Source organism: Melanotaenia boesemani, chromosome 8 (genome assembly GCF_017639745.1).
Source record: "Melanotaenia boesemani isolate fMelBoe1 chromosome 8, fMelBoe1.pri, whole genome shotgun sequence".
Lineage (NCBI taxonomy): Eukaryota > Metazoa > Chordata > Actinopteri > Atheriniformes > Melanotaeniidae > Melanotaenia > Melanotaenia boesemani.
In genome coordinates this window covers 31505994-31791274 of record NC_055689.1, presented here as the reverse complement: position 1 = coordinate 31791274, position 285281 = coordinate 31505994, and the positions used below count along the sequence as shown (strand labels likewise).

General features: G+C 40.2%; 19 protein-coding genes, 3 long non-coding RNA genes and 3 pseudogenes across 23 annotated transcripts; 6 read left to right on the top strand and 19 right to left on the bottom strand.

Moving 5' to 3' along the window:
• Positions 1-9609: 9609 nt before the first annotated feature.
• LOC121644049 (tripartite motif-containing protein 16-like) lies at positions 9610-11282 on the bottom strand (the record flags this gene model as incomplete). Its single annotated transcript, XM_041991746.1, has 1 exon — positions 9610-11282. A coding segment is annotated over exon 1 (1599 nt), but the record flags the coding sequence as incomplete, so codon positions are not given.
• A 12127-nt stretch (positions 11283-23409) lies between these two features.
• On the bottom strand, positions 23410-27316 carry LOC121644992 (reticulophagy regulator 1-like). The gene is made up of 4 exons (XM_041993267.1): positions 27299-27316; positions 25421-25504; positions 24021-24144; positions 23410-23933 (listed from the first exon to the last, which is right to left on the bottom strand). The coding sequence occupies exons 1-4, from the start codon at positions 27314-27316 to the stop codon at positions 23410-23412; spliced, it is 750 nt and encodes a 249-aa protein (XP_041849201.1).
• Positions 27317-31992: 4676 nt separating this feature from the next.
• LOC121644034 (tripartite motif-containing protein 16-like) lies at positions 31993-33654 on the bottom strand. The gene has a single exon (XM_041991728.1). It carries the CDS (start codon positions 33652-33654, stop codon positions 31993-31995), a length of 1662 nt encoding a protein of 553 aa, XP_041847662.1.
• An 8625-nt stretch (positions 33655-42279) lies between these two features.
• On the bottom strand, positions 42280-44248 carry LOC121644029 (tripartite motif-containing protein 16-like). The gene has a single exon (XM_041991723.1). The coding sequence runs from the start codon at positions 44106-44108 to the stop codon at positions 42447-42449; it is 1662 nt and encodes a 553-aa protein (XP_041847657.1). The 5' UTR covers positions 44109-44248; the 3' UTR covers positions 42280-42446.
• A 22057-nt stretch (positions 44249-66305) lies between these two features.
• LOC121644010 (tripartite motif-containing protein 16-like) lies at positions 66306-74584 on the bottom strand. The gene is made up of 2 exons (XM_041991701.1): positions 73373-74584; positions 66306-67369 (listed from the first exon to the last, which is right to left on the bottom strand). Exons 1-2 carry the CDS (start codon positions 74582-74584, stop codon positions 66887-66889), a joined length of 1695 nt encoding a protein of 564 aa, XP_041847635.1. The 3' UTR covers positions 66306-66886.
• A 345-nt stretch (positions 74585-74929) lies between these two features.
• LOC121644991 (reticulophagy regulator 1-like) lies at positions 74930-76732 on the bottom strand. Its single transcript, XM_041993266.1, has 3 exons — positions 76718-76732; positions 75388-75511; positions 74930-75300 (listed from the first exon to the last, which is right to left on the bottom strand). The coding sequence occupies exons 1-3, from the start codon at positions 76730-76732 to the stop codon at positions 74930-74932; spliced, it is 510 nt and encodes a 169-aa protein (XP_041849200.1).
• A 3864-nt stretch (positions 76733-80596) lies between these two features.
• On the bottom strand, positions 80597-82186 carry LOC121644076. The gene is made up of 3 exons (XR_006011217.1): positions 82121-82186; positions 81926-82002; positions 80597-80669 (listed from the first exon to the last, which is right to left on the bottom strand). It is a non-coding gene; the product is annotated as an uncharacterized LOC121644076 (long non-coding RNA).
• Positions 82187-82836: 650 nt separating this feature from the next.
• LOC121644030 lies at positions 82837-95952 on the bottom strand (annotated as a pseudogene).
• LOC121644059 (tripartite motif-containing protein 29-like) lies at positions 83475-84597 on the bottom strand. Its single transcript, XM_041991758.1, has one exon. It carries the CDS (start codon positions 84507-84509, stop codon positions 83475-83477), a length of 1035 nt encoding a protein of 344 aa, XP_041847692.1. The 5' UTR covers positions 84510-84597.
• On the bottom strand, positions 91953-93312 carry LOC121644077. Its single transcript, XR_006011218.1, has 3 exons — positions 93150-93312; positions 92955-93031; positions 91953-92076 (listed from the first exon to the last, which is right to left on the bottom strand). It is a non-coding gene; the product is annotated as an uncharacterized LOC121644077 (long non-coding RNA).
• Positions 95953-104084: 8132 nt separating the features above from the next.
• LOC121644033 (tripartite motif-containing protein 16-like) lies at positions 104085-106534 on the bottom strand. The gene has a single exon (XM_041991727.1). The coding sequence runs from the start codon at positions 106203-106205 to the stop codon at positions 104544-104546; it is 1662 nt and encodes a 553-aa protein (XP_041847661.1). The 5' UTR covers positions 106206-106534; the 3' UTR covers positions 104085-104543.
• Positions 106535-126204: 19670 nt separating this feature from the next.
• Positions 126205-128520, bottom strand: LOC121644023 (E3 ubiquitin/ISG15 ligase TRIM25-like). Of its 2 annotated transcripts, XM_041991718.1 has the most exons (2): positions 127372-128519; positions 126205-127236 (listed from the first exon to the last, which is right to left on the bottom strand). In XM_041991718.1, exons 1-2 carry the CDS (start codon positions 128315-128317, stop codon positions 126656-126658), a joined length of 1527 nt encoding a protein of 508 aa, XP_041847652.1. In that variant the 5' UTR covers positions 128318-128519; the 3' UTR covers positions 126205-126655. The 2 variants fall into 2 exon arrangements, with proteins under 2 accessions (XP_041847652.1, XP_041847650.1); XM_041991716.1 differs by having other exon boundaries at positions 126205-128520.
• Positions 128521-136786: 8266 nt separating this feature from the next.
• On the bottom strand, positions 136787-138614 carry LOC121644026 (annotated as a pseudogene).
• A 5651-nt stretch (positions 138615-144265) lies between these two features.
• On the bottom strand, positions 144266-145151 carry LOC121644070 (reticulophagy regulator 1-like; the record flags this gene model as incomplete). Its single annotated transcript, XM_041991770.1, has 2 exons — positions 144266-144914; positions 144973-145151. Coding segments are annotated over 2 exons (648 nt in total), but the record flags the coding sequence as incomplete, so codon positions are not given.
• Positions 145152-152044: 6893 nt separating this feature from the next.
• LOC121644024 (tripartite motif-containing protein 16-like) lies at positions 152045-154285 on the bottom strand. The gene has a single exon (XM_041991719.1). The coding sequence runs from the start codon at positions 153871-153873 to the stop codon at positions 152212-152214; it is 1662 nt and encodes a 553-aa protein (XP_041847653.1). The 5' UTR covers positions 153874-154285; the 3' UTR covers positions 152045-152211.
• A 4957-nt stretch (positions 154286-159242) lies between these two features.
• On the bottom strand, positions 159243-160929 carry LOC121644053. The gene is made up of 2 exons (XM_041991750.1): positions 159930-160929; positions 159243-159610 (listed from the first exon to the last, which is right to left on the bottom strand). Exons 1-2 carry the CDS (start codon positions 160911-160913, stop codon positions 159284-159286), a joined length of 1311 nt encoding a protein of 436 aa, XP_041847684.1. The 5' UTR covers positions 160914-160929; the 3' UTR covers positions 159243-159283.
• Positions 160930-171553: 10624 nt separating this feature from the next.
• LOC121644047 (tripartite motif-containing protein 16-like) lies at positions 171554-173373 on the bottom strand. Its single transcript, XM_041991744.1, has one exon. It carries the CDS (start codon positions 173371-173373, stop codon positions 171721-171723), a length of 1653 nt encoding a protein of 550 aa, XP_041847678.1. The 3' UTR covers positions 171554-171720.
• A 3466-nt stretch (positions 173374-176839) lies between these two features.
• Positions 176840-203645, bottom strand: retreg1 (reticulophagy regulator 1). Its single transcript, XM_041991749.1, has 9 exons — positions 203396-203645; positions 202263-202369; positions 199565-199595; positions 182977-183094; positions 182762-182846; positions 181552-181674; positions 181011-181081; positions 177549-177672; positions 176840-177461 (listed from the first exon to the last, which is right to left on the bottom strand). The coding sequence occupies exons 1-9, from the start codon at positions 203590-203592 to the stop codon at positions 176938-176940; spliced, it is 1380 nt and encodes a 459-aa protein (XP_041847683.1). The 5' UTR covers positions 203593-203645; the 3' UTR covers positions 176840-176937.
• A 5157-nt stretch (positions 203646-208802) lies between these two features.
• Positions 208803-209670, top strand: rnf182 (ring finger protein 182). The gene is made up of 2 exons (XM_041991764.1): positions 208803-209243; positions 209286-209670. The coding sequence occupies exons 1-2, from the start codon at positions 208822-208824 to the stop codon at positions 209668-209670; spliced, it is 807 nt and encodes a 268-aa protein (XP_041847698.1). The 5' UTR covers positions 208803-208821.
• Positions 209671-220126: 10456 nt separating this feature from the next.
• On the top strand, positions 220127-247930 carry ranbp9 (RAN binding protein 9). Its single transcript, XM_041991697.1, has 14 exons — positions 220127-220785; positions 224139-224250; positions 227332-227384; positions 229942-230109; positions 233420-233442; positions 235644-235828; positions 239372-239484; positions 239811-239919; positions 240369-240523; positions 240750-240903; positions 241274-241395; positions 242358-242509; positions 244048-244159; positions 245242-247930. The coding sequence occupies exons 1-14, from the start codon at positions 220569-220571 to the stop codon at positions 245370-245372; spliced, it is 1806 nt and encodes a 601-aa protein (XP_041847631.1). The 5' UTR covers positions 220127-220568; the 3' UTR covers positions 245373-247930.
• A 2636-nt stretch (positions 247931-250566) lies between these two features.
• nol7 (nucleolar protein 7) lies at positions 250567-254872 on the bottom strand. The gene is made up of 8 exons (XM_041991768.1): positions 254648-254872; positions 253904-253964; positions 253040-253089; positions 252936-252961; positions 252761-252839; positions 252414-252538; positions 251953-252030; positions 250567-250971 (listed from the first exon to the last, which is right to left on the bottom strand). Exons 1-8 carry the CDS (start codon positions 254830-254832, stop codon positions 250898-250900), a joined length of 678 nt encoding a protein of 225 aa, XP_041847702.1. The 5' UTR covers positions 254833-254872; the 3' UTR covers positions 250567-250897.
• A 1163-nt stretch (positions 254873-256035) lies between these two features.
• epdr1 (ependymin related 1) lies at positions 256036-261291 on the top strand. The gene is made up of 3 exons (XM_041991769.1): positions 256036-256358; positions 258838-259046; positions 260813-261291. Exons 1-3 carry the CDS (start codon positions 256123-256125, stop codon positions 261004-261006), a joined length of 639 nt encoding a protein of 212 aa, XP_041847703.1. The 5' UTR covers positions 256036-256122; the 3' UTR covers positions 261007-261291.
• A 7086-nt stretch (positions 261292-268377) lies between these two features.
• LOC121644035 (tripartite motif-containing protein 16-like) lies at positions 268378-270173 on the top strand. The gene has a single exon (XM_041991729.1). The coding sequence runs from the start codon at positions 268393-268395 to the stop codon at positions 270049-270051; it is 1659 nt and encodes a 552-aa protein (XP_041847663.1). The 5' UTR covers positions 268378-268392; the 3' UTR covers positions 270052-270173.
• Positions 270174-281091: 10918 nt separating this feature from the next.
• On the top strand, positions 281092-283176 carry LOC121644032 (annotated as a pseudogene).
• A 568-nt stretch (positions 283177-283744) lies between these two features.
• On the top strand, positions 283745-284958 carry LOC121644075. Its single transcript, XR_006011216.1, has 3 exons — positions 283745-283844; positions 283963-284039; positions 284925-284958. It is a non-coding gene; the product is annotated as an uncharacterized LOC121644075 (long non-coding RNA).
• Positions 284959-285281: the final 323 nt, after the last annotated feature.

The window sequence follows — 285281 nt, the reverse complement described above, 5'->3', positions numbered from 1 at the left end:
CTCCAGCGCCACCAGCGTCGAAGCGCCTGCTCCGAGGTCCTGCCCGGCTCCGCAGCGTCCGACGCCAGCTCCGAGGTCCTGCCCTGCGCCGCAGCGTCCCACACCGGCTCCGAGGTCCTGCCCTGCTCCGCAGCGTCCGACGCCTGCTCCGCAGCGCCCCACGCCGGCTCCGAGGTCCTGCCCTGCGCCGCAGCGTCCCACGACGGTGTCCAGGTCTTCTTCCCCTGTGTCGGTACCATGGTTGTCAACTGCTCGAGTTCCTGTTCCCGAGGGGGTCTCAGGTCGAGACGCTCCTCACGCTGTTCGAGTTCCTGTTCCCGAGGGGGTCTCCGGTCGAGACGCTCCTCACCCTGCTCGAGTTCCTGTTCCCGAGGGGGTCTCAGGTCGAGACGCTCCTCACCCTGCTCGAGTTCCTGTTCCCGAGGGGGTCTCAGGTCGAGACGCTCCTCACCCTGCTCGAGTTCCTGTTCCCGAGGGGGTCTCAGGTCGAGACGCTCCTCACCCTGCTCGAGTTCCTGTTCCCGAGGGGGTCTCCGGTCGAGACGCTCCTTACCTGCTACCGGTACCCGACCCAGAGATCCAGTCTGCCCGTCCGCCGCCAGAGATCCAGTCTGCCCGTCCGCCGCCAGAGATCCAGTCTGCCCGTCCGCCGCCAGAGATCCAGTCTGCCTGTCCTCCAGAGCGCTGGTCCAAGCCTGCTCAGCCTCCGGTGATCGGCTCTGCCTGTCCTCCAGAGCGCCGGTCCAAGCCTGCCCGTCCGCCTGGAAACCTGTCTGCACGGCCTCCGGGTCGTCCGCCGGAGGTTATGCCACGGTTCGTCCGGCCTCCCGGCCGGCCTCCTGACCAAAGCCTGCTGTCTGCTCAGCCTCCGGGCTGTCCGCCGGAGGTTCTGCCCCGGTCCGTCCGGCCTCCTGGCCGGCCGCCTGAACTGTTCCTGCTGTCTGCACAGCCTCCGGGTCGTCCGCCAGAGGTTCTGCCCCGGTCCGTCCGGCCCCCCGGCCGGCCGCCTGAACTGATCCTGCTGTCTGTTCAGCCTCCAGGTGGCCCCCCTGAACTTTGTTGAGGGGCCTGTCTTGTTTTGGTCTGTTCCCTCCTCCGGACCCCCTCCGCCCGCCCTGGCTGGACTGCTTGGGGGTTTTTCTTTTTTTCTGGGCTTGGTTGGGCCGTCTGGTATCCGGCCCTTGAGGGGGGGCTTCTGTCATGGTTTCTGGGTGTTGGTGTGTGTTATGTTCATGTTCTTGGTTTTCTGGTTATATTTAGTTTTTCCTTGATGTTCTGTGGTTTTCTGTTCCTGCCTCGTTAGTTCACCTGGTCTGATTAGTCATCCACTTCACCTGTGTCTTGTTATTCCCTCTGTGTATAAGTACTCCTGGTTTTCTGTTATTCCTTGTCAGATCCTTACATGTGGTTCATTCCCCTGTCGTGCGTGGTTCCCTGTCCTGTGTTCTGTAAAATAAACCTTGTCACCAGCATAGTTCTGCCTCCTGCCTTGACTGCCTGCATTTGGGTCCTCACCACCTCCGCCGCCCGCCATTCATGACAGTATGTGGAGTTCTGGTCTAGTGTCTGGTGTTTTTTGTGTACTTTGCGTGTGATGGTATGGTGTATTTGTTTTGAGTCAGTTCTTTGACAGTCCTATTTGGGAGGGATTAAGTCATTGTCGCAAACAAGATTTATTTGCTATAGCAGCACACTATGACTTGCAAGTACCTAAACAGATGATTAAAGGAGATTTGAAACTCTAGTTTCCAAGAAGTGGATCAAGGCTTGCTCACTATATCTGGTTCACCCTGCTTTTCAGGTTCTCCTGATCAACCTGATGAGCAGTTGAAACCTGCTGTGTTGGAGGGGGATGGGGAAGGACCTGTTGCCAGTCAACAGCAAAAGATTTGGAAAACAAACATCACTCCTTCTTTTGTTAGTCCCTCCTTCTCACATGGTTCGAGGGAGGAGGCTTCGATTAAAGTACATCTAGCATGATTGCAATTAAAAGCCCAGAATAAAGCACAAGCCTGTCAGCCAGAGTTTGAGCTTTGTAGGTTGGAGTTTGAGTTGCAGACTGAAAAAATGGTGCCTCTATTCCGTGAGTCACAAGTTGATAGGCAAGGCAAGGCGGTTTATTTGTATAGCACATTTCATGTACAGGACAATTCAAAGTGCTTTACATAAAACAAAGGCATTACAGATATTTAGAAAAAGTAAAAGGCATCAACACACAATCACAATAAATTAATAAATTACATTAAAATGATTAAAAGCAAGATAAGTTAAACAAAAGTTAACATGCAGATTTTATGCGTAGGCGCATGAGAAAAGAAATGTCTTTAACCTGGATTTAAAAATGTCTACATTTGGTGAAAGTTTAATCTCCGCTGGCAGTTTGTTCCACTTGTTTGCAGCATAACAGCTAAATTCTGCTTCCCCATGTTTAGTCTGGACTCTGTTCTGGACTCTGCTCTGGACTAGTTGACCAGAGTCTTTGGATCTAAGAGCTCTGCTAGGTTTATATTCTCTGAACATATCAGAGATGTATTCTGGGCCTAAACCATTCTGAGATTTGTAAACAATCAGAAGGGTTTTAAAATCTATTCTGTGACTGACTGGAAGCCAGTGTAAAGATTTCAAAACTGGTGTGATGTGTTCAGATCTCTTAGTCCTGGTTAAAACTCTAGCGGCAGCGTTTTGGATGAGCTGCAGATGTTTAATGCTCTTTTTAGGAAGTCCTGTTAAAAGACCATTACAGTAATCCAGCCTACTGGAGATGAATGCATGGAAGAGTTTCTCTTGGTCTTCCTGGGAGACTAAACTTTTAATTCTGTTGATGTTTCTGAGCTGGTAAAAATCTTCTTAGTAAAGCTTTGATGTGGCTGCTGAAAGTCAGATCTGAGTCTATCAACACTCCAAGGTTATGAACTTGGTCGGTGATTTTAAGAGCCCGAGTCTCCAGGTGTTTGCCAATGCTGACCCTCTTCTCTTTGCTACCAAACAGAATAATCTCAGTTTTGTCTTCGTTTAATTGTAGAAAATTCCCCTTCATCCAGGTGTTTATTTGCTCCAGACACTGACACAACAAGTCTATTGGACTGCAGTCATCTGGTGACAGAGACACGTAAAATTGTGTATCATCAGCATAACTTTGATAATTAATGCAATAGTTCTGTAATATTTGACCCAAAGGGAGCATATAAAGTTGAACAGAAGAGGTCCAAGAACTGACCACTGGGGGACTCCACAAGTCACGGTCACTCGCTCATGTGGCCATGACTTGTGGGGTCTGATACATAATAATGTGTTTAAGTGTGTTGCTGCTTCCCTGCATTTGCCGAAGGAGGTCTGGCCTCTGCTTCTTCAGTGTAAATTAGTAGGAAAGGCCCAAGAAATCTTTTCCACTCTTTGTTTGGAAGACAGTTTGAGGTATGATGTTGTAAAAGTGACTAACCTTGCTGCTTAAGAACTTTTTCCAGAAGCATATAAATGTTTTTGTAGCCATAAAAGAATGGCAAATCAAAATGTTTGTAGAGTTTGGCAGAAAAAAGACAACTCTATTTGATAATTTGACATTACATCTTATTTTAAGGCCTTTAGGTTGAAAACAGCTCAGCGGTCGCTGTATCACTCTGGACTGCCATAAACTGATACTGCCTGTCTACTGCTGAGGCAGGCTGGAGGCTGGGGATATGATAAACATCTTTTTCTGCTTCAACCAGGGTCTATAGATTTGCCTGGTCTGACTCCCTTCTACAGGTCTGTCCTGCAGGCATGGCGAGGTTTCATCTTTCGTTGGAAGGAGTCTTTGATGGTGGGGATGTGAGTCCTGGAGGAACCTCTGGTTGGTAATACCCTGATCACTTCTCAGGCTCTGGACTCTGAAAGCCTAAGATCCAGACTAAGGGACGGGGGCTGTGTGAAGCCCGGTGATCTGCTACGGATTTCTATTACCCATTTGTCCGGGCTGCTCAACATCGGGCCCAGCAGACTGTTGGCCAGGCTGGTGGAGGAGGTATATGCTTCGCTACCATGACCCCTCAAAGTGTTTGCTGAGGACAGGGCTGTTCTGGACCAGTGAGCAGCTGGTGTGGACTACCTTTTCCCATCCCTGACTGTCTCTCCTGCCATGGGTCAGTGGCGGGATGATGAGGACATCTTGTTGTCTTTCCAAACCCCGGTGTCAAGGGACTTTGCAACTTTGGGATGGGCGGTGCTGTATCTTTTCAAATCGCTGCTCCTTGGTGGGGGTAATGGTGTTGAGGTGGACAGAGGTTTTTGGCAGGGGTATGTCCCCAGGGGGCTGTTGGCGGTACTTGTACAAGCCCCCCATCGATAAACGGATGGGAGACCTCCAGTGGAGGATTATACATGGGGTCATAGCTACAAACAGGTATCTGGAGCACCTCAATCCTGACACAGGGGAGGGTCCTTTCTTTTTGCAGCCTGAGATGGTCCATCATGTGTTTACTCAGTGTGGTTGACTGGCTGGGCTCTTTAGGCTCTTGGGGACTTGGTTTCAGGGACTAGGAGTACAGTTTTCTTTTTGTTTGTTTATTTATGGTCCACACTTTTCTGCGAGGAACAAAGATGTACACACACTTGTTAATTTCCCTTCATGTCAGGCAAAGCTAGCTGTCTGGAAAACCAGGTAGAACCGTGTGAGGGGTGTGGGGACGGTGGGCGTGGTGATGATGTTGACAGGAATGCTGGCAGCTCGACTCAGGCTGGAGTTTGAGTTTTACAGACTTACTGAAAGGACTGATGCATTTGTAGGAATCTGGGGGGTGCAGGATGTGCTGTGTTTGGTCAGAGAGGGCTGCTTGATTTTACATTTCTGAGGGTTGTTGGTTCTGGTTCTGTAGTTTTGCAGTACTGTTAGGTGTGAAGGGTTTAATTTTATTTTATCAATGATTTGTATTTTGACTTATGAGTTTTGTTTTTTGTTGTTGTTTTTTTCTTTTTTATTTTGCTCTGTTGGTGTTGTTGTGGTCCTTTTATTAAAAGTGTTTTTGAAAACTCAAACTCTTTCTTTCTTTCTTTCTTTCTTTCTTTCTTTCTTTCTTTCTTTCTTTCTTTCTCTTTTTATTTTAGTTATTTATTTTATAACAGAAAAACAGTTTAACGATGGACTTACCGGCAGCCAATCACATTTTAATAGCTACCTGCTCATACCAACAGTAGACGTGACGTCGTCCTTGGCCGCAGCTGTTTTGCTGCTGGTGTTATGCCGAAAACAACATGTCTACTGACATTTGCATGCCCATCTGTAATCTGTATTCATTCTTGAGACATTTCATATTTTGAATCGATGTAGTTTTAATTGTTGATGGTTTTATGGCAATACATTATTTTAGAGCCTTTAGTAATATTTAAAGCTACCCCACTGAGTAACACATTCTTTATTCACTTCTTTAGCTCATTTAGAAAGTGTAAATTTTTTCGGTTCACAGTGTTTTGGCAGCATTTCAGTCAATTACATATAATTAGCCCATTACTCGTTAAAAACACACTAAACTCTTCCACTCAAATGATGCAGATTTTTATTATTATTATTATTATTATTATTATCATTATCACATGTTTTGGTTGGTCAAATGGATTAACAAGAGAAAACAATAAAGGTGGACGTGCTAGTTATAAGTTTTGTATGGTTCATGTGCCTCCCCATGGCTAGCATTTCAGTCAATCACATTTTTAGTTAATCAAAGTGCTGGACAGAGATAAAAGGAGAAATAGAATAAAAACAAAGTACACTCATAAATGATAAATATCACAAGTCTCTCAACTGACAACACTATCATGTGTCAAAGGCTGATATAAAAATAGGTTTACAGAGTTGACCTTTGTTGACCTGTGGAACTGGAAGTCATAAATCTGAGTCCTAGGCTTTTACCAGTCAGACCCCCACTTTTCTAGGAGGAAAAAATGTCCTGTTTGTAAGGAGAATGTTTAATTCAGTAAAGATTAAACAAGAGTTCCAATCTTTATTTTGAAGATGCTGGAATCCCCGACAGAGGTGGATGCATTATTCGGTAGTGTAGATTTGAAGGTTGCCAAGAACTGTTTGTCTGATACCATATACTTTATAAGTAGATATTAAGTCAAACACTACAATTCACTCAGTAACAACACATACACACATTCCTCAAAGAAAGAAAAAACAAAAATAAGTTAATAATACATGCTGCTGTAACTGCAATTTAAGGGTGCATCATGGCTTCGTAGGTGTGGCTAAAGTTAGCTGCATAAAATTGTTAGTGCATAGAGTTAATTCACCAAATGCCAAGATGGATGCATAATTATATGAGGTGATTTTGTTGTATAAGCGTCTTGGAAAATATGAAGTGGTTATTTGCAGTCACATCCAAATATGTTGGAATTGTTTTCTTTGGTATTGATCTGTTATCATGGCTCACTGATAAATGGATAATATGGCTCTTTGGGATCACAGTCTCAAACATGCAAGACAAATATAAAAAAAAGAAAATGCATGTTTTTAGCTTTTAGGATACAAACTGAAGGCCTGATCTATATTTCAACCAAGCAGCAACCTCCGGCGGTAAAATGTGAAGCCTATGTGGAAGTGCAAAAAATTGCAGTTCACCCCTCATCCACTAGGGGCTGGCTCCAAAACAGAGCAAATCTACATAGACTCCCATTTTAAAAAGGCCAACTTCACAGCAGAAATAAACAAGTTTAAAGCCTGGTACAAAAAACATTTTAGGATTAATAGGTCAAGTTTTCCTTCATGACAACTGTGAAGGGGGTGAATTTTTTCTAACTCATTCGTTTGGATGTTATTTAATTTTGAAATTTGGCAAAATTAGGGGCGTGTCCTTTTGATTGACAGGTATCCAATATCCAGGCAAGAAGGGAGAGTGCAGCACAACCACGGCTAACAGCGTGCCTTAGCTTTAGCCCGTCTACCTCTGTCAGTTGGTTAGCTACCGTTAGCTCCGGTTTAGCTCGGTTGGCTTTTAGCTACAGGCAGCTCAGAGTTTGACAGTTGTCAATCATCCACCCCCACCTTCACAATCCCCCTCTCAGCTCCACCTCTTTGCCTATTTTTGGATTTTCCGGGAATGTGACACTGCGAAGATGCCCACAGTGGGAACCGCCCAAAAGCGGCTTAATTAATAAATAAATAGCTTAGAAAAAGATGAATCCCTAACACATAGAGAAAATGCTGATAAATTAAGGCAAATTAAAGGGCTTCTCTTTTAACTGTCAGCAGATGTAATTTTATGGAAATTAAGTAAAAGAAAGAAAACCTTAGATACTAATACAACAAACACATGATGTAGATAAAATTATATTTTGATTGTTATCTCTGCAATACCACAGGAAAGTGCACTATAATAATTAATACAGAGAGGTACCAGGGGAAAGTAAAACCTATTTCATAATGATCTGATCGCCATTGATATTTTATACTGAGTCTCATGCTAAATAAAATTAAAAAAAAAATTGTAAAAGAATAAAAGAGAAAAAGTTGCTCGAGCAAATGTGGCTGATGATGGACACATTATTAATTGAAATTCAAATTGGTTTTCAGTCCATATCATCTTCAAATCATTGATGAGAAATCTCCAAAAGAATCAATTCTTTACAAACGATGCCACATTGAACTTTTAGGATCCTCATAAATGCAGGAAAACCTACCTGCTCTGATTTAGGCTTTACTGTGTAGAACAAGTGACGTGACTTTGACAAAGTTTTCTGGCTCTGACCTGATGACACAGATGACTTATGTTTACTTTAACTTGTCCTTCCAGCAGGTTCTTCTCCAGGACACTGTTCTAATTGTTTCACACAGAGTTGGTTGCTGCGTTTCATAATGCTGCTAACTCTGATGCTAACCGTAATACACCTTTATTTTCCTGATAAGCAGGTCTGATGACGTGGCTCTGTCTACAGAATACATTAATACTAAATCTTTATTTTTCCAAAATAACTGTGTGTGCATTTCCAAATCAAACATGAAATTGACAGTAATAATATTTTGGGATAAACTCTTACAGATGGAGGATATTATCACCATGTATACAGGTGCTTATCTGGTCATTCAGGTCACCATGACAACACGAGGTAGAAAACAGCTTTCCTTTGTTTTTGATCTTCAGATCCTCCTGCAACCACGTGTGGGTCAGATGGAATGCCCTCGTACAAGTCTTTATTTTTCTTTTCTGTGATAAACTTTGTTAAACTTCACTCATCCGGATTCTTGGTAACTCATTTTTCTACCACACTGGTCAGCATGGAGGCTGCAGGTATTCTGCTACCACCATGTGGCCTCCATGGTTTGATATCAGTGCTGCAAAAAGACTTCGGTCCCTCTTGTAGTTTGAGGAATTTAACACGATTAACTCAATTCAAAGCTTTGGAGACTTTAAAGCAACACAATGACATTTCATTTAGTCCTTACTTGTTATTTTATTAAATACATGTACAAAGCTGTAATGTCATTATTTTCAGAGCAGTAAATACAGAGTGTGTTCCTGAAGCTTCTCAGAGATGTGGTAGCAGTATGATGGAGCATGTGCTGACCAGGACAAGTGGTCTGGAAGTTTCTCTGCTGCATATTTGACCTTGAATGGTTTTGACTTCTGGCATCATAAAGACAGCTTCATGTATAGTGGTGTGTCGTGTTGATATCCTCACAGCCAACAAAGAATGGTGTCACCTTTATTCATGTACTGATTTTAATAGGACTCTCACTGAGTGACCATCCTGACAGAAATATGACATCATGGGTCGGTGAAAGAGGAAATCATTTAACACATAAAAAACATCTAAAGGAGAAAAGCAGCAACAGGTAAATCTGCAAAGTGGGAAGAGAAACTAATCTGACCCACCACACTGCATACAGAATGATCCATGCTGATGTTGTGACTGTTGCCATCTGTTTTTACATGAACACACAGGATCAAAAAAGAGTCAAAAATACACAATTTCCTCCCCAACAAGGCAGATTAAAGATGAAAAACAAGACAATCAACTGCCTCTGCAACATCAACATGACTTGTTGATGTGAAATGATCACTTCCACCTACAAAGCTGGAACACAACACACTGTCAGGAGGATTTAAAGCTGCATCTAAACCAAAATACCTGCTGAACAGGGTTCACTCCTCATGTTAAAACATGTTAGTTTGTGGTGTCCCTGCTGTTTGTCTTGTATTGTTTTTATCACTGTGTGCTGGAGCTGAAGAAAATGTTTCTGTGTTAAAGAACAAATGTCAGAACGACAGAAGTCACTAAATAAGAACTGATCATTTTCAGCAGGTGGATCAAATCTGTGTGAGTGAGAGACGAAGGAAAGAAAAATCTGAGTTGTAGAAATTCAAAGAAAACTTGACTCATTTCTCTGTAATGAAACTGTTTTATTGAAGAAAGTCAAAATGACAGAGACTGACATCATCATTAGAAACCTTGTTTGTTTGTTGGTTTAGAAAAACAACAACATCTGATCTCTAGAACAACTAAAAGTAATTTCAAGTAGAAAATGATTTTTACATTTCCAAAGTGTTGAGAGTAAAATAATGTGTGATGAAGGAAGGTCTGCTGGTTTCTCTGTTTGGCTCCATGAAGTGGAAGAGAAACAACAACATACAAATACATCAGCTGAGTGAATGTGGTCTGGACTCTGTGGAGGAGAGTCCTGGTTTCAGAGACGCTGTAGAAGGACAGAATACCTGCTCTGTGATCCAGGTACACTCCTACTCTGGAGGACCGAGGACCTGAGATGGAGGTTCTGATGTTGTTGTACTGAAAATAATAACCGTTTTGGTTACAATCTAATGACCAAGATTTGTCATTTAATCCAAATCCACTTTCATATCCTGCTCTGCTGATATTCTTGTATGCGACTGCTACAGAAACGTTTCCTCTGATTTCCACCTCCCAGTAACAACGTCCAGTCAGACTCTCTCTACTCAGAACCTGATAGTATGTAATAAATCTGTCTGGATGACTAGAATGAGACTGATGTTGATTCATTCTTGTCACCTTTTTGTTTCCCTCTGACAGTAACAGCTGTGTGTTTGCTGTGTTTGGATCCAGTGTAATTTCACGTGAATATTTTAAGAATCCAGCTCTCCTCTTTGGTTCTGGTTGTGACAGTAAAACATCCACATCAGTGACTGTCAGTGAGATGTTTGTCCATCTGTCTGTCAGAATGTCCTGTAGTTTGTCTCTGAGCTCTGACACAGCTGCTGTCACATCCTCAAAGTATCTCAGAGGACGGATATTGATGCTGGATGAGTGTGTAGACTCACTGAGTGCTGACAGTGAGGGGTAGTTGTGTAGAAACTGGATGTGATCCTCTGTGTGTGAGCGCTGCTTCAGCTCAGCGTCTTTCCTCTTCAGCTCAGTGATCTCCTGCTCCAGCTTCTCCTGAAGCTCTTTGACTCCACTCACTTCAGTTTCCTGCTGGGATCTGATCTGCTGCTTCACATCAGAGCTTCTTTTCTGGATGAGACGGATCAGCTCAGTGAAGATCTTCTCACTGTCCTCCACTGTTTTATCAGCAGAGTGATTGATGGCCTCCATCTCCTGTTGAAGCAGCTTCACATCTTTCTCTCTGTCCTGGATTCTCTGCTGGATTTCTTGTCGACTCACCTCCAGCTCTCTCTGCCTCTCAGTCCTTTCTGCTGCAGCTGAGACTGTGTCGTGGCCTTTATGTTCATCCATAACACAGACCAGACAGATACACTTCTGATCAGTACGGCAGAACATCTTCATCACCTCATCATGACGAGAGCAGATGTTCTCCTGGAGGTTCTTGGAGGGCTCCACCAGCTTGTGTTTCTTGAATGGAGCCACGTCAGAATGAGGCTGAAGGTGTTTCTCACAGTAAGAGGCCAGACAGACTAAACAGGACTTGATGGCTTTCAGTTTTCTCCCAGAGCAGAAATCACAGGCCACATCTTCAGGTCCAGCATAGCAGTGATCAGCAGGAGCAGCTTGGAGTCCAGTCTTCTTCAGCTGCTCCACTAAAGCTGTTAACATGATGTTTTTCTCCAGGACAGGTCTCTGTGTGAAAGTTTTCCTGCATTGAGGACAGCTGTAGATTCCCTTCTGATCCTCTCCATCCCAGTGGGTTTTAATACAGTTCATGCAGTAGCTGTGTCCACAGGGAATAGTCACTGGATCCTTCAGTAGATCCAGACAGATGGAACAATAGAAGGTTTCTCGGTCCAGCTGATCTTTCTGCTCCATTTCACTTCTCAGTAGCAGCGACCCAACTTTCAATGTTTCTGCAGTGAATGTCACCTGACAGCTTTTACACTATTAAGACTTTGAACTTGAACAATATAGATGTGAGTAGGAGGAAGAAGACGGAGGGTGTGTCAGATATCTTACCACTGGAAGGACCTTTAACCCTAAAGAAGTTACAGTAAGTCATAAAAATGGGCAAAGTACAAATTACTGTAAAGATTCCTCGTGATTACGTTGACCTTTTGACTTTCAGTAATTTATTTAGAAGAAAACTGACTGCAGACAAATTCCAACGTTGGAGATGACGACAATCTCACTTGGATTTGAAGTTAAATGTGAATTTAAAGTGGAATATTCAGGACTTCACCAGAAGAAACTGCACCCTGAAACTCCCAGATAAAAAGATGAAAATGTCCTGGAAATGTGAGGACAAGTGGAAAAAGAATTAAGAAATGAAGAAACAGAGAAATAGATTTCCACTACATCTAGTTTTTAATCACATACTCTAAATCAGGGGTGCCCAAGTCCGGTCCTCGAGATCTACCATCCTGTAACTTTTTTTTTTTTTTTTTTTTTTAACCTGTCTTGTCCAGCATCGTTGCAAACAGAATGATTGTCTGGCTGCTGTCTGGTGCTGGGCAATTTTACTCTATCAAGCAGGGATTTATACTACATGTATAAAGTCCCTCTTGATGAAAAACTTTATTAAATCAGACTCTTAATGCTGGACTCGACCGGAGGGGACAGAGAGAGAGTGAGAGAAAAGAAAGTAGAGAGAAGAGGGAGGGGAGAGAGAGGGACAGAAAGGGTGTGGGGAGTGCGGGTGGGGACTTGAAACATCATACAGAAGACCATGTAATCCATACTACTTACAACATATATAGCTAAGATCATCCTAGCCAGTAGGTCATTACACAACTAGTTGATAATAGTAACAATAATAATAATAAGAGTAAGAGTAATAATAATAATAAGAACAGAAATAATTAAAAAAAAAGAAACAAAATATGATAATAGATATAAGTGAAACTGCTGTATTCAAGAACACGCGCAGAGAAACCTGTGTGGATGTGTTGGAGAACTCGGCCACACGGCGACGCAAAGACTGTGTGGAGACGTTCAGGAAGGAGTGACCATGCAGAGTGATCATGCAGATGCCACCTCACTTGAACAGAGGCCAGAGTCAGGCCAGCGGTCCCGAGACCCAGGCCACCAGCCCCCCCGCAGGCAACAGATCCCGACCGGTCCACAGAGACGACCACTCGCCCGCCCAGGAAGGCAGCAGCAGGAGACCCCAGCAGGAGCCGCCCCGCGGACACAGGGCACCGGCCCCAGCGGGCCGAGGCCAGCAGTCCCCGATCCCCCCGGGCACCGGCCCCCCGGGACAGACGGGGCAGAGGGCCCGGGCCCAGGAGCGCAGGGACACCCCCCTCCCCCACAGGCCGAGGGCCAGCACGCCACCCGGGGGGACCCGGCCCGCCCAGACGGCCACCACCAGAGGCCAGCCCCACACCCCAGCGCCCAGCCGCACACCCCGAGAACCAGTCCTACCCCCCCCCAGACCAACACACACACACACAAACACACACACTCTCCTTCCACTCCTCCATTCATCCTCCCACGCATACACCATTCAACCCTCACATACTCTGTCCTCCCACACACACACACCATCCTTCCACCATCCATCCTTCCACACACACACCATCCTTCCTCCCACACACTCACCATCCTTCCACCATACACCATTCATCCACCTTCACACCTCCCATACACACACACCTTCCTTCCACTACCCATCCTCCCACACATACATCATTCTCCTACACATACACCGTCCTCCCTCTCCTACACCAAACATCCACCTTCACGTACCCCATCCTCCCACACACACACACCACCCCTCCATCACCCACTCTCCCAAACATACACCACTCCCCCACACACACACCATCCTCCCTCCCATACACCATCCATCCTCCCGCACACACACCATCCTTCCACCATCCATCCTCCCACACACTCCCCATCCCTGCACCATACCTTCTCCCACACATACCCCATCCTCCCACACATACATCATCCCTCCACCATTCATCCTCCCACACCCACACCACCCCACCCTCCCACACACCATCCCTCCACCACCCATCTCCCCACACCCACACCACTCTCCCAGCCCCCCCCCCCCCCCCCCCCCACACACACACACACACAAACACCATCCCCCCCACCACTATCCTCCCGCCACCCCACGCCGCGGGGGGACAGCCCCAGCCAGGAGGCGAGGAGACACGAGCCAGGCCCCCAACCCCCCACCCCGCCCCCGCCCCCCCACTCCCCACCCCCAAAACAGCACCTTCCCCCAGGGCCAGCAGCCAAAACCCCCCGGGACAGCCCGCCTACGCCCCGGGCCAACGCGACAGGCCACCCGGCCCGCCCCGCCCCCGGGCCATCCATGGAGACAGGGGCGCTTGAAGACCCCATCCCCCCCTCCCCCCCAGCCTCCCCCCTGGAAGACGACCCGCCAGTGGCTTAGGGCGCCCCCGTCCCCCGCCGGCCCCGAAGGGCGTCACAGGCCCGGAGCAGGCACCCCAACCCAGGCACGCCACGAACCCCCCCAGGGGCCAGCCACCAGCCCAAGGGGCCACTTTCCTCTTTCTGAGTGGGAAGGGGGCGAGGCAAAGGAAGGGAACCCCAGGCCCCCGCCCCCAACACCCGGCCAGGGCGCCCCCCCAGAGGACACGTCCTAACCCCCTGCAAACGCACACATTTTTTTTTTTTTTTTTTTTTCCCCCCTAGCCACTCACACACCCTCTCACACACCTCTATACACCAACACCTCAATACGTGCACATACCTCCACACACACACTTCACGCACATACCTATGAACGCACACACCGGTGCCCACATACACACACACTCTCATACCCCTCCATACACATACACCACTACACACGCACTCACATACATACCTGCATATACACACAAGCACCTCCATACATACTCACGCCTCCACCCACTCCTTCACTCCTCCACACACACCTCGACCTCCACGTGCACACACTCATATATACACACCTTCACACACACCCACACACACATCCCACATAGACCTCCACACACACACCCGTACACCACTCACACACACATACACACACACACCTAGACCTTCATACACACCCACAGACACATACAGCACACACATCCCTCTACACCCACCCACACACCAGCATACCTACAGACACTCACACACACACACACACCCACCTATATACAAACACACCCCCACCCAGGTTCCGGGGCTGCGACCAAGCACCAGGGCACGGACCAACCCCCGGCACGGCACATCCGGACGGGCCCAGCCCCCCCCAGCAGCGGCAGAGCCCCCACCCCCAGGAGAGGGGGGAGACCCGACACCCCAGAGCCCGGGGCCCCCACCCGGCCCACCCCGGGCCCGACCGGCCACCCGGCCAGGGGCCGACGGACACCGACCCAGGCACCCCGGCAGCCACCCCCCCACCGCCACGAGGCAGTCCCACCCCGGGGCCCACCCAATGCCGCCCGCCCAGATCGGAACCCCCAGCCGACCCAGCAGCGGAGCAGCCGAGATCCCCACCCAGGAGACAACCGGAGACCCGAAGCCACCAGGGACCCCCCACCCATATCCACCCCCATCCCAGCGAAGCCGCAATCCTCCACCTACATTAGGTGATGTAGCCAGTCACAGGGGACCAGAGGGAATGAAAGTCATCTGATTGGTTCCTGGAGGAGGCAGACATTGTCTCAATGCTGATGTGATCTAACAGGAGATTTCTAAACTGCTGGATAGACAAATTATTCTTATCTTTCCAGTTCACAAGGATAGTTTTCTTTGCGATGCATAAGACTGCGAGGACCAAGTTTATGGAGTGTATTCCTATGTTAGTGTCACCCAGGTCGCCCAGTAGGCAAAGTGTGGGGTTTGCAGAAAAACTGGTTTTAAACCATTTTGAGAGATCTTCACACACCTTAATCCAGAACCTTTGGACAGGTGTGCAGGACCACAGCGCATGGATGTAGCTATCAGAAGTGTTCTCAGAGCAGTGTGGGCAGATATCTGATGGTGAAAGGCCCATCCTGAACATCCTGTGTCCTGTATAATGAGTTCTATGGAGAATTTTGAATTGTATTAGTTGTATATTTGAATTCTGAGTCATTTTAAACGTGTTTAAACATATTTGTGACCATCTTTTCTGATCAAAGTTATTAGATAAATCATCTTCCCATTTTGAAGTTGGGAGAGATATCCTGTCTTCTAGCTTTGCAAGTAATCTATATATTTTTGATAATAATTTTGGAGTATTAAGATTCAAGAATTCTGCTATTCTGACAGGAATCTGCAAGTCTAACTGTACAGGGGTATACTTCTTACATATAATTGATTTTAGTTGGTGGTACTCTAAGAATTTATTGCTGTTGATTCCATACTGTGAGACAATTGTGTTGAAAGATACAAAGTTTCCATTTTCTATTATCTGTCCTAACTGTTGTATTCCTTTAGTCTTCCATTGAGTGAAGTTTATCATCTTTTTGTTCTGCAGGATGTCAGGGTTGTTCCAGATGGGTGTAAGTCTACATGGAAAGAGGGAAGATCTGGTTATCTTACAGAATTCCCACCAAGCCATTAAGGAAAAACGGATGTTAAGGCTTTTAAAGCACTTATATGGTTTAATGGTTGAGCTGATGAATGGCAGGTCAGAGATGACTAAGTCCTCACACAAAGCCTGCTCCCCATCTAGCCACGGCTCATCCAGATAACTGGGTTTGAGCCACTTGGAGATGTACTGCAGCCTGTTAGCTATAAAGTAGTGATTAAAGTTTGGTAGATCCAGTCCTCCTCTATCTTTAGTCTGCTGTAAGGTTTTAAGACTGATACATGACGGCTTGTTTTTCCAAAGAAACTTGGATATGAAAGAGTCCAGAGATTTAAACCAACTGGTGGAGGGTTTAGTGGGTATCATTGAAAATAAATAATTAACTTTAGGTAGAATCATCATCTTAATGGTGGCAACTCTCCCCATTAGTGAGATGGGTAAGCGCCTCCACCGTAAGAGATCATCTTCTATTGTTTTTAGTAGCTGAACATAGTTTAATTTTGTTAAATCTGATAATCTGGGGGAAATATTTATACCTAAATATCTAATGTTTCCTGTCTGTATTTTGATATTAGGGATGTTTTGTAGGTCACAGTTGATGGACATGGCTGTAGTCTTAGACCAGTTAATAGAATAATCAGATATTGATGAGAACTTATTAATAACTGTGATTGTCTCAGAGAGTGATGTTTGTGAGTTCTGAAGGAAAAGTAATACATCATCTGCATAAAGACTTATTTTATGTTCTATGTTTTTGCCCTGGATTCCTTTAATTTCTATATTTTGTCTAATAGCAGCTGCTAACGGCTCTATGAAAATGGCAAAAAGTGAGGGGGAGAGTGGACAGCCCTGTCTGGTGCCTCTCTGTAAGCGGAAGCTTGGAGAAGTTTGATCGTTGGTTTTCACACATGCATTTGGGTTATTATATAATATTTTAATCCACTCTATGAAAGCAGGTCCAAACCCAAATTTGTCTAGTGTTGCAAATAGAAACTTCCAGTTTACCCTGTCGAAGGCTTTTTCTGCATCTAGAGAAATGATTGTGGATTCTAGATTATGTAAAGTAGAGTAATCTATGAGGTTAATTAGTCTACGCGTGTTAGTAGATGAATGTCGACCTTTTATAAAACCTGTCTGGTCCGGATGTATTATAAGAGGGGTTATTTTTTCTATCCTTCTGGCAAGAGCTTTACTAATTATTTTCAGGTCTACATTTATTAAAGATATGGGACGGTAACTAGATGGAAGTGTGGGGTCTTTGCCTGGTTTTAGCAATAGTGTTATATTACCTAAGTTCATATTTTGCGGGGTTTTTTGTTTTTCCTGTATTTCTAACAACATATTATAAAATGTAGGAGCTAGCGTTGTCCAGAATTCCTTGTAAAATTCTGCTGAGTAACCATCTGGACCCGGGGCTTTATTGTTGGGCATATGTTGGAGAGCTTCGTGGAGTTCATCTACAGTAATAGGTGCATCTAAATTTATTTTATTTTCATTTTTTAGTTTTGGTAGATTAATGTTGTTTAAAAATTGTTCAATATGTTCATCTGTTGGATTAATCTGTGATTCATATAATGTTTTATAGAAGCTTCTAAACGTGTCATTTATCTTGTCTGGGTCATGGCTGATGTTTCCGTCTTGATCTTTAACAGAGGAGATTGTTGTTTTCTCCTTGTTTGTTTTTAGTTGATTTGCTAAAAACTTTCCAGATTTGTTACTATGTTCAAAGTTCTCCAAGCGAAGTCTTTGCACTAAAAACTGTGTTTTTTTATCTATAATTTCTTTAAGCTGCAATTTAGTTTTCCTTATATTATTCATTGTGTGCTCTTCGGGGGAAATGCGGTAAGCCTCCTCCAATGATTTAATCCTGAGTTCTAATTCTAAAACTCTTGCTGTTTCCTTCTTCTTCTTATGTGAGGAGAAGGAAATTATTTTCCCTCGCATTACTGCTTTTCCTGCTTCCCAAAGGAGACACGCTGAAGTTTCAGGCATGTCATTTTTTTCTATATAAATTGACCATTCTTTTTTAAAATAATCAATAAACTCAGGATCTTTCAATAAAGAGGTGTTAAATCTCCAGCTTTGACCAATCGGTTTATTATTTTTGTTTCTCAGAGTGAATGAAACTGGTGCGTGATCGCTGATGCTGATTGGATGTATCTGAGTCTCTGAAATGTCGCCCATTAGTGAGTTACTATTTAAAATATAATCTATTCTAGAGAAGGAGTGGTGAACTGAAGAGAAGAAGGTGTATTCTCTTAGTTTAGGATGGTGAGAGCGCCAAGCATCGCAAAGACCAAAATCCTTCATGTACTGTTTGATAGTTTCTGACGACTGCCAGACTCGATGACTGGCTGATGTGCTGCAGCGATCTTGTTCAGTCAAGACTACATTAAAATCACCAGCTAGCACTATTCTGTTATCTGAATAATTCTGGAGTGTAGTAAACAGGGAGTGGAAAAAGGAGGGATCATCTGCATTGGGGCCGTACACATTGGTAATACATAATTTGATATTACAAATAGATAATAAAGTTATCAGAAATCTGCCTTCCGGATCCACTACTGTGCTATCTATGTCAAAATTTAGTCTCTTATTAATAAGAGTAGCTACTCCTCTCTGCCTAGAATTATAACAGGCTGAGTAAACATGAGGAAACTGAGCTGTTTTAAGAAGATCTATGGTTGAGTTTGTTAAATGAGTCTCTTGTAGTAAGACAATGTCAGCCTGCAGCTCCTGTAATTTATTAAAGATCTTCAACCTCTTCTCCCTGGAACCGGCTCCATGTACATTCCAACAGACGATTTTTAACATGGTTATTGTGAACGGTTTAATGCTTCATGCGTGTTACTGACGCGTGTGTCTTTGTGCGCCCCTCTTGCGTGTTCGCGCGTGTTTGCATGCAGCCTGATTGCGCGCGTTTGTCCGTATGTTAAATGTCCGTATATGTAGTCTACCTTAATGCGTGTTCTCTCATACATAAAACGCGAGTGTTTATATGTATCATGTATGGTGCGGCTGTGCGTCCTGACGGTGTTCGACCGGCTGTGTGCGCTGCTGATATTACGAGCTGGATTACAATTAACAGTGAAGACGTGAAATAGAAAGATAGTGAAAAGTGAGAAGAGTGGTGAAACAGAAAAAAATACATCGATCTAGGTGTAGAGGCTGTGGTGAGACGAGCAGTGTGTTCTACTGTCAGTGATCTATAATGGCGAGTTAAGAGTGATCATTTGGAGAGATTGACTTACAGCACCTGGGATCAGAAGAGCCACGGAGTGATGTCCGGGTCGCGGTACAGTTGTCCATTAATAAACAGTTTGTCCACCGCGATGACAGCGCGAGCGCCATTAGCCATAGATTTCCTTCTGATGGGAAACAGGACTCTCCGTCGGTCCAGAATCTCTCTCGGATATTGGTCGTTTACTCCGAAGTTGGTCCCCTTCAGTTCGCGGCCCTGGTTCTTCACCTGCTCCTTCTGTTTGAAGCTGACGAACTTCGCTACTATGGGTCTTGGTCTGCTGGACCCGGGTTTCCTCCCGCCGAGCCGATGGACTCTGTGAAAGGAGATGTTTTTCACCGTTTCCTCCGGGAGCTTCAGGTGGGTTTTGATGAAGTTTTTCACCGTGGTCTCGGGGTCCTCCTCCGTCTGCTCTGGAATCCCTGCAAATACCAGGTTCTCTCTCATGCTCCGCGCCTGCAGATCGATCACCGTTTCCTTAATCTTCTTATTTTCATCTGAGAGACGGGTCAAGCCCTCGGTGAGGGATTTTACCGTCTCTCTGAGACCGGCATTTTCTGCAGCCAGACTTTCCACCTGCTTCTGGCTGAATTCTAATGATTCACGTAGCGCCTGGAATTCCTTGTGGAGAATTTCTACCAGACTCAAACGCGCATCAAAACTGCTGAGTTTCTTATCTATGGAGATCAGAACATCTGTTGAGTCGTTCCCCGTTGGTGAAATAGCTCCAGGTGAATCCTCATTTCGCTGTCTCTTGGACTTGGATGAGGTGGAGGGGGTGGAGGTGTAGCTTGGTTTCCCCATGACGATTCTGTCGTAACAACGATCTATAAAATCTGTCAGGCTGGCCAAATCCTCCCCGCTGTGCTCCAGAGTGTACCTTTTAAAGACACTATAGTCCTACTTTAAAGAATATTTTGATTAAGTTGGCACAAAATACAATCGAATGAAAGTAGAAATGTTTGGGCGCGCCTAGTTTGAATCTGCCGTCTCCCCCGGAACTACGTCACCTACAGCATTAGCGTCACTTACCTGCCACCAGCGCCACCTGTAACTTTTAGATGCAACCCTTCTCCAACACACCTGAATTAAATGACTGGCTCGTTACCAGGCCTCTGCAGAGCTGAATGACATGCAGATGACATCTGATTCAAGTGTGTTGGAGAAGGGTTGCATCTAAAAGTTGCAGGATGGTAGATCTCGAGGACCGAACTTGGGCAACCCTGCTCTAAATGTTATCAATCAATCACTTCCATTGATAAAAGAAAAAAAGATCCTCCTCCATCCAAACAGGAAGTGCTATAGAAAACAAAAACATTCCCCTGTACGATGATGTTGTTAGATGTTTGAAAAAGCATCTTGAGGAGCATCCTACAGACTTGCTTTGCAATATTTTATTTACTTTACTGAGTTAAATGACATCAAATTACATTTTATATGTTTTGGTTTTGCCCCACAACCACATGTTTTTAATTGCAGACACTACAAAGTCCTCTTAGACACTGCCAGACATATTTCATCTTAACAAAATACAAGGCTGCACATGATAAATTCAATACTTTATACACTGCTGTGTCTTTATGGTAAAAACAAGGTGTGTTCATATGAAGGGCAGTTTGAGAAAAAGCCTTTATGTTCTTAATGAGTTAGTCTGGATCATAATGAACTAGACTTGGACTGGATTGTGTCTCAGCTCAGATCAGACCTGGTTCTGGTGTTGAATGTCTCCTAATAAATCCATGTGGACTTTCTGGTGACTCAGAGCTCCATTTAAAATTAGCTGAATGTGTGTTGCTGAGTACAACTAGGGCACCTTTGATGAGTCTTTTGTCAACCCTCTAACATCTGAGCAGGATCTAGCAGAACTGGAAACCTGCAGCAGAAAACACAAGTAGCCAGCTGTGACCAACACATGGAGCCAAGACTCCTCTCATGTCCAAGAGCTGGAAAAAAAGTCTCTATTAGGAGGCCAGTGTTGCTCTAACTGTCTGGCTATCATTGACATGTGACATTGTGATGATCTAGATGCTCACTGCTTGGAGTTTACTTTGGGATCTTTCTGTCCTCTAGTGGTCAGAAGATGTTAAGCACAGATTTAAATGGAATATTTATCACTTCTCTCAGTCAGATAAAAATCACAGATTAATTGTTGAACATTTAGAAGAAAAATCAGTTTTATAGGGCGACTTTTAGATGGAAACCAAACCCATCCAAACGCTGCAATTTGGTTTCTAAAAGCTTGTCTGACATGTCCTCCTTAAAGACTAAATAAGTAGCATTGACACTTAGTGTTTTAAATCAGAACTGCACCGGAGAGTTTGTCGCAGGTTGCCGGTTTGTGACGGTTTGAGAGGATTCACACACAGTAAGTTGCTATGCTTTGCAATGCATAAAAAGGCTGCGTTGTTAGGCAACCGTGGGGAGTGGCATATGATTGGTTAAGGAACCAGGAAGTAGGAAAGAGCTACATAGTGCACTGAAGTTATTTCATCACGGAACTCTTACTTTAAAAGGAAAGAAATTGACATAAACTTTGTTAATGTAGAGAAACAGATTGTTTATAGGGAAGCTTCCTTTTATCCCCCACAACAAATGAGAACATTTTTAATTATTTTTACAAAAAAAATCCTAATTATTTAACCTTTAAAAGAGACTAAATAAAATTTATTAACAACCACGGGTAAAGCAACATCACCAAACTACCATTTCTTCATGTTTCTGACAGAAAGCATTGTCTTTCATTCTAGTAGGACTTCATTTTGTCCTTCTGGTCAGCCATGCTCCCCCCTGCCAACCCCTGTGAGGGGGTGATGTGATTTTTCTCATTGCTGAATGGTGACACGCCTGAGTCCTGCCAGCCCACCATGAGCCACAACAAATCCACAGACTGGAAGCTCTGCAAGTAACTAAACTGGATGTCTGAATATATTTATGTCTCAGTCAGATTTCCATGCACATCATTCTGAGACCTGCTGCATGTTTTCATCACGTAAAAATCCCTCATCTACATCAATGTTTTAGGACTAAAAACTAGGTACATATAAAATTCATAATAGGAAATAAAAAATAACAAGTTTCCTTCCTTTAAATCTTTATTGTGAACAAACCAGGCATAACAAGTATTTAGAGCATATTGAGTATAAAAGCTTTCATTGCAGTGTGATTGTCATTAAATCATGTCTGTGGAAGTCTGGCTGTTAGATGGATGAATCAGCTTCAGATGGAAGGAGAGTTGGGAGATGTTACAGCAGCACTTGGAGAGTTTGATGACTAAATCCAGTCGGCTGTAACACATAATATCAATCATGTCACACAGAAAGTTTATCCACAAACTTTACTCAAGTTTACTGACAAAATACAGATTTTACTGCAGAAATTTTCATCTTTATGAAGCAATAAAATCATACATTCAGGCCTGGATTACAGCTTTGAAAGTCCGTCTTTTTCCAGACATGTTTTTACTTTTCCAGCATGAATCTGATCAGTTTTTGGAAGTTTGCATCATGTTGCAGCGTTTGAATAAGATTGATGAAACATTAAAGCAGACGAAGTTATTAAATGTTTTACAAGCCTAATTTAGTTGTAAGCAGATATAAACAAATAAGGAACAATAATTATTAATGAGACGTTAACTTTTTGTTACAACTTTTGCTCAACATTTACATTTTTTACTTCAGTATTTGCTTCTACACTACGTCTTTGTCTTTTATAACGGGCCCTGTGCTGTTTTAGGCTCAGAGAGTCAGAAATTGTTGCTGTGACTCAGTTTTTTCTCTCTTGGAAGCAAATTTAATTTCATCCTGAACAACAAACAACCACAGATCCTTCTAAATATTGTCTTTCAGTCTGAACTGAATATGAACATTTCTGGGGGGTTTTGACTGAATATTTACGCTCAATTCATTTACATGTCCCTTAAACTTTTTCATGGTAAAGTTGGTTGAACAGAATCAGAAGCTGTATTTCATGACATCTTTGTCTTTTAATAACATTTTTGGAAGCAGAGTCTTTCTTCTGCTTTTCAGTGGCTGGAATATCACATTGACTGGAGTCATTTCATGTGAGACCAGTCAATGTGGCACCATGTGGTTTTGGATCAGGCCGGTTCTGGTCTCAGCATCAGGCCGGGCTGATTCTGACTGAGGTGACAGAACCTCCATGTTTGTGAAAGTGATCACTCTGAAATGTTGCTGTTACCTCTACATGAAAAGGAAACATGGAAACACAATCACACAAAAACTGTCTGGGACCAGAACACCCCGGTCTCCCCTCTACATGTCCTTTGTGACCCGTAACCCTCCCCTGCAGAACTTTTTATCTATCAGTGGCGTCTGAGGAGTTTGGAGAAGAACCCAGAAGAGGCTGGCTTGTCGGCCTTGGCCTGTTCGTCCTCTCTGAGCTTCGTCTTCTCCTCTCCCAGCCCCAGCTCTCCTTCCAGCTGCTCTAACTCTGACTGGTCCAACAGCTCAAAGTCCTCCACCTCGCTGTCCGACTCCTCGGCCAGCTCCAGCAGCCGGGTCGACTCTTGGAGCCTCGACCGCTCGGGGTCTTCGCTCAGAGACATGAAGCAGACTGCTGCTTCTATTCTCTCCTGGATGGCGGCTGTGACGGCAGCGGTGATGACATCACCTGCCATCTGGTTGACCAACTCCAACGTTTTGTCGGAGGACTGGTCTTTGTGAGGAGAAGGTGTGAGCTTTGATTTGATTGGCTGCTGGGGCTGAGATGGAGGTGAGGGAGGGCCAAGACTGAGGTCATCATCATCGTCTCCGTTGGTCGTGCCGCCGTTATCGAGGGAAGGAAACTCTGGGAGGTCGCTGGTGAAAGCTTCTTCTTTATCGAGATCTGTGAAGTAAAACCACATGTAACCGAGACAGGAAGCAGAATCAGACTTAAAACTAGTTGGGTTTGATAAAAAGCTAACAAGCGCACCCTCTGAGTTCTCCGTCTGTGGCGTGTGTCCCTCTGACAGATTGAAAGTACCGTTGTCTGTCCACGTCACGTCAGACACCTCAGTGTCCGATACAGACATTTCTTTACACACTGCAGAGTCCAGCTGGTGGAGGGAAAACACAAGGAGAGGTCAGAGCCAGGACTGAGCTGCTGATTGGAGGACTCTGATCTCAGTAGGTGGCATGCAGGTTAGCTTCCTGAACAACACTAAGATAAAGGAAAAAGACTATAACAGCATGTCTCACACCATTCTTACATGAAAAGATAAATAAGAGAGAAAACCTATTATCTTATAAATTTACTCATATTATTTGGAAATGAAGATGATGAGCACAACTAAAGGTGTTGAACTACAGGAAGGCAACATAGCAGATGTTCAGGACAGTTACAAATACGCTGGGATACCACAGGCTAATGAAAACCATGAAGAAGCTGCAACACAGTCAGCCACAACCAAGGTCCTACAAACAGTAAGGCAGGTCTCAAAGAATCAGCTTAACAGGAAGAACAAAGTCCAAGCCACCAACATGTATCTCCTACCAGTCATCAGACATCCAGCTGGTATAATAGCCTGGCCAAAGGTGGAGATGGAAGCCACAGATACCAAGACCAGCTCCTCACAATCGATGGAGGGTATCACCCCAGTTCCATCACCCTGACACTGTGCACCAAGCAAAAGGAAGTAGCCCGTCCAGTTCTCATGATGATTGTCTGCTTTATTTTCTTACAGAGGCTATAGGATGTTTCAGTTAAGTTTCTTTACAGGTGTAGCAGCTGGTTTCTCTGTGTTTTGCTTTTACCTCCTATCTGCTGTATCTTTGTCTCCTCTTTCCTTTCTTCACTCTCTCCTTTTTTTTCTCAGTCTCCTTCGTTTGCTTCTCCTTGTCAGGTCAATAAGAGGGACAAAACAACATGAGGGCAGGTGGATTTATTGCCTCCTGAAGTAAAGTACATTTCAGAGATAGACAGTGGCTGCTGTGGAAATTAAAGGCAGCCATTTAATTAGATGTATACCAACACTAATTATTTTTTACACAAGCACATATCTGAGTTTCTCAGATTTATGTCACAGGGTGACAAAGCTTTACTTTTCAACTTTCCATCCTTAGGACCTTGTTACAGTCTGAAATAAAAAAAACAGGAAAGACTGTTTCAATCTGCGGACTGATAGTGACCTGACTCATCCCTCTGCTTAACATCAACTTCATTTAAGAAAGATGATCACAAGGTTGTGGAGTTTGGACAAACAGGGATTTTAGGAGCAATATTTAACAAACCTTTGGCACACATAGATCATGTGTGGTGAATTTAATTAGTTTTAACTGGACCTGCCAGTCAACAGAGGCCTAATTAGATTGAGGGAAGATGAATTTACAAACCTTGGGGAACATAGAAGAGAGGTCTGACTCAACGTTCTCTTTCTCCGTCTGAGCCTGAATGAGTTGAGTTGAGCTGTGGGCTGACTGTCAAAGTTAGATGTGGGTCTGTGTATTTCTATGTGATGAGAATATCCATGCTGTCTGTAAACTAATATCAACTGACTCAGTCCCAGTGATGGGATTTTAAAAGAGCATCAAATCTGGGTTAAGCTGATTCGTAAATGTCAGGTTTTAACCAACTTTACAATAAAAAAATGTACTAAAATACCAGTTGTTGCTCTGTAGTTATAATTTTAACCCTTCTGCTCGGCCAAAGTCAGCGGCCATCTTTGCTATCCTAAAAAATAATAAATCTCTTGTTGCATTGAAAGATGCCACTTCTACCTGAAAATATGTAAAACATCCCATGTCAGAATCTTGCAGTTTTTTACGTCTACAGATGTATGTATTCACCAGATTTACTCCATGTTAACAGAAAGTGCTCGTTCTCATGTGATTCTGACAAGCTATGCATCAGGCAGGTTGTCAGAAAGGGATGAAAGTATTTTGTACTAACAAGGAAATGGAAAAAATGCAGTACTTTAGACACTGATTGTATATATACCATGGTTTTCTTTGATTTTCTGAAAAAAACTCCCCAATGCCAAAGTCCAGCTTCTGCAGAACTGGCTTCAGCCACAAACCAATGGCAGGACATGAGATCAGAGACATTTTTAAAACATAAAAGTACTGCCTTAGTTTGCCGGTGTGAAACAGGCTTCGTAGCTACGTAAACGGGCTGCTAAATAGCCTGTTGCAAACCATTTAGCATTTAGCAAGTTTTCAACTTTGGCAGAGTTATATGGGGTGCCAAGTGTAAAAATTCAGTATAAAAGTTGTAGCTGACACATTATCATTATTTATCTCACTTTTCTCACATTTAGCACATTTTTCCTACATTTTCCTACATTTAACATAACTTTTAACAACATATATAATGGTCAAACAGAACATCTAAATCTAAATTTTAAATCTAAATCTAAATGCTATATGTTAAATCTAAATGTTATATGTTATATCTAAATGTTAAATCTTATATTTAAATCTTAAATAATAAATCTAAATGTTGAATCTTAAATCTAAAAGTTAAATCTTATATCTAAATGTAAAATCTAAATCTAAATGTTTAAATCTAAATCTAAATGTTCTATGTTATATCTAAATTTTAAATCTAAATCTAAATGTTATATGTTATATCTAAATGTTAAATCTTATATTTAAATCTTAAATAATAAATCTAAATCTTGAATCTTACATCTAAAAGTTAAATCTTATATCTAAATGTTAAATGTTAAATCTAAATCTAAATGTTTAACCTATATGTTTCGAATATATGCTAATTAACCCCGCCCCTTTTAACCTCAACCAATACGCTAGTAGGGAAACACTCGAACACACACACACACACAGGTCTTTACTGTGAATATCTTTCTGCATTTACGAGCTGCACTTCAAAGTACTCTTCCAACCAACCTCTCACACCATTAATGGTAAGATGCATATATTTATTTTTAACTTTCTAAACAACATTTTGCGGACTTTTACTGTTAGCTAGCTACTTAGCTGTAACTAACGTCCAGGGCAAATTTATCGCTATCACTGCCGTCACGTCACAAAGAAAAGTGAAGTGAACCAAGAATGCATTTGCTAATCCTTAACTGAGTAAATGTTGTAATGTCCAAAGTTTGTGTGTGTATTATTTAAAAGTACTCAGTCCATTAAGAGAAATCTTTGTTTTCTCTTTTTCAATAGGCTCCTCTGCCATCTATCCCTTGACGAAATGGGGCTTCATCAGGCTACTTGAGCCAAAGTCAAAACATATAAAAACAAGATGCTTGCCTTTTTCTCCAGAAGCATCAGTCTTTGTCATACCCAGACCAGATTAGCTTAGACTGGTCTTCTTGGAAATTTTTCCTTTTCCACATCATGGTCTAAAGATCAACTAAAGAGCTGAAATGTCCGCAAAATGTTGTTTAGAAAGTTAAAAATAAATATATGCATCTTACCATTAATGGTGTGAGTGGTTGGTTGGAAGTGTACTTTGAAGTGCAGCTCGTAAATGCAGAAAGACATTCACAGTAAAGACCTGTGTGTGTGTGTGTGTGTGTGCGTGCGAGCGAGTGTTTCCCTACTAGCGTATTGGTTGAGGTTAAAAGGGGCGGGGCTAATTAGCATATATTCGAAACATATAGGTTAAACATTTAGATTTAGATTTAACATTTAACATTTAGATATAACATTTAACTTTTAGATGTAAGATTCAAGATTTAGATTTATTATTTGAGATTTAAATATAAGATTTAACATTTAGATATAACATATAAGGTTTAGATTTAGATTTAAACATTTAGATTTAACATATAACATTTTGATTTAGATTTAAACATTTAGATTTAGATTTAACATTTAGATTTAACATATAACATTTTGATTTAGATTTAACATTTAGATATAATATTTATCTTTTAGATTTAAGATTCAACATTTAGATTTATTATTTAAGATTTAAATATAAGATTTAACATTTAGATATAACATAAAATATTTAGATTTAACATATAGCATTTAGATTTAGATTTAAAATTTAGATTTAGATCTTCTATTTGACCATTATACATGTGGTTAAAAGTTATGTTAAATGTAGGAAAATGTAGGAAAAATGTGCTAAATGTGAGAAAAGTGAGATAAATAATGAAAATGTGTCAGCTACAACTTTTATACTGAATTTTTACACTTGGCACCCCATAGAGTTAATATTAACATTTTAGTGAGGGTTTGTGTGTAACACTACAGGCCTTAAACATATCCACATGCCAGGAAGCCTGACAAGACACCTTGTGGCTGAGCCTCAAACAGTGTCGCAGCTGAATGTGGAGAACCGTTACCACCCCAGTTTAGCTAATAGTTTCTAGCTACGGAATACGAACCGCTGTAAATGTGTTTAGTTGATATTTGTGTGATTTACTTTGCATATAAGTAATGTTTCAAGCTTTTGTTAATACCTGATAATTGACTGAGTATTAATTGGCTCCTTTTTTTCTTTAGCTCTTTTCAAAGTTCATGTCTTTTTTAATATTTTTTTAAAAATGAGTTAACAGAGTGCATTTAAATTTCAAATGCTTAATCTGCATTTTTCCCGTGCAATATTAAAAAACATTATCAAAGCAGTGCTTTCAATGCTTGAAACTATTAAAAAATAATAATAATAATAAAATAAATAAATCTAACAGAATTTTATTTTTGACACTGGAAAGAGTTAAAGCTATTGTTTAAGATTTCCCATTTCTGGAAGATTCCCCGTATTTCTTATGCTGATTTTAACCAAAGATAACAATGATCCTGATGGATTTTGCAATGAATGATATCTAGTGACTGATATAATTTCCTGCAGGCATGATTAAAGGTAACAAGGAAGAGAAACAGGGATATTAAAAGTTTATTCAAAAAAAGAAAAGTGTCATCAGAGTCAGCCACAGGTGCCAGCAGCAGGGAGAAAGCCAGTCAGGTCAGCAGCATAGGCATAGCAGCAGTGATGAAGAGCAATCAGCTCCCTCTGCACAGCATGGTAGGTCATGTTAAGGGAGCTCTTATGTGTCCTGGATAATAGATAATAGAACACATACATATAAGAGCTATATAATTGTTTTCACCGCCCACCTAAAAATTCATGAAAACAAAACAAAAACAAACAAACAAAACAAAAAACATAACCTAATGTCCCTTTCTGGATCATAGGTGAAGGAACATCAACTTCACTCCGCCAGCCACAGGTCTGTGAAGTGCCACTCTCTAATCATGGTAAGTTCAGTTCTCTATCCTGATTGATCTGTCATCGATAGTTACTTCAAACTGTTTTGTATTAATCTTTGTTTAATATTAATTTGCTAATACAAAGTAAACTGTATATCTTAGTATCCACACATTGTTTTGATTTAATTACAAAACATTAAAAGATAAAGGGAAACACTAGTGTTTCCATGACCAATATATAAAAGTGATTCTAGGGGTTTTTAATATTTCAGGTAGTGAAAGTGATTCATATGGCGTGTCAGAAGATGACGCTGAGATGGATGATCCAGAGGTCCTTTCTTCTGCAAAAATACATGCTGCCCCACCAGGACCTTATGGTATGTGCTAACATTTTATCTTTTAGCCCACACAGCAAAACTAGCACTTTATATGTTAATATCATGCAACTGCTGTAATACTGCCAAATACTTAATCATGTAACAAATACTTTTAAGTGAAATGTTAGTCTTATCCCTGCCACAAAGCCTCACACTGATGGATTGGTATTGTCCAGTGGACTGATTTTCATTCTATAATTTTCAGATATTTCCCAGTCCAGAGGAACAGGACCTACCCAGCCTCAGCTAAAAGTATTCCCTCAAACACTGCAAGGCATGTAAGGTATGTAAAATGAAAGCAGAATTATATTTACACAGTATGAACAGATCATTAAGGTTCTTCCTGCCTTGGCCACCCCATTAAAAATGTCCTGGATACGCCACTGACCATGTTGAGTCATTCTTAATTTCAATTTATAAAAACAGCTGTCATCAAGCTCAACTATGCCAACCCCCATAGTGCTGCCAGGCTGAAGGAGCGAGGATGAAAGGAGTCAGAGCTCCATCTAGTGGACAAACGACGGAACGACACCATTCTGCACGACAATTCTGGCCGGTTGTTTGTTTTGAAAAATGCTTTAATCGCATATAGGCCTCACACAATATGTCATTTAATTTCATTAACAGCTAAATCACTGATGAAAAATCCAGATTACATGTGATGGATTAAAATAATTACAACATGATTTCATCCAGAGAATAAAACAGTGGCTGCGTTTAAATGTCTGGAGTCAGATTTTAAAGATTAAAACTGAAACGTTTCTTCATAATTTCACTTAAAAAGTTGATAAAAACAGATGTTTTCTTTTCTGTGAAGTGGTAACAGACAGAAAGTAACTGGTAAGCAGTGTTCTGTGTTAAGTATAATTTAGTAGGAGAGACATTTTTCTTTTTATCTACAGTGGAACATTTGTGAAATAAATAAAATACTAAATGAAACTGGTAATGTGAGGAGATGAAGTTGTTTATGTAGCTCTGCATTAGAAACTTCTCAGCAGGTATCTGATGGTTAGTTTCAGCTCTTTCATTAAATCTGATCTTCTTCAGCTCCCAGAACTCTGCAGCGGCTCCGTTGTAGCCACTAAACCAAAGCACAGAGCGGCTGTGTGCTTCTGACTGGTTCTGAAGTCCACCAACCTTTGTTATGAACATTCCCGGGACTGAAACTGTCCTGGAGAACCTGGAGGCTGAAATACCACAGTTCCCAGCTTTGGTTTCCAGTCCTGCACCACAAAGCGGTTTGATCTACGGTACCATGTCACACACCAACAACTAGATAACAGCAGACCTTTGTTGTATTGAATCAAATAAAAACTAAGTAAATAAAGAGAAAACCTGTCAGAATGTAAAACATGTGGACAAAGTGAGTTGAGGAGCTTTACCCTCCTCTTCATCCCTGTTAGCAGGATGAAGGCTCCCTCTTGTGGTGTGCATCAGTTTTCACATTCCAGTTGTGAACCTGCAGGAAGACGTGGAAAAACTTCACTGAGCCTTTGGCAGCTTCAACCACATCAGTAAAGAGAGATTGAAATATCTGTAATATCACACTGTGTCAGTTTGTTTACAGGAGTCACAACCTGCAACACTGATGCTGCATTCAGGGAACCTGGGAAAGATGGGAGAGAAGACTTTCCAGCTTCCAAACAGTGTTCACATCAGCTTTCAGGCTGGAAGTAGAACTTGTAGATGTGAGATTTAAGTTTCCAAACACTCTGACTTCTTCATGTTAGATGTAGAATAAAGGAAATAATTCTAGAAGAAAAAATGCTTTATTTATTACTTTCTGCTGTTCCAGGAAAACTGCCTCAGTTATTCTCTCATATTAGTTTGATATTTTCTCCATCAGATTTACAGAAACACTGAAATGAAGACAAAAGAAAATACTTTGTTTATTCTTTCAAAGTTTATTTGTTTGTAAAAATTGACTTTGTTCTGACATTAAACATGATGAATGATCTCATTTATTCTGATCCTGGAAATGAGCCTTTCTGAACATCATCATTAGAAACCTTGTTTGTTTGTTGGTTTAGAAAAACAACAACATCTGATCTCTAGAACAACTAAAAGTAATTTCAAGTAGAAAATGATTTTTACATTTCCAAAGTGTTGAGAGTAAAATAATGTGTGATGAAGGAAGGTCTGCTGGTTTCTCTGTTTGGCTCCATGAAGTGGAAGAGAAACAACAACATACAAATACATCAATACAAATATTCAACACATATTTAGAGAACAGAGAAGTTCAGATTTTCATGTTGATGGAAATAAAAATCATCATTAGCAGTGATTTCCTCCAAAAAGAAACAAACAGGAAAAACCAGCAAATAAAAAAAAGTCAAATAAACAACAGAACAGCAGAGCAGAGACATCACAACAATGAAGTCTCAGCAACAAGCAGAGAAAATAACTTTACTTCGCTTTACACATCCTAGCACTGGATCCAGGACCAAAGCTAATTCCAGCATAGAGCGGCTGAGTGAATGTGGTCGTGACTCTGTGGAGGAGAGTCCTGGTTTCAGAGACGCTGTAGAAGGACAGAATACCTGCTCTGTGATCCAGGTACACTCCTACTCTGGAGGACCGAGGACCTGAGATGGAGGTAATGATGTTGTTGTACCGAAAATAATAACTGTTTTGGTCACAATAAAAACACCAAGATTTGTTACTACGTCCAAATCCACATTCAACTCCTTCTCTGCTGATTTTCTTGTATGCGACTGCTACATAAACGATTCCTCTCATTTCCACCTCCCAGTAACAACGTCCAGTCAGGCTCTCTCTACTCAGAACCTGAACCCATCTAATGAATCTGTCTGGATGACGAGAATAAGACTGATATTGTTCCATTCTTGTCACTTTTCTGTTTCCCTCTGACAGTAACAGACGTGTGTGTGCTGTGTTTGGATCCAGTGTGATTTCACATGAATATTTTAAGAATCCAGCTCTCCTCTTTGGTTCTGGTTGTGACAGTAAAACATCCACATCAGTGACTGTCAGTGAGATGTTTGTCCATCTGTCTGTCAGAATGTCCTGTAGTTTATCTCTGAGCTCTGACACAGCTGCTGTCACATCCTCAAAGTATCTCAGAGGACGGATATTGATGCTGGATGAGTGTGTAGACTCACTGAGTGCTGACAGTGAGGGGTAGTTGTGTAGAAACTGGTTGTGATCCTCTGTGTGTGAGAGCTGCTTCAGCTCAGCGTCTTTCCTCTTCAGCTCAGTGATCTCCTGCTCCAGCTTCTCCTGAAGCTCTTTGACTCCACTCACTTCAGTTTCCTGCTGGGATCTGATCTGCTGCTTCACATCAGAGCTTCTTTTCTGGATGAGACGGATCAGCTCAGTGAAGATCTTCTCACTGTCCTCCACTGTTTTATCAGCAGAGTGATTGATGGCCTCCACCTCCTGTTGAAGCAGCTTCACATCTTTCTCTCTGTCCTGGATTCTCTGCTGGATTTCTTGTTGACTCACCTCCAGCTCTTTCTGCCTCTCAGTCCTTTCTGCTGCAGCTGAGACTGTGTCGTGGCCTTTATGTTCATCCACAGAGCAGAGATAACAGATACACTTCTGATCAGTACGGCAGAACATCTTCATCACCTCATCATGACGAGAGCAGATGTTCTCCTGGAGGTTCTTGGAGGGCTCCACCAGCTTGTGTTTCTTGAATGTAGGTGATTCATAATGAGGCTGAAGGTGTTTCTCACAGTAAGAGGCCAGACAGACTAAACAGGACTTGATGGCTTTCAGTTTTCTTCCAGAGCAGAAATCACAGGCCACATCTTCAGGTCCAGCATAGCAGTGATCAGCAGGAGCAGCTTGGAGTCCAGTCTTCTTCAGTTGCTCCACTAAAGCTGCTAACATGGTGTTTTTCTCCAGGACAGGTCTTGGTATGAAAGTTTTCCTGCATTGAGGGCAGCTGTAGATTCTCATCTGATCCTCTTCATCCCAGTGGGTTTTAATACAGTTCATACAGTAGCTGTGTCCACAGGGAATAGTCACCGGATCCTTCAGTAGATCCAAACAGATGGAACAAGAAAATGTTTCTTGGTTTAACTGATCTCTTCTCTCTACCATTTCACATCTCAGTAACATTGACTGTTTTAGTTTGACTTGCTTTAACCTGAAACTTGTCTGAGCTCTGATCTACAAATCATGTGTTTGTTCAGAGAAGGGAGCCTGTCAGCTCTTCCTCGTCACTACATGTTGGTTCCACCCATCATCCACCTGCAGATCTGAAGGGGAGGGAACAAGGAAATATGTGTTCAGAGTAGAGCTGCTGTGTTTTAGAGCAGGAAGAAGAAGGTAATCAGGTTTCTAAGAAGAGGTGTGGTTTCTGAGATAATCAACATGTTATAACACTTTGCATCCTGCACATTCTTCACATGTACAAAAAAGGAAAAAGAAGCTACTGAATATATTTGTGGGCTTTATTTTCCATAAAACATACAACACTTATAAAATGTTCAGGACTGATTTGCTTCCGACTAAATTGTTGAATAAAACATGTTTCAGAATTCAGTTAATGAGGATTTTCAGACTTGAGAGTGAGTGGTCCTGGAGCAGATGGAGATGAGAGCTGGAGACAGAAGCAGGTGATCAGGAGAGTTTCCTGGTGGACGTTGAATGGAGCTGTGGGTGAAGCCATCGGGCAGGAAGGCTGACAGACAAGATGATGGCTGGTTGGTCCAAGCAGCTTCCACCAGGCAGTATTCCTGCACCAAGAGAGAGTTGATTTAATCCAGGTCATCATAGAAAACTGAAACTCGGAAGTCTGACCATTCAACATGTTTACCCACTGGTGAGTGGAACAGTCTGGTGATTTATGGTGGTTCAACCAGGGAATGTAAACCACCAGGCTGAGGAGCTGCAACCCTGCTAGAGAAACCCAGAGCCATATGGCAGACTGGGGTCCACAGTTAAACCCACCAGAGTGGGAAAATGAACTAAAAGGGAGGACGGACCTGCAGCCGGATGGCTCATATCAGCAAATGTTAAGATGTTGAGATAAACGCTTCCTCTCATTTCCACCTCCCAGTAACAACGTCCAGTCAGACTCTCTCTACTCAGAAGCTGAAGTCATCCAGTGAATCTGTCTGGACGACTACAATAATGACGTTGATCCATAAATGTCAGTTTTCCTTTCTCAGTCAGAAATGTCTAAACAGAAATGTTTCTCTTCAGTCTGACAGAGATATTTATTCTCTTTCATAATGTCTGCAGCAACAGGTACCCACACATCTAAAGACCAGAGGAAACCTTGCTTTCATATACTTCATTCATTCATATATAAGCTGCTATTTTTATGCTTGTTAAATGTATATAATTACATCTATAGCTGATTTGACTTATGTTGATTTAATATTGATATTTTAAATTATTTGTAATATTTTCCCTTGTCAGAATCTTGATCCCAATAACAGGAAACTTTTGGGTAAAATATAAAATATACAATTTCATACACGGTGCAATATGCTACAGAAATACTTCATAATTCAAATATAATTATGCAGCATATACAAATTATATGTGATTTTCTCTTATTAACATCAAAATCAGTGATGGAAAATCCAGATTACATGTAATAATACAAAAACATAAATAACAAAACAAGCAAAAAATGAAAAAACAAAACTAGGAAATGAGAGAAATAGATATGGAGACAATCATGAGGATATGGAAATGAACTAAGAAACCAAAGGGTAAATAAGCACTGAGGGGTAATAACTAGATAAGGAGCAGGTGTGACAATCAGGAAACAGAAACCAGGTGAACAGGAAGTAATTTGAAGCAGAAACAGGCTCAACAAAATAAAACAGGAAACAAGACAAAGAACTCAGAGACAACAAAAAGCAGAAACTAAACAGATTTCAGTAGGAAAAACCCACAGACCACAATGAAAATATTTACAGAATGATTTCATCCAAAGAATCAAATCCTGACTGAGTTTTAACTCTCTTGGCTTGATTTTAAACTTTGAAAATGAACATTTTGATAACTTTTCACTTAAACAATGAGCAGTGTTCTTTCTTCATTAGAAATTAGTAGGTGAGAACCTTTTCCTTTGATTTCCAGTGGAACATATCTGTTACAGGAATGTGGTTTATTCCTGTGATTAATTTTGTGCTGACTCTCCAGGTGCTTCTCTTCCCGTTAGTTGGGGTGCTGTCATTTTGTTTTACTTGTGGGTCATTTTCCCCTGTTTATGTTGAAGTTAGGGTAGTACGGAAGTAGATTTGTATTCTTTTGTTTCTGGGGTCAGGTAAGTTGTTCTTTTTATTTTATGATAGAGGGGTTTTGTTTGTTATGTTGGCCTCAGCTCTCCCTGATGCTATTGGCCTTTCTGTATTTTAGCTGCCACAGACTGGCATCTTCTGGAGTTGTTACTCTCTTCTTCCCTTAGACCTCTCTTAGGGAAGTAACATAATTGGGGGCTCGTCCGGGAGTGTTTCAATACTTATTCTTTTTCCAGTTGATGTGTATGTGGAGTTCTGGTCTAGTGTCTGGTGTTTTTTGTGTACTTTGCGTGTGATGGTATGGTGTAAAAATGGCAACAAGTGTTTTTGTTTTGAGTCAGTTCTTTGACAGTCCTATTTGGGAGGGATTAAGTCATTGTCGCAAACAAGATTTATTTGCTATAGCAGCACACTATGACTTGCAAGTACCTAAACAGATGATTAAAGGAGATTTGAAAACCCTAGTTTCCAAGAAGTGGATCAGAGCTTGCTCGCTATATCTGGTTCACCCTGCTTGTCAGATTCTCCTGATCAACCTGATGAGCAGTTGAAACCTGCTCTGTTGGAGGGGGATGGGGAAGGACCTGTTGCCAGTCAACAGCAAAAGATTTGGAAAACAACACCACTCCTTCTTTTGTTAGTCCCTCCTTCTCACATGGTTCGAGGGAGGAGGCTTGGATTAAAGTACATAGCATGATTGCAATTAAAAGCCCAGAATAAAGCACAAGCCTGTCAGCCAGAGTTTGAGCTTTGTAGGTTGGAGTTGGAAGTAGAAATAGAAAGAGTTATTAAGCTTAAAAGGTTGGAGTTTGAGTTGCAGACTGAAAAAATAGTGCCTCTATTCCGTGAGTCAGAAGTTGATACATAATAATGTGTTTGAGTGTGTTGCTGCTTCCCTGCATTTGCCGAAGGAGGTCTGGCCTCTGCTTCTTCAGTGTAAATTAGTAGGAAAGGCCCAAGAAATCTTTTCCACTCTTTGTTTGAAAGACAGTTTGAGGTATGATGTTGTAAAAGTGACTAACCTTGCTGCTTAGGAACTTTTTCCAGAAGCATATAAATGTTTTTGTAGCCATAAAAGAATGGCAAATCAAAATGTTTGTAGAGTTTGCCAGAAAAAAGACAACTCTATTTGATAATTTGACATTACATCTTATTTTAAGGCCTTTAGGTTGAAAACAGCTCAGCGGTTGCTGTACCACTCTGGACTGCCATGGACTGATACTGCCTGTGTACTGCTGAGGCAGGCTGGAGGCTGGGGATACGATAAACATCTTTTTCTGCTTCAACCAGTGTCCATAGATTTGCCTGGTCTGACTTCCTTCTACAGGTCTGTCCTGCAGGCATGGCAAGGTTTCATCTTTCATCGGAAGGAGTCTTTGATGGTGGGGATGTGGGTCCTGGAGGAGCCTCTGGTTGGTCATACCCTCATCACTTCTCAGGCTCTGGACTCCGAAAGCCTAAGATCCAGACTAAGGGAGGGGGGCTGTGTGAAACTCGGTGATCTGCTAAGGATTTCTACTACCCATTTGTCCGAGCTGCTCAACATCAGGTCCAGCAGACTGTTGACCAGGCTGGTGGAGGAGATCCGTGCTTCGCTATCAGGACCCCTCAAAGTGTTTGCTGGGGACAGGGCTGTTCTGGACCAGTGAGCAGCTGGTGTGGACTACCTTTTCCCATCCCTGACTGTCTCTCCTGCCATGGGTCAGTGGCGGGATGATGAGGACATCTTGTTGTCTTTTCAGACCCCGGTGTCAAGGGACTTTGAAACTTTGGGATGGGCGGTGCTGTATCTTTTCAGCGTGAAGGTTTCAAATCACTGCTCCTTGGTGTGGGTAAAGGTGTCGAGGTGGACAGAGGTTTTTGGTTGTGGTCATTTTATTAAAAGTCTTTTTGAAAACTCAAAACTCTCTGCTGACATTTGCATGCCCATTCATCATCTGTATTCATTCTTGAGACATTTCACATCTGGAATCGATGTAGTTTTAATTGTTGATGTTTTTATGGCAATACATTATTTGAGAGTCTTTAGTAATATTTAAAGCTACCCCACTGAGTAACACATTCTTTATTCACTTCTTTAGCTCATTTAGAAAGTGTCATTTATGCCACAGTGTTTTGGCAGCATTTCAGTCAATTACATAAAATTAGCCTGTGATTGGTTAAAAAAAACACTAAACTATTCCACTGAAATGATGCAGATTTTTTTTTTGTTTTTTTTATTATTTTTTTTTTATTATTATCACATGTTTTGGTTGGTCAAATGAATCAACAAGGGGAAACAATAAAAGTGGACGTGCTGGTTATAAGTTTTGTATGGTTTATATGGCTTCCCATGGCTAGCATTTCAATCATTTCAACCAAGCAGCAACCTCCGGCGGTAAAATGTGAAGCCTATGTAGAAGTGCAAAAAATTGCAGTTCACCCCTCATCCACTAGGGGCTGGCTCCAAAACAGAGCAAATCCCCATAGACTCCCATTTTAAAAAGGCCAACTTCACAGCAGAAATAAACATGTTTAAAGCCTGGTACAAAAAACATTTTAGGATTAATAGGTCAAGTTTTCCATCATGACAACGGTGAAGGGGGTGAATTTTTTTCTAACTCATTCGTTTGGATGTTATTTAATTTTGAAATTCGGCAAATTAGGGGTGTGTCCTTTTGATTGAGTGCAGCACAACCACGGCTAACAGCGTGCCTTAGCTTTAGCCCGTCTACCTCTGTCAGCTGGTTAGCTACCGTTAGCTCCGGGTTAGCTCGGTTAGCTCTTAGCTACAGGCAGCTCGGAGTTTGACGGTTGTCAATCATCCACCCCCACCTTCACAGTCCCCCTCTCAGCTCCACCTCTTTGCCCATTTTTGGATTTTCTGGGAATGACGACAGGTGTGACGCTGCAAAGACAGTGGGAACCGCCCAATGAGCTTCAGTTCAGCTATTCAGAAACCTGTGGGTGACGTCACGGAGGATCCGTCCATCTTTTACAGTCTATGATTTCAACCAAGTGAAGTAAGGATCTGAAATCTGTCTGAAAGCAGATGAATTAAAAATAAATAGCTTACAAGAAGATGAATCCCTAACACATAGAGAAATGCTGATAAATAAATGGAAATTAAGGCAAATTAAAGGAGCTCCTCTTCTAACTGTAAGCAGATGTAATTTTATGGAAATTAGTTTAAGTAAAAGAAAGAAAACCTTAAATATCAATACAACAAACACACATTGATGCAGATAAAATTATATTTTGGTCGTTTTCTCTGCAATACCACAGGCAAGTGCACTATAATAATTAATACAGAAAGGTACCAGTTTCCAAATCAAACATGAAATTGACACTAACAATAGTTTGGGATAAACTTTTACAGATGGAGGATGTTATCACCATGTACACAGGTGCTTATCTGGTCATTCAGGTCACCATGACAACACAAAACAGCTTTCCTTTGTTTTTCATCTTCGGAGCCTCCTGCAACCAAGTGTGGGTCAGATGCCATGCCCTCGTACAAGTCTATATTTTTCTTTTCTGCGATAAACTTTGTTAAACTTCACTCATCCAGATTCTTGGTAACTCATTTTTCTACCACACTGGTCAGCAGGGAGGCTGCAGGTATTCTGCTACCACCATGTGGCCTCCATGGTTTGATATCAGTGCTGCAAAAAGACTTCAGTCCCTCTTGTAGTTTGAGGAATTTAACACGATTAACTCAGTTCAAAGCTTTGGAGACTTTAAAGCAACACAATGACATTTTATTTAGTCCTTACTTGTTATTTTATTAATTACATGTACAAAGCTGTAATGTGATTATTTTCAGAGCAGTAAATACAGAATGTGTTCCTGAAGCTTCTCAGAGACCTGGTAGCAGTATGATGGAGCATGTGCTGACCAGGACAAGTGGTCTGGAAGTTTCTCTGCTGCGTATTTGACCTTTGATGGTTTTGACTTCTGGCATCATAAAGACAGCTTCATGTATAGTGGTATGTCGTGTTGATATCCTCACAGCCAACAAAGAATGGTGTCACCTTTATTCATGTACTGATTTTAATAGCACTCTCACTGAGTGACCATCCTGACAGAAATATGACATCATGGGTCAGTGAAAGAGGGAAATCATTTAACACATAAAAAACATCTAAAGGAGAAAAGCAGCAACAGGTGAATCTACAAAGTGAGAAGAGAAACTAATCTGACCCACCACTAGGGCTGTAAAGTCAAAGTCGACTGGTCGACTGTTTGGTTGATATGTTTTGAGTCAACCACAATTCTGATTGGTCGATTTTATGACGTGTTAATTTCATGCAGGGAGGGGGAGATCGAAGGATGTCCACGCTACTCAGAGTCTGGTGGTTTGTTGAATATTTAGAGGTTTTTTTGTTTTAGCGTTTGATGCTGGTGAGTCCTTCAACCATGTCAAAGACTTCGGCAGTGTGGCAGCATTTTATCAAAATAGATGGAGGGAAAAAGGTCGAGTGCAAAATTTGCAAACAACAGTTTGCATATCACAGCTCGACGACGAACATGGCGTATCATCTAAAAACGGTGGGCTATATTAAAGGCAATTAACATAATATATTCCACATATTTCAATATTTTAGTCTAATAATCGTTTATTTGTTTTATAACTGCAGGCGCACCCGCCTGCAACAACGGCATCTTTTTGCTTTTACCTTAATCCGTGCCCACAGGCTGTACTTCGACCCTAGATCTGGGATGTTTAATAAAGATAATGTTCCCCGAATCGCCTCTTGTGTATAATTGCCCCCCCCCTCTCAACGCCCGAGTCGATTTTTAGTTGAATTTTCAGGGCTTCAGTCGACCAACAATTTCTTTGGTTGATTACAGCCCTACCCACCACACTGCATACAGAATGATCCGTGCTGATGTTGTGACTGTTGCCACCTGTTTTTACATGAACACACAGGATGAGTAAAAAGAGCCAAAAATACACAATTTCCTCCCCAACAAGGCAGATTAAAGATGAAAAGAAAAGACAATCAACTGGCTCTGCAACATCAACATGACTTGTTGATGTGAAATGATCACTTCCACCTACAAAGCTGGAACACAACACACTGTCTGCATTGATTTTAGGAAGAGGAGTTGGGATGAAATCTTTCAGCATCAGAGATCATTTCACTTTTAATAACAGTAACGTCACTGGTTGCAGTGATTGAAAATTCTGCACATGAACAGATATTAATCACACAGTTCAGCAGCTGTCAGTTCAAAGCTTTGGACTCATCAGCTGTACAAATATGTGTCATCGCTCTGACAGTCCCTCCTTATCTAGAATCAGAAGCTCATGGGAGGAGGATTTAAAACTGCATCTAAGCCACAATACCTGCTGAACAGGGTCCACTCCTCTCCTACCTGCACGCTGCATGGGCTGTTACAATCCTAAACTCTCCACCGTTTATACTACACTAAAGAGAAATTAGCCAAGATAAATCCTGATGTGAAGCCAATGAGTGTCTGGAGAAAATGAGATGGACTCTGAGAGACTCAATAGACAGATTCTATGAGACCTGCAGCCATTCATGTTATTTGCTGAAAACTCCAAGTTAGATTTAACAGTTTGAGGAGAACTGCTGAGAGTGGGAAGCATCTCACACTAGTATGTGCTGATACACCTGATCAAGCTTGTGTTTTTATTCCCTTGCTGTCTTTTTTTACAAATTTTATTATTATTAAAATTATTAAACTTCCCTTTGTTCCCTTTCTCTGGGTGGGGGAAAGGGGAGCTCATACAGTTTGATTTGCTTTGTTCAACATGTTGATCGGATAATTGTTGCTGTTGTATTGTAAGAAAATAAAAACAAAAAAAAACAAACAAACAAAAAAAAAGTATAAATAAAGTATCTTTTAAAAGTTTGATTCTTTTCTACATCAGATTTCCTTGAATGCAAAATATTGAATACAGCAAATAAATCATTTCCCTCCAATGGTTGATGGATTTCATGTTAAAACATGTTGGTTTGTGGTGTCCCTGCTGTTTGTCTTGTATTGTTTTTATCACTGAGCTGGAGCTGAAGAAAATATTTCTATGTTAAAGAAGAAATGTCAGAACAACAGAAGTCACTAAATAAGAACTGATCATTTTCAGCAGGTGGATCAAATCTGTGTGAGAGACGAAGGAAAGAAAAATCTAAGTAGAAGTTCAAAGAAAACTTGACTCATTTCTCTGTAATGAAGCTGTTTTATTTAAGAAAGTCAAAATGACACAAACTGACATCATCATTAGAAACCTTGTTTGTTTGTTGGTTTAGAAAAACAACAACATCTGATCTCTAGAACAACTAAAAGTAATTGCAAGTAGAAAATGATTTTTACATTTCCAAAGTGTTGAGAGTAAAATAATGTGTGATGAAGGAAGGTCTGCTGGTTTCTCTGTTTGGCTCCATGAAGTGGAAGAGAAACAACAACATACAAATACATCAATACAAATATTCAACACATATTTAGAGAACAGAGAAGTTCAGATTTTCATGTTGATGGAAATAAAAATCATCATTAGCAGTGATTTCCTCCAAAAAGAAACAAACAGGAAAAACCAGCAAATAAAAAAAAGTCAAATAAACAACAGAACAGCAGAGCAGAGACATCACAACAATGAAGTCTCAGCAACAAGCAGAGAAAATAACTTTACTTCACTTCACACAACTCAGCACTGGATCCAGGATTAATAAAAAGTCCAGCATAGAGCGGCTGAGTGAATGTGGTCTGGACTCTGTGGAGGAGAGTCCTGGTTTCAGAGACGCTGTAGAAGGACAGAATACCTGCTGTGTGATCCAGGTACACTCCTACTCTGGAGGGCAGAGGACCTGAGATGGAGGTTATGATGCTATTGTACCAGTACTCATAAATGTTTTGGTAACAACATATTGACCAAGATTTGTCATTGCATCCAAATCCACTTCTATCTCCTGCTCTGCTGATATTCTTGTATGCGACTGCTACAGAAACCTGACCTCTCATTTCCACCTCCCAGTAACAGCGTCCAGTCAGACTCTCTCTACTCAGAACCTGATACCATTTAGTGAATCTGTCTGGATGACTAGAATAAGACTGATGTTGATCCATTCCTGTCACCTTTCTGTTTCCCTCTGACAGTAACAGACGTGTGTTTGCTGTGTTTGGATCCAGTGTGATTTTACATGAATATTTTAAGAATCCAGCTCTGCTCTTTGGTCTTGGTTGTGACAGTAAAACATCCACATCAGTGACTGTCAGTGAGATGTTTGTCCATCTGTCTGTCAGAATGTCCTGTAGTTTATCTCTGAGCTCTGACACAGCTGCTGTCACATCCTCAAAGTATCTCAGAGGACGGATATTGATGCTGGATGAGTGTGTAGACTCACTGAGTGCTGACAGTGAGGGGTAGTTGTGTAGAAACTGGATGTGATCCTCTGTGTGTGAGAGCTGCTTCAGCTCAGCGTCTTTCCTCTTCAGCTCAGTGATCTCCTGCTCCAGCTTCTCCTGAAGCTCTTTGACTCCACTCACTTCAGTTTCCTGCTGGGATCTGATCTGCTGCTTCACATCAGAGCTTCTTTTCTGGATGAGACGGATCAGCTCTGTGAAGATCTTCTCACTGTCCTCCACTGTTTTATCAGCAGAGTGATTGATGGCCTCCACCTCCTGTTGAAGCAGCTTCACATCTTTCTCTCTGTCCTGGATTCTCTGCTGGATTTCTTGTTGACTCACCTCCAGCTCTCTCTGCCTCTCAGTCCTTTCTGCTGCAGCTGAGACTGTGTCGTGGCCTTTATGTTCATCCATGGAGCAGAGATAACAGATACACTTCTGATCAGTACGGCAGAACATCTTCATCACCTCATCATGACGAGAGCAGATGTTCTCCTGGAGGTTCTTGGAGGGCTCCACCAGCTTGTGTTTCTTGAATGTCGGTGATTCATAATGAGGCTGAAGGTGTTTCTCACAGTAAGAGGCCAGACAGACTAAACAGGACTTGATGGCTTTCAGTTTTCTTGCAGAGCAGAAATCACAGGCCACATCTTCAGGTCCAGCATAGCAGTGATCAGCAGGAGCAGCTTGGAGTCCAGTCTTCTTCAGCTGCTCCACTAAAGCTGCTAATATGGTGTTTTTCTCCAGGACAGGTCTTGGTATGAAAGTTTTCCTACATTGAGGGCAGCTGTAGATTCCCTTCTGATCCTCTCCATCCCAGTGGGTTTTAATACAGTTCATACAGTAGCTGTGTCCACAGGGAATAGTCACTGGATCCTTCAGTAGATCCAGACAGATGGAACAAGAAAAGGTTTCTCTGTCCAGCAGATCTTCTCTCTCCGCCATTTCACCTCTCAGTAACAGCGACTGTGTTAATTTCACTTCCTCAAACCTGAAACTAGTCTGAGCTCTGATCTACAAATCATGTGTTTGTTCAGAGAACGGAGCCTGTCAGCTCTTCCTCTTCACTACATGTTGGTTCCACCCATCATCCAACTGCAGATCTGAAGGGGAGGGAACAAGGAAATATGTGTTAAGAGTGAAGCTACTGTGTAACTCCACCAGCCTCTGCCACAGATACACCCACTCCTGCCTTACATCACCACAGTCAATCTCACACCTGCAATCAGTCTAACACCCAGCTTTTTATACTCCAGCTCCACACTCACTCCTCATCGGACATCTTTTCAGCAATTCTGGATCAATTCCCGGTGCCGACTCACCTGGTTGTTTTCAGGATTCCAGTGTTTGACTCTTCTTTTGCTCCTTTCATAAGCTGCTTGTTTGAAATCAAAATTATTATTAAAATCCTGGCTGACTCTGATCTGTCTCAGAGAGGTCCTTCTTAACAGTTTTAAAGCAGGAAGAAGACGGTACTCAGGTTTTTTAAGAAGAGGTGTGGTTTCTGAGACAATGAACATGTTATGACACTTCACGTCCTGCACTTTCTTCACATGTACACAAAAGGAAAAAGAAGCTACTGAATATATTTGTGGGCTTTATTTTCCATAAAACATACAACACATAAAATGTTCAGGACTGATTTGCTGCCACCAAAATTATTGAATAAAACATGTTGCAGAATTCAGTTAATGAAGAGTTTCATACTTCAGAGTGAGTGGTCGTGGAGCAGATGGAGATGAGAGCTGGAGACTGAAGCAGGTGATCAGGAGAGTTTCCTGGTGGACGTTGAATGAAGCTGTGGGTGAAGCCATCAGGCAGGAAGGCTGACAGACAAGATGATGGCTGTTTGGTCCAAGCAGCTTCCACCAGGCAGTATTCCTGCACCAAGAGAGAGTTGATTTAATCCAGGTCATCAAAGAAAACTGAAACTCGGAAGTCTGACCAGTCAACATGTTTACCGACTGGTGAGTGAAACAGTCTGGTGATTCATGGTGGTTCAACCAGGGAATGTGAACCACCAGGCTGAGGAGCTGCAACCCTGCTGGAGAAAACTAGAGCCATACCCACATCTGGTCCCATATGGCAGACTGGGGACCACAGTTAAAACCACCAGAGTGGGAAAATGAACTAAAAGGGAGGACGGACCTGCAGCCGGATGGCTCATTTCAGCAAATGCTAAGATGCTGATACTCCTCCTCTCATTTCCGCCTCCCATCAGGGTAGGTGGAGGGTGTGGAGGCACGACCCAAATGCAGGGTGAAGGGGCAGGTGGGTGTAGGAGATGAGGATTTATTATGAGGGGCCGTTTGAGACATTATTTAGAATTACCCTCTCACAGACACGTGAAATTTAAGTCATTCACACATTATACTGAAACCTCTCATATATTATACTGAAATCATTCAAACATTATAGTTAAAACCTTTCATACACTATACTGAAATGCTCTCACATACTATACTGAAATGCTCTTAAACAGTATACTGAAATCATTCACACACTTAAGTGAAATTTCTGAAATCCCATTTCACTAGTATGTATGAAAGGAATTCTACTAGTGTGTGAGAGAGCGGATTTCACTTGAAAAGGAAGTAATTTCAGTTGAAACGGAAGTCACGTAGTAGAAAAAAATAGGAGCCCTTTTTTAAAACAAACTGAAGAAGAAGAAGTTGGAGAACATTGTGACAGATGTTTTGCAAAGACTTATGCTGTATTAATATGTGTTCAGTCGCCTGGAAGTAATCTCAGTGAAGCAGCTGGCATCTCTAATACTATTCTGGCCTCAGCAGAAACTATTAAGGGTTAACGCGACATCAGCTGGACAACCAACAGTAGTAAGTCTGAATGGGGACATGCTAACTAGCCACCTACCATAGCTCGGCCATTAAGATATGCAGTGCTGTCAAAGGAAGACCTGGACAGCACTGGACAACATACTCTTCACTTGCGTTTAGAGAATTCTCTAGGATATGACTCACAGCGCTGTCCAGGTCTTCGTTTTACAGCACTGGCCGGTGTGCAGTTGAACCTCAAACCACTTCTTGTCTTAGCTTCATTTCTCAGCACTGTCACTGCATTACCATATTGAACTTAAGTCAGAGGATGTGATGGTTGCCAAAAACGACCCACCAAGAGGTCGGAACGAAACTGAAGCGCAACCAGTGTAATGCCGAGAACAGCATGTCTGCCGAGATTTGCATGCCTATTGTGTGATCGCACACAACTGAGCAAGTAAAATCTACTCCTGAGAAAATATGAACCACCTTTCGTCAAACTAATTTGACAGGTCGGATTAACCAATCAGAAGCTGCCACATCATCACTGGAAGTCCCTCCTGTTGTGGAATTTTTAGTTATCAAAGATCACACACTAAGTGAGAATCGAACAAAGTATTATTTATTAAGAGCTGATCAGCAATGAGAGTCGCACAGTCAAAGGAGTTTGTCTGCGTGAGTCTGAAGAGATGAGTGTGTGCTCTCGTTAATATAGCCAGAGCCTGAGCTGATAACATCGAGGCCGAAGGTCATTGTAGTAAACCCCTCATGGCCTGGTACAAGGAAGAAAAGAAAAGGGGGGAAGGGGAGCTCACTAAATCCTTATCTGGGTACACAGTCATTCTCCTCCCTAAGTAAAACATAAGCCAAGCTTTAACAATGCAAAGTGTAGTCTACAGAATATAAGGGTTCTGTGTAAATTTTCCATTACAATCCACCCCTTTGATTAAAATGCAACATATTAATCACACATAAAGAGAAAATTTACTCAAAGAACTTCAAACCACCAGCTGGAGAAATACAATAACCACTAGTAAGCCAGTCCCAGAGATCAGTAAGGGCATCATGGATCACAGACAAGTTAACAGATGTATCAGGGACAAAGGTACAACATTGATCTCCAATCAGAGCACAAGTGTCACTTTGTGTAGCTAATAAAAATCAAGAGCCATCCTGTTTTATAGAGACATTATTCTCAAAGCCTAAACTTCTTTTTGCAGCAAACTAAAGCCAGAATCCACTAAAGAGGTTAAATTTTCCAAAGAGATTGATGGATCTTCCACAGTCCATGCTAGTTCCCCAATCCCCCCCACCAGGGCAAAGCCATCATAAATCCTTTCATCTGTGGAGAGAAGATACCGCGTTTAACAGATGGGGGTGATAAAAGGGGTCAGGAAAAGGCCGTAATGTTTAAACACAACAACTCTTAAGCCTCACTCTGTAGAAAGAGAACAGTCAGGGAATAATCACAAGAATTTAAGGTGAACGAGTCAGAGCATTTGGGGCAAGGTGAGGATATACATGAGACTGGAATAATACGCTGACAAACTAGAGTGTCCTAAAAAGAATAGTGCATCTGTCCCGTTTCGCTAAAAACAGAGAGATGGAGAAAAATATGATCTCTTAAGCGGAAAACAGTTCTGGATAAAACACATGTGGAGTTTGTATTGTTGGAAAATTCAGTGTTGTCATGATGCTGAAGAGTGTGGTCATCTCGGCGGTGCCTCCTGAAGGAGGGTGCTTCTGTCCCCTGCAGTCATCTGGCGGGTTGGGACGAAGCTAGGGTGCGCTGTGTTGGGCGAGGACCGGTTGGGTCCAGGTACCAGAGGAGGGAGGTGATAAGGATGAAGAGGATGACGCACGACCATCCCCTCATGGCAGCCTGGGTGTACTTCATGTTGTCACGTGGAGAATGGACTATCTCGCACGGGGCTGACCTCAGGGATTATTCTGCCCTGTGGTTGAGAGGTCAGCTGGTGCTCGGGTTGGTGTACCTTGGAACCTCCTACAGTGGGATGTGTGAATCCACGTGGACCTTTCAGCGACCTTCACTGCTGTATGAGTGACCAACAGGACCTGGAATGGACCCAGCCACCTTTCAAAACGCCAGTGCTTTCTTCTCGTCTCCCGGACCAAGATCCAGTCTCCCGGAACCAAGGAATGGAGCAGATCTGATGCTGGCGTGGCAGGCCTTCCTTAGCCACACTGTGCACCTGTGAGAGAACTTTGGACAAATTTTAGCAATAAGCAAGCATGTTACCTTCACAGTATGTGGTAGACACGGAGAGTCCTGGGGGATCCAGACTAGTGTGAGGAGGTCTGCCAAACAGAATCTCAAATCTTGCTGAGGTTCGTTTCGGGCACGTTTCCTCATTCTCATGTGCGAGTGGGAAGGCTTTAGGCCAGGACTGTCATGGCCCACGCTCATCCTCACCCCTGGTTTCCTGTTGACCATATTTGGCACACCCTTGGTCACCGCAATCAGGACGGCGCAGCTAGAAGACACCTACTCATCATCTCACCTGCTCTGAAACTCCACTCAGACCTCCAGTCGCTTTCATTATCTTGTCTGCACCTTGTGCTAACTCAGCTAACCTTCGAAACCTTCTCTCTCTTCCCAAGAACCCATACCTGGACCAGACCGTGCCGCGAAGATCCCAGTCTGCCCGCTCCAGCCGTACTCCCAACTAACCTTGCTTTTCCTTTGCACAATAACGTATTCTTTGATCATTCTCAGTTTTCAACTTTCCTTTAATCCATACATCAAGCCCTGACAAGGACAATCCTGTTTCTTCACAACATTTTGCCAGCTTACCTTACAAAACGGTATTTTCACGCTCGATTGCTCCGCCTGATTTGTGGGTGATAAGCACAATGAGTCTTAAGCTGGAACCCCAACAGTCCACTTACCTCTTTCAGGGCTGCATTGACAAAGTATGAACCAGTGTCAGATGAGACCTTAACTGGAATCCCCATCTTGGAACGATCTCAGTCACCAGAGCCTTAGCCACGACTGAACTTGTAGCATGCTTTGCTGAAAAAGCTTTAACCCATTTTTTTGCCACATGTCAACCATGACTAAACAATATTTCTTATCTTCTGCAAATGTTAACTCAATGAAATCCATCATCACGTGATCAAAAATGCTGATTAGGTGGTGTATGACCAGCTGGAGGGAAGGCAAGAGGGCGGGCTGTATTGTAGCCTGCACAGATCAAACATTTTTGCAGTACTGTTCAGCCACCACAGTGAAGCCTTTTGTAACCCAAGATGTTTTAGAAGATACCATCCCCCCTTTTGGCACATGGTCCACCCCATGTGACAACTTAGCAAATTAGGGGAAAGAATTGACAAAGAAGACAAGGTCTTCCATCAGTAGAGCGCACAATACCTGCAGAACGAGAGGTGCATGGTGGAATAGTCAATTTACCAAAAAACTGACATACTTTCCATTTTTGGTAATATGTGACAGTATCCCAGGTAAGAGTAAAATCGTACACAAAACATTAAAATTCTTGTATACTTGAATCCTGGAGTTGCCTGTTCTGGCTTCCCCCTGTGAAACAATCCTCATTAGCATAAGCACATGTGTACAAGGTGATAATTTTCTCCACCTGTAAAAGTTCTATCCCAAAATGTCATAAGGGACAAAGTCATTTTTGATTTTAAAATGCACATACACATATTTTACAAAAAGAGATGTAGAGTAGACGTCTCCTCCTCCTGTAAACAGATTATCAGACCTGCTTTTTATGACAATAAATGTGTGTAACTGTTAATGGCAGCAGAATTAACAGCGTTATAAAACAGCAATCAGCCTTCTGTGGAAGCGATCCTGGATAAAATCCTGCTGGAAGGAAAGTTCATTCAATATCAGTCCATCAGTCGTCTGTCTTCAGGTCAGAGTCAGAAAACTTTGTCAAAGTCACGTCAGTAGTTCTGCGCAGAAAGGCCAAATCAGAGCAGGTCAATTTTCCTGCATTCATGAGGATCCTTAAAGTTCATTTTGAAATTGTTTGGAAAACATTAATTGTTTTTGAGATTTTTATTATTAATGCTTTCAACTCCAAGATGATATGGACGTAAACCCAATTGGAATTTCTATGAATAATGTGTCCATCATCAGCCAAATTTGCTCGAGCAGCGCTTTCCTCTTTTAGTCTTTTACAAAACCCTTTTTCCATTATTATTATTTGTATAAGAGAATCAGTTTAAAATATCCATGGATATCAGACCAATATGAAACAAGTTTTAATTTTCTTCTGGTATCTCTGGTCATCTTATAGTGCATTTTCCTGTTTTAATGCAGAGCTAACAATGACCTAAAAGTAATTTTATCTGCCTCAACATTTGTTGTTTTAGTTTTTTAAGGTTTTCTTTGTTCTACTAAAAGTAATTTGCATACAGTTACATCTGATAACAGTTAATAGAGGAGCTCCTTAACGTAATTTAATTCATACATCAGCATTTTCTTTAGGTCTTAGGAAATTCCCTCTAAGCAATTTATTTATTGATTCATCTGTTTTCAGACAGATTTCAGATTTTTAGTTTGCTTGACTGAAAAATAAATCTATTATGTTTTCAGTTTGTATCTTTAAAACTGTTTCAGATTCAATTCTTGTTTAATATAGATTATAGATACCGTACCAAGAGTACTAAAACCCTAACCTAAGCCATTTGTGAAAGATAAAAATTTAAAATAATCAGGACCCAGAGACACATGAACAGTTTTGGTGCAATTCACGCACACACTTAAGGTTCTCAGGAAATCAGGGGACTTGCAGTTTGCATCACCACAGAGAACCAAGCAGGGAAACTGCTGTTCGGTATTTACAGGAATGCACATAAGGATCAGTATGTTGGCATTTCCACCTCTGGCAGGAAGGTTTTACTCACTCTCACTACTTCAGCTGTAGGAATGAGAGAGATACCATCTTATCTGATCCTGGGTCAACGGTTAGACGGGTAATTTGGAGAAAATATAAATTCACGTGTCAGTGAGTAACAATTAGGATGGTCTGAAGGGATAAAATAGATAAAACATTATTTTCATCTCGTTTTTTACTCATTTTCTTTCTCCTTTATAAATGAGCCGATCAGTGTTGGATAACTGAGGAAAGGCTGTTGCCACCAGCTCACTAAACATGTTCTGTTCTTTCTAATCATGAAAACAAAACAAGACAGGGTTAGTAGCTCATCATGTCATGTTATGTGATGTCAGTAGCAAGCAAGTACTTCGTTGCAGTGAGCGTGCGTGTATTTGTAAATGCGTCTCTCGTTCCAGCTGTGAACGAGTCTATTGTGTGGGAAATGTCTAGAAGTGAAGCTTTCTTCTGTTTACTCTTTAACACTTTCTTTCCATAACGATGTAGATCTGCTTAACTTCAATAAAGATTTTGAATTAAATCATTAATTATTTGTGGTAAGAATTCAGAACAGTCTCACCATCATTGTTTTAACTGGTCACATGACTGCTTCCATCCCCGAGTCAGCTCTGCCGTGGATCAGTCAGACGGCAAACCGCCTTTTGATTTTATGGCCAATGACCCTTTTCCACCACGTGGATGTTCTCTCTCTGGTCAGTAGAACCGGATGGTTTTCCAACCTCGGGTCTTCAGCACCCACCTCTCGGTTTGCCCCTCAAAGTCCAGCGGCCACGCCACCTCGGCGCTGGACTACAGAGCTCACAGTCAGTTTCTTGTCCCAGTTAATCTTCTTGTCCTCTGAACAAAACGCATGATCAGGAGCGTTGTGGAGGATGGTGTCCTACCATCCAAAAACAGATGTTTACATGTCCATCAGACATCTGGTTTTAGTCTCTTTGGAACTAGAAGCAGAGGAACTCTGGTGGTAATTGCTGGATATCAGATGTCTTTGTTTCTTCTCTTGAATCTTGTAGAACATCGGGTGGTGTTGGTAGATATGGCATCCGTATCAGTTCGTAGGACATGGTGGTGATAGAAAGTTTATATATATATATATATATATATATATAATCAGTGGGTCTCTGCTGACTTTTATCCCGGTGGAAGAACTGAGTCGGGTCAGGTACGCAGCCTGTGAGCTTCAGGAGAGGGTGTCTCCGACAGAGACGGAGGGAGGGGGGAAAAGAACAAAAAGGAAAATAGGGTCAATATCTATCCTATAGAGATTATGTATGTGTCTGAGGAAAGATGTAAGTTTTTTTCTCTCAAAGATTTGACAATGCTAAAAGTAAATCTTCAGTGTGTGTATGTGTGTGTATAAGCAAAAGCATTCTTCATTGTAAGCAAAGTGTCTTTCAGATTTAACAGATCTAATTTCCTTTAAGGTAAAAATTATTTATGTTTTACAAGTTTAAAAGAACACACAAATTAAGTAGAAAGAACGCAATAAAATTAAAGCATTGTGATGAAGGTGTCCATAAGAAAAGAATGAAATTCTTATAAAAAATATTTTAGAAATGCAAATACAAGCCAGCTGAGACTCAAAAACTATAGTTTTTCAGATAAACTTATGGATAAAATGTTCTATTTTTTTTTCCAACAGACAACCAGCTTTTACAACCCGAAAGTGTCCTTGTGTGTATTAAGTATTTTGGAGCAGAGCAAAACATTTCCTCAGTCTGATCAGATCATTTTTCATTATCTGGATCTTTTCCAGGCGTAAATTTAGCATCTCCTTCTAATTTAGTTTTTTCTGTTAAAAGTACCCATATTATTTCTTCATGAGATTTCTCAATCCTACTCAAACTGTTAGACAGAGCTTCGTTATTACCAACGTGTCCTCTCTCTCTGCTGCTTCGGAATGTGAGAGAATCTCCAACCACACACACACTCACACACTCTTTGACTCTTTGTTGTTATCTTCTTCTTTGGTTTCATTATTCTTTCCTTTTATGCTTCAGCAATACGCTTATTTATTTATTATATATTTATTTCTTCTTTATTTTATAAGGTGCACCTATTTGACATACTTATATTTACCCTTAAATATTATTGTTTGGCCCTTTTATTTATTTATTTATTTTTTCTTTGTTACATATTGGGGGTCCCATTTACCCTCCTTCTCCTTAACAGCTGTATTTCCCATTGCAGCTAGGACGTCTCCTTGCTGGATTTTTCTTCTTCGAGGAGCCCAAACTCAGGCACAAAAATTGACTAAAACGCCTATTATTCCCACCGAAGTTTTCACCTCAGTGCCGGACTAACCCTACCCTACCGCAGTAGAATAGTGATCTATCTTGCCTTCACAAGATAGTGGGACCCTACCCTATTTTCATAAGATAGTGAGAAAAGGGTGGTAAATGGGAGTCCAATATGAAAACTTCTCACCGTGTGTGATTCTGGGTGCTGCTCCACACGCAGTCTTCGTTCTGGATATCAGTGGTGCCTGAACGGAGTCCCTCCGCCGTCCCCTGACGGTTAAGGCTGAGCCAGGGGCTGAAGAATCCTTCAGGATGCGCAATCACGGGTTCTGGTCCTCCGGTCAGTCACTCAAGATATCCTGCCGACAACGCCAAATTGTTGTGGAATTTTTAGTTATCAAAGATCACACACTAAGTGAGAATCGAACAAAGTATTATTTATTAAGAGCTGATCAGCAATGAGAGTCGCACAGTCAAAGGAGTTTGTCTGCGTGAGTCTGAAGAGATGAGTGTGTGCTCTCGTTAATATAGCCAGAGCCTGAGCTGATAACATCGAGGCCGAAGGTCATTGTAGTAAACCCCTCATGGCCTGGTACAAGGAAGAAAAGAAAAGGGGGGAAGGGGAGCTCACTAAATCCTTATCTGGGTACACAGTCATTCTCCTCCCTAAGTAAAACATAAGCCAAGCTTTAACAATGCAAAGTGTAGTCTACAGAATATAAGGGTTCTGTGTAAATTTTCCATTACACTCCATACCCCCCCTGTTAGAGAGCGGAAGTCCCTTCTTAACCGGAAGTCCCTCTTCATCTTAGAGAGCGGAAGTTGCATCATTGTCTGGAAGTCTGTTGTTTTATAGGATCTGGAAATGCCATCATTGCTGGGATCCCTGCCTCTTCCGTGGTTTTAGAGCCAATGAGATGAGGGTATGTATAACAGTGGGTTGGTTGAATGAGGGCATGTCGGGTAGTGTATGAAAAACAGTGACAATAAGAAAAAAAAGAATAAAAACACAGCTATAATCTGAAAAACATGTGTTAAAAGAGGAAAAGAAAAAAACACTGACAATAAGAAGAAATCGGAAATTACTGAAAAGCAGTGTTAAAAGAGTGTGGAGGTTGAAGATGCCACTGCAGAGAAAGAAATGAAGTTTGCAACTTTAAAAGCATTACAAATATTTTGTGATGGTTTAACCATAGACTGTATATAAAAGATGGACAGAGCCTCAGTGACGTCACCCATAGGTTTCTGAAGAGCAAAAGTGAATCTCGTTGGGTGTTCCCACCGTCACTATGTTGGTAGCGTCACGCATGTCGTTAGTCCTGGAAAATCCAAACATGGGCAAAGAGGTCGAGCTGAGAGGGAGACTGTGAATGTGGGTGTGGATGATTGACAACCACCAAACACTGAGCTGCCTGTAGCTAATAGCTAAACGAGCTAACCCCGAGCAACGGTAGCTAACCAGCTAACGGAGGGAGGGGGGCTAAAACTAAGGCACGCTGTTAGCCGACTAAAAACCAAGGTTGTGCTCTCCAATCTTTCCGCAGACATTGAATACCTGTCAATCAAAAGGACACACCCCTAATTATGCAGAATTTCAAGATTAAACAACATCCAAACGGATGAGTTAGAAAAAAATTCACCGCCCTCACAGTTGTCATGAAGGTAAACTTGACCTGTTAATCCTAAAATGGATTTTTGTACCAGGCTTTAAACATGTTTATTTCTGCTGTGAAGTTGGCCTTTTTAACATGGGAGTCTGTGGGGATTTGCTCTGCTTTGGAGCCAGCCCCTAGCGGATTAGGGGTGAAATGCGATTTTTTATTGCACTTCCACATAGGCTTCACATTTTACAGGTGGAGGTTGCTACTTGAGTAAAACTCAAGACGATGTGTCTGAAAAACAAGGGCTCATCTAAAAGAAAGAAATGCAGAAAAAAAATGCGTCCCCTGTCCCTCCCTCTTTTTGTGTATGTGAGAGAGCTCATAGTGCATCACTAACCAGAGCGTCTCCTGGTGAGGCGCGCATTTAAAAATAATAAAAAGCTTAATATCATCTATTGTAAGAATAAGGGGCTTTTGACTGGTTAGATCCAGGGAGTGAAACAGATGTTGATCTGTCTATCATGAGGGAATTAGATGGCACCATGTTGTGGAATTATGACAGAGCCATCCTATCCCTGCATGTAGATTCACACTCTACGCTACCCTACATCCATTCTGATGGCTGTCTGTGTCTTTATTCTTTTTTTCTTATTTTCACTGTTTTTTAGACATGACCTGACATGCCCTCGTTAGACCGACTCACCATTATACACACCCTCATGTCATTGGCTCTAAAACCTTGGATGAGGCGGGGAGCCCAGGAAAGATGACATTTCCAGATCCAGTGGAACAAAGGACTTCCGGACAATTGTCACAAGGTGGTTCATTTAATTTTTTATTGTTTTATGGTTTACTGGTTTTACTTTTTTTTTTATCTTGAATTTAGTTGCATGTTTTTTAAAAACTGTGACATCATTTTTTCTGGTTACACCTGTGATATAATTGCGGTATTGACTGCAGGTGTTGGGCTATTGACTGACAGCTCAGATAGTCAATGACATACAAGAAGTAAGCAGTGAGCCAGTGTGCAGCAGGCAGAGGAGGGGCTTATGTTGTCACCCACAGATAAGGTGGCAAGATGGAGGATTTGAGAAAATAAGTGCCTGGGGGTGATGCAAGAGGCAGAGGGCACAGTGCCCAAGGAGGGTGCAACGGGCAGAGTGCAAGAGAGTGGAACATATGAGAGTGTCCAAAATTGCGGGTTTTGGGCTGGCATGGAAAAAGAGAGTGGTGATCCAAGGGGCAGAGGGTGACATGGCCAGGTGCAACAACTACGAGCACCAATAGCCATGGCAATGAAAGGACACATCATGCTGTGTACGGGCAGGGTAGGGACCCTGCCTGGCTATGTGAGTACCTCTTTCCAACATGTTGTGTTGCTTTAAGAGAGCGAGACACTGCCATCAGCTCACATTGCAGGGCCACCTCAAGGAGGATGCATAGTGGAGCCAGGCTGAGGCTCCAGTACCTGAGGAGCAGTTGATTTTCCCGGGTCTTCAGTGACGACACGTGGACCAAGGGCTGTAATGGAGCTGGCTACTGTGAGACTTTTCTGGACTCTCTTGCACCAATAAACTTGGTTAAACACTCTAGTTGCCTTCTCTTGATGATACAGTGCTGACTCTTCACTCGATCATTTTAACCTATGGTTTATTTTAATTTTAAAGTTGGCGTGACACACCCAGCCCAGGGTCACACAATGACGCAACTTCCGGACAATGACGCAGCTTCCAGACAATGACGCAACTTCCGCTCTCTAAGAGCGAGAGGGATTTCTGAAAGCATGCGCCAACTTCAGTGGCAGCTAGTCCGTGTGGCTCTCCGTGTGGCTCTGTAAATATGTCTTGTTTTTTTCATGTTTTAGTGGAGATGTGCTTATTTAAATACTCAATGAAGAGCTCCTTCACTTACAACGTAAATCAAGTGGGATTATACATCCGATCCTGTCAGAGATCAGGAGGCCTTTCCGTGGATGCCGGGCTGGAGCTAAGCTAAAGGCTAGAAGGTGACGGTATAAGCCCTTTGTACCATCAATAATCATGGGGAGTGTTAATTCTGTAGCTAACAAGTGTGAGGAACTGGAGGCTTTGGTGAGGTTGGACAGAGCTTACTGGGAGTTTTGCTTGTACCTCCTAACAGAGACTTGGCTGACGGATAGCATCACCGACTCAGCTGTTAGCATATCTGGCTACACTCTCATTAGGGTGGACAGAGCGATGGAAATGTGTGGGAAAGCAAAGGGTGGTGGCCTTGCCATGCTGGTGAACAAGGGGTGCCACTCTGGCCACATCACGGTAAAAAATAAGAGCTGCCATCACGATATTTGTAGGCTCAGGGGGAGGCAGCAGCAAAAGTGACACTGATGAGGTGGTGGACTGTGTCACAGATTATATTAACTTCTGCAGAGATGTGGTGTTGCCCCTGAGAACTGTCCGCTGTTTTCCAAACAGCAAGCCATGGATCAAAAACAACATTAAGTATATTTTGAACTTTTTTTTTTTTTTAACTTGTCCTGTCCAGCATCATAGCAAGCAAAATGATAATCGTGCTGAACAAATTTGCTCTGCCAAGGGGAGGCCTATGGGTAAGGCTCCTCTTGATAATGTGATTAATTTATTTATTTATTTACTTTGAATCACAGAATCTATGTAATCTTGCTGGACCTGACCGGAGGGGACAGAAAAAGATGGAAAATAGCAAAAAGAGCAAAAGGGAAAGAAGAAAGGAGACAAAAAGATCACAGACAGAAGGAAACGACCCTTCAATCCACACCATCACCAGACAACAAACTGTTACACCTGTACATGAACACACCAGAAAATTTCCTACAACTTTTACAAAAGCAGAAACACACACACAGAAAAAAAAAACAAACAAACAAACAAAAACAGGGCTGCCAGTCATTAAGAGTTTTTAAATAATAACCAAATCAAAAAGACATAACAGCGACCAGATACTAACTCACAGGAAAAATACAAAAAAAAAATTTGTATAATTATCGCTTAGTATTACAAACCCACTAGACAACTCAGTGACTGTGTCAGCATGCAGAGCATGAGAAACAAGGAGTGATCAGTGATGAAGAGTGGTGAGTGAGATCATGCAAATGCGACCTCGCCTCCACGGAGGCCAGAGGCAGACCAGGGCCTGGGCCGGGCCCTCAGCAGCAGACCCGGAGCACCAACCCAAGCCACCCCACCACAAAGACGACTCCAGCCCCACCCGAAGGGCGGCAGAGGAGAGCCCCAGTAAGAGCCCCCCACGGTCCCGGGGCACAGGCCCCAGTGGGCCAAGATCAGCAGCCGCCGGCCCCGCCAGGGACCGGCCACCCAGGGCAGCCCAAGCGAAGGGCCCAGGGCCCCTGGAGCCCAGAGGCGGCCGCCCCACCCCCCAAAGGCAGAGGGCCCGCAACATGCCTAGGAGGACCAGACCCCCCCACCCCCTGCCCGCCCCCAGCCACACACAGGAGGAGCAGGGGTGTAAGAGGTCCCCAATACCCTCTCCCTCCCCGCTCCTGACTGTTTATGTAGTGTTACTACCCAGACTCAGGGGTACGAGGAAGGCGTAACAAAAGAGGCGTTGGCCAGGTCTTAAAGGAAAATAAGTACGTTTATTGTGGTAAGCGGAACAGGAAGGACAAAGGTAACTGGCGGCACTTAACGGATGCTGGGGTTAACGAAGCTGCTCAAACAAATGAACAAAACAAAACCACTTTTAACTCAAAACCAGCCAGTCAAAACCGAAATCAAAGTAAATATAAACTGGCCTGCTATGCTGATTACCGGGATGAGGCAGCTCCAATAAACTAAAAAGGAAACACGTGTTACGTGACTAACTAGCCCAGCATATACTAGTTTTAACATTAACTAACTGAAACACTAGCCGTAAACAAAATGAGGTATAACAACTGAAAGCGAAGCCAAACGGGCTTGATATCTCTTGTACAAAGCTACAGGTATAACACCAAACAAAACTCTTATGCCAAGAAATCAAACAACCCAAAACAAACAATCTTACAGCCTGATCTATCCAAAACTAGCCACCAAAACCAAGACACAGATTCTCTAGAGCACTGACATCAATTCCGAAGGCCGGGAGCAGACTGCCTGAGTCAACAGTTGCTCCTCGACTGACGTGGGACTTCAGGCTTTATTTCCTGGAAGGCGCTTTCCGGAGCTGTGATAGGTCCAACCGCCTCCAATAGGAACGGGGGAAGCGGCGGTGTGTCCCTTCCAACCAATCCCATGCAGGAGCCAAGAGCGGAGGGGTTGCACTCGGGATTGGAGTCAGGTGGTGGCAATCAGCTGGCGTAACATGTAGTGTGTGTTGTGTGCAATTAAAATTGAGGGGCAGTGACTGCAATGAGCCGGGAGCCGGACCACCTAAGTGGCCCCGCCCGCCATGCACCGCATGCCATATATTTATATATATATATAAGTATATTTTGAACTTAAAAAAACATACGTTTAACACTGGAGATAGAAATGAGGCAAGGATTAAACAACATAACCTGAAGAGGACTTTGAGGCGGGCCAGGAGGGATTATAAACTAAGTCGAAGTAAACGAAGTATGGAGGGGTATGAGAGCCATTACTGGCTATAAGGAGAGGGGATGTGTAACATCTGCCAATGAGGATATGGTGGATGAGTTCAACCGCTTCTATAACAGGTTTGACTCTGCATCGGCCCCCACATGCCCATCCGGTGGCTTTCCCACCTGCTCTGCTCCACCCAGTGGCTGTCCCACCTCTGCTGCTGTGACATCCTCCTGCTCTGCTCCACCCGGCGGCTCTCCCACCTGTGCTGCTGTGACCTCCTTCTCTGCTCCACCCGGCGGCTGCTCTTCTTCAGCTGCTGTGACCTCCTCCTGCTCTGCTCCACCCGGCGGCTGTTCTACCTCTGCTGCTGTGACCTCCTCCTGCTCTGCTCCACCCGACGGCTGTTCTACCTCTGCTGCTGTGACCTTCGTCATTGTGGAGGAAGTGCACATGGAGCTGAGGAAGATTTGTGGCCGGAAATCTGCTGGCCCTGATGGTATATCACCACGGCTGCTAAAGGAATGTGCATCAGAGTTGGCCGTGGCTTTACAGACCCTCTTTAACCATAGTCTTCAGTCTGGATGTGTGCCTGCCTGGTGGAAAACCTTGTGCCTTGTCCCTGTGCCCAAGGTGGCAAGGCCTGCATGTCATGATCCGTTTTATGGTGCTCGGATTTCCCAGCTGCCCTGAAAGCATCTTCTTTCCACTCACTCTGATTATTGATGCGCTCCACCTGTGCTGGGCTCCTTATATACATGTGTGTGACAATCTTCCTGTGCCAGATCGTCTTGGTTCTTCCCTGCACATATCCAGCCCTTGTTTTCCTGCCTGTCTGCCTGCCTTCGACCTTGTATTTTTGGACCTGGATTTAGGGATGGTGAAACCGAGGCCTCATGAATCATCGAGCCAACTTTGACCCAAATGCTTGAAAATGGCTTAGTGTTCTGAATCATTTGACCAAACCAAAGAGCTCCATCTGCTGGCTGTGGGAGTCTGATGTATCAGAAGGACAGCAGTGACACCTCGCATCTGTCATCCCTATCTCAACTTGGAATACGTGTTCAATAACCGATACGTAATCTACCATCCGAGTGCATATTTATTTTCTGTTGTTCATATAAATAACAAGGAGGGGTATTAGGTAACATTTGTTTAGGTAACAGAATTGTGGTGTAACTTAAGTAAACCAATCTGTAATGATAGTAGTTACTCAGTGGGAAGACATGAGGGAAGGAGTGTTTGTACAACGGGTGTAGTGACTGTGTTAGTTATTTTATACAGTTGTAATAAAATTGTTTACTGTTTTATGTGTCTTATTATTTATAATAGATATTGCAAATGCGTGTTATCGTCTACGTCATGAGTTGTTTTCTTTTGTATAGCTGATCGTTGTTAAATGTGGCACAACAGTTCATAGCACACTGCACATTTATGTATATAGATTATTTACTCAGTTTTTTTTGTTTATCTTGTATCTAGTTTTTTTTTTCAAATTGTTTATTTTTATTTTATAATGTTTTTTGGACGGCAAAGTAAGATTTACATTGTTCAGGGAAACGTGTTTCCTTACTGTGTAAATGACAAAGACACTTTGAATCTTGAAATGTATTATGAGAAAATAAACTTTGGTAACTTTGTGATGTGTCATAGATTTTTATTTAAAAACATATTTTCTGTTAGGCCTCAGTCTGCTCCTCTTCTGGCACACTAACTCTCCAGCTTTGGAGAGGTTGCACCTGAAAGAAACACAAGAACAAAATTGTAATTAACCAATTTAAAAACAATAAATTCTCTGCTGATGGTGATCAGAAACCAGCTTGGTGTCTAAGGTCCTGCAGGTGGTGGTTTTTCTTCTGCAGCTGTAGACTGAGACGTTTCCTCTGATGCTTCTGGTTGAAGTTTATGATTAATTTTAAAGTCTGCTCTTTGCAAGGCTATTTAAAAAACATCTATATAAAGAAAGGGGAATTAAGCATACCTGTGATGTTGAAGGCACCGCCTGCTCCATCCTTCTCTCATACTCCGAGCTCCTTCAGCAGTTACTCTGGCAACGGCGTCTCGCGCAGACGTTTGTTTCCCCAAATCTCTAAAAGCTAAATGTGATTCAATATAAGCTCATGCTGATGTGATGCTTTTCCTAAATTTGTTTTCAAAATGTAATGTCGCACAATCGCTACAGAATCTCCTCTCAAAAACCCGCAATCTCATCAGCGTTTGGCATCTGAGAGATTGACAAGCCCGGTCCCTTCAAAGATCCCGTTTGCTGCTCGATACGCGCTGATGACGTAACGAGGCCTCGTTTGGTCTATCACGTGACTTTTGGCATGCTGAATCAATGCTCAGAAACAATGCTCGCAACACTTCCGTGTCACATGCTCGACAAGTGATCGAGCAGACGGCTCGAGCATAACATCCCTACCTGGATTCTCGTCTCTGCCTGCTCCCTGTCTGGTAGTCTGCTGTCATTGGGTTTGGATCGCCTGGCTCTCTGACCTCTGGATTTGTTAACAGGATTGGATATTGGATTACGGACTTAACCTTTCCTCCCCCATCGGAGATCTACGGGAACCCCCACTGCTGTCGACCATACACGGTACCCCAGCCCACAGTCTGTGACTCCTCCACTAACATCTTCTTTGTTCAGCAGTTCTCTCCCACACCCCAGCGGTCTCCCTCTTGGCTTCCCCTACCCAGTCTCCGGAGTCCTCATTCAGTCATACGCTGGAATCACATCAGCTGACATCTGACAGAAGAGAGACCGGATTGTACATTCATTTCATTCGCTGTGTACAATAAAAGACCTTATACCAATAGCTGGGATTCTGAATTTTGCTGAGTCCAATCACCTGAGTAATGACAGAACGATCTGGCCTAACAATGGACTCATCAGAACCCAGGGATTGGCGTATTAGGGTAGAAAGTGCTATCTGTCAACAGGAAGCAGATTTGAACAAACTCATCGTGCAGGTAAAAACTCTGGCTAAAGGGATCTTCATGCTGACAGCGTCTGACTCCACGGAAACCCACTCGCCTGTGATTTCCCCGACAGTTACCATGGCCTTCGAGCCTCGCATGGCGCCCCCGGAAAGATACGATGGAGACCCAGATCAGTGCCGGGCTTTTCTGACGCAGTGTTCTCTGCACTTTGAACTGCAACCATAATCATTCCTCACTGAGAGAGCCAAGGTGGCTTTTGATTTATCCCTGTTATCAGGAAGGGCCAAGTTATGGGGAACCGCTGAATGGGAAAGAAATTCGCCTGTCATCAGGTCTTTCAGGAGCTGCGCCGGGTTTTTGACCCAATTCGCCCCGAATGAGAGGCATCTAGGAATCTGTTCTCCATCTGCCAGGCTAACCAAGCTGTAACAGATTACGCCATCGATTTCCGTACCATGCCGGCAGATTGCTCCTGGAACGCTTCAGCTCATTTTGATGCGTTTTAAAATGGTCTATCCAGCCAGATTAAGGACGAGCTCGCCACCAGAGATCCGCCAAAGGATCTCAACGCCCTCATAGACATCTCAGTCCACATCGACCAGCGGCTCCGGGAAAGAAGGAGAGAAAGAGGAACGACGATCCAGAGCCTGAACAATCATCGTGCTCTCCTCGGACCTGCTCCACTCTCCACCTCGGAGAGATCCGCCTCCGCTTCTTCACCAGACCCTGAACCCATGCAAATCGGTCGATTTAAGTTATCCCAAGCAGAGAGAGATCGGAGAATTACCAATAGACTTTGTTTATACTGCGGCCAGTTAGGCCATGTAGTCCGTTCCTGTCCAGTAAAAGGAATGGCTCAGCAGGGGTCGGGAGGACCCTGCTAAGCCGAACTCTTTTAGATTCATCTGTCTCCCGTCCCGTTTTCCACATACAGATCACTGCAACAGGTCAAGAATATGAACTATTCGTATTTATCGACTCAGGTTCCGATTCAGAGTTCATGGATGAGAACCTGGCTGAACAGCTGGGCCTCCACTTCTTCCCCCTGCCTGAACCAGTACAGGTCCGGGCCTTAGATGACCATCTTTTACACAGAGTGACTTAAAGAACAGAACCTGTGCCGGTGGTTATTGACAATTGTCATCACGAGAGCGTCCGATTCCTGGTCATTGACTCACCACAGGTCTCGGTCATATTCGGCATCACCTGGCTGCAGCTACATAATCCTCAGATCGACTGGCGGGATGGCAGAATAATTAATTGGGGCACTAACTGTTTAACCACTTGTCTCTGTTCTTTTCCCCCTTCAGTCAACACATCAGCAGAAACCACAGAGGCCAGTTACCCCTGTCTCTCGCAGGTACCAGACCAATATCACGACCTAAAGGAAGTATTTAGCAAGAGCAGAGCCACCTCCTTACCACCACACCGTCCCTATGATTGTGCCATTGAGCTCCTGCCTGGCACCACACCTCCCAGAGGCCGTCTGTTTTCCCTGTCTGCCCCCGAGAAGAAAGCTATGGAACAGTACATTTCAGAATCCCTCACTTAGCCGTCCATCCTCCTCTCCAGCTGGGGCGGGATTCTTCTTTGTGGAAAAGAAGGACGGCTCGCTTCGGCCGTGTGTTGCTTATCGGGGGCTTAATGACATCCCTATAAAGAACCATTATCCACTACCTCTCATTTCTACTGCTTTAGATCTCTTACAGCAGGCAACCATATTCACCAAACTGGATCTATGCAACGCCTATCACCTGGTTCGCATCCGCGAAGGAGATGAGTGGAAGACAGCTTTCAACACACCTAACGGGCACTACGAGTATTTGGTAATGCCCTTCAGGCTAACCAACGCTCCCGCTGTATTCCAGGCCCTGGTCAATGATGTCCTACGTGATATGTTGAACAAATTTGTTTTTGTCTACTTAGATGACATCCTCATCTTCTCCCGCAACTCCGAAGAACACACATTCCACGTACGTACTGTCTTGCAGCGTCTCCTGCAGCATCATCTGTTCGTCAAAGCTGAGAAGTGTGAGTTTCACTGCTCATCCGTTTCATTCCTGGGAAGTATAATCTTGGCGGGAGGTGTAGAAATGGATCCCTCCAAGGTCTCCGCTGTGCATGAGTGGCCAACACCTGTCAACCGTAAGCAACTCCAGAGGTTTCTGGGGTTCGCAAACTTCTACTGCAAATTTATTAAGAATTACAGTGTCATAACCTCCCCACTTCACCAGTTGACTTCTGTAAAGAAGCTCTACGTCTATTATACCTATCCCTGGGATTCTGAGTTTTACTGAGTCCAATCACCTGAGTTATGACATTGCAGGGCTAAAAGTTTACAGACCAGTGGCCCTCACATCTGTTATAATAAGGACTTTGGAGAGACTACTTCTCCAACGGTTCAAACCCCAAGTAGAGTGGGCACTAGACCCTCTACAATTTGTCTATCTGGAGAACATGGGGGTGGATGATGCAGTCCTCTGTGCTTCAAAACTCAGGCATGTGAGGAGTTAGGAGAGGCCATAGAGAATGACTTCTGAATAGCTTTGAGGAAATTCTGGTCCACCATCCAGTGGCTCAGGAGGGGGAAGTAGTGCTCCATCAGCAATGTGTACAGTAGGGAAGGGGAGCTGCTGACCTCGACTCGGGACATTGTGGGCCAGTGGAGGGAATACTGGACCAGCTCTACACCATCTGCAGGGTCTTAGAGGAAGCATTGGAGTTCGCTCAACCAGTCTACATGTGCTTTGTGGACTTGGAGAAGGTGTTCAACCATGTCCCGAGGGACTCCTGTGGGGGGTGCTTCTGGGGTTTTAATTCTGTCATTAAATCTGATCTTCTCAGCTTCCAGAACTCTGCAGCGGCTCCGTTGTAACCACTAAACCAAAGCACAGAGCGGCTGTGTTCTTCTGACTGGTTCTGAAGTTCACCAACCTTTGTTATGAACATTCCCGGCACTGAAACTGTCCTGGAGAACCCGGAGGCTGAAATACCACGGTTCCCAGCTTTGGTCTCCAGTCCTGTACCAAAAACCGGTTTGGTCTATGGTACCATGTCACACACCAACAACTAGATAACAGCAGACGTTTGTTGTAATTAATCAAATAAAAACTAAGTAAATAAAGAGAAACCCTGTCAGAATGTAAAACATGTGGACAAAGTGAGTTGAGGAGCTTTACCCTCCTCTTCATCCCTGTTAGCAGGATGAAGGCTCCCTCTTGTGGTGTGCATCAGTTTTCACATTCCAGTTGTGAACCTGCAGGAAGACGAGGAAAAACTTCACTGAGCCTTTGGCAGCTTCAGCAACATCAGTAAAGAGAGACTGAAATATCTGTAATATCACACTGTGTCAGTTTGTTCACAGGAGTCACAACCTGCAACACTGATGCTGCATTCAGGGAACCTGGGAAAGATGGGAGAGAAGACTTTCCAGCTTCCAAACAGTGTTCACATCAGCTTTCAGGCTGGAAGTAGAACTTGTAGATGTGAGATTTAAGTTTCCAAACACTCTGACTTCTTCATGTTAGATGTAGAATAAAGGAAATAAATCTAGAAGAAAAAATGTTTTATTTATTACTTTCTGCTGTTCCAGGAAAACTGCCTCAGTTATTCCCTCATATTAGTTTGACATTTTCTCCACCAGATTTTACAGAAACACTAAAATGAAGACAAAAGAAAATACTTTGTTTATTCTTTCAAAGTTTATTTGTTTGTAAAAATTGATTTTGTTCTGACATTAAACATGATGAATGATCTCATTTATTCTGATCCTGGAAATGAGCCTTTCTGAACATCATCATTAGAAACCTTGTTTGTTTGTTGGTTTAGAAAAACAACAACATCTGATCTCTAGAACAACTAAAAGTAATTGCAAGTAGAAAATGATTTTTACATTTCCAAAGTGTTGAGAGTAAAATAATGTGTGATGAAGGAAGGTCTGCTGGTTTCTCTGTTTGGCTCCATGAAGTGGAAGAGAAACAACAACATACAAATACATCAATACAAATATTCAACACATATTTAGAGAACAGAGAAGTTCAGATTTTCATATTGATGGAAATAAAAATCCTCATTAGCAGTGATTTCCTCCAAAAAGAAACAAACAGAACAAACCAGCCAATAAAAAAACATTTTGTTCATTCTTTCAGAGTTTATTGGACTTTGTTCTGACATTAAACATGATGAATGATCTCATTTATTCTGATCCTGGAAATGAGCCTTTCTGAACATCATCATTAGAAACCTTGTTTGTTCGTTGGTTTAGAAAAACAACATCTGATCTCTAGAACAACTAAAAGTAATTGCAAGTAGAAAATGATTTTTACATAACCCATTCATTTATTCATTAATATGCCGCTTATTCTGGGGTTGCAGGGAAGCTGGAGACTCTTGCAGCAGTTATCAGGCAAGAGGCAGGATACAGAGATGAAACAGCCACTTACACACACTCCTAGTGAGAATTTAGAGTAACCAGTTAACCCTAACATGCATGTCTTTGGACGGTGGAAGGAAGCCGGAATACCCAAAGAGAACCCACACATGCACAGGAAGAATACATAAACTGCACCAACATTGTTGCTGTGAGGCTGCAAGGCTAACCACCATGCAGCTAACACAGATTCATAAGCATATAAATCAACATGACAATTGAAAATAAACATAAAATAAACATTCTCATAGTAATAGCTATCACATTTTAGTTAAGGAAATCAAAAACGCAAAGAAGAGAAAAAGACTAAATCATTTAAGATGATTCTGTTTGTTTCAGTTCACAGATCTCTGCACTTGTTCCAAGAAGGAATGAAAATAGGCCTCCAAACCCAATTCCAGCATAGAGCGGCTGAGTGAATGTGGTCTGGACTCTGTGGAGGAGAGTCCTGGTTTCAGAGACGCTGTAGAAGGACAGAATACCTGCTCCGTGATCCAGGTACACTCCTACTCTGGAGGACCGAGGACCTGAGATGGAGGTTCTGATGTTGTTGTAGTAAAACCTAGAACTGTTTTGGTAACAATATAATGACCAAGATTTGTCACTACTTCCAAATCCACTTTCATTTCCTGCTCTGCTGATATTCTTGTATGCAACTGCTACAGAAACTCTTCCTCCTCTCATGTCCACCTCCCAGTAACAACGTCCAGTCAGACTCTCTCTACTCAGAACCTGACAGTATTCAGTGAATCTGTCTGGATGACTAGAATAAGACTGATGTTGATCCATAAATGTCACCTTTCTGTTTCCCTCTGACAGTAAGAGCAGTGTGTGTGCTGTGTTTGGATCCAGTGTGATTTCACGTGAATATTTAAAGAAGCCCCCATCGATAAACGGATGGGAGACCTCCAGTGGAGGATTATACATGGGGTCATAGCTACAAACAGGTATCTGGAGCACCACAATCCTGACACAGGGGAGGGTTGTCCTTTCTGTTTGCAGCCTGAGATGGTCCATCATGTGTTTACTCAGTGTGGTTGACTGGCTGGGCTCTTTAGGCTCTTGGGGACTTGGTTTCAGGGACTAGGAGTACAGTTGTCTTTTTGTTTGTTTATTTATGGTCCACACTTTTCTGCGAGGAACAAAGATGTACACACACTTGTTAATTTCCCTTCATGTCAGGCAAAGCTAGCTGTCTGGAAAACCAGGTAGAACCATGTGAGGGGTGTGGGGACAGTGGACGTGGTGATGATGTTGACAGGAATGCTGGCAGCTCGACTCAGGCTGGAGTTTGAGTTTTACAGACTTACTGAAAGGACTGATGCATTTGTAGGAATCTGGGGGGTGCAGGATGTGCTGTGTTTGGTCAGAGAGGGCTGCTTGATTTTACATTTCTGAGAGTTGTTGGTTCTGGTTCTGTAGTTTTGCAGTACTGTTAGGTGTAAAGGGTTTAATTTTATTTTATTAATGATTTGTATTTTGACTTATGAGTTTTGTTTTTTGTTGTTGTTTTTTTCTTTTTTCTTTTGCTCTGTTGGTTTTGTTGTGGTCATTTTATTAAAAGTGTTTTTGAAAACTCAAACTCTTTCTTTCTTTCTTTCTTTCTCTTTTTATTTTAGTTATTTATTTTATAACAGAAAAACAGTTTAACGATGGACTTACCGGCAGCCAATCACATTTTAATAGCTACCTGCTCATACCAACAGTAGACGTGACGTCGTCCTTGGCCGCAGCTGTTTTGCTGCTGGTGTTATGCCGAAAACAACATGTCTGCTGACATTTGCATGCCCATCTGTAATCTGTATTCATTCTTGAGACGTTTCATATTTTGAATCGATGTAGTTTTAATTGTTGATGGTTTTATGGCAATACATTATTTTAGAGCCTTTAGTAATATTTAAAGCTACCCCACTGAGTAACACATTCTTTATTCACTTCTTTAGCTCATTTAGAAAGTGTAAATTTTTTCGGTTCACAGTGTTTTGGCAGCATTTCAGTCAATTACATATAATTAGCCCATTACTCGTTAAAAACACACTAAACTCTTCCACTCAAATGATGCAGATTTTTATTATTATTATTATTATTATTATTATCATTATCACATGTTTTGGTTGGTCAAATGGATTAACAAGAGAAAACAATAAAGGTGGACGTGCTAGTTATAAGTTTTGTATGGTTCATGTGCCTCCCCATGGCTAGCATTTCAGTCAATCACATTTTTAGTTAATCAAAGTGCTGGACAGAGATAAAAGGAGAAATAGAATAAAAACAAAGTACGCTCATAAATGATAAATATCACAAGTCTCTCAACTGACAACACTATCATGTGTCAAAGGCTGATATAAAAATAGGTTTACAGAGTTGACCTTTGTTGACCTGTGGAACTGGAAGTCATAAATCTGAGTCCTAGGCTTTTACCAGTCAGACCCCCACTTTTCTAGGAGGAAAAAATGTCCTGTTTGTAAGGAGAATGTTTAATTCAGTAAAGATTAAACAAGAGTTCCAATCTTTATTTTGAAGATGCTGGAATCCGCGACAGAGGTGGATGCATTATTCGGTAGTGTAGATTTGAAGGTTGCCAAGAACTGTTTGTCTGATACCGTATACTTTATAAGTAGATATTAAGTCAAACACTACAATTCACTCAGTAACAACACATACACACATTCCTCAAAGAAAGAAAAAACAAAAATAAGTTAATAATACGTGTTGCTGTAACTGCAATTTAAGGGTGCATCATGGCTTCGTAGGTGTGGCTAAAGTTAGCTGCATAAAATTGTTAGTGCATAGAGTTAATTCACCCAGTGCCAAGATGGATGCATAATTATATGAGGTGATTTTGTTGTATAAGCGTCTTGGAAAATATGAAGTGGTTATTTGCAGTCACATCCAAATATGTTGGAATTGTTTTCTTTGGTATTGATCTGTTATCATGGCTCACTGATAAATGGATAATATGGCTCTTTGGGATCACAGTCTCAAACATGCAAGACAAATATAAAAAAAAGAAAATGCATGTTTTTAGCTTTTAGGATACAAACTGAAGGCCTGATCTATATTTCAACCAAGCAGCAACCTCCGGCGGTAAAATGTGAAGCCTATGTGGAAGTGCAAAAAATTGCAGTTCACCCCTCATCCACTAGGGGCTGGCTCCAAAACAGAGCAAATCTACATAGACTCCCATTTTAAAAAGGCCAACTTCACAGCAGAAATAAACAAGTTTAAAGCCTGGTACAAAAAACATTTTAGGATTAATAGGTCAAGTTTTCCTTCATGACAACTGTGAAGGGGGTGAATTTTTTTCTAACTCATTCGTTTGGATGTTATTTAATTTTGAAATTTGGCAAAATTAGGGGCGTGTCCTTTTGATTAACAGGTATCCAATATCCAGGCAAGAAGGGAGAGTGCAGCACAACCACGGCTAACAGCGTGCCTTAGCTTTAGCCCGTCTACCTCTGTCAGCTGGTTAGCTACCGTTAGCTCCGGGTTAGCTCGGTTGGCTTTTAGCTACAGGCAGCTCAGAGTTTGACAGTTGTCAATCATCCACCCCCACCTTCACAATCCCCCTCTCAGCTCCACCTCTTTGCCTATTTTTGGATTTTCCGGGAATGTGACACTGCGAAGATGCCCACAGTGGGAACCGCCCAAAAGCGGCTTAATTAATAAATAAATAGCTTAGAAAAAGATGAATCCCTAACACATAGAGAAAATGCTGATAAATTAAGGCAAATTAAAGGGCTTCTCTTTTAACTGTCAGCAGATGTAATTTTATGGAAATTAAGTAAAAGAAAGAAAACCTTAGATACTAATACAACAAACACATGATGTAGATAAAATTATATTTTGATTGTTATCTCTGCAATACCACAGGAAAGTGCACTATAATAATTAATACAGAGAGGTACCAGGGGAAAGTAAAACCTATTTCATAATGATCTGATCGCCATTGATATTTTATACTGAGTCTCATGCTAAATAAAATTAAAAAAAAAATTGTAAAAGAATAAAAGAGAAAAAGTTGCTCGAGCAAATGTGGCTGATGATGGACACATTATTAATTGAAATTCAAATTGGTTTTCAGTCCATATCATCTTCAAATCATTGATGAGAAATCTCCAAAAGAATTAATTCTTTACAAACGATGCCACATTGAACTTTTAGGATCCTCATAAATGCAGGAAAACCTACCTGCTCTGATTTAGGCTTTACTGTGTAGAACAAGTGACGTGACTTTGACAAAGTTTTCTGGCTCTGACCTGATGACACAGATGACTTATGTTTACTTTAACTTGTCCTTCCAGCAGGTTCTTCTCCAGGACACTGTTCTAATTGTTCCACACAGAGTTGGTTGCTGCGTTTCATAATGCTGCTAACTCTGATGCTAACCGTAATACACCTTTATTTTCCTGATAAGCAGGTCTGATGACGTGGCTCTGTCTACAGGAGAATACATTAATACTAAATCTTTATTTTTCCAAAATAACTGTGTGTGCATTTCCAAATCAAACATGAAATTGACAGTAATAATATTTTGGGATAAACTCTTACAGATGGAGAATATTATCACCATGTACACAGGTGCTTATCCGGTCATTCAGGTCACCATGACAACACGAGGTAGAAAACAGCTTTCCTTTGTTTTTGATCTTCAGATCCTCCTGCGACCACGTGTGGGTCAGATGGAATGCCCTCGTACAAGTCTTTATTTTTCTTTTCTGTGATAAACTTTGTTAAACTTCACTCATCCAGATTCTTGGTAACTCATTTTTCTACCACACTGGTCAGCATGGAGGCTGCAGGTATTCTGCTACCACCATGTGGCCTCCATGGTTTGATATCAGTGCTGCAAAAAGACTTCGGTCCCTCTTGTAGTTTGAGGAATTTAACACGATTAACTCAGTTCAAAGCTTTGGAGACTTTAAAGCAACACAATGACATTTATTTAGTCCTTACGTGTTATTTTATTAAATACATGTACAAAGCTGTAATGTCATTATTTTCAGAGCAGTAAATACAGAATGTGTTCCTGAAGCTTCTCAGAGACCTGGTAGCAGTATGATGGAGCATGTGCTGACCAGGACAAGTGGTCTGGAAGTTTCTCTGCTGCATATTTGACCTTGAATGGTTTTGACTTCTGGCATCATAAAGACAGCTTCATGTATAGTGGTGTGTCGTGTTGATATCCTCACAGCCAACAAAGAATGGTGTCATCTTTATTCATGTACTGATTTTAATAGCACTCTCACTGAGTGACCATCCTGACAGAAATATGACATCATGGGTCGGTGAAAGAGGAAATCATTTAACACATAAAAAACATCTAAAGGAGAAAAGCAGCAACAGGTGAATCTACAAAGTGAGAAGAGAAACTAATCAGACCCACCACACTGCATACAGAATGATCCATGCTGATGTTGTGACTGTCGCCACCTGTTTTTACATAAACACACAGGATCAAAAAAAGAGCCAAAAGTACACAATTTCCTCCCCAACAAGGCAGATTAAAGATGAAAAACGAGACAATCAACTGCCTCTGCAACATCAATATGACTTGTTGATGTGAAATGATCACTTCCACCTACAAAGCTGGAACACAACACACTGTCAGGAGGCTTTAAAGCTGCATCTAAACCATAATACCTGCTGAACAGGGTTCACTCATCATGTTAAACCATGTTAGTTTGTGGTGTCCCTGCTGTTTGTCTTGTATTGTTTTTATCACTGTGTGCTGGAGCAGAAGAAAATGTTTCTATGTTAAAGAAGAAATGTCAGAACAACAGAAGTCAATGAACTGATCATTTTCAGCAGGTGGATCAAATCTGTGTGAGTGAGAGACGAAGGAAAGAAAAATCTGAGTTGTAGACATTCAAAGAAAACTTGACTCATTTCTCTGTAATGAAACTGTTTTATTGAAGGAAGTCAAAATGACAGAGACTGACATCATCATTAGAAACCTTGTTTGTTTGTTGGTTTAGAAAAACTAAATTTGTTCTCTAGAACAACTAAAAGTAATTTCAAGTAGAAAATGATTTTTACATTTCCAAAGTGTTGAGAGTAAAATAATGTGTGATGAAGGAAGGTCTGCTGGTTTCTCTGTTTGGCTCCATGAAGTGGAAGAGAAACAACAACATACAAATACATCAATACAAATATTCAACACATATTTAGAGAACAGAAAAGTTCAGATTTTCATGTTGATGGAAATAAAAATCATCATTAGCAGTGATTTCCTCCAAAAAGAAACAAACAGGAAAAACAAGCAAATAAAAAAAAGTCAAATAAACAACAGAACAGCAGAGCAGAGACATCACAACAATGAAGTCTCAGCAACACGCAAAGAAAATAACTTTACTTTACTTCACACAACTCAGCACTGGATCCAGTAAACAAAAAATAAATTCCAACATAGAGCGGCTGAGTGAATGTGGTCTGGACTCTGTGGAGGAGAGTCCTGGTTTCAGAGACGCTGTAGAAGGACAGAATACCTGCTCTGTGATCCAGATACACTCCTACTCTGGAGGACCAAGGACCTGAGATGAAGGTTCTGATGTTGTTGTAGTAAAAATAATAATTGTTTTGGAAACATAATAATGACCAAGATTTGTCATTATATCCAAATCCACTTTCATTTCCTGCTCTGCTGATATTCTTGTATGCGACTGCTACAGAAACGTTTCCTCTCATTTCCACCTCCCAGTAACAACGTCCAGTCAGACTCTCTCTACTCAGAACCTGATAGCATGTAATAAATCTGTCTGGATGACTAAAATAAGACTGATGTTGCTTCATACATGTCACCTTTCTGTTTCCCTCTGACAGTAACAGCTGTGTGTGTGCTGTGTTTGGATCCAGTGTGATTTTACATGAATATTTTAAGAATCCAGCTCTCCTCTTTGGTTCTGGTTGTGACAGTAAAACATCCACATCAGTGACTGTCGGTGAGATGTTTGCCCATCTGTCTGTCAGAATGTCCTGTAGTTTATCTCTGAGCTCTGACACAGCTGCTGTCACATCCTCAAAGTATCTCAGAGGACGGATATTGATGCTGGATGAGTGTGTAGACTCACTGAGTGCTGACAGTGAGGGGTAGTTGTGTAGAAACTGGTTGTGATCCTCTGTGTGTGAGAGCTGCTTCAGCTCAGCGTCTTTCCTCTTCAGCTCAGTGACCTCTTGCTCCAGCTTCTCCTGAAGCTCTTTGACTCCACTCACTTCAGTTTCCTGCTGGGATCTGATCTGCTGCTTCACATCAGAGCTTCTTTTCTGGATGAGACGGATCAGCTCAGTGAAGATATTCTCACTGTCCTCCACTGTTTTATCAGCAGAGTGATTGATGGCCTCCACCTCCTGTTGAAGCAGCTTCACATCTTTCTCTCTGACCTGGATTCTCTGCTGGATTTCTTGTCGACTCACCTCCAGCTCTCTCTGCCTCTCAGTCCTTTCTGCTGCAGCTGAGACTGTGTCGTGGCCTTTATGTTCATCCACAGAGCAGAGATAACAGATACACTTCTGATCAGTACGACAGAACATCTTCATCACCTCATCATGACGAGAGCAGATGTTCTCCTGGAGGTTCTTGGAGGGCTCCACCAGCTTGTGTTTCTTGAATGTAGGTGATTCATAATGAGGCTGAAGGTGTTTCTCACAGTAAGAGGCCAGACAGAATAAACAGGACTTGATGGCTTTCAGTTTTCTTCCAGAGCAGAAATCACAGGCCACATCTTCAGGTCCAGCATAGCAGTGATCAGCAGGAGCAGCTTGGAGTCCAGTCTTCTTCAGCTGCTCCACTAAAGCTGCTAACATGGTGTTTTTCTCCAGGACAGGTCTCGGTGTGAAAGTTTTCCTGCATTGAGGGCAGCTGTAGATTCCCTTCTGATCCTCTCCATCCCAGAAGCTTTTAATACAGTTCATACAGTAGCTGTGTCCACAGGGAATAGTCACCGGATCCTTCAGTAGATCCAGACAGATGGAACAAGAGAAGGTTTCTCGGTTTAGTTGATCTTTCTGCTCCATTTCACTTCTCAGCAGCAGCGACCCAATTTTCAATGTTTCTGCAGTGAATGTCACCTGACAGCTTTTACACTATTAAAACTTTGAACTTGAACAATGTAGATGTGAGTAGGAGGAAGAAGATGGAGGGTGTGTCAGATATCTTACCACTGGAAGGACCTTTAACTTTAAAGAAGTTACAGCAAGTCATAAAAATGGAGATTTTTTACTGTCTGTACAGAGATAAAAACAGGACAAAGTAAAAATGACTGTGAAGATTCCTCGTGGTTATGTTGACCTTCTGACTAGCCATTTATTTAGAAGTAAACTGACTGCAGACAATTTCCCACGTTGGAGATGACGACAGTCTCACTTAGATTTGAAGTTAAATGTTAAATGCTCCAGCAGCCGGGTCGACTCTTGGAGCCTCGACCGCTCGGGGTCTTCGCTCAGAGACATGAAGCAGACTGCTGCTTCTATTCTCTCCTGGATGGCGGCTGTGACAGCGGTGGTGATGACGTCACCTGCCATCTGGTTGACCAACTCCAACATGTTGTCGGAGGACTGGTCTTTGTGAAGAGAAGGTGTGAGCTTTGATTTGATTGGCTGCTGGGGCTGAGATGGAGGTGAGGGAAGGCCAAGACTGAGGTCATCATCGTCGTCTCCGTTTGTCGTGCCGCCATTATCGAGGGAAGGAAACTCTGGGAGGTCGCTGGTGAAAGCTTCTTCTTTATCAAGATCTGTGAAGTAAAACCACATGTAACCGAGACAGGAAGCAGAATCAGACTTTAAACTAGTTGGGTTTGATAAAAAGCTAACAAGCGCACCCTCTGAGTTCTCCGTCTGTGGCGTGTGTCCCTCTGACAGATTGAAAGTACCGTTGTCTGTCCACGTTACGTCAGACACCTCAGTGTCCGATACAGACATTTCTTTACACACTGCAGAGTCCAGCTGGTGGAGGGAAAACACAAGGAGAGGTCAGAGCCAGGACTGAGCTGCTGATTGGAGGACTCTGATCTCAGTAGGTGGCATGCAGGTTAGCTTCCTGAACAACACTAAGATAAAGGAAAAAGACTATAACAGCATGTCTCACACCATTCTTACATGAAAAGATAAATAAGAGAGATAAAGCAAAACCTATTATCTTATAAATTTACTCATATTATTTGGAAATTAAGATGATGATCACAACTAAAGGCGTTGAACTACAAGAAGGCAACATAGCAGATGTTCAGGACAGTTACAAATACGCTGGGATACCACAGGCTAATGAAAACCATGAAGAAGCTGTAACACAGTCAGCCACAACCAAGGTCCTACAAACAGTAAGGCAGGTCTCAAAGAATCAGCTAAACAGGAAGAACAAAGTCCAAGCCATCAACACGTATCTCCTTCCAGTCATCAGACATCCAGCTGGTATAATAGCCTGGCCAAAGGAGGAGATGGAAGCCACAGATACCAAGACCAGCTCCTCACAATCGATGGAGGGTTTCACCCCAGTTCCATCACCCTGAGACTGTGCACCAAGCAAAAGGAGGCAGCCTGTCCAGGTCTTGGGGAATGCCCCTTTGTCTGCATCTGATCTTTGCAGCTTCACACATTTACATGATCACACTCACCACTGAACAATATTAATTCCTCACATTCACTAATGTGCTAATTTAAACAGCAACCGTCTTGTCCTGCAGGTTTAATAAGTAGCAGCTTTATTTGTTGCTGGTGTTGTAGTTGTTATGATTCTTTTCCCAGTTTGATTTCTTATAGGTGCTCCTGATGATTGTCTGCTTTATTTTGTTATAGAGGCTATAGGATGTTTTATTTAAGTTTCTTTACAGGTGTAGCAGCTGGTTTCTCAGTTTTTTGCTGTTGCCTCCTATCTGCTGTATCTTTGTCTCCTCTTTCCTTTCTTCACTCTCTCCTTTTTTTCTCAGCCTCCTTCCTTTGCTTCCCCTTGTCAGGTCAATAAGAGGGACAAAACAACACGAGGGCAGGTGGATTTATTGCCTCCTGAAGTAAAGTACATTTCAGAGATAGACAGTGGCTGCTGTGCAAATTAAAGGCAGCCATTTAATTAGATGTATACCAACACTAATTATTTTTTACACAAGAACATACCTGAGTTTCTCAGATTTATGTCACAGGGTGACAAAGCTTTACTTTACAACTTTCCATCCTTAGGACCTTGTTACAGTCTAAAATAAAAATGCAGGAAAGACTGTGTCAATCTGCAGCCTGATAGTGAGATGACGCATTCCTCTGCTTAACATCCACTTCATTTAAAGAAGATGATCACAAGGTTGTGGAGTTTGGACAAACAGGGATTTTAGGAGCAATATTTAAAAACATTTGGCACACATAGATCATGTGTGGTGAAGTAAGGAAACAGGATCAGATTAATTCAATTTTCTGATAGAATATGAAATAAAACAGTTTGGACGAAGCTGTGGACTGACTGTCAAAGTTAGATGTGGGTCTGTGTATTTCTATGTGAAGAGAATATCCATGCTGTCTGTAAACTAATATCTACTGACTCAGTCCCAGTGATGGGATTTCAAAAGAGCATCAAATCTGGGTCAAGCTGATTCGTAAATGTCGAGTTTTAACCAATTTTACAATAAAAAAATGTAATAAAATACCAATTGTTGCTCTGTAGTTATAATTTTAACCCTTCTGCTCGGCCAAAGTCAGCGGCCATCTTTGCTTTCCAAAAAAATAATAAATCTCTCGTTGCATTGAAAGATGCCACTTCTACATGAAAATATGTAAAACATCCCATGTCAGAATCTTGTAGTATTTTTACGTCTACAGATGTATGTATTCACCAGATTTACTCCATGTTTACAGAAAGTGCTCGTTCTCATGTGATTCTGACAAGGCAGGTTGTCAGATAACAGTATTTTGTACTAACAAGGAAATGGAAAAATGCAGTACTTTAGACACAGATTGTATATTTACCATGGTTTTCTTTGACTTTCTGAAAAAACTCCCCAATGCCAAAGTCCAGCTTCTGCAGAACTGGCTTCAGCCACAAACCAATGGCAGGACATGAGATCAGAGACATTAGACAGTTTTAGAACGAAGAGAGAAGAGTTGTCCAGTGGGTTTACTTACAAGCTATTGTTCAGTTGTTGGTTTTTTTTTGTATGTGTGTGTGTGTGTCTGTGTGTGTGTTTTGGAACTTTGGTTGTTTTTGTTATACATCTTGTTGTCTTTTTAGGAACTCCTAATTACTGTCGGCTTAGTTTACCTGTAAAAGAAGTAGGAAATTCTCTGTACAGGTGTAGCAGTTGGTTTTCTGGTGTTGGGTTGGATTGAAGGGTCCTCTTTCTTTTTTCCACTTTTTATTTCTCTCCAATACTGTCCTTCTTTTCCCTGTCCCCTCCGGTCAGGTCCAGCAAGGTTACATAAATCCCATGATATGAAATAAATAAGAAAAAACAATATATTTAATAAATAAAGAAATAAAAAATGAGATTATCAAGAGGAGCCCTATACCCATAAAGCTTCTCTTGGCAAAGCAAATTTGTTCAGCACAACACAGCAAACAGACCATCATTCTGTTTGCTACAATGCTGGACAGGACAAGTAAAAAAACAAAAACACAGTAAACTATAAGTACTGATAAAGTATTGATAACTTGTGCGCGCGCGTGTGTGCGTGCGTGCGTGCGTGCGAGTGTTTACCTACTAGCGTATTGGTTGAGGTTAAAAGGGGCGGGGCTAATTTGCATATATTCGAAACATTTAGGTTAAACATTTAGATTTAGATATAAGATTTAACTTTTAGATGTAAGATTCAAGATTTAGATATATTATTTAGGATTTAAATATAAGATTTAACATTTAGATATAACATATAACATTTAGATTTAGATTTAACATTTTGATTTAGATTTAACATTTAGATATAAGATTTAACTTTTAGATTTAAGATGGATGGATTTGTCATGTTCTTTTACAAATAAGTTGACTGAATTTAAGTTCTTGTCACTCCATTTATACAAGTAGTTCTCTGAAGAAAACAAATTTTAAAATAATTTTAAAGACAAGATAATAGAACACATACATATAAGAGCTATGTAATTGTTTTCACCGTCCACCTAAAAATTCATGAAAACAAAACAAAAACAAACAAACAAAACAAAAAACATAACCTAATGTCCCTTTCTGGATCATAGGTGAAGGAACATCAACTTCACTCCGCCAGCCACAGGTCTGTGAAGTGCCACTCTCTAATCATGGTAAGTTCAGTTCTCTATCCTGATTGATCTGTCATCGATAGTTACTTCAAACTGTTTTGTATTAATCTTTGTTTATTTTTAATTTGCTAATACAAAGTAAACTGTATATCTTAGTATCCACACATTGTTTTGATTTAATTACAAAACATTAAAAGATAAAGGGAAACACTAGTGTTTCCATGACCAATATATAAAAGTGATTCTAGGGGTTTTTAATATTTCAGGTAGTGAAAGTGATTCATATGGCGTGTCAGAAGATGATGCTGAGATGGATGATCCAGAGTTCCTTTCTTCTGCAAAAATACATGCTGCCCCACCAGGACCTTATGGTATGTGCTAACATTTTATCTTTTAGCCCACACAGCAAAACTAGCACTTTATATGTTAATATCATGCAACTGCTGTAATACTGCCAAATACTTAATCATGTAACAAATACTTTTAAGTGAAATGTTAGTCTTATCCCTGCCACAAAGCCTCACACTGATGGATTGGTATTGTCCAGTGGACTGATTTTCATTCTATAATTTTCAGATATTTCCCAGTCCAGAGGAACAGGACCTACCCAGCCTCAGCTAAAAGTATTCCCTCGAACACTGCAAGGCATGTAAGGTATGTAGAATGAAAGCAGGATTATATTTACACAGTATGAACAGATCATTAAGGTTCTTCCTGCCTTGGCCACCCCATTAAAAATGTCCTGGATACGCCACTGACCATGTTGAGTCATTCTTAATTTCAATTTATAAAAGTAGCTGTCATCAAGCTCCGCTATGCCAACCCCCGTAGTGCTGCCAGGCTGAAGGAGCGAGGATGAAAGGAGTCAGAGCTCCCTCTAGTGGACAAACGACGGACGACATCATTCTGCAAGACTCCGCAACTTAACATTTTCCTTTTTATGAGAAATTAGGAACATATCGGCGTTAAATCGGCAAAATTCTGGCCAGTTGTTTGTTTTGAAAAAGGCTTTAATCGGCCGGACGATCAATCGCTTCGGATCTAGATGGAGGTTTTCTTTGGACAGTTTTTAAATGGAGAGAGAAATAAATGATGTAATTCATTTGCATTTATTAAATATCTGGGGAGTATTTTAATTTAAAGAAAGAAATATTAAATTTCAACTGTTTTGTAATGACTGTGGACCTAAAAGGTATTTTTTTAAGAAGAGAAAAACACAGTAAACTGTAAGTACTGATAAAGTACTGATAACTTAATGGTAGGTTAAAAGAAAAGGCATGTAAAATAATACATTTTAAAGAACCTATAATATAACTTTATGCTGTAATTTATAAACACTGAGTACTTAAAGGGTGTAATACTGGTAGACAGAGTGAAGCAATCAGCAGAGATGACATGAACCTTAAATAATAATAAATGTGCTAAATTTGGCACCAAGCAAACATGTCTGACTTCAACCTGTTCTGTTAAAGTTTCTACAGATGTAATATTGTAATAAAAGCTTCTTTTTAAAAGAGGATTTGGTACTTTATTTAAACCAAACCTACATTCAGCGGTCTGTAAAGTCATAAAATAAGATTAAGAGATCAAGTGTATCAGATTAAAACTGCTACCGGTCCCACACTTCAAAATACACATTATTAACATTTATGAAATGTTAAAGAAAAGGATGCAGCTCACTGATTATTATGCATGACTCCAGACATCAGATGGATTTTCCACATCAGACCAACTCTTCCACTACAACTAGAAGGACTCTGTTTCCTAATGAGGGACATTAAATAAAACACTTCTGTGAGCCAACAGGTTTCCTTTCTCAGTCAGAAAAGTCTGAACAGGAAAGTTTCTCTTCAGTCTGACAGAGATTTTCATTCTCTTCAGTAACGTCTGCAGCAACAGGTCCCCACACATCTAAAGACCAGAGGAAATGTTGCTTCATTTACTTCATTCAAGAAAATATTATCACCATAATTAACATATAAATCTTCATTTCACAGCATATAGGCCTCACACATGTTACAACCAGCCTTACGGTTATAACAAAACAACGCCGAACAACCAAGAAAACCAATTATAATTATTTATTAAACCGAAACTTAAGACAAAATAATATAATCATGAAGTGTGATTGTCTGCAATATCAGTAATGTCAGGGCGTGCTTGTTTGTGTGTACAAATATAATGCATGCAGTGTTGTATGATGTAGAACTAAACCAAACACAAACGCGAGGTGCAACGGCGCAGGTCCGGCCTGGGAGCGGAGCAAAGAAAGAAGAGACCAGGCCGATTGTAGGCGGGTCTTATATAGCTACGCCCCGCCGAATACTCCAGCTGCACCTGCACACAAACATAATTAACAAAGCCACAAAAGAAGGGGTCGTAACACACAATATGTCATTTAATTTCATTAACAGTTAAATCACTGATGAAAAATCCAGATTACATGTGATGGATTAAAATAATTACAACATTATTTCATCCAGAGAATAAAATAGTGGCTGTGTTTAAATGTCTGGAGTCAGATTTTAAAGATTAAAACTGAAACTTTTCTTGATAATTTCACTTAAAAAGTTGATAAAAACATGTTTTCTTTTCTGTGAAGTGGTAACAGACAGAAAGTAACTGGTAAGCAGTGCTCTGTGTTAAGTATAATTTAGTAGGAGAGATATTTTTCTTTTTATCTACAGTGGAACATTTATGAAATAAATAAAATACTAAATGAAACTGGTAATGTGAGGAGATGAAGTTGTTTATGTAGCTCTGCATTAGAAACTTCTCAGCAGGTATCTGATGGTTAGTTTCAGCTCTTTCATTAAATCTGATCTTCTTCAGCTCCCAGAACTCCGCAGCGGCTCCGTTGTAGCCACTAAACCAAAGCACAGAGCGGCTGTGTGCTTCTGACTGGTTCTGAAGTCCACCAACCTTTGTTATGTACATTCCCGGGACTGAAACTGTTCTGGAGAACCTGGAGGCTGAAATACCACAGTTCCCAGCTTTGGTCTCCAGTCCTGCACCACAAAGCGGTTTGATCTACGGTACCATGTCACACACCAACAACTAGATAACAGCAGACGTTTGTTGTAATAAATCAAATAAAAACTGAGTAAATAAAGAGAAAACCTGTCAGAATGTAAAACATGTGGACAAAGTGAGTTGAGGAGCTTTACCCTCCTCTTCATCCCTGTTAGCAGGATGAAGGCTCCCTCTTGTGGTGTGCATCAGTTTTCACATTCCAGTTGTGAACCTGCAGGAAGACGTGGAAAAACTTCACTGAGCCTTTGGCAGCTTCAACCACATCAGTAAAGAGAGATTGAAATATCTGTAATATCACACTGTGTCAGTTTGTTCACAGGAGTCACAACCTGCAACACTGATGCTGCATTCAGGGAACCTGGGAAAGATGGGAGAGAAGACTTTCCAGCTTCCAAACAGTGTTCACATCTGCTTTCAGGCTGGAAGTAGAACTTGTAGATGTGAGATTTAAGTTTCCAAACACTCTGACTTCTTCATGTTAGATGTAGAATAAAGGAAATAATTCTAGAAGAAAAAATGCTTTATTTATTACTTTTTGCTGTTCCAGGAAAACTGCCTCAGTTATTCCCTCATATTAGTTTGACATTTTCTCCATCAGATTTACAGAAACACTGAAATGAAGACAAAAGAAAATACTTTGTTCATTCTTTCAAAGTTTATTTGTTTGTAAAAATTGACTTTGTTCTGACATTAAACATGATGAATGATCTCATTTATTCTGATCCTGGAAATGAGCCTTTCTGAACATCATCATTAGAAACCTTGTTTGTTTGTTGGTTTAGAAAAACAACAACATCTGATCTCTAGAACAACTAAAAGTAATTGCAAGTAGAAAATGATTTTTACATTTCCAAAGTGTTGAGAGTAAAATAATGTGTGATGAAGGAAGGTCTGCTGGTTTCTCTGTTTGGCTCCATGAAGTGGAAGAGAAACAACAACATACAAATACATCAATACAAATATTCAACATATATTTAGAGAACAGAGAAGTTCAGATTTTCATGTTGATGGAAATAAAAATCATCATTAGCAGTGATTTCCTCCAAAAAGAAACAAACAGGAAAAACCAGCAAAAAAAAAAAAAAAGTCAAATAAACAACAGAACAGCAGAGCAGAGACATCACAACAATGAAGTCTCAGCAACAAGCAGAGAAAATAACTTTACTTCACTTCACACAACTCAGCACTGGATCCAGAATCAATCCAGAGTCCAACATAGAGCGGCTGAGTGAATGTGGTCTGGACTCTGTGGAGGAGAGTCCTGGTTTCAGAGACGCTGTAGAAGGACAGAATACCTGCTCTGTGATCCAGATACACTCCTACTTTGGAGGACCAAGGACCTGAGATGGAGGTAATGATGCTGTTATACAAGAGCTCATAACGGTTTTGGTAACAATCTAGAGACCAAGATTTGTCATTACATCCAAATCCACTTTTATATCCTACTCTGCTGATATTCTTGTATGCGACTGCTACATAAACGTCTCCTCTCATTTCCACCTCCCAGTAACAACGTCCAGTCAGACTCTCTCTACTCAGAACCTGAACCAATCCAGTGAATCTGTCTGGATGACTAGAATAAGACTGATGTTGATCCATTCTTGTCACCTTTAAGTTTCCCTCTCACAGTAACAGCAGTGTGTGTGCTGTGTTTGGATCCAGTGTGATTTTACATGAATATCTTCAGAATTCAGCTCTGCTCTTTGGTTCTGGTTGTGACAGTAAAACATCCACATCAGTGACTGTCGGTGAGATGTTTGTCCATCTGTCTGTCAGAATGTCCTGTAGTTTATCTCTGAGCTCTGACACAGCTGCTGTCACATCCTCAAAGTATCTCAGAGGACGGATATTGATGCTGGATGAGTGTGTAGACTCACTGAGTGCTGACAGTGAGGGGTAGTTGTGTAGAAACTGGATGTGATCCTTTGTGTGTGAGAGCTGCTTCAGCTCAGCGTCTTTCCTCTTCAGCTCAGTGATCTCCTGCTCCAGCTTCTCCTGAAGCTCTTTGACTCCACTCACTTCAGTTTCCTGCTGGGATCTGATCTGCTGCTTCACATCAGAGCTTCTTTTCTGGATGAGACGGATCAGCTCAGTGAAGATCTTCTCACTGTCCTCCACTGTTTTATCAGCAGAGTGATTGATGGCCTCCACCTCCTGTTGAAGCAGCTTCACATCTTTCTCTCTGTCCTGGATTCTCTGCTGGATTTCTTGTCGACTCACCTCCAGCTCTCTCTGCCTCTCAGTCCTTTCTGCTGCAGCTGAGACTGTGTCGTGGCCTTTATGTTCATCCATGGAGCAGAGATAACAGATACACTTCTGATCAGTACGGCAGAACATCTTCATCACCTCATCATGACGAGAGCAGATGTTCTCCTGGAGGTTCTTGGAGGGCTCCACCAGCTTGTGTTTCTTGAATGTAGGTGATTCATAATGAGGCTGAAGGTGTTTCTCACAGTAAGAGGCCAGACAGACTAAACAGGACTTGATGGCTTTCAGTTTTCTACCAGAGCAGAAATCACAGGCCACATCTTCAGGTCCAGCATAGCAGTGATCAGCAGGAGCAGCTTGGAGTCCAGTCTTCTTCAGCTGCTCCACTAAAGCTGCTAACATGGTGTTTTTCTCCAGGACAGGTCTTGGTATGAAAGTTTTCCTGCATTGAGGGCAGCTGTAGACTCCCTTCTGATCCTCTCCATCCCAGTGGGTTTTAATACAGTTCATGCAGTAACTGTGTCCACAGGGAATAGTCACCGGATCCTTCAGTAGATCCAGACAGATGGAACAAGAGAAGGTTTCTCGGTTTAGCTGATCTTTCTGCTCCGTTTCACTTCTCAGTAGCAGTGACCCAATTTTCAATGTTTCTGCAGTGAATGTCACCTGACAGCTTTTACACTATTAAGACTTTGAACTTGAACAATATAGATGTGAGTAGGAGGAAGAAGACGGAGGGTGTGTCAGATATCTTACCACTGGAAGGACCTTTAACCTTAAAGACGTTACAGTAAGTCATAAAAATGGAGATGTTTTACTGTCTGTACAGAGATAAAAACAGGACAAAGTAGAAATTAATTTAAAGATTCCTCGTGATTATGTTGACCTTCTGACTTTCAGTAATTTATTTAGAAGAAAACTTACTTCAGACAAATTCCCACGTTGGAGATGACAACAGTCTCACTTTGAATTTGAAGTTAAATGTGAATTTAAAGTGGAATATTCAGGACTTCACCAGAAGAAACTGCATCTTGTAACTCCCAGATTGAAAGATGAAAATGTCCTGGGAAATATGAGGACAAGTGGAAAAAGAATTAAGAAATGAAGAAACAGAGAAATAGATTTCCACTACATTTAGTTTTTAATCACATACTCTAAATGTTATCAATCAATCACTTCCATTGATAAAAGAAAAAAAGATCCTCCTCCATCCAAACAGGAAGTGAAAATGTGCTGTAGAAAACAAAAACATTTCCCTGTACGATGATGTTGTTGGATGTTTGAAAGAGCATCTTGAGGAGCATCCTACAGACTTGCTTTGCAAAATTTTATTTACTTTACTGAGTTGAATGACATCAAATTACATTTTTATTTGTTTTGCTTTTGCCCAACAACCACATCTTTTTAATTGCAGACACTACAAAGTCCTCTTAGACACTGCCAGACATATTTCATCTTAACAATATACAAGGCTGCACATGATAAATTCAATACTTTATACACTGCTGTGTCTTTATGGTAAAAACAAGATGTGTTCATATGAAGGGCAGCTTGAGAAAAAGCCTTTATGTTCTTAATGGGTTAGTCTGGATCATAATGAACTAGACTTGGACTGGACTGTGTCTCAGCTCAAATCAGACCTGGTTCTGGTGCTGAATGTCTCCTAATAAATCCATGTGGACTTTCTGGTGACTCAGAGCTCCATTTAAAATGAGCTGAATGTGTGTTGCTGAGTACAACTAGGGCACCTTTGATGAGTCTTTTGTCAACCCTCTAACATCTGAGCAGGATCTAGCAGAACTGGAAACCTGCAGCAGAAAACACAAGTAGCCAGCTGTGACCAACACATGAAGCCAAGACTCCTCTCATGTTCAAGAGCTGGAAAAAAGCCTCTATTAGGAGGCCAGTGTTGCTCTAACTGTCTGACTATCATTGACATGTGACATTGTGATGATCTAGATGCTCACTGCTTGGAGTTTACTTTGGGATCTTTCTGTCCTCTAGTGGTCAGAAGTTGTTAAACACAGATTCAAATGGGATATTTATCACTTCTCTCAGTCAGATAAAAATCAGAAGAAAACCATAAAAAACAGTTTTATAGGGAGACTTTCAGATGGAAACCAAACCCATCCAAAAGCTGCAGTTTGGTTTCTAAAAGCTTGTCTGACATGTCCTCCTTAAAGACTAAATAAGTAGCATTGACACTTAGTGTTTCAAATCAGAACTGCACCGGAGAGTTTGTCGCAGGTTGCCGGTTTTTGACGGTTTGAGAGGATTCACACAGAGTAAGTTGCTATGCTTTGCAATGCATAAAAAGGCTGCGTTGTTAGGCAACCGTGGGGAGTGGCATATGATTGGTTAAGGAACCAGGAAGTAGGAAAGAGCTACATAGTGCACTGAAGTTATTTCATCACGGAACTCTTACTTTGAAAGGAAAGAAATTGACATAAACTTTGTTAATGTAGAGAAACAGATTGTTTATAGGGAAGCTTCCTTTTATCCCTCACAACAAATAAGAACATTTTTAATTATTTTTACAAAAAAAATCCTAATTATTTAACCTTTAAAAGAGACTAAATAAAGTTTATTTACAACCACGGCTAAACAAACATCACCAAACTACCATTTCTTCATGTTTCTGACAGAAAGCATTTTCTTTCATTCTAGTAGGACTTCATTTTGTCCTTCTGGTCAGCCATGCTCCCCCCTGTCAACCCCTTGTGAGGGGGTGATGTGATTTTTCTCATTGCTGAATGGTGACACGCCTGAGTCCTGCCAGCCCATCATGAGCCACAACAAATCCACAGACTGGAAGCTCTGCAAGTAACTAAACTGGATGTCTGAATATATTTATGTCTCAGTCAGATTTCCATGTACATCATTCTGAGACCTGCTGCATGTTTTCATCACATAAAAATCCCTCATCTACATCAATGTTTTAGGACTAAAAACTAGGTACATATAAAATTCATAATAGGAAATAAAAAATAACAAGTTTCCTTCCTTTAAATCTTTATTGTGAACAAACCAGGCATAACGAGTATTTAGAGCATATTGAGTATAAAAGCTTTCATTGCAGTGTGATTGTCATTAAATCATGTCTGTGGAAGTCTGGCTGTTAGATGGATGAATCAGCTTCAGATGGAAGGAGAGTTGGGAGATGTTACAGCAGCACTTGGAGAGTTTGACGACTAAATCCAGTCGGCTGTAACACATAATATCAATCATGTCACACAGAAAGTTTATCCACAAACTTTACTCAAGTTTACTGACAAAATACAGATTTTACTGCAGAAATTTTCATCTTTATGAAGCAATAAAATCATACATTCAGGCCTGGATTACAGCTTTGAAAGTCCTTCTTTTTCCAGACATGTTTTTACTTTTCCAGCATGAATCTGATCAGTTTTTGGAAGTTTGCATCATGTTGCAGCGTTTGAATAAGATTGATGAAACATTAAAGCAGACGAAGTTATTAAATGTTTTACAAGCCTAATTTAGTTGTAAGCAGATATAAACAAACAAGGAACAATAATTATTAATGAGACGTTAACTTTTTGTTACAACTTTTGCTCAACATTTACATTTTTTACTTCAGTATTTGCTTCTACACTACGTCTTTGTCTTTTATAACGGGCCCTGTGCTGTTTTAGGCTCAGAGAGTCAGAAATTGTTGCTGTGACTCGGTTTTTTCTCTCTTGGAAGCAAATTTAGTTTCATCCTGAACAACAAACAACCACAGATCCTTCTAAATATTGTCTTTCAGTCTGAACTAAATATGAACATTTCTGGGGGGTTTTGACTGAATATTTACGCTCAATTCATTTACATGTCCCTTAAACTTTTTCATGGTAAAGATGGTTGAACAGAATCAGAAGCTGTATTTCATGACATCTTTGTCTTTTAATAACATTTTTGGAAGCAGATTCTTTCTTCTGCTTTTCACTGGCTGGAATATCACATTGACTGGAGTCATTTCATGTGAGACCAGTCAATGTGGCACCATGTGGTTTTGGATCAGGCCGGTTCTGGTCTCAGCATCAGGCCGGGCTGATTCTGACTGAGGTGACAGAACCTCCATGTTTGTGAAAGTGATCACTCTGAAATGTTGCTGTTACCTCTACATGAAAAGGAAACATGGAAACACAATCACACAAAAACTGTCTGGGACCAGAACACCCCGGTCTCCCCTCTACATGTCCTTTGTGACCCGTAACCCTCCCCTGCAGAACTTTTCATCTATCAGTGGCGTCTGAGGAGTTTGGAGAAGAACCCAGAAGAGGCTGGCTTGTCGGCCTTGGCCTGTTCATCCTCTCTGAGCTTCGTCTTCTCCTCTCCCAGCCCCAGCTCTCCTTCCAGCTGCTCTAACTCTGACTGGTCCAACAGCTCAAAGTCCTCCACCTCGCTGTCCGACTCCTCGGCCAGCTCCAGCAGCCGGGTCGACTCTTGGAGCCTCGACCGCTCGGGGTCTTCGTTCAGAGACATGAAGCAGACTGCTGCTTCTATTCTCTCCTGGATGGCGGCTGTGACAGCGGTGGTGATGACGTCACCTGCCATCTGGTTGACCAACTCCAACGTTTTGTCGGAGGACTGGTCTTTGTGAAGAGAAGGTGTGAGCTTTGATTTGATTGGCTGCTGGGGCTGAGATGGAGGTGAGGGAAGGCCAAGGCTGAGGTCATCATCATCGTCTCCGTTGGTCGTGCCGCCGTTATCGAGGGAAGGAAACTCTGGGAGGTCGCTGGTGAAAGCTTCTTCTTTATCAAGATCTGTGAAGTAAAACCACATGTAACCGAGACAGGAAGCAGAATCAGACTTTAAACTAGTTGGGTTTGATAAAAAGCTAACAAGCGCACCCTCTGAGTTCTCCGTCTGTGGCGTGTGTCCCTCTGACAGGTTGAAAGTACCGTTGTCTGTCCACGTCACGTCAGACACCTCAGTGTCCGATACAGACATTTCTTTACACACTGCAGAGTCCAGCTGGTGGAGGGAAAACACAAGGAGGTCAGAGCCAGGACTGAGCTGCTGATTGGAGGACTCTGATCTCAGTAGGTGGCATGCAGGTTAGCTTCCTGAACAACACTAAGATAAAGGAAAAAGACTATAACAGCATGTCTCACACCATTCTTACATGAAAAGATAAATAAGAGAGATAAAGCAAATAAATTTATCTCAAAGATTTACTCATTTTATTTGGAAATTAAGATAATGATCACAACTAAAGGGGTTGAACTACAAGAAGGTAACATAGCAGATGTTCAGGACAGTTACAAATACGCTGGGATACCACAGGCTAATGAAAACCATGAAGAAGCTGCAACACAGTCAGCCACAACAAAGGTCCTACAAACAGTAAGGCAGGTCTCAAAGAATCAGCTTAACAGAAAGAACAAAGTCCAAGCCATCAACACGTATTTCCTTCCAGTCATCAGACATCCAGCTGGTATAATAGCCTGGGCAAAGGAGGAGATGGAAGCCACAGACCAGCTCCTCACAATCGATGGAGGGTTTCACCCCAGTTCCATCACCCTGAGACTGTGCACCAAGCAAAAGGAGGCAGCCTGTCCAGGTCTTGGGGAATGCCCCTTTGTCTGCATCTGATCTTTGCAGCTTCACACATTTACATGATCACACTCACCACTGAACAATATTAATTCCTCACATTCACTAATGTGCTAATTTAAACAGCAACCGTCTTGTTCTGCAGGTTTAATCAGTAGCAGCTTTATTTGTTGCTGGTGTTGTAGTTGTTATGATTCTTTTCCCAGTTTGATTTCTTATAGGTGCTCCTGATAATTGTCTGCTTTATTTTCTTATAGAGGATATAAGATGTTTTATTTAAGTTTCTTTACAGGTGTAGCAGCTGGTTTCTCAGTTTTTTTGCTGTTGCCTCCTATCTGCTGTATCTTTGTCTCCTCTTTCCTTTCTTCACTCTCTCCTTTTTTTCTCAGCCTCCTTCCTTTGCTTCCCCTTGTCAGGTCAATAAGAGGGACAAAACAACACGAGGGCAAGTGGTTTCAATAACTCCTGATGTAAAGTGCATTTCAGAGATAGACACTGGGTGCTGTGGAAATTAAAGGCAGCCATTTAATTAGATGTATACCAACACTAATTATTTTTTACACAAGAACATACCTGAGTTTCTCAGATTTATGTCACAGGGTGACAAAGCTTTACTTTACAACTTTCCATCCTTGTTACAGTCTAAAATAAAAAAGTAGGAAAGACTGTGTCAATCTGCAGCCTGATAGTGACCTGACTCATCCCTCTGCTTAACATCAACTTCATTTAAAGAAGATGATCACAAGGTTGTGGAGTTTGGACAAACAGGGATTTTAGGAGCAATATTTAACAAACCTTTGGCACACATAGATCATGTGTGGTGAAGTAAGGAAACAGGATCAGATTAATTCAATTCTCTGATGGAATATTAAATAAAATAGTTTGGAAGAAGCTGTGGGCTGACTGTCAAAGTTAGATGTGGGTCTGTGTATTTCTATGTGAAGAGAATATCCATGCTGTCTGTAAACTAATATCTACTGACTCAGCCCCAGTGATGGGATTTCAAAAGAGCATCAAATCTGGATCAAGCTGACTCGTAAATGTCGAGTTTTAACCAACTTTACAATAAAAAATGTACTAAAATACCAATTGTTGCTCTTTAGTTATAATTTTAACCCTTCTGCTCGGCCAAAGTCAGCGGCCATCTTTGCTATCCTAAAAAATAATAAATCTCTTGTTGCATTGAAAGATGCCACTTCCACATGAACGTATGTAAAACATCCCATGTCAGAAACTTGTAGTTTTTTACATCTACAGATGTATGTATTCACCAGATTTACTCCATGTTTACAGAAAGTGCTCGTTCTCATGTGATTCTGACAAGGCAGGTTGTCAGATGACAGTATTTTGTACTAACAAGCAAATGGAAAAATGCAGTACTTTAGTCACAGATTGTATATTTACCATGGTTTTATTTGACTTTCTGAAAAAACTCCCCAATGCCAAAGTCCAGCTGTCTGTGTGTGTGTTTTGGAACTTTGGTTGTTTTTGTTATACATCTTGTTGTCTTTTTAGGAACTCTTAATTACTGTCGGCTTAGTTTACCTGTAAAAGCTGTAGGAAATTCTCTGTACAGGTGTAGCAGTTGGTTTTCTGGTGTTAGGTTGGATTGAAGGGTCCTCTTTCTTTTTTCCACTTTTTATTTCTCTCCAATACTGTCCTTTTTTTCCCTGTCCCCTCCGGTCAGGTCCAGCAAGGTTACATAAATCCCATGATATGAAATAAATAAGTAAAAACAATATATTTAATAAATAAAGAAATAAAAAATGAGATTATCAAGAGGAGCCCTATACCCATAAAGCTCCTCTTGGCAAAGCAAATTTGTTCAGCACAACACAGCAAACAGACCATCATTCTGTTTGCTACAATGCTGGACAGGACAAGTAAAAAAAACAAAAACACAGTAAACTATAAGTACTGATAAAGTATTGATAACTTGTGCGCGAGCATGTGTGCGAGTGAGCGTGAGTGCGAGGAAGTGTTTACCTACTAGCGTATTGGTTGAGGTTAAAAGGGGTGGGGTTAATTTGCATATATTCGAAACATTTAGATTAAACATTTAGATTTAGATATAAAAGTTTCTAGAGATGTAATATTGGAATGAAAACTTCTTTTCAAAATAGGATTTGGTACTTTATTTAAACCAAACCTACAAGCAGCGGTCTATAATGTGATAAAATCAGATGTAAGAGATCAAGTGTATCAGATTAAAACTGCTACCGGTCCCACACTTCAAAATACACATTATTAACATTTATGAAATGTTAAAGAAAAGGATGCAGCTCACTGATTATTATGCATGACTCCAGACATCAGATGGATTTTCCACATCAGACCAACTCTTCCACTACAACTAGAAGGACTCTGTTTCCTAATGAGGGACATTAAATAAAACACTTCTGTGAGCCAACAGGTTTCCTTTCTCAGTCAGAAATGTCTGAACAGGAAAGTTTCTCTTCAGTCTGACAGAGATTTTCATTCTCTTCAGTAACGTCTGCAGCAACAGGTCCCCACACATCTAAAGACCAGAGGAAATGTTGCTTTCATTTACTTCATTCAAGAAAATATTAACATCATAATTAACATATAAATCTAAATTTCACAGCATATAGGCCTCATACAATATGTCATTTAATTTCATTAACAGCGAAATCACTGATGAAAAATCCAGATTACATGTGATGGATTAAAATATTTACAACATGATTTCATCCAGAGAATAAAACAGTGGCTGCGTTTAAATGTCTGGAGTCAGATTTTAAAGATTAAAACTGAAACGTTTCTTGATAATTTCACTTAAAAAGTTGATAAAAACAGATGTTTTCTTTTCTGTGAAGTGGTAACAGACAGAAAGTAACTGGTAAGCAGTGTTCTGTGTTAAGTATAATTTAGTAGGAGAGACATTTTTCTTTTTATCTACAGTGGAACATTTCTGAAATAAATAATATACTAAATGAAACTGGTAATGTGAGGAGATGAAGTTGTTTATGTAGCTCTGCATTAGAAACTTCTCAGCAGGTATCTGATGGTTAGTTTCAGCTCTTTCATTAAATCTGATCTTCTTCAGCTCCCAGAACTCTGCAGCGGCTCCGTTGTAGCCACTGAACCAAACCACAGAGCGGCTGTGTGCTTCTGACTGGTTCTGAAGTCCACCAACCTTTGTTATGAACATTCCCGGGACTGAAATGGAGAACCTGGAGGCTGAAATACCACAGTTCCCAGCTTTGGTTTCCAGTCCTGCACCACAAAGCGGTTTGATCTACGGTACCATGTCACACACCAACAACTAGATAACAGCAGACGTTTGTTGTAATAAATCAAATAAAAACTAAGTAACTAAAGAGAAAACCTGTCAGAATGTAAAACATGTGGACAAAGTGAGTTGAGGAGCTTTACCCTCCTCTTCATCCCTGTTAGCAGGATGAAGGCTCCCTCTTGTGGTGTGCATCAGTTTTCACATTCCAGTTGTGAACCTGCAGGAAGACGTGGAAAAACTTCACTGAGCCTTTGGCAGCTTCAACAACATCAGTAAAGAGAGATTGAAATATCTGTAATATCACACTGTGTCAGTTTGTTCACAGGAGTCACAACCTGCAACACTGATGCTGCATTCAGGGAACCTGGGAAAGATGGGAGAGAAGACTTTCCAGCTTCCAAACAGTGTTCACATCAGCTTTCAGGCTGGAAGTAGAACTTGTAGATGTGAGATTTAAGTTTCCAAACACTCTGACTTCTTCATGTTAGATGTAGAATAAAGGAAATAATTCTAGAAGAAAAAATGCTTTATTTATTACTTTCTGCTGTTCCAGAAAAACTGCTTCAGTTATTCCCTCATATTAGTTTGATATTTTCTCCATCTGATTTCACAGAAACACTGAAATGAAGACAAAAGAAAATACTTTGTTTATTCTTTCAAAGTTTATTTGTTTGTAAAAACTGACTTTGCTCCGACATTAAACATGATGAATGATCTCATTTATTCTGATCCTAGAAATGAGCCTTTCTGAACATCATCATTAGAAACCTTGTTTGTTTGTTGGTTTAGAAAAACAACAACATCTGATCTCTAGAACAACTAAAAGTAATTGCAAGTAGAAAATGATTTTTACATTTCCAAAGTGTTGAGAGTAAAATAATGTGTGATGAAGGAAGGTCTGCTGGTTTCTCTGTTTGGCTCCATGAAGTGGAAGAGAAACAACAACATACAAATACATCAATACAAATATTCAACACATATTTAGAGAACAGAGAAGTTCAGATTTTCATGTTGATGGAAATAAAAATCATCATTAGCAGTGATTTCCTCCAAAAGAAACAAACAGGAAAAACCAGCAAATAAAAAAAGAGTCAAATAAACAACAGAACAGCAGAGCAGAGACATCACAACAATGAAGTCTCAGCAACAAGCAGAGAAAATAACTTTACTTCACTTCACACAACTCAGCACTGGATCCAGAATCAATCCAGAGTCCAACATAGAGCGGCTGAGTGAATATGGTCTGGACTCTGTGGAGGAGAGTCCTGGTTTCAGAGACGCTGTAGAAGGACAGAATACCTGCTCTGTGATCCAGGTACACTCCTACTCTGGAGGACCAAGGACCTGAGATAGAGGTTCTGATGCTGTTATACAAGAACTCATAAATGTTTTGGTAACAATTTAATGACCAAGATTTGTCATTACATCCAAATCCACCTTTATGTCCGGCTCTGCTAATATTCTTGTATGCGACTGCTACAGAAACCTGACCTCTCATTTCTACCTCCCAGTAACAACGTCCAGTCAGACTCTCTCTACTCAGAACCTGATAGTATCTAGTGAATCTGTCTGGATGACTAGAATAAGACTGATGTTGATCCATTCCTGTCACCTTTCTGTTTCCCTCTGACAGTAACAGCAATGTGTGTGAGCTGTGTTTAGATCCAGTGTGATTTCACATGAATATTTTAAGAATCCAGCTCTGCTCTTTGGTTCTGGTTGTGACAGTAAAACATCCACATCAGTGACTGTCAGTGAGATGTTTGTCCATCTGTCTGTCAGAATGTCCTGTAGTTTATCTCTGAGCTCTGACACAGCTGCTGTCACATCCTCAAAGTATCTCAGAGGACGGATATTGATGCTGGATGAGTGTGTAGACTCACTGAGTGCTGACAGTGAGGGGTAGTTGTGTAGAAACTGGATTGTGATCCTCTGTGTGTGAGAGCTGCTTCAGCTCAGCGTCTTTCCTCTTCAGCTCAGTGATCTCCTGCTCCAGCTTCTCCTGAAGCTCTTTGACTCCACTCACTTCAGTTTCCTGCTGGGATCTGATCTGCTGCTTCACATCAGAGCTTCTTTTCTGGATGAGACGGATCAGCTCAGTGAAGATCTTCTCACTGTCCTCCACTGTTTTATCAGCAGAGTGATTGATGGCCTCCACCTCCTGTTGAAGCAGCTTCACATCTTTCTCTCTGTCCTGGATTCTCTGCTGGATTTCTTGTCGACTCACCTCCAGCTCTCTCTGCCTCTCAGTCCTTTCTGCTGCAGCTGAGACTGTGTCGTGGCCTTTATGTTCATCCACAGAGCAGAGATAACAGATACACTTCTGATCAGTACGGCAGAACATCTTCATCACCTCATCATGATGAGAGCAGATGTTCTCCTGGAGGTTCTTGGAGGGCTCCACCAGCTTGTGTTTCTTTAATGGAGCCACATCATAATGAGGCTGAAGGTGTTTCTCACAGTAAGAGGCCAGACAGAATAAACAGGACTTGATGGCTTTCAGTTTTCTTCCAGAGCAAAAATCACAGGCCACATCTTCAGGTCCAGCATAGCAGTGATCAGCAGGAGCAGCTTGGAGTCCAGTCTTCTTCAGCTCTTCCAATAAATCAGCTAACATCGTGCTTTTCACCAGGACAGGTCTCGGTGTGAAGGTCTGTCTACATTGAGGGCAGCTGTAGATTCCCTTCTGATCCTCTCCATCCCAGAAGCTTTTAATACAGTTCATGCAGTAGCTGTGTCCACAGGGAATAGTCACCGGATCCTTCAGTAGATCCAGACAGATGCAACAGCAGAACTTTACTCGGTCCCGCTGATTTTCCTGCTGCGCCATTTTCCTCTTCACAGTAACTGTCAAACAGTTTCACTTTCTCTGAACAGAAAGGATGTGTGCGCTCTGAAGGACAACAGATCTCACATGAAGCAGGAAATGAGTCTTACCAGCAGCTGCATGTTCCACCATGTTGCTCACACCCATCCTGATGAAGAGAGATCTGTGGAGGGGCGGGAACATAGAAACACCTGCTAGGAGTGGCTACAGGAACTAACATGTAACATGAAGCGCCTCATCTGCAGTATCAGTGCAGACTTTGAACAGATCTACTTCTGTTTCCAGCCTCTTCTACTGTTGTTTACAATTCTCCTTTAGAGACTCTCCACAGAGACGATACTGACTCTCTGTTATCTGCTGAGGCTCAACAGCTGCTTTGCTCAACTTTCAACATAAACTTCATGTTTAAATTCATTAAAAATAGACTTTACCTGTGTTTTATTAGGAAATAATGGAGACACTTTGCTGTTGCTGCTGATAATGAAATCAGTTTTAGGATGTGACACAGACGTTCTTCCAGTTTATTCAGGTTTAGACACAAAAACAAGTGGCTCAGGTTGAAGGAAAAACCTGGTTTGGAATAAAACATGTTCATCATTAAATGGAATTTTCTTTAATCTGCTGTGCACCTTTGACGAAGCATAATCCGTTCTAGTTGTTTTCTCTCTTCTAAAAATGCCTCATACTCTGCTTCCTGTGCAGCTATTTCTGCAGCAGCGTCTGCTCTTTCTGCAGCGATGACGACTCAGCAGAGTTCTGGCTTGCAAGTGAGGGTGCTGTGGATCTGTATATTGAGCGAGCATAGTCTCTGTTTAGCAGCTCATGGAGACGTTGCTTCACTGCTTCACTGTCCCCGTCTATGTCTGCTATCCTTTCATAAGCAATTTTAATAATGTCTTTTGTAACTGCTTCACAGGCATCAACACGCTGCCTTGCTTCACTAGATAGAGTGAAATGATCACTAATTTAACATAAATGTCAGCAACTGTAAATTTCTTTCTCTAATGTATCAATAAGAGCTGCAGTTTGGCGTTCAGGAATGTCTGATTTTAGCTGCTCTCTAGCTTTTCCAGCCTGACTCTGTCACGATTATGGACTTTATGCTGGTGTTTTTTGGGTTTCTGGTTATGTTTAGTTAGTTTTTCCCCTTGTGTTCTGTGGTTTTCTGTTCCTGCCTCGTTAGTTCACCTGGTCTGATTAGTCATCCACTTCACCTGTGTCTTGTTATTCCCTCAGTGTATAAGTACCCCTGGTTTTCTGTTCTTCCTTGCCGGATCCTCATCATTATTTCATCACCATTCATGGATGCCTGTTCCCTCTGGTTTCTGTTTTGGAAATAAACCCTTTTTTCCCTGCACCAATTCTGCCTCCTGCCTGCAATTGGGTCCTCACCTCCTCCAACGCCCGCCATTCATGACAGACTCTTCCATTGTTCATGAAGTTACATGAGCTTCTTCTCCTTTTTGAAGCCTCCTCTCTCTGAAATACAGCCATTTTTTCAGTGAGGTTCCTCTGCTGTGCAGATCTGTGAAGCACCTCCTCTTCGCCTGTCTGACAGTCATTTTCATCAGTTTGATTTTCAGATGCTTCCAGACCATCAGAACAAATTCATGCAGCTTTTATTTATTTTAATCAGGAGCTGGTAGGACCGATGAGGTGAGCTCTTACTGTAGCATCCCTGGATGAATGATGGTCGCTCGCTCTGATGTTACACAATTTTTATTAAAGAAAATCTTCGCAATGAACCATGAAAAATGTCAACACACTTTAAGAGCTATAGAAAGAAATAAAACTGAAACATCTAATCATATAACTGCTCTTATACAAAATGAAATTCTGTGTCATTCATATGAGAAACAATTACGTCTAAAGTTTAGTTCAGCTGTCATTATTATACATTTACAAAACATTATAAATCATGAAGTATAAAACAACTTGTGTCTGCTGTCAGCCAGGAGCTAAATAATAACTGTTAGTACGTTTGTCGTTCTGCATAGTTTGTTCTGTTCTTTCCCTCGTTTTTTCTCTTGTGTTTCCATTTCTATGGCACCGTTTACTTCAAATTAAAAGCACAAATTTCCGATTGAAACAGCTTCCTTTCTAACACAGTATATGACTTATAAAGATTAGAACAGTTTATTAAACTGAGTCATTACTGAAGGTCATTTACAACTTTACACACCACTGTAGACGAACACAACAGCCGACAGTGAAGGCCGAAGCAAAGGGACCTTTTGAGGTATGAGACAGTGCTTACTGCTCACTTTTTTTCTTGGCATTTTTGAGCAGACATCCCCCCTTTCAAAATACGTACAGAGAAGGGGAATGGATGTTATCATAGCTCAATGTCTGGTTGAGGGGACAGAAGAGGGTCTCAGGGAGTGTGCTGGGGACTTTGAAGGAGTTAAATGTGCAGCTGATGAGTTTGTGAAATGGGCTAATGGAAAGTTGCAAGAAGAAGAGGAAGAGTGTGAGCTGGTAGTGCAGACGGCCCTTACTAAGAGAAGGTTTAGAAAAAAGGAAAGAATGACTGGAGAGCTTGCAGAAGATGAGCAGCTGGCATCAGCTGATACCAACTTCAAGGTCAACATTCACAAGGTCATTGTGGACACAGTGACAGTATCAATAGAAGGTTTTCTGCCAATGCAAAACTTTTTTTCTGTCTAGATGCTCAAAACTTTGCTCATGTGAGGTAAAACAGACTCACTAGCTCAGCTGGAAGACAGAAGCAAATGTCTGCTTAATTCTGATAACAGAACTACAGTTGGCACATTATGTAGTGAACTCTACAGGCTTGCATGTCAGTGGGACGGACTAAAGATGTCCCCTCTGGAGGGTTACACTGTCAGGACAGCTAGTGGAATGCCACAAGGAAGCCAGGAGAATCCTTCCATGGAACAGCAGGATGTAGAACTAGAGAGTAAAATGTGTTGCTCCTGTAAAAACTGTCATTTGTGTTCATCTCATCCTCTCAGTACAATCTGCTAACTGATGCCGACCATGTGACTGGACTGGCCTACAAGTTGCTGTTAACACTGTCCATCACACAGATAGCCTGTAAGAGAAGTTTTTCAACCGTGAAATTTGTGAAAACACTTTTTATTTAATTTATTTTTATTTAATATTTAATATTCTATTTATTTCATTTGTAAGGTTTGAATATCTGTGAACCCCTAGTCGAACAGAAAATAGATTCTGATGTTGTTGAAAGGATGTGTTGTTATGAATAATGTTGGAGATGAGTACTCGTGCTTAAATAAATCTACGTTGTGAAGCAACCCTTTCTTGCACTGAATTAGAAATATTTTTAGAAGAACATACTGAATTACAAGTGTAACACTGTTTTGCTCTCCCCAGGCGTATAAACAGTGCCCTGAGCTCTTTATAATCCGTGTATCATTCGTTCTATTTTCAATTGTCAATCAAAAATTAAAAAATGAAAACATTACTAACAGTAAATGTGTAATCTCGTGACAGACGGGACCATCATATGGCCGGAAGTTCATGACCAGCTATCTGTCAACACTGGGGCTGCACGCGGGAGAATGTCGGGTTGGAAGAACCCTAAGAGAGCTCCACCAGCCATACCATGAATTCCGGGGTCAAGTGATGCTTTGCTTTAAAAAGTGCTAATTAAGCAGAAATATGATAACCCCGTGGATACCTCTCACGTGTGGGACTAAATTAACAACTGACAAAACGGACCAACAACATTACTCCTGAAATTGTTATTGTGATTGTCAGTTATTTCTTTTTTGAAAAAGTAGAGCGAGAGGTTCATGCAAAATGTATGCTAGGTTACGTTTTGTGGTTAAAACTAGAGTACAATTTCACAGAAAAGGTTCTTTGTGAAAATATATACCTGGAAAATCCTGCATATTTTTTCGGTAGTCATGTCCTCCTCCTTTAGGGTAACACGCTTCGCTCCCCGAAACAACACATAACTCTCCATTACCTCCATGGCTGACTGGGCTGATGGCTCCTGGCTGCTAGTCAGATCGATAGGTTGTTTTGGCTAGCAATGTTTGCTAACGTACATTTCAAAGCTTCCGGGACACGTAAACCCGACAAATTCAATTTTAAAATCAAATCCAGTCCTGTGGCCCGGTTTTTCATTTCGTATTTTTGATCCGAGTCTAAATTTTGAATTTTAAAAACCATGCAATTTTTCGTTTTTTTTGTGTTAGATTTAAAAACGAAAAACAAAATAATCCGTAATGGTTTCATTTTTTTATTTTTGATTGACAATTGAAAATAGAAAGAACGAATGATACACGGATTCTTTATTTACTCCTGTGACCAATAACTGACAAAGGTTTACAAAATATGACTGGGTGACGAATAAAGGAAACGGCTAGCAATGACGATTAATACTTTTTGCAGTTTTAATAAACAGATGCGAGATCAACATTCTGAGGTTAATGGGCAGGAATAAGCCCGTGTTGACGATGAAATGTGGGCCCCAGGGGCAGTTTTACTCACATATAGACTGTTCTGTCTGAGGGCACAGCAGTTTCTCCACACTGTTCCGAAAGCAGGTGGAAGCTGCTTCCCTTCGCTCCAGTAAGGCAAAACTCTCCAGTAGCCAACACACGAGGTCCGCGAAGCCTTCCTGGCTGCCGCTCCTCCTCCGAGACGGGTTCTTCCTCCGCACTTGTGGCTTACTTCGATGCAGGAGGTCTTAATGGCCGCTTTCCGGCGACCGAGTCTCTTTGACAACAGACACCGACCAGGCGCACGACAGACATGGCCGCTACCAGTCCCTTTTTCATTCTTTGTCTGCTCGTCGTGAGAGAACCTCAAGACAGGCTGTCTCTCCCTTCACATGCATCATCATTGTCCCACACGTTAATGTAACATTTAAAGCAATAGGGAAAACATATAACTCACAATTACACAAAACTTCAACAGGACATATCATGAACTTACTTTTTAAACAAAAACATTATGCCCTTATTTAACAAAAATAACCCAGGGGTTACACAAGGTTTTACAGAACATTGTGCTCTTGTAGACGTAACATGTAAGTTTATAATTACTTGATTTTAATAATAATAGGTGGTGATCTAAAGCGGCCGGTCTGAGGCATTAAATGAGTCCCACCTTGGCCAACTGTGGCCTGCAGGAAGGTTCCTACTTATATAGGCGGTGACAGAAAGACTATACAATGCTGCCACCTGGCGGCCAAACAAGATATATACAGATACTTAAAAATGGCTCCTACAGACTTCATCAATTCAGGACTCTGAAACAAAACTATGGATTTTTCAGTTTAATTCACTTTGGGACCTGCTTCCAAAAATGAGTGTATGCAAGCTTCCAAAATGCTGCTTCTATGAGGACAAAATGTCCAAACACTGAACATTTTTATGGCTACACTTAAACTCGTCCCCATGTGGACACGGCCTAAGCTGTTTTTGCTCCTTCCCTTTCTCTTACTGCTGAAACTCTGTTTTCACTTTCAGTCCTTGACATTGTAAATGAAGTTTCAACAATTACAGAGCCAGTATTTTAGCATTTATTTATTTAATTTTTATTTATTTTTCTGTGCCTTTCTTTGATGTGGAGCTATTTCAGGTTTGCAGAAAATATTTTCAAAATTGATTTTAGTCTAAATATTAAGCTGCTAGGCCAATTTCTACAAAAACCATTTCTACAAACTTTCTTCGGCTGTACTGAACCACAGATTAGTTGAGGATAAATTTACAGTTATTGTAAAACTGAAGACAGTTTGATATTTCTTCAGTTGCAGGTTTGTGATGAAGTGGAGCGAATACTTCCAGCTTTGGGAAAGAAGTGACAAAGATTTGACTTCATCTGCATTGTGCCAAAAAGTGCTTCACCTGCCTCAAGAGAAATTTCAGCCATACCAGTTGTACCTGGAGGCAAGAGAGGAGTCTCTCGCCGAAGAGTTACCAGGAGTTAACAGGTGCATATTAAATGATATCGTCCATACTAGTGAACCAACATTTTGTCAACATAACCCTCTTGCTGTCTTCATGTTTCTGAAACCTTTGAAATACACGGTCAAGAATTTCAAGCATTAAAACATGATTTAGATCTTAAATGTATTGTTTTTCTTACAGGTATTGACTCTGGAGCCGCTCTTTATATTTCTCCCATACATCTATAAAGAGAACATGAACCTTTTTCTCACTCTTGGAGACTCTAATGCAGACATGTGGTGTTTAACTGAACCAAATACACACAACAAAGTTGGCAAGTTAAGTTTTCTTATCGATTGTATGACTGAATTTGTGCAATTAAAACAGAACTAGTTGAAAGGATACATAAATTTTTTTATTTTAATTACATTTGACCACACACTCAATTGTTTATTTACTTTACAAACCTCAACAGCTTTTCCTGCAGATTTGAGAAGGAGCTCTTCACACCTGTCCCTTTTCTCACTGCAGCTCCTCCTCCTCTGAGTACAAAATGATGACCCGACCTTGCATCTGTGACAGCTTGGTACATGGTGCATGTAGAAGAAACTTAGTCTACAAAAGTACTGGGTTTTTGCAAGCTTCTCAGAGATGTGGTAGCAGTACAATGGAGCATGTGCTGACCAGGACAAGTGGTCTGGAAGTTTCTCTGATGGATTTTTGACCTTTGATGGTTTTGACTTCTGGCATCATAAAGACAGCTTCATGTATAGTGGTGTGTCGTGTTGATATCCTCACAGCCAACAAAGAATGGTGTCACTTTTATTCATGTACCACTAATTTTACCAGGGATCTCACTGGGTGACCATCCTGACAGAAATATGACATCATGGGTCGGTGAAAGAGGAAATCATTTAACACATAAAAAACATCTAAAGGAGAAAAGCAGCAACAGGTGAATCTACAAAGTGAGAAGAGAAACTAATCTGACCCACCACACTGCATACAGAATGATCCGTGCTGATGTTGCCACCTCTGTTTTTACATGAACACACAGGATCAGTAAAAAGAGCCAAAAATACACAATTTCCTCCCCAACAAGGCAGATTAAAGATGAAAAGAAAAGACAATCAACTGGCTCTGCAACATCAACATGACTTGTTGATGTGAAATGATCACTTCCACCTACAAAGCTGGAACACAACACACTGTCCGCATTGATTTTAGGAAGAGGAGTTGGGATGAAATCTTTCAGCATCAGAGATCATTTCGCTTTTAATAACAGTAACTTCACTGGTTGCAGTGATTGAAAATTCTGCACATGAACATATATTAATCACACAGTTCAGCAGCTGTCAGTTCAAAGTTTTGGACACATCCGCTGTACAAATATGTGTCATCGCTCTGACAGTCCCTCCTTATCTAGAATCAGAAGCTCATGGGAGGAGGATTTAAAACTGCATCTAAGCCACAATACCTGCTGAACAGGGTCCACTCCTCTCCTACCTGCACGCTGCATGGGCTGTTACAATCCTAAACTCTCCACCGTTTATACTACACTAAAGAGAAATTAGCCAAGATAAATCCTGATGTGAAGCCAATGTGTGCAAGGTGTAAAAATCAAACAGAAACACTTATTCACACTTTTTGGACTTACCCCAGACTCTGAATACAGGGGAGAATTATTTAACTCTTTCAGGGGCATTCATGATTTCTTTAACTCCGTCCCTGCTGATAACATTATTTGGGGTGAACCCTGATGATCTTCCACAATATAATTTAAATGCAAGAGCTTTTCCATCTTTGATTGCAAGAAGGCTGATTGTCCTTAGAGGTGGAAAGATGAGAGACCATCCTCCCATAGTCACTGGATTCATGAGCTAATGCAGTTTTTGTGTCTGGAGAAAATGAGATGGACTCTGAGAGGCTCAATAGGCAGATTCTATGAGACCTGCAGCCATTCATGTCATTTGTTGAAAATTGCAAGTTTGATTTAACAGTTTGAGGAGAACTGCTGAGAGTGGGAAGCATCTCATACTAGTATGTGCTGATACACCTGATCAAGCTTCTCTTTTTACTCCCTCTCTGTCCCTTTTTTACTTATTTTATCATTATTAAAATTATTAAAATTCTCTTGTTTTCTTTTTTGTCAGGGTGGGGGTAAAAGGAGATCATACAGTTTGATTTGCTTTGTTCATCATGTTGGTTGGAAAATTGTTGCTGTAAAAAAAAAAAAGCATCTTTAAAATGAGTAATTTCTGTTTGAGGTTTCCTTTAATGTAGAATTTTGAATCTAGCAAATAAACAATTTCCCTCCAATGGTTGATGGATTTCATGTTAAACCATGTTAGTTTGTGGTGTCCCTGCTGTTTGTCTTGTATTATTTTATCACTGTGTGCTGGAGCTGAAGAAAATATTTCTATGTTAAAGAAGAAATGTCAGAACAACAGAAGTCACTAAATAAGAACTGATCATTTTAAGCAGGTGGATCAAATCTGTGTGAGAGACGAAGGAAAGAAAAATCTAAGTAGAAGTTCAAAGAAAACTTGACTCATTTCTCTGCAATGAAGCTGTTTTATTGAAGGAAGTCTAAATGACACAAACTGACATCATCATTAGAAACCTTGTTTGTTTGTTGGTTTAGAAAAACTAAATCTGTTCTCTAGAACAACTAAAAGTTATTACAAATAGAAAATGATTTTTACATTTCCAAAGTGTTGAGAGTAAAATAATGTGTGATGAAGGAAGTTTCTGCTGGTTTCTCTGTTTGGCTCCATGAAGTGGAAGAGAAACAACAACATACAAATACATCAATACAAATATTCAACACATATTTAGAGAACAGAGAAGTTCAGATTTTCATGTTGATGGAAATAAAAATCATCATTAGCAGTGATTTCCTCCAAAAAGAAACAAACAGGAAAAACCAGCAAATAAAAAAAGTCAAATAAACAACAGAACAGCAGAGCAGAGACATCACAACAATGAAGTCTCAGCAACAAGCAGAGAAAATAACTTTACTTCACTTCACACAACTCAGCACTGGATCCAGGACCAACACGAAATCCAGCATAGAGCGGTTGAGTGAATGTGGTCTGGACTCTGTGGAGGAGAGTCCTGGTTTCAGAGACGCTGTAGAAGGACAGAATACCTGCTCTGTGATCCAGATACACTCCTACTCTGGAGGACCGAGGACCTGAGATGGAGTTTATGATGTTGTTGTAGAGAAACTGATAACGGTTTTGGTGACAATATAATGACCAAGATTTGTCATTAAATCCAAATCCACTTTCGCCTCCTGCTCTGCTGATATTCTTGTATGCGACTGCTACATCAACGTTTCCTCTCATTTCCACCTCCCAGTAACAACGTCCAGTCAGACTCTCTCTACTCAGAACCTGAGACAAATGAGTGAATCTGTCTGGATGACTAGAATAAGACTGATGTTGATCCATTCTTGTCACCTTTTTGTTTCCCTCTGACAGTAACAGCTGTGTGTGTGCTGTGTTTGGATCCAGTGTGATTCCACATGAATATTTTAAGAATCCAGCTCTGCTCTTTGGTTCTGGTTGTGACAGTAAAACATGCACATCAGTGACTGTCAGTGAGATGTTTCTCCATCTGTCTGTCAGAATGTCCTGTAGTTTATCTCTGAGCTCTGACACAGCTGCTGTCACATCCTCAAAGTATCTCAGAGGACGGATATTGATGCCGGATGAGTGTGTAGACTCACTGAGTGCTGACAGTGAGGGGTAGTTGTGTAGAAACTGGTTGTGATCCTCTGTGTGTGAGAGCTGCTTCAGCTCAGCGTCTTTCCTCTTCAGCTCAGTGATCTCCTGCTCCAGCTTCTCCTGAAGCTCTTTGACTCCACTCACTTCAGTTTCCTGCTGGGATCTGATCTGCTGCTTCACATCAGAGCTTCTTTTCTGGATGAGACGGATCAGCTCAGTGAAGATCTTCTCACAGTCCTCCACTGTTTTATCAGCAGAGTGATTGATGGCCTCCACCTCCTGTTGAAGCAGCTTCACATCTTTCTCTCTGTCCTGGATTCTCTGCTGGATTTCTTGTCGACTCACCTCCAGCTCTCTCTGCCTCTCAGTCCTTTCTGCTGCAGCTGAGACTGTGTCGTGGCCTTTATGTTCATCCACAGAGCAGAGATAACAGATACACTTCTGATCAGTACGGCAGAACATCTTCATCACCTCATCATGACGAGAGCAGATGTTCTCCTGGAGGTTCTTGGAGGGCTCCACCAGCTTGTGTTTCTTTAATGGAGCCATATCATAATGAGACTGAAGGTGTTTCTCACAGTAAGAGGCCAGACAGAATAAACAGGACTTGATGGCTTTCAGTTTTCTTCCAGAGCAGAAATCACAGGCCACATCTTCAGGTCCAGCATAGCAGTGATCAGCAGGAGCAGCTTGGAGTCCAGTCTTCTTCAGGTCTTCTAATAAATCAGCTAACATGGTGTTTTTCACCAGGACAGGTCTCGGTGTGAAGGTCTGCCTACATTGAGGGCAGCTGTAGATTCCCTTCTGATCCTCTCCATCCCAGAAGCTTTTAATACAGTTCATGCAGTAGCTGTGTCCACAGGGAATAGTCACCGGATCCTTCAGTAGATCCAGACAGATGGAACAGCAGAATTTTTCTCGGTCCAGCTGATTTCCCTGCTGCGCCATTTTCCTCTTCACAGTAACTGTCAAACAGTTTCACTTTCCCTGAACAGAAAGGGTGTGTGCGCTCTGAAGGACAACAGATCTCACATGAAGCAGGAAATGAGTCTTACCAGCAGCTGCATGTTCCACCATGTTGCTCACACCCATCCTGATGAAGAGAGATCTGTGGAGGGGCGGGAACATAGAAACATCTGCTAGGAGTGGCTACAGGAACTAACATGTAACATGAAGCGCCTCATCTGCAGTATCAGTGCAGACTTTGAACAGATCTACTTCTGTTTCCAGCCTCTTCTACTGTTGTTTACAATTCTCCTTTAGAGACTCTCCACAGAGACGATACTGACCCTCTGTTATCTGCTGAGGCTCAACAGCTGCTTTGCTCAACTTTCAACATAAACTTCATGTTTGAATTCATTAAAAATAGACTTTACCTGTGTTTTATTAGGAAATAATGGAGACACTTTGCTGTTGCTGCTGATAATGAAATCAGTTTTAGGATGTGACACAGCAGTTCTTCCAGTTTATTCAGGTTTAGACACAAAAACAAGTGGCTCAGGTTGAAGGAAAAACCTGGTTTGGAATAAAACATGTTCATCATTAAATGGAATTTTCTTTAATCTGCTGTGTGATCTAAAACTTCAAGATGACATGACCCTGTGGGGGGGCCTGGGGGTGGTGTGCCATGGGTCTGGGCTCTGCCGCTGTCCCCATCCTCTCATTCCCTGTTAGGCATGTGGGGGGGGTGGGTACCTTCTGGGGTCGGTGGTGGCTCATTGGGTGCGGTCCCTGTATGGCCCGGCCATGGGGGGCGGCCTCTCCTGGCCTGTCTTGCCCTGGGGGACCTCCTGGGAAACGAGGGTGCCTAATGCCACTAGAGCCTCAACATCCAGAGGGAAGTTTGCTTCCCTCTGGACTTACATCCCCGGACCCCTCTTATTTCCCGCTCTTTCTGTCTCACACACACACACACACACACATAGGGAGTTGGGAGGCGTACACGCCATGCAGGGTGGAGTGGAGGGGGCCATTCAGTGGTCTCCTTGGATGCACCCCATTGCGACTCGCCTCTCAGTTTTAATTGCACCTAGACACCACAAAACACAAGAAACACAACACACAAACAACACCTGGGGGGCATGTCATGCGGTGCATGTCGGGCGGGGCCACTTGTGGCCTGGCTCCCAGCTCATTGCGGTCACTGCCCCTCAATTTTAATTGCAAACAACACACACTACATAAACAGTCAGGAGCAGGGAGGGAGAGGGTATTGGGGACCTCTCACACCCCTGTTCTCCCTGGGTGTGGATGGGGGCGAGCGGGCGGGGAGGAGGTTGCCCCAGGGGCCGGGTCCTGGGGTGCCCTGGTTTCCTGGGTGTGTGGCTGGAACATTGGGGTGTGTGCTGTTCTACGCGGGGTATGGTTTTCTGGGGGGACCTGGTCCTACTCGGCATGTTGCAGGCCCTCTGCCTTTGGGGGGTGGGATGGCCGCCTCTGGGCTCCTGGGGCCCTGGGCCCTTCACTTGGGCTCCCCTGGGTGGCCGGTCCCTGTTTTTTTTTTTCCTGTGAGTTAGTATCTGGTTGCTGTTATGCTACTTTCATGATATATCTTTTTGATTTGGTTATTATTTAAAAACTCTTAATGACTAGCAGCTCTGGTTGTTTTTTTTGTTTGTTGTTGTTGTTGTTTTTGTTATTTTTGTATGTGTTTCTATTTTTGTTTTTTGTAAAAGTTGTAGGAAATTTTCTGGTGTGTTCATGTACTAGTGTAACAGTTTGTTGTCTGGTTATCGTGTGGTTTGAAGGGTCGTTTCCTTCTGTCTCTTTTTGTCTCCTTTCTTCTTTCCCTTTTGCATCTTTTTGCTATTTTCCATCTTTTTCTGTCCCCTCCGGTCAGGTCCAGCAAGATTACATAGATTCCGTGATTCAAAGTAAATAAATGAATCAGCTTATCAAGAGGAGCCATAGACCTCCGCTTGGCAGAGCAAATTTGTTCAGCACAATACAGCAACCAGATTATCATGTTGCTACTATGATGCTGGACAGGACAAGTTAAAAAAAAAGAAAAAGAAAAAAAAAGAGATCTAAAACTTCATGAGTCCATCTTTCAGTCCACCATCAAAGGACCTCAGAAGGGTCAACCACTCATTTCAAGTTTAAGAGACACTCCTTTGTGGACAGTACGGTAGATTTAAACATGACTTATGGAGTCAGAAAATATTAGAAAACTAAGATCAGAATGACGGAGAATTTTAAGAAAAACTTCAACTCAGGAAAAAGAAATCCCAACATAAAGAGTTTCATATGGAAACTTCAGTTTTTGTGACATTAATCACTGATAATATCGTCAGATTTTATTCATAATCATAAATAATCCGGCTGCTGCGAAAAAGGAACAACAGTTACTGTAAAGTGTTAAAGGTGAGAGACTGTAGAAGGTGAAGAAGTTCATGTGTAACTTAGACATAAATAAAGAGTCACAAGATGCAGTTTGATTGGAAGAAAAAGCAGGAAAAGAAAAAAAGTGTTATTGAGCAACACAGAGGATCTAAAAGCAGTTTACCATCTACGTAAAGTCAATTAATGCATCATGTTTTATAGAGTAAAGCTGGTTTGAATTCATTTTAAAGACTAAACTTTATTCTCATCATTTCGACTTTATTCTCTAAGTGAGAAAGTAAAAAAATCATCCTCCACAATTCTTTTCCTCACTGTGGCCCTACTCCATCTAAATAACAAGACAGCACCAAGATCAGGACTTTTAGCCACAGACCAACACACAGCACACATTTTAAAACTACACATAGATACACACTAACAGAAAAGAAACACATAAGCATTCAGTTGATAATTATTGTTAGAAAAGAAGAAGCCATGTGCTCTGTATTTACAGGCTGTCCTTTGCTGTGTGGACTGGTGAAATGCAGAGCTGGATTTCCCAATAAGGATAAATAAAGTAAAAATCATCATTAATTAACAAAAATAAATTAATAAACATTATTATTATTAATGTTATGCTCAGAGATGTCTCAAATTCTCTCTCTCTCTACATATATTTGCCCTCCATTAAAGGTAAAGTAATTATAAACATTATTTTATCAGAATGATCTAAATAACAGCAGGCAACACACGATCTGGAGGATCAACATGGTCATAATGCAGTTAGTAAAACAATTCTTGGATAAATTAACTCCAAAGCAGTGGAAGATGATGGTATTTGGCTGTACTGACTTTACATGAAGAGCGGTGGTGACAGATATGAGCCATAATATTAATCTTTCAGTATCAGCATCTGTCTGTAATCAAATTTCACTCCTTGCCTCACAGAACCCAAAGAGCTCTCCTCAAGATGGTAAACGTAGGATATCTGTGGATCCATCACTATTTTGGTCTGTGAATGTGTTCATTCAGCCCAATGTAGAGTCATTTTTCATCAGTTGTATTTATGCCAGACAGTTAGAGGCCATTGGTTTTACACACGTCACACACGTCCAAAGCAGCCCACCTTTATGTGCTGCATCTCAATTCTACTTCTCTCACATGTGACTTAAAGTTTGGAGCAAAGTTTTGATTTTGATAACATTTGTTCTTGTGTACATAACTAGAAATGTTCTGGCTTTTTTTCTTACAATAATCATTGTTTCTTGGCATGAATAATAAAATCCTTGTTATGACCCAGCTGTGTGCTTAACTTGATGTTCAAACAGCTTATAAATGAGATAAAATGTCCAGAAGATGGTGCCACAGGACTTTTTAAATGTTACCGATAGATTTACTTTTGGATGTTATAAATTGCCATTTTTATAAAAAATTAATGAATTAATGTAATTTTATTAATTACAAATTTAAAACATTTTATCATTTAATCTATGTTATTTATGTTGATAAATTTAATTAAATTGTAATAATTCGTTTTAATTAATTTTTTTTTGTTAATCAATTCTACAGTTATTATGAGAAAATTATGTAAAAACTGTGATTAATGAGCTGTATGTAAATATGACATAACTAATGAATGCAAATACTTTCAAATAACCCAGACCTTAAATATGATTGACAATAGTACAATAACAACATGCAGTATAAGCAATAATCATCCAGGCTTCCTGAAGGTCTCTCTGTGGTTTTCTTTGGACATTGGCTTCTTTTTCACTCATTTTCAGTTTTGCACTTGATTATTTTCAGAGGAACGACAGTTTGTCTTTGTTTGTCAAGCCACTAAACAAAGATCTTTAAATTATTCAAGCATTTAACTGTTACCCAGAGGGTAACGTATATCAAGTACACAAAAGACGGAACACAAATAAAGTTTTAACTCAGTTTGTTTTTGTAAACAATAAGGGGCCATCCCCGTGTTCTCCACCTGTCATCCTACTCAGAACCAGTTTACTTTAACCTGAATTACACCCACACACCACACAGGTGGAGGATCCACTTAGACAACCAGCACCCGGTAACGGTGCCAAATCAAACCTCACACAATTGCACTTCAAACCACTGCAAATAAACACGTCATAGCTTCATGCAAAAAGGATCAGGTGTAAACACGTCTAAATGGCTACAGACAGGACAGATATCATTTTCAGGGAAGTGACCCAGTCAAACAAAACAAAAATGATTAAATGGTTCGTCCACTCTTACAATTGTCACCACATACGTCTCAGACCAGGAGCGGACTAACTCAAAAAACAAACTAAGACTTTAAATCTTAAAAAGGACAGCAGGTAGCGGTACCTAAATACTGAAGTGTCGAATCCCCACACCCAGTCACACTCATTCCACGGATTGATGTCTACCAGACCCCAATCCCATCACTGCCAAGGTCAACATATACAAGGCTGATGTGGCCCAGCAACACCCTGGCCACTCAACAGGAAACTGACACTCCCTCCAAAATGCCATTTCCGCTTTTATAGAGGAACATCCCGGAGGACAGAGCAACACCCTGCGGTGCCACCTGCTACATTCCTGCCCAGCAAGGTGCATCGTCGACCCAACGATGTATTTAAAACATTACTAGTTCTCCAACACAGTTATCAGCGTTTCTGCACAGATTGGGGCATTTTGATGGATTTGAATGCTGCCCTGCAGTTTTCCTTGTTGACCTCCTAAGCTCAGAATCAACGGATGTGCCAGCTTCTTCCGTCGGGTCCTGAGCTGGAACAAGCAGAACTTCTGCCCTTACTTCATCTCCGGGAACCCCATCATCATCATCATCCTCCGACGCAGAACCCGATCCAGGTTCAAACATACCCATAGCTCTATCATTTGCATCTGCTTCAGTAGAAGTATTTCCTTGAACTCCTTCACCTTGAGTCTCCCCAGCTCCTCTACTCTCTGCTACTTTTAGCCAGCTCATTTCTCTCTTTAATATCGGACATCCTATCCCCCCCTCACAATACTAAAGAAATGGGCCAATGATGTTGAATAATGCATAAATCCGAGTTTGACAACCCCGGCAACACATTAATCTCCTTCTGCACTCCAGTGACCATCGCCCCTTCCTCGGATTCTCTGTCAGAGGCATGCTGGCGGGACAATGCGTCTGCGATAGCATTCTGAGAACCTGGCAGATATTTTACTGTCAGGTCAAACACTGCCAGTTCAGAGACCCAATTTTGCTCTGTAGCTCCGAGCTTTGCAGTGGCCAGATGATTTAATGTGTTATCATCTGTGAACACTATACACTTGTTACCCAGCAGATACTCTCTGATACTCCCGTTACAGCCCATTTAAGGGCTACCAGCTCCAACTTCATTGAGCTATAATTGTTCATATTTCGCTCAGTGGGCTTCAAACTACGGCTTGCAAATCCTATAGGGCGTAACTTACGCTCATGTTCTCTCATGGGAGAGAATGGCTCCTAACCCTCCATGGCTGGCATCTACCTCTAACCCAAATGGCTTCTGGAAATCTGCACAAGCAAGAACAGGTTTCTTTGGTGTTTTGCCTTTTTTACCAGAAGGAAGCAGTCTGGCCACCAAACAATTCAAAGGGGCAGCCATCTTAGAAGAACCACCTATAAACCTCCTATAATAGCTGGCAAACCCTAAAAATGACCAGAGCTCTGCTAAATTCATGGGCCTCTTCCAATCACGAACCACGGCCACTTCGTCCAGGTCAGTAGAGACCCCTTCTTCTGACACTACGCGCCTCAAATATCTAACCCATTTTTGAAAAAACTGACACTTAGAAAACTTTACCTTTAACCCTTGAGTTTCAAGCAGTGATAGAACAAGGTCCAAATACTGCAAGTGTTGTTCCACTGTTGATGAAGAAATGATAACATCATCCAGGTACAGCAACACTGACTGGTGGCAGCAATCTCTAAGAAGGTGCTCCATGAGGCGCAGAAAGGTACTGGGTGCGTTACACAACCCAAATGGTGTGCAATTAAACTCAAATAACCCGAAGGGTGTGCAAAACGTTGTTTTCGCCTTATCCTTCTCAGCCATTGCTACCTGACTATACCCACTAGCCAGATCTAGAGTCGTAAACCACTGAGCCCCTGCCAAGACATCGAGGGACTCATCAATCCTCGGCAGAGGAAATGCATCCCTCCTCGTTTTGGCATTTAACTGTCTGTAGTCCACACACATACGTAACTTTACTTCTTTCTTTTGCACTAATACAAGTGGTGATGCATATGGACAACTGCTTTTTCTAATGATCTGATATTGTAGGAATGTTGAATATGAGCACATACCAGGTCATACTGGGAAGGGAGGATGCGTCTATGTGGCTGCCGTATAGGTGTTTCATCTATCAAGGGGATTTCATGCGTTATTAAATTAGTACCACACACATCTACATCATCCTTTGGGAACACTTTGCGGTACTTTAATAGCAAATCTCTGGCTTTTTGTCCCTCTCTTCCATGCAGATTTTCAATCTCGTGAAACTTAAATTAAGTATCTGCTGTAATACCTTCATGACTGGATCCTACTGCAGTACAACTGTGTGAATCAACCGAAATTTGTATGTGGGAGTCAGATGACACACAGGTAGCTATTTGAACTGTAGCAATGACCCTACGAGGTGTTAACCACACATCAGTTGTACCTACATTGGTAATAGGAGCAAATGCTTTTCCACCCTCTGTTTTAGCTAGAGAGGAAGACACCAGTATCCCCTCCGGGAGACTACCCTCTTCTGGACCAAGAGGTTCAACAAACAAGTCAATTAGACATAGTGTAGATATCTGTGGACATTTGACTGGAATGTAGCAAAAAGTACCAGCAGGGACACAAAAAGGTTTCCTTCCCTGCACTCTGATGGAATAAGGGTCAGGAGAGTTGGCCATGGTCTCCATCATGTGGCAGTATCTCAGTGCTCGTCTCCATCCCTGTGGAACTGACTTAAACACTGGCCCGTCCCACAGGTCAGAGCCATACCTCTTGTAAAGTTCAGCATAAAGAGGGTTAACCACATTCATTCCCAATAATCCTGGGACATAAGTCCTTTTCTGCTTCATGTAACTGTCTGCTGGGTCTTTAACTGTTAGTACTCCCAGATGAGGAAGTGAAATTTCCAACACAGTGATATCAAGCTCCACATAACCAATAGAAGGGATTTTTAACCCATTCGCAGCTTTTAAACCAAGCCAGCCACAGTCTTTAATTACAGTATCCAACAAGTGGGAAAAATTCTCCTTAAAAAGACTTTAAGTTGAAGTTGTAAGCATGGATCAACTATCTAACAGGCAGTTAACATTAACCCCAGCAAAATCCATCTCCCCCTCCAAGCATTCACCAACCAGATTACACACATTTGGGCTAACAACTTTGTCGGAGCCTTGTGAACCCCCCACCAGTGTTTGGCTTTGTACACTGGCGGGTTCTAGATTCCCGCTTGCTTTGGGGACTGAACACCATCTTTATTGTCCGTTTTAATGTTGGTGGGACAGTTTTGGGCAATATGGCCACTTTGTTCACACTTCCGTTCACACATCCGCTGTTCTCTGGGGTCCAAAAGTACGTGCTTTAGAGGACGGGACACTATGTGGGGCTAAAGCCTTCATAACCATTTCTAATTGTGTCTGTTGTTCTTTTAACAAAGACAGCAGTTCACCATATTCAGGGGAACATCACACAGTGCTTTCATAGGAAACAGATGCTTTATTTGAAACTGGACTGGTGTAACGATTTAATCTAGAGGACTGATGTTCATACTGAATCATCCATTTTATGGCTTCACCTCTAACATCTTGAATTGTCCACTGTGGGTTGGTATTTACCAAGTCCCTCAATCTTATTCTCGGGGCCTGATCTCTCACACCATCACAGAACTGATCACGTAAATCTTTTGAAGCTATTTGTACATCTGTTTTACCCACTTGATCCATTAAATCCATCAAGGTATTAGAATAATCAAGTAAAGACTCACCATTTTGTTGTCTGCGATTATAGAACCTGCGTTGTAATGATATCCGTGAATGCATTCAACCGTACACTTCCCTAAGAACATCAAAAATACACTGCACTCGTTCTCTTTGAGCACTAATTTTATCTCTGTTCTAGCAGCGCTCTCTAGATGGTCAAACACTATCTGAGTGAGTTCTTTCTCCGTTCGCCCTCATACTTGTACAAAATCTCTCATTTGTTCGATCCATTCATCTAATGTTAAACAATTGACAGGGTCCAATTTACCAGAGAACAGCGGCATTTTCCGATCTTGTTGCACATAAATAACAGTGTCACTGTGTCTGATTCTTTCTCCACCTGTAGCTCCAGCTGAGGTGGAGGTCTTTTCTGAATCTGCAGCTGCTCTCAAAGCCTCCAATTCCTTTAATCGCTGTGCCATGTCCGGTCCCGCTGGCTCCTCTTGTGCACTGCTGTTACTAGCCGAAACCATTTGCCATCCCCAGCAAAGGGTATTCCTTTACCACCCCTGCTGTCCTTACACCAAAATCAATTTAATGAAAAAAAGGTCACTTCCCCTGTGTTCTTTCTTTGCCAGACTACGCCAAATGTTATCGAGAGGGTAACGTATATCAAGTACACGAAAGACAAAACACAAATAAAGTTTTAACTCAGTTTATTTTTGCAAACAATAAGGGGCCATCCCCGTGTTCTCCACCTGTCATCCTACTCAGAACCAGTTTACTTTAACCTGAAATACACCCGCACACCACACAGGCGGAGGATCCGCTTAGACAACCGGCACCCGGTAACGGTGCCAAATCAAACCTCACACAATTGCACTTCAAACCACTGCAAATAAACACGGCATAGCTTCATGCAAAAAGGATCATGTGTAAACACGTCTGAGTAGCTGCAGACAGGAGGACAGAAATAATTCTCAGGGAAGTGACCCAGTCAAACAAAACAAAAATGATTAAATGGTTCGCTTACTCTTTGTCACCACATACATCTCGGACCAGGAGCGGACTAACTAAAAAAACAAACTAAGACTTTAAATCTTAAAAAGGACAGCAGGCAGCGGTACCCAAAACTGAAGTGTCAAATCCCCACACCCAGTCAAGCTCATTCCATGGATTGATGTCTACCACACCCCAATCCCATCACTGCCAAGGTCAACATATACAAGGCTGATGTGGCCCAGCAACACCCTGACCACTCAACAGGAAACTGGCACTCCCTCCAAAATGCCACTTCCGCTTTTACAGGACAGAGCGACACCCTGCGGTGCCACCTGCTACATAACAAAAAGACTCCTAACTTAAGGGATTAAACAGTGTTGTGTTAACAAACGTTGCTCCAGTCTTTCTTTGCCTCTGGGCTCCTGTTGCTCCTTGAATCATGACTGACTGTCGGTGATCAGCTAATCGGCTTTTCTGTCCCAGCGCCTCGGTCTTTAGTTTGTTTATCGTTCAAATCATGCTGAGGAGGAGGAAACTAGCAAGATGTTGATTCAAAACTTTAGCCCCTTTCAACTAGAGAGCCTTTTGTTTGGTCTTATTTAATATTACTTTCATTATAACTTAGGTTTGCTGGTGACACAGCTGTAAAATCTGCAGGTCATAATAAAGCAGATGGATCAGGCTCAGATATCTAACGGGTGTCAAGATTATACAAGAGTATGTCTTCTCTCAGGTTTATCTTTTAGGAGCCATGAATGTGGTGAAGGGGAAATTATGAACAGGTTCTGAAATCCAAATCAGAGCAGGACCTTCTCCAACCAGGTGGTTGACAGGTGAGCTAGTAAATAATTATCTGTTTTTAGAACTTAAGGGGTCATCAACTGTTAAATTTGAAAAAAAAAAAAAAAACAGTCAATATTTGCCAGTGTTGAAGTAAAAAACCACATCCCCCACACTTTTGGAAAGCTTGCTGTGTACAGGAGTAACCTACACAAATACTGACTGGTTAAAATAATACATACTTATGTAGCAGTAGGCCTCTAGGGGGTTGCAGTGGCTGGAAATTAATCCACAGAGCTGGAGATCAATCAGGAGGAACTGATTGGTGATTTAAACCCAATGTGGGCAAGCTCTTCTATGAGCTTCGATTCTCTTGTCTGCTGGTGAGATGGACCCTTTTTTGTGTTCTTTGCATTGTTTTTATGATTTTAGTTGTGGGTCTGCCATAAGTTGTGATGATAAGAAGCTTACTGTTTTATGTGCTTTGTTTTTAGGGACAGCACTGGTTGCTGTTTACTTTAGTTGGATTCATATGGTTTGGTTTTACCTTTTTATTTTAGCATAAGGTTACTTGAATTGTTTTAGTTTTTAACACTGTCTTCTCCTGTTTTCTAGTGCTGTGACTGGTGTGTCCTCCTTTCACTGGTGCCGTCTGGATACTGGGAGCTCACTTAGACGATGATTTGGTTTGTGGTTGCACGTATTTTGTAGCATGGTGTTTTTATTTGGAATTAATTAGATTTATGTTTTGAATATGTAGTATAACACTGGTCCCATCGCTGTGATTGCTTGGGTTCTCAGTCGTAGAACGGTTCTGTCATCTTGTGTTTCATATCTGTATTTTTATTGTTTTAGTTACAATAACTGGCATATGTCTGACCCATATTGACAGTTGTGACCTCGTAATTGAGGCCCCTATGTGCTAAACGTGTCTTTGTACCCAGACGGTCATACATACATACATACGTACATACATACATACATACATACATACATACATACATACATACATGTATCACTATAAACCAGCACAAATGGTTACAACAGATTAAAAAACTCAAGACACATGAAACATTTCAGTTTGAGATCAATATTTTGCAACTGCTTTTTTTTGGGGAGGGGAGGTGGGGATATCAAATGTCACCACGGTAACGTGTTCCAACCGCTCTTAAAGTGATTCTTTTTTCCAGGAACAATTGTTCCAAACAATTGGATCTCCCGAACGTTCCATTTCTGCCATCAATATTTGGTTTTGTGCAGGTGCTCAGTCATGACGCTGAGTTGATCTTTTATGCTGCTAACGCATATAAAACCGAACTTTTTCACTAGAACGAACTCGCGGTTTGAACTGCGCAATAAGGACGATGAAACGGGAAAAGCAAGATGTTGAATTTTGGCTGCAAGTTACCATTCAAGTTAATTATTAACTCGATGGATTGTGTGCCGTTGTGGCATATAACATAACATTATATAATTTAAATACTAGTATGACGCAGCGTAACTGGGAAACATTGTCTTGTAGCCCCTCAGAGTCAGAAGAAAGATCAGCACCAGCCATGAGCCCACAAGTCCAGAGTGGGCAGGTAGGATTACTCATTAAGTGAATATTATTAGAATGAATATAATGAAGAGTATGGTGTAGACCTGTTCTGTATGACAAGCGCCCTGAGATGCTCGATGATTCAGCACTACATTAATGAAACTGACCTGAACTGATCAAGGCTTTGTAAAAGGGGAGATTTGTGCTGAGAATTGAGCATTTTTAAAATGTGATTTAGTGTCAGAAGCAGAGCCAGGAGCCAGTAGTGATGAGGGGATTACTCCTGTCAGTATGGAAGGAACAGGTGAGTTGTTGCAGTGTGAACAAGGAAGCATTAGTTCCAATAACCACTTTCTATGCCCAAACCATAGTAGTGCCCTGTTAAATAATTTATCATTAAACGTAAGATGGTAAATACGCAAAGCCCACAACTGAAAGGGAACAAGATGAAAGTCATATAAAATGAGACAGTATAGAATCGAAATACTTTATTAATCCCTTTGTAGAGTCCTCAGGGAAAAGGTATAATTTGCCATTGAAAATATCCTAATGGTTCAGTCAGAATGTGTGTTTCATATCTAAATGTGCTAAAGCTTTACAGATATTTGTTTTACTGTGATCCAGGTGCAGGCGGGTCTAGGGAACTGGAGGAAGTGTGAAAGGGGGAATCGAGTCTACTCAGGGACTTTTTTCCTGAGGCAGCAGCTCAGCAGCAGAACCCTGAACCACAGGTCAGGAATGAGATGGATGATGTGTCTGTTGATTTTGATTACTTTGCTCGCCATCAGTCACAGGATATGCTTTTTTTTTTTCTCTCTCTCTTCTTATCATCCTCATCAAACCCCTAATATTGCTATAAAGTAAAAAGTTTAGGTGTTTTGGGAATCCTCAGGGAGCCTTGTTCCTTGAAATGCTTGTGACTTTACACACCACTGTAGACGACAGAACACAACAGCCACCAGTGAGGGCCGAGGCAAAGGGATTCATAGAAGGCCTTTTGAGGTATGAGACAGTCCTCACTGCTCACATTGTTTCTTGGCATTTTTGAACAGACATCCCTTTTTCAAAATATGTACAAAGAGAATGGATGTTATCACAGCTCAACATCTGGATGAGGGGACAGAAGAGGGTCTCAGGGAGTGTGCTGGGGACTTTGAAGGAGTTAAATGTGCAGCTGATGAGTTTGTGAAGTGGGTTAAGACTGTCATTCCTCAGAGAAGGTTTAGAAAAGAAAATAATGGCAGGAGAGCTTGCAGAAGATGAGCAGCTGGCATCAGCTGACACCGACTTCAAGGTCAACGTTCATAATGTCATTATGGACACAGTGACAGTATCAATAGGTTTTCTGCAAATGCAAAATATGCTTAGAATTTTTTTCTGTCTAGACCCTTGAAACTTTTGCTCATAAGTTGGCACGTTATGTAGTGAACTCTACAGGGTTGTCTATCAGTGGGACGGACTAAAGATGTCCCCTCTGGAGGGGTTACACTGTCAGGACAGCTAGTGGAATGCCACAAGGAAGGAGAATCCTTCCATGGAACAGCAGGATGTTGAACTAGAGAGTAAAATGTGTTGCTCCTGTAAAAACTGTCATTTGTGTTCATCTCATCCTCTCAGTACAATCTGCTAACTGATGCCGACCATGTATCTGGACTGGCCTACAAGTTGCTGTTAACACTGTCCATCACACTGGTAGCCTGTAAGGTTTTCAGCTGTGTTTTTTGTACAGTGTAAAATGTTCCTTATGTCGAAGGTCATGATTAATGTACTTCCTCCTGTTACCTCACTTCCTGTCCTCGCTACCATGACTAACAGTGATGGTGCGTTCTCATGCACAAAGTTAAACATAAAGAAAAGAGATCATTGGTCCTGTAATATTCACATCATGTCAGAAGAAGCACTGAATGCTACGAGACCAACATGGCAGAAAAAACAACAACAACAACAAAAAAAAAGGTTTATCGGCTGATTTAAAATGTATGAATTAAATGTGTGTTTTTGTTTTGTTTTTGTTTTTTTAGTCATTTGTGTTGTGAATTTTCTTTTTATGAAGCATACATTAATGTAGCTACCAGTTGTATCGATGGATTTATCTTCAGATTTAGATCATAAGTGTGCTCTATATAAGCAATATAATAAGTGAAGTTACTGGTAAAACATTTATGCAGCCCTCTGATGCCCTTTAACATTAAATCACATTTTGTCTACTTCATTACTTTATTTGGCATGAAGTAATGCCTCATATGAAACAAAATAAAGGTTAATTTTAGATGTTAAAACAAGTCATCAGAGTTGCATTTTAAACATATAAAGGTCACAAACAGTCTGGTCCTCATGTTTCTCCACTACAACACACAGTGTTACAGCCTGAGTCACGTTCTAGTATTTTCTGACAAGGTAAAAATAAAAGTAACAGGACATTATGACAGTTGCTGAAGAAAGAGAGTAATGTTTATCATTTTAACTTTTCCCTTTCTCTCTGTTCACATCGCTCCTTCTTAAATGAGTCTCAACACGCAGATGATGGAGTGATGAACGCTCGTTCTGAACTCTCAAATATTTTGTCCACATTTTTTCTGCAGTTACCTACTGGCTTTGAAGCTGTTGGATAAAAATATGCCAGGTTGGGATAACCATGTTGAGTCCTTCTTAATTTCAATTTATAAAACTGGCTGTCATCAACCACCGTAGTGCTGCCAGGCTGAAGGAGCGAGGATGAATGGAGTCAGAGCTCCATCTAGTGGACAAACTAGACAAACATCATTCAGCACGACTCCCCAACTTGACAACATTTACCGTTTTATGATAAATTAAGAATATAAATGCCGTTAAATCGGCAAAATTTTGGTCGATTGTGTTTGTTTTGAAAAGGGCTTTAATCAGCCGGACGATCAATCACTTTGGATCTAGTTGGAGGTTTTCTTTAGACAGTTTGAGAATGGAGAGAGAAGAGTTGCCCGTGGGTTTATTTACAAGCTTTTTGTGCGTGTGTGTGTGTGTGTGTGTGTGTGTGTGTGTGTGTGTGTGTGTGTGTGTGTGTCTTTAGTACTTTGGTTGTTGTGATACATTTTGTTGTCTTGGTTATTTTTTTAGGAACTCCTAAACTGTCAGCTTAGTTTACCTGTAAAAGCTGTAGGAAATTCTCTGTGTTTCTGTACAGGTGTAGCAGTTGGTTTTCTGGTAGGTTGGATTGAAGGTCGTTGCCTCTATCTACTGTATCTTTGTCTCCTCTTTCTTTGTTCCACTTTTCTTTTTACTTCTCTCTTACTGTCTTTACTTTTTTTTTCTGTCCCCTCTGGTCAGGTCTAGCAAGATTACATAAATTCCATAATACCAAATAAATAAGATAAAACAATATGTTTCATAAATAAAGAAATAAAAAATGAGATTATCAAGAGGAGCCCTATACCCATAAAGCTGCTCTTGGCAAAGCAAATTTGTTCAGCACAACACAGCAGCCAGACCATCATTCTGTTTGCTACAATGCTGGACAAGTTAAAAAATAAATAAATAAATAAATAAAAATAAAAATAGAATGGAGAGAGTAATAAAGGATGTAATTCATTTGCATTTATTGAATATCTGGGGAGTATTTTAATGTAAAGAATGAAATATTACATTTCAACTGTTTTGTAATGACTGTGGACCTAAAAGTTTTTTTTAAGAGACAAAAACACAGTAAAGTATAAGTACTGGTAAAATATTGATAACTTAATGGTAGATTTAAAGAAAAGAAGACATGTAAAATAATACATTTTAAAGAACCTATAATATAACTTTATGCTGTAATTTACAAACACTGAGTACTTAAAGGGTGTAGTACATTGTAGACAGAGTGAAGCAATCAGCAGAGATGACATGAACCTTAAATAAAATTAAAGCCGCAAGCGGCATCCATCGGGTCCGAGCGGCCTGGACCCCGCCACCCGTCTCATACACCTGTTCCTAGCATGGTAGGTAGCCTGGTAACATGGTAGGTGACATGGTAAAACACGTAGCTGAGAATCTGAAACGTTGAAATACCTAGTTAGGATTTTTTGCTTGCATGCTAATTCTGCTAGCTAACATGCTATGTTGCCATGACAACAGGTGGTGTAATGCGTTAGGGACCCAACAAGTATGAATCCTGTCAAGTTTGGTGCAGATCCCATGTATTCCTATGGAGATATAAGCAAACCGTGTTTCATGGCGAGGGCATTTTTCCGTCGGTTGCCACGGTTACACGCTTTTTCCTATTAGAAAGATTTGAGGAGCGTTTGGTCCCCAACTTATTAGGAAGCTTCCCACCAAGTTTGGAGTCAGTCGCACGAATCCCCTCAGACTAGTTCGTTCAAATGGCAGTGAAATCCAAGATGGCGGGCAGTCCTTTGCCATGGCAACAGGTGTTTGATTGACTTCTTTGCTGGACTTGGGGTGTCACACGTATGAATACTGTCAAGTTTGGTGCAGATCCCACGTATTCCTATGGAGATATGAGCAAACCGTGTTTCATGGCGAGAAGACATTTTTCCGTCGGTTGCCACGGTAACACGTTTCCTGCTATTAGAAAGATTTGAACAATTTTTGGTCCCCAACTTGTCAGAAAGCTTCCCACCAAGTTTGGAGTCAATCGCACGAATCCCCTCAGACTAGTTCGTTCAAATACGATGTGTGTAAAGTGCAAAAAATGGTGAAAAAATGGCCACACACACCAAGATGGCGGGCACCCCGTTGCCATGGCAACAGGTGTTACATTGACTTTTTTGCTCTACTCGGGGTGTTACACGTGTGTGCCGAGTTTCGTCTTCCTACGTTGAAGTAGACTTCCGGGGCCCCATTCATGTGGTGATTTTTGGTGACTGTAGGTGGCGCTGTTGAGCCGTTTTTGCATTGAATAGTATGCGGACCTTATCATATCCGAGTTACGCCGAGCTTGACGTGTGTGCCAAGTTTCACAACTTTTCATGGGTGTTTAGGGGGTCAAATTTGGGGTCAAAGCGCTTAGGAGAACGAGAATAATAAACATTTCAACTACAATAGGGCCCCGCCATACTTCGTATGGCTCGGACCCTAATAAATAAAAACTGTTTATCAGGCAGGTGACACTGACAGTCCAAATAAATGTACTAAATCTGTCACCAAGCAAACAGGTCTGACTTCAACCTGTTCTGTAAAAGTTTCTACAGATGTAATATTGTAATAAAAGCTTCTTTTTCAAGGTGCTTTATTGTCATTCCAGCATGACCATGACAGAACGAAATTGAGAACTCGAGGGCCGGTGAAACCCATATATATATGTATATATATATATATATATATACATATATATATATATAAAACAACTATATACAACAGTTAAAAAATATATCTAAAACAGTAAAATAGCAGTTATTGCGTTCTGTTCATCAGTCTAACAGCCTCAGGGAAGAAGCTGGACCTCAGCCGTGAGGTTCTTGTTTTAATGCTCCTCAGTCTTCGCCACGAGGGCAGGGGAACAAACAGTCCATGGCAGGGGTGGGAGGGGTCTTTTATAATCCCAGAAGCCATGCTCCTGCAGCGATTGTCGTAGATCTCACCAACAGATATGAGACTAATGATTTTTTCAGCCGATTTGACAATGCGTTGCAGGGCTTTCCTGTCCTGGACAGTGCAGTTGCCATACCACACTGTGATCGACTGTGTCAAAACACTCTCCACCCCACATCTATAAAAAGAGATGAGGGCTTGGAGGCCAAGTCCAGCAACCTTGACTTTCCTCAAGAAGTAGAGGCGTTGGTGGGCCTTCTTAATAAAGCTGGCTGTGTTTGTAGACCAGGTGAGGCTGTCTGTAATATGTAAACCGAGGTATTGAGGCTGGACACCATCTCCACTGCTAAGCCCATAATGTAAAGTGGGGGAGGAGGGTGGCTGCCCTTCCTAAAGTCCACGATCAGCTCCTTCGTCTTTGCCACATTTAAAAAAAGGTTGTTATTCTTACACCATGCCTCAAGATGTTGTACCTCCTGTCTGTATTCTGACTCGTCATCATGGGAGATTAAACCCACTACAGCCGTGTCATCTGCAAACTTCACAATATGACAACCTGGGTGAGTAGCCGAGCAGTCATATGTCAGCAGCGTGTACAGCAGGGCTCAGGACACATCCCTGGTGAGGAGGAGCGGCCATTGATCCCTACAGACTGTATCCTGTTTGTGAGGGAATCCAGTATCCAGTTACAAAGTGATGGTTTCAGTCCAAGCAGAGCCAGTTTGTTTACAAGAGTTTGTGGCATGATCGTATTAAAAGCCGAGCTAAAGTCCAGAAAGAGGAGCCTGGCATACGTGTCCCGCTTCTCCAGGTGGGTGAGAGCCTGATGAATGACAGTTGCTACTGCATCAGACATACTCCTGTTATTCCTGTACGCATACTGGTGTGGGTCCACACTAGTACTGATGGTGTCCCTGATGTGTGTCATTACCAGTCTCTCAAAGCATTTCATGACTATGGGTGTTACCGCCACAGGGCGGTAGTCATTCATGCAGGTTTTAAAAGAGGATTTGGTACTTTGTTTAAACCAAACCTACAAGCAGCGGTCTATAAAGTCATAAAATCAGATGTAAGAGATCAAGTGTATCAGATTAAAACTGCTACCGGTCCCACACTTCAAAATACACATTATTAACATTTATGAAATGTTAAAGAAAAGGATGCAGCTCACTGATTATTATGCATGACTCCAGACATCAGATGGATTTTCCACATCAGACCAACTCTTCCACTACAACTAGAAGGACTCTGTTTCCTGATGAGGGACATTAAATAAAACACTTCTGTGAGCCAACAGGTTTCCTTTCTCAGTCAGAAATGTCTGAACAGGAAAGTTTCTCTTCAGTCTGACAGAGATTTTCATTCTCTTCAGTAACGTCTGCAGCAACAGGTCCCCACACATCTAAAGACCAGAGGAAATGTTGCTTTCATTTACTTCATTCAAGAAAATATTAACATCATAATTAACATATAAATCTTCATTTCACAGCATATAGGCCTCATACAATATATCATTTAATTTCATTAACAGCTAAATCACTGATGAAAAATCCAGATTACATGTGATGGATTAAAATAATTACAACATGATTTCATCCAGAGAATAAAATAGTGGCTGCGTTTAAATGTCTGGAGTCAGATTTTAAAGATTAAAACTGAAACGTTTCTTGATAATTTAACTTAAAAAGTTGATAAAAACATGTTTTCTTTTCTGTGAAGTGGTAACAGACAGAAAGTAACTGGTAAGCAGTGCTCTGTGTTAAGTATAATTTAGTAGGAGAGACATTTTTCTTTTTATCTACAGTGGAACATTTGTGAAATAAATAAAATACTAAATGAAACTGGTAATGTGAGGAGATGAAGTTGTTTATGTAGCTCTGCATTAAATACTTCTCAGCAGGTATCTGATGGTTAGTTTCAGCTCTTTCATTAAATCTGATCTTCTTCAGCTCCCAGAACTCTGCAGCGGCTCCGTTGTAGCCACTAAACCAAAGCACAGAGCGGCTGTGTGCTTCTGACTGGTTCTGAAGTCCACCAACCTTTGTTATGAACATTCCCGGGACTGAAACTGTCCTGGAGAACCTGGAGGCTGAAATACCACAGTTCCCAGCTTTGGTTTCCAGTCCTGCACCACAAAGCGGTTTGATCTACGGTACCATGTCACACACCAACAACTAGATAACAGCAGACGTTTGTTGTAATAAATCAAATAAAAACTAAGGAAATAAAGAGAAAACCTGTCAGAATGTAAAACATGTGGACAAAATGAGTTGAGGAGCTTTACCCTCCTCTTCATCCCTGTTAGCAGGATGAAGGCTCCCTCTTGTGGTGTGCATCAGTTTTCACATTCCAGTTGTGAACCTGCAGGAAGATGTGGAAAAACTTCACTGAGCCTTTGGCAGCTTCAACAACATCAGTAAAGAGAGATTGAAATATCTGTAATATCACACTGTGTCAGTTTGTTCACAGGAGTCACAACCTGCAGCACTGATGCTGCATTCAGGGAACCTGGGAAAGATGGGAGAGAAGACTTTCCAGCTTCCAAACAGTGTTTACATCAGCTTTCAGGCTGGAAGTAGAACTTGTAGATGTGAGATTTAAGTTTCCAAACACTCTGACTTCTTCATGTTAGATGTAGAATAAAGGAAATAATTCTAGAAGAAAAAATGCTTTATTTATTACTTTCTGCTGTTCCAGGAAAACTGCCTCAGTTATTCCCTCATATTAGTTTGATATTTTCTCCATCAGATTTACAGAAACACTGAAATGAAGACAAAAGAAAATACTTTGTTCATTCTTTCAAAGTTTATTTGTTTGGAAAAATTGACTTTGTTCTGACATTAAACATGAATGAATGATCTAATTTATTCTGATCCTGGAAATGAGCCTTTCTGAACATCATCATTAGAAACCTTGTTTGTTTGTTGGTTTAGAAAAACAACAACATCTGATCTCTAGAACAACTAAAAGTAATTGCAAGTAGAAAATGATTTTTACATTTCCAAAGTATTGAGAGTGAAATAATGTGTGATGAAGGAAGGTCTGCTGGTTTCTCTGTTTGGCTCCATGAAGTGGAAGAGAAACAACAACATACAAATACATCAATACAAATATTCAACACATATTTAGAGAACAGAGAAGTTCAGATTTTCATGTTGATGGAAATAAAAATCATCATTAGCAGTGATTTCCTCCAAAAAGAAACAAACAGGAAAAACCAGCAAATAAAAAAAAGTCAAATAAACAACAGAACAGCAGAGCAGAGACATCACAACAATGAAGTCTCAGCAACAAGCAGAGAAAATAACTTTACTTCACTTCACACAACTCAGCACTGGATCCAGAATCAATCCAGAGTCCAGCATAGAGCGGCTGAGTGAATGTGGTCTGGACTCTGTGGAGGAGAGTCCTGGTTTCAGAGACGCTGTAGAAGGACAGAATACCTGCTCTGTGATCCAGATACACTCCTACTCTGGAGGACCGAGGACCTGAGATGGAGGTTCTGATGTTGTTGTACTGAAAATAATAACTGTTTTGGTAACAATATAATGACCAAGATTTGTCATTAAATCCAAATCCACTTTCATATCCTGCTCTGCTGATATTCTTGTATGCGACTGCTACAGAAACGTTTCCTCTCATTTCCACCTCCCAGTAACAACGTCCAGTCAGACTCTCTCTACTCAGAACCTGATAGCATGTAGTAAATCTGTCTGGATGACTAGAATAAGACTGATGTTGTTTAATAAATGTCACCTTTTTGTTTCCCTCTGACAGTAACAGCAGTGTGTGTGCTGTATTTGGATCCAGTGTGATTTCACATGAATATCTTAAGAATCCAGCTCTGCTCTTTGGTTCTGGTTGTGACAGTAAAACATCCACATCAGTGACTGTCAGTGAGGTGTTTGTCCATCTGTCTGTCAGAATGTCCTGTAGTTTATGTCTGAGCTCTGACACAGCTGCTGTCACATCCTCAAAGTATCTCAGAGGACGGATATTGATGCTGGATGAGTGTGTAGACTCACTGAGTGCTGACAGTGAGGGGTAGTTGTGTAGAAACTGGTTGTGATCCTCTGTGTGTGAGAGCTGCTTCAGCTCAGCGTCTTTCCTCTTCAGCTCAGTGATCTCCTGCTCCAGCTTCTCCTGAAGCTCTTTGACTCCACTCACTTCAGTTTCCTGCTGGGATCTGATCTGCTGCTTCACATCAGAGCTTCTTTTCTGGATGAGACGGATCAGCTCAGTGAAGATCTTCTCACTGTCCTCCACTGTTTTATCAGCAGAGTGATTGATGGCCTCCACCTCCTGTTGAAGCAGCTTCACATCTTTCTCTCTGTCCTGGATTCTCTGCTGGATTTCTTGTCGACTCACCTCCAGCTCTCTCTGCCTCTCAGTCCTTTCTGCTGCAGCTGAGACTGTGTCGTGGCCTTTATGTTCATCCACAGAGCAGAGATAACAGATACACTTCTGATCAGTACGGCAGAACATCTTCATCACCTCATCATGACGAGAGCAGATGTTCTCCTGGAGGTTCTTGGAGGGCTCCACCAGCTTGTGTTTCTTTAATGGAGCCATATCATAATGAGGCTGAAGGTGTTTCTCACAGTAAGAGGCCAGACAGACTAAACAGGACTTGATGGCTTTCAGTTTTCTTCCAGAGCAGAAATCACAGGCCACATCTTCAGGTCCAGCATAGCAGTGATCAGCAGGAGCAGCTTGGAGTCCAGTCTTCTTCAGCTGCTCCACTAAAGCTGCTAACATGATGTTTTTCTCCAGGACAGGTCTTGGTATGAAAATTTTCCTACATTGAGGGCAGCTGTAGACTCCCTTCTGATCTTCTCCATCCCAGTGGGTTTTAATACAGTTCATGCAGTAGCTGTGTCCACAGGGAATAGTCACTGGATCCTTCAGTAGATCCAGACAGATGGAACAAGAGAAGGTTTCTCGGTTCAGCTGATCTCCTTTCTCTGCCATTTCACCTCTCAGTAACAGCCGCTGTGTTAGTTTCACTTCCTCAAACCTGACACTAGTCTGAGCTCTGATCTACAAATCATGTGTTTGTTCAGAGAACGGAGCCTGTCAGCTCTTCCTCTTCACCACATGTTGGTTCCACCCATCATCCAACTGCAGATCTGAAGGGGAGGGAACAAGCAAATATGTGTTCAGAGTGGAGCTGCTGTGTTTTAGAGCAGGAAGAAGAAGGTAATCAGGTTTTTAAGAAGAGGTGTGCTTTCAGAGATAATCAACATGTTATGACACTTTGCGTCCTGCTGATTCTTCACATGTACACAAAAGAAAAAAAGAAGCAACTGAATATATTTGTGGGCTTTATTTTCCATAAAACATACAACACTTAGAAAATGTTCAAGACTGATTTGCTGCCACCAAAATTGTTGCGTAAAACATGTTTCATAATATAGGATTTCTATAATAAAAAGTTATTTGTTGAAACTTTAAAAAACACAAGAATTAACAGCTACAATAAGATGTTAACAGATGTCAAAAATTCACACAGTTTACCTTTTATTTTTCTATTATTTAGCTAAACAGAAGAAACAATTTTCTGTTCGGACATCAGAGCAGCTCTGTCTCATCACTGTTTGCCACCAAACAAACTGATTGGGTTTTTCTTGTTTTTCTTTGTCTTTTAATTTTGTGAATAGGATAGGGAAAATTGATTCTTTTTTTCGTTTTTCCAATTTTGATTAAAAAATATATAAATGAAATAGAAAAATTAAAAATTATGCTACTTCTGTTTTTCCTGATTTTGGTTTAAAATAAAAAAAACAAATAGCTTGAACATACACGAACCCCAATCCTTCTTCAGTGTTTCATTTGTAAACCATCATAGGTTCGTGGACATTAGCTGCATTTTAATTACTGTTTTTCGCAAAATAAAATTTTCGAAAAAGTGAATTTGTAATTTGCAGGAGTTTCCATCAAATGATGTTTAGCATATTAGCAGTTAGTTTAGTAAAATCTCATCCCATGAGACTCCACTTGGAGGAGGATGAAGATTTCTAATTCTCTGTAAAACTCTGCATTTTACTGTTGTTTGGAATCAAGGATGGTGGTTATATGTTTTTCTTTAATTATTTGTAAAAAGATTTGTCTCCTATTGCGTCTACTCATACCACGCCATCTTTATTTGGAATTAACTGGTCACTTGACCCTCAAGTCACATCAGGTGAAGTGTAAAAGCGAGATGTGTTTCCATAACACTTTTGCGATATACTCCTATATCGACACATCTGAAAAACCACCTTGTGAGAGCCTAAAAACATTTTAGTGATATTTGAAAGTTGTTTTTAAATGTAGGTGTTTCCATTACTGATATTTTTGACAATTCTCCTTTAGAGACTCTCCACAGAGACGATACTGACCCTCTGTTATCTGCTGAGGCTCAACAGCTGCTTTGCTCAACTTTCAACATAAACTTCATGTTTAAATTCATTAAAAATAGACTTTACCTGTGTTTTATTAGGAAATAATGGAGACACTTTGCTGTTGCTGCTGATAATGAAATCAGTTTTAGGATGTGACACAAACGTTCTTCCAGTTTATTCAGGTTTAGACACAAAAACAAGTGGCTCAGGTTGAAGGAAAAACCTGGTTTGGTTAGAAAAAGGAACAATAGTTACTGTGAAGTCTTAAAGGTGAGAGACTGTAGAAGGTGAAGAAGTTCATGTGTAACTTAGCAGACATAAAAAGTCACAAGATGCAGTTTGATTGGAAGAAAAAGCAGGAAAAGAAAAAAGAAGGTGTGACTGAGCAACACAGAGGATCTAAAAGCAGTTTACCGTCTACGTCAAGTCTATTAATGCATCATGTTTTATAGAGTAAAGCTGGTTTGAATTCATCTTAAAGACTAAACTTTATTCACGACATTTCGACTTTATTCTCTAAGTGAGAAAGTAAAAAAAAAAAAATCTTCCACCACAATTCTTTTCCTCACTGTGGCCCTACTCCATGTAAATAACAAGACAGCACCAAGATCAGGACTTTTAGCCACGGACCAAGGAATCTGAATTTGAATTTCAGATCTGAATTTTTCAAATACAAAAGTTTCAACTTTACCACAATACACATAAAAAAACAAAGATTCAATATCAAATATGGTCATTTGGATTCAGTTTTTTGAAGCAATTATTCAAACAGGCATATTCAGATTCAAATTGAATGATTCAAATTCAAACATAAAGAATTCAGATTCGCTCCCCAGTGTCACAAAGCTTATTCCATAATCTTGATTCATTGTAATTTCTGGTTAAGATTTTGTAAAACTCATAAGATTTTAATGTTTCTATATTTTAAGGTGAAACATTTCAAAGTCTGACATTTCAGTTCAGGATTGGAGAAAGGACAGTCTCAAATATTGTTGATGAGACATGCCAGGCATTGTACAGCACAATGAGGGAGCAGTATATGAAGGTAATGAATTGCATTTTATTCAAACACAACAGTATGCACTACAGATGCAACAAGTTATTAAATAATGCAGTTTACAAAAATAAATGCTCTATTAGCCTAATATGTTCCAAAAATAGAACAGTAGAATCACACATTAGGCATCTGTGAATGAAAGAAAAATGTTTATAAACATTCATTTCAAACAATGAACAGAATTGTAAACAATAACATGGACCTAGTCTTAATTTCTTTAGAGGTCTCAACTGTGTCACACTGTTTAGGGAGGTTGACAAAATCAAAAGACAAACAAAAGCTGAGGTGAGGAATATAATACATGCACACTGACTCACACACACACACACACAAACTCAAAGTAAAAAATATAAACTTTGTATGTATACACAATATTTGCAATGAAAATATTACAGTGTTTCATACACTTGGTCGTTGTCACCTGAGACATGATTTTGGTAAACAGGGTTGTGTGCTTGTTTGGGACCGACCCACTCATGTCGGGGATGAAATGGTTGTGGCTGGTGGTTAAACATTGGTGGTGGTCTTGGGCTGATGGGGTGTGTATTTTGGCCAAGTGTTCCCATTTGTGCCTGAAATAAAATATTATTAATATGGAATTGGGCCATGTTTCTAGTGTATGGATCAAACTCAGACAACATTTGTGTGACATACCGACCAAATGCACAAACTGCATTATCTTCCACTGATTTTTTTTGTGCCTTGTTTCTCTGAGTAACTGACTCAGCCAAAACTTTTATCAACTGATATTCTTCAGCATCTCGTTGCCGTTTCAGATGGTTTGGTCGTATGATGGGTTGTTTTGTGAATTTGGGGGTAGATGTGCTTGTACTGCTTTCTCCTTCATCAGCTTCACTTTCAAAGACAGAAGATGTATCACTGGGGTCTTCGCTTTGGCCATCATCTAGCACGTCAATGGTGTCCTCACTGCCAGCTGTATCAGATGGTGATGGCTGAAATTATTAAATTAAAAGCAAACATTAAATATCTCTTTTTTTTCAGGTCCCGACAACGACAGGTGAATGGATGGAAATTGCCAAGGAATTCAAGGAGAGGTGGAACTATCCTTGTTGTGTCGGAGCAATTGATGGCAAACACATTGCCATCCAACAGCCAGAAAACAGTGGTTCAGGGTACTTCAACTACAAACATTTCTTCAGTGTTGTACTCTTAGCTCTTGTAAATGCAAATTACAAGTTCACATATGTAGATGTGGGGGCAACTGGTCGTGCAGGAGATGTTGGCATATTTGCAAACTCAGCATTAACGAAAGCACTGAGCGAAAACTGAATTTACCACCAGCTGAAGAGATAAATGGAATATCCACCAGCAAAATTAACTACCACATGGTTGGTGATGACGCATTCCCACTGTCACTAACACTGATGAAACCGTACCCACACAGAAACCTGGACCAGCCGAAACAAATTTTTAATTATCGGTTATCCAGGGCTAGACGGGTGGTCGAGAATGCATTTGGCATTCTCTCCAACAGGTCCTATCTATGCAAAATTACAATCATCACAGGAAATACAGACCATTCTATATACAAGTATAGCCTATTTCTACAAGCAAGTATGAGTGGTCTGGACAGGATTATTGATATTTATACCATGGTCAGTGTTAATTGTAATGCCAACTGGCATGTATTTTTCGTATATATGCATGTGTAGTTTGGCAAGTCAAATTACAGTTATATAACACCGTACACAGGATGTTTCAAGCTCCCGGCTAATACGGGGCAGTTGGAAAACCTAGCTGGTACCCATGACGTTGCACAGTTCGTACCTGTCTGGTCCAATCTTGCTGCCATCTCCTTGAATGCCTGCTCGTGCTTGTCCCTGTTTTTAAAGTCCGACAAGGTGACGACATATAAACAGGGATAGTCTGGCCACATTTCGACCAATTTATCTTCCAAAATGTAGTAGTCTTTGCTGTGGGTCGCCATCTTGGAATCATGTGAGCAAATCATGTGAGCGGAGGGCGCGTCTTGATTGGTCACTTGAATTTCTGCCCTCAGCACGTAACTTTTGTAGCACGCAGACGGTGAGTTTTTTGCCTCGCGAGGCAAAAAATATCAAACGTGTTTGGTTTTCACCTCAAGGCCTCACGAGGTAGAAAATTTGGTGAAAATAAGGCGCACACTGCGAGCTCTCTGCTGAGAAAACAGTCTCGAATGACTTTTAGCTCAGTAGATAGCTCTCGTGTGCGGCAGGCATAAGAGCACACACAGATGTAATGTTAGCTGTTGGTGCAAATGTTTCTTGGTAGTCTATTCCTTCTGTCTGGCTATATCCTTTTGCCACAAATCTAGCTTTAAACATTTTTCCTTGCTTATTTTCTTTTAAGGCATAAACCCATTTTCCACCCACAGTGGTTCTACCTTCAGGTAATGTAGTCAGTTCAAATGTCTCATTTTCTTTGAGAGAGTTCATTTCTTCTGCCATAGCTCCCTCCCACCTCGATTCCTCAGGGCCTCTCTATAGGTTTGGGGTATCCCACTTGCTGCCATGTAACAATAATTAACACTTACAGAGGTTCCATTTGGTTCATCTTTACAGTTTGATATGTAATCCTCCAAACATTTTGGAGGTTTTGTTTCTCTTTTTGGATATCGTACATGCTGGTTTTGTTGCTCAGTCTGTGTTGTTTCTACTGTATCACCTTTTAGTTCATCCACATTTCCTTCACAGTCCTGAACTGGGTCATTTTTGAGATTATTTTCATTTTGTTTTCTGGGCATTTTGTAGTTGTACATTTCTCTTTCTGTGTCATACTCTTCAGTCTGTGTTTGTTGTTCAGTTTGTTCAGCTGGGCTCTTTTTGATAAACTTTACCAGTCTGTGCTTTGACACTTTTCCTGTGTGGGTGTTGTAAACCAGGTAAGCTGGGCTATTTTTACCATAACCCACAAATATTGCTTTTTCACACCTGGGGTCAAGTTTCTTGTGATCATGTATATAAGCATAACACTCAGACCCAAATATCCAGAGTTTGGAAAGGTCTGGTCTTTTGCCTGTTAACATCTGATATGGTGTACTCCTGGTTCTGTTATTGTAGCACCTGTTTCTAATGTGAGCAGCACTTTGAATAGCATAAGGCCAGAGTGATTTAGGTAGTCCCTTTTCTAATAACAGGCATCTACCCATTTCAAACAGAGTTCTCCATTGTCTCTCAGCTGTTCCATTCTGATGAGGGGAATATGGCACAGATGTTTCATGTTTTATCCCTTTTTCCCTTAGAAGTGTCTGAAAAGTACTGCTTGTGAGTTCAGTACCATTATCTGATCTAATGCACTTAACAGTGCCATAAGGTGCAAAACTTTTCTGTTGCCATGGTGGCTTTATTTTTGTGTTTTAGAAAATAAACTGACACCGCCCCTGAAAAATCATCTATGAATGATATAGCGTACTTATGGTCACTTTGAGTAGTTGGCTCAATGGGGCCTGCCAAATCTGTATGCACCAGCTCCAGAGGTTCACTGGCTTTTGGGTCACATTTTCTGTTTCTGCTGTTGGTGAATTTTCCTTCAGTGTACACATTACACTCTAGTTTAGTGTCTCCTGTGATTTTCATTCCCTCTCCTACTTCTGGTAACTTTAACACATCACTGACATTACAATGTCCTAAGATCTCATGCCATGTTTTTACATCACATGTTATGTTTACATTGTCACAAGATGTTATGTCACTGAATGAATCATTATTGTTTACCGTTTTCAAGTAGTAGAGTCTGTTGTATTCTTCAATGGCAAAGGTAGTCCCATCTTAATGAATTAGTTTGTTGTGTCCTTTCTTGAAGACCATCTGAGCTCCATGTGCTGTAGCTGCTTTCACTGAAAATATGCTCTGGGGGTAGGATGGGATGAAGAGAGCATCCTTCAGTGTGACGGTGGTCCAATTTCCTTGTATGTTCTGTAGAGTGATGTTAGCGTCTCCTCTCCTCAATGCCACGTTGTTGGCTCGGGATCCATCTGCAAGTTCCATGAAGTGCTTCTTTGGATCAAATGTCTTGTCAAAATGTGTGAACTTGTTCTTCTCTGTGATATGTGAAGTCGCTCCACAATCCACCATTAATTTTTCATTCATCATGTCTGATGGTAAAATTTTGTGACTGACTTTGAACACAAAGGTTTGCTCTTCTCTCTGATCTTCTTGTCTTTGAGCTGTTTGTTTGGCTTCATTCTTGTGTTTGTTTTTCCTCCCTGACAAGTCTGCCATTAATGTTGTCCGGGAAGATGGGAGCATTTTCCCAGTCAACATCAACAGCCACTCGGGGGGGGGGTATCTCCTTTCTTAGGCAATGTTATGCAGTACTGCGCATGCAGCAATAACATCACAGGCCCTGTCTGGGGAAACCCTCGGTACTGAAACCGAGATTTCAGATGGCCGAAGGTCATCTCGATTCGAGCCCTTGTCTTGGTGTGTGCATGATTGTAGGCCTGCTGTGGTGGGGTTTGGGGATCTGCAAAGGGAGTCAAGAGGAATGACTCACAGGCGTATCCTTTATCTCCCAGCAGCACACCAGAGAATTCACCTGATAATACAAAATATAATTTAGAAAACACAGCAGAGTTACACACACAATGTCCAAGGTGCTTACAGTACAAATGTGTAGGTTACCTTGTGAAAGTCTCTCATAAATTGGACTAGCCCGAAAGACTCTAGAATCCACTGCCCCAAGGATGTTAGGGAAAGCTGTAACAAAAAATAGTGAGTATCCAACTGTGACGGATATACTTAGAAACTAATGGGTGCACATTAAAATTGAGGTTACCTGCAATCTTGTAAAACTCCTCCTTGATGTAGAGGGGTCTTCTGTGGCCAGGGAAGGTGATGAATATATTGCTGAATGATTTCAGAGCCAGACAAACGCATCTGATTGTCCGGCAAATGGTTCCTTTATTGAGGTTTTCTGCATCCCCAACAGAATAAAGGAAGCTCCCACTCGCAAGCCATCTCAATGTGACACAGATCATCTGTGGTACAGTGAGGGCATGGCTTCGTGCTGTCTGGTGCTGTATTTTTGGACTCAGCAGCCTACATAAATATCTTAGTATTTTAATGTAAGGAATGAAATATTACATTTCAACTGTTTTGTAATGACTGTGGACCTAAAAGGTGTTTTAAGAAGAGACAAAAACACAGTAAAGTATAAGTACTGATAAAGTATTAATAACTTAATGGTAGGTTTAAAGAAAAGAAGACATGTAAAATAGTACATTTTAAAGAATCTATAATATAACTTCATGCTGTAATTTATAAACACTGAGTACTTAAAGGGTGTAGTACTGGTAGACAGAGTGAAGCAATCAGCAGAGATGACATGAGCCTTAAATAAAATAAATAAAAACTGTTTATCAGGCAGGTGACACTGACAGTCTAAATAAATGTACTAAATCTGGCACCAAGTAAACACGTCTGACTTCAAACTGTTCTGTAAAAGCTTCTACAGATGTAATATTGTAATAAAAGCTTCTTTTTCAAGGTGCTTTATTGTCATTCCAGCATGACCATGACAGAACGAAATTAAGAACTCGAGGGCCGGTGAAACCCATATATATATATATATATATATATATATATATATAACATTTTCTCCATCAGATTTTACAGAAACACTGAAATGAAGACAAAAGAAAATACTTTGTTCATTCTTTCAAAGTTTATTTGTTTGGAAAAATTGACTTTGTTCTGACATTAAACATGATGAATGATCTCATTTATTCTGATCCTGGAAATGAGCCTTTCTGAACATCATCATTAGAAACCTTGTTTGTTTGTTGGTTTAGAAAAACAACAACATCTGATCTCTAGAACAACTAAAAGTAATTGCAAGTAGAAAATGATTTTTACATTTCCAAAGTGTTGAGAGTAAAATAATGTGTGATGAAGGAAGGTCTGCTGGTTTCTCTGTTTGGCTCCATGAAGTGGAAGAGAAACAACAACATACAAATACATCAATACAAATATTCAACACATATTTAGAGAACAGAGAAGTTCAGATTTTCATGTTGATGGAAATAAAAATCATCATTAGCAGTGATTTCCTCCAAAAAGAAACAAACAGGAAAAACCAGCAAATAAAAAAAAGTCAAATAAACAACAGAACAGCAGAGCAGAGACATCACAACAATGAAGTCTCAGCAACGAGCAGAGAAAATAACTTTACTTCACTTCACACAACTCAGCACTGGATCCAACATACCAAACACGAACTCCTGCATAGAGCGGCTGAGTGAATGTGGTCTGGACTCTGTGGAGGAGAGTCCTGGTTTCAGAGACGCTGTAGAAGGACAGAATACCTGCTCTGTGATCCAGATACACTCCTACTCTGGAGGACCGAGGACCTGAGATGGAGGTACTGATGCTGTTGTGGTAAAACTCATAATTGTTTTGGTAACAATATAATGACCAAGATTTGTCATTTAATCCAAATCCACTTTCATCTCCTGCTCTGCTGATATTCTTGTATGCGACTGCTACAGAAACTTTTCCTCTCATTTCCACCTCCCAGTAACAACGTCCAGTCAGACTCTCTCTACTCAGAACCTGACAGTATTTGGTGAATCTGTCTGGATGACTAGAATAAGACTGATGTTTCTTCATTCTTGTCACTTTTCTGTTTCCCTCTGACAGTAACAACCATGTGTTTGCTGTGTTTGGATCCAGTGTGATTTCACATGAATATTTTAAGAATCCAGCTCTGCTCTTTGGTTCTGGTTGTGACAGTAAAACATCCACATCAGTGACTGACAGTGAGATGTTTGTCCATCTGTCTGTCAGAATGTCCTGTAGTTTATCTCTGAGCTCTGACACAGCTGCTGTCACATCCTCAAAGTATCTCAGAGGACGGATATTGATGCTGGATGAGTGTGTAGACTCACTGAGTGCTGACAGTGAGGGGTAGTTGTGTAGAAACTGGTTGTGATCCTCTGTGTGTGAGAGCTGCTTCAGCTCAGCGTCTTTCCTCTTCAGCTCAGTGATCTCCTGCTCCAGCTTCTCCTGAAGCTCTTTGACTCCACTCACTTCAGTTTCCTGCTGGGATCTGATCTGCTGCTTCACATCAGAGCTTCTTTTCTGGATGAGACGGATCAGCTCAGTGAAGATCTTCTCACTGTCCTCCACTGTTTTATCAGCAGAGTGATTGATGGCCTCCACCTCCTGTTGAAGCAGCTTCACATCTTTCTCTCTGTCCTGGATTCTCTGCTGGATTTCTTGTCGACTCACCTCCAGCTCTCTCTGCCTCTCAGTCCTTTCTGCTGCAGCTGAGACTGTGTCGTGGCCTTTATGTTCATCCATAACACAGACCAGACAGATACACTTCTGATCAGTACGACAGAACATCTTCATCACCTCATCATGACGAGTGCAGATGTTCTCCTGGAGGTTCTTGGAGGGCTCCACCAGCTTGTGTTTCTTTAATGGAGCCACATCATAATGAGGCTGAAGGTGTTTCTCACAGTAAGAGGCCAGACAGAATAAACAGGACTTGATGGCTTTCAGTTTTCTTCCAGAGCAGACATCACAGGCCACATCTTCAGGTCCAGCATAGCAGTGATCAGCAGGAGCAGTTTGGAGCCAGTCTTCTTCAGCTGCTCCACTAAAGCTGCTTACATGGTATTTTTCTCCAGGACGGGTCTCGGTGTGAAAGTTTTCCTGCATTGAGGGCAGCTGTAGATTCCCTTCTGATCCTCTCCATCCCAGAAGCTTTTAATACAGTTCATACAGTAGCTGTGTCCACAGGGAATAGTCACCGGATCCTTCAGTAGATCCAGACAGATGGAACAAGAGTAGGTTTCTCTGTTCAGCTGATCTTTCTGCTCCATTTCACTTCTCAGTAGCAGCGATCCAAATTTCAATGTTTCTGCAATGAATGTCACCTGACAGCTTTTACACTATTAAGACTTTGAACTTGAACAATATAGATGTGAGTAGGAGGAAGAAGACGGAGGGTGTGTCAGATATCTCACCACTGGAAGGACCTTTAACCTTAAAGAAGTTACAGTAAGTCGTAAAAATGGAAATGTTTTACTGTCTGTACAGAGATAAAAACAGGACAAAGTAAAAATGATTGTGAAGATTTCTCGTGGTTATGTTGGCCTTCTGATTTTTAGCCATTTATTTAGAAGAAAACTGACTGCAGACAAATTCCCACGTTGGAGATGACGACAATCTTACTTTGATTTGAAGTTAAATGTGAATTTAAAGTGGAATATTCAGGACTTCACCAGAAGAAACTGCACCCTGAAACTCCCAGGTAGAAAGATGAAAATGTCCTGGAAATGTGAGGACAAGTATTAAAGAATTAAGAAATGAAGAAATGGAGAAATAGATTTCCACTACATTTAGTTTTAAATCACATCCTCTGAATGTTTTCAATCAATCACTTCCACAGATAAAAGAAAAAAAGATCATCGCTGCAAGTAACTAAACTGGATGTCTGAATATATTTATGTCTCAGTCAGATTTCCATGCACATCATTCTGAGACCTGCTGCATGTTTTATCACATGAAAATCTCTCATCTACATCAATGTTTGGGACTAAAAACTAGGTACATATAAAATTCATAATAGGAAATAAAAAATAACAAGTTTCCTTCCTTTAAATCTTTATTGTGAACAAACCAGGCATAACGAGTATTTAGAGCATATTGAGTATAAAAGCTTTCATTGCAGTGTGATTGTCATTAAATCATGTCTGTGGAAGTCTGGCTGTTAGATGGATGAATCAGCTTCAGATGGAAGGAGAGTTGGGAGATGTTACAGCAGCACTTGGAGAGTTTGATGACTAAATCCAGTCGGCTGTAACACATAATATCAATCGTGTCACACAGAAAGTTTATCCACAAACTTTACTCAAGTTTACTGACAAAATACAGATTTTACTGCAGAAATTTTCATCTTTATGAAGCAATAAAATCATACATTCAGGCCTGGATTACAGCTTTGAAAGTCCTTCTTTTTCAGACATGTTTTTACTTTTCCAGCATGAATCTGATCAGTTTTTGGAAGTTTGCATCATGTTGCAGTATTTGAATAAGACTGATGAAACATTAAAGCAGACAAAGTTATTAAATGTTTTACAAGCCTAATTTAGTTGTAAGCAGATATAAACAAACAAGGAACAATAATTATTAATGAGACGTTAACTTTTTGTTACAACTTTTGCTCAACATTTACATTTTCTACTTCAGTATTTGCTTCTACACTACGTCTTTGTCTTTTATAACGGGCCCTGTGCTGTTTTAGGCTCCGAGAGTCAGAAATTGTTGCTGTGACTCGGTTTTTTCTCTCTTGGAAGCAAATTTAGTTTCATCCTGAACAACAAACAACCACAGATCCTTCTAAATATTGTCTTTCAGTCTGAACTGAATATGAACATTTCTGGGGGGTTTTGACTGAATATTTACGCTCAGTTCATTTACATGTCCCTTAAACTTTTTCATGGTAAAGTTGGTTGAACAGAATCAGAAGTTGTATTTCATGACATCTTTGTCTTTTAATAACATTTTTGGAAGCAGATTCTTTCTTCTGCTTTTCACTGGCTGGAATATCACATTGACTGGAGTCATTTCATGTGAGACCAGTCAATGTGGCACCATCAATCAATCAATCAATCAATCTTTATTTATATAGCACTTTTCATACAAGAATGCAGCACAAAGTGCTTTCCATGGTTAAAACAACCCCCCTCCCCCACCCCCACAGATAACCCCCTCCCTCCCCGCTTGTGTACAAGCAAGCATACACATATACACACACACACATACTTGCACATATGAAAAGACTAATGCGAGGTTGAGCACAGATGAGCCTGTTAAGGAAACACTATCACAGGGAGCCGTCTGCACCGGGAGCCGCCCACCGGCCACGACCGCCAGGACACCGACCCAGGGCACACGGCCAATTGAGAGGCAGAGGAGCCACCCAACTAGGCCGAAAGAACCCGCAGGACAGAGCCGCAGCAGCCACAGCCGATGAAAGCCCCCGGTGCAGAGAGCCCCCTCCGAGGAAACACTGGGGAAATAACCTAAAAATAATATAAATAGAATAAAAGCATAAAATAAATAAAAATGGGTTAACATTAAATAAAAATAAAAAGAATAAATATTAAGTAAAAGCTAAATTAAAAAGGTGAGTCTTGAGCCTGCTCTTAAAAACATTAACATTCTCTGCAGCCCTGAGCTCCTCCGGCAGGCTGTTCCACAGACGAGGACCATACCACTGGAAAGCTGCCTCTCCGTGAGTATGTGTCCTGACTTTAGGTACAGTCAGGAGGCTAGTACCGGAAGACCTCAGGGGCCGCGAGGGTTCATAAGGTAAAAGCAAATCTGAAAGATAAGAAGGCCCAAGACCATTAAGACATTTAAAAACCAATAAGAGAACCTTAAAATTGATCCTGAAACACACGGGGAGCCAATGCAGTGATTCTAAAACCGGTGTAATGTGGGCCCGCCCTCTGGTCTTCGTCAGCACACGAGCAGCTGAGTTCTGTAAGAGTTGTAGAGGTGCAATACTCTTTTTGGGAAGACCAGAGAGCAGGGCATTACAGTAGTCAATACGACTGGTGATAAAAGCATGCATCAGCATCTCCGTGTTGGCCCGAGAGAGAATGGGACGGACTCTGGCTATGTTTTTTAGGTGATAAAATCCTATTTTAGTAACATGTTTAATATGTGGAATAAAACCAAGCTCAGAGTCAAAAATTACGCCCAGGTTTTTTACTTGTGATGATGGGTTTAATGCGGATGCCTGTAATTTAGCTAAGAGTTTCTCTCTCTGAGCCTCAGGACCAATGATTAAAACTTCAGTTTTGTCCTGGTTAAGCTGTAAAAAGTTTTCTGCCATCCAGGATTTGATATCTAAAATACAGTTGAAAAGGGCATCCATTGGTCTTGTGTCATCAGGAGACATGGAGATGTACAGCTGAGTATCATCAGCATAACTGTGGAAGTTTACTCCATGCCTCCTGATGATACTGTCAAGAGGGAGCATATACAAATTAAAAAGAACAGGGCCTAAAACTGACCCTTGAGGCACACCACATGTCATTTTATGGATCTTAGAGGAGCATGTATCCAAACTTACCATGTAAGTTCTGTCTGTGAGATAGGAAGTGAACCAGTTGTGAACAGCACCAGAGAGGCCCACCGGGTGTTTCAGTCTGTTTAAAAGAATAGTGTGGTCTACTGTGTCAAATGCTGCGCTAAGATCCAGTAGCACCAAGACTGAGAGGTTCTGTGAGTCACGGTTAATCCTAAAATCATTTAAAACCTTCAGGAGAGCAGTCTCTGTGCTGTGGTTCACCCTAAATCCAGACTGATATATCTCAAGGATATTTCTACTATTTAAAAAATCATTAAGCTGAATAAAAACCAGTTTTTCTAAAATTTTACTTAAAAATGGTAAGTTGGATACAGGTCGATAGCTATTAAAATTATTACAATCCAAATTGCTCTTCTTCAGAAGAGGCCTCACCACCGCCGTTTTAAAGGCCGCAGGGAAGACGCCCATCTGAAGAGAGCAATTTATCATGCATAAAAGCTCGTCTTTAAAAAGTCCATAAAATGATTTAAAAAGTGAAGTGGGAATTGGGTCTAAAAGACATGTGGTGGGTTTTACTGTGGAGAAAACTTTATCAAGGATCTCAGCATTAACCAGGACAAAACTATCCAGTGTCCCCTCAGGTAAAACCAAGCACTCAGATGTGTTCGTGTTCTGGTTGCATAAAATACCACATCTGATGGCACTGATTTTACCTCTGAAGTGGTCTGCAAACTGCTGGGAGCTGTTAAAATCAGGGTTACATAGGTGATCGATGGTGGAAAAAAGAACCTTGGGATTATTTTTATTGTTACTGATTATTTTTGCGAAGTACATGTTTCTTGAGTTCCTTAGTGCGTTACTGTAAATTTTAAGTTGCTCACAAAATATCTGATGATTTATTGTCATTTTATTTTTCCTCCATCTCCTTTCTGCCGCCCTGCAATTTCTTTTGAGTTTTTTAACCTCCTCATTCCTCCAGGGAGATATAAGTTTTGGGTAAATCTTTTTTGTAGTGAGTGGAGCGACAGAGTCGAGGCTTGTCTTCAGTTTACTGTTAAAATGTTCAACAATAAAATCACAGGGTGCAGGTAAAATCACAGGAGGACATTTATCTAAAACCTTGATAAAATTTGCAGCCACTTCAGAGGTTAGATAGCGCTTCCTCACAGTTCGCACTGAGGTCTCCCGTTGAATAAAACCGGTGATGTTAAAAAACACACAGTAGTGGTCAGAGACAGCCAAGTCAACAACAGAGGACACACTGGCAGAAAGGCCATAGGTAATGACCAAGTCCAGTGTGTGTCCTCTGTTGTGAGTCGGCTGCGTGACATGTTGCGTAAAATCCATATAGTTAAGAATGTTTAAAAATTCTTTTGAAACAGAGTCTAAAGGATTATTTATGTGCAGGTTAAAATCACTGGTTAAAATTATCATGTTGTACGTTGTGTGTATGATTGATAAAAATTCTGAAAACTCATTAATAAAAGCAGCACATTTTTGGGGTGGTCTATAAACGGTGACACATAAAATTGGAGGGCTGCTAAAAACAATGGCGTGATATTCAAAAGTGGTAAAATTATCAAATAAAATCTGTTTGGTGGTGAGAGTGTTATTGGTTAAAGATGCTGTGCCACCACCTTTCCTACCAGTTCTTATAGAGAAAGAATAGTTAAAATTTGGCGGGGAGGCCTCAGCTAGAACAACAGGTGCATCCAAACCCAACCATGTTTCAGTTAAAAACAAACAGTCTAGTTTGTTGTCTAAAATCAGGTCATTGACAATAAAAGACTTATTTAACAGAGAGCGTATATTTAAAAGTGCCATGTTGAGTGTGACTGGTGACATTTGAACTGAAGAGGCAGGTACTGGTTGACATTTTGGAAGAGGCCTGAGATTATTGATGTTTACGGTATGATATGGTTTGTGGTGATGTGGTTGCTCTCTGAATGTGATAATGACATGAATTGATGAACTGTGTGGAGGAATGTGAGGTCCAAGTCCAGTATTGCAAACTTTGCTGTTAAAAGTGGAACTGAGTAAGTAGGAGCTGGGACCAGGGGGACATCAATCCGTGATGGACAGGTCAGCAGGTGCAGTGGGTTTGGTGTGATGAGTGGGCTGGGTGCAGTGGTGCTGTACACCAAATGCCAAATTGGCGGACAGAAGACGGCAGCCCCGTGAGTTGAGGTGGAGCCCGTCAGCCCCAAAAAGATGCCTCCGCTCCCAGAAAGCATCAAAGTTGTTAATAAAACCCAGGCTGTGGGAACTACAGGCGGAGGAGAGCCAGGTGTTGAGGCTGAGCAACCTGCTGAAGCGGCCTATCCCTCTGCCGCAAGTGGGGGTGAGGCCAGAAATAAAAACATTTACCTGTGGTTTTGGATCAGGCCGGTTCTGGTCTCAGCATCAGGCCGGGCTGATTCTGGTGACAGAACCTCCATGTTTGTGAAAGTGATCACTCTGAAATGTTGCTGTTACCTCTACATGAAAAGGAAACATGGAAACGTTGTGTTCTCACAACCGCACAAAAACTGTCTGGGACCAGAACACCCCGGTCTCCCCTCTACATGTCCTTTGTGACCCGTAACCCTCCCCTGCAGAACTTTTCATCTATCAGTGGCGTCTGAGGAGTTTGGAGAAGAACCCAGAAGAGGCTGGCTTGTCGGTCTTGGCCTGTTCGTCCTCTCTGAGCTTCGTCTTCTCCTCTCCCAGCCCCAGCTCTCCTTCCAGCTGCTCTAACTCTGACTGGTCCAACAGCTCAAAGTCCTCCACCTCGCTGTCCGACTCCTCGGCCAGCTCCAGCAGCTGGGTCGACTCTTGGAGCCTCGACCGCTCAGGGTCTTCGTTCAAAGACATGAAGCAGACTGCTGCTTCTATTCTCTCCTGGATGGCGGCTGTGACAGCGGTGGTGATGACGTCACCTGCCATCTGGTTGACCAACTCCAACGTTTTGTCGGAGGACTGGTCTTTGTGAAGAGAAGGTGTGAGCTTTGATTTGATTGGCTGCTGGGGCTGAGATGGAGGTGAGGGAAGGCCAAGCCTGAGGTCATCATCATCGTCTCCGTTTGTCGTGCCGCCGATCCTTATCAAGATCTGTGAAGTAAAACCACATGTAACCGAGACAGGAAGCAGAATCAGACTTTAAACTAGTTGGGTTTGATAAAAAGCTAACAAGCGCACCCTCTGAGTTCTCCGTCTGTGGCGTGTGTCCCTCTGACAGGTTGAAAGTACCGTTGTCTGTCCACGTCACGTCAGACACCTCAGTGTCCGATACAGACATTTCTTTACACACTGCAGAGTCCAGCTGGTGGAGGGAAAACACAAGGAGAGGTCAGAGCCAGGACTGAGCTGCTGATTGGAGGACTCTGATCTCAGTAGGTGGCATGCAGGTTAGCTTCCTGAACAACACTAAGATAAAGGAAAAAGACTATAACAGCATGTCTCACACCATTCTTACATGAAAAGATAAATAAGAGAGATAAAGCAAAACCTATTATCTTATAAATTTACTCATATTATTTGGAAATTAAGATAATAATCACAACTAAAGGGGTTGAACTACAAGAAGGCAACATAGCAGATGTTCAGGACAGCTACAAATACGCTGGGATACCACAGGCTAATGAACACCATGAAGAAGCTGCAACACAGTCAGCCACAACCAAGGTCCTACAAACAGTAAGGCAGGTCTCAAAGAATCAGCTTAACAGGAAGAACAAAGTCCAAGCCATCAACACGTATCTCCTACCAGTCATCAGACATCCAGCTGGTATAATAGCCTGGCCAAAGGAGGAGATGGAAGCCACAGATACCAAGACCAGCTCCTCACAATCGATGGAGGGTTTCACCCCAGTTCCATCACCCTGAGACTGTGCACCAAGCAAAAGGAGGCAGCCTGTCCAGGTCTTGGGGAATGCCCCTTTGTCTGCATCTGATCTTTGCAGCTTCACACATTTACATGATCACACTCACCACTGAACAATATTAATTCCTCACAGTCACTAATGTGCTAATTTAAACAGCAACCGTCTTGTCCTGCAGGTTTAATAAGTAGCAGCTTTATTTGTTGCTGGTGTTGTAGTTGTTATGATTTTTTTCCCAGTTTGATTTGTTATAGGTGCTCCTGATGATTGTCTGCTTTATTTTGTTATAGAGGCTATAGGATGTTTTATTTAAGTTTCTTTACAGGTGTAGCAGCTGGTTTCTCAGTTTTTTGCTGTTGCCTCCTATCTGCTGTATCTTTGTCTCCTCTTTCCTTTCTTCACTCTCTCCTTTTTTTTCTCAGCCTCCTTCCTTTGCTTCCCCTTGTCAGGTCAATAAGAGGGACAAAACAACACGAGGGCAGGTGGATTTATTGCCTCCTGAAGTAAAGTACATTTCAGAGATAGACAGTGGCTGCTGTGCAAATTAAAGGCAGCCATTTAATTAGATGTATACCAACACTAATTATTTTTTACACAAGAACATACCTGAGTTTCTCAGATTTATGTCACAGGGTGACAAAGCTTTACTTTACAACTTTCCATCCTTAGGACCTTGTTACAGTCTAAAATAAAAATGCAGGAAAGACTGTGTCAATCTGCAGCCTGATAGTGACCTGACTCATCCCTCTGCTTAACATCAACTTCATTTAAAGAAGATGATCACAAGGTTGTGGAGTTTGGACAAACAGGGATTTTAGGAGCAATATTTAAAAACATTTGGCACACATAGATCATGTGTGGTGAAGTAAGGAAACAGGATCAGATTAATTCAATTTTCTGATAGAATATGAAATAAAACAGTTTGAACGAAGCTGTGGGCTGACTGTCAAAGTTAGATGTGGGTCTGTGTATTTCTATGTGAAGAGAATATCCATGCTGTCTGTAAACTAATATCTACTGACTCAGTCCCAGTGATGGGATTTCAAAAGAGCATCAAATCTGGATCAAGCTGACTCGTAAATGTCAGGTTTTAACCAACTTTACAATAAAAAATGTACTAAAATACCAATTGTTGCTCTGTAGTTATAATTTTAACCCTTCTGCTCGGCCAAAGTCAGCGGCCATCTTTGCTATCCTAAAAAATAATAAATCTCTCGTTGCACTGAAAGATGCCACTTCTACATGAAAATATGTAAAACTTCCCATGTCAGAAACTTGTAGTATTTTTACGTCTACAGATCTATGTATTCACCAGATTTACTCCATGTTTACAGAAAGTGCTCGTTCTCATGTGATTCTGACAAGGCAGGTTGTCAGATAACAGTATTTTGTACTAACAAGGAAATGGAAAAATGCAGTACTTTAGACACAGATTGTATATTTACCATGGTTTTATTTGACTTTCTGAAAAAACTCCCCAATGCCAAAGTCCAGCTTCTGCAGAACTGGCTTCAGCCACAAACCAATGGCATGACATGAGATCAGAGACATTAGACAGTTTTAGAACGAAGAGAGAAGAGTTGTCCAGTGGGTTTACTTACAAGCTATTGTTCAGTTGTTGGTTTTTTTTGTATGCGTGTGTGTGTGTCTGTGTGTGTGTTTTGGAACTTTGGTTGTTTTTGTTATACATCTTGTTGTCTTTTTAGGAACTCCTAATTACTGTCGGCTTAGTTTACCTGTAAAAGCTGTAGGAAATTCTCTGTACAGGTGTAGCAGTTGGTTTTCTGGTGTTGGGTTGGATTGAAGGGTCCTCTTTCTTTTTTCCACTTTTTATTTCTCTCCAATACTGTCCTTCTTTTCCCTGTCCCCTCCGGTCAGGTCCAGCAAGGTTACATAAATCCCATGATATGAAATAAATAAGAAAAAACAATATATTTAATAAATAAAGAAATAAAAAATGAGATTATCAAGAGGAGCCCTATACCCATAAAGCTTCTCTTGGCAAAGCAAATTTGTTCAGCACAACACAGCAAACAGACCATCATTCTGTTTGCTACAATGCTGGACAGGACAAGTAAAAAAACAAAAACACAGTAAACTATAAGTACTGATAAAGTATTGATAACTTGTGCGCGCGCGTGTGTGCGTGCGTGCATGCGAGTGTTTACCTACTAGCGTATTGGTTGAGGTTAAAAGGGGCGGGGCTAATTTGCATATATTCGAAACATTTAGGTTAAACATTTAGATTTAGATATAAGATTTAACTTTTAGATGTAAGATTCAAGATTTAGATATATTATTTAGGATTTAAATATAAGATTTAACATTTAGATATAACATATAACATTTAGATTTAGATTTAACATTTAGATATAAGATTTAACTTTTAGATTTAAGATGGATGGATTTGTCATGTTCTTTTACAAATAAGTTGACTGAATTTAAGTTCTTGTCACTCCATTTATACAAGTATAGTTCTCTGAAGAAAACAAATTTTAAAATAATTTTAAAGACAAGATAATAGAACACATACATATAAGAGCTATGTAATTGTTTTCACCGTCCACCTAAAAATTCATGAAAACAAAACAAAAACAAACAAACAAAACAAAAAACATAACCTAATGTCACTTTCTGGATCATAGGTGAAGGAACATCAGCTTCACTCCGCCAGCCACAGGTCTGTGAAGTGCCACTCTCTAATCATGGTAAGTTCAGTTCTCTATACTGATTGATCTGTCATCGATAGTTACTTCAAACTGTTTTGTATTAATCTTTGTTTATTTTTAATTTGCTAATACAAAGTAAACTGTATATCTTAGTATCCACACATTGTTTTGATTTAATTACAAAACATTAAAAGATAAAGGGAAACACTAGTGTTTCCATGACCAATATATAAAAGTGATTCTAGGGGTTTTTAATATTTCAGGTAGTGAAAGTGATTCATATGGCGTGTCAGAAGATGATGCTGAGATGGATGATCCAGAGGTCCTTTCTTCTGCAAAAATACATGCTGCCCCACCAGGACCTTATGGTATGTGCTAACATTTTATCTTTTAGCCCACACCGCAACACCAGCACTTTATAAGTTAATATCATGCAACTGCTGTAATACTGCCAAATACTTAATCATGTAACAAATACTTTTAAGTGAAATGTTAGTCTTATCCCTGCCACAAAGCCTCACACTGATGGATTGGTATTGTCCAGTGGACTGATTTTCATTCTATAATTTTCAGATATTTCCCAGTCCAGAGGAACAGGACCTACCCAGCCTCAGCTAAAAGTATTCCCTCGAACACTGCAAGGCATGTAAGGTATGTAGAATGAAAGCAGGATTATATTTACACAGTATGAACAGATCATTAAGGTTCTTCCTGCCTTGGCCACCCCACACTAGATTTGGGTCTTTTCTTGGCCACCCCATTAAAAGTGTTTTGGATACGCCACTGACCATGTTGAGTCATTCTTAATTTCAATTTATAAAAGTAGCTGTCATCAAGCTCAACTATGCCAACCCCCGTAGTGCTGCCAGGCTGAAGGAGCGAGGATGAAAGGAGTCAGAGCTCCATCTAGTGGACAAACGACGGAACGACATCATTCTGCACGACTTCGCAACTTAACATTTTCCTTTTTATGAGAAATTAAGGACATATCGGCGTTAAATCGGCAAAATTCTGGCCAGTTGTTTGTTTTGAAAAAGGCTTTAATCGGCCGGACGATCAATCGCTTCGGATCTAGATGGAGGTTTTCTTTAGACAGTTTTAGAATTGAGAGAGAAATAAATTATGTAATTCATTTGCATTTATTAAATATCTGGGGAGTATTTTAATTTAAAGAATGAAATATTAAATTTCAACTGTTTTGTAATGACTGTGGACCTAAAAGGTATTTTTTAAGAAGAGAAAAACACAGTAAACTATAAGTACTGATAAAGTACTGATAACTTAATGGTAGGTTTAAAGAAAAGACATGTAAAATAATACATTTTAAAGAACCTATAATATAACTTTATGCTGTAATTTATGAAAACTGAGTACTTAAAGGGTGTAGTACTGGTAGACAGAGTGAAGCAATCAGCAGAGATGACATGAACCTTAAATAATAATAAATGAACTAAATCTGGCACCAAGCAAACACGTCTGACTTCAACCTGTTCTGTAAAAGTTTCTACAGATGTAATATTGGAATGAAAACTTCTTTTCAAAATAGGATTTGGTACTTTATTTAAACCAAACCTACATTCAGCGGTCTATAAAATCATAAAATCAGATGTAAGAGACCAAGTGTATCAGATTAAAACTGCTACCGGTCCCACACTTCAAAATACACATTATTAACATTTATGAAATGTTAAAGAAAAGGATGCAGCTCACTGATTATTATGCATGACTCCAGACATCAGATGGATTTTCCACATCAGACCAACTCTTCCACTACAACTAGAAGGACTCTGTTTCCTGATGAGGGACATTAAATAAAACACTTCTGTGAGCCAACAGGTTTCCTTTCTCAGTCAGAAATGTCTGAACAGGAAAGTTTCTCTTCAGTCTGACAGAGATATTCATTCTCTTCAGTAACGTCTGCAGCAACAGGTCCCCACACATCTAAAGACCAGAGGAAATGTTGCTTCATTTACTTCATTCAAGAAAATATTAACATCATATTAACATATAAATCTTCATTTCACAGCATATAGGCCTCATACAATATGTCATTTAATTTCATTAACAGCTAAATCACTGATGAAAAATCCAGATTCCATGTGATGGATTAAAATAATTACTACATGATTTCATCCAGAGAATAAAATAATGGCTGCGTTTAAATGTCTGGAGTCAGATTTTAAAGATTAAAACTGAAACTTTTCTTGATAATTTCACTTAAAAAGTTGATAAAAACAGATGTTTTCTTTTCTATAAAGTGGTAACAGACAGAAAGTAACTGGTAAGCAGTGTTCTGTGTTAAGTATAATTTAGTAGGAGAGACATTTTTCTTTTTATCTACAGTGGAACATTTCTGAAATAAATAAAATACTAAATGAAACTGGTAATGTGAGGAGATGAAGTTGTTTATGTAGCTCTGCATTAGAAACTTCTCAGCAGGTATCTGATGGTTAGTTTCAGCTCTTTCATTAAATCTGATCTTCTTCAGCTCCCAGAACTCTGCAGCGGCTCCATTGTAGCCACTAAACCAAAGCACAGAGCGGCTGTGTGCTTCTGACTGGTTCTGAAGTCCACCAACCTTTGTTATGAACATTCCCGGGACTGAAACTGTCCTGGAGAACCTGGAGGCTGAAATACCACAGTTCCCAGCTTTGGTTTCCAGTCCTGCACCACAAAGCGGTTTGATCTACGGTACCATGTCACACGCCAACAACTAGATAACAGCAGACGTTTGTTGTAATAAATCAAATAAAAACTGAGTAAATGAAGAGAAAACCTGTCAGAATGTAAAACATGTGGACAAAGTGAGTTGAGGAGCTTTACCCTCCTCTTCATCCCTGTTAGCAGGATGAAGGCTCCCTCTTGTGATGTGCATCAGTTTTCACATTCCAGTTGTGAACCTGCAGGAAGACGTGGAAAAACTTCACTGAGCCTTTGGCAGCTTCAACAACATCAGTAAAGAGAGATTGAAATATCTGTAATATCACACTGTGTCAGTTTGTTCACAGGAGTCACAACCTGCAACACTGATGCTGCATTCAGGGAACCTGGGAAAGATGGGAGAGAAGACTTTCCAGCTTCCAAACAGTGTTCACATCAGCTTTCAGGCTGGAGGTAGAACTTGTAGATGTGAGATTTAAGTTTCCAAACACTCTGACTTCTTCATGTTAGATGTAGAATACAGGAAATAATTCTAGAAGAAAAAATGCTTTATTTATTACTTTCTGCTATTCCAGGAAAACTGCCTCAGTTATTCCCTAATATTAGTTTGATATTTTCTCCACCAGATTTACAGAAACAGTGAAATGAAGACAAAAGAAAATACTTTGTTCATTCTTTCAAAGTTTATTTGTTTGTAAAAATTGACTTTGTTCTGACATTAAACATGATGAATGATCTCATTTATTCTGATCCTGGAAATGAGCCTTTCTGAACATCATCATTAGAAACCTTGTTTGTTTGCTGGTTTATAAAAACAACAACATCTGATCTCTAGAACAACTAAAAGTAATTACAAGTAGAAAATGATTTTTACATTTCCAAAGTGTTGAGAGTAAAATAATGTGTGATGAAGGAAGGTCTGCTGGTTTCTCTGTTTGGCTCCATGAAGTGGAAGAGAAACAACAACATACAAATACATCAATACAAATATTCAACACATATTTAGAGAACAGAGAAGTTCAGATTTTCATGTTGATGGAAATAAAAATCATCATTAGCAGTGATTTCCTCCAAAAAGAAACAAACAGGAAAAACCAGCAAATAAAAAAAAGTCAAATAAACAACAGAACAGCAGAGCAGAGACATCACAACAATGAAGTCTCAGCAACAAGCAGAGAAAATAACTTTACTTCACTTCACACAACTCAGCACTGGATCCAAAATCTATACAAAATCCAGCATAGAGCGGCTGAGTGAATGTGGTCTGGACTCTGTGGAGGAGAGTCCTGGTTTCAGAGACACTGTAGAAGGACAGAATACCTGCTCTGTGATCCAGATACACTCCTACTCTGGAGGACCGAGGACCAGAGATGGAGGTTCTGATGCTGTTGTAGTAAAATTGATAACTGTTTTGGAAACAATATAATGACCAAGATTTGTCATTACATCCAAATCTACTTTCATTTCCTGCTCTGCTGATATTCTTGTATGCGACTGCTACATAAACGATTCCTCTCATTTCCACCTCCCAGTAACAACGTCCAGTCAGACTCTCTCTACTCAGAACCTGACACCATCCAGTGAATCTGTCTGGATGACTAGAATAAGACTGATGTTGATTCATACATGTCACCTTTCTGTTTCCCTCTGACAGTAACAGACGTGTGTATGCTGTGTTTGGATCCAGTGTGATTTTACATGAATATTGTAAGAATTCAGCTCTCCTCTTTGGTTCTGGTTGTGACAGTAAAACATCCACATCAGTGACTGTCAGTGAGATGTTTGTCCATCTGTCTGTCAGAATGTCCTGTAGTTTATCTCTGAGCTCTGACACAGCTGCTGTCACATCCTCAAAGTATCTCAGAGGACGGATATTGATGCTGGATGAGTGTGTAGACTCACTGAGTGCTGACAGTGAGGGGTAGTTGTGTAGAAACTGGATGTGATCCTCTGTGTGTGAGAGCTGCTTCAGCTCAGCGTCTTTCCACTTCAGCTCAGTGATCTCCTGCTCCAGCTTCTCCTGAAGCTCTTTGACTCCACTCACTTCAGTTTCCTGCTGGGATCTGATCTGCTGCTTCACATCAGAGCTTCTTTTCTGGATGAGACGGATCAGCTCAATGAAGATCTTCTCACTGTCCTCCACTGTTTTATCAGCAGAGTGATTGATGGCCTCCACCTCTTGTTGAAGCAGCTTCACATCTTTCTCTCTGTCCTGGATTCTCTGCTGGATTTCTTGTCGACTCACCTCCAGCTCTCTCTGCCTCTCAGTCCTTTCTGCTGCAGCTGAGACTGTGTCGTGGCCTTTATGTTCATCCACAGAGCAGAGATAACAGATACACTTCTGATCAGTACGGCAGAACATCTTCATCACCTCATCATGACGAGAGCAGATAATCTCCTGGAGGTTCTTGGAGGGCTTCACCAGCTTGTGTTTCTTTAATGGAGCCACATCATAATGAGGCTGAAGGTGTTTCTCACAGTAAGAGGCCAGACAGACTAAACAGGACTTGATGGCTTTCAGTTTTCTTCCAGAGCAGAAATCACAGGCCACATCTTCAGGTCCAGCATAGCAGTGATCAGCAGGAGCAGCTTGGATTCCAGTCTTCTGCAGCTCTTCTGATAAATCAGCTAACATGGTGTTTTTCACCAGGACAGGTCTTGGTGTGAAGGTCTGCCTACATTGAGGGCAGCTGTAGATTCCCTTCTGATCCTCTCCATCCCAGAAGCTTTTAATACAGTTCATGCAGTAGCTGTGTCCACAGGGAATCGTCACCGGATCCTTCAGTAGATCCAGACAGATGGAACAGCAGAACTTTACTCGGTCCAGCTGATTTTCCTGCTGCGCCATTTTCCTCTTCACAGTAACTGTCAAACAGTTTCACTTTCTCTGAACAGAAAGGGTGTGTGCGCTCTGAAGGACAACAGATCTCACATGAAGCAGGAAATGAGTCTTACCAGCAGCTGCATGTTCCACCATGTTGCTCACACCCATCCTGATGAAGAGAGATCTGTGGAGGGGCGGGAACATAGAAACATCTGCTAGGAGTGGCTACAGGAACTAACATGTAACATGAAGCGCCTCATCTGCAGTATCAGTGCAGACTTTGAACAGATCTACTTCTGTTTCCAGCCTCTTCTACTGTTGTTTACAATTCTCCTTTAGAGACTCTCCACAGAGACGATACTGACCCTCTGTTATCTGCTGAGGCTCAACAGCTGCTTTGCTCAACTTTCAACATAAACTTCATGTTTAAATTCATTAAAAATAGACTTTACCTGTGTTTTATTAGGAAATAATGGAGACACTTTGCTGTTGCTGCTGATAATGAAATCAGTTTTAGGATGTGACACAGACGTTCTTCCAGTTTATTCAGGTTTAGACACAAAAACAAGTGGCTCAGGTTGAAGGAAAAACCTGGTTTGGAATAAAACATGTTCATCACTAAATGGAATTTTCTTTAATCTGCTGTGTGATCTAAAACTTCATGAGTCCATCATTCAGTCCACCATCAAAGGACCTCAGAAGAGTCAACCACTCATTTCAAGACAGTTTGAGGGACACTCCTTTGTGGACAGAACGGTAGATTTAAAACATGATTAAAGCTCTACAACATGACTTATGGAGTCAGAAAATATTACAAAACTATGATCAGAATGACGGAGAATTTTAACAAATACTTCAACTCAGGAAAAAGAAATCCCAACATAAAGAGTTTCATATGGAAACTTCAGTTTTTGTGACATTAATCACTGATAATATCGTCAGATTTTATTCATAATCACAAATAATCCAGCTGTTGTGAAAAAGGAACAACAGTTACTGTAAAGTGTTAAAGGTGAGAGACTGTAGAAGGTGAAGAAGTTCATGTGTAACTTAGACATAAATACAATCTCTCTCCTATGAGCTTAGATTCTCTGGCCCGCTGGTGAGATGGACCCTTTTTTGTGTTCTTTGCATTGTTTTTATGATTTTAATTGTGGGTCTGCCATAAGTTGTAATGATAAGAATCTTACTTTTTTATGTGCTTTGTTTTTAGGGACAGCACTGGTTGCTGTTTATTTTAGTTGGATTCATATGTTTTGCTTTTACCTTTTTATATTAGCATAAGGTTATTTGAGTTGTGTTAGTTTTTAACACTGTCTTCTCCTGTTTTCTAGTGCTGCGACTGGTGTGTCTTCCTTTTACTGGTGCCGTCTGGATACTGGGAGCTCACTTAGACGATGATTTGGTTTGTGGTTGCACGTATTTTGTAGCATGGTGTGTTTTGTTTTTTTTGTTTTTTTTTGTTTTTTTTTTTGTTTTGTTTTTTTTCTCCATCAGATGTCACCATGGTAACGTGTTCCAAAACAGTGATTGTTTTTCCAGGAACAATTGTTCTAAATGATTGGATCACCCGAACGTTCCATTTCTGACATCACGATTTGTTTTGGGCAGGTTCTCAGTCATGACACTGAGTTGATCTTTTATGCTGCTAAAGCAGATAAAACTTTTTCACTAGAACGAACTCGCGGTTTGAACTGCCCAATAAGGACGATGAAACGGGAAAGGCAAGATGTCGAATTTTGCCTGCCAATTACCATTCAAGTTAATTATCAACTCGATGGATTGTGTGTCATTGTGGCATATAACATAACATTATATAATTTAAATACTAGTATGATGCAAAGTAACTGGGAAACTGTCTTGAAGCCCCTCAGAGTCAGAAGAAAGATCAGCACCAGCCATGAGCCCACAAGTCCAGAGTGGGCAGGTAGGATTAGATAGATAGATCGATAGAAGTACTTTATTCATCCCAAGCTGGGAAATTTAGGTGTTGCAGCGGTACAGTCATTTAGCAGTTGTGCTTCTTAAGGTAGCAAAAATAAATAGAAAACAGTATAAAAATTTCAATATTTACAAGACTTATACAAGGAGATATTTAGCTATACACAGTAAGAGTGAGAATAGCCAGCAAATAATATAGTCCAGTGCAATGATTAGTATTAATGATTAGTAGTAATGGTTACTCATTAAGTGAATATTATTAGAATGAATATAATGAAGAGTATGGTGTAGACCTGTTCTGTATGACAAGTACCCTGAGATGCTCGATGATTCAGCACTACATTAATGAAACTGACCTGAACTGATCAGAAGGCTTTGTAAAAGGGGAGATTTGTGCTGAGAAATAAGAGGATTTTTAAAATGTGATTTAGTGTCAGAAGCAGAGCCAGGAGCCAGTAGTGATGAGGGGATTGCTCCTGTCAGTATGGAAGGAACAGGTGAGTTGTAGCAGTGTGAACAAGGAAGCTTTAGTTCCAATAACCACTTTCAAAAAAATCTCTGTGTTGTTTGCATTTGCTCCTGTGGTTACAGACTCCTGTGGTTACAGACTGTACCCAATATGGCCAATCAGATGGTGGGCTAAGGATCAGGCACTAAGTAAAGTGTTTGGGTTCTTTGGGAATCCTCAGGGAGCCTTGTTCCTTGAAGTGCTTATGAGTTTACACACCACTGTGGACGACAGAACACAACAGCCACCAGTGAGGGCCGAGGCAAAGGGATTCATAGACCTTTTGAGGTATGAGACAGTTCATTTTGAACAGACGTCCCGTGTTCAAACTCCTTACAAAAAGAATGGATGTCATCACAGCTCAACATCTGGTTGAGGGGGGAGAAGAGGGTCTCAGGGAGTGTGCTGGGGCCTTTGAAGTAGTTAAATGTGCAGCTGATGAGTTTGTGAAGTGGGCTAAGGCTGCCCTTCCTCAGAGAAGGTTTAGAAAAAAGAAAAGAATGGCAGGAGAGCTTGCAGAAGATGAGCAACTGGCATCAGCTGATACCGACTTCAAGGTCAACGTTCATAATGTCATTGTGGACACAGTGACAGTATCAGTAGGTTTTCTGCAAATCCAAATTATCCTTAGATTTTCTGTCTAGACCCTTGAAACTTTTGCTCATGAGTTGACACGTTATGTAATGAACTCTACAGGCTTGCATGTCAGTGGGACAGACTAAAGATGTCCCCTCTGGAGGGTTACACTGTCAGGACAGCTAGTGGAATGCCACAAGGAAGCCAGGAGAATCCTTCCATGGAACAACAGGATGTTGATCTAGAGAGTAAAATGTGTTGCTCCTGTAAAAACTGTCATTTGTGTTCATCTCATCCTCTCAGTACAATCTGCTAACTGATGCCGACCATATGACTGGACTGGCCTACAAGTTGCTGTTAACACTGTGCATCACACTGGTAGCCTGTAAGAGGTTTTCAGCCGTGTTTTTGTACAGTGTAAATATTCCTTATGTTGAAGATTGTTACGTTTCCCCCTGGCTAGGGACAAGGTAAAGGTAACAAATGTCTGGAGTCCGGAGATTTGAAAAAGGAATAACAATTTTATTCCGGCACAAAATAAATAAACAATAACAGTAATATTTACAAAAATTCCTCGAGATCTTTAAAGACAACAGAAAAGATTCCTATTAAAGACAAACCCAGCTATATATATATATATATATATATATATATACACATACACACACACTAGTAAACAAAAGGTGTCCTTTTTCCAGGTGTAAAAATCAGAAACAAAAGTCCTCCCGATAAAGGTGGAGAATATCTACAACTAAGATAACAAACAAAAGGAACCAACCTAAATAACTCAAAAATGCGTCTCGTAATGAGAACGTCAATTTCTAAACAGGTTATAGAGATGTGACGTTCATGAACGAATCGATTCTTTTGAACGGCTCTTTTAAATGAACGATGGGAACCTATTCGCAACTGTGAGCCGTTCATTTGTGAGCCATTCTTTTTATATACAATTTTTTTACACTGCCTTCATCAAATGAAATCAAATAAAACTTTATTTATAAAGCACTTTTCATGCCATATGCAACACAAAGTTCTTTACATGATTAAAAACAGTGGCGTCGTCAGCCGATTTTTCCGGGGCTTTAGCCCCGAGTCTTTTGAGTCTAGCCCCGGCAGCAAAGGCCGATGCAGTTAAACTTAACTGCCGCCCGCTCCTCCAGCCGCTCCGCTCCGTTATTTCTCAACAGCCGCAGGTTACACACACGTACACTCACTCATGCTCACATTCAGAGCAACGCTGGGCTGAGCAGGGCTGGATTGTGGGTTGGAGGATCTGATTAGCCCTGTCACTAACGTCAAATTACGTTACTGGGTGTCAGATTTTTTTTTTTTTTTTTTTTTTTTTTTTTTTTTGTTTCCTCCATTTATTGGATCCAAGAAAAAATACAGATCTTGTACAATACAAGAATTGAACAGCAAGGACGAGGATTACAAAGGCGTAATGGTGTGGAGAGATAAGACAGTATTCAACGAGAGCTAAAAGGATAAAAATAAAATAAAGAAAAAAAAAAAAAAAAAAAAAAAAAGGGAGAAGTACGGAGCCCCCCAGGTAACATGGACATTTTTTTTTATTTTGCGTGCCCTCGCAATACTTTTGCATTCCCTCGCAATACTTTTGCGTGCCCACGCAATACTTTTGCGTGCTCTCGCAATACTTTTGCGTGCCCACGCAATACTTTTGCGTTCCCTCGCAATACTTTTGCGTTCCCTCGCATTATTTATGAATCATTGATAACATGTTTGTCCTGAAACGTGAAAGGGTTTCATTAGGTACAAATTTTAACAAATTGTGCGCTAATTGCCAAGTCCTGTTTACTTGTGTTTCCAACCAGGAAGCTCCGCACTTGCTAGGGGGTACTTGGCTGGAAAAGTACTACACAAGGGGTACATTGCTCCAAAACCTCAGAGAACCACTGCATCTAGGCAATCCTGAGGAACCCTACCCACCCAACCTGTTTTACCTGCAGCCCTCAGGACGCTGCTACAGGACAATCAGATCACACACCACCAGATTAACAAACAGCTGCTTCCCCTGGGCCATATCGACTGTAAATCACGAGCAAAACATTTAATCCCAGGTACCTAGGTTTATGACCTTTTTAATGCTCTTTGATGATTTTTTTAATGATTTATTTATTTGATTTCTGTACATATTCCATGTTACAGCACACTGGCACTATAAATAAATTAATTATATATATATATATATATATATATATATATATATATATATATATATATATATATATATACATACATATATATATACATATATATATATATATATATATACATATATATATATGTATATATATTTATTATTATTATTATTATTTAAAAACACAGAAGGTACACAAGGTAAAGTCTTTGAGTCTCACGTTTTTCCCTCCTCGGAATACCTCCAACTATTCAGAGAACTGCACTGATGGCTTCTCTGAGACACATGTACAAGTCAATAGCCTGATATGGATCTGTTGGTGCCATCCGGCGGAACTCAGACATGAACAAATTGCACAGCTCATATACATCAGGATCACATGGTATGGTCAGCCGAAAGACACATTCATTTTTGCATAGTTGCACATGTTCATTTTCAGTAGGTGAAAGAAAATCTCTCGTCCTGTAGAGTTCCGGAAGAGCGTACATCACATTTGGACGGCCGCTGGGAACGTTTATGTTTTTCGATGGCCTGATTTGGTGTGCGTTCCAGACTTGTGCAGTGTCGTCCAGCTCATCCTGTGAGACAAACAGGAGTGAAGAGTATACAAATGTTAACTTTTAATGAGTTGAGATTCATGATATGATGGTTAATTATTTTATCTCACTTCACTCTTCCTGTCCTCTTACCCCCCCAACCGACACACACACACACACACACACACACACACACACACACACGACCTATAGGGACAAGGCTGCTCCTAATCCCCTATAAATTAATAAATCACTTTTTCGAAACTTTTCTAGCATACAGCATTCTCTAATATTCTTTCTAAATCTGTAAAATAAGCAGTGCCAGACGCATACTATAGTCCATTACATTCCATCGACTTACTTGTATAAGTCCCATACAGCAAAACTGAAGTATGCTTTTGTCCAGAAAACCACCGTCAAAATATCCATTGTCTCTGAGATCAGCAAACAGGGAGATCCAGAACTCCAAGCACTCGCTGCGAAGAAACCGCCACCAATATTCAATTCTTTGATTAGCGGTGCTTGCCCCTTCCAGGAAGCTCTCAGGAGCACCATCAGGAGTGCAGAGGAGACGCTGGAAGTCTCTGACGTGGCCGTTTTCTGTCCCGTGATCAGTCCGGACGACTCTGGGGCAGCCTCCTAGGCGTTGCACTGCTTCCATGTAATATCCTCCGATCACCTTTGGATCACTGCTCGTCGTATATACGTTCAGCCAGATGATTTTCCTTGAAAATCCATCGATACTCCCATTTATACAAAGTCCGTATGGCTTAAGTTTATCGTAGGAGTCAACGTGCCAGATAAAGTTTGGGCCTTTACTAAAGTAGTTCCTTCGCCTGAGACGCCTTGCTTGCCTTCTTGAAACTCCTGAGGGATCAAGCTCTTTCAGCACCAGGCGCACATCTTCTTTCCTCACACAAAGTCCATGCTGCCTGCATTTAGCGTACATCCATCGGTACCCGTGAAGCTGTCCTGAATGCTGCAGCTCCCTTCGGATGAACTCGACCAGTACTGCAAGTTCTGAGTAGTCCTTTCGATGACATCCACTTAAATTCAGAAGTCTTTTCAAATGCGTCAAGCTTATATGTAACCCATGTTTTTGGGCAAGCACAGTTACAATATCTTTATACTGCAGACCGATCTCAAAATAAAACTTAATAAACTTCTCCAGAGGGTGAGGAAACTCCATTGTGTCCACGGTGACGCAACTAACGAGTGTGTTGTACATCCTGCTTAATATAAAAGTATTGCGAGAGCACGCAAAAGTATTGCGTGGGCACGCAAAAGTATTGCGAGGGAACGCAAAAGTATTGCGTGGGCACGCAAAATAAAAAAAAATGTCCATGTTACCTGGGGGGCTCCGTAGTGAAGAACATAAACAGGGGTAACCAGTACCAAAAACAAAGATACAGAAAAGACTACAAATTACAGATCACAGCTCAGGGCGTACATAAGTTAAATGCAGTACAAGTAGCGATTGTCTTTCTTGCCTTACTGTTGTTAATTGCTTTCAAAGATTTAACATAAGACATGAACATTCTGTGAAACAATAAGAAAAGAGGTTTATGCTGTGAGAACTTACACTTATGTAGAAAGAATTTGGTCATAATAATCAGTAGATTAATCACATAGGCTTTTTTAACAAAATTTCTATCATGCTTAAAGAAACCAAAAATCACGTGTTCAAAGGACACAGAAAAGTCAGTAAGCAAGTTGTCATTAATAAACTTGGAAACATCAAACCAAAATTTTTTACTGTATTCACAATACCAAAATAAATGGGGAACAGATTCAGGGTGAGTATGACAAAAGGAGCAGTTGATATCAGCATTGTTAATGAATTTCTTGAGGAAGTGTTTAACAGGATAAACTTTGTGTAGAATTTTAAACGAGACCTCCTTGATCTTATTATTTAGAATATAATTGTTAGTCAATATCCAAACTTGGGCCCACGGAATATCTTTGGCAACACTATTCCAGTACGTAACAATATTAGGTTTGGTGACAGTATCAGTCAAAAATAAGCTACGGATAGCCTTGTTACAGTTCTTAAGGCCTGAGGAAAAACAAATTTTCCCACATAAGGTCTCGGAGGGATGAATCAAGACAGGATCGGCTTGAAGTGGTACATTTCTCAGGAGCAAGATTGACCCTGTCGGGATAGCTTTGATGACCATGGCATATTCTTTATCAGAGATTTGAATATTGAAACGAGAAATAAAATCAGCAAAACTCATAAGTTGGCCGCTAGAAGACATCAACTGCATAACAGAAAAAATACCTTTATCAAACCACTGTTTTAAAAAAATACTTTTATTTTTAAGTAAAATGTCCCCATTGTTCCAAATGTAGTATCTATGCGGTGAAAAGTTGTGCTTGTAAATTAGTTTCCAGGCTTGTAAGGCTTGCATATGAAAATTGGACAGTTTAACAGGGAGTTTGCTAATTTTATAATTGCACATTAGAATAAAGGGCAAACCTCCAATTTTATCAAAAACAAATTTAGGAATGAAATTCCACATGGAAGAGTCATTCATTAAAAACTGTTTTAACCACTTGACTTTAAAGACATAGTTTAAGGTAGAGAACTCCAAAAAATTAAGGCCACCGTTTTCACAGGAATTGGCGACAACTGATTTTCTAATGTAGTGCAGACGGTTTTTCCATACAAAATTGTACAATAACTGATCAATTTTTTTGGAGGTTCTATTGTCCAGGGACAGTGATGATGCAGCATAAATAAGTCTAGAAAGACCTTCAGCTTTGGACAAAAGAACACGTCCTTTTAAAGACAGGTCCCTTTGTAACCAGAGATTGAATTTGTTCTCAGTTTTCTTAATCAGAGGTGCAAAGTTAAGATTAACTCTGTCCTTTTGGAGTTTAGCAATAGTGACACCTAAATAATTCAACTGGTCCTTGACCAAAATATTGCTAATAGAGGTTACGGCACACGTCTTTAAGGGAAAAAGAACACACTTATTAAGGTTTAAACAAAGGCCAGAAGCTTTGGAAAAGGCAGAGATGGTATCAACAGCCCGCTGTACCTGGGTAGCATCTTTCAGGAATAAACAAGTGTCGTCCGCCAATTGGCTCAATAGTAAAACCCTATCCGCAACAGAAATTCCTTCAATATTGCTTGATTTCAGGTAATGGCAAAAGACCTGTCCCACAATAAGAAAAAGGTACACAGAGACAGGGCAACCTTGCCGAATACCTCTCTCTAACTGGAACCTAGGAGTTGTACCGGTACTTAATTTAATACAACTATTACCATTAGCATAAAGGGTTGACATGGCGGAACAGAAAAACCTCCCAAATCCTAGTTTTTCTAGACAAAAAAAAATAAAGGGATGCTCAACAGAATCAAAAGCCTTATAGAAGTCTAGGAAGAGTATGAAACTATCTTCATCAATAAGGTCAGAACAATCAACCAGATCAAGAACTAGTCTTATGTTATTGAAGATGTGTCTATTAATCATGAACCCGGATTGATTTTCATCTATAATACCATCCAATATCAATTTAAATCTCTGAGCAAAGATAGTAGCAAACAACTTATAGTCATTATTAAGCAAGGTTATTGGTCTCCAATTATCAATGTTAGTAATTTCTTTGTTTGGTTTAGGGATCAAACTGATGACACCCTGAGTCATGGTAACAGGGAGTGTGGCGTTACTGAGGCTTTCAGAAAAAACTTCTAAAAGAAAAGGGGTAAGATTATTAGAGAATAATTTATAAAATTCAGCTGTGATTGACCTTATAAATGCCCCTTCTGCTTTGTATTTATAAAGTTCATCCAGCTTTTCCTGCAGTTCCGAGAGCTTCAGTTTCTCTACATCATTTAAGTCTACTGTATTTTTATTAGAAAGACTCGCAATTTACCTAACAACCTTTTCTTGATCAAGTGACCTAGATTTAGCCAATAAACTACCATAATTCCTTAAATATTTACCTATCTCATATTTTAAGAATTCCTAATTAGATCCAAAAGAATTTTCTTTTTTTGCTTTTTCCCAATAAAAAGAAATGAGTTGTGTTAAATTTTCTTTTACGTCGTTATGGCTCAGAAGGGAGCTATTCATTTTCCAAAATGAGAAACCTTTGGAAAGTGTTTCACCTGGTAATAAGTTAATATTGAGTACTATCGCCTTATGATCGGTTAAAGGCGTTGGTAAAATCTGAATGGTGACACTGCTTTTATCGAGTGAACGAGGAACAAGCCAATAATCTAAACGCGAGCATCTAGAAAAATCTTTATTACTCCAGGTATACACTCTATCAACTGGAAACTTCTCTCTCCAGATATCAGTTAAATCATATTTGTTCACAAAATTTTTAAGGTTTGAGTTTGAATGAGAGGGTCTTCCGGGTGGCCATCTGTCCATAACTTCATCCAAAACAACATTGAAATCGCCCCCTATTACTAAATATGCATCTGGGAACTTGGATAGGTAGAAGTGAATTTTCTCATCTAACAAATCTAATAACAAATCATTTTCCGATCTTAAATTGTAGCCGTAGAAATTAACAATAAGAATCTTGTTATACATCTTTAAAACTAAACAAACAAAGTGGCCATTTTTTTCACAATCAGAAAGCAGCACTTCTCCCCTAAAACTGTTTTTCAAGCAAGCGACCCCTGCAGAGTGTTCAGTGACAGCCATATGTCGTTGCCCCACTGTGATCTCCAAAAGTTGTAATCTTTAGCGAGAGAATGTGATTCTTGAAAAAGGACAAAATCATTTCTAAACTGTCTTGCAAATAAAAATAAAGCTTTGCGTTTTAGAGTATTTCTTAACCCCCTGGTATTTAAGGAAAAGAAAGAAAAAGACATAATTGAACAAGTAAGAAAAAAGGAATGTGCGAATGAACAAAGATAAGGAATAACCTTATTAAACAACTACTTGACCCTTTAGAACTTTAAAGAGAATAGGTCGGATGTGAAACGCAGCACCTAAACCAGTATAAATAGTGCTAAAAGTATCCCAAACTATTAGTGAACTGTGAAAAAATAAGTTTGAAGTCAAGAACAAATCAGTAGAACACTTAAGTGAGCATCCATACTACCATAGGAAAATTAGTCCAAAAGTTTTATTTCACCTTCTCCTGCGATGAAAGCTCTTGCACCAGCAAAAAAACGCAATTTTCCCTGCAGCGCGTGCCTTCTGCACCTCAGGCCACAGCTTCTGTCTCCTGTCTCTGTCCCCTTTGGAAAAGTCCTCCTTGAATCGTAATCCATTGTTGGTCAAAAAGGGAGACTTTTTTGCTGCCTTCCAGACAGCGTCCCTACACATGCGCGAGGAAAACTGAAGAATGATTTCCCTGGGTCTCCTGTCATCTCTCGGATCCTGTTGCTTTCTCCCCAGACGATGAACCGAGTCAACCACATCAGCAAGTTTTCCTTTGATATCTGGAGCAACTTCCTGGCAGATTTTGATTACTTCATTATGGATATTTTCATGGACAGACTCAGGGACTCCTGCCAACTTTAGATTCCATCTTCTTGTGTAGGACTCCAACTCATCCATTCGCCTTTGTAACGTTTTAATGGGTGCCTCTACATTGTCAACTCGTTCCTCAAGTTTGGTCATTTTTGCAGAGATTTCCTTCAAGTCAGCAAAAGCACGGTCGACTTTCTCATTCAGATCCATGATTTTGCACTCAATCACATCAGATCTGTTGTTGATGAGCTTTGTTAAACTAGCTAACTGCGAGTGGATATCACTCAACAATGGAGGATTAGTTGGATCTTGTGGTTTTTTCTTTGCCACAGGCGAATTAATTGGTGTTGTCTGCAGAGGGGGGAAATCCTCCTCGATACTGACGAACTCCTCGACGGCCCCAGTATTCAAAGAGTAATCATGGCTTCCAGAAGCTAACGCACATGTCGGACTAGTTTTAGCTAGCTCGGTAGAGTGGGAAGTATGCTCTCTTTTTTTCCCCATTTCAAGCGAAGGAAAGTTCACCAAAGTGTTAAAATCACATAAACTTGCAAAAAAATAAGATTGACTTATGTTACAGATACTTAAGCACAGTTTTCAGCAGAAGTTGGTGCGGAGCGTCTCTGCATGCATCTTCTCAGGCGGACATTTCAGCCGGAAGTCTCTTACTGGGTGTCAGATGACAGTACGTTGCTTCTATAGCGCCACAAACCCACAGCCGATGACCAGGGGGCTCTGTGTGCGCATGTGCAGAGGAGAGAGCAGCCGTCAGAGCGCGGCAAACCAGCATAGAGCTAGCAAACCAGCATAGAGCTAGCAAAACGGACAGAAAGTCTAAAATAAAGCAGCTACAACCCCATAGCTTTTTTTAGAAGAAAAGTAAAGGGTAAGATATACAGTATTGTCCCAAATATGTGTATCTTTTGTTTGACACAAGCAGATCGCCGTCGGGGGTCGCTACACAAGACATTATATTATGTTACATGCGCGCAGGTGTCAGTGTGTGCGCGCATCTGGGGGGAACTCCGAGTGCGCGACAGATGGATCAGCTCTGACATATGTCATGTATATCCTATACAGTCTAGGTGCATATCAGCTAAATAACACCACACTGTTTAGTTTTTAATAAAATAACTCAGTATAAACCGTTTATTGAGCAAATGAAAAAGGACTTCTGCTGTGACTTGCTATTACATAGAAATCAGATCAAAATAGTTCAGTTTGATAATGTTAGGGGAAACACTGATAGTCATTTTCTGAAGATTAGTTATGGAAATTGGGGGTTGTCTTATAATCAGGGTTTGGAAATGTAAGTGTTTACAATAGCCAACAATTATTCTGACTTATACAGCATTTTTGTTTAGGTATGCTAGTGCTACCTAAGCTGCTATCCTTAGTTATCCTTAGTTAGAATTAGTTGTCCTTAGTTATCCTTAGTTAGAATTAGTTATCATTAGTTATTCTTAGTTATTAATTAATGCAACTGAACTGCAACATCTAAACACAAATGAAGGCTGCACATTTAAGTCCAAATTTTAACAAAACATGTTATCATACCTTGAATCATGATTGCTCATGCTCTAGCAGGGGTTCTTTTTCAGTACTTTACCCCTTTTGGAATATTTTTTTCCCAGTTTTGTACCCTGGACCGAATCAGGGCAAACCCCTTGTTTAGAAAAAAATTACATGGGAAATACTTCAATAGTCATGTTTTGTTCTTTCATGTAATTTTTTTATTATTATGAATTACTCAAAGTTTTCATTACCTGGAGTTGTATTTATCTCATGTACCTCCTGTGTAGTTCATAGTACTCTTCCCATTTCTGAATAACAGCTCTAGATAGCCAGGAAAGGTTAATGCTTTCATTGTGCTGGAAGATGTTGATTTAAAAAAGTTGTATTATATTACAACATTGTAATATTATCAGCTTGACTTGTTTTCTGTTTTTTGATTTCATTATTTTGTAGAGGGTAGCAAAGATTAATTACAGACAAAGGAGGAGCCAGTAGGAGACATGTCCGAATCAGTCATGGACATTGGTAATAGTTATTTAGCTCAGCTAAAGAAAGATAACTTTACAAGCATTTTGTGGCATCTGGTTCTTTTTTTGACTCTATAGGAGCTGCCTCAACGACTCCCTGTAAAAACCCTCAAATGTTTTCATTTTGTACCTTTTACTGTGCAGCAAGTGCAAAACGCCTTAAATATTTAAATCACAGAAAACCTCCTGGACCAGATTTGATAGAGCATTATTATTTAAAAAAGGCTGCTAATTCTGTTGCACAGCCTCTTAGGATACTTTTTACTCTTTCGATTGAAAGTAAAGAAATTCCATCAGAATGGAAGTCAGCTTTTATTGTTTCTCTTTGAAAAGGAAGCCAGTTTTAACCAACTACAGGCCAATATCAAATTTGGTCATTTTGTCAAAAAGTATTGAATCTCTTGTGTGTGATCAACAATTTTATATTCAAATGTACTCCTTTATATATATATATATATATATATATATATATATATATATATATCTCAAGCGCCCCGGGCTAAGCCCAGGATGTCCTCAAAAGCTGGAGACGCCCCTGATTAAAAACATAAGAATAAAAACACTCAATAAAATCTTTCACACAGTCACACGCACACACGTATACACACACACACCAAGCCCAACCCCACCCCCGTTCGAGCTAAAAATGAATGAATGAATAAATAAGTAAATAAGAAGTCATACAGTTTAGTAACATGAAAATAAAATAAATAACATTTGTGACATCATAGAAGTCTGATGTCCAACAAGCTCCATTCATGTGAAGCATCTATGGACAGAGAGTATTCTTTGGAAACAAATACTGTGAGTTCTTTCCAAAACATTTACTAGAATTTGCACTGACTGCTCAGGTTTATCCTTTTTTAATCTATATTTTTCCTATAATTTTTTAATCTTGTATAGTAGATTTCATATAGGTACATATTTTGATTGTTTGTCATTCTTATATATTGTGAAATTTTGTAAGATACTGTGAGAACGAGCCAGTCTTTTGAATGGCTCTTTGAAAGGAACGGCTCCTCAAGATCCGGCTCCCTTCAAAGAGCCAAAAATCCCATCTCTAACAGGTTAACACAAATCAAAACTCCGCCACAACACAAGCGGTTAAACTTATTAACAGAGAGAGCCTTTTCACCAAAACCAAGAACGTAATCTGAAAAGCTCAGCACAATCAAATCCACTATTAACTATGTTTTCACCAACCAAATTCTTCACTTATTCACAAACAAAGCCACCCTGGCGCACTGGTGTCAAACAACCACACAGCCGCGCCGACAGGTTGTTCCCACGCAGTTTTTATAGCAAAGGAGGTCTTCCGGGTCGTCGTCGTTGCTTTGTCCGGGCGCATAGCCGTCCAATCCGGACATCAGAGGGAGGGACGTGGCCTTGGAGCATTAGCCAATCCTCGCCTGGCGCTGGCACAGCCGATTTCCATCGCTCTCACAGGTGTACAGGTCTGGGGCCGTAACAAAGGTCATGACTAATGTACTTCCTCCTGTTACCTCACTTCCTGTCCTCGCTACCATGACTAACAGTGATGGTGCGTTTTCATAGACAAAGTTAAACATAGAGAAATGAGATCATTGGTCCTGTAATATTCACATCATGTCAGAAGAAGCACTGAATGCTACGAAACCAACATGGCAGAAAAAAAATCTGGTTTATCGACTGATTAATTTAAAGACTTGTGTGAATTAAATGTTTTTATTCATTTCCATTGTGAATTTTCTTTTTATGGAGCATACATTAATGTAGCTACCAGTTGTATCGATGGATTTATCTTCAGATTTAGATCATAAGTGTGCTCTATATAAGCAATATAATGAGTGAAGTTACTGGTAAAACATTTATGCAGACCGCTGATGCCCTTTAACATTAAATCACATTTTCTCTACTCCATTACTTTCTTTGGCATGAAGTAATGCCTCATATTAACCAAAATAAAGGTTAATTTTAGATGTTAAAACATCACAGTCTGGTCCTCATGTTACTCCACTACAACACACAGTGTTACAGCCTGAGTCACGTTGTATTTTCAGATAAAGTAAAACTAAAAGTAACAGGACATAATGACAGTTGCTGAAGACAGAGAGTAATGTTTATTTTAACTTTTCCCTTTCTCTCTGTTAAAATCGCTCCTCCTTAAATGCGTCTCAACACGCAGATGATGGAGTGATGAACGCTCGTTCTGAACTCTCAAATATTTTGTCCACGTACGTTTTTTCTGCAGTTACTTACTGGCTTTGAAGCTGAGCGAGGATGAATAGAGTCAGAGCTCCATCTAGTGGACAAACGACGGAACGACATCATTCTGCACGACTCCGCAACTTAACATTTACCTTTTTATGATAAATTAAGAATATAACGGCGTTTAATCGGCAAAATTTGGGTCGATTATGTTTGTTTTGAAAAGGGTTTTAATCAGCTGGACGATCAATCGCTTCGGATCTAGATGGAGGTTTTCTTTAGACAGTTTGAGAATGGAGAGAGAAGAGTTGTTCAGTGGGTTTATTTACAAGCTTTTTTTCTTTAGTTTTTTTTTTCTGTTGTTGTTGTTGTGATACATCTTGTTGTTGTCTTGGTTATTTTTTTAGGAACTCCTAAACTGTCAGCTTAGTTTACCTGTAAGAGCTTTAGGAAATTCTCTGTGTTTCTGTACAGGTGTAGCAGTTTGGTTTTCTGGTGTTTGGTTGGATTGAAGGTCGTTGCCTCTATCTACAGTATATTTGTCTCCTCTTTCTTTTATCCACTTTCCTTTTTACTTCTCACCATTAGCATCCTTTTTTTGTCCTGTCCCCTCTGGTCAGGTCCAGCAAGATTACATAAATTCCATAATACCAAATAAATAAGATAAAACAATATGTTTAATGAATAAAGAAATAAGAAATGAGATTATCAAGAGGAGCCCTATACCCATAAAGCTGCTCTTGGCAAAGCAAATTTGTTCAGCACAACACAGCAGCCAGACCATCATTCTGTTTGCTACAATGCTGGACAAGAAAAATAAAAGTGGAATGGAGAGAGAAATAAATTATGTAAATCATTAGCATTTATTGAATATTTGGGGAATATTTTACTGTAAAGAATGAAATATTACATTTCAACTGTTTTGTAATGACTGTGGATACTGATAAAGTATTGATAACTAAATGGTAGGTTTAAAGAAAAGAAAAGACATGTAAAATAATACATTTTAAAGAACGTGGTAATGTGAGGAGATGAAGTTGTTTATGTAGCTCTGCATTAGAAACTTCTCAGCAGGTATCTGATGGTTAGTTTCAGCTCTTTCATTAAATCTGATCATCTTCAGCTCCCAGAACTCTGCAGCGGCTCCGTTGTAGCCACTAAACCAAAGCACAGAGCGGCTGTGTGCTTCTGACTGGTTCTGAAGTCCACCAACCTTTGTTATGTACATTCCCGGGACTGAAACTGTCCTGGAGAACCTGGAGGCTGAAACACCACAGTTCCCAGCTTTGGTTTCCAGTCCTGCACCACAAAGCGGTTTGATCTACGGCACCATGTCACACACCAACAACTAGATAACAGCAGACGTTTGTTGTAATTAATCAAATAAAAACTAAGTAAATAAAGAGAAAACCTGTCAGAATGTAAAACATGTGGACAAAGTGAGTTAAGGAGCTTTACCCTCCTCTTCATCCCTGTTAGCAGGATGAAGGCTCCCTCTTGTGGTGTGCATCAGTTTTCACATTCCAGTTGTGAACCTGCAGGAAGACGTGGAAAAACTTCACTGAGCCTTTGGCAGCTTCAACAACATCAGTAAAGAGAGATTGAAATATCTGTAATATCACACTGTGTCAGTTTGTTCACAGGAGTCACAACCTGCAACACTGATGCTGCATTCAGGGAACCTGGGAAAGATGGGAGAGAAGACTTTCCAGCTTCCAAACAGTGTTCACATCAGCTTTCAGGCTGGAAGTAGAACTTGTAGATGTGAGATTTAAGTTTCCAAACACTCTGACTTCTTCATGTTAGATGTAGAATAAAGGAAATAATTCTAGAAGAAAAAATGCTTTATTTATTACTTTCTGCTGTTCCAGGAAAACTGCCTCAGTTATTCTCTCATATTAGTTTGATATTTTCTCCATCAGATTTACAGAAACACTGAAATGAAGACAAAAGAAAATACTTTGTTCATTCTTTCAAAGTTTATTTGTTTGGAAAAATTTACTTTGTTCTGACATTAAACATGATGAATGATCTCATTTATTCTGATCCTGGAAATGAGCCTTTCTGAACATCATCATTAGAAACCTTGTTTGTTTGTTGGTTTAGAAAAACAACAACATCTGATCTCTAGAACAACTAAAAGTAATTGCAAGTAGAAAATGATTTTTACATTTCCAAAGTGTTGAGAGTAAAATAATGTGTGATGAAGGAAGGTCTGCTGGTTTCTCTGTTTGGCTCCATGAAGTGGAAGAGAAACAACAACATACAAATACATCAATACAAATATTCAACACATATTTAGAGAACAGAGAAGTTCAGATTTTCATGTTGATGGAAATAAAAATCATCATTAGCAGTGATTTCCTCCAAAAAGAAACAAACAGGAAAAACCAGCAAATAAAAAAAAGTCAAATAAACAACAGAACAGCAGAGCAGAGACATCACAACAATGAAGTCTCAGCAACAAGCAGAGAAAATAACTTTACTTCACTTCACACAACTCAGCACTGGATCCAGGACCAAACCCAACTCCAGCATAGAGCGGCTGAGTGAATGTGGTCTGGACTCTGTGGAGGAGAGTCCTGGTTTCAGAGACGCTGTAGAAGGACAGAATACCTGCTCTGTGATCCAGATACACTCCTACTCTGGAGGACCGAGGAACTGAGATGGAGGTTCTGACGTTGATGTAGTAAAATTCATAACTGTTACAATAAAAACACCAAGATTTGTTATTACGTCCAAATCCACTTTCATATCCTGCTCTGCTGATATTCTTGTATGCGACTGCTACAGAAACATTTCCTCTCATTTCCACCTCCCAGTAACAACGTCCAGTCAGACTCTCTCTACTCAGAACCTGACACCATCCAGTGAATCTGTCTGGATGACTAGAATAAGACTGATGTTGATCCATTCTTGTCACTTTTCTGTTTCCCTCTGACAGTAACAGCAGTGTGTGTGCTGTGTTTGGATCCAGTGTGATTTCACATGAATATTTTAAGAATCCAGCTCTGCTCTTTGGTTCTGGTTGTGACAGTAAAACATCCACATCAGTGACTGTCAGTGAGATGTTTGTCCATCTGTCTGTCAGAATGTCCTGTAGTTTATCTCTGAGCTCTGACACAGCTGCTGTCACATCCTCAAAGTATCTCAGAGGACGGATATTGATGCTGGATGAGTGTGTAGACTCACTGAGTGCTGACAGTGAGGGGTAGTTGTGTAGAAACTGGTTGTGATCCTCTGTGTGTGAGAGCTGCTTCAGCTCAGCGTCTTTCCTCTTCAGCTCAGTGATCTCCTGCTCCAGCTTCTCCTGAAGCTCTTTGACTCCACTCACTTCAGTTTCCTGCTGGGATCTGATCTGCTGCTTCACATCAGAGCTTCTTTTCTGGATGAGACGGATCAGCTCAGTGAAGATCTTCTCACTGTCCTCCACTGTTTTATCAGCAGAGTGATTGATGGCCTCCACCTCCTGTTGAAGCAGCTTCACATCTTTCTCTCTGTCCTGGATTCTCTGCTGGATTTCTTGTCGACTCACCTCCAGCTCTCTCTGCCTCTCAGTCCTTTCTGCTGCAGCTGAGACTGTGTCGTGGCCTTTATGTTCATCCACAGAGCAGAGATAACAGATACACTTCTGATCAGTACGACAGAACATCTTCATCACCTCATCATGACGAGAGCAGATGTTCTCCTGGAGGTTCTTGGAGGGCTCCACCAGCTTGTGTTTCTTGAATGTAGGTGATTCATAATGAGGCTGAAGGTGTTTCTCACAGTAAGAGGCCAGACAGACTAAACAGGACTTGATGGCTTTCAGTTTTCTTCCAGAGCAGAAATCACAGGCCACATCTTCAGGTCCAGCATAGCAGTGATCAGCAGGAGCAGCTTGGAGTCCAGTCTTCTTCAGCTGCTCCACTAAAGCTGCTAACATGGTGCTTCTCAGCACGACAGGTCTCGGTATAAAGGTTTTCCTGCATTGAGGGCAGCTGTAGATTCCCTTCTGATCCTCTCCATCCCAGTGGGTTTTAATACAGTTCATACAGTAGCTGTGTCCACAGGGAATAGTCACCGGATTCTTCAGTAGATCCAGACAGATTGAACAAGAGAAGGTTTCTCGGTCCAACTGATCTTTCTGCTCCATTTCTCTTCTCAGTAGCAGCGACCCAACTTTCAATGTTTCTGCAGTGAATGTCACCTGACAGCTTTTACACTATTAAGACTTTGACTTAGATGAAGGGTATGTCAGATATCTTACCACTAGAAGGACCTTTAACTTTAAAGAAGTTACAGTAAGTCATAAAAATAGAGATTTTTTACTGTCTGTACAGAGATAAAAACAGGACAAAGTACAAATGACTCTAAAGATTCCTCGTGATTATGTTGACCTTCTTACTTTTAGTCATTTATTTAGAAGTAAACTGACTGCAGACAAATTCCCACGTTGGAGATGACGACAGTCTCACTTTGAATTTGAAGTTAAATGTGAATTTAAAGTGGAATATTCAGGACTTCACCAGAAGAAACTGCACCCTGAAACTCCCAGATAGAAAGATGAAAATGTCCTGGGAAATGTGAGGACAAGTGGAAAAAGAATTAAGAAATGAAGAAACAGAGAAATAGATTTCCACTACATTTAGTTTTTAATCACATACTCTAAATGTTTTCAACCAATCACTTCCATTGATAAAAGAAACAGGAAGTAAAAATGTGCTGTAGAAAACAAAAACATTCCCCTGTACGATGATGTTGGATGTTTGAAAGAGTGCCTTGAGGAGCATCCTACAGACTTGCTTTGCAAAATTTTATTTACTTTACTGAGTTGAATGACATCAAATGACATTTTTATTTGCTTTTGCCCAACAACCACATGTTTTTAATTACAGACACTACAAAGTCCTCTTAGACACTGCCAGACATATTTCATCTTAACAAAATACAAGGCTGCACTTGATAAATTTAATACTTTATACACTGCTGTGTCTTTATGGTAAAAATAAGATGTGTTCATATGAAGGGCAGCTTGAGAAAAAGCCTTTATGTTCTTAATGGGTTAGTCTGGATCATAATGAACTAGACTTGGACTGGACTGTGTCTCAGCTCAGATCAGACCTGGTTCTGGTGCTGAATGTCTCCTAATAAATCCATGTGGACTTTCTGGTGACTCAGAGCTCCATTTAAAATGAGCTGAATGTGTGTTGCTGAGTACAACTAGGGCACCTTTGATGAGTCTTTTGTCAACCCTCTAACATCTGAGCAGGATCTAGCAGAACTGGAAACCTGCAGCAGAAAACACAAGAAGCCAGCTGTGACCAACACATGGAGCCAAGACTCCTCTCATGTCCAAGAGCTGGAAAAAAATCTCTATTAGGAGGCCAGTGTTGCTCTAACTGTCTGACTATCATTGACATGTGACATTGTGATGATCTAGATGCTCACTGCTTGGAGTTTAATTTGGGATCTTTCTGTCCTCTAGTGGTCAGAAGATGTTAAACACAGATTCAAATGGGATATTTATCACTTCTCTCAGTCAGATAAAAATCAGAAGAAAACCATAAAAAACAGTTTTATAAGGAGACTTTTAGATGGAAACCAAACCCATCCAAAAACTGCAGTTTGGTTTCTAAAAGCTTGTCTGACATGTCCTCCTTAAAGGCTAAATAAGTAGCATTGACACTTAGTGTTTCAAATCAGAACTGCACCGGAGAGTTTGTCGCAGGTTGCCGGTTTGTGACGGTTTGAGAGGATTCACACAGAGTAAGTTGCTATGCTTTGCAATGCATAAAAAGGCTGCGTTGTTAGGCAACCGTGGGGAGTGACATATGATTGGTTAAGGAACCAGGAAGTAGGAAAGAGCTACATAGTGCACTGAAGTTATTTCATCACAGAACTCTTACTTTGAAAGGAAAGAAATTTACATAAACATAGTTAATGTAGAGAAACAGATTGTTTATAGGGAAGCTTCCTTTTATCCCTCACAACAAATAAGAACAATTTTAATTATTTTTACAAAAAAACCTAATTATTTAACCTTTAAAAGAGACTAAATAAAGTTTAGTAACAACCACGGCTAAACAAACATCACCAAACTACCATTTCTTCATGTTTCTGACAGAAAGCATTTTCTTTCATTCTAGTAGGACTTCATTTTGTCCTTCTGGTCAGCCATGCTCCCCCCTGTCAACCCCTGTGAGGGGGTGATGTGATTTTTCTCATTGTTGAATGGTGACACGCCTGAGTCCTGCCAGCCCACCATGAGCCACAACAAATCCACAGGCTGGAAACCTGCAAGTAACTAAACTGGATGTCTGAATATATTTATGTCTCAGTCAGATTTCCATGCACATCATTCTGAGACCTGCTGCATGTTTTCATCACATAAAAATCCCTCATCTACATCAATGTTTTAGGACTAAAAACTAGGTACATATAAAATTCATAATAGGAAATAAAAAATAACAAGTTTCCTTCCTTTAAATCTTTATTGTGAACAAACCAGGCATAACGAGTATTTAGAGCATATTGAGTATAAAAGCTTTCATTGCAGTGTGATTGTCATTAAATCATGTCTGTGGAAGTCTGGCTGTTAGATGGATGAATCAGCTTCAGATGGAAGGAGAGTTGGGAGATGTTACAGCAGCACTTGGAGAGTTTGATGACTAAATCCAGTCGGCTGTAACACATAATATCAATCATGTCACACAGAAAGTTTATCCACAAACTTTACTCAAGTTTACTGACAAAATACAGATTTTACTGCAGAAATTTTCATCTTTATGAAGCAATAAAATCATACATTCAGGCCTGGATTACAGCTTTGAAAGTCCTTCTTTTTCCAGACATGTTTTTGCTTTTCCAGCATGAATCTGATCAGTTTTTGGAAGTTTGCATCATGTTGCAGCGTTTGAATAAGATTGATGAAACATTAAAGCAGACAAAGTTATTAAATGTTTTACAAGCCTAATTTAGTTGTAAGCAGATATAAACAAACAAGGAACAATAATTATTAATGAGACGTTAACTTTTTGTTACAACTTTTGCTCAACATTTACATTTTTTACTTCAGTATTTGCTTCTACTACGTCTTTGTCTTTTATAACGGGCCCTGTGCTGTTTTAGGCTCCGAGAGTCAGAAATTGTTGCTGTGACTCGGTTTTTACTCTCTTGGAAGCGAATTTAGTTTCATCCTGAACAACAAACAACCACAGATCCTTCTAAATATTGTCTTTCAGTCTGAACTGAATATGAACATTTCTGGGGGGTTTTGACTGAATATTTACGCTCAATTCATTTACATGTCCCTTAAACTTTTTCATGGTAAAGATGGTTGAACAGAATCAGAAGCTGTATTTCATGACATCTTTGTCTTTTAATAACATTTTTAGAAACAGATTCTTTCTTCTGCTTTTCACTAGCTGGAATATCACATTGACTGGAGTCATTTCATGTGAGACCAGTCAATGTGGCACCACGTGGTTTTGGATCAGGCCGGTTCTGGTCTCAGCATCAGGCCGGGCTGATTCTGACTGAGGTGACAGAACCTCCATGTTTGTGAAAGTGATCACTCTGAAATGTTGCTGTTACCTCTACATGAAAAGGAAACATGGAAACACAATCACACAAAAACTGTCTGGGACCAGAACACCCCGGTCTCCCCTCTACATGTCCTTTGTGACCCGTAACCCTCCCCTGCAGAACTTTTCATCTATCAGTGGCGTCTGAGGAGTTTGGAGAAGAACCCAGAAGAGGCTGGCTTGTCGGCCTTGGCCTGTTCGTCCTCTCTGAGCTTCGTCTTCTCCTCTCCCAGCCCCAGCTCTCCTTCCAGCTGCTCTAACTCTGACTGGTCCAACAGCTCAAAGTCCTCCACCTCACTGTCTGACTCCTCGGCCAGCTCCAGCAGCCGGGTCGACTCTTGGAGCCTCGACCGCTCGGGGTCTTCGCTCAGAGACATGAAGCAGACTGCTGCTTCTATTCTCTCCTGGATGGCGGCTGTGACAGCGGTGGTGATGACGTCACCTGCCATCTGGTTGACCAACTCCAACATGTTGTCGGAGGACTGGTCTTTGTGAAGAGAAGGTGTGAGCTTTGATTTGATTGGCTGCTGGGGCTGAGATGGAGGTGAGGGAAGGCCAAGACTGAGGTCATCATCATCGTCTCCGTTGGTCGTGCCGCCGTTATCGAGGGAAGGAAACTCTGGGAGGTCGCTGGTGAAAGCTTCTTCTTTATCGAGATCTGTGAAGTAAAACCACATGTAACCGAGACAGGAAGCAGAATCAGACTTTAAACTAGTTGGGTTTGATAAAAAGCTAACAAGCGCACCCTCTGAGTTCTCCGTCTGTGGCGTGTGTCCCTCTGACAGGTTGAAAGTACCGTTGTCTGTCCACGTCACGTCAGACACCTCAGTGTCCGATACAGACATTTCTTTACACACTGCAGAGTCCAGCTGGTGGAGGGAAAACACAAGGAGAGGTCAGAGCCAGGACTGAGCTGCTGATTGGAGGACTCTGATCTCAGTAGGTGGCATGCAGGTTAGCTTCCTGAACAACACTAAGATAAAGGAAAAAGACTATAACAGCATGTCTCACACCATTCTTACATGAAAAGATAAATAAGAGAGATAAAGCAAATAAATTTATCTCATAAATGTACTCATTTTATTTGGAAATGAAGATGATGATCACAACTAAAGGCGTTGAACTACAAGAAGGCAACATAGCAGATGTTCAGGACAGTTACAAATACGCTGGGATACCACAGGCTAATGAACACCATGAAGAAGCTGTAACACAGTCAGCCACAACCAGGGTCCTACAAACAGTAAGGCAGGTCTCAAAGAATCAGCTTAACAGGAAGAACAAAGTCCAAGCCATCAACGTGTATCTCCTACCAGTCATCAGACATCCAGCTGGTATAATAGCCTGGCCAAAGGAGGAGATGGAAGCCACAGATACCAAGACCAGCTCCTCACAATCGATGGAGGGTTTCACCCCAGTTCCATCACCCTGAGACTGTGCACCAAGCAAAAGGAGGCAGCCTGTCCAGGTCTTGGGGAATGCCCCTTTGTCTGCATCTGTTCTTTGCTGCTTCACACATTTACATGATCACACTCGCCACTGAACAATATTAATTCCTCACATTCACTAACGTGCAAACTGTTTGTCTGCTTTATTTTCTTACAGAGGCTATAGGATGTTTTAGTTATGTTTCTTCACAGGTGTGGAAGCTGGTTCTCCTTCATAGCATTCGTTTCAACGTCTCACTATGGGATACGCCCCCTGCTTATTCCTCAGAAGCACCTATCTCATTACGCCAATTCTGACTGGCTGGTGAACGTGACGCTCACGTCACCCTACCTTTAAATAGCCTGCACTACGATGCAGCGTCATTCAAAAACTCACTTCGTTCAGAGCATATCTCATTCTCCGGTACATTCTTAAGCTAGCTGTCCATAAGTGGATCTCTCCAACCCCAGCTTCCGTCGCCAGGCACTAGCTGCATCTCCCGGTCTTCCCCATAGACAAAGGCGTATAATCGCGAGGTTATACCCGCACAGTTTGGCACACCAGCCAACACTGTGTTGTTCGTTTAGCACTCCAGCTAAAGAATACCCTTTAGCTAGCACTCCAGCTAGCTAGGAATGGCCGATAACCTCCCTCACACCAGAGGGAACAGGGACTCTGGAGCTGGTTCCTGCGTAGGAACAAAATCTCGAGTAAGGATCCACACCAGGTCTGCTCAAGCTTCCTCGGGCTGAGACACACCTGGGCGGCTATACAAGCCCCTGGTTCTTGCAGGCATTGCACCTGCTTCACCATGAAAAGTCTCCGACGGCAGCTAGATCCCTACTTGTCTACTGCAGGGCTGCCGTCTACCGGTTATGAAAAGCAGGAGACGAATGCGGAGTCCAAGCTGCGTGCCATGACCAGCTGGGGTTCCCAGCCAGTCGCATGGTGCCCCCTGACCAGAGCGGGTTTTATTCCAGGTATTTCCTGGTCCCCAAAAGGGGAGGGACCAGGATTTGCCCTATCCTGGATCTACGGGCTCTGAACAAATACCTCAGAAAATACAAGTTCCAAATGCTCACACATGCATCTCCGTTGCGTCTAGTCCGACAGGACAACTGGTTCGCCTCTGTCGACCTGCAAGACGCATATTTTCACATTACTATTTATCCCCCACACAGGAAATATCTGAGGTTTGCCTCCTGGGGCATTTGTTACGAGTACACCGTGCTCCCTTTCATCTGCTGTCTTTGTCTCCTCTTTCCTTTCTTCACTCTCTCCTTCTCTTTTTTTTCTCAGCCTCCTTCCTTTGCTTCCCATTGTCAGGTCAATAAGAGGGACAAAAACAATAAGAGGGCAGGTGGTTTCATTGCCTCCTGAAGTAAAGTACATTTCAGAGAAAGACAGTGGCTGCTGTGGAAATTAAAGGCAGCCATTTAATTAGATACCAATACTAATTATTTTCTACACAAGCACATACCTGAGTTTCTCAGATTTATGTCACAGCAGGGCTCCAGACTAACTTTTTTTAAGAGGACCACAGTGGCCCCTAACTTAAATTTTTAGGAGTGCAAGCAGAAAATTTAGGGGCGCACACTGAAATTTGAAAAGCAAAAGATGATAAAAAGACAACCTAAAAATGTTTAGAACAGCAAAATAAATAAAATAAAATAATTCTGTCAATATTTTCTTTATTTTTTAGTTCAGTTTTTTTAAGTGTATTTTGTTTTTTAATTAGGAATCTGGAACATCACAATACGTTTAACTTTTTAAATATTTTTGTCCCTACTCTTCATTAATAGACATTACTGTGATTGTAAGCCAGAGCAGGATCCTCCAGCAGCAGCTTTGTACGTTTAATTTTCCGCCTGGTCATGAAACAGAGATGAACGTCGTCTGCTCTGAATGCAGCAGCTGCTGCTGCAAGAGGATGAAGCCTCGTATGAGAGTGGTCTGCACAGCACCGCTCCTCATCAGAAAGAGAAACTACGTTCATTCACGTCAGTCTCCAAAAGTCTCCAATAATACCAGAAAAGGTTGCTAGATTTGTTACTAGTCGCTTTAAAAAAAAAAAAAAAAAAAAAAAACGTTAGAGGGGTCTAAAAACTTGCTAAATTGGCAACACTAAGGAAAATTCCCCCAAGACCCGCCACTTTCCACACATAAGCCAATCACAGTGCTCGTTCGTTCCCGCTCACACGCACATTGGCTGTCATCTTCTTTGTTGGTGTTCGTCTCTTTCTTTTTATTTTGAGTCGGCAAACCAGCAGCTAATTTGTGCATTATAGTGAACTACTGGGCTGAAGAGGGGAGCAGAAGTTTGTTAGCGACTAAATAAATTCAGTTATAACTACTACAAGAAAAAGACCGTCAAATGTATTGGTCACCATTGCGCGAGTAGATGGAAAATTCACTGTCTCACATTTTAGTCACAAAATGCAGCCATTTGGTCGCAGTCTGGAGCCCTGCACAGGGTAACAAAGCTTTACTTTACAACTATCAATCCTTAGGACCTTGTTACAGTCTAAAATAAAAATGCAGGAAAGACTGTGTCAATCTGCAGCCTGATAGTGACCTGACTCATTCCTCTGCTTAACATCAACTTCATTTAAGAAAGATGATCACAAGGTTGTGGAGTTTGGACAAACAGGGATTTTAGGAGCAATATTTAACAAACCTTTGGCACACATAGATCATGTGTGGTGAATTTAATTAGTTTTAACTGGACTTGCCAGTCAACAGAGGCATAATTAGATTGAGGGAAGATGAATTTACAAACCTTGGGGAACATAGAAGAGAGGTCTGACTCAACGTTCTCTTTCTCCGTCTGAGCCTGAATGAGTCTCTTCTCTGAAAGTAAGGAAACAGGATCAAATTCATTCAGTTTTCTGGTAGAAATAAAATAAATAAAACTGTTTGGAAGAAGCTGTGGACTGACTCTCAAAGTTAAATGTGGGTCTGTGTATTTCTATGTGAAGAGAATATCTATGCTGTCTGTAGTTATAATTTTAACCCTTCTGCTCGGCCAAAGTCAGCGGCCATCTTTGCTTTCCTAAAAAATAATAAATCTCTCGTTGCATTGAAAGATGCCACTTCTACCTGAAAATATGTAAAACATCCCATGTCAGAATCTTGCAGTTTTTTACGTCTACAGATGTATGTATTCACCAGATTTACTCCATGTTTACAGAAAGTGCTCGTTCTCATGTGATTCTGACAAGCTAGCATCAGGCAGGTTGTCAGAAAGGGATGAAAGTCTTTTGTACTAAAAAGGAAATGGAAAAAAAATGCAGTACTTTAGTCACAGATTGTATATTTACCATGGTTTTCTTTGATTTTCTGAAAAAACTCCCCAATGCCAAAGTCCAGCTTCTGCAGAACTGGCTTCAGCCACAAACCAATGGCATGACATGAGATCAGAGGCCACAGGAAGACGCCCAGAACTTCAGAAAGATGCGGACAGAGAGACGATTAATACAGAAAAGATATGAACATACCATCCACCAAGAGTTATACTGTTAATCATGCTTCAGTATTATGGAAAAGTCCTGATCCAGCCCTCATTTCTGTTAATGTTGCTTCCAAGCAGGCAGACTTAGACATCTTTTAATTTGGTCTTGAGCAATAGTTTTTCTGAACATCTTTCAAAGTTTTGTTTGGACATCCTCTAGTTTTTCACTCACTGTCAGTCCTGTTCTTATAATTGTCCATTTCCAGAAGACTGAGACATGATGTGCAGTGTGTCCTTAAATATCTGAGATAGCTGGACAAGTGGAGGACAAGAGAAGAGTCAGGACTAAAAAAAGTATCTACAGCAGATTAAAAGGATGTGAAAGTGATGTCCTGAAGAAATAGGAACAAGTCCAGCATGATCCTGAACCAGGACCTGAGAGGTGTATCTGGACCTTCACTTGATCCATCTACTGTTGGCCCAAGAACTGGACTGAAAATCAGCACAAAGTCTAACGGAGGGATGAATCCTCCACAGAGTCCAAATTATTAATATCTTATCTTGGATGGATGGTAAATAGACTTGTACTTGTACAGCGCTTTACACTACATGTCACATTCACCCATTCACACACATTCATAATCCAACAGGTATGAGTTGAACTTTATGAATTATCTTATCTTATCACTACTTTTTGCTACTTGAGGGCTTTGCAAAATCACTGCATATACAAAATATCATCCATCATCCCTGTTTTCAGCTGTGTTGTCCAATTCTGAATCATTATATTATATTATATTATATTATATTATATTATATTATATTATATTATATTATATTATATTATATTATATATTTTGTATTTCTTTGATTTATAATTACAAGTGGGGGGTAAATTTGGGAGGTATGTTCCCATTTCATTGTAATACAGATGTTCAAACTGCCAAGTCTGTTTTTCTGTCATTATGTGAAATATTTTATATAATATTTATGGCACAAAACTTTATTGTATCCATGAAAGCAGACACAATCAACCTGAGGTATGAACACTTTCATGAGCGAGACGTCAGCTGACTCACCTAGAATATATGAGAAAACGATCCCTGGAATGTAGCGTCCTAAGACGGCAAAGAAGGAGCACAAGCTGCAGACCAGAAGGCAAAACTGGAGCAGGAAAACACACAGAAACAAACAGAGAGATAAATACACAGTGAAGAAGTCATTTTTTACTGTTGGTTCCAGTTTAAAGTTGCTGGTTTAGTTTCTCTTTCACCAGAATGCGTCTCGGTCTCACCTTGCCCGGGTTTTGTTGTTTGAAAGCCGACATCTCCTGGAGGAAGAGTTTCAGGGAGTCGCTGAGTTGTGGTCCGGTACCAGACTGGCTGTCCTGACCCGGATCAATGATCTCCCAACTACAGAGACACAAGAACAGAAGCAGTGGTGGACATCTTAGAGTTTGCTGCCACTAAAGCCTCGAAACAGCAAATTATCATCTTTAAGAGAACATCAGTGAAAAAAATTCAGCCACAAACATCAAAATACGTGATGAATAAAAGGCCAGTTTTCACCTCATTAAGTAGCACCTTCCAGCTGAGTCAGCATATTTCACGTTTAGTGTTAACTAGCTGCAAAACACACACACACGTGTGCTGTTGAGTAGGTGTGTCCTTATTGCTGTCCTCTTTTCTAAACAGTAACATTGTGTGTGTGTGTGTGTGTGTGTCACGCTTTTACAACAGCTGACTGCCCACATGTGAGGCGTTCAAGGAACGATTAAAACTTAGTGAAAGAAAATAAACTGGGCTCTTGTCCTAGAATAGAAGCGGCTCGGCACCGCTGTCCTCTTCAGGTAAAACCCTGGACTGTCACGTTTCCACTTTTAAAAGACGTGCACAACTGATGCTGCAAACAAGCAAAGGATGCACAAAACCCTGGACCGTGCTATTATTATTCTGCTCTGTAGGACTACATGAATTCAGTCATAATGAAATGTGCAGACTCACCCCCACAGAAAGTTTTTAAAAAAAAGACGGCTAAGACAGGCCATGGAAACTTTGAAAAAACTATTAAGAGACACTGAGTTTAAAAAATGTACTACAAGACCGTGAAATATCCCTTTGATGCATTGGGAAACAGCAGTTTTCTAGTATATACATGGGTGTGGATGGTATATTAGCCACTTCAATGGATGTTAGTGAGTCATCCAATACGCTGCTACTTACTGTGGAAGAAATTAATGTTTTATAAGATTTTATATAAATACATTGTAATAACCAAATTTATAACAGGACAAGAAAATAATGCAGCTATATTCTAATACAGCCCTTTGTAAAGTGGGGTCCCAAGATGATTTCAGGGGTCACAAGATCATTGTAAAAATAAATATATATTGGCTACATTTATCAATTTGAATTTTTATTAAGGCTGTCAAAATTAACACCCAATCCACCTGAAACCACTTTATCCTCCTTATTACCTCCACCAAGGTGGAGGCCAGTTATTTGGCGCCGTTGGTCTCAAAAGTTATGGACGGATTTGGATAAAATTTTTAGGAAATACCATAAGTTGAATAATAAACAGGTGATTAGATATTCGGAATGATCCGGATCATTGCCTGAATTCAGGAATTGTTTTAAGGATTCTTTACTATGGGAAGATAGAGATAAAAAATGTTTTAACTGAATGATTTAATGACAATACACTATTGTTATCAATATTTTTATACAATAGATATTAATACAAAAACCAAATAAAAAGTAAAAAAAATATTTAAAATACAGAGAAGAATCACTGTACATGTCTGTAGAAGTAAAATATTGTGTGTAAAAAATGTGGAGCTGCATTTTAATAATTTGTGCATCAGAAGGTTAAGAAACCCCAAACATTCCTGTCATGAAGGTTGAGAAAGTAATTATCTCTAAAGTACAGAAAAAGATTAAACTGATCTAAACATGTTATAAATATCTGCTGATCATTATTTTAAAATTAGATAAATGCAGCCTAAAGTCAACAACACAGTAGATCAATTCATATTATTCACAAGTGCAAAAAATTCAAGACAGCTGCCAATCTTCCCAGGAGTGACATCCTAACAAGTTCAGTCCAAATTCAGACCATTGGCCAGCAAAACTGTCAGGAAAAAAAAACAGGATACATCTCAGACTCTCCAGGCCTCAGTTAGCATGTTAAATGTTAAAGTTCATTACAATAAAATGAAAAAGACTGAACAGGTATGGCCTGTTTGTAAGGGTTGCAGAAAAAACCACAACATTTCTGGAATAATTTCCTTTAGACCAGACCAGACCAAAGTGGAGATGTTTGGTCATTTGGATGAAACCAAACACAGCATACCAGCACAAATACCTCGTACCAACTGTTAAACGTGGTGTTGCCTTGTAGTCATTGAGTGGAGCATGAACTCCTCCGTAGACCAAAGTATTCTGGAAACTATCTGTCTAGATCAAGCTTGGCTCAAAATGGTTCATGCAACAAGACAATGGGCCTCATTCACCAATATCTTAGTACTTAAGATGTTCTTTACAAAAATTCTCCATCAGATTCACACACGAGTTCGTAGACCAGGAAGTTGCTTGTACCTTTCCTCTTAGATTGGTGAATGCTAATTGATCCGTAAGTTACAAGGCTGCCTTACAAATTACAGGAGAAAACCCATGAAAGGTGATGAGACTGCGAGCCGTGTGCAGACTCAGACAGAGGTGAAACAGATGAGGAAAAATAACAAACTGAATGCCAAAGGAATGAAGAACAATAATAAATATGTCCACTAAAACCTCTTTGTGCTCATTTTTAAACTGATATCCTGGTCATAAATAATCCCACATTGAGACTTAAATCATATAAAAGCAGCTTTATGTAGAAATGGATCATTGATTACTCCTGAACTTGCAACCTGCAGTCTGGTCTTATGAGCAGGAAGAACATCTACTTTACATACCGAACCTTCTACAAGAGCCTATCCCAGTGGCCGCTGGTCCATCGCAGGGCTGAATTAATTAAATTAACGGGTAAATAGTGTAATTTTTCTCTGAGAGAAATTATAATGTTAGGGCACGATCTTTAATATCTATGCTCAATACTATTTATTTAACCATTTTATGCACAGTGGACAGCTATTTAAAAATCTACAACAGGATGACTGAAATGGGAAACAATCAAGGTGTTGCAAAGACCCGGTAAAAGTCCAGACCTCAACCGGACTGAGATGCTGCAATGAGACGTTCAGACCCGCAGAAACAAATACTGCAAACCTCAACGAACTGGAACAATAAAGATGAGTGGATTGAAAATCTCCATAACCACATCAGAAACTGATGTCATCATACAGAAAACCCTTCAAATCATTGCTGTTAAAATAATTTATTTTTAAGTTAAAATTATTCCGAGTCCCAGCCTTTAAATAAGATCATAACATTTATTTGGAATGTTCCAGGTTTTCTTGTTTGAGGTTGAAACAGTAAGTCAGTATAATAGAAACCGTTTGAACGCATGTGTCATCATCTTAATGAAGAAGTCTGTAAAAACAACGGCTGGATGAGTAATCAGACAGGTGTGAGATGGGAATAGGGATGTGAAAGAGTTTTCCATGCTGTGGCACAGCTGGGAATTCTGGGCCATGTGGTAAGGTATGAAACTTTCCCCTCCAGCATGGGGGTTCCCAAACATCATGTCCCGTTAAAGCTCCTCTATCAGCCCTCGTGCTCGCTTCACATAAAACAGCTATGAAAGGCACAGGTGTGGCTCATGTGTCGGTCATGTGCAAAAAATAGATAAGTGTGTGAAGTTTAAGTCATGCTTCCTCTCTCAGATACTTACTGCCCCGCTAGCGGAACCCAGAGCGCTAAGGAGCTTCCTTCATCTGTCCTTTTGGTAAAGAGGATACCTGAGATCTATCACTGGCAGACACACAGATGATCTGGAATATTTCTATTTCTGCCTTTCATTTAATAAAAAAGATGTGCACTGTGAGATTTCTGTGGGGTTTATGTTAAATTCAAATTGGAAGTTAATAAAGTCAGATATTCAAAGGCATGAAGCTTAAAAAAAACTAAACACTTGCAAGGAAAAGCAGCAGATAAAAATCATCCTACGCTTATAAATATCTCTTCTAAGATCCGAACTGGCTCGGATAAATTATTTCTTTGTCTTCCATCAGTCAGAGTAACAGTGGGCTGTAACAGCTTCCACAGGGTTCATTACATGAAATGACAATGTCCTAAATTTAAATCCAGCTGAGGATGGAAACTTCATGCCCTGTGTGAGCAGCTGTCCTGGAAACAGCTGGTGTAAGATCGCCAAGGAGATCAGGTTACCATAGCAGCCTAGCAGCTTCCTGTTTGTTACCCAGCTGCTACTGGCCAACTTCAAAAAATCCTACAAACTTTAAAATAAAAATAGTATTTGTGGACGGTGATATGTCTGTGGAAGATTCATAACATAAGATGACATCATTAAGTATCTTTGGGTTTAACCATTTAAAACCTGATGTCCCCAAATTGAGGGAGAACAGATCAAACTGGGCCAAGATGGCCATTTTGGAGACCTCCCCTGAACTGTACTAAAACCTCTGATTTAGTTCTGCTTCACTCAACTTTCAGTTGACCTTTGCAGAGAAAATGTTCACATACTCTTCTATGATCTGATAGAGGTTTAGAGCTACAGCTGCATCAATACAAAGAAATATTCATATTCATAAGGAAAATGTTTGTTTCATTTTTTGCTATGTGCCATTCTTCATTTATTATTTACCATCAGCACATATAATATTTACACATCCTAACAAATCTCACAAGTGTGCCCTTTGTAATGACTCCAAAAGTCTTCAAACAGACCTTGTGGTTGTAGAGATGTACTCATTAAGGGGTTAAAAATATGGGTGTATGCATTAGCAAACAGAAAAATATTAATTGAATACTATCATAAGAAAGAACCTTGTAAGTGTGTTTCTCAAGAATAAAATAATTAAAACTCCTGTATGATGTCAATTAAATTACTTAAAGACGTAAAAAAGAACTTTTGCTTATTTTCTCAGTGACACGCCCCCTACCGACGGCTAATTCGGCATCCATCTTGCATCCTACCTGTACTGGGAGCTCTCTCCAGCCAGTAAAAGTCTTGTCTTATCTCTTGTTCCGTCTCTTTCTCTCTTGCGTTTCTTTACTGAATCATCCACAGGGTGCTTTCAAAACAGCTGGTGTGTTTTTATCTACTTGACTATGACGCGGTGCATGAAGCTAAACTTTTTGTACCATATTAAAAATTGTACAGTGCAGTTTTTTAGCCTCGGGATGCTGCTGGGCAGCAACGGCTCCAGAAATGTACATAAGAGATGACACCAAATGAGTCAGGAATGCAGTTTTGAGGTTGTAAAGTTACGCAGTGAATCTTTGATTTTCTGTCTGCTTGTTCCATGTTGTTACATTTACCAGAAAGGTCTGAATACAGGTGGCTTTTTGGAAAAATCCGATGTGGGACATCAGAAATTACTTGTAAAAGTAAGTCACATTCAAAAACAACTTATCAGGTGATTGAATGACTCATCTGTCTATCATGAGTTTATTTAGCATTGGGTAGCTGGAACCAGCCAAAGACTACAAGCTGCTATGGTGAATTGTTGTCACACCTTAAACCCACTTGTACCTACCAGCATGGGGCACTGATGGGTCCAAAGTTTTGTATCACAGCCACAAAGGGATATTTGAAGGATGGCAAGACAGATTATCTTGTGGTTGTGATTTCATAAATTGCATGAGAATGCTGACAATTATTGTGGTAAGATTTGATCACAGTAATGCAGATATGAGCTGGCTTTACAGCCTCATACAGTGTACAAGGCTAGCAGCTTGTCATGCTTTTCTCTTGGACCTATTTTATTACTTTTACCTAGTGCAACCCACTCTTTCTCGTCATCGCTCATCGCATTGGCTGCTTTAAACAAGCAACAGAAGTCACAAGAAGCTACAGTATCTCACATGCACCCACCTGACCCAAACACCCAGTCCTGTCTCACATAACCCTCATGATGAAAGGTCAGCCTGCTGCTCCCCTCTCAACTTCCAGGCACAGACGCCTGCTGGAGCCGGATTTCCTGAGAACTGGATGGATTGAACATGTGACAGTGATACTACGAAGCACAAACACTCGGGTCTGGATGGACGTGGTGAGTATTTATCTATTCTGTGAAAGACAGAAGTCCTTCTGGAAAGAAGTGCAATCTTCTTGGATAATGCACTTTTTACTGTTTTTTTTTTGCTGATGTTAACTAAATCTGATTTAAATAGACATCCATTTGGTCTGTTGCTTTTGCAAGTTTCGTATGAAGCAAGTTGAGTCTTCTAACCGTGTCAAAGATGAAGAATATCTGGCTGCAGCACATTAACAGCCTGGTGCTCTGACTTAGACATTATCCCAGTAAAATGATGTCAAGTCGAAACATATTTTTGGTTAAACGGGTGGGCAGACTGGCAAGAATGTCTTACAGCCAATTTGCAAAACTAAAGGTAGGTTTGCTAAAATTTCTACCCTTTTAATATGCAGTTTGCTGCTCAGAAGCTTCTGCATCCTGAAAAGAACAAGATTTTGAGAACAGTAACAGGTTGATGGTGGAAGGGACTGCCACTAAGGCTGCATTCCCACCTCATAGTAAGCTACTCCTGGTGTGGTTTGGGCTTGCAACATTCTTCTGCTCGTAGTCAAGCAAACCAGACCAAACCAGAGGAGGGAAATATGTTATATTATATTATAATACACTGCATCAAGAACTACTTAAGGAGAAGAAAAGACAAACAACAAACTAGAAAACTTGTTCATTTATTGGTTAATCCAGAAAAGGTTCACACCTTCCCAAACAAAACCAGACTTTCCAAGCAAATGATCTAGGATTTGACGAGAAGGGCTTAGTCGAATGCACCCTAAATAAGAGTCAACATCAAATGCTTCTGCAAAAGCCCAGATTTTATCTCCTCCAAGCACCAAGTCTAAGTATAAAAAAGATGTTTACTGGCCAAAACATAATACATGAAGGCTCTTGGACTGACAGCCCCAAAAGGAAATCTATTAAAGTACAAGTACAGCTGTGCAAAATGAGTGCAGAGGTCTAAGTAAACTAGATAGGAATGTAAAAGTGTTCTCTCTAAAAACGAGGATTCAAGAGATTATTGCAAGTAGAAAAATATGTTTTTACTCTCATAGCACTTTGAGCTCCATCATGGAGCCATAAATGAGAACAGGACTCAGACTGCTTTGCACACAGGAAGTCTCAGATGATGTTCCTGAAAGCAACACACTGGTCCAGAGGGAACCTGGCATCCAGAACCATCTGCAAGGTTTTAACTGTACAAGCAATGAATCTCTTTCTGTTGTATATCTAGAAACAATCCCCAGTTCTCATTTGTTTTTGTCTCTCCACCTTCTCTTAACTCCTCTTCATCTTCTTCATTATAGCAATCAGCCTTTTATCCCCCGCCTGCAGCCGTCCTTTAATCCCCATCAGCATCACATTTTAAACAGTGATCAATCAGCCACACCTCATTGATGGTTAAACATGGCAGCGCACAGCTCACACTCGCAGTGTGTAGCGCTGACTCCTCAGTTCACTCAAAAACAAGCAAAATGTGTCAGAAATTCTTGCTTATCACAAGTTGTGGCCTGAAAGTCAGTAAAATATCAGTTTCTGAATCAGTCTGCAGCGTTTTGCCTGGAAGAGATGAAAGGAATGTGCTACCTGCACGCTGATGGTAACCTTACTGCTTCTGACTGGAGATGTAACAATAGGCTACATTTATCCACATTGAGTCAATAATCAACAATCCAGCATCAATCCAACTGAAAACATTGATAAAAATTCATACTGTGATCATTTGTAAGAACATGTGCGTTTGTTTCCATTTGCTTTATTCTAACAACCAAAAATGAGGAAAACGCAGACATCCAAAGGTTTGCTGAGTAAGTCAGACTCAGTTAACTTGACTATTATAACTAAGTTATAATAGTATTTGATTTCAGACTCTAAATATGATTAAGGTTTACACTATATACCAGGGCAACTCAGTTCAGTCCTCTGAGGGCCACAGTCCTGCAGGTTTTCAATATGATCCTGCTCCAACACACCTGACTTAAAATAATGAATCATTTAGCAGAATTTCATAGGTGGTTGGATCCATTTAATTTAAGTCAGGTGTATTGAAGCTGGGGCACATTGAAGACCTGCAGGACTGCAGCCCTTGTGGGACTGAACTGAGCAGTCCTAATATAGACGGCAGCAATCATAAAATCACCCATTTAACCGATATCAATCTTCATCGGACAATGAATTTCTCTAATTGTTGCACCTGTTTCAAAACCTGCACATATGAGCTTATAAATCTTCTTGTCTCCTGAGTAAACGTATCTTTCAAACTAAATTCACCATGACTCTTCGGTAGAGAGAGAAGAAATATTGGGCTTGATGTTGCTCAACCTGCATCCTTCATGAAAATAAGTCCCCAAAATCCTTTTTTAAGATGTTCAAAATGCTTTTCCTAAACATCTCACTAATCAAATTTAGCAAATTATCAAATAAAACATTGATGTTACAATTTATAATCTTGTTTTGTCCGTCCGAACCAAACCTTTTTTTTTTTTTTTTTTTGTAAGAATCTCTGCAATTAATGGATTTGCCTTTACAGAGTTGCAAATGTGTTGCTTTAATTATTTACTCATCTTGAGAAGAATCTGCAAATGTCGATGTCTTCCAATCTTCCTGTCACATGCTGTCTGTGCGCCATAAACACTTTGGATACTGAGAAGAGAATATATCATGTTTCATTACTCCAGATCACCACAGATAAACACAGCTAACTAACCAAACTGAAAAATGCTTCCATTTGAACAGAGAAAGGGGTCAGACGAATGCAGGAGGGCACTGAGGGCAGCAGCAACACGATATCTCTTTTTCCCCAATCAGTAATCTCTGAAACAACACAAGGGACGGCATGTCTGACCCTCTAACAAGCCCGGTGACGACGCTTCAAAAATAGAGTGAGACAAACAATGTGAGGAACGGTGGTAAAAACATCCCAGCTCTTCACATGTGATTGGGAAGCAGGCAGGTGTAAATATGTTTACCCACCCGTCTGCGTGGGTATTTACCACAGCAACGCCGACTCTGATGCAACTAAGACCTGTTTATGTTCTGCATACGGACACGTATACAGTAACAGAGTGAGAAAGCGGTTCAGGCTGACCGGGTTCACAGTTAACACCAATGTGAGAGGTCGGTCCACAAGTGTCTGCACAACTCATGAAACCAGCTGCGAGTCAGACAAGACGATGGCGAAATGACGTGGAGCGATGGCGCAACATGCCTCAGCTTCACTAGAAAATCTGTCTCCTTGATCCATTTACACCAAATCAGAAGATCAGTGAGCCAAACACAACTCTGTTAGGGTCAGCCAAAAGATGTGGTCATACTTACTTTAGAGCAATAATTTCCCAATCAAAACACAAACAAGAACAAATGCAGGTTATTATGTAGTTTTCAAGCATCACAAACACTTCCAGATGAAAAACATTTGATGCAAGACAAAACAAAAATATCAAATTAAAGAAAGCAAGAAACTTTTCTAACTTCCTCTCTAGGACATACAGTCGTACCTCAGTCCTGCCCCATGATCTTCAGGAGACATCTCCACTGCTTCCAAGCGCCCTCAGAAAACTCAACAGCACAACTGAGGTTGATCACAGGTGCAGGTGTGCAGGCTAAAAGCAAAAAGCAGCTAGGATAGATCTTTTCCAGCAGTAAGACAGAGTTAGCAGTTAACAGGCCACACAGCTCGACAGCAGCTTCTGTTTATCCTCAATGAAGCCTCGGCTGGAGTATTTCAAGTGGCCTCATCTAAAAATAACTGGGTCACACTACATTCCTTCTGCTGGCCGTCAGGAGTACAGAGTAATGGGGTTGAGGAGGGTGGAGGGGGTCTGGAACAGTCGCTATCGACAACACCACCAACATCAACATCATCCCAAACACATCTCCTCGGGCGTCTGATTGACTAAGCATGGACAGAAGAAGAATAGAGGAATGACGGATATGATGAGAGGAGATAACTGAGGATCGGTAACTTCATATGTTGAATCTTATTCCATCGATCCATGTAGCAAATAGTTCAGATCTCTATCTATCTGAAGTTCACACTGAGCATCAAAATGAGGAAGAAATGGGATGTAAGTGATATTGAACGTGGCATGGTTGTTGGTCTGAGTATTTACTGGGATTTTCACACACAACCATCTCCAGGGTTTCCAGAGATGGTCTGAAGAAGAGAAAATATCCAGTAAGCAGCAGTTGTCTGGACCAGAATGTCTTGTTGATGTCAGAGGTCAGAGGAGAATGGACAGACCGGTTGGAGATGATAGAAAGAGAACAGGAAGTCAGAGAAGGTCTAAGGTCTGCAGAATAACATCTGAACACACAACACGTCCAACCTTGAAGCAGATTTTTAAAATCTTATTTAACCTGTTGGTAGCAGACGTCCTATGGATGGGACATGATGAATAAAAATGTGTTCTACTTAGCCTCCTTTCCAGGTACAAGTCTATTCACCATTGTAAAGCTAGGATTCTTGAGATGTCTTGTATCAGAACTATAGATTCAGTAAAAATGCATTTCTGACCAGTCGCCAATGCAATTTAACTTTGAGGCCTTGCTGTTCTCCAGTTCCCAGAGGATCCATGCTGTATTTGTTTTTAGGACTTCAGCTCAGACCTGTATGACTTGATCACAGTCACGTCACTGTAACTTGCAGCTGCTTTGTTGAGCTGCTTTTCATCCATCAACCTGAGGACCAATCAGAGAGGTCGCTCTGAAGCACACCCCTTGCAGCCTACAGTGATCTGATTGGCTCAGCGTCTTAATGTCTGAATCAGTTCCGGCAGTGGAAAAACAGCTGAGTCACACACACACATGCACACACATACACACACGGTGCAGGTTTCACAACTCTGACGACACTTTGTGTTTGTTGTGGAAACAAACAGCAGCACTGACTCTTCGAAGCTTACGGCTCAAAAACATATCAGTACACATCACATGATTGTTAAGGCACCATCATTAAAGCCCCTTCCCACTCACCCACACACACACACACACACACATACACACACATACAGAGTGAACGTATACATACTGCCTGACTGACTTATGATGATGGAAACTATTTGTTATATCACAAACTTTACTGATGTCACATCATTTTTAACACCTACAACCAGAATGATTGAGTTTATATACAGGGTCTAAAAAGCCCATGACTAAACTTTTCTTTAGTCTTTTTTTAAGCTGGTGTTGCCTTTATTATAGGCAACCATTATATAGTTTTTCTACTAATAGTTAAACAGCCGGCTGTACTGTTTGGTAAAGCAAAGTCTGCAGTGACTATAATAAATTTTAATAAAAAAGTTGTGGAATAAACCTGTCTGAGCCAGCTCTACCACTTTGGGCACACAATGCCATTTCACTATTGTTATTATATTCTCAGTCATCTCAGTCATTTGTAAAAAAAAATAATAATAATAATTAATTATTATTATTATTATTATTATTATTATTATTATTATTATTATTATTATTATTATTATTATTATTATCATTATTATTGTTGTTGTTGTTGTTGTTGCTCAAATGAAAATAAAAATGCAAAGGAACATGTTTTTCTTACTGTGAACTTTAAAAGGTTAAAATACATTTTTATGAAAACTTTTAATAATTTGTATAGAAAAAATAATTGTACATCATGTTATATGTAAAGAAAATCATCAAAAAGTTTACATAAAATTGTGAAGGAAAACAGAAAATGTTGATCACATTTATAAAATATAAAACAATAACAATGTAATTATAAGAGTACAAGACTCAGTTTATTGTCCATAAATTTCTGAGCAAATAAACATCATTACAGTGTAATATAAAACGTAAATGCTTCATAAGATTCTCAAGTTTACTTGGTTATATGATATTACGGAAGATGTATGGACTTTTTTTTAACTAAATGGTCCAAACGTTCTTATATTTTTATTTAATTTTATTTATTTATTAAGACAATTTTTAATTAGGACAGCTTCATTGAGATGACAGACCTCTTTATCATGGTAGTCTTGGCCAAGAAACGAACTAGCACAACCCACAAAATAAAAGATAATCCCAATTAAAAAACCAAAATCCTATTTTCTCACATTCTGCCACACTGGTTGGAGGTGATAGAAAGGCAACAGGAAGTCTAATAAGCACTGGTTCCAACCAAGGTCTGCAGAATATAATCTCTGAAAACACACCATGTCCATCCTTGAAGCAGAAGACCACACCGGGTGCCTCCTGTCAGCTACGAACAGGAAACTGAGGCTACAATTCACACAGACTCACCAACACTGGACAATAGAGGATGGAGAAAGGTTGCTGGTCTGAGTCTCCATTTCAGCTCCACATGCAGATGCTAGGCTCAGAATTTGGTGGAAACATGGATCCATCCTGCCTTGGATCAATGCTTCAGTGGTGTGGGGGATATTTTCCCTTAGTACCAACATGGCCTGGTTTAACCACCACAGCCTACCTGAGTATTGTTGCTGACCATGTCCATCCCTTTATGACCACAGTGTAGCATCTTCTGATGCTACTTCCAGCAGGATAATGCACCATGTCACAAAGCTCAGATCATCTCCACCTGCTTTCTAGAACATGACGATGAGTTCACTGGACTCCAACGGCCTCCACAGTCACCAGATCTGAGTCCAGTAGGGCAGCTTTGGGATGTGGTGGAACGGGAGATTCTCATCTCATGTTCCCCCACATCTCAGCTGTGTGATGCTATCATGTCAATACAGAGCAAAAAAAAGAGGATCCAACCCGGTACTAGAAGGTGGATATGATGAAGTGTGTGTTAAAATGAGGTTGTAGGGCTCTTTTGCGCACTCTGCTGGTCATACATGATCATCACCATTAAATGAGTTTTTAAAGTAAGATTCAGACATTAAATTCCTGTTGTACTACCAAAACATTTTTATGTTAAGTATTTATATTTATAAGTAAGTATTTATTATATATATGTATATATATATATATATATAAGTATAGTATTTATTATCATCCATGCTAGTTTTCCTTTACTCTGCAACACTTTGACTTAATGAGGTGATACAGTTCTATGTCACCTTTTTCTTCTGCCACAGTCAACAATGCAGCTGAGCCTGAGTTGAGCCGTCAACACACTGTGTTTTCATTTGCACACATGCACAAACACACGCTGGCTCAGACTCCTCAGCTGTCAGCTGGCATTTTGGGTCAGCCACTAATCTGCTGCAAGGCTTTGGCCAAGACTTGTTCTAACCCTGATGTACAATCACCCACAATACAATACTGACAGACAACAACAGGTGGCAACAACACAATCCCATCCTGCTGGCCAAATGTCACAGCGACACATCTATCTCCATGACAACAGAACACATTTACTCACCACAAGTGGGTGAAAAAGATGCAGGCTCCGGAAAGCTGGAACTCTGAACAGTGTTACTCCGACTGAACACACTATACTTGTTAGATAACCACGTTGGATATGTTTCATCCATGAATATGTTTTGATTTAAGTGTCTCTTCATATGCAATCCCCATGAGAGTCGTCCCTGACCCAAACTCCCCGGAAGGTCCATTATATAACGCAGAGGTGTTGCATCCAGCCTGGCGCCCACAAATCCCTGTCACCTCTGCAGAATCCCACCGATCCTTCAAAGCTGGCTGTGGCATCAAGTAACAGACAACCCCCTCCCCCTTCACCCCACAAACACACAACCACTTTCAAAATGGGCTCAGGAGTGTGAACCAGCATGCTGATGTGACTCCCCCGAAGCTAACTGAGCCAAATGGGTCATAACTCAGACGCATTAGGAGGTGCAAAGGTAACCCAAAGAGAATCCAAATGTCTCAAAGCCCTAAAAACATACCACTGTAGATTAATTCTATCCCTTAAAAAATATATCAGAATTTAAACCAAACCGTGACAGTTTTAATAGCCCCTACCGACTATTTTAGATGACTCATCTGTTCCAGGACTTAGAAATTATTATTATTACATTTTTTTTTCTGTTAGAACCTTAATTTTATTTGTAGTTTTGTAGTATTTTTGACTGTTTGCTGTAAAGCTCCAGTTTACAGCTCTGGTGTTAGAGACTAATGAAAGCATGCAAAGCTGAGAAGAACCGCTAGCTTTCAGATGAAAGATTGATGTTAGAGATTGTGTAAAACTTACAAAGTCCTTCATAATTCTAACTGGAAAAAGCGTAAAATTTACTACATAACAGGTCTGAATATATTTGAATGCACACGTGAAACTTAATCAGCAGTGATTCACTCATAACTGTTGTCAACATACATGTGTTAAACATTTCAACACTGTAGTGGACATGGGGTTTACGGAGAGTTATTTAACTCCTCAATAGCAGCACTGATCATGGTGCAGACATGAATTTATCTCAAGTCTGTCGACTAATCCATTAACTGACCAGTCATATCAGTCATGCATCAGAACTGGAGTCACTGATTTGTGTTTCTCATGCAGCATGCAGAGTCTGAGAAGTCACAGGTTCAGTCTCAGCGAGGAGATATTAGCTGTGGGATTAGATTAAATGGTCATACGTGATCAATCAGCTCTGCGAAGCAGCAGCCAAGACTCGGGACAAGATACTGCACTGTCAGAGGATGTTGTGTATGTTCAACATGTGTGCAATCCGCTGGACAGGGTGTGCATTTTTACTTATAATCTGATGGCTTATCCAACACGAGCTCTTCCAGCGAGGATTTATGTTTTGCACTCTTTGGAAAAATTTACATTTAAAAAAACTGAAATAACAAATATGACAAAATAATTTAATTTAAAAATTGTGAGCATCCTTGCTTTGTAAAGTATAGCTAAAAAAAATTAAACCGTCGTTATTTTTGGAGGGTTTTTATTTACTTATTTATTTATTTATTTTTTCTTTTGATTAAATAAAGAAAAACAGACCTTGAAGACATTTATAAGCTACTACAGTTGGATGATTTGCATGCCTTGATAAAACAGGACATGCACAACAAAATAAATGGACTGTATGAAATTGGCTGAAGGAAATGGTTTTTATACAAAAAAGCCAGACAGAAACCAAAATTAGCAACTGTTATAAGTTATTTAAGCAGAAACACATCATGGACCCTTGTTGTGAGCAGAGACCCTGCGGGAGAATCGCTGTTATCTGAACCTACGACGTACTACAGACTGATTACAAGCCCCTGCATGTGGAGCTTGGATGCAGCCGATCAAAAGGAAAGGATTTCCTGCCCTTTGCAAGCTTTTTCTGCAAACACTATGAGGAAGGCAACACTTCTACATTAGGATCTCCAGATCCTGTACCACAGCCGTCCTGCATCCCCGAATCCAATCAATACATGCTGGACAGTTTATGTAAGCAGCCTGAATCTACTACCTCTGCAGCCAGTGGGTCAACACATAACACAATTCCTCCTGGAAACGCAACGATATTTCCATGAAAACCCAGAAAAGAACCACAAGTTTTCTGATAAATCTTCTACATTTTGTGATTTTATTTGTTTCACTGAAGGTTTTATTTAGCTTATTTAGATTTTACCGAACAGCCTCTGTGAAGACGTCTATCGGTATAGACTAATAGAAAGAACCTTACTGGACTTGCTGTTACAACGGCTGAAAGATGCTGTCTTGTTCTGTCCGGTTACACTTCTTCACTGAAACAGTCTGAGCTGAGGATGAGGATCAGTATCTGATCTTCTTAATCACAGCTGACAAAAGAAGGTGTGTGTTTAATAAGAATTAAGCCTGAGTTCAGACAGAAGGTGTTTACCTGGGCACGATAAGTAAGTAAAATTTTATTTATACAGCACCTATCAAGATAATTAAAAAAAAGAAACACAATAGGAGGTTTGTATTGATCATATTTGGAATAAAACATTAAATCCTGGGCAGAGAAATCTGGTCCTGCCTGCATGGAAAATACTAGCATCCTGGTTACTGATAAGCATTTTTACACAGGCATCTCCCAGACAGCAAAAAAGTCTTTGGGCTAAATCTCCATCTTTGTTTGGCCCAAATTTGGCCAAGACTTACAGCATTAACTAAATGTGTAACTGTCCAAACTCAGGCACAACCCCACCACATGCGGCCCACCAGGAAACTGCCATAAGGAAGGCTTGCTGTATTAGTACCTCTAAAAATACTTGCCGTAATCCACGTCCAGGCCAACAGCTGACATCTGGACCACATGTGGCCCACAGGAGACTTGCCATAATCCAAACCAGGCTGGCAACTGACATCTAGTCCACTTCTGGCCCACACAACACTTGCCAGTGTTGTAACTGAACCATAAGTGCCAAAAGCAGTCCGGATGTGGCCCGCACGCGTCTGCTATATGTGCTGTGATGGTTGCAGAGTCATGACATGTTCAGAAATCTGGTTAAATGTATCCTTACATGAGACCAGCTGGTGAAAGGTCTTCTACAGGTTTATCATGTTCTGAAATGATAATGTGCACAACTCCCCATATTCTCCATCTTCAGCCTAACATCCACCAAGCCCTACTCTAACTCAATTCTACAGCTGTGACTAGTTTTACTCTTGTTCCAAAAACTCAAAAACAGTGAGCCATCTTCTCTCTGGTCGATCACATCACATCAATTTCAAGTCACATTCCTCCAGTTAAACTTTCCTTCATGTGATTTCAGAAACTTAAGCTGATCAACGTGGGGCTTCTAGTGGACAAACAAGGTGTGTGAGACTGTGGCAGGCTTCAGCGGGTCACATTCAGGCTGCATTTTGTTGGGTTTTTCCTACCTTGTTGTCATGCTGCACCAGAGATGAGCTCCTGGGAAGAAAAGCAGAACTTTAATACTCATCATGGCTGACTGGAGAAGTTGATAAAAAGGACAATATAGCCATTATATTAATTAATAAAAAACTTAGTAACAGGCTAACTTCCAGCAGCCACAACTAAACACAAGTCGTTTAACTTACTGCACAGAAGTTTAAAGCAACACACATAAAAGCTCACAGCAAAAAAGAGCAATCTAGACAACTTAAATAGTACCTGGAAAACAGAAATTCACAATGTATTAAGTCCAAAATAATTCAATTATAAGACATTATACAGTTTAAAACTGCATAATTTCTATATGAAGTAGTTCATTGTCATGTGATGGAGGTCATACAGTAGCTTTAGGGGAAGATTAGAATAAAATAAAAACTGGGCTGAGTTTGAAACAATATCCAAACATCAATCTATCAAAAAACAAATTATAAAACTAATTATTTCTACATGGGGAAGAACATGCTTAATACCTACCTGGTGTACATGAATTATATAGCACATGTATGTGCATATTATTCATATCAAAGGCATACTATATACGTTGGCATCATATTCTCTAATATGTGTTACTTTAACAAAAATACAGATGTATCTATACTGTAATGTGATATGCGAATAGACATAGGTTATATTTACAGTGCAATTAATATTTAGAGTAATTTATTGTTTGTCAGATTCCAAAAATATGATTTCATATGTAAAAATTAATAGAATTTATATCAACTGTATCATATCACAGGTTTTCATTTATACCTTCAAAATTTTATTTATGAATAATTCATTAAATATGTATTGTTAATATATTTAAAGCAGCTTATTTATTTTATTAATAGTTTGACCAGTATTAAATGTAACAATGAACATTAGAAATACGAGGGCGATACCTACAATCATGCACATGTCAACCTGTTGCACATTTGATAGTTAAAAATGATGTGATGTCATAGATCCTTACAATATGAAATAAAGATTTAAGCTTGAACTGGAGAAAAATCCATCAGCTGAGTTTCTCGGTTTCTACGGCTTCAGATGAGCTTCTATAGGCCAAGCAGATGAAAACATGGAAAACCTTGGAAGTCTAGAACTTCTTCATGTGTGGATGGATGAAAACAGTTGGGATTAAGACCTTTTATGTTGTTTCCTGCTTTGTTTCTGCTCCTGTAGGTTTGGTGGCATTTTGGTGTTGTTATAGTGCCGTTGCTACATGTGTAATAAAACTGAATCTGAATTTGATTCTATTGTAGCCTCGATTCTTCAAGCACAATCTTATCTTCATCGTAAAGATCGCTAAGACATCCTGGTCAATGAAGCAAAGACATTAGCGCCGTAAAAATTAGCTCATCTCACATATTAGCTTCTTGCTTAGCAGCTACTGTAATGCCGTCCTCACAGGTCTCCCTAAAAAGTCCATCAGACAGCTGCAGTTAGTCCTCACTAAGACCAGGAAAGTGGATCATATAATCCAGTCCTCAGATCTTTACACTGGCTTGCTGTCTGTCAAAAAACTGACTTCAAAGTCCTGCTGCTAGTTTACAAAGACCTGAATGGTTTAGGACCAAAATGTATTCAGGATCTTCTGCTTCGTTATGAACCACCCAGATCCCTCAGGTCATCAGGGTCAGGTCTACTTTCTGTTCCCAGAGTCAGAACTAAACGTGGAGAGGCAGCGTTCAGCTTTTATGCTCCTCACATGTGGAACGAACTCCCAGAAAGCTGCAGGTCTGCTGAAACTCTCAGCAGTTTTAAACCGGGGTTAAAACTTTTCTATTTGCTGCCAATAATCAGAACAACTGTTAATTCCTCACACTAGAACTTTATTTTGTGCTTTTGATCTATTTATTTAGGTTTTTTTTTCTTGTTTTAATTTAATTTCTTTCCTTTCTTTTAAAGTCTGTTTTTAATGCATTTGTTATTGCTTCTTGCAACCTGCTGTAATGCTTTTAATGTTTTCTGTAAAGCACTTTGAATTGTCTTGTACATGAAATGTGCTATACTAATAAATTTGCCTTGCCTTAGCAACCTCAACCTTGAGGAGTAAAACAAGAAAGTAGCTACGGTTCTATCACCCCATGTGCTTTAAGTTAGCCACAGCATATCAGAAGCTAACAGAGAAGCATGCGTTGAATCAGCTCCTTTCCTTCTAAAAACAATGCGAACATAAGTCAAACACGTACACGTTTACCAGACATGCTTTGGTATACAACGAGCCAGGCTAACCACCATTTCCTGTTGCACAGAGCTAACAAGGTAGATGTGACTGAAGCTTTTTGTTTCACTTCTGAAACAAAGTTCCTTTAACTCAACTCAACTCAACTTTATTTATAAAGCCCTTTAAAACAACCACCATTGAAACAAAGTGTTGTACTTAAATGGACATTTTATGTGCCTAAAATCAGCCTAACAAAGTTCCCTATATGTCACCAAATAACTTATTTAACACTTACTTTTATTACTTTAATTTAATAGTTAATTTCTCATCATTTATTTAGTTATTTAGAGTTTAATGAAGGAGATGTGTGGCTGTTTGTAAAGTTGTTCAGTTCACTCCCAGAGGAAGGAAATGATCACCTTTACAAACTCGTGATGTTGGGTTGGAACTTTCACATTTAACTCAGATCATATTGTTGCATGGCTTTCTTAACATGAAAGGTGTTTGTATCTTACCCCTGGATTTTGACCAAATAATGTCTTTGGCAGTTACCGTGACAACCAGCAGAGCCAGGAGGATGGCCAGGATGCTGTAGGCTCGAAAAGAGCCGAAGGCCACGAACCTGCAGAGGTTTAAAGCAGATGTCTTACCCACAAAAGCTGATTTAGTTTGATACGATAGATGTAAAAGGCTGATTTACTGGATATTATGGGTTGTTTTCTACAGGAAAATAGTATTATTGAACTTAAGCTTTTTAAATTGATTATTAAAGCTGTTTGTCTTTAGTTTTAAACTTGACTATCTTTGCTGTTGGATGCATTAAAGAACATTTTTATCTTCATGGATGTTTAGAGCTGAGACCAATGTCATCCACAACTGTATTCCTAAATTAACATTTAATATGAATTAGATCGTATCCTGTTGTGTTATGTCAGCATTTTCTTCTTAATGCTGCAGGATTATAAAAGGTGTCTATGAAAGACCCTTCTGAATGCTGACTTTTTTTTTCTTTCACTTAATTTTAGACACAAACTTGAAGGAAAACCAACATGTTTTGTCTGATTGGAAACAGAAATGTTATTTTAAGTCATAATTCTAATTCACAAACAGTAGTAAACACGTAAAATAACATGTCATTAGCTACTATTCATACAACTTAGAATTATTCATATTATTTATTAACTTTTTTATTATTATTACATTTACTTAACCAGGAAATTAAATCTCTTAAAATTTTCCAGAATATGGCCAAGACAAGTGCTCAGCTCAGCATGTAAATATCATGTAAATATCCTAAAATGAATTTATAAAAACATTGTAAGTTAAATTTGAGCATTAAAAAAGCATTTTAAAAAGTTGAAGAAAAGTTCTGTTAATTTAACTAGTAGTGAGATTCCCTTAGTTTTGTTTTTAAATAAGCTCACATACTCATTTTTTATATCATAAATAAAGAAACAGGAAACTAAAGGTTTAGGCTGAAGATTTGTCAGCTAAAATTGTGTAAACTCATCTGACATCTCTGAGATTTTATTCTGATTTACTACTGAATATTTCTGGTTAATCCATCGTCATCATGACTAATGTTTCTTTACTTAGCGGAAGCTCGCGCAGTGTTGTCAGCCTGGTATCTCTGCGTCATGATGCCTACCAGATCACCGTGTTGGCTGCAGCAAACAGGAATAAAGTCCTGCACGGACTCTGCTTCCAGCTGACCAGGCCGGGGAGACCAAACCGTGCGCGGCTGGGAGACGTCTCCTCCATGGCGCGTGCCCGGCTCGGCGGCTTCAGGGGCCCGGCACCCTCTTCCCTGCCGCTGGCGGTTCCTGCTTCCCGGCTCCCGAGCATCGCTAAAGCACCGGGGTCCCTCCGGCGTGCCGCTCCCCTCCTTCAACAGCAAATGTCAAGCTCTCCTCAGAGACTTTGTACGCATTTCCTGTTTGGGTTAGCAAAATAAAAGTCGACCTGTCCAGTTTAAGTGGAAGTAGCAAACTGTGCTCTAAGTATCAAAGTATTTATATCAAATTACCTACTGGCAAAGCATAAAAGATCAAATAAATGTATTATTATGGACAATTTCATAATTAATTTATCCCCAGCTGGCAGTCTGAGATAACAAAGTACCATTTGCCTGTTTGGACCGTTACCCTTCCTGGCATCTTAGTAGCAAATTAACCTTTATTTATAACCGTAACCAACTGAGAACCTGTTGTCATTTACAATGACGGCCTGGCCAAGAGGCAGCAGAAAGAGGAGACACAGAAACAACGAAGACAGGAAAACACAAGCAAAACAAAATTACATCAAAACAACACTGAAAGAAAATAGCAAGTGTAAAAAATACTTTTGAAGCCACATTCCCAGTTCAGAGGCCCCGAGTGCTCCAGTGACCACTGCACCACTGCACCTCCCCACATCTTCTCAACCTCCTTCTGTTCTTGTTATTTTTTCAGCTTTCCGTGTTCATGCTCCCGCTTTACAGCAGTGTAACCCATGCATGCAACTCGAGAAAAAACAAACACATTTTCCCTTTTATTTCTTATTTTATTATGAAAGGAAGAATTGACAAATTTCCTGTTTTCTTCGGTTGAATTAAATCTAACTTGCAGCTGTTCCACACTGCTTGTTGTGTTATGATTCACATCATTTATGTCAGGTTCGTGCTTGTGTGTGTGTGTGTGTGTGTGTGTGTGTGTGTGTGTGTGTGTGTGTGTGGACATTTTTCTTTTAAGTTGATTATTAAACTTAGTAACTACCTACACTGTACAGTATATATAACTGATTTTGTGAAAATTAATTAATAAGTTTGACACAATTTGCAGTGAAAATTAATTTGGGGGGAAAGAAATTAATGGAACCAAATTGTACCACTCATGAACCACAAATTACTCAAATAATAGTTAGCTTGTTGCTCATGAGTCATCTGTTCGTCCAGTTAGATCCCGACCTATGATTGCGCTCAAAGAGTAGACGCCCTCTAGTGGTCACGAGAGAAATTGCATGCGAAGTGTAAAAATAAAGGTAAATTGTAAAAACAGTGAATTTTGCTCCAACCATAACTGTTTTCTATCCATAACCTTAATACTTTGCTTCTAAACTCAAGCAGTAAGTGAAAAATGTTTTAATAGTATTTGTTAATGACTGAGCGTATAATCTCAATTATTTTCAATCTCACATCCCATTTGATTCAAGGCACTGCACGTTACTTTGCCATCAAGGCCCCTATTATTTCCTCCTTGGCTTTATTTATGCTTTCAATTTTCCATTTTGCAAATAGCACCAAAACTGACATTGCAATTGCTGGTGCTTCTTGCTTATTGGTGATGTTTTAGATAGTCATGCATCTCCACATTTTTGTAACCTGGCACACTGCATGGCATGTTTAAAAAACAGAAAGAGCTACAGAGAACAGTTTGTGGGATGGTCTAACAGTCTGAATCTGGTTGCTTTTTGTTTTTATCTTTTGTATGTTAAATGTTACAGCATGCGTCCGGTTTCACCTAAATACCTTTAACCTGAATACATAAACTATCTTAATGCTTTGAATTTTCTGAAACTTGCTGCATCAGTGTTGGGTCCCAAGGACCAGAAACTTCTCCTGGAAAACAGAACTACAAAGGGATGATGACCCATTTTTCTAAGCTGCCTGCATGGTTATGGCTGTGAATCAAGACCAGAGCTTGCTGCCAAATCATGATCTCCAACAATGACCTGCTCCACTTTCTGCTGCTGGTACCTTTCCACACCAGTTCACAGATTCAGAAAATTACAGTATTAACATCAAGTCAAAACATCAGGCATTTAAATGGACTGTAAATGTGTTGTGTTTAATTCAGTTCCAACAAGCTCTAGCAGTAAAAGTGAGTAATCAGAGCTTTAAAGCAATGTTGTGCTGGGTCTTTGCATTCATGTAGAGATTACTTGGAGATTGTTGCAGGACTTTATGCTTAATAAAACTGTTAAAACTGCCCTAGAAGCAGAGTCCACTGCATCAACAAACCCAGTTTCAAATACAAACAAGCACTCATGCAATGCACTGAAACAAGACTGATCTACAGAAGCCCCATCCCCACAATTTACAGGACCCAAAGAATCCTGCAGCATTGCCAGACACAGCAGGACACTCAGGCCCCAATATGTCATATCAGTTTGCACAAAACATCTCCTTTCTCTACCAAAACACAGTTCAGCATATTTAAAAACTAGTAACTGAACAAACCACAAGACCTCATGGAATCCTTTAAAAGACAAGATCAAAGAGGAGATTTTTGGTTATAATGTACTATAGGACATTTACAAAAAAAAAATAATAATAAAAATAAAGCAAAAACACCTGAAACCAAATGTCAAACACGAAGGTAGAGAGATGATGATGTGGGCTTGTTCTGCAGCCACAGGACCTGGATGCCCTGCCATCATTGAGTGGACCATGAACTTCTCCAGATACCAAAGTATTCTAGAGTCACATGTGTGACTGTCTGTCTGAGTTTCTTATTCCTTAATAGAAGAAGCCTGTTTAAATCCTCTGTGTATCAAAACTTATGAACATAAGCTGGTTCCATTCCTTTTTTATTCTTACACTGTGTTCCTAATGATTCTGCATGTAGGATTTTAGCTAATGAGACATTTTGTTTTTAGATTTTCTATGGAATATTTTGGTTGTGTTGTTTCTCCTGTCTGTTTAGATCACTGATAACAATCTCAGACAGGTTTGATCATTAGCTTCCCAGGTAAGCTTAACTAAAGGAAAACTAATTATTAAACAAGTACAAATTTTCATGTTGTATGAGATAAAAGAGGATATTTCTGCAAAAAAAAATGGCTTTAATAGTTGAATGCCTTGTGAAAGGAATGAAAATACTGAATAGTCACAAAAATACTATAATGCTGCAGTTGTGCATGAAGCTGTATTTAGGCCATCCTTAATCGATGTTCGCAAAGACAAACATTTAGCTCAGAAATGCATGAAGACTCATTTTCAAACTCTTTGAAGAATGCCATGCTACACTGGATGGTCCAGATGGATGGAGTTCTGGATGATCTGGATGTCCCAAGAAGGCTGCTACATCAGCAAGGTGGTGATGGAGTGATATTTTGGGCTGTAATAATGGGGAACAAGATGATGGGTCTTTTTACGGTGTCTGGGGGTGTCAAAATGACCTCTTCAAAATGCATTCAGTTTCAAACTGACCATTTCCTGCCATAGTATAAAAGGAAGAACCATTCCCTTTGCAGTAAAGACAACACTCCATCCCATGCTGCAAAAAATATGACTGAATCTTTGGCTGTTACAAGTATTAAGAGAGAAAAAACCTATGGTGTGGCCCATCTCATCCCCAGACCGCAACCCTGTTGAGAACCCATGAAGCATCCTTCAGTAGCACTATGTGATTTTCTCACCTTAAAAAAATTTAATATATTTCAATGGCACTCTGACATCCATTATGCAAATTCCTGAAGTCATTGTTGCCTGCAGCATCCTGAGGCTGAAAAACCGCACTTCACACCTTACTTCCCTGAGCATCATCGCGTCACAAGACAGCGACTGGATTTCAACACACTGGCCGATCCATCAAAGAAAGGCAAGAGGACATTATCAAATACAGAGAGGATAATAAAGAGAGAAGATTCAAGTTTTTTATTTGCCATTTGTACAAATAGACTTGGTCTGGGGACACTGGGATTCTTTTGCAGAGCTTTGAGTTTAAGTAATATAGCATAAAATAAGAAAAAATACATGGCCACAGTACCACTAAAGGAAATAAATAATTTAAAAAAACACTTATTTATGATATGAGAAAACTGATTTATATTATAACATTGTCAGTTGCTGTATTTATATTATAACTGCACTCAAGTGACTCCAAAAAAAAAAAGAAGAAAAAAAAAAAAGAGAAATGTTGCAGAAGCGGTTGGAATAAGGCCTTACTTTGTTTCAGCAGCAGTCTGACTGTTTGGCAGGAAAGCAGCTGTTGTGGAAAAGTGTGTTAAATCCAAAAGGACCAGAACAAGAGATAAAACAAGGGTCAAGAAAGGACTGACTTTTACTGGCTGGAGATCTCTGAGATGGATGCTGAATTAGTCATCATTAGGGAAAAATCTGTCAAAGTTCAGTAGTGATTATTTAAAAGGACGGTCTATGAGGGTGGGGGGCAGTAAACCTCCAAACAGCAGTTCTGTTCTCCTCAAATGAGATTCCAGCAGAAACTATCCATGGACCAGTTCAATGGATGAGAAAGTTGTTGATGTGATATAAAAAATGGCTCCTATATTAACATGGAACCGGATCTGTTTACAGGGTTTTGTGTTGTTTTGTTTTGTTTTTTTTCATAGAAAAATGATTTCTTATCATTCATATTAATTTTTTAGAAGAAATAAACAAAAACATCATATGCATAACTACTTGGAACACAGTTTAAGGCTCAGTCACACAAACATGCTGTCTTGTACATGCACACCTTTAACAGAGTACTGTAGATTTGTGTGTGTGTGTGTGTGTGTGTGTGTGTGTGTGTGTGTGTGTGTGTGTGTGTGTGTGTGTGTGTGTGTGTGTGTGTGTGTGTGTGTGTGTGTGTGCATCAGCCACTAATTGGACTGAATTTCACTGAGCAACAAAAGATCTGACTCGAAAATTCCAGCTCTGGTCTGTACAGGCTCTGCTTTGTTGTCCTTTCGCCACTGTTTGCTGTGTTAACAGTTATCTCTTCCTCTCTCTCTCTTTCTCTCAGTGTCTATCTCATTTTCCCTCTTTTCTTTTTTTCTTCCCGTGCGGGCCATGAAAGGCTATTTGCGCCAAATGAAGTCAGTCACCCCAACTGCCAGGAGGCAGTGAAAGCACAGAGGCCAGAACTTGCGAGGGGGCTTCCTACATCATCTCCTAAATCTCTGTTTCTCTCACACACACAAAGACACACCAACACTCTCAGCGCAGGAGTCTGCTGGACAGCCACAATGAGCACACCACCTTCAGCGAAATGGGCCTTTGTCACCGTCATCTGTGTGCTGAGCCTGGATCTGAGATTTTTGCTCTGTTTTTTCTGCTGATCTTGAAGGAGGATAAAGTTTAATGTCAGGACGATGTTTGGGCTGCAAAGCTCTGAAGATGGGAGTGATGGATGTGGCTACTTGGATTTACTGAGCACTGAAGAGCTGGAGTGTAAGATCTGCTACTTTGCATACAACTTATGCAGTCGTCGGCCCAAGATGCTGGAGTGCTGCCACCGCGTATGCTCCAAATGCCTCATTAAGATCTTAGACCTGGGTGAGTCGCCTCCCAACGCCTTAGTGTGTCCTTTCTGTCGCTATGTGACCAGACTACCAGGAGAGGCAGTAAACAGCCTGCCAGATGACTGTAACCTGGTAGCAACGTTGGCTCTCCAAAGTAGGAATCAGAGGAACCTTCACTTCCACCAGGATGCGACAACAGAGCTGCTACTTAGCCCACGCCGCCTGAGTTCCCTGATGGGTGGAAACTCACCTTTGATGTCCCCTTCCTCCATGTCCTCCAATTCTTCTCCAACTACCTACTCCACCATCCGGAGCTCCCCTAATTTTGTAGTCATCACGATCATGGAGCCTCCACCGGCATCTACATCCACCCAAGACCTTCATCACCAGCATGGTTCTCACACATCAAACCAGGGCTACCGCTCATCTAGTCTGGACTCTATTGCGTCCATCACACAGAGGTGGACTGTCTGGAACTGTGCAGCCCTCCTGTGTCAGACTTCAGCCCGGGCACTAGTGTGGGTGCTGGGGCTCCTGTACTTCAGCTCTCTGCCGATGGGGGTTTACCTGCTCATCATGCAGAGGACAACGGTCGGGGTGCTGCTAGTGAGTTTGGTCCCCGCCAGCCTCATCATGATCATGATCTATGGCTTCTGCCAATGTATCTGCCATGAGTTCTGGGACTGCATGCCACCATAATGGGACCAAATGAATGGGGCAATGGTTTGCTTTGAACATGCTCGACAATAGATTTCCAGAGTTCGGTAGTGGGGATGTTACTGTGTAATCAACCATGTGGACAGGTAACTTGAATGTCAGAAAAACTCCTTTACTGGTGAAGATCATTACAAATGAAGCTCACCATTTAGACCTTTCATTAATATTTATGTTAATTTGTACAGTTCATTTTAGGTTAATAAGCAACTTATTACCCAGTAGTGCTCTAAGTGTTAGATTACTCACAGTGTGGACAAAGGACTCTGCTTAATGTACAGCTTAATAACATTGTGATGAGAATCCTGAATGAAATTAAAGCCGTCTATGACAGCGGTGGGTTCGTTATCTAACAGTTATTTTCCACTGTTGAAGATTGTCTCACAGCCATAAATGCATTAAATGTAACGTTTGCATCACAGAGTCCTGTAAGTTCTTGAGTCCTGTAACAGCAGGAAGCTGTCAGATCACGAAGAAAAATGTCTTCTGTGAGTATAAAAGAATCAAATAATATCAGCAAGGAGATCTAAAAATAAAATGGTTAACAGTAGCAGTGAGTTTGTTCATGGTTGTTTTTTGTTTTCTTTTGTATCACAATAGGAAATTGAGAAAGATGTATAAGTGTGACCCTTTAAGCTTGGACGTGGAAGGCCAGCGATGGATCCCTCTCTTTAGCTGCAATCAGGCTTCCACTGAGTTTTTCTTTTGCTTGGGGACAAAAACAAATTTCATTGAAATATATGGCAATGAAAGAAAAAGCTGACCAAGCCACTGTTGAGGTCAAAAATGAAAAAGCCTTTTTTAAAAGTGGCTAATACATGGAAAAAGTTTAAAATATGTCATCAGGGTGACAAATCAGTCATGAGGACATTGGTGAAACCCAGGTAATATCAGGATGTGACATCATGAGTCTATGAACAAGCAGGTGACCGAAATGAGTAGGAAAAGAAAAAACACAAAAAAACAAGTATACAATATAGCATTATATCTGACAATACCTCTTTATACACCTTATAGATCCCTGTCAAACAAATATAGGTTAATGATGAAAAAGGATTGATTTCCTCGTTGAGGCCAGGACGTATCATTGCTTTCAGTTGGAAAATCCAAAATGTTTCTCGTAGAAGCCGCTTGAGACGGTCAACACCCCTCTGACAAGTAGAGGCCCCTTCAATGGTCATCCATGCCCTGCCTGTCTGTAATGTTTAGCCATGGGATACTTGAAGATTTTATTGTTTTTACTCATCTATCAATAAGAAGCACTCCTTTATCTTTCTTTTTTTTGTGTGTTTTTTTTGTTTTGTTTTTCTTTTCTTTTTTTTTGTTTGTTTGTTTGTTTGTTTTGTTCTTGGTTTTATTATTGAAATATAATTTTTTTTAAAGAGACTCTGGTAATATAATAAACTTTTAATTCAGTTCAGTTTATTTATATAGCTATTCACAACAAAAGTTGTATCAGGGCATTCTGAGATCAACAAACACAGGAGAATTTTTATTTTATTTTATTTTATTTTATTTTATTTTATTTTATTTTATTTTATTTTATTTTATTTTATTTTATTTTATTTTATTTTATTTAGATAGATGAAGTGTGGTTTCTTAGTCTCAAGACTTTGCTGGGCAACAATGGTTCTGGGAATGTACAAAGTAAATGTCACTGTGGTGTCAAAATGAGTCAGAAAGGCTTATTTTTAAGGTCAGAAAGTTACATGGGGCTACTTTAAGATTAAGATAACATCAAAAGAAAAAAGACTGACATCTAATCCTTTCATGCATGGAGGTCACTACAGTGTACAGCTGTTTAGATGTGTTTTTTCTCTATTCCTGCAGTTTTGGGCACTGCTGCATATAGTCCACTATAGTGGAAGCTACTGCATCATCCCATACAAAAAGAAAATCTCATTGGTAGAGATCAACCACCTCAGCTATTTTGGTTTCTACCTTCTATAAAAAAAAATACCACTGCAGGTAAAAAAAAATAATTACATCAAGTAACATCTAAGGTGACATATTATGTAAAGATTTTCCAAGTTTTGATTTTATATTTGGAGGAAATACAGATTAATCATCTCTCCACTCAGCTGTACATCATGCATCACAAGCTATATTTCAGCTTAAATACAATGTCAATTAATACCAATGTTGTTCTTGAAAATTATTTATATCCTGTAATGCTTTGGCTGTAAATCAACTGCTTTATATTTTTAGAATGTAATTTGAGGTTTTTTTGTATCCATATTTTTTGTAGGGCTCAAAAAGACAGGCATACAGGGTAATAGAGGAGTTTTCTCAAGTGAGGAAGAGTGTGCTTCTGGTAGCAGTGATGAGGAATGGCTGCAAGTACAGACAGGTGCAAGTAGAGAAGCAGAATCAAGCAGTGACAGCGAAGGTGAGGAGGCTGGAAATGTTGCTGAGGGAGTTGAGGCTGATGAAGGAAATGAGACTGATGAACCTGAGGGACCACCACCTCCCAGAGCTCAGGGGGAAAAAACAAAGGAAAAGAGTTCAGAAATGTTTGGAAAGCTAAGGATAACCAGTTTGAGGGAGACCTGCCTCCTTTCTTAGGAACGAGCAAGATTAATGTTGAGGTAACAGATCCGAAAGATTTATTCATGCATCTTTTCACCCAGAATATGATTGATGACATTGTTTACATTACAAACCTGTATGCTGTCCAGACAGGAAAAAGAGAAGCTGACATTGACCTCAGAGCTCAAAACATTTCTTGGAATGAATATGGTAATGTCAAATGTCAGATACCCAAGATCCAGAATGCCTTTATCTTGATCTGATAGCCGATGCAATGTCATTGAACAGATTTCAGCAAATTCTAAGATACATGCACTTGTGGACCCTGAAAATGCTGACAGGTTTGTCAAAATAGAGGCCTACAGGCTATTACAACATAATACCTGTATAACTGTATAACTAAATTACAACTATACCTACATAACTACCATGTTATTACATTGATGTTTTTTACAGTACAAAATGCACGAAATACACTTGAGTGGACAGATAAATGTATCTTTATAAAATAAAAATAGAAAAAAAATTAAAAACCTTGTTTTAAATCCCTAAATATGTACAAAAACACATAGAAAAAAAAATCCTGACTGATCTTATCATAATTCATGTATGAGAGGATTGAGATCATTTCAAATGTTGTTACATTACAAACAACACAGGTGATTAAAACCCCCAAATTCCTCCAATGACATCTTTGCAACATCTTTTAAGTCTCATCTTAAAGGAAAAGAAGGTCTTCCTCCTCAACCAAAACCAGAGTCAGGCTCTGTGTCCTGTTTCACTTTGTGGGAAATTAGAAACTGTAAGAACCACAAGTAAACCTGCAGATACATGGACTTCATTTTCTGGATTACTTTGAGACAGGTTTTTCTTTAATTATGTCAATATATGTGAATCAAATTCCAGATCCTGGTCAAAAATGATCCCTCAAGGTTCATCACAGTTGTAGTTTAATGCCATCCAATAACTTCATGACTACACAGTTAATACTTTGGTCCAAAGAATAAGCCTCAGCCTTGCCTGAATTTAGAAGCAGAAAATTACAACTCATCCAGGCCTTTACACCTTTGAAGACATGCTTGTTGTCTAGCCAACTGATGGTTTTAACTGGAGCATGGACAAGTACAGCTAAGTGATGCCGTGCTGTCTAATAATGTTACGCTATGGAAGCATATCTAAAGGGAAAAGTATTGGTCCAAACAAAGAACCCTGGAGATCTCCATGACTCGTCCTGATGTGTGAGGAAGATTCATTGTTTACATTTAAAACTGGGAGCTCTCCAATAAATATCATTTAAAACAGTTTAATGTGGTTCCTTTAATCACAGTGACATGTTTGAGCCTCTGTATAACCTTCTAATGTTTTTTTAAAGACTCAAATAAGAAAAGGACAAAATTTCTTTAAAATAAAGTACCCTGTAATATTAAGCTTTACTTCTAAAAACCTTTTTGAAAAGTACCATGACGTTATCAAACTACTATATGACATCAGACATTTAATAAAGCTGCAAAGAGCCTTAAAATTAATCACAAAGAAGCTTAATTCTGAATTAGACTGGATGTCATTTTCAAATGCTACACTAGAAAAACTAGATATTTGTCTGTTTAACATTAAAATCAATTACCCTTTAAATTTACTCTGTATAAAGTAGAGAATAACAAGATCAGTATAAATAGACATGATGAGAGAACATAACAGGAGTTTGTTCATCTGTGCAGCCAGTTGGGGCAGAAAACTGTTCAGTTCTAAACCACTCTGCATTGTCTTTTGTTGTACATTCACTCATCCTTCATTATTAGCATTGAGTATAATGAACCACCAGAGGGTGCTGTGACCATCTCCAGCCCCTCCTCCTTTCCCTGGTGGGCTTTAGGGATGTTTTGTCCTTTTACCCATCTTGTTTGCTTCTAGATGGCAGGAAATTTCAGATGACCCTGGTGATTGGTGTCTCTTCACTGCTACATCTTATTTTCTTTGTTCCTGTTTGTCTGCGTCAGCTTCCTCTGCTTCAACAATACAAATAATTATGTGCTGCAGAGATTCAGAAACAATCAGGAGGCCTTAACAACTCAGACAGAATCCCTTCTGCTTCAAATCAGTTCAGATTCTTGTGTTAGATGAAAAACAAATCCAGCAGGACTGTTTACACAGTGAATTTGAAAGTCAAATGAAACAATCACAGTCTTATTTACTCTGTGGTGTCTAATCTGGAGACATCTGGACTGAACAAACCCACTGGGAGACCTGGGCCCAACTGAGCTGTGAACTCCTTAAAATAATTCCTCCTCTCTGAGAACCGTGCATGTTTAAGCTGATTTAAAACAGCAGCAGCACAAAAAGGTGAGGATCCACTTAAATAGCTTTAAAACATATTTTTCCTATTTAAAGGCTGTTTTCTGGTATATGCATGGTGCAAATTAGCTATTTCTGTGGACATTAGTGAATCATCCAATACACTGCCACCTACCGAAGAATAAATTATATATATATATATATACATATATATATATATATATATGTGTGTGTGTGTGTGTGTGTGACAGAGGAAGACACTCGATACGAAACTGATGTTTGTCAATTTATCTCCACAGTAAATTATGAAATGGGAAAGTAAAGTAATAAGCAGTGATGATGCAGTAACTACTAAAGTAAATACATTACAGTTTATAGCAGTAACAAGTAACTAGTAACTCATTACTTTTTCTGAGTAACTACACCAACACTGGAGACAGACAGTCCTGATACTGAAAGATTCCCAGAAGGGAACAAACCCATCCAGCTATAGGCCGATAACCTGTCTATCCACAACATGGAAGCTCCTGTCTCACCGAGTGAGTGTCTCAAGCAATGGAACCTGGAGGAAAATGAAATGTAGGAACCGTCATGAGAGAACAAGCCCCTGCATGGGATGCACCACCAACAGCCGAAGTGGCAGATATGAACAAGTCCTAGCAATAGCTAGAGAGGGCTGGACTGAAGGGCAGCACAGAGGTGCTAATCATGGCAGCACAGGAGCAAGCCTTGAGTACCAGAGCAATCAAGGCCCAGATCTACCACACCAGACAGGACTCCAGGTGCAGGCTGTGCAAAGAGACCCCTGAAATAATCCAGCACCTCCCAGCAGGGTGCAAGATACTGTCCAGGGTACTATGCCTTCTGGCTGGAAGCTGCTGCAACAGCAACTGCATTGGAATAAGTGGGTATACACAATGGATGGATGTTCCAGAAATAATTAGTGATTAAATGAGTCATTTCTCACAGATAAGCTTCAATCTGTCAGATAAATGAAGTTCTACCTGTGGAAAATGTCACTTCTTTGCTTTTCTTTTACAGAAGTTGGTAACCTGTTTCAGGGCTCTGCAACAAACAAATCTGGGTCATTAACTTGTGTTTCTCTTTTGCTTTCTCAGCAGATATTCTTAGTTTAGAGTTATGGAGCTTCCTGAATCTGGTTCTGCTGTTGGTTTTTCCCCCTCCTGTTAAAATTAAGTTTTTTCCTTGCCACTGTCACCCATCGCCTCATGCTCGCTCAGGATTGGAGATTGCAAGATTCAATCCCATCCAAGAAGCAGGAAGTACAATGAACTACATAAAACATTTACAAGAATACACTAAGGCAGTAACCTGTAGGCCATAAGGTAATTATTGCATGTGCTCAGTCAGTGGATAACTGTCAGTATAACTGCTGTCAGGGACCAAGCAGTAAAGCAATGAGGACACAGAAAGTCATTTCATAAACTGGGTTTTTATCGACCAGAAATCCAAAAATCCAAAAGAATAAATAAACTAGCCAGCCAATAAAAGAGGTCAACTCAATATAACAATACTCAAAAGTTAAACAAACCAAACTCCACTGAAGAAAAACTGACCTAACACAGCGACACAGTGATGGTAACTTATACGGTGGTTTGGCCAAACCAAATAACACACAGGGAGGAACAAAATGGATAAAAATAACTAGACAAAGACTTAAAACTAACTCAAAGAGAAACATGTTAAACAAAGTACATAACCTTCCACTGTAGCTAAGTGTGCACTCCAAACCACCAGTGCAAAGTAAACGTGAAAGGAAATTATGCTTTTTATTTATCTGCAAATAAATGTGTTGTGTAAAAATGTGACAAACATCATCATCGTGAGGCTCGAGCCATTATAACTGGACTACAGTCAAATGTAATAAATTGGATTGTGTTTGTAAACTTCCTTGAGATGACTGTTGTGAATTGGTGACAGACAAATTAAATTTAATTTAATGAGTTTAATAACTGAAATAATTGTAAATTAATTCAAAAATGGTTTGTGGAATTTTTTTTTAAATTTAGTATTTGCTCTTATAAGTTAATACCCTTTGAATTGAAGCTGGACTTTGTTGTTTGTTTCACATTTTGGTTCCAGCAGTTAAAACCATTTTATATATTCAGTGTATGAAAAGACACTAACAACACACTGACATCTCTGACATGGTAGCTGTTGTTTTCTGTTCATTCTGTTGATGTTTTACATGGAGCTCAGACTGTGTTTCTGATACTCCACTGCACAGATTTAAAGACTGTTTTATTAAATTAATTTAGCTCTGATGTGCACCTACAGTATTAGACCAAACAGATTTATGAGAGGAGACTTTTTGGCTCATTTACTGTTTGGTGCTCCAAGTCAGCTGATCATTTATTAATAAATGTATTTATTAGGTTGATTTTCCAGCATGAGCAGTAACTAGCAAGCAGTCAATAATAACTTTTTTTCTTTAATTTCTTTATTTTTCACTCTTTTACTGCAAAATAACAATATGCCATATTAGCAAACAATTTTCCTCATAGTTTTTATTTTTGATACTGTAATTTAAATCGCGCTGTGCTAGAAAAGTAGATTAAATACAAGTAAAAAAAGTCAGCTTAAATATATTAGAAAAACATTTGAAATCTCCAGTTTGCTGATGTGTTGTTGTTGTTGTGGCTGCTGCTGTTTTGAAATTAAAGCGAACATCCTTCAAAAACCAATAAAGTAGGTTATCACATCAGTTAGCGAGTAATTGAGTAAACTTTTCTGAATTCATTTTGAATTCAGACTTGTGTTTCTCCTGAAATATCTCCTGTAATAAATATTTGTGTCTTGTAGTTAAGCTGAGTGGAGCACAAACACTGAGGAGCTGATTCCAGCACAAGTTGTCCTGTTCTGCTACTAAAACACATGTCTGGCTGATGATGAAGAGTCAATGCTTCTACCATGTATGTTTTCCAGGAATTTTGGTCTGAATCTGAGCAAGTGCTTCCCTGAAGGGAGACTAACATCATTTGAGATTCCTTCTTAGTGATGCAATGAACATTCCCACATGCTGGCGAGAGGGACGTTCACAGGCTGCACAAGCCAAACTGGAAAACACCAAAAGCAGAAAGCTTTCTTCAGCTTGTATTCTACTTTGTTACTCTTCTGTTTTCAATGTGCTTTGGCTGGACTTCTTGTTTTCATAAATATTACCATGAAATTTTATCAGTTATCGTGGCCATCCAGGGATAAAGCTGAGGGACTTGGACCCCGAGATTCAGACTCATCTTAAATTAAAGTCAGTTTCATCTCATCTGTCTTCAGTTTTCCAGACAATACAGGAAATTATTTCTTATTTTTTTTTACAACAAAAGACTAAAGTATTATATTTATGAAAGTATTCAAACCTTTCACTGAGTTCTTGGTTCAAGCATATTTGGCAGCAACAGCAGCCTCAAGTATGGGCACAGCTTTTCTTTGGAAGATTCTATCATTTCCTCATAGCAGATATTCAAGCTCAGCCAAGTTGGATGAGAAGCATTTACAGGTAATTTCTGGAAATGCTCCTCTGGGTTCAGGTCCAGATTCAGACTGAATCACTCAAGGACTTTTAAAAAATTCTCCTGCTTTTTAATTTCTTTAATTTAAATAAAAACTTCTGTGTGTTACTCTATGATTTTGAGCCCTTTGTAAATGGTTTACACCCAGGACTGCTCTGTATTTTTTTGTGTATAAAGTCCTTTATCCTAGCAAGTTACCAAGCCTCAGTTGCAAACAAACATCCCCACAGAATGATGCTTACTTCATTGTGTTTGATTGTAGAGGTAGAAAGGAAGACGTGTGCCTTGTTTATTCCACAGACAAAAATTGTGACCAGATAATTTAGTTTTCTTTTAATCAAATCAGAGGATTTTGCCTGTAAGTTATTTAGGTGCCCTTTTGGCCAATTCCTGGTGTGCCGTCACAAGCTTTTTGTGAGGTACGTCTTCAAGCTGATGCATAAAGACTTGATTAGTGGAGAGCTACACTGATTGCTCTATTTATCTGACCCATTAAGTTAAGTCTTGTATGTTGAAGCAGGGAAACATCTAAAACCTGTCGGACAGCAGCCCTGGTTCAGAAGATCTAAAGGAGGCCATGGGAAGACTCAGACATGCTGGAAGGACTGTGTCTCTCGGCCGGCCTGGGAACACCTCAGGATTCCCCCAGAAGACCTGGATAAAGTGGAATTCTGGGCTTCTCTGCTTAAATTGCTGCCCCCTGTGGCCCAACCTTGGATAAGCAGAAAAGGATGGATGGATGGATGGATGGATGGATGGATGGATGGATGGATGGATGGATGGATGGATGGATGGATGGATGGATGGATGGAAAGGTCTGTAGGCACTTAACTTCTAACAAATTACATACTGAATAACAATAAACCACCACAATCTTTCCTTGACTCAACTTTGCAAAACGTAGACTCCCATTGTTAAAATCATGCTCCAGTTTTATCTTGATCTCCATCAGCCGTCTTTACCATTAGCTTGTAGCAGGTACAGAAAATGTAGTACATCCCAAGGACAATACTTATGGTTATTACAGTATCTGAATATGACTTTGTGTGTCCACATCTGTAACAAACAGTGTCTACATGTCTAGTTGAGGTGAATCGTGGTTGTGCAGTGTCAAACTTTAATACTTGAGACCAAGATTCACTTCTTTAGTTTCATGTATTCTTAGATTTATGCACAAAAAGTATCAAAGGAAATTTCTTGATTTTGATCCTAAGGTGCAATCATACATTACAACATTCTCAATCCTGATCATTTTTTAATTTAATCTGTACAAAGTAATGTTTTTTTCTACGGCAGACCAATAATCTATGAAGACCTTTGTTTTTGCAAAACATAGCTATGTGCTGCACATACTGCATGTAAAAGAAACAATTCTGACAGGAACATATATTTTCTATATCTGCTTTAACTTGTTTGTCGTCAGTACATTGAAAAAAGAAGGATATACTGATGCTTTTGACATCTTTTGTGCATATATTACTCAACACTAGTCTGATGTGCTGTAAAAGTGCAATGTTTACTCCTTTGAAGTCATCAAGATTTACACACAATGCATGCAAATTGGAAAGAAGCAGTAGAGCCTTGTGACTCAACTTTGTCCAGCACATCAGGTATTTGTTAATTGTTGTCAGTATGGAACCATTGTTCTCTATTTTACTTTGATGATAACAGTTTTCACAAGATCTTCTTTCTGTTTATTTAAAACTGCCACCAATAGATTTAGTTTGTATTTTAGCAAAAAAAATAGTGAGGCTGTGTCTGTACTTAATTTTAATAATGCCCATTCTCATGGACTGTGGGAAAAAACCCAGTGAAAGAGAAGAGTTAGACATATTGACATATAGACAGTCAAATTATTTATTCACATTACTACACATATTAGGAAATCAGGGGGAAAATATCAATAGGCAGTTTCATTAAAAATGTCAATATTAGGCTATTTGCGTACAACCACACTAAACACTTGAATAAGAAAAGTTACCATCTTTTTGTGCAGATTTAACACTTCATCTGTCTGATGTACATTCACAGCTCAGTCTATTGAGTTCACATTCCCATAGGAAGTGAGTGGAGCTGCTCTGAGCCAATCAGATTTACGGATAACGCTCCGACAACAAACAAAAGATCGAGGCTAGCCGTGCTCATTATACTTTGTCGATCCGTCTAGTCTAACCTTACTAGTTACTTTCCTCCCAACACAGGCCTCTTCGTCTGTGTTTTAACTACTTTCCTCACTTCTTCTGCGACATATAATCTCCTTTTAGGGACTCTATTTTAGGCTTTCTGTCAGCTAATGTCAACCTGAGCCATTTCAGCGATCGCTTTGCCTTTGCTGGCCAAGCTAAACGCATTAGCCAGGTTAGCTACTTGGCTAACCAGCTCTGGCTGCCTCTCTGTGACCAGCGAAGCCAGTTAGCTTAGCCTGCTAGCTAGCTAGCTTTGCTAAACCCCCTTTAAAACTTGACACTGACTGACGCCAGTGGTTTTGGCTTGTTACTGACAAGCCATTTTACTAAAACTCGTGTCGTAGCCATGTCTGGACAGTCGACGGGCTGTGGATTTCTGATGTCGGTTGTTGTCCATGGAGACTCTGCTCTGAACGAGCAGGAAAAGGAGCTCAACCAGCGACTCCGTCGGCTCTATCCAGCCGTAAATGAAAATGAGACTCCGCTTCCCCGGTCCTGGAGCCCGAAGGACAAGTTTAGCTACATCGGGCTCTCTCAGAACAATCTCCGTGTACACTATAAAGGTATGACATACAGAGAATATGGAGTTAAGCACTTTATTTGCCAATGCTAACACCAACTTTGCTAAGACTAGCTTAGCATGAGGTTAGCGGATCAAAACCAGCTGCCGTTGTGGCTAAAAACAAAGTAGGCTAAGCTAGTAGCATCGTCAACAACAAGACAGAGGACATCTTGCAACCCGACCAGCTGGCGAGGTGTAGCCACAGCCAAAATTTGATCTACTAGCTTGTTAGCTTTGCCTGTTAACCAGTTTGTCAGTTCCATGAAATGTCACCGCGAAGCTTTCACACCAGACAAAATATCGAACTGATTTAAAACTGTTCAGTAAATAACATGCAACAGTAGTATCACCTTCTTTAAAAGTACACATTAAGCTGTTTCTGCAACATTTCACCCTCAAAATTATATCGTGTAGAGTTAGCTAGAGTGTATCAGTTAGACAACCAACTGGTAGGCTAATGTAGCATTAGTTGGCAATTAAATGACAGGAAATACACAGTGTTAAATATCGTGATTAGCCTAAGTTACTTCCCAGAATTGTTAAGGCTTTTATTTAAGTAGCTGTTGATGACAGGATAGACATAAGTAGTTCTTCGCTGCTGGGGGTTTAATATCAAGAGTCTTGTCAGACATTCAGGTAGGACTAGTTGCAAAGCAGAGCTATTATGAGGGGTCTTGGAGCAGGCCTACAAGAAAAGGCTAATGTTTACAAAAGAAAAAAAAAAGGTGTTTCTGTGCTTGCTGGGTGTGTTCTAGTATTCTGGATCTGACTGGCCCTCTACCCTCACTCTTCCTTGTTGCAACTAGAATGTTCTGTCTTTGTATTACCCACTTACCTCAATAACATATCAGGTTAGCTAGATGGCTAGATGTTAAGTAACTAACTTTTAAATCATATAAAACTTTCACCTGAACACCATTCAGTAAACAGGGGACTACCTAAAGTCCCACTTTTTCTGAGCACTTAATTTCCTTAAAACTCGTTTAACAGTGCATGTCTGATGATCATTTTAATAAAGGTAAATATCAGTGTTTTTTGCAAATGGAAACACTTAGATATCTGGTACCTCACTCGTGTGGATCAGAGCTGAAAAGACTGATTGGTCCTTTTTGTTAAGAAACTATGCTAATAAGTAATTTATCAGTATTGCTTAAAGCTAAGTGCCAGGAAGTAGCTATGTGTGCTTAAGTAAAATGTTTAGGAATGCTGGTTAGGCAAAACATTTGAATATATATATATATATATATATATATATATATATATATATATATATATTAGGGATGCTCCGATCAGGTTTTTTGTTGCCGATTCCGATACCGATCACCCATGAGTGCCGATCACTGCCGATCACCGATAATCACATGGATTGGCTGTAATTTTCTTATAAGCACTGCCGACTATTTGATGTGGAAAAGGAACCATAAAATCCCCCTAATTTAGACAATAACATGTACATAGTACAATGCTCTATCTTTCAGTAATCAGTAGTACTATATTTTAACAGACTGAAAACACATAAGGCTCTCATAAGGCTAAATAAGAAAGTAAAACAAAATCTTAATATTGCTAAAAACAAAAAGCCAAGTAAAAGAGGCGTCCTCCACCACTGAGAACGGTTGGTCGTCAAGGCCGATTAACTGAATTATTTTTGTGGTTATTTGCTTGACTGTCACGCTCATACGGACGAGTGTTGGTAACTGTTGGCTGCGCTAGCTGCGCTCTGGCTGCACCAGCGTCTTCCTTTCATTCTGTGCAGTGAGCCTCGAAAATTCAGCGTACTCCGTCAAGTGTTTGTTCTTTAAATGCCGTATTAGATTCGTTTTATTGAATGATTTTGACGTACTTCCCCCGCGAGGTACTTTTGCGTTGCACGTGTTGCAGGATGCAAACTTTACATCATTCTCACACACAGTGTAAAACTTCCACACGGCAGACATGTTTGCTTTGGATTTGCAACCGCACGCATGCAAATTGTGGAGGAAAGCGGGAGCTATGACACTGCCCGCAGCGCTTCTGCAGGTTGCAGAGTATGAAATATAGGTGGTCAGATTTTGTGATCGGCAACAAAAGGCATTGATCGGCGAACACCGATCACATACTTTTTTACGGATATCGGCCGATAATGATCGGTGTCCGATCGATCGGAACACCACTAATATATATATATATATATATAAATCCACAAATGCTTCATTTGAAAATTTGAATGTGGGGAAAAATGTACATTTATAATGTTGCACAACTACAAATACAACTTGGTGAAATAATACACTTTTCACAACACATCCAAGTTTGTTTTTATTATTGTCTGCCTCACTACAATTGACACAACCAGTTCCAGGTTCTCTAGATCTAGAAGACTAATAAAGCTTGCTTTATTATAGGTATATAGAGGTAGCCAGGCATCTTTTAAACATTGATATTTAATAATTTTTTTTTACTAAAATTGAAATGAAAGGGTAATGGGTTATTGTAGATTAACCAGGTTCTGTCCCACATTTAGCTAATGCAGCAGTACACTTGACATGACTCAGTATTTCCAAGTGTAATGCCATTAAGAACCGATATTAATACCAGCAGCCTAGTTATTTCCTTTTGCAACGGCTACAAACTGCAGCTATGTGATATTTGATTGTGTAAATATGTTTTATGACCTCATGTTGTTGTTGGCAGCTCCTCACTGAAGCTGCTTTAGCTAATGTTAGCTTTTAAGACAGATCGAATGACAAGCTACACATTTCAGAGCACAGGAGGTACAGATTCACAACATTTAGGTGACAATCTTCTGACCACTCACTAATTTAATGCTACAGTTTTTTTTTATTATTAAAAAAATGCATCCCGTGAATCTGCATTATGTTTTGGGATTACTAAGCCAGCTTTTTTCATGTTTAAAGTTTTTTTAATTTTTTCATGTTTCAAAGGAAGTCTGTCTTCCTATTGTTCTTTACACACTGTCCCATGGGGGAAAAAAAGTTTATCTTTTGGGTTATTTTCATTACAAATTTAAACTTTGATGGTAGTGTGTGTCTACAGTCTCCTCTGATCTGATTTGATAAAAACTTTTACATTATTTGCTCTGTGAACTAGAAGGTATGAGCAGAGTTCCTTTCTAGTTTACAGACAAGTATTTTCTCTATTTTCTCCGTTTGATCATGCTTTTTCATTGGCGGTCTAGAAGGTTTAGTTTTCCCCTGAACCATAAAATCCTTAAATGTGCTTTAAATTAGATTGAAGAATAGTTTTCCTCAACTTCTCTCTTTCTTTACTCTCAGCATTTTTAACCTATTTATGACTTCAGAAGGTTTCCACAATGCTTTGTTGTAACCTTAGATTATGTATTTTATCCCAAAGGTCACGGCAAAACCCCCAAGGATGCAGCATCTGTACGGGCCACTCACCCCATCCCAGCTGCCTGCGGGGTCTACTACTTTGAGGTGAAGATTATCAGTAAAGGCCGTGATGGGTAAGAAACACAAAACATTTTGGGTGCAACACTTGATTTATGTTATATTGAGCTCTGCTTAAAGCTTGGATAAAGTGTTGGCAATAATGGTATTTTTACCACGTTGTTCCAAAGATAAACATCTCAGAAACAAATGAATTAATTGACACGAAGTTTGTGTAAATCTCCACGACTTAAATGAGCTACTTATTTCATTACTGCATTGGAAGGTTAAACACTTACTTTGATAAATCAGTTCATACCATATATTCTGTAAAACTCATGATTAATCCATCAGCTGGAGGATCCATGTTGCATCTTATTTTTTTTCTTTCTTTTTTTTTTTGTAACAGCATGTTTGGAGGCATTTCATTTATATTTCTTTAAAGATTTAAAATGTGAAAATTTTAACTTATTAAATGGAGAAATGCTGTCATACTAACATGCAGTTTGTTGCACAGTAAACATTTATTGATCATAATGCTAAATTTAAGCTTGTTGAAGCTTGTATAAGGATTGTTACCTTTGCACAATCGTGCCAAATACAGTTCTGCAGCCACTTTGCCCTCTGAAGAAAAAGAAATGGAGGGATATTATTGGTTAGTCTTTTTTATTGGTGTTTTTAATGATTTTAAATCTTGTTAGTCCCACAATTGTCTCCAGGCTCAGTTGAGACAGTGAATAAGCTGCTCATCTGCAATGATGAAAATTATTTAAGAAAGTGGAGAATTGTTAGAAGTAAAAACAAAAAAAAAAGTATTCTTTAATTGACTTAATATAATTTGAATTTAGGAGTAATTTAAATCTGCTATATTTTTACTTTTTCCATAAACTGGAGCCTAACTGTGTTTGTGCTGTTTTTAGCTGAGTAAATGAACAATCAAATACCTAAAAAGTTTAAGAAAAAGAACAAAAGCAGTTTGTTGTTGTTTTTCTTTTGGAAAGCAAAGATAGTTTTCGTTAATCTTTTATAAGGTAGTTTGAAAATCATTTAAAAGCTCCCTGAGATTTCTGCGTTATCAGCTGTAAAGATATAAACATTGTAATTTAAAAACCGGCCACTTTTAGTCCACTAACATCAGACTCTCCATTAGGAATAGAGGTTTAGATAATAGTTTTTTTTTTAACTTTTCTGGGTTCCTAATTATTATAAATAATTTGATTCTGTTTTATTTTAGTAGTTATCAACCAAGTGTAACACACATTGTACACCACATAAGGTTTGTTTGATTTCAAATCAGGAGGCTGCCTAATAACACTCCACCAAACACTCCAAAGTCTGATTGAACCAAACATGATAAAAATCCTCAAGAGACTGGACAACAGTCTGTGACTCTAAATAGAAAATTAATATATTTAGTTCTGTAATAACACAAGTCATATGAATCTACCTAATTAGTCCATGAACAACCAGTTACCACCCCACACACATCCAAAAAGACAAATATGATTCACGCTAAGTAGATTAGATACATAGCTGTTTTCACACATCACAAGTATAGTGATTTTTCAGGAGAATTTACAAACAGTTTGGTTTGGTCTTCTGCCGCTGCTGTTCACAAATCCACTCCACAGTGGGGGATTCTGCATTAAATGTGCACTCTAATATTTTAAAATACAAGGATTACGATAGAACATCTGTAGAACGTAAAGGAGGCAGGACGTTTTGCCAAGCGGAAGGTCCATCTGGTGATGGATGTCACAAAGCTTTGGCCATAAATGCTATGCTGTGTGACATTTGTTGATCAATAATTCTCTTGAATAAATAAGTATCAAGTAGCTCAGCAGGTTGAAAAGGTGTACCACGTACACAGACTGAAGCTCCTTGACACAACAAGTCCCAGTATCTGCCCTTTGCTGCGTGTCATCCATCTCTCTCGTCCCCATTTCCTGTCAGGCAACCTTTTAAACAGCTAACAAATGTTTGGTATTCACATGAATTATTAAAGTGTTTCAGGCCTGTACTGCATGTGCATAAATGGCCTTTGTTTACAATACTCGTCTTCTTAAATTTTTTTTTGCATTTGCATTTTAACTTAATTAATGGTAAGTAACTTAGTTATTTTACTTCTGTTGATTACTTTGTAAATTATTGATTTTTTCAAGTAAATATAAAAAAATTGATATTTTAATCAATTTCATTTAAAAGTGCTCAAACACCCAAAATATATAATTCAGTATCATATAATTACTTTTGGTAATAATCTGATCTTAATTATAGTCAAATTGAATGAATCTGTAGCTAATAAATGACTGAAACAGAATACGTTACCTAGTTGTACTTGAGGGTTAAAATGTTATTTTTCTTCTTATAGTAGGCAACAGCTTTACAACCATCTCCTAAACTTCTAACCATCTGGATGTGGAAATATATTCTGTTGAGTAATAAAATAGATGTTAATTTGTTTCATTTAGTCAAATGATTTGAACCCAGGTTATTGAAAAAGAAACACTTTTTTAAATTGATAAACACCAATATTTATTTATCTGTGAAGACTTTTGTTTTCTACTGTAATCCAAAAGCATGCTAATGTGATCAGGACAAAGTAAAATTTACCGTTGCATGTTCTATGGTCCTGTGTATTTACATCACAGTAGGAGGGAAAAACAAATAATTGTAGACCAACGCTGGACCTGTTAACATGCTGGTGCAACTGAATCATACAAAATCAAACTTCCCAAAGCCAGATTAACAGGCATAGCCCGGTTAGTGTTTTTAATACCAGAATGAATTATTCATAATTAAATCATTAGAAATTTGAGTGTTCTTCTTCGTGTTTACATGGAAATAATTCCAAATTGAGATTTAAATTAGATTGCTTTAAATCTGGGGGTTGGGAAGAGTTTTGATTAGACAGGATTGTGGACAAAACTAGAACGGAGTGGCTTGAACTTAAATGTGAGCTGTATTTGTACAGTATGGGTTTTTTTTTTTGTTTGAGGTATTAGTTATGCAACTGTGTATGTTGGGGTAAGTTCTGCTAATTTTGGCATGAAAAAATGCTTTGGTCAATTTTAAACTTCCTTGTTTTCTTTATAATTTATTCTACTATTTAATATTTAATGGACATGAAGGTGCTAACTCAGCTCTCTGTCTTGCAGCTACATGGGCATTGGCCTATCAGCTCAGGGTGTAAATATGAACAGACTCCCTGGTAAGTTGGCATTGTACTTTATCTCTTGTTATTTTTTCTTTCATGATTTGTTTTTTTTTTGTTTTAGCTGTAAAGTTTTTTTCTTGACCAACGGGGTCAAAAAAAGGTTTTTGGTTGAGCAAACTGCAATTATCTGATTACATCTGCAAGATTTCTGTCAGTGAGGCTGGAATGCAAAGTGGAATAAAAGTGTGATAATGGTGCAGAAGATGAGAAAATGTATGTGCAGATGTCCTTCAGTTCACTGAAACTCCAACTACTGGCTTACAGAACCATCAGCTTCGACTCCATAAATTATCTTTTTTTTATGTTTTTTTTTTTTTTTAAATCAAAATCTGGTTCTAAGACATCACTGGAGTTGTTCTTTTTCTAAAAATGTAATGGAAATTACACTGTAATGCTCAAATTGTAAATTCACATATAAAGTTGTGGTTGTCCAGAACCGTAAGACAGACTATGTGAACGTATCAGGTATTTTGTAGGTCATCTAGGGTGTTTGAACTAAGGCGTTAACCCTTAACATTCCACTAGATCTTTGGCGCCCTCGATCGCTATAGCTTATATTGTCAACAGTTTCTCAGGAATGGTAGTGTGTAACTCTCTGGGGTCAGTTTTGATGGATATATTCCCCTTCAGGTGATCTTCGGATGTGTTCCAGACATCTATATCATGTCCAGGGGCTTTACAATCCAGCCATAAAATGTGGTGTTCATTCAGAGACTCTATGATAAATCAACAATTTTTGTAATAAAAAAAAATCATTATTACTAGCATGTTGCAAAGAGACCTGTAAGTTGATCAGGAAATAATAATGATGCCACTTCCTGTCAAACTTTTCACCAGTTAGATAACTTGGTGAGAGTAACTGAGGGGGTTTTGTTTGTTTTTGTTGGGGGTGTTTATACCTGTTTAAACTAGGCATTGAGTGAAATGATGCTGCATTTAATACATTATGGCCTTGCAGTCCCTCCACTCTTTGCTATGAGAAGAATCCCAGTGTTTAGTGTTTGAATCAGCGTCACCTAACATTTATCTGAACTGGAGCTAGTGGACGTTTATGGACAAACTGAAGGCATTAAACTTTAATCAAATCATAAATTCTGCATCAGAGATGTGTAAATTCCTGCCATTTAGACACAGAATCACCACCAGTTTATTTTAAGAAATTCTGTCCAGTCAAAATTTTTACTCAGCAGATTTAATCAAGAAAGGAAAGGCATAGTTAAAAACTGACACTAGCACCTTTGTTTTTTTTTCTGCTGCTGCCTGGTCTGTGCCATATCATGGTACCATTCGTAGTGATGACAACGTCACTCATGCACTTCACTGAGGTTATCAGACCAAACAGGAGCCCAGACATCCCTTCACCAGCCTTAGAGACAGGCCCACCCTGGAGCTCCAGGCTTTATGTACAGAGATAACAAGAGGCCAGAGTAAACTGTAAACCTTGCTGATTGAGAGGGGCAAGCAGAAATTTACTAATTGTGATGAACAGATGCCAGGGGGCTGCGGAGTTGAGAGCTGTCTCTAAGTGATGAATGTGGCACTGGCAAGATTAATCCTGCAGCTCAGCAGTAACTCGCAGGATCCTTAAAACAGTCCTTAGACCAGTTCTGCTAAAGGACGACGTGTGTTTCACTGTCCTCCCCAACAAGGGTACAGACACACCCTTGGACAATGGAACTTATGTCCATAAAAAGCAAAAATAAAACTGAAAAATTCTGAATTATATTCTCTATGTAATAATTATCTCCTCTCATATTTGAGATTAACAACAGAGAAAGGATTTTCAGTCTGTAGATGCTGGAATTGGAAATGACAGAGAGGTCAAAATGGTAAAAACATCCAGTAGTTCTTAGAGCAAATTGAGCTGTTCTCTGAAAAACTGGGGAAAAAAACAGTTGTCTTCTGCTGTCACACTAAAGATAAAAACAAGCTGTTCCAGTGATTGAAAAGGCAAATTTCCCTGGATTATTTACAGTAGAGTTCCCAGAGGAGTCCTTGAGCAAGGCAATAAACCACTGCAGGTTTCTCCTAGCTGCTCCGGGGGAAGGGCATGGTCCTTCTCATAAATGTCTGATTCTTATTGTAGTTCAACATTTTAAAAAATGCTAGTACTTTCTGAAGCTTTGAAATAATGATGCAGCATTTCTATTTTTGTGCTGATATGCTTCCAAGTCTGACTTGGGGTGTGCTTGCAGTTTTTCTTATTTGCCCCAATGACACTGCAGAGGCACGAGAGAAGGTTAAAACATCAACTGCAGCTCTGGTTGCATGCAGAATATATACATTAGACACATTTGCCAATGCCTTTGTCTTTCAACCATCCTTTTTTGGCAGATTTCCACTGATGCTCTACTTGAGAAAATAGTGCTGATTAGTTGAAGTGCTACATCAGCAGTTTTTTTATTTATTTATTTTTTAGGCACGTAACATATATTCAGTTTATCCATTTTTCTGGCATTGATGTCCTTCTCAGTAGCTTTAGTCTGTAATTGTTGTCACAAGTTTTAAAAGGCAACACTTTTCACCTCATGTTTGGACACACTCTATCCAGGTTGGGACAAGCACTCGTATGGCTATCACGGAGACGACGGCCACTCCTTTTGCTCGTCTGGGACTGGGCAACCCTACGGACCCACGTTTACAACGGGCGATGTGATTGGCTGCTGCGTTAACCTCATCAACAACACCTGCTTCTACACAAAGAATGGACACAGTCTAGGTAAGGAGCTCTGAAACAACATCTGAAATCATAACAATGGTCATATTTTGAGGTGTAGATCTGTGTCTTAACCTCTGGAGGTGAATGTGCCACTTAGGACTAAAAAAATCAGTACTTCTACACATAAACTTGATCGGTGAGTCAGAAACACGTCAACAAGCTGTTAATTAGTCTGTCCTGTTTCACTGATGAAAAAAACAAAGCATATCTGATAAAATAGGCCAACAGTAAGCTACTGGATTGGTTGGGGAGAAAGTAAATTTGCATACCTTAGTGTTCTGGATATTTTCTACTTTCTTTCAGCTCTATTCAGGTTGCTGTTTCCATTTGTACTATTCTTCTCTGCAGCATTTAAACTGCTGACAAAATAGTGCAGAACACTCTCTGTCCTAATCTGGCTTATTAGACCATATTTTTTCACACTGCATTTACCATACTGTCTTGGCAGTAAAAGCATTTCAAGTTTGCCAGAGGAAAGCTTTTAATGAAAAGTAGCACCAGCAGGATCATAACACAGCCCTGATGGGTTGACATCAATTAGCTGAGGGACTAATTAAGACGACATCTTAAAGTACCAACAGGATAATGGGGGTGAAGTTAAACCTGCAACTAAAGAGGTCCTTGTAGAAGCTGCAGAAGTATTTAGAACTGGCCGCAAGTACTTAAAAACAAAGCTTTTCTAAACAAAAGCCTCATCAGAAAAGCTAGCATGGAAAATTTTAAATGTCAGTCCGGAGGCAGGAGTGTATAAGCAGGTCTGTTTTTATAGGTGATTGTTTGACCCCTCACAACCCAAGATGGTAAAAATTATTTAAAAAAAGAAAAAAACTTACTTTAAAAAAAGTGATTTGAAACTTGTGTATGTGTGTATATGATTATACTTGATGTTTACGTTTATTCAGACAGATCAAATTAATTTCATCAAAACATACATATAGTCATCTAACAATATGATTGTACCCAAGTGACGTCTGAAAAGAGGTAGGGTGAAGTAAAACTTATTTATTCCTACCACATCACCAATAATTAATAATCGCACTTTACAACCATCCTGCTTCCCAACTCATGGATTTAAGAAAGGAGGAACTATAATTTTATACATATATACATATATGAGAGCTGAGTTATATATATATATATATATATATATATATATACACACACACATATATACATATCCATGTACATACAAACCCGCATACGTGCATTTGTACATATACATGCATACTTCATGTACAGCTCTGTGGTATAAAGTTTTTAACGCTAGGCTGACTTCACAGTTCACGTGCAGTGTGTGTCAAATAGGAAGTTGGCTTAATTTGGCTTATTTTTTTACAGCTGTGTACTTGCTGTGGATGAAGGTGGTATGTTTGCAGGTTGTTCTGTTGCATTGTTGAAACTGCAAATAGTACAGTTAAAAGGAAATTATTCCGTTTACCTCAAAACATTTGACTCTGTTATGATCTAGTTTGTTGGCTTTTAAAAGTCACTAGTGATGTAGTAGTACATGCATTTGTACTTGGATGTTTTAATGTGGAACATTCGGCCCGGTGCAGAGGCGTACTGAGTTCCCACACAGAACTATAACTGCCTCACGCTATAGCCACTCATGTCTACTCCGTAGACAAATATAGTGCATCCCAGCCTCTGGTTAACATCGTGGCTAGTGTCAGTTCTGAGGAGAGTCTAAACCTTGAAGTTGTTAAAGTCTTTTGTTTGGAAACAGTTTCCTGGTGAAATATGTAAATGGTAAAAGATGGGTAAATAAAGCAGTGTGCCAGCATTGTTCAGTAGAGATCGGGTATGTTTTTGTCACTGTGTCAGACGTGTTGACACATTTGAAACCACACCACGCAAATGTAAATATCAGTGCAGCATGGAAAAAAACAAAAACCTAGTGCATTGAAAACGCAGCTTCCAGCAGCAATTTAACAGCCTCTCTGGAGCTCGAGCCAAAGCAGTGACACATGGTTTTTCTGTACAAGCAGACAAAAACCATTCAGTTGTTGAGAACACCAAGTTTAACCTCCTAACGCATGAATTTATTTACAACCATATAATAATGATGATAATAAATAATATGACATATAAGGGGAAAAAACATGTGGGTTATAGTCATTTGGATTACCAAATATAAATAAATGTAAATATATGTATATAAATAAATGTAATACTCTTTTATTAAAAAAAAGCTAAATATGCTGTTCCTTTTGATGTGCATGTGTATTTTTTATTCTATTATACATTTTTATGTAGTTTATTTAAGAATATTTTATTTATTGGAGAATTTACTGCTGGTAGGGTTGTAATGGTACACCAGAAATCACAGTTCGCTACGCACCTTGGCTTTAAGGTCACGGTTCATCAGTTCATTTTTGGTACAATAAGGGGAACAAATTGCAAAACAAAATTGCTTCTGTTTTTGTGTAAACAGGAACGCCTTTAATGACATTAAAAATAAAACAAATAACTGCATCTGTACATTGTTTATTTATTTGATTAGCGTTCAAAATATTTAAATAAAACCACAAAAGAAAAAAACTGAAGCTAATCAAAGGTATTGGCTGAAGCGCATGCTTATGATGCCCATTTTACACAAACAGTCAGCAAGCAACTGTTACATTATAAGTAGGACTTGAAAGCAAAAAGCAAAACAAAAAGAAACAACCAAACTTTATCTTAGAGTACATACATAAAAGTTCCACAATAATAATTCAAGCACACACAACCAAACGTTTCAGTATTTCCAGTATTACTCTCCTTACTTGATTTAAATATTTAAATGCAACCTAAAAGTCAAAGAACCATCAATAACACTTTTGGCCTTCACATATTTTAATTATGACTAAATTTCCTATTAATGTCTCAGGATAAAATTAGGACATTATAAATGTCCAGACTGTCAACGCTTGACATTAATCTGTCCATGCATTCAGCTCAAACAGGATTAGAGGTGGATGTAAACTTGTGTTGAGTTATTTTTGATGCATGAAAAGATTGTATAAACCGTATTTTCTTTGTGTCTTTGACGGTGAACAGCTTCTACCTCAAGTGCTGCTCATGTGCTACTTTATCAGGGTCATTTTTCTGCTGTAGAAATCAGGGTTAGGCCGTTAAATAAAGCCACGTGAAGCAAGTTTCTCATCAAGATAAAGGGAGCGCTCTCATTTCCATGACTGATTAAATCACAGTACTGCAGAAAGATTACAGCGATAACCAGATTACTCATCACATGTAAACACAACTGTAGAAAAAGAGAATTCCTCTGTTACTGATTATTTTTCCTTTTTCTCCCTCTCTTCTTTCACAGGTATTGCCTTCACAGACTTACCAGTAAGTACCCACTTTTCTCTTTAGTTTCCATTAGTAATCAGTACACACAACTTGAGGCCATTTATAGAAATGCATGTTTAATTTTCATCAAAATGTCCACTGTAGTCAAAATGTTTACACTGTTAAAAAATGGATTACTGGCTGGAAAACCAGTGAGCTTCAGATGTTTATAACTGGAGAGCTGGATTTTCTTTACATGGAGATGAAAGCATTTCAAGCTCCTTTTCTTTTTCCTCCAATTTACAAATGTTGGAGTCGCGTCTATCCACTTTCTTTTTTAAATATAAGGTAGATAGAATCTAATAGAAGAGGACAGATATCCATCTTTTCATGCAGTCTGTTTGTTTGATGTGCAACAAGGATGACAGTGTTCCCATTTCTTTGAATTTTGCACCAGAAGATGTTTTTTTTTTTTTAGCTAAACGTATCAAGTGTGAACACTCTTTAAGGGCCCAACCCCCTTGCATCAGATTTGAATATCACATCAGTCTCATTGTTCTCATGCTTAATGTGAACAACTCCTACACTAAATGGACATTAATTCCAGTGGGATTTGTTCATGCATTAACCGAGCAGAGAATAAAAAGGTTCTTTTTTTCCTCCACCTCCTGCATGCTCAGTTGCAGATGAAGCAGGGATTGGCTGTTTTTTTCCAAGGGAGAAGAAAAATAAGAGTCTTAGCCACAACAATAATCTATTGAGCAGCAAAACAGACTTGGCAGTGAGCCTGACATTCATGTTCCTCCAGAGTTGAGCAGTGAAGTGCGTCACCTCGACACAGCTGACCTTTGTGGTTATTGGACCGTGACAAAGACTACTCTGAGAGACACACACAGGGCTTTGTGCTGCTGTTCTTTAGGGGACAAAACCTCGTCCCAACTCCTAACTTAATATTAAATCAGTTTTCTAACCTCCTCTTCTTTCACACTTAACTATCATTAGTACTGAGGCTGACTCAACAGCTGCCTCCAGCAAGCAGCACTTATTTTATTTTTATAGGTTTTGAAAAGCATCAGTAACCTTAATAGATGACACATTCTTATATTTCAGTAAAATCTAATTCCTTATACAGGGTGCATTCACAAAATGCTTCAAGTATGCTCTACCAATCAGAGTTCAGCAATTCCAGGGAATCCCCAAAATCCTATCCCGCTACAAATTTCTTTTTTTTTTACAAGGAAAGTTTAGGGTCATGGAAAGTATTTTTACCCGGTAATGTTGGTGGACATGGTGGTGGAAGAGGGGCTCTTCTTGGAAAAACTACTAGAAGTTAACGCCAAAGTAAAAATGGAAGCGTGAGACTGCATATATGCGTTGTTGCTCCATTATTTCCTTTTTGTGAATGAGCTGCTTTCTGTCCTGGCCAATTGGTGAGCTGGGTTTTTTTCTCCCTTCTACTGGTGGACATTTTGGGGACTATCACCTCTAGCGGGCAGTTTTTGGAACTGCATGACTTTCAGGTGGTTTGGTAAACTTGAGTCAAGTACAGCGTGGAAGCAAACCAAACCAGATGAAGGAGCAAAATTTCTCATCATTCCTCCCCAATTTAACCAAGACTATCCCGGACTATCCTGGTATGAATGCACCCTTACTTTACCGAGTTGATGCCCACGTCTGAAGATGTAAGTTCCTGTTACATCATTTTGGTAAAAAGACGATTTAGCCTGTTTTCATACAAATGTACATAGCATCAGATGTATCAACACCCAAACTTTGTTCCTTTTCAAAGGCTTTGTTCAAACCTGCTTGTGTTAAGTTTGTTATAAGGAGCAGATGTTGAGGGAATCGACTTTAAATATTTGCTAATATTTGATCTGTCAGATCTGGTCTCTTCACAGGATTTGCTGACAATAAGCAAATTTAGAGCTACACACTTGTGTGCTCTGAAGTCAGGATTTGTACTGATGAATGCCTGATCACGGCATTTATGAGGAGATGAGGAAGCTTTAATGACATGGTGGTTAGATTAAAACAAATCTGCCCCCATCAGTCTACCACTGCAATTTCATTGTGTAAGCCTAATCAGCGAGGAAAATCATTTTTAAAGGGGTAATTGTAGTCAAGAGTGTATTCCCTTTAGATTTATCCATTTTCCTGTTTTTCCTCTCATTATTTCCTGTTTTGATTCATACTCCAGATTACATTCCAATCTCCATTTCCTCCACTTTATTTATTCTTGACCTTCTGTCTCCTAACTGCAGCCCAACTTGTACCCGACCGTGGGCCTTCAGACTCCGGGGGAGGTGGTGGATGCAAACTTCGGCCAGCATCCGTTCGTTTTCGACATTGAGGACTACATGCGAGAATGGAGGACAAAGATCCAGGCCCAGATTGACCGCTTCCCCATCGGAGAGCGTGAGGGCGAGTGGCAGTCCATGATCCAGAAGTAAGAGGATTAGAAAGCTGAATTATTCCTGTTGAAACCTGTAGGATGCATGTTCCCTGTTGATATGTTAATGGTGTAGCTTAGATTAGATTTAAGGAGTTCTGGAGAATGACCTTTATGTCACTTTTTAGGTATCTGATTGTTTACTTCACTTTAGTTCTGCTGTGACTTAAAAATTTTAAAAAGCTAACTGAAAATAAACTCTGCAGAATATAAATATTTCTAGGTCATGAGGCATGTATGTAAGTTATTTGGTTACCGTGGTAATGTGTGCACATCATTGTGATCACAGGGACCTTTTTTCTTTTCAGCTACAAATCAGCTCGAACTTTCATGTGTGCAACTAGAAATCTGAGATGAAAGCATCAAATAAAATAAGCCTAATTTTCCATCAGAGCTACACTTTAATAATATTTATTTCCTTATCACTTTCATACGCTGGAGCTCATGCAGTGAATTTACAATTCAGAAGAATTTTAATTTTAAATGGATCTGCACTCTGTTTCAAATAAATAATGCTTTATATATATATATGATGAGTAATTATTGTGAAAAAGAGAACGCCTCCATGTAGAGGCAGTTAGAGGTCTGTCATCATGTCAGCATGATCAGATCTCTTTTACTTTTTAAAGCTCCATAACAACAACAAAAAGCGCTGCTGTCAACTTTACTCAAAAGGGCAGATTTTAAACTCTTTTCCAGTTAAAGTTTAACTAAGCTGGAATGGAAACCAGAGATATGATAATTTACATTTGTTAGCAAAAAAGTATTTACTGTTTCTGAGCGTAAAATGGGACAGGGTGTCCAGGTGTTGCATTTCTTCTATGTATCCATAAATTTTTTTGTCATTTAATCACAGAAAAAATGGTTGAATTAGCTGATGCTGCTCTAAGAACTTTTTCAACTCAGACTTGATGATGATTCTGTGAATATTTGAACCTAACATGTTGATAAAGCAGCTGAAAGGGAAAATAATTGTCAGATCTTAAAGGTGAGGATGATAAAGTAATAACCACAATAACAATATGTTCATTGTCCTTCGACCTACTTATAAGTTAACCTGGCATTTCAGTATTAAAGTGCAGCGTAAGCAATGAGGGACGACCACACTGTCCAATCACTGACCAACCAAGAGACTTCTGTTTTGATCTGGAAATTATGTCAAACTTTCCACCTATCAGAGAGCTTAGACTGACGGTAATGTCCAATCAGGAGCAGCCAAAGATCAACCAGTGAGCAGAAAGTTCTATGTGTGTCTGAAAAGAAGAAAAATAACACTCCTCTATGGCCAGAATAAAGCCAAGAAGACGTTTCTGATGGGGGTGGCGTCAACAAGCAGCTGGGCTGCAGTTGGTTTGTTGAGGATAGCAGGTGTATAGTAGCAGAAATAACTGGAAATGAGGGAAAAGTGTAAATATGTAAATAGTTTGTTTGTTTCAATGCCAAACTTCTGTTAGTAATAAATTCTGCTTTCTTCTTCTGGTCGGCCATAATGCTGCTACATCTATTCATACATTCATGTTACATCATTTTAGCCTCATAATCTGACAACTGAGGCTGTCCTGAAAACATCGTGTTTACATGCTGACTGGGATTAAAAATGTTTCTACATGCATTTTTACTAAAAAAATAGCACTAAAGGTAGTTTGGAGTTTTAAGGGGTAACTTTTGTTGCCCCTCAGCATTGTGTTTCTTTGGTGCAGAGGTGGCAACGGGGGCAGTCAGCCAAACTAAAGTGGGTGTGTAATTGACATCCGGCACAGACACTTGCTTCTTTATACTCTGACACGGTTTGCAGCTTTTTGGTTTGGTCTCCTCAGTGGCTGTTTACATCAACTTTTTACAAATCAACAAACAGGATTTTTGTTTTTTACTTGGTCCAAATAATTTCCAGTTGCTTCTCCTTCATGTATGTTGTCTTTTTATTTTATTTTATTTTGTTTTGTGTTAAAAGGATTATCATCTTCTTTTATTGGTATGGTTAGGATGGTTTAAAAAGCTTGTTGTGTGCCACAAACCTTTGACTAAAGGAGGGGTCCAGCAATCTTTTTATAGCACACTGTTATAGTTTGCCTACAGCGTTCATGCCACTCAGCTCTGGAATACATCAACAGACTGTGTCCCCTTTAAAGGCAGTAATCATTACAAACTGGCTGTTTTAAAGATGCGTTAATCTTTTACTCATTCCTGTCCACATAAAGAGGAAATAGCAGATGGGTAGTGATGCATGTCATTTATTTTATCATTTCTATCACTATAACTGACAATGTAAAAAAGAGTGTAGACGGTGTTCATAGTAATTTACAATTTTTATTTAATTTTATAAATCATACAGTTTATGTATCTGTTATTTGTTGTGTCAGGGTAAAGCTGAGCATTGAGACTATAAGAAGTGCTGGAAATTACAGGTGGGAGTGTTTTACTGCTAACTTGAGTTGGATCATGGCCCCATGGACCACATCCCCAACAAAGAGCCAGAGCTGGGATCCAGTAGGAAAAGCTGTGGGGCTGTGTTTCTCTCATGCTGTGTCCTGATGGGATTAGCTCTCTGTTGCTATGATTACGTGTCCTGAATGGATTTAATCTCCATTTGGTGCATATTGGAGTTGAGGGTGGGGTAGAATGGAGAGACTCGCTGCCTTGATCCAGAAAACGTCCCCTCACGGGCTGGGATGAAAACAGGAAGTTGTTAAGCTCTGGTCAGAGCAGTGAATGGGAAGTGTTATTGTTTTGGTAGCTTGATGATGAGCCTGCGTGAGCAGAGGCTCCTAATCTGAAATCTTCCTGTGAACAGAGTTTGTAGGGTCGTACTGATGGGAAAGCTCGTTTTGAGCAGATATAAACACTGAGAAAAGGAGTCATTGTTAAAAAGTGTTGCTGCATTTTGGGATTTACGATAAAGAAATAGAAATAAAAACAAATAAACTTTCTGTTGTGAATCACAGTTTACAAACTGACTTCCTTCTTGAAGTGTATCCACCGTTTTCCTGTGCTGGGTTTGATTGTGACTGAGAGATTAGCTGCACACGCACTTTCACACTTCCATATTTTAGATTAGAGTAAATCAGATTATCTGTTTCACGTCATGAACTATTAAGGTCTCACTCATTCGATTAGTTAAAAAAAAAAAAACATTGTTTTAAGGTATGGAAAAGGAAACTACAAAAATTAAACTAGTGTTTAAATTTTTTCCTATTTTAAGATCGAATTGAGATCTATTTTTTCAGGTGGTCCTCATAAGCTGGTTGAGCTTGATTTATAAACCAAAGTTAATCCTGATGTGAACTTAAACTGCATACAGGAGTAACAGGAGTATTTTACTGTTTAAAAGTTCTGTGTATTTGATGGCATTTCACACTGAGGTTATGGAAATAAATGAAAACAGTAAGGATTGACAGCCATTTAATTTTTGTAGCTTTTTTTGTTTTATTGCTTTTTGTATTCTCAGAGGTGTGAAACAAGTAAAAAAAAATTTCTTGCAGCTGTTTTTCTAACCACAGTGTTTTTTTTTTTTGTTTTTTTGTTTTTTTTCCCCTCCATCAGGATGGTGGCTTCATACCTGGTGCACCACAGCTACTGTGCCACAGCCGAAGCCTTCGCCAAATCCACTGACCAGGCAGTGCAGGAGGAGCTGGCCTCCATCAAAAACAGACAGAGTGAGTCTGTTTCTAAATGATGCCCTTTGCTGGTGTCGGCTTTCTTTGTGTTAAGCACTGATTCTTAATCTTTTATGAGCCAGGTCCCCTACTGACCCACACCAATAAACATATTACAACAAATCCATTAATTCAAAGCAGTGTTATTCATTTAAACTGAATGCTGATAGCAACAAAAGGTACAAAGATTTAACTTGTTGTATAATTGTATGGGGTACTGTGTATTAATCTCTTCCTGGATCTGTAGTCCGTTACTTCTGATACCTTGTGATTAATACAAGTACATTTCAAAGCTGACAAAATATTGCTTGTGGTCACGTTTGCAGAGATCCAGAAGCTGGTGTTGTCAGGTAGAATGGGCGAAGCCATCGAGACCACCCAGCAGCTGTACCCCAACCTCCTAGAAAGGAACCCAGACCTCCTCTTTATGCTCAAGTAAGACCAAGGCTGTGTTTAATAATTAATGCCGCAAAATCACTAAAATGATGGGAAAAAGGCTTCATTTCATGGAAATCTTCAGCTGGAAATGAATAAACTGAGACTCCTTCTGTCCTTTATAGATTTATCCTTTTAAAAACTGACCAATTACCCTCGTTTTTGTGCCATGTTTAGTTTTTATTTATTTATTTAGTGGGACCCTGCATATTAATTGACATGTAAATATGCCAGATTTAGCTTTGCCAGTTAATTTTCCCCTGTAGTCCCATGGCAGGTCAGTATAGCAAACATGATAAAATACATAGACACAATATTTATAGAAGGATTGTAAAGATAATTGTTAAGAAATTTCTCTGGTCTCATTTTTCGTCCTTTGTTTTGTTGGTGTTCTCTTCACAACGCTCTCTCCTTCTTTATTTGCCTCCCTCCTTCCTCTCGGCCTCCAGGGTGAGACAGTTCATAGAGATGGTGAATGGGACGGACAGCGAGGTGAGGTGTCTTGGCGGACGTAGCCCAAAGTCTCAGGACAGTTACCCCGGCTCACCCCGGCCTTTCAGCAGCCCCAGCCACAAAGCCAGCAGCTCCCAGCCCTACCACACAGGTACAGCCTAGAGGTGCTCTGCTTGATCACATATGGCCTGAAGAACATCAGGACAAACGGACAAACAAGGCTCCATTTTACATCCACTAACAACAGCTTTACTTTTATTATTTAAATAATAAATAGTAAATAGTTCTTTTATTTCTTTAACTTGAAGCGCTTACTTGGATGCTTAATGACTATAGCACATAAAAGTTAAAAAAAAGAATTTTTTATCTGTTTTTAGGGATCGACAGCAACTTCTGTAACGGTGTGACGTCTAACAAGAACCACAGCTCCTCCCCTCACAGTCACAAGCCCTGCCCCCCCAGCTCTGGCTCCACCCTCCCAGCCTCTGACATCAGCCTCAATGGGAGCCGCAGCCAGCAGACCATCACCAGGTACTGAGTCACACCATGTCCAGGTAGAATTCAACCTGTCGACCTTCTTGCGTCAGCCGTGAATACCCAGGAAGAATAAAAACCTGTTTTCTCATCTGATTGTAACAGGGAAGATATTTTCTTTGGAAAGGACACAAGATAAACTGTTTGTGTGTGACACGAATATCACCGACCTGCACTAAGTCACGAGAGGGTAGATTGTGCTCACAGTCAATAACCAAAAGAGGGAATTTTGTTTTACTTCATTTTGTGAAAATGACGGTTTGGAGATTAAAGGCCATCGTTGTAAAACTCTGCTGGAAGTGAAATACAGCAACGACTCCTGTGAGCTGTTGCGCCTCCCTCTAGCGTGTGTTTGTTTTCCCCTCAGTAACGATGTGGACATGGAGGTCGACCACTTCACCAATGGAGTGACAGAATCATCCTCCAATGGTTTCCTCAACGGCACCTCCAAACACGCCACTGAGCCCGACGACTGTGACGCAGACATGGGTGGGTGGAGTGTGTGTGGAGATGAAGCTTAAGTATTTATCAACACTGCAGCCTGGTTACGCTGAAGTACGTTTGTGGCCTGGCTGATAAGGCGGTCTATTTCAGCAGCCTCTTTGGTTGGAGTTAGTATCTGATTCTCAGTAAGAATGGAGGAAGAAGCACAAGTCAGTTCAGGCGGTCAGAATTACTACTCACATGTGGAAATGTACACGCATGTATATTTAAAATCCTCTCTCTTGAAAAGTTACTCTAATCATTGTGAAATACAGTATTTTTCACTTCCAAATACCTGAGATTAATTAGGTCTTTATGATTTAGTTTATTCATTGTGATCTGTTAGCTGCAATGCACATGTAAATGACTGAATATGTACAATAAATAAAATATGTGAATAAAATTGGTTATATAGATAAAAATATAAATATATACGTATACAATAAAACAAGTAATTAATATATATTTATAAATATATAAAATCTTATAAATTTAAAAATATAAATTTATAAAATAAATTCTATTTTATCTGTTTTATAAGAATAAATTACTATAATTTATTTTTAAAATATATTTGATGAAGCAAACAAAAATGTAAATGAATAAAATAAAATTCTATAAATGTGTAGCTGAGGACAAAAAAAAATTTCTTAAGAAATGTCAGGTTCATAATTTTTAAAAGATAGTTACTTAAATATAAACATCTTGTTAATTGTGCTTATTGCACTAAAATAAAGTGTTAAGTTAGGGATTTTTATCATTTCTAGGTTATTATGCTGTTGTTTTACTGGTCCTGCACTGGAGATCACATGAGGTTTGTGGCCTCTGGACTAAAATGTAACATCCCTATATAGCACAGGAGGTACTGGGCTGGAAAATGATTCCAACAGTGGTACCATGTTGGAAGAAGTTTAAGAAAAACTGTCGTTTGTGCTTTTTTATATGCTGAACTGACCGTGGCTCTGCAGAGGTGGAGTCTGCTCAGTCCAAGAGGCAGCTGTGCGGCGGGAGCCAGGCGGCCATCGAAAGAATGATCCATTTCGGCAGGGAGCTCCAGAGCATGAGCGAACACCTTCGCCGCGAGTGTGGCAAAAACTCAGCCAACAAGAAGATGCTCAAGGTAACCTCAGAAATCACATTTCCTTTTCTCTTTTTGCTTTTCATGGTTAAATAAACGAGAGATTTTTGGTAGTTCTTGGTAGACACAGGTGCTGCTCTGTGGTTGTGTTAAATAATTTTATGCATCACTTGCTTCCAAGAGATTTGGAAGCAATTCAGTTTGTTTATATTGTACCTTTTTTTTTTTTTTTTTTTTTAAAATAAAAATCATCTAAAAGTACTTTAAAGAGATATAAGTTGAATAAATGTCGAAGTAGACGCAGGCTTGTTCAGCTTGTATTCATATAAAGCTGATTCAGACAAAAGCAGCCTTGCTGAAGAAACCAGTAGATTGATTTTTCATTTCAATATAATCCTCATCTTTCCGGGTTAAAATGGTGTAGGGAAATTCCTGTTTTTTGGTGGAAGAGACCTCCAGTAGTCAGACTAAGGGAGAGACAGAGGCATCAACATATGATGTAAAAGGAGGGTCAGGGATACCTCCTGCTAAGACCAGCTCAATACCAGCTCGTCTGAACCAGCTCTAATTATAAGCTGTACCACGTAAGAAAGACTGAAGACTAATCTTAAAGGTAGAGAGGGGGTCTGCTTCCTGAAGCCAAACTGGGAGCTAGTTTCATAGAGAGGTCTGATAACTGAAGGCTCTGCCTCCCATTCTACTTTTAGAAACTTTAGGAACCACAAGTAAAAATTCAGTCTGAGTCAGCTGATCTGTTGGGGAAATCTGGAACTATGAGAGCTTTAAGATACAATATGGCTTAATAGATGAGGAAAACTTTTCTCACTTGCCTGGATTTTTCAGGGGGTAAAAGATACAGTTAGGGAATGATCTCTTCTGGAGGATTTTAGATCAGCTGGAGACTTTTCAGAGTTTTTAAGATGTGATTAAGAGGAATTTCAGTATTCCAGTGTTGGAGTAACAAATGCATGGTCTCATTTTTCTGCATTCCTTTGAGATTCAGTGTTCCTCATTTTGGTAAAATTAATAGGTGAGGGAATGCAGTCCCAGAAAATTGTTTATACAAGTTAAAAGATTAATTTTATTTAAAAAGTTCCTGACAGTAGTAGTGGAGACCATAGGGATGTCTTCCAGAGTAACTAAATAAGCTAGACATCGTCTTCCTGAGGTGGCCAGGTCCAAAGACAGCAGCCTCAGTCTGGTCTGAATTTAGGAGAAAATAAGACATGCTTGTTGTCTAACAAACTGATTGGTTTCATTTGGCTTCAAGGGTCATTATATCCGTGTTTTGCTGTGCTGTCTATGAACATGACTTTAAGGAAGCATCTGTAGAAACAGAATCCTGAGGAGCTCTTTAATCCCAGTTACATGTTCAACCTCTGTAATACAACACATTCAACACAGCAGCACTGAGACCCAAGAAACAAGTTTAGACAAGCGACAGACGGGGAGGAAACTGCAGATACAACCTGTAGCCACAAGGCAGAACTCAGCCATACATGTGTTTCAGTGCTGAAACTTGAACTTTGAGGAAGTGCCCTGTGGTGTGATCGCTATCTTTTCCTTGTCTCCTGCTGCAGGATGCATTCAGCCTGCTGGCCTACTCTGACCCCTGGAACAGCCCGGTCGGCTACCAGCTGGACGCTATTCAGAGAGAGCCGGTTTGCTCCACTCTCAACAGTGCAATATTAGGTACGTCAGCTGTCAGCGAAGTCGCTGTTAAATACTAACTCGTTTGAGCACATGTGAACGCTTTTAAGGGAAATGTTTACTCAGAATGAGTTTTTATTACATTTTACATCAGAGTTGAGAGCTCTTCTGCACATGCTTGTCACATTTTGCTGCTGCTGTGAGCAGCACATATAAAGCATCTGTTGTATTTGTGTTGCAGCAGAAATCTGAGACTAATGCCCTGAAATCAAATCTGCGGGGCTAGATAACACTCGCGTTATGACTTTAGGTAACTAGTGTGTGTGGCAGCAGTCACAGGCACGTTATCTGAACCGGTGACATCTGAGGTCACAAATCAAGCATGAGCTTGAACCTTTGACATTTGTGGGGTCACTGAGGAGTGTAAGGCAGCATTTAATGGCTCTGATTTTCCTTAATCTTTGATTTCCACGGACGATGAGTGTTCTTGGAAATCAACGGGTCAGGTGATGGCTTCGCCTTAAATATAAGCCTCAGCTGAACTTTCTATGTGCCTGTTTTGATTGATTTAGCTCTCAGTTGTGAATCAGGAGTTTTATTATATGAATCATGTAGTCTGAAAAATCACATTAAAAGTCAGTATGTTAGTGCTCAGCACCGGGTGATAGGAACCAACATTTATGTCATATTGCTTGGCTGAAGCTATATGTAACAAAATGAACGTGTAAATATTCCTGCTGAGGTCAGTACCAGCTCTGTCTTGCTGTTGTCATGTCAGCAGTGGCTTGAGTGAAAGTGTCAGAGATCGGTTCATATTCTGGCGTCAAACCGAGGTGACGGCAGCGCATTATCTGGCATAAGCAGAAAGTCCACACATCTTCTCTCTGACCAGAGTTCTAACCAAAAACTGAGTAATGGGCTGATTATATACAGAAAATTCTGTTTATTCCTAAAAGTACATGTGTTAATCTGTACAAGACCCTAATTTGAGAGGTGTGAACCAGCAGATCCTTCCTCCAGTACACAGTGTTGGCAACCTTTTAGCTTCAACGTTTAACACATTTGACTATATGGGAATGCTGACATATTGTCCTTCCTCTGTCTCCTCTGTTTTCCTTTTCCAGAAACTCACAATCTGCCCAAGCAGCCCCCCCTGGCCCTGGCAGTGGGTCAGGCCGCCCAGTGCCTCGCCATCATGGCACGAACTGGCAGCGGCTCCTGCGCCTTCGCCTCTGTGGACGATTACCTGCACTAGCCACATGCACACACGCACACACACACAATCTCTGAGGACCTGCCCAGCAATGCCTTCCTCCGCCTCCTCCATCAGTGTAGTCCTTTTTAGCTGAGGAGACCTTCCTCTGCACGCCCTAGTTGAAGGTTAACCATCTCACTCCCTTCCTGTCCTGCTTTGACCAGTTGACATGAGCAACACCGAGGATCTGAGGTCATTTCCGGGCAGATCTTCAAAGTAACAGCAACACACCACACGCATTTAAAACACAAGAACACCGCCTCCCTCTCCATCGTAAATATGAAGTTGCGCCTCCACCTTGGTTGCTCCCATCCTCCGGCCCTCAGAGGCTGCTGCATCTGTGTCCTCTTGACTGACAGCCGGGGAACGGCAGCTGGCTTTAAGATACTCGGAGAGCCGAACTCTTGTGGACTCGCCGCCTGCAGATAAAGGGGGCATCGCGCCGGGGTGGACAGCCTGCCAGACATGATAGAAAACCGGGTCAGACACTAATGAAAAGAGGGTGGAGGTTAAAAAAAAAAAAACACAAACTAAGGAATAAAAAAAAAAAAAAAGAGTGACCATCATGGCCGACCACCCTTTATCACGGTCCCCGTATACCTGGCTCACCAGGCGAACATGCACACAAACGCAACATGGAGGCCCCCCTCCCCACCCCGCGGCCTCCTCCCTCCTCTTGATTTCAGGACCTTGGCGGAGTTTTGACACGTGGACTCGGGACTTCGAAGAAGCCGGAGAGAATCTACCGTCTCGACTTGACGTTCCCCGTTTTTAATCTTTTGTTTAGTTTTGTTTTTCTTGGGCAAAGTGGAGGGTAAGGGGGGCGGGGGGGTGGTTGGGAGGTGGGTGGGTTACTTGGGAGGAGTGGTTACCTGGCTCTTGTTTTGTTTTTAGTTCTCCAGGTTTACAAGGCATGGTGCAGACGATGATGATGATGATTATTATTATTATTATGGTTATCATTATATTAATTATTGTTACTTGCATTCACAGTATATTTGTTGAGCGCCAGCGAGAGCAAGTTCCACCAACTTACTATAATAAAGATCCCAATTCCACCGATTTACCAGTGACCAGCGTGTGTACATGTTAACATTTATATATGAATGCAACAAAAAGGAATTATATCAATAGAGCGACATATTTAGTTATCAAATGAAAGGAAATCATTAATGAAAAAAGATCCTTTATTGCTTTGTACCGACACCAGCAACCCCTGAAGCGTGCTGGTTGGTCCTAGTTTCTATGTTGTGTGTTTGATTGACTCCAGGGCTCCTCCGCAGGTATAAAGTCATATAATTACAGCTTAACTGAATTTCCCAGAGAATCTCCAAACACTGGTGGGATTTCTGTGAAGGAACCCTGTGATGATTTCACTCCCTAACCCCCCCCCCCCCAGCTGCACAGCAGGTTTGATGCAAATGTTAGTTTTTATTTTCATATTGATGTCTATGCTAATCTTTAACCCACGAAGAACTCAGGAGCCTAAACGTCCCTTTGTTTATCGTCCTCGGTTAAGGGTAGTAAGGTCCGACCGACCCTGTGCCTCGGCTTTTCAAGACTTGAATTCGGACCAAAGTACCAGACCTGGAGCGAAGTCTACGTAACGAGCTCTGCAGTTGGTTTTTAAAGTCAATCTGAATTTTTAGCATCCTGGAAAAAACGCCCCATTTCTGACATATCTGTGCCAGCTCAAAAGTTTAGGATAAACATGGCAGCAGCTGCAGCTTATCCTCAGTCCCAGCTCTATCTTAGCTCAAAACCACAGAAACCCGTAATCTCAGTTTGACTTTTGTTGGGTAACGACTTCTTTTCACCCCCCCAGACTGGCTCAGAAGCTGGGTTATCTTTATTCTGCTTTGCTCCTGGATAAGATTTTGCTATGTGGATATTTCTTAAGCTGTTTCCAACTCTACACGTCTACCCATGCACCATCAGAGGAGGGCTTCCTCTTCAGTTTTTACCAGATCCCCCTCTGGCCTCTTAGCAGTAAACCATAAAGATGCAAAAACAAAATAAAGAGCATCCAGTATTGTCACTGTGGCGACCACACTGAACCAAATACTTTAGGAAGACGACGGCGCAGCTCTGTGTTTAACCCCTGTTTGCTACAGGAACGCCAAGGCTTCGCTAGATAAGACCCCCCCACCCCTCCCGCACACATGCACAGGGGTTCGGAGTTGACATTTCTCAAGGTGGAACCGAGCTTTTTCTGTACCTTGTTTTTTTGGTTTGTTTCTTTTTACTTTTTGCTGACCACAAGCAGTCACGGCATCATTTAGAAAACGTAGACAAAGTGTCTGTTGTCTCTTTCTGAGTACGGTCTGAAACCTATGCATGCCATAGTAAAAAAAGTGGTGGTAAGATCAAGTTAGATGTCTCTTATTTTATTCTTTTTGTTTCTCCTTTTTAGCCAGTTCACAGTGTATAAGGAAGATGTCAACCAGTAAGTTGTCCACTGCTGACTGTGTGTCCATTTGGAGAGAAAAAAGGAACAAAAAAATGTGCAATTTGTGTGAGGGTGAAAAGATTTCTATTAAAAACGACAAATGATGAGAGCATGTGTGTGGATGCTGCATGACGCCTGAAGCTGAAGTCTCTGCGTTACAGAGAATTTGTGGACTCGGGTCCGTTTAATCCCAGATGACATGTTGGCCAAAGATAATCCTGCAAAATGTTTTCCTCCACTCAGAGTACACTCACTTATTAAACCAGAGGAAAATCCACCTTTAAATCCTATAAATATTGCTCATAATGTCATTTCTGGGTCCCTTTTTTAAACCAACCTAACAGACTTTTGATTATTATGAATCTACGGACTTACAAAAATAGACACAACCTTTCTCTTCTTTGCATCGGCCCCTTTTTAAGTTTGAAATACATAAAATTACTATTTAAATTTGTTTATTGTTTCGAGGCTTTTTGGCTTTACCCGGAACCTCTTTAACCTGTTGGTACTAGACGGCAAATAAATATGCATTTTACTCTGCCTTCCGAGTACCTACGTGTTATACACCGCTAGAGAGACATGAGTCATGTACACCATCCAGGCTGCAGTCATAATAGATTAAGTAAAAACTTATTTCAGACCAGTGCAGTTTATCTTTGAAGCCATACTCTAGTAGCAGACGACACTGCAACAAAAACGGTCCTGTTACATCAGCAGGAGTCTAGTAAAACAGCTGGTTTGCATCAAGTCATTTATCCATAAGAAGCCGTTTTAGGCAAAAATTGCAGGATTTTAGAGGTTTACTGAATTCTAAAATGCTCTAGCTATAATTATAACCTTTTGTGGTGTTAGGGTTGGTTTTGATCTTGTAATAAAATAAGATTACAAGCTGTATTTGGTGCCAAAACTGAAATAAATACACAATCTGCTCACAAACACAAGTCAACCAACACCTCACTGACAGCCAGCTCATCTCCTTCCAAACATCATCCAGACGGACGTGTTCAGAGTAAACCGCAGCATCTTTAGTCCAGCTCAGTGGTAGTTGGTGATTTGGAGAGTTTACATCCAGTTTGCAGCAAGAAAAAATTGAGTAGATTTACAGTAAGACGTGTGCTGGATCATATTTACTGAAGATGTGACAGCGATATGGGTGAGCAGGTTTCTGAGGAGGACACATCTGATGAGTGACCTCAAGACATGTTTTTCATACGTTTTTGCCATCGTCCAAAAAAAGGTTGTCAACTGGAGAAAAAAGTCCACGGCGATGTGGGAAGATGAGGAGGAATACCTTGATGCTTGTACTGGTGTTCTTGCTACGTCTTTACACATCCAGCAAAAAGACCATCAACAGATTTCCCAACAATGTCCCTTCAAAACATTTAATCATATCAAGTCCTCAGATTTAAAGTCAAATCTGACGAGCTTGTTTCCATCAGGGCTGTCTGGGAGAGATGCTGACAGGAGATGATGCATTTGTGTTGTGGACTCGCATCCATCACAGGTGGAACTTGACCAAAAAACAAGTGGAAAGAGTTTTTGAGGAGCTTAGGTGTTCCCGTGTCCAGACGTAGTTTGAGCAAAAGGAAATGGATGCCCTGACCCAACCCCTGCAGCCTTTAGTCAGCTCATCAGCCAGTCTGTCTACCATGTTGGTAACAAGTCGAGTTTATTTATAATCCAGCTCATAATGTCCATAATTTCTATAGCATCTGATAAGTTCATTCAAGTTGCACATTTCATGTACAAGACAAGTCCAAGTGTTTTACATAAAACATTGAAGCATTACAGCGGGGTGCAGAGGAAGTCCAGACCTGACAAAAGGCAGGAAATAGAAAAGTTCATAAAAGCTGAACACTGCCTCTCCACGTTTAGTTCTGACTCTGGGAACAGAAAGCAGACCTGACCCTGATGACCTGAGAAATCTGGTTGGTTCATAACAAACCAGAAGATCCTGAATGGATTTTGGTCCTAAACCATTCAGTGCTTTGTAATGAGCAACCTGAGAGGAAGCAAAGATCTGAGGAGTCGTATGATCTACTTTCTTGGCCTTAGTGAGGATTCGAGCGGCAGCGTTGTGATGGACTTTGTGAGGAGACCTGTGAGGACGGCGTTACAGTAGTCCAGTCTACTTGAGATAAATGCAAAAATCCTGCAGAGACGTCAGTTCTTTAATCCTCCAGGCTGATTTCATAACTAATGATGCTGAAATTCAGGTCTGAGCCCACGACCAATCCCAGATTTCTGGCTGTGTTGTTGGTTTTTAACGTTTGAAGCAGAATGATGACTTAATTTTTCTTCCCGGAGTCCAAACACTATTTTAGTTTGGTCTTCATTTAGGCAGTTTTTAGGGGTAAAACAATCATTAATTTTACATGGCTGTTTCTATTCTGCTGAAACTCCTAAACTCCTGCAAACCTCAGACCAGGCTCTGGTCAGGAAGTGTTACGGTTTATGGTAAATAAATAAAAGTAGCCTGAAGGCTGGCTTCAACATGAACAGTGTGAAGCCTCTGCTTGAATTAAACGTGTGAATGTGCAGATAACAGAGCAGCTCAGACATCCAAACAGGAAAACTAACAGAAAAACTCCCTCTGGTTTGGATCACAGCTTTTATCTTTAAACTTAAACTTTAAAATATAATATTTAAGTTATGAAGCAGCAAATGTGGAACAAATACTATCAGCTATTTATCTTCATTCCCATCTTCTGCCAGGAAGAAACCCCTCTAATGATTCAGTGGCTGTAAGTTTGAAGCAGTTTTTATTTTTTAAAAATACTAAGAGGCATATTTTAACAACAGTTTTACAGAAAAATAGCAAGTTATGTGGTCCTTTTAGATCTTTTCTACAGGTACAAATCCCAACTGGTTCCTTTGAAGAACCAGAGAGGCTGATGGGTGGAAACTTCCAGGGTTTTAATCTTGGTGTGATCTCAGTCTTTTTTCTGGAGTCCAGCTGATAAACCAAGAGATGCAGGTCGTCTTCCTCATTTCTATCAGAAGAATGATCAGTGAGCAGAAGTTGACCGGTGCGGAGGAGATCCCGGACCCGAGGATTTCAGTCTCGTTTGTGCCGTCAGCAGGAGGAAATCTGCTGTTTGTGGATCCATCTCTTCTTCATCTTCTCGGCTTTGGCTTTTTCCTTACAGGCTGGAACGTGACAAGAGGAGAAATAAAAGTTAAACCATGAACGCATCACAGACTCATCCAGCTGAACTTGGCTTTGAGAACAATGCTGCAGCAGCGCTAAGAACTGCATGAAAGACGTTTCTGTTTGGATCACAACTTGTTCAAGGAAATATTTGGTTTAAAGTCTCAGTAATCATCGTCCCGCAGGCTGAATCAGAACAGATCCGTTACTAAGTCATTTAAACGTGAAGCAGAACAAATGTCTCATTCAGCTGCAAACAGGTGTAGTTTTTATATTCCAATCTTTCCAAGAAAATGTATGTTTTTCTTTTTTATATGTCAATAACTGGCTCAGCGAGGAGTTAAAAACAAACATTTTTATCTAAGAAACTTTATTACTGGCGACTGATATGTAATACTGCACCGAGAGGCAACGATTAGCAAGTTTATACGTCTTTAACTCTTGACAAACGAGGTAATGGATACACTCGAACATGCTTTGAAAAGTCCTGTATAAATCCAATTCATAATTATTATCCTGCTTTTACCCCGCCCTTCAGGTAGGGATGCGACTGGCTGTAGAAACGCAACAGAGATCAGGGTTTACCAAACCAAAGCGTCCCGTCCTGAGCCAGACCCCTTAAAACGAGGCTGGAGTGGCAGCGAAACATAAGATGTGAGAACCTTCACACTTCTTACTGAGTGTTTACATGATTATTTATGTACATCATGTCACGGATTCTCCTTTATAGTCGAAGCAGTTCCAGACCTGCTAAAGCCACTTCTAAGCTGGTTCCAGCCAGAGAACCATCACTTTAAATGTGTCCTCTAACACGTTTGACCCTTCCTCTGGTGTAATTCCTCTAAGAGACCACGGTGCAGGGAAACAGTTCCCCTTCATAAACACATCAGTTTGTCTCGTTTTCCTGCAAACTGATGTCTAATTATCATCAGTTCAGTTTAAAACACAGTAAACACTTAATGGGGTTTTTCTGAACGTACCCCAGTCTTTCTTGACAAACTGCACTGCTGCACCTTTAATCATCCCCTTCTTGTTCTGGAGGGAGAGCAGCTCATTATCTGGAAGAGGGAGGACATGAAGAGTTAGCACACCGAATCCAGAGATGAGCTCCAAGCTGAAAATGTTCCCGTCGTCTCCGCAGCAGGACGCCCCGGACAGGGGACGCCTCGGTGGGACAAACGGACGTTACTGTGGCAAAGCTCAAATTGAGACAGATCATGGTCCTTACAGACTACTGCCACAGAGTGTAGCCTGCACATTTACCAAACTGACACTTTTCACCAATGAAACATCAGTTTTTCACCATTTGTAAAAAATAAAAACTAAAATTTCACACAGACACAAGAAAGAAGAATCCAACAACACAACTGAATGCATCAGTGAACTGATCTGCTTTAGATGATGAATCAAGTCATGATTTAGCTTCTCTGGCTGGTCTTACTTGTGGTCCTGCAGCTTCCCGGTCCGTACAGTCTGGACTGGATGAACTGCTCGGCCGCCTGCTGCTGGAAGGACGCCGCCGCCGGTCGCTTCGTCACCGTCGTCACTTTGTAGCTTCCCTTCAGACTGAAAACACCGGAGTTCAGTCAAGACATGGAGCGATCAATTAACATAAAGCAGGATCTGCACCAGACTTCCTCAGAACCGACATTTTTCCTTGTACAAAAGAGTCCAACATAAATGTTACCTTCTCCATTTGGAGGGCAACAATAGTCACTCTTCTGTACAATAGTTTCACTAATAATTTAGTAATGTATCAAAACAATGATGAAAAGTTTATTTACATACTTTCTGGAATGTGCAAGTTTCCCGCTCTTCTTCTTTTTCTTCTTCGGCCTCACCTCCTTACCCCGCTCTTCCTTTCCAGCTAGGTCATAAAGGGTTAAATTAGGTTCATACAAACTCGGGATGAGAACGACAGCTAATTCTTTTAATGTAACTGAATGATGAGGAGCAGTTTTACCTTCATCGTCAGACTTTTTCTGCTTCCTGGAAAACAAAGCAGATGTGTTTGCAGAGCTGAGCTGAGGGTAAAAAAGAGCTGCAGAGATCGAAGAGTAAACTTACGCTGAAGAGTCGATTTCCTCCAACACATCGGCTGGTAGAAGCTTCCTTTTCTGAGAGGGGCAAATAAAATAAATATCTATTTAAGGACACATAAAAATAAATAAACAATGCCTCTACAAGGAGGCTGGCAGCTCGCAGGTTTTGAGACATGAGCATAAAACATGTTTGCTCCCAACAACATTAATGTTTAAGTGGCTGGATAACTCAGTTGGGAGAGCAGAGTTTGATTCCCCCTGGGGATGAATATTAACACCTTTCAGTTGGGTCCTTAGGCAAGACCCTTAATGCTACTGCCTACCCACTGTAAGTCGCTTTGGATAAAAGTGTCTGCTGAATGACTGTAATGTAATCTAAGACCTAATGTTTTTGAGGGTTGGATTTTTCTGGCATATATACATTCAGTTGTACTTCAACGTCTAGGATCTGCACGTGCAGCTCCACAGTTCCTATCTTTGACCAGGAAATACCAGGTGAAGCTGGTACACACATGAAGAACAGTATACCTACAAACTATGGGAACAGTGTCCTACAACATGTATATGCCTCCCTGTTCCAACACGGCTCAAATTAAATGGATCCAACAGCTTGTTGTCCGGTTCTGAACAATGGCCCATTAATATTTTAAATTTATTTATTTGAAATTTATTTAATGGATGGACTGAGATGCAACATCTTGTTTACAATTAGGTCCATGAAAATAAACCTTACAAACAGGAACACAACACACGATAACATCAACATACAAGCAAACATATACACATGTTTGCTTGTATGTTTATGAGCCAGAGAAATACTAAAACCCTGCAGAACAGCCTTGAAGGCTGAGGATGAAAAGCTTTGCTTTATCACAACATGAACACAGACCTTCTGCTCCTGGAAAAGCTCCTGCCTCTTCCTCCTCTTCTCCTTCAGCAGCTCCCTCTCCCTGCAAACATCAACACATTTCTGTTATTTTAATGAAGCCTACAGCAGCTGATTGATTAGGTTGTCCTGTGTGGTCTAATCCAGCCCAATGCCATTTTAAACCAGTTATAATGTCCCAAAGTTAATACTATCAGAGAAAAGTGAGACATGTTTTAACACCAACTGAACGTCCGTTAATCTTAATGCTGAACTGGAATATATGACATTTAGATGTCTAGTTATTCAGCCTTAGTATAAATGAATAAACGATTCAATCTAATATAATCTAGCTCAAAGCCTGTAAAGATGACCTCCACCATGACAGTATTAGTGGATAGACAGATATCCAACGATGTCAATAAAACCTCATATTGGCCGAATTTAAAACGGTATCATTTAGTTCAATCGGATTTAGATTATGCCATTATTTGAATTATAAACTTTATAAAACAACGTCATGTGACAAATTAATTCGCCTATCTGCTTGCTCTTAAAAAGTCTGCACCTTTTATTAAAATATATTTAGATAAATTTGTATCTGCCATAGTGAAAATCACCACTGAATTAATCCGCATGTGCAATTAAATGTGGCTCAACATATACCGATCTTGTTCACGGCCAGAGAAAAAAAACTGAAAGCAGCCTGTTTTGAACAGAGTTCAGCTACATGGTTACTACACAAGAGCAGCTAGCTGTGTTAGCCACCTTCTGGCTGTGTCCAGCGCATGTTTCATGCTCCGTAGAGCCTGAGCCTTGGAGTCGTCAAATGTGACCTCTTCTGGAGCTTCATCGTCGCTTGAATCGAGAGCCAACTTCAAATGTTCTTGCGGCTCTTCACTCGCGGTTGTCTCTGTCAAAGGAGCTGCTTTTCCACGTTGTTTCTTCGCCATTTTGACCAGGGAGGATACGTCATCACTTTGCGCCACAAGATGTTGATTCTCTGAAAAGGGGCCGAAACGTCTGCCCTCTGGTGGCAGAGAGACTAATTACAACAACTCTGAGAAATTGGTAAACAAAGTATTTAGGTGAGAAATGAATGATGGATTAATGCTTTTTTCCCCTTTTTTTAAACCCCCATAAAATACCGCCATAGATGTAGGGGAAATTCCAAACACCAACATAGTCAAACAGCAGAGGAGTGATGTACTAGGGGAACAGAAATTATCCAAAAGTGTCTTGACACAGACACATGATTTGTATCTACAATGTGATAAAATAATATACAAAGAAACAAGCTTGAACCCGTTTGGGTTGGAAGGGTGACGTTGAGTTCATAAGGTATGAGCTGACATTTCAGTGACTGACGTCATGTAGCATGCAGTTTGTGTGCAACAGACCCTCGATCTGATCTTTTAAAATAATGATATGGAGGAGGATCTAAAGATCTGCAAAGTAGGACTACAAAACAGAAACAACCTGCTGCAAACACATGCAAGTTACCTACCAAATTGACTGCATTTGTTTTTTCTTATCTATTGCACACACAATGGACACATTTTCCTATTGATCCACTGACCCTCCATTTGGTAGACGACTGTTCTTCCACCAGAGTTACAGCTTCCTGAATGCATCACTGATTTTAATACAAAGTAGTTTATAATAACCATGTTTTAATATTTTATGTTCTATGTGGTAAATGTTGAACGGATATAGATAATTATAAAGAAAAGGCAACATTAAATAGCTGCAATGGTTAAAAACATGGTTACACAGTAAGTTTCAACAGTTCCAGGATGTAGATACTATTTATAAATGAAATAAAATATATTTAAATAATTATGGATTTCATGTTTTCATGTCTTATGTAAAATAGGACATAACACTGTTTACTAGTAGATGTTTTCCACTAAAATTAGTGCTGTACAACTCTCTTTTCTAACAGGCACTTTTTGAGGAGTAATAATGGATTTATGAATGTGACATAAGCTATTTAAACACTTACTATGAGGGAGTTCCTGGCCCTGGACTTTAAAGGCACAAAACATGAAAAGTAGCTCTTCTTTCATCTGAGTGACTTTTTTATGTTGAATTTCTGCACTTTTTATAACTGTCAACATTTTTATGTTGAAAGTCTCAACCGGAAGTCCTTCTCCACCTCTTTGCGTCTGACTTGTCAGCAGCAGGTGTAGCTCCGCCATCCTCAACAATTGGACCAGTTAACGGTACTCCGTCTGCACACAATGCACCGACTCCTGCTCGTGCTTCTGACCGCCACCGGGGCGTCTCTGTTCGGCCTCCCGCAGCTGGAGGACTCCCCTGCGGCCGAGCCCTGCATCGCCCCGCTGCAATGGGAGGGCAAGTGGGTGCAGTACGACCACAGCACCGGCAGAAACAGCCGGGCCGCGGTCTCCTACGACGGCCTGAACCAGAGGATCCGAGTCCTGCAGCAGCACAAGAAACACACCCCATGTCAGAGGTAAGGAAATACATGTTTCATGTAAAAACCTGCGCTGAAGTACAGATTTATAATGTAATAATGAACAAATCCAGAAATGCCAAATAATATCTGAGAAGTATCAATAATATAAAGATTAAAAACATGCTACCTCTAAATAAACTGTTCTTGATTATTTCAGAACTAATTTCCAACAATAAATTTGGGATTTATTGGACATTTCCGTTTGCATTTGCGGCTTATTTGTTTAGTTTTGCTAAACTTTATTTATAGAGCGCATTTGAACAAGAATTACCCAGTCCTTCACAGTTGCAGATAAAAGTAAAAATCAAATAGAACTACTTAAAATAAATACAACACAAAGCTAGAAAATATAAGATTGTAGGGCAGCATTTCAAACAATGAATACAAATTGAAAAAGTTGTGTTGAATCAGGAAACTTCTCTGATAAAAGTGTGTTTTAATAAGACATTTATAAGAAGACACTAGCTCAGCTGGTCTGATGTCCTCAGAGGATCTAAGGTCAGATAAATGAGGGTTAAAGGCTATAAAACGCTTTACATGTCAATAGTAAAATCTTAAAATCAATTCTAAAACCTACTGAGCCAAAGTAAGGAGGCTAAAGGAGTAACAGACCTTTTTTCTTGTTTCTTTTAAAGCGTGACCAGCTGAGCTGTGTGTTCTGGAGCCGATTAATAGATGTCTGGTTGAGACGTAAAGACGCTGTTGCAATAGTCGAGACAGGAATAGAAAAAAATCCAATAGAATAGTCTCAGTGTCTTTAAAATGAACGATTAGAAATTAATTAGTTAAGTTATTGATCACAAATATTGTCAAATGCAGTTAATCATTTAATAAAGTTTTGTAGGTCAGTTAGAAGCCACTAAGGAGATCAGAGTGTGTCTTGGTGTTTCTCTTTCTGCAGAGCTCCTGTTGCATTTTCCTGTTTTCTTTTTGTATTTTTGTACAAGTACAAAAAGTATTTGTGTTAGTCGTAACAAAATGAAGCCTCCTCATGAAGGTCATTTCTGCTTACATCACTGCAGCTTAACAAATGATTTCATTATGTGTTACAGGTTAGTTAGAACAATGTTACTTGCATTTTGGTAGTCAGGTTGTGATAAAGACTGGCAAATAATCTTATTTTATTACAATGATTACTTAGGTACAACCCTACTGCTGTTGTAATAGAAGCATTTTGTGGTTTTTCATTGTCCTGCTGAAATCTGCAAGGCCGTCCCTGAAAAAGATGTCAGCTGTTGCTGTAAAACCCGTACAGACCTTTCAGTACTGACGGGCCTTTCCAGATGTGCAAGACACCAGTTCCGGGGAATGCAGGGTTCATGATTTCCAAAACAAACTTCAAATCATGTCACCAGAAAACAGTTTTCTAATTTGCCTCAGTCCATTTTAAATGACTTTTGCTCCAGAGGGGATGACAGCGTCAGTGGATCATGTTCACACATGGCTTCATGCTTGATAGAGCTTTAACCTTCATTTGTGGTAACAAGGTGTTACCTCAAATCTACAACTGTGTAAAAAGATGATGTTGTTCCTGAGCCCATGCAGGGATCACCTTACTAAAGGTATTTGTAATTCTATGTTGAGAAGCTTCACACTGAAGTTTGTAGACAGTTTTTTGTAGCTCGCTGCAGCTCCACACGTTTACTTCTGAGAGACTCTACCTCTTTAAGGTGCTTTTTTATATACGCAATCATGTTACTGATATCAGATCAGAGGACCAGGGGCTTTTATCTTTTCAAAAACATGCTCAAACTCCAAGGTGACAGCCTCTGGAATGATTCACATCTCATGTTAGACAGACTGTTTGTCTCTGAATTTAAATCTAATTTATTATCTTATTTTTACTCCCTGGCCTTCAACCTACAGTTTGTGTATTTTGATGTCTTTTACCTTTTGCCTGTCTGTCTTTGATCTGATCTTTTGTGCAGCTCTTTGGTGCTTTATAATAAACTGGTATAGTGGTGAAATTGGTTGTATATTATTTGCATTTACTCCACGTTAGGAACTTTGCTGTAAATCTCTGGAAGCTTCCTTACAGCAGCACACTGGGTTGTGTTGTTTACAGGAGCAGTGCTGCAGGAATAAACCAGTCTCTGCCAGGACTCAGATATAGAGTTGTGAAACACCGTCTGGCTGATAAACAAGGACTCAGCCTTATAATCGACTTTGGTTTGTGTATTGGAGCTGTGGTTTCTTATACATTGCAAAGAGAAACCTATCTGGTGTATGTGGACAGAACTATACACAGTCTCTCATACAAAAAAAATAAAAATAAAAAAAAATACAAAAATAAAATATGTCACTGCAAGAAAATCAACTTATATTTGTTAAGGATAATACTGTGTCAGATAATGTGTTTATTACCTTGTTCTGTGGCCAGTAAATAGAACCTCAGTAATATTTGTACATCTCAGATTATCCTCGGTGAATCTACGGCCCTCGGCTTGTTGTACCGCTTACTCTCTTCCTGTTGCAGGTTTTTCGAGTACATCTACTTGTATCAGAGCATGGTAATGTTCCAGATTGACCAGAAGACCAAAGAATGCTCAAAGATTGCGCTGACCGAGGTTTGGGACCCATTCGACATCCCGGACAACTCCACCTTCGAGGACCAGTACTTAATCGGCGGCCCCGGGGACAACGTGGAGGTCCAGGAGTGGTCGGACAGGAAGCCGGCACGCCAGCGTAAGTCTGGTTTTTAACACGTGCAGCGTTGGGCTCAGTCGTTTTTCTGTTTGAAAGGAGATGCAGAGATGTTTGTGTAATAATCCCATTTATCAGCCTTTAAGTTGGACAGAAGATCTGGTCAAACAACATAAATGTGGAGAGAAACAACTTTTCTCCCATACATTTATTCTGTTAGATGTTTCAAAGCATTTAAAAGTTTGACCAGATATAAACATGAGTATCTTCCTTTATGTGGTGGACATACAGTATATTAATATCATCATAATATCACACCAGTTATCCACTAAGCTCTGGTTTGGTCTCATCCATCTCCTGAGAGATAAAGTACGACTATGATGCTGATTTGGAAAAGTACCTTTATAGTGTACTGATATGATCAGAAAGTATTACTTCGCTCTACATACACTTATTATAATCCATAGAACTATTTCTGTTTGGGTTTTTGTATTTTAAAGTCATTTGTAGGTCATAAGCTTCCACCGGAGACCTCATGTCGAGGTGTCCCTGAGCAAGACACCGAACCCCTAATTGCTCCTGATGGGTCGTATTTAGCACCTTGCATGGCAGCTTCCGCCATCAGCGTGTGAATGTGTGTGTGAATGTGACATATATGTAAAGCACTTTGGATAAAAGCGCTATATAAGTACAGACTATTTACCATTTATTTACCATTTGTAGTAATAGAAATGTAAAGATTTCTTATTCTGAATGGCTCTGATAGTGTTTTTTTTATATAAAAAAAATTAAATTAAATTGGCGAGAAAATAAAGAGTTGTATTTGTTTATAACGTTTGTAATCTCTCTTTGTCTCTGGGAGCTGCTGGATTATTTAGTCGCAACTCACAAAAATTGAACAAGCAAGCCCCCGTGTGCACGTCTACGTGAACAAGCGCAACGTTTCACATGCACGACTGTCGCCTGACGCTTGGTTGGAGGCGGGCAGCGATTTTCGCCTCATCGCCCAAGTTCCATAGAAAATGAATGGAGAAGGAGCGACGTCACCTCCGTGTGTCCAGCCTAGGGCTGGGCAATATACTGAGATTTTCAAATATATCGAGACTTTATCAGACACAATACAGAAGGAGGGAATATTGTCTATATCGAGATAGCTTGTTTTGAAGTAAAAGCATCTTTTCTTTTGCATTTTGCACAGCTGTATTTTTGTTATGGTCATTGAAAAGTATTTTTAATTTATTTTGTTTTAGGAACATTTAATTTAATATGAAGGCACTTTAATTTCAGTCAGCTGTTTTAATGCATATGTCCTGCTGATCCTTAATAAAAGTATATTTAGCACTGAAGGCTGTAAATTAAAACTGTCTCTTTGGTTACTTGACAAAAATAAATAAATATATCGAGATATATATCGTGTATCGTGATTCAGGTAAAAAATATCGAGGTATAAGATTTAGTTCATATTGCCCAGCACTAGTCCAGCCCATAACTTTAGAGGTGTTTGCAACTCGAGTTGTATAAAACCAAAGCTGCTGGGGCTGTGGGAGGAGTCTGCAGCAGAGTGCTGCAAGTGGCGCCCGATTTGCAACTAAAAACTGCATCATCTCACATATTGTTTTGTTTGGGTGTTTACATTTATCTTTCAGTCATATAAATCTCATTTTCTTCAGCCACTCTCTTACAATTTGGCCAAATAATTAGAATAATTGTATTTAATTATTTAATTAATTCCATAATTTTCCAGGGGTTGAAAATAAACAAGCTCCTGGAATAAAACCTTCCTTAACATCTGTTCATCTCTCCTCCAGATGAGACCTGGGTGGGTGTTTACACCATGAAAGACTGCTATCCGGTTCAAGAGACCTACACCAGTAACAGCAGTGTCACCACCTCCACTCGTTTCCTAAGCCTGCAGCTGGGCATCAGCGACCCCAACATCTTCACCCCACCGACCACCTGTCAATCAGCCCGACCTGAGAGGATGCTCGAGTCTGACTGCTGAGGCCTTACCAGATCTCACAGACCTTAGATACTTCAGCATTTTATATCCAACTCTCTTATTACCTCATTCACTAACAAACACTAAGAGCAAGCAAGAAGCTGATTTTCACAGCAAAAGAAGAAGTGCTTCTATAAAAGCATCACTACCACAATGACAGAATACTCCACTACAAGTAAAAGTACTTGTCAGCAGCATGTACCAAAATTAAATTAATGATAATTAACTAAATTGTCCATTGACTTAGATACAACCACCACACTGTGTAATAAAGCTCAATCAATGGTTGTGAGGTGACTCTTGTTGTTTTTTGGGGGGTGGGTTCCTTAAAATTTCGGTTGCAGCTGCTAAATTTTAGGTTTAGGGCAGAAATCATTCATCTGGGAAAATAGCCCCTAACTATGTGCTGCAGAGGAAACACAATCGCTTGTAAATGTGACACTTTATTTACACCCTGAAGGCAGACACATACATGCAGAAACTGAATCATGTTTAGTTGAAATTTACTCATAAATACATACTTTTTCAGTTGTGTAAAGGTGTTAATACAGGAAAGATTTTAAGAGGTGACAAAACGTCACAGGCATGCATCGGGAAAGATGCTCCAAGACTTATTAAAAAAGGTTTCTGTTTAAAATGACCCCTGCCGATGGAAAAGGATGTTTTGTTGCCCCTTTTTCTTGGCCGGTGGAACCATCTGCACCCTGATGGCAGCAGATTAAATGCAGAATATAGAGGATTACACACTTAGCTTAATTCTTCTACTCAACAGAATGAGGTAGAAAGATTTGTGCAGCTCTTTGGCTCAACCAAGTACTGAAAAAGCTGTGTGCGCTTATGTCCAAGATGATATTGTGTGATGAAATCGTAATGTTTGTGTTTAAACAAAACGATTTACAAAAACTACAAAAAAAAATGATATGCACTGCCTCTAGCACTACATGACAGCGCCTGGGTCCAACTGGACTCAAATCAGTCTGACTATCACTTAATTATGACGTCCCATCTTGTTTGATTTCATGCTTGTGTTGCTCTTACTCTCAAATGTACTCTCAAAAGTCGCTTTGAATAAAAGCGTCTGATAATGACTGTAGAATAGAGTAGAATAGAATAGAATAGAATAGGATGGGTGAAATCTTCATAGCTCTGGATTGCTTTTTTGGTTCCTGTTTGATGATATTACTCCTGAAGTGACAGTTGTTTTTGTGCACTGATCTTACTATGGATCTGTAGTTGAGAACAAAAGCGTTGTATTACAATTATCCAGCAATACCAGCAAGCATCCAGCAGAGGGTGCCAGACGAGGCCTTCTCTCACAAGAGCCAGTGAGGCACTTTTCAAGGCTGAGTGGAAGGAGTGCACAAAGTGAAAGGGGCCTAGGCTCCATGGCCGTGGGGGGCTTTGGGACCTTCCTCTGCCATCTGGGCAGGTGCGTGGCTCATCATTCAACCATAAAAACAAGAAAAAAAAACACCACGAGTAAAGACTTATAAAATAGAATAAATAGAATAGAATAGAATTTTACTGTAATTGCAAAATAGAATAATAAATGGAATAAAATGGAAATATTTGCAACAACATAAATAAGACAAAATAAGTAATAGCTGCCAGAGTATAATGTATGATATAAAATATATAACACACAATATATAACATATAACATATAAAATATAATATAGTATATAGTATAGCTATTGCAATGCCCCCTTATTTAACCCATAAGAGCCTGACGTGACATATTTGTCACATATAGTTTCTGAGACATTTTGCTTCAATTTACTGTATAAACTTTGCTTAAAATCCTGTTGAACACAATGCGATACTTGTCTTCTGTCCCCTAATAGATACGCAGAAGCAGAAAACCACATTATAATATTTTAAACTATCACATGGTAATAAATGGTAGATATCCCCCCAAAAAATGTAAATTTTTTGTTACATTTTGTTAAAGGGCCAAATAAAGACCTTATATTAAAAAAAATTTGACTTTTCTTACCATTTTTTCACAGGTCAGGACTTTATGGGTTAAATGAAAGCACAGGTGGCCCTGCGACAGACTGGTGACCTGTCCAGGGTGTACCTGCCTCTCACCTGTTAAAATGCTGGGATAGGCTCCAGCTCACCCGCGACCCGAAATGGAATAAGCGGTCAAGATAATGGATGGATGGATGGATTAATGCACAGGTGTTTAGTGAAATATAAAGGACATGAAACACTAGTACTCGTTAACCCTTTGTTCAGGGCTCTCACTGCTGTCGGGTAAAAACTGTCCCTGAGCTGGTTTATATTATATTATATTATATTATATTATATTATATTATATTATATTATATTATATTATATTATATTGTGTTGTGTTGTGTTGTGTTGTGTTGTGTTGTGTTGTGTTGTGTTATGTTTATGTTATACACTAAGTGGAAATTTTGGGATCCCGACACTTTTTGGATAACGATACAGACCCTCTTATTATCTTAGTCTTATGCATATGTAACCAGGTGGTAAAAAAATGAATATGTGGTATAGAAATAATCTAATAATAAGGAGAGAATCACACTGTGTCACCCAAGACATCAGAAATAAATCTCTATCTAGAAAGAGGATGTGTCCACCTTTTTAGCCTCAGAGAATGGGAGAGACAAAACAGTGTTACACAGGAGGGGCGAGAAACCACAACTCCTGTGTTGAAGGTCAAGCAGATGTTGTTTGGGTGGAAGCATGTGAGAATAACTATTTCTGCCAATAGAAATGGTTAGAATTGATTTCCATGGTGCTAACCCTAACCCTCAAAGCCTTTCCTCCTGTTGTACAAATCATTTGCATGTAGGCATCCAAACTTACATTTTCCTTCACAGCTTGTAAAGTGTAAAGATTACTTTGAGTTGTTATGTTGGTTTCCTTTGTGATCCTGATGTGAAATTGTACATGGAGTCATTTGTGATGGAAAAGAATACCTTAATTCTCCTTTTAAGTTTGGACAAATCTTCTTCAAGCTAAATTTTGTTTGAGTTGTCCTAACATCACTTTAGAAGGAGGGGAGAAGTAAAGATGAGCAGCATCTTCAAGATGATATATAATCTGTCATTAAAAGGGTTAAATAAATATTCCAGTTCTAGAAACCATCCTTCTTCCTAAAATAACCCACTATGTCCACATGTTTTCTTGTTCCCTCCGCTGCAGATCAGCATTTGGATGATGGGCGGAACCAACATGTGGTGAAGAGGAAGAACTGACAAGCTCCGTTGTTCAGAGCTCAGACTAGTTTGATGTTTAAGGAAATCAAACTAACAGTTACTGTTACTGAGAGGTGAAATGGAGCAGAAAAGAGTGAATTCGGAACAAGAAAGCTTCTCTTGTTCCATCTGTCTGGATCTACTAAAGGATCCGGTGACAAACATCTCACCAACAGTCACTGATGTGGATGTTTTACTGCCACAACCAGAACCGAAGAGCAGAGCTGGATTCTTAAAATACTCACGTGAAATCACACTGGATCCAAACACAGCACACACACGTCTGTTACTGTCAGAGGGGAACAGAAAGGCGACATTTATGGTTCAACATCTGTCTTATTCTAGTCATCCAGACAGATTCATGACATGCTGTCAGGTTCTGAGTAAAGAGAGTCTGACTGGACGTTGTTACTGGGAGGTGGAAATGAGAGGAAACGTTTCTGTAGCAGTGACATACAAGAATATCAGAAGAGAAGGGCGGGGGAATGAATGTGGATTTAGATGGAATGACAAATCTTGGTCATTATATTGTGATGAAAACAGTTATGATTTTCGGCACAACAACATCAGTACCTCCATCTCAGGTCCTCAGTCCTCCAGAGTAGGAGTGTACCTGGATCACAGAGCAGGTATTCTGTCCTTCTACAGCGTCTCTGAAACCAGGACTCTCCTCCACAGAGTCCAGACCACATTCACTCAGCCGATCTATGCTGGAATTAGGATTGGAGGTCCGTTTTTATTTCCTGTTGGAACAAGTGCTGAGATCTGTGAACTAAAACAGACTGGATCATCTTAATTTGTATTTTTCTCCTTTTTTTGATTTTTATTTACTGGTCAACATGGCCATTAAGTTTTACTTCTAGAAATCAGATAACTGAACTAATATATCAGTGGTGATTATATATATTAAAACTTTTTTGGGGGTTTTCTTTCAGCTTTCTTCACTTAAAAGTCTTCATTACTGGATAAAATGAGGTGATGAAGTTTAGGAGTAAATACAGTCCGTTAAAGACATGAAACAACAGATATTGTTTCATGATGGAGTTCAGTTGAGTTTTTGTTTTATTGTATTGATTTTCATGATGATGATCATCAGAATAAACATGTCATATTGATTCAGTCTGTCTCTGTTGTTGGGTTGTAAAGTCTGAATCCAAATCGGATTAAAACGTCTTGGAAGTGATTTTGTATGAGGTGGAATCTCTCAGTCTGAAAGCATCAAGAAGTTCAGTTTTATCTTCAGATCAGATTTTTGTCTTCCTGACAACTTTTCTTAGTACTCACTCACACACTAGTTATTGTGTTGTTTTGTGTTCTGTTTTATTGTTAAGCACTTTGTGATTTTTTATCTTGAAAGGTGCTATATAAATAAACATTTACCTACTTACTTAAACTGAGCCACACTTTAGTCTATTGTTTAATATTCTAACATTAAAGTCTGCAGCCTGTATCAGTCTGTAATAACACTTCATCAATGAATTACAACAAACTCTGACTTTAGGTGGAAGCAAATAAGGAAACCGAAGTGTTGGTGTGTTTTTATGCAACTTTACCCTTTAAATACATGAAAATAATAAATGATCAGTTGTGAACAAAGTGCAACACACAGCATATTAATGAAATGCTTCTAGACTTTAATAAACTAGTTAACCCTTAAAAGATTCTAGAGCCATTTAGTCAAATGTGCTTGTTTTATTTTCATGGCATTTTGGCTGTGTTGAACCTACATAGCTGAAACTTGCCAAAGGATAACCATTTAAACAAAAATGTTAGAATTCTCATGTCAGTTCCTTGAATTAGCTTAAAATGGCTAAGCTATGCAAAAACTGACACATTTGATCCTAAGGCCACAGTCTTCCCCATTGAAAAATATTGAAAATGCATTTATTGATCCTATATTAACCTTAACATAGATCAATAATTTCATTTGTATGAAGTATTTATTTTGAAGGACAGGCCTTCAACTTGTGATTTTTATAGTAGTCCACCAGATGGTGTCACTTTTTCATCTTGCACACCATGCAGCAAAATATGATCTTTTTTTTCTTCTTTTTTACAGTTTTCTGCAAGGGTGCCAAACTACTGAAATGATGAATACGTGTCACAAATTGCGTTGGATAATATTGTTTGTGTTGATAAAAATAAAAATGTTAAAAAGTTTTTATTTTGGAGCAATTTTGCAAGGGAAGCAGAATGTGGCCTTAGGATCAAACGTGTAAGGATTTTAAAGGATGTGGAGAACACATACTGATGTAGAAACAGAATTCGGTCCATCTGAAAAAGAAGAACTTTCAAAGCTGTAATCCAGGCCTGAATGTATGATTTTATTGATTTATAAAGATGAAAATTTCTAAAGTAAAATCTGTTTTTGTCAGCAAACTTGAGCGAAGTTTGTAGAAAAACTTTCTGTGAGACATGATTGATATTATGTGTTACAGCCAACTGGATTTAGTCATCAAACTCTCCAAGTGCTGCTGTAACATCTCCCAACTCTCCTTCCATCTGAAGCTGATTCATCCATCTAACAGCCAGACTTCCACAGACATGATTTAATGACAATCACACTGCAATGAAAGCTTTTATACTCAATATGCTCTAAATACTCGTTATGCCTGGTTTGTTCACAATAAAGATTTAAAGGAAGGAAACTTGTTATTTTTAATTTCCTATTATGAATTTTATATGTACCTAGTTTTTATACATGGCTGACCAGAAGGAAGAAATGAAGTCCTACTACAATGAATAAAAATGATTTCTGTCAGAAACATAAAGAAATGGTAGTTTGGTGACATTTGTTTAGCTGTTGCTTTACCCACCGTTGTTAATAAACTTTATTTTGGCTCTTATAAGGAGGACGTGTCAGACAAGCTTTTAGAAACCAAACTGCAGCTTTTGGATGGGTTCAACAATTTATCTGATTTTTATCTGAGAGAAGTGATAAATATCCCATTTGAATCTGTGTTTAACATCTTCTGACCACTAGAGGACAGAAAGATCCCAAAGTAAACTCCAAGCAGTGAGCATCATCACAATGTCACATGTCAATGATAGTCAGACAGTTAGAGCAACACTGGCCTCCTAATAGAGATTTTTTTCCAGCTCTTGGACATGAGAGGAGTCTTGGCTCCATGTGTTGGTCACAGCTGGCTACTTGTGTTTTCTGCTGCAGGAAGTCTGATGTGTCCAGCATCAGCTGTGGATCCACCAAGTGAACATAAAGGCTTTTTCTCAAACTGCCCTTCATATGAACACATCTTGTTTTTACCATAAAGACACAGCAGTGTATAAAGTATTGAATTTATCATGTGCAGCCTTGTATATTGTTAAGATGAAATAGGTCTGGCAGTGTCTAAGAGGACTTTGTAGTGTCTGCAATTAAAAACGTGTGGTTGTTGGGCAAAAGCAAAACATATAAAAATGTAATTTGATGTCATTCAACTCAATAAAGTCATTAAAATGTTACAAAGCAAGTCTGTAGGATGCTCCTCAATGAGCTCTTTCAAACATCCAACATCATCGTACAGGGAAATGTTTTTGTTTTCTACAGCACATTTTTACATCCTGTTTGGATGGAGGAGGATCTTTTCTTAATCTATGGCAGTGACTGATTGAAAACATTCAGAGTATATGATTAAAAACTGTCTCTGTGAGGTCCATTCGTAACAAAATCTATTCTGTTTCTTAATCTCTTAACTGTTTTATACTTGTCCTCACATTTCCAGGACATTTTCACCTTTCGATCTGGGAGTTTCAGGGTGCAGTTTCTTCTGGTGAAGTCCTGAATATTTCACTTTAAATTGACATTTAACATCAAATCCCAGTGAGATGTGTGGAATGTGGGAATTGGTCTGCAGTCAGTTTTCTTCCAAATAAATTACTAAAAGTCAGGTGAACATAATCACGAGAAAACTTAAGTCATTTGTACTTTGTCCATTTTTATCTCTGTACAGACAGTAAAACATCTCCATTTTTATGACTTACTGTAACTTCTTTAAGGTTAAAGGTCCTTCCAGTGGTAAGATATCTGACACACCCTCCGTCTTCTTCCTCCTACTCACATCTATATTGTTCAAGTTCAAAGTCTTAATAGTGTAAAAGCTGTCAGGTGACATTCACTGCAGAAACATTGAAAGTTGGATCGCTGCTACTGAGAAGAGAAATGGAGCAGAAAGATCAGTTGGACCGAGAAACCTTCTATTGTTCCATCTGTCTGGATCTACTGAAGGATCCGGTGACTATTCCCTGTGGACACAGTTACTGCATGAACTGTATTAAAACACACTGGAATGGACAGGATCAGAAGGGAATCTACAGCTGCCCTTATTGCAGGAAAACCTTCATACCGAGACCTGTTGTGCTGAAAAGCACCATGTTAGCTGATTTAGTGGAGCAGCTTAAGAAGACTGGACTCCAAGCTGCTCCTGCTGATCACTGCTATGCTAGACCTGAAGATGTGGCCTGTGATTTCTGCTCTGGAAGAAAACTGAAAGCCATCAAGTCCTGTTTAGTCTGTCTGGCCTCTTACTGTGAGAAACACCTTCAGCCTCATTATGAATCACCTACATTCAAGAAACACAAGCTGGTGGAGCCCTCCAAGAACCTCCAGGAGAACATCTGCTCTCGTCATAATGAGGTGATGAAGATGTTCTGCCGTACTGATCAGAAGTGTATCTGTCTGGTCTGTGTTATGCATGAACATAAAGGCCACGACACAGTCTCAGCTGCAGCAGAAAGGACTGAGAGGCAGAGAGAGCTGGAGGTGAGTCGACAAGAAATCCAGCAGAGAATCCAGGACAGAGAGAAAGATGTGAAACTGTTTCAACAGGAGGTGGAGGCCATCAATCACTCTGCTGATAAAACAGTGGAGGACAGTGAGAAGATCTTCACTCAGCTGATCCGTCTCATCCAGAAAAGAAGCTCTGATGTGAAGCAGCAGATCAGATCCCAGCAGGAAACTGAAGTGAGTGGAGTCAAAGAGCTTCAGGAGAAGCTGGAGCAGGAGATCACTGAGCTGAAGAGGAAAGACGCTGAGCTGAAGCAGCTCTCACACACAGAGGATCACATCCAGTTTCTACACAACTACCCCTCACTGTCAGCACTCAGTGAGTCTACACACTCATCCAGCATCAATATCCGTCCTCTGAGATACTTTGAGGATGTGACAGCAGCTGTGTCAGAGCTCAGAGATAAACTACAGGACATTCTGACAGACAGATGGACAAACATCTCACTGACAGTCACTGATGTGGATGTTTTACTGTCACAACCAGAACCAAAGAGCAGAGCTGAATTCTTAAAATATTCATGTGAAATCACACTGGATCCAAACACAGCACACACACAGCTGTTACTGTCAGAGGGAAACAGAAAGGTGACAAGATTGAAGAAACATCAGTCTTATTCTAGTCATCCAGACAGATTTACTACAGGCCATCAGGTTCTGAGTAGAGAAAGTCTGACTGGACGTTGTTACTGGGAGGTGGAAATGAGAGGAGACTTTTCTGTAGCAGTCACATACAAGAATATCAGCAGAGCAGGAGGTAAAAGTCTATTTGGATGTAATGACAAATCTTGGTCATTATATTGTGACCAAAGCAGTTATGAGTTTCGGTACAACAACGTTGCTAACTCCATCTCAGGTCCTCGGTCCTCCAGAGTAGGAGTGTATCTGGATCACAGAGCAGGTATTCTGTCCTTCTACAGCGTCTCTGAAACCAGGACTCTCCTCCACAGAGTCCAGACCACATTCACTCAGCCGCTCTATGCTGGAGTCTGGATCAGTTCTGGATCCAGTGCTGAGTTGTGTGAAGTGAAGTAAAGTTATTTTCTCTGCTTGTTGCTGAGACTTCATTGTTGTGATGTCTCTGCTCTGCTGTTCTGTTGTTTATTTGACATTTTTTTTTATTTGCTGGTTTTTCCTGTTTGTTTCTTTTTGGAGGAAATCACTGCTAATGATGATTTTTATTTCCATCAACATGAAAATCTGAACTTCTCTGTTCTCTAAATATGTGTTGAATATTTGTATTGATGTATTTGTATGTTGTTGTTTCTCTTCCACTTCATGGAGCCAAACAGAGAAACCAGCAGACCTTCCTTCATCACACATTATTTTACTCTCAACACTTTGGAAATGTAAAAATCATTTTCTACTTGCAATTACTTTTAGTTGTTCTAGAGATCAGATGTTGTTGTTTTTCTAAACCAACAAACAAACAAGGTTTCTAATGATGATGTTCAGAAAGGCTCATTTCCAGGATCAGAATAAATGAGATCATTCATCATGTTTAATGTCAGAACAAAGTCAGTTTTTCCAAACAAATAAACTTTGAAAGAATAAAGAAAGTATTGTCCTTTTGTCTTCATTTCAATGTTTCTGTGACATCTGATGGAGAAAATGTCAAACTAATATGAAGGAATAACTCAGGCAGTTTTCCTGGAACAGCAGGAAATCTTTAAAACCAACTCAAACATTTAACAGAGCCAGTCCAAGCTTTTAAGAGGCCCAAAGCTCCAACAACCACAGCACTGTTGCCTAAATATTAGTGGGGTCTGATCATTTTATACACTGTACATGTAACACAGTCATTCATTTACCTTATTTGTAGTTGGTGTACTTCATACCAGTGGGATTTTAACACTACAGGGTAACTAATTCAGAGAAACTGGTTTTAATTTGCACTTTTTTAATAATTAGAGTGATGTATGAGTGTGGTATATTGAACTATTATTTGAAAGTAAAAGAAAACATCAGCAGACAGGAACAATTCAGAGTAAACAACCAGTTTATCCTTTAAAGACTGGACCAAGAAAAAATGGGTAAAAAAAATCTATTTTTTTTGCTTTTATCTGAAGTCTTTCTTTGGTTCTCTATGAAAATGCATAAAAATTAAACAAAATAATTTGCATGTATTTTTGATCATGTGACGTCAGAATGTTTGTAGTGCCAAAAGCATCCACCAGGAGACAGAAGACAAGTATAAGATTGTACAACAGGGTTTAAAGCAAAGCTTTTACCATTAAGTGATGCAATGGGTCTTAGAAAGTGCATAAAACATAACAAACATGGCATTAAAGGTTCATTAAAGCAAAACGTGCAATCATTCACCACAAAATAGCTAATTATTTAAATAATTCATTGACTTCTGAACAAGCGACAACATCTGGATGTAAAATGTGAACAGCATGTGCATAAAGTGCAAAAAAAATAAAATAAAATAAAATAAAAAAAATTGCAGTTCACCCCTCATCCGCTAGGGGCTGGCTCCAAAACAGAGTCAATCCCCATAGACTTCTATGTTAAAAAGACCAACTTCAACTTTGTTGTCTGGTGATGGTGTGTATTGAAGGGTTGTTTCCTTCTGTGTGATCTTTTTGTCTACTTTCTTCTTTCCCTTTTGCTCTTTTTGCTATTTTCCATCTTTTTCTGTCCTCTCCGGTCAGGTCCAGTAAGATTACATAGATTCCGTGATTCAAAGCAAATAAATAAATTAATTAATTTCATTATCAAGAGGAGCCTTACCCATAGGCCTCCCCTTGGCAGAGCAAATTTGTTCAACACGATACAGCAACCAGATTATCATTTTGCTTGCTATGATGCTGGACAGGACAAGTTAAAAAAAAAAAAGACCAACTTCAATGCAGAAATAAACATGTTTAAAGCCTGGTACAAAAAACTATTTTAGGATTAATAGGTCAAATTTACCTTCATGACAACTGTGAGTGGGTTGAATTTTTTTTTTATAACTCATACGTTTAGATGTTATTTAATCTTGAAATTCTGCATAATTAGAGGTGTGCCCTTTTGATTGACAGGTATCCACAATCCATGGTTTAGAAGGAAGAGTGTAGCACAACCGCGGTTCTAATTGTTTACAAATCCCAGAATGGTTTAGGCCCAGAATACATCTGTGATATGTTCAGAGAATATAAACCTAGCAGAGCTCTTAGATCCAAAGACTCTGGTCAACTAGTCCAGACCAGAGTCCAGACTAAACATGGAGAAGCAGCATTTAGCTGTTATGCTGCAAACAAATGCCAGTGGAGATTAAACTTTCCCCAAATGTAGACATTTTTAAATCCAGGTTAAAAACATTTCTTTTCTCATGAAATCTGCACCATAACTTTTTTTTAACTTATCTTGCTTTTAATCATTTTAATATAATTTATTATTTTATTGTGATTATGTGTTGATGCCTTTTACTATTTCTAAATATCTGTAATGCTTTTGTTTTATGTAAAGCACTTTGAATTGTCCTGTACATGAAATGTGCTATACAAATAAACTGCCTTCCCTTGCCTTGCCTCCTCTGCCGCCCTTTGGGTGGGGTTGGAGTCGTCTTTGTGGTGGGGTAGCTTGGGTTAGTGCTCCAGGGCTGCTCCTGAGGGCCCGGGTCTCTAGGCTGCCCTGGTCTGCCTCTGACCTCCATAGAGGCGTGGCCGCATTTGCATGATCTCACTAAGCACTCTTCATCACTGATCACTCCTTATTCCTCATGCTCTGCATGCTGACACAGTCACTGAGTTGTCTAGTGGGTTTATATACTAAGAGATAATTGTTCTATTTATTTTTCCTGTGAGTTAGTATCTGGTCGCTGTTATGCTACTTTCATGGTATGTTCATGATATGTTTGCTATTTTCCATCTTTTTCTGTCCCCTCCAGTCAGGTCCAGCAAGATTACATAGATTCCATGATTCAAAGTAAATAAATAAATAAATGAATCAGATTATCAAGAGGAGCCTTACCCATAGGCCTCCCCTTGGCAGAGCAAATTTGTTCAGCACGATACAGCAACCACATTATCATTTTGCTTGCTATGATGCTGGACAGGACAGGTTAAAAAAAAAAAAAGAATCCAGTGCTTAATGGTATGTTGATTCTGCTAACAACCCAGCGGATGACATCACACGGGGTCTGACACTAGCTGAACTCAAAGCTCCCAACCGCTGGTTACAAGGACCATCATTCCTTTCCAGCTCAACACATCAATGGCCACGTCCACCAAGCTCCCAAGTACCACAGGCTACAGATGAGCTCAAGAAGAACACCTTCTGCGGTTTAACACAGCAGACTCCCTCCAGTCAATTACTGGATGTTACTCAGTTTACGGATTGGTCGGCACTGGTGAAAGCCATGCATCAGACTTTAAATGGTAAGACAGCCTCGGATGAATATGCCCCAACGTACGAGCTAAGATATGCTGAGCTACATCTCCTGCAGACCTGTCAAGCTGACAGTTTCCCAGAAGAGGTGGCGGCTCTCAAGGCAGGATGTTGGCCCCAGAAATGGACACAAATAAAGGTCTCATAAGGGTCGGAGGGCGTTTACGTCACCTTAGTCATCTCACAGACGAGCATGTTCATCCCATCATCCTTAACAACAAGCATCACACCTTCAACAAGTGACACACCTTCTCATCAAAGATTCGATGCAAGGTTGTTACACCCTGGTCCAGAAAGGGTGTTTGCTGAGTTGCGAAGGCAGTACTGGGATCTGCGTGGGCATCAAGCAATCAAGCAACACCAGAGGACATGTGTTGGTTGTTAACGATGGAGAGGTAAACTATCAGCACCACTTATGGCAGACCTGCCACCGGCGCGCCTGCGTCTTTTTGAACCCCCCTTCTTCTCCACAGGAGTAGATTGCTTTGGCCACTACGTAGATCTGGCGACACCATGAGAAACGCTGGGGGCTCATTTTCAAGTGTTTGACAACCAGATGTCTCAATCTTGACCTCATCAACAGCCTTGATGCTGATGCTTTCTTGCTGGCTCTAAGGCGATTCATTGCTCATCGGGGGACCCCATCTGAAATCTTATCGGACCAAGGGACAAATTTTCGGGGTGCTGAGCGAGAGTTGAAGGGGACCTTTGCAGCAATGGAGCCTCAGCTACGTGAAATTTTGGCTAATCACCAAATCACCTTTAAGTTCAGCCCTCCTGGAGCTCCACTCTTTGGGGGATTATGGGAGAGGAAAATACGTTCCATAAAGTCTGCCCTTCAGGTGGTCATTGGAACAGAGGCTCTTCAAGAAGAAGTACTCCTCACGCTACAGGTGGAGGTGGAAGGTATGCTCAATGCAAAGCCATTGGGTTATGTGTCTGCTGATGCGGCTGACCCAGACCCCGTGACTCCAAATAAGTTATTGATGGGGCAGCGGGATGCATCCTTACCACAAGTGTCATATACCCCATCAACTATCGCCAAGAGACGTTGGCAACATAGCCAAATGATGGCGGACCACTTTTGGTCATAGTTCATCCGTGCATATCTACCGAACCTTCAAGTCCACCACAAATGGCAACAACCAACGGAAAACCTGAAGCAGGGGACAGTGGTAATGATCGTTAACCCCCAGTCTCCCAGGGCTTCATGGCCAGTGGAAAAGATTGCCAGAGTCATCACCAGTTCAGATGGATGTGTCAGGTCAGCAGAGGTTGACATCAATGGTCGGATGTACCATCGCCCAGTGGCCCGTCTGGTGCCACTCCCAAACATTCCTGCAAAGGATAACTGATGGACATTTTCTGCACTGGGGAATTCATTAGATTGCATAATAGCCCTGCTATTATGGGGGCGGCTGTTCTGAATTCCTGCTTGAGGACAGTGTTGTTGTAGATTTAAGACAGGTATTACCAAGGACAGTTAAACACGTTTTGGGTCCTTTAGGGTTCTTTCAGCCATTTCATTAATGTGCATTGTCATTCCACACAGAGCAGGCTACAGAGAAGCAGTGTATGCGTACTTGAGCCACAGTAAGTTTGTTGCACATGGTGTTTTATGTTGAAAGCATTATTTGTTGTTGTTCAGTAACTATGCCTGTCAGAGTGGGTTAAATAATACCGTTTAGTTCATAAGCAGACCTTTATCTCTGTGTTCATTGTTTCTGCTAAGCTGACAGCTACGTTAAAGCTACTAAGCTAAAGCTAAATCACAGAAAAGAGCTAACCTGTACTGAAGGTGGTTTTTGTTATTATTAGAACAATGTTAATACGGTTACATAATTGAATATATATTTTATTTCCTTGTCGTGTTTGAACCATACATATATACAATATACAGTTGTGTATACATCTGAATACAGCCTTGTGAGCCTGTTTGCCTGCTTCCATGATTGTTGCGGTTGTACAAGCTCAACCCAGTAATAAATCGAGTGGATTCACAAACTCTGCCTGGTTCATTCGCTCTCTGACCGGAGCCCACTGCAAATGAAGGGCTAGCGCCACCATATAACGTCATTATAGTCCTAAATTCTTAGCAATCTGTGTTAGGAAAAAAACTCAATCAACGACAAACTCTCAGATCGGTGAGAAGGAACAGCTGTTTTTACTACAATTGCAGGAGTTCACACAAAGTTTGGTCACTCAGGTTGACAGACAATGTTGAACTGGCTTGCAACTCCCAGGGGGCACTAAAAAGATGTCCTGCAAAAACAGTCCTGATCACAATCAGGCCAAAGCAAATATTCATTTTCAAGCTCCTTTGTTTATGCCTCATATCCTGCAGGGGTCACTGAGGCTTTTGCACAGCTATGTATATTCTAAATAAGAAGTGGTGCAGCTACAGATGGAGAAAGTAAAAAATTACTGAGTTACACCAACAGAATATTGATTTTGTACTTTTCTTACAATTAATTTCAAATAAATTGATTTTAATAAAATCCAAACAAATGTAGTGGACTAATCCTTCAACTTTTGTTTGTGAAAGAGCTTCCTCTGACAACCATCAAGTTTAAAATGACATGATGTATTTGTTAACTGTACAAGGTTTATATCTTTGGCAGGAGTTTGTGTCGTAGTTTAGTAGTGTGAATCATTTTTTCATGAGGTTTGGTGGAAGGAAAAAAGCAAAAGAAGTTGTGTGACGCCAGCCCTGTTCTTTCAGGGCAGCACTGTAAAAAGCCCAGGTCTCTACAAACAATAACCTCCTACCAACATGCATTCATGCAGATTGTTCAGGAGGATGAATCCAGGTTATTGGTGCAGATGAGAAATCTAAGTCCTTCTGCCAGAGCAAAGGACAATTTTCAGTGTCTCCATGCTTCAGATTTTTCAGTAAACGCTGTGTATCAAATATTTGACCTTTTCGTTTTATTATCTTCTGTTTGGTCAGACAGAAGATTTTAATGTCAAATAAACATGACAAAGAAACAGAAATAAATAAAGGATGACTCTTTAGAGTAATACAGTGAATCTGGAAAGTATTCACAGCGTTTCATGTTTTCCACATTTTGTTGTGTTACAGTCTTATTCAAAAGTGGAATAAATTCCCTTTTTAGTTTAGTTTAGTTTAGTTTTAGTTTCATTTTTTTATTTTATGGTCTGAGAGTCTTTCAGGTGTCCTGTGGCAAACTCCAGATGGGCGGCCATGTGCCTTTTACTAAGGAGAGGCTTCTGTCTGGTTACAGTCCTGATTGGTGGATTGCTGCAGAGATGGTTGTCCTTCTGGAAGGTTCTTCTCTCTCCACAGAGGAACACTGGAGCTCTGACATGTGTCAGATTTAACAATTGCTGTTTAATGATTGAACATCCAGGTTTAAGCCTGTCCCTTGGACCAAAACTCAACTTTTTGATGACTTTAAGCCACACAAGGCCTGAAACTAGAGAGACCACATCTGAGAGCAGCGTTATTAAATCTTTAGGACAAGTTCCCTGAAATGTTAAATTTATCTAAAATATCTAAAATACTGCATTAAAACCAAAATGGTCGACTTCCTGTTTGATTTATCTTGTGGCTCTAAAAGAATTGTTTGTAGGACAAAATATCATCCAGCTGCAGATTCAGAGCTGCCACATTAGGTGGCGATATTGAAGCTTTTTGTCCTGTTTATGTAAAAGACCCCTATAAAATAAAGATTTTCACATTCATGACTTTATGAGGAGGTTATGGTTCTGAAAAATATAATTCATGTGCAGGAATATTAAGCACAACATATACAACAGGCCTTGGCAACGCCTTTGACTTTATAATAATGTTTTTATTTGTTTTAGTTTTATTATTGTTGTTAGAATGAGCTTTTCATACATGCTGTGGTCTGTATGACTTGTGTCTCTGATAGTTTTTGTCTCTGTGTTTCATATCCATGATTGCTTTATTATTCTGATCATTTTATCTTTAAATCATCTCCAGAGAATTTAGTGGTTTTTCTTTGAGCTCTCTGGCTCCCCCTACAGGTTTAGGATGTAACAGCATGGTTGTAAAAACAAACCTTCATCTGAGCCCTGCACATGGAGAGCTGAACACATGAATCTGTTGTCATGTTAAAGAAAATGATGCCTTCAGAGTCCAACAAAAACTCAGAGGAGAACTTTTGGAAACATTGGATGGATAAATGAATGAGGGAGGGAAGGATGAGTAAATTAGGGGGGGGGGGGGGGACAGATTAATGACAAAAGGGAGGATAAAAGCATGAATGGATGAAGGAGAGTGATAAAGGTAGGAAGGTAGGATGAATACATGAAGGAAGAAAGGATGGATGGGTGAGGTTGGAGGGATAGAGGGAGAGAGAATGAAAGGATGGATAAGAGATAGGGAGGAATCACTGAAAATACTTAATAAAAAACCGCAATTGCACCATTACTGCAACATTTTAAGAAAACTTAAGTTACTGAATTTCCAGAATATGATATATTTAAAAAACGCTTGTCTGATTTATAAGGTGCTACGCTCTCTAGCACCCCCTCCACTGGGAGATTTCATTAATCATTGCATTAGTGTACAGAGGACAACGAGGGCCACCACTAGAGGAGATGTGATAATCCCACACAGACGTACCTCTTTTGGTCAGGGTGTTATCTGTCCAAGGTGGAAGGCTATGGAATAATCTACCACAAACATTAAGAGAATTTCTTACATATAACTCATTTAAAGCCCAATTAAAAAGTTGGCTTTGGTCGAATCAGGAGTGTACCCACATGTAACATACACTAAAACGTACAGTAAACAAAACTCTGAAGGGCTCTGTAAGTATGTAGTGATATTGAGCATTGATAAGTATGAGTGTTGGTAATTGTGCATGTGAATGTACTGTTTTAGATATAAGAATGTGTATTTTTATATTGGTTTGTAAATACAAATTGCTTCTATATTGTATTATATGTTCTCTCATTTCCCCCAAATCCCCCAAATTATTGGATAGTTTGAGATGTTCTGGATTGAAATGAAAAACATGGAAATGTCTCTTTAAATTTACAAACAATTTTGACAACTCTAATACTTTTATTGACATTTTAATAGATAAAAATAATTAAACTAAATAAAAAATGAAATACGTACAAAAACATTACTGTATATGTCTGTAGAAGTAAAATATTGTATATGGACAAAATGTGGAACTGTTTTCAATAATTCCTGCATCAGAGGGTAAATATTTAGATTTAAGGTTATATTTGACCTGCATGCATTTGGTTAACTATTATATTAACAATATTGCTTTCACTTAATTTCACCTTTAATATAGAAGACAATTACAATAAAGATTTAATTCATTTGTTAATATATTAATTTCTTTATTTGTATTATATTGGTTTTATATATAAAACAACATTTATGTATGTATATATGACTAAAATATAGTTTTGTTGCCTTTTTTAACAAGTCATTTTCAGGTACAACAAACAAGTAAACAATGCACTAAATGACTTCATTTTTCCTCTTTGTATCAAAAATGTGCTGTTTATAGGCCAGGAAGCAAAGAATACAGCCAAGACTCCACATATCTACTGATCCACTCAGGGGAAGGCCCAGGAGGACTTCAGGAGCTCTATAAGGAAGATCCTGAATGTCTTTATTTTGCCACCTGGAGATCTTGTCGATTGCTAATCCAAAGTCTGTTATTTTGAGCTTGAATGGGATTAACCTATAATTTACAAACATGATGTTATCTGGCTTAATATCTGCATGTGCTATCCCAAAGCTTTGAGAGCGTCTGCAACCAGCATTTGCTGCACAATAACTCGTTTCAGACATGCGCCATGGTTCCATGTATGGGTTATTCATGAAGCCTTGTAGATCTGTATCCAAGAATTCAAACATCAGATTTGTTTGTTCATTAAAGTCAAAATGTCCAATATATCTAACTGTGCTTTGTAGAATGAAGATGTCTGATTTTCCTCCGAATTCTTAACTCCTGTGTGGACCTGTTATTTTCTTTCAGCATTTTAACGGTTTCATTTGTCCTAGAAAAATGGTGCTTGTAAACTTTTCCATCAGCCCTTTGACTGAGAAGAATTCCGTCCTCTGGGAATAATTGTGGAAGTTCCGCAGATTCTATCTTTTCTGAATCACTGCTACTATTACTGTCTATTGGGGAGCTCATGTTTGCGCCTATAATGTTCACAAATCTAAGTAAGTCTTTTATCTGCTACTGACGGCCTGTTTACATGAACGAGCTTATATGGCCTCTGGCTGATGACGTCATTGACCAAGTCTCCCTTTGTGACGTGAAAGGCCTTCGATGCTGATAAAAAATGCTGATTTTAGACATATTCAGTGGCAAGTCACCCAGAACATGAAATATTTTGTATTTTGTCTTCAAGACATGTTTAATAAGAATTGTTATCTACACATCTATAGAGAATATAAAGTTATGTTTATAGAAAGTTACAATAGAAATGTTTATAGTAGGTAAAATGACATGGGGTTGTCTTGTGTCTGATGTGAGGAAAGTCACATGATAAGGTCAAGGGTCATGGCCGCTGCCTTATGGGTAAGAGAGCCGGCGTAGCCGCTGTGTGTTAGAGACGCTGAGCTTAGAGATGCAACATTCTACACCGACTTCATTGAGGCGCATACGGTAGTTTGTTATTATTTGCTTTATATTTCTGCTCACTTGTTTACAGTATGGACAATGTAGATTTATTTTATGTATAAACATTTCTGTTTTTGATATGTCAGCTTTCATGTGTTGCTTGACTTGTCTTTGTTTTTCATTTGTAGTTTACACGGCGTCGACTTAAAGAAATAGAGAAGGAAAGAAAATAAAGAAGACATCAGTACGTTTCATGGCCTTTATTAACTGAACCAGTGCAGCTAAATTGCTACAACAGGTGGTGATGGGCTTGGCTACAGCTTCACCTAAAGATGAAAAGATGTTTGATGGCTTCTTTACTTCTGAATGACCTTGTTATGTATGTCAGTGTTACACAAGTGTAATTCACGGTGCAGAGGATGTTTTTAAAAACAGGATCTTTGGATATCATGGCATCTGCTAACACTCTGCAGAACCAAATTTCTTGCAGAGATATCTGTAATTGGATGCTGATATTTCATCTTGAACACAAAGTCTTTGAATAATTTAGCTGAAAGTTTCTCTGCAAAGTATTTCAAATCACTTTTACTAAGAATAACTGGTTTATAGGGGTCTTTGTGCCTGGAAGTAAGCGTTTCATGTTTTAAATCTACCGTTCTGTCCACAAAGGAGTGTCCCTCAAACTGTCTTGAAATGAGTGGTTGACCCTTCTGAGGTCCTTTGATGGTGGACTGAAGGATGGACTCATGAAGTTTTAGATTAAAGAAAATTCCATTTAATGATGAACATGTTTTATTCCAAACCAGGTTTTTCCTTCAACCTGAGCCACTTGTTTTTGTGTCTAAACCTGAATAAACTGGAAGAACGGCTGTGTCACATCCTAAAACTGATTTCATTATCAGCAGCAACAGCAAAGTGTCTCCATTATTTCCTAATAAAACACAGGTAAAGTCTATTTTTAATTAATTTTAACATGAAGTTTATGTTGAAAGTTGAGCAAAGCAGCTGTTGAGCCTCAGCAGATAACAGAGGGTCAGTATCGTCTCTGTGGAGAGTCTCTAAAGGAGAATTGTAAAAAACAGTAGAAGAGGCTGGAAACAGAAGTAGATCTGTTCAAAGTCTGCACTGATACTGCAGATGAGGCGCTTCATGTTACATGTTAGTTCCTGTAGCCACTCCTAGCAGATGTTTCTATGTTCCCGCCCCTCCACAGATCTCTCTTCATCAGGATGGGTGTGAGCAACATGGTGGAACATGCAGCTGCTGGTAAGACTCATTTCCTGCTTCATGTGAGATCTGTTGTCCTTCAGAGCGCACACACCCTTTCTGTTCAGGGAAAGTGAAACTGTTTGAAAGTTACTGTGAAGAGGAAAATGGCGAAGCAGGAAACTCAGCTGGACCGAATAAAGTTTTGCTGTTCCATCTGTCTGGATCTACTGAAGGATCCGGTGACTATTCCCTGTGGACACAGCTACTGCATGAACTGTATTAAAAGCTTCTGGGATGGAGAGGATCAGAAGGGAATCTACAGCTGCCCTCAATGTAGGCAGACCTTCACACTGAAACCTGTCCTGGAGAAAAACACCATGTTTGCTGATTTATTGGAAGACATGAAGAAGACTGGACTCCAAGCTGCTCCTGCTGATCACTGCTATGCTGGACCTGAAGATGTGGCCTGTGATTTCTGCTCTGGAAGAAAACTGAAAGCCATCAAGTCCTGTTTAGTCTGTCTGGCCTCTTACTGTGAGAAACACCTTCAGCCTCATTATGAATCACCTACATTCAAGAAACACAAGTTGGTGGAGCCCTCCAAGAACCTCCAGGAGAACATCTGCTCTCGTCATGATGAGGTGATGAAGATGTTCTGCCGTACTGATCAGAAGTGTATCTGTTATCTCTGCTCTGTGGATGAACATAAAGGCCACGACACAGTCTCAGCTGCAGCAGAAAGGACTGAGAGGCAGAGAGAGCTGGAGGTGAGTCGACAAGAAATCCAGCAGAGAATCCAGGACAGAGAGAAAGATGTGAAGCTGCTTCAACAGGAGGTGGAGGCCATCAATCACTCTGCTGATAAAACAGTGGAGGACAGTGAGAAGATCTTCACTGAGCTGATCCGTCTCATCCAGAAAAGAAGCTCTGATGTGAAGCAGCAGATCAGATCCCAGCAGGAAACTGAAGTGAGTCGAGTCAAAGAGCTTCAGGAGAAGCTGGAGCAGGAGATCACTGAGCTGAAGAGGAAAGACGCTGAGCTGAAGCAGCTCTCACACACAGAGGATCACAACCAGTTCCTACACAACTACCCCTCACTGTCAGCACTCAGTGAGTCTACACACTCATCCAGCATCAATATCCGTCCTCTGAGATACTTTGAGGATGTGACAGCAGCTGTGTCAGAGCTCAGAGATAAACTACAGGACATTCTGACAGACAGATGGACAAACATCTCACTGACAGTCACTGATGTGGATGTTTTACTGCCACAACCAAAACCAAAGAGCAGAGCTGGATTCTTAAAATATTCATGTGAAATCACACTGGATCCAAACACAGCACACACACAGCTGTTACTGTCAGAGGGAAACAGAAAGGTGACAAGAATGAAGAAACATCAGTCTTATTCTAGTCATCCAGACAGATTTACTACAGGCCATCAGGTTCTGAGTAGAGAGAGTCTGACTGGACGTTGTTACTGGGAGGTGGAAATGAGAGGAAACGTTTCTGTAGCAGTCGCATACAAGAATATCAGCAGAGCAGGAAATGAAAGTAGATTTGGATATAATGACAAATCTTGGGCATTATATTGTTTCCAAAACAATTATTATTTTTACTACAACAACATCAGAACCTCCATCTCAGGTCCTTAGTCCTCCAGAGTAGGAGTGTATCTGGATCACAGAGCAGGTATTCTGTCCTTCTACAGCGTCTCTGAAACCAGGACTCTCCTCCACAGAGTCCAGACCACATTCACTCAGCCGCTCTATGCTGGATTTTATATATATTCTGGATCCAGTGCTGAGTTGTGTGAAGTGAAGTAAAGTTATTTTCTCTGCTTGTTGCTGAGACTTCATTGTTGTGATGTCTCTGCTCTGCTGTTCTGTTGTTTATTTGACATTTTTTTTATTTACTGGTTTTTCCTGTTTGTTTCTTTTTGGAGGAAATCACTGCTAATGATGATTTTTATTTCCATCAACATGAAAATCTGAACTTCTCTGTTCTCTAAATATGTGTTGAATATTTGTATTGATGTATTTGTATGTTGTTGTTTCTCTTCCACTTCATGGAGCCAAACAGAGAAACCAGCAGACCTTCCTTCATCACACATTATTTTACTCTCAACACTTTGGAAATGTAAAAATCATTTTCTACTTGCAATTACTTTTAGTTGTTCTAGAGATCAGATGTTGTTGTTTTTCTAAACCAACAAACAAACAAGGTTTCTAATGATGATGTTCAGAAAGGCTCATTTCCAGGATCAGAATAAATGAGATCATTCATCATGTTTAATGTCAGAACAAAGTCAATTTTTCCAAACAAATAAACTTTGAAAGAATGAACAAAGTATTTTCTTTTGTCTTCATTTCAGTGTTTCTGTAAATCTGATGGAGAAAATATCAAACTAATATGAGGGAATAACTGAGGCAGTTTTCCTGGAACAGCAGAAAGTAATAAATAAAGCATTTTTCTTCTAGAATTATTTCCTTTATTCTACATCTAACATGAAGAAGTCAGAGTGTTTGGAAACTTAAATCTCACATCCACAAGTTCTACTTCCAGCCTGAAAGCTGATGTGAACACTGTTTGGAAGCTGGAAAGTCTTCTCTCCCATCTTTCCCAGGTTCCCTGAATGCAGCATCAGTGTTGCAGGTTGTGACTCCTGTGAACAAACTGACACAGTGTGATATTACAGATATTTCAATCTCTCTTTACTGATGTTGTTGAAGCTGCCAAAGGCTCAATGAAGTTTTTCCACGTCTTCCTGCAGGTTCACAACTGGAATGTGAAAACTGATGCACACCACAAGAGGGAGCCTTCATCCTGCTAACAGGGATGAAGAGGAGGGTAAAGCTCCTCAACTCACTTCGTCCACATGTTTTACATTCTGACAGGTTTTCTCTTTATTTACTTAGTTTTTATTTGATTTATTACAACAAACGTCTGCTGTTATCTAGTTGTTGGTGTGTGACATGGTACCGTAGATCAAACCGCTTTGTGGTGCAGGACTGGAAACCAAAGCTGGGAACTGTGGTATTTCAGCCTCCAGGTACTCCAGGACAGTTTCAGTCCCGGGAATGTTCATAACAAAGGTTGGTGGACTTCAGAACCAGTCAGAAGCACACAGCTGCTCTGTGGTTTGGTTTAGTGGCTACAACGGAGCCGCTGCAGAGTTCTGGGAGCTGAAGAAGATCAGATTTAATGAAAGAGCTGAAACTAACCATCAGATACCTGCTGAGAAGTTTCTAATGCAGAGCTACATAAACAACTTCATCTCCTCACATTACCAGTTTCATTTAGTATTTTATTTATTTCAGAAATGTTCCACTGTAGATAAAAAGAAAAATGTCTCTCCTACTAAATTATACTTAACACAGAACACTGCTTACCAGTTACTTTCTGTCTGTTACCACTTCACAGAAAAGAAAACATCTGTTTTTATCAACTTTTTAAGTGAAATTATCAAGAAAGTTTCAGTTTTAATCTTTAAAATCTGACTCCAGACATTTAAACGCAGCCACTATTTTATTCTCTGGATGAAATCATGTTGTAATTATTTTAATCCATCACATGTAATCTGGATTTTCCATCAGTGATTTAGCCGTTATAATGAAATTAAATGACATATTGTATGAGGCCTATATGCTGTGAAATGAAGATTTATATGTTAATTATGATGTTAATATTTTCTTGAATGAAGTAAATAAAAGCAACATTTCCTCTGGTCTTTAGATGTGTGGGGACCTGTTGCTGCAGACGTTACTGAAGAAAATGAAAATCTCTGTCAGACTGAAGAGAAACTTTCCTGTTCAGACATTTCTGACTGAGAAAGGAAACCTGTTGGCTCACAGAAGTGTTTTATTTAATGTCCCTCATCAGGAAACAGAGTCCTTCTAGTTGTAGTGGAAGAGTTAGTCTGATGTGGAAAATCCATCTGATGTCTGGAGTCATGCATAATAATCAGTGAGCTGCATCCTTTTCTTTAACATTTCATAAATGTTAATAATGTGTATTTTGAAGTGTGGGACCGGTAGCAGTTTTAATCTGATACACTTGATCTCTTACATCTGATTTTATGACTTTATAGAC

Bases quoted from the DNA above. Each gene is read 5' to 3' on its own strand.
- LOC121644992 (XM_041993267.1), bottom strand. The intron at 24,145-25,420 runs GTTTGTAAATTC...TCCCTCCACCAG, and splicing joins TCTCTTCTATGTTCCCCAAG to CTGGACTCTGCAGTGTGTAA. The intron at 23,934-24,020 runs GTGCGCTTGTTA...TTTACTTCACAG, and splicing joins ACAGACGGAGAACTCAGAGG to ATCTCGATAAAGAAGAAGCT.
- LOC121644034 (XM_041991728.1), bottom strand. From the start codon at position 33,654: ATGGTAGAGAGAAGAGATCAGTTAAACCAAGAAACATTTTCTTGTTCC.
- LOC121644029 (XM_041991723.1), bottom strand. From the start codon at position 44,108: ATGGCGGAGAGAGAAGATCTGCTGGACAGAGAAACCTTTTCTTGTTCC.
- LOC121644010 (XM_041991701.1), bottom strand. From the start codon at position 74,584: ATGGAGCAGAAAGATCAACTAAACCGAGAAACCTTCTCTTGTTCCATC. The intron at 67,370-73,372 runs GTGACATGTATG...GGAAACAGAAAG, and splicing joins TGTCAGAGGGAAACAGAAAG to GTGACATTTATGGATCAACA.
- LOC121644991 (XM_041993266.1), bottom strand. The intron at 75,301-75,387 runs GTGCGCTTGTTA...TTTACTTCACAG, and splicing joins ACAGACGGAGAACTCAGAGG to ATCTTGATAAAGAAGAAGCT.
- LOC121644059 (XM_041991758.1), bottom strand. From the start codon at position 84,509: ATGAACTGTATTAAAACCCACTGGGATGGAGAGGATCAGAAGGGAGTC.
- LOC121644033 (XM_041991727.1), bottom strand. From the start codon at position 106,205: ATGGCGCAGCAGGGAAATCAGCTGGACCGAGAAAAATTCTGCTGTTCC.
- LOC121644023 (XM_041991716.1), bottom strand. From the start codon at position 128,317: ATGGCAGAGAAAGGAGATCAGCTGAACCGAGAAACCTTCTCTTGTTCC.
- LOC121644024 (XM_041991719.1), bottom strand. From the start codon at position 153,873: ATGGCGCAGCAGGAAAATCAGCTGGACCGAGTAAAGTTCTGCTGTTCC.
- LOC121644053 (XM_041991750.1), bottom strand. From the start codon at position 160,913: ATGGACATTTTTTTTTATTTTGCGTGCCCACGCAATACTTTTGCGTTC. The intron at 159,611-159,929 runs GTAAGTCGATGG...TTTGTCTCACAG, and splicing joins GCTGTATGGGACTTATACAA to GATGAGCTGGACGACACTGC.
- LOC121644047 (XM_041991744.1), bottom strand. From the start codon at position 173,373: ATGGAGCAGAAAGATCAGTTGGACCGAGAAACCTTCTCTTGTTCAATC.
- retreg1 (XM_041991749.1), bottom strand. From the start codon at position 203,592: ATGCTCGGGAGCCGGGAAGCAGGAACCGCCAGCGGCAGGGAAGAGGGT. The intron at 181,082-181,551 runs GTAAATATACAA...CCTTACTTTCAG, and splicing joins GAAAATCAAAGAAAACCATG to AGAAGAGACTCATTCAGGCT. The intron at 177,462-177,548 runs GTGCGCTTGTTA...TTTACTTCACAG, and splicing joins ACAGACGGAGAACTCAGAGG to ATCTCGATAAAGAAGAAGCT.
- rnf182 (XM_041991764.1), top strand. From the start codon at position 208,822: ATGTTTGGGCTGCAAAGCTCTGAAGATGGGAGTGATGGATGTGGCTAC. The intron at 209,244-209,285 runs GTCCTCCAATTC...CACCATCCGGAG, and splicing joins TTGATGTCCCCTTCCTCCAT to CTCCCCTAATTTTGTAGTCA.
- ranbp9 (XM_041991697.1), top strand. From the start codon at position 220,569: ATGTCTGGACAGTCGACGGGCTGTGGATTTCTGATGTCGGTTGTTGTC. The intron at 220,786-224,138 runs GTATGACATACA...TTTATCCCAAAG, and splicing joins TCTCCGTGTACACTATAAAG to GTCACGGCAAAACCCCCAAG. The intron at 244,160-245,241 runs GTACGTCAGCTG...TTCCTTTTCCAG, and splicing joins TCTCAACAGTGCAATATTAG to AAACTCACAATCTGCCCAAG.
- nol7 (XM_041991768.1), bottom strand. From the start codon at position 254,832: ATGGCGAAGAAACAACGTGGAAAAGCAGCTCCTTTGACAGAGACAACC. The intron at 252,840-252,935 runs GTAAAACTGCTC...TTTATGACCTAG, and splicing joins GAAAAAGTCTGACGATGAAG to CTGGAAAGGAAGAGCGGGGT. The intron at 252,539-252,760 runs GTATGTAAATAA...CGGTGTTTTCAG, and splicing joins AAACTTGCACATTCCAGAAA to TCTGAAGGGAAGCTACAAAG.
- epdr1 (XM_041991769.1), top strand. From the start codon at position 256,123: ATGCACCGACTCCTGCTCGTGCTTCTGACCGCCACCGGGGCGTCTCTG. The intron at 256,359-258,837 runs GTAAGGAAATAC...TTCCTGTTGCAG, and splicing joins AAACACACCCCATGTCAGAG to GTTTTTCGAGTACATCTACT. The intron at 259,047-260,812 runs GTAAGTCTGGTT...TCTCTCCTCCAG, and splicing joins CAGGAAGCCGGCACGCCAGC to ATGAGACCTGGGTGGGTGTT.
- LOC121644035 (XM_041991729.1), top strand. From the start codon at position 268,393: ATGGAGCAGAAAGATCAGTTGGACCGAGAAACCTTCTATTGTTCCATC.